The sequence below is a fragment of the Opisthocomus hoazin genome, chromosome Z, assembly GCF_030867145.1.
Source record: "Opisthocomus hoazin isolate bOpiHoa1 chromosome Z, bOpiHoa1.hap1, whole genome shotgun sequence".
Classification (NCBI taxonomy): Eukaryota; Metazoa; Chordata; class Aves; order Opisthocomiformes; family Opisthocomidae; genus Opisthocomus; species Opisthocomus hoazin.
The window spans coordinates 80,622,973-80,880,872 of record NC_134454.1 but is presented as its reverse complement, the minus strand read 5'-3'; the positions used below and the strand labels follow the sequence as shown (position 1 = coordinate 80,880,872).

At 48.3% G+C, this 257,900-nt stretch overlaps 16 protein-coding genes, 1 non-coding gene and 1 pseudogene across 22 annotated transcripts; 16 read left to right on the top strand and 2 right to left on the bottom strand.

Annotated features, from left to right (window-relative positions):
* Positions 1–18,625: 18,625 nt before the first annotated feature.
* On the top strand, positions 18,626–75,677 carry LOC104327334 (ubiquitin-conjugating enzyme E2 R2). The gene is made up of 5 exons (XM_075411302.1): positions 18,626–18,837; positions 64,386–64,472; positions 67,751–67,848; positions 74,135–74,269; positions 74,716–75,677. Exons 1-5 carry the CDS (start codon positions 18,661–18,663, stop codon positions 74,933–74,935), a joined length of 717 nt encoding a protein of 238 aa, XP_075267417.1. The 5' UTR covers positions 18,626–18,660; the 3' UTR covers positions 74,936–75,677.
* A 4,947-nt stretch (positions 75,678–80,624) lies between these two features.
* UBAP2 (ubiquitin associated protein 2) lies at positions 80,625–256,985 on the bottom strand. Of its 6 annotated transcripts, none has more exons than XM_075447220.1 (28): positions 256,907–256,985; positions 227,096–227,235; positions 223,023–223,100; positions 221,287–221,397; positions 215,915–216,068; positions 214,078–214,155; positions 203,077–203,131; positions 201,784–201,887; positions 195,338–195,390; positions 190,462–190,529; positions 188,525–188,714; positions 187,531–187,744; positions 185,835–186,109; positions 184,528–184,706; positions 183,233–183,443; positions 182,032–182,071; positions 179,123–179,306; positions 175,932–175,998; positions 174,445–174,640; positions 173,087–173,178; positions 172,166–172,216; positions 89,118–89,196; positions 87,440–87,654; positions 85,269–85,368; positions 85,078–85,185; positions 83,526–83,593; positions 82,332–82,523; positions 80,625–80,817 (listed from the first exon to the last, which is right to left on the bottom strand). In XM_075447220.1, the coding sequence occupies exons 2-28, from the start codon at positions 227,192–227,194 to the stop codon at positions 80,722–80,724; spliced, it is 3,357 nt and encodes a 1,118-aa protein (XP_075303335.1). In that variant the 5' UTR covers positions 227,195–227,235; positions 256,907–256,985; the 3' UTR covers positions 80,625–80,721. The 6 variants fall into 6 exon arrangements, with proteins under 6 accessions (XP_075303335.1, XP_075303336.1, XP_075303337.1 ...); XM_075447221.1 differs by having other exon boundaries at positions 172,166–172,213; XM_075447222.1 differs by having other exon boundaries at positions 184,534–184,706.
* Positions 93,395–94,153, top strand: LOC142358883 (interferon-like). The gene has a single exon (XM_075411339.1). It carries the CDS (start codon positions 93,395–93,397, stop codon positions 94,151–94,153), a length of 759 nt encoding a protein of 252 aa, XP_075267454.1.
* LOC142358861 (interferon-like) lies at positions 99,322–99,902 on the top strand (annotated as a pseudogene).
* LOC142358850 (interferon-like) lies at positions 104,866–105,446 on the top strand. The gene has a single exon (XM_075411038.1). The coding sequence runs from the start codon at positions 104,866–104,868 to the stop codon at positions 105,442–105,444; it is 579 nt and encodes a 192-aa protein (XP_075267153.1). The 3' UTR covers positions 105,445–105,446.
* On the top strand, positions 110,099–110,679 carry LOC142358859 (interferon-like). Its single transcript, XM_075411080.1, has one exon. The coding sequence runs from the start codon at positions 110,099–110,101 to the stop codon at positions 110,675–110,677; it is 579 nt and encodes a 192-aa protein (XP_075267195.1). The 3' UTR covers positions 110,678–110,679.
* LOC142358851 (interferon-like) lies at positions 115,332–115,910 on the top strand. The gene has a single exon (XM_075411046.1). It carries the CDS (start codon positions 115,332–115,334, stop codon positions 115,908–115,910), a length of 579 nt encoding a protein of 192 aa, XP_075267161.1.
* Positions 120,566–121,144, top strand: LOC142358843 (interferon-like). The gene has a single exon (XM_075411030.1). The coding sequence runs from the start codon at positions 120,566–120,568 to the stop codon at positions 121,142–121,144; it is 579 nt and encodes a 192-aa protein (XP_075267145.1).
* Positions 126,107–126,685, top strand: LOC142358844 (interferon-like). Its single transcript, XM_075411031.1, has one exon. The coding sequence runs from the start codon at positions 126,107–126,109 to the stop codon at positions 126,683–126,685; it is 579 nt and encodes a 192-aa protein (XP_075267146.1).
* LOC142358854 (interferon-like) lies at positions 131,649–132,229 on the top strand. The gene has a single exon (XM_075411048.1). The coding sequence runs from the start codon at positions 131,649–131,651 to the stop codon at positions 132,225–132,227; it is 579 nt and encodes a 192-aa protein (XP_075267163.1). The 3' UTR covers positions 132,228–132,229.
* LOC142358845 (interferon-like) lies at positions 137,195–137,775 on the top strand. Its single transcript, XM_075411032.1, has one exon. It carries the CDS (start codon positions 137,195–137,197, stop codon positions 137,771–137,773), a length of 579 nt encoding a protein of 192 aa, XP_075267147.1. The 3' UTR covers positions 137,774–137,775.
* LOC142358846 (interferon-like) lies at positions 142,738–143,318 on the top strand. The gene has a single exon (XM_075411033.1). The coding sequence runs from the start codon at positions 142,738–142,740 to the stop codon at positions 143,314–143,316; it is 579 nt and encodes a 192-aa protein (XP_075267148.1). The 3' UTR covers positions 143,317–143,318.
* On the top strand, positions 148,273–148,851 carry LOC142358849 (interferon-like). The gene has a single exon (XM_075411037.1). The coding sequence runs from the start codon at positions 148,273–148,275 to the stop codon at positions 148,849–148,851; it is 579 nt and encodes a 192-aa protein (XP_075267152.1).
* LOC142358847 (interferon-like) lies at positions 153,818–154,396 on the top strand. Its single transcript, XM_075411035.1, has one exon. The coding sequence runs from the start codon at positions 153,818–153,820 to the stop codon at positions 154,394–154,396; it is 579 nt and encodes a 192-aa protein (XP_075267150.1).
* On the top strand, positions 159,362–159,940 carry LOC142358848 (interferon-like). Its single transcript, XM_075411036.1, has one exon. It carries the CDS (start codon positions 159,362–159,364, stop codon positions 159,938–159,940), a length of 579 nt encoding a protein of 192 aa, XP_075267151.1.
* LOC142358836 (interferon-like) lies at positions 164,906–165,486 on the top strand. Its single transcript, XM_075411007.1, has one exon. The coding sequence runs from the start codon at positions 164,906–164,908 to the stop codon at positions 165,482–165,484; it is 579 nt and encodes a 192-aa protein (XP_075267122.1). The 3' UTR covers positions 165,485–165,486.
* Positions 170,452–171,030, top strand: LOC104337952 (interferon-like). Its single transcript, XM_009943949.2, has one exon. The coding sequence runs from the start codon at positions 170,452–170,454 to the stop codon at positions 171,028–171,030; it is 579 nt and encodes a 192-aa protein (XP_009942251.2).
* On the bottom strand, positions 185,024–185,108 carry LOC142358975 (small nucleolar RNA SNORD121A). The gene has a single exon (XR_012762014.1). It is a non-coding gene; the product is annotated as a small nucleolar RNA SNORD121A (small nucleolar RNA).
* Positions 256,986–257,900: the final 915 nt, after the last annotated feature.

Sequence of the window (257,900 nt, the reverse complement as noted above, 5' to 3'; positions counted from 1 at the left end):
GCTGCTGAGCTGTGCAAAGCAGCTCCTGGAGGCACGGAGTCCAGGGAGGACATGTGGCACCCGGCAGGTGGGGAAAGGAGATAGCACCCAGAAGGGCGCGCGCAGGCAGGTCCCTGGAGATAGGGCGACGGCAGGGAATCGCTCTGTGCAGCGCCTTGATAGAGCACCAGCTGCTGGTTCTCGAGCTGAGAAACCGAGCCTGAAGGCCACGAGATAAGGCAAGGGTAGAGTGAAAACAGCCCATGACCTGTCAGTGAGAATTTCCAAATCTGCTTTTTCATTCTTGTGACACAGGAAAATAAGATCAGAAAGGAAAATACTGAGAGCAATTAATACCTACCCTGAGCAGGCACAGTCCAGCCCGGCTGCCCCACACCCAGCTACAGGGTTGGGCTCTGATGGGGTGAGCAGGGCATGGTGCAATATCTTCACAGTCTTCATGACCAAGATGCTCTGAAATTTGGATGGTGGAAGCACTGGCAGCAGCAGGATTCAGAGTCATCCCAACCTTTCCATCTTTCGGGCTGCTCGCTCATTTTTGTCTATGAAAGAGACAAGTCCATTGTCCCCAAAACAGCCTCCAAGTGTTCAAGTCATCCATTACCCCGACATTATTGTACATCCACTGAATGGGAAGAATATTATCTTCACATGAAGGGCTTTGCAAAGCGTTACCATCCCTCTCTCTGCGTGCAAAGTGTCCCCTATGAAGCCATTGTCAGTGTCAGCAGAGAGCCTCCAAGTCTTGGGTCTCACTCTGCAGCCATCTCCAATGTCAATAAAATGCTGCCGGCCACATCACCAACCAGATGCCCACGAAATACAGTCAATAAGTGAGAAGCCTCTTGTTTTATTCTGCTTTGATAAGCATTTGGAAATACCTCCAAGGATGACAGCAGCCAGGAGTGTCACAGATTATATATACTCCCATGTCCTGTGTTCTGAGATCCCAGATAAAATACTACTTGAATGTGTTTTAGTATTTATTAATCATCGGAATATTAAGAGTAACAGCAGGGTATTTTCATTGTGCTCTTTTATCAAATCCTTCGACAGCTGTTGCGAATTTTTGGACAGCAAGTAGAAGCATATGTGTATGTATATTTCATATGCATGTGAAAGAGGCAATGTTGATGAGTGTAAACAGAAAGAAGGGTAGGGCAGCAAAATGAATGTGGCAATCACTCCCCCAAAAAAAAGGGAAACAGAAAAATGCCCTATGATCAAGTCAAGCTTGGAAATGGCTCTGGAAGGAACAGCTTTATACAGTTAGAGGACAAGCTAGGCATGATGTTACTAAATGCTCCCTTCTAATTTCTTTTGCTCATAAGTGATCAGGTAAATGAAAATACCTCTCACTCTAGGGAAAAACTCTGCGTTTCTGAAGATGAGCACGTGTTCTGCTGCTGAGGGAAGGATCTGAGTGCCCTGGCAATGCTCACCAGTGCTGCACTCGAAAAAAAAAAGAGAGAAATATATTAAAAATGGATGATGAGAGAAGAACATGCTTGAGATGGAGAAAAGCTTTTACCCAAGTTGTGCAGGCTTTGCGGTTTATTGGCTGCTGCTTTGCAAAGAGAAGGATCTGCTCCCTGTAAGGTGCTCACTGCTTCCTCCAGTTTCCATTTTGCAGCCCGTGCTCCAGATGTTTTCCCCGTGGAGGAAGATGGTTCTGGGCCTTTACTCCATGGGGCTTCCCTGCTTTGCCCCAGTCACCCCTCCCTCACACCGAGGGGCAGTAGGAAAAGGGAAACAGCTAGAACTTGCCCTTTGTGGTACTTCCCACCAGCCAGCAAGCACATTCAGCTTTTTTTATTCCCCCAGGGCGTGAGCAAGGAAAGGTCCTTTGATTATCTCAGAGACACAGAGATCTGTCATGGTTTATCCTAGCTGGGCGCCAGGTGCCCACCAAGCTGCTCTGTCCACTGGACAGGAGAGAGAAATACGACGAAAGGCTCATGCGTTGAGGTAAGGACAGGGAGAGATCACTCACCAGTTGTTGTCACGGGCAAAACAGACTCGACTGGGGGAAATCAGGTTAATTTATTACCAATCAAATCAGAGTAGGGTAATGAGAAATAAAAACTAAATCTTAAAACACATTCCCCCCACCCCTGACTTCCTGGGCTCAGTTTCACTCCCGATTTTCTCTGCTTCCTCGGGCTGCAGGGGAATGTCTGCTCCAGCGCCTGGAGCACCTCGTACCCCTCCTTCTGCACTGACCTTGGTGTCTGCATTCTCGCTTCTCTCTCTGGCTGCAAATGCCCTGACGCAGGGGCTTTTTTTTCCTTCTTCACCATGTTATTCCAGAGGCGCTACCACTGTCACAGATGGGCTCAGCCTTGGCCAGCGGCGGGTCTGTCTTGGAGCTGGCTGGCATTGGCTCTGTTGGACACGGGGGAAGCTTCTCACAGCTTCTCACAGAAACTACCCCTGTAGCCTCCCTGCTACAAAAACCTTGCCACACAAACCCAGTACAAGAGCGCAGACCAGACAGGACCAGGCAGCAGCCAGCTCACCGGAACACCTCTCTGCAGCACCAGTGGATGTGTCACCCTCTCCCACCCGTTTCCCGTACTGTATCGGAGACAAGAACAAGAGCATTTTAATTTAAAGCACTGCACAAGTGAAGATCCAGATGCCAAGGCTTGGGTTGGCTTTTAAACTCCCTCCCTCCTACTCTTCTGGACCCTCGGGACATCCATTGTGAAGACAATACAAACCCATTTGAGATAAAATCCACAGCTGATAGTTTGGGCAGCACCAAAGCCTTCTCCGCCTTTAAAGCTGGGATGCTCCTGCAGAGGGACTGGCCTGGATGCACGCCCAGATGCAAGCATACAGCCTGGTGCTGGCTCCCTTTGCTCTCTGCCAGTCCTTGAGTTGACAGCCAAGGTCTGGAGGAGTAACCCATCCTACAGGCCAGGAAGAGGATGCTGAGATGTGTTAGATGGGACAAGGATATGGTATGTGCCAAACTCACCACACATTGAGAGCTTCAAGTTGGTGTGGCCAAGCAGTTTGCTGCAGCATGGAGAAGCATGAGGGTAATTAATGGAAATCTGGCAGGTAAACAAGTCTGGAGGAGACTTACCTGCCCCTGGGGGCAGCTGTAGATGGGGACTGAGATGTTGGCACAGCAAGGCACTGAGGCACAGCACCTACAGGGCACAGCCACCCTCTGCCCTGTCCACAGCTCCCCCAGGGACCCTCTTGCAGGGCTGAGCCCTTCAGCCACAGCCACAAAAACAGGGCCAGGACATAACTGGGGTTGCCCCAAGGTCTACCACAGGGTGCTGGTGGAGCTAAAGGGACCAGCAAGGGGTGGCCGGAGGGGACATGGCTGCAGTGGAACTGCTGGTGCCGAGGGGCGGATGTTCAACTTCCAGCTATTACCTCCTGAGCCCTCATCCCTGCAGGCTGGCATTGAGGTGCCCATTCCTTCATGGCCCTCCCTTCTCCAGGAGGATAGGTGAGCACCGCTCTCCCACACTGACAACCCTGGACCATTTCAGCCTTGTGAGATCAGACCAGCAGTTTCCTGGTTGTTTTTTTTGCAGACCCCTTAGAAGCTGTTCCCAAATTTCCATGGGACAGCAAGCCCTGGGATGGAGATGACTGCACTGCTCAGTGCATTCAGGCCAAGCAGTGAGGCTTCTCCAGACTTGTTCGCCTGTCTGAGAAATTTGCATTAATTACCCTCTTGGTGATTCAGGCTCCTGCAGGAAAGTTCAGCCTCCCCTTTGCCATGCTCAGGCATACAGTGCAGTTTGCAGGTCTGGTGCAAGTCTTCCCCTCTATCCAGTCCAATGCTGCTGAGCAGCGCTTCACACCTACCACAGTGTGGTTTCCAGAGCTCGTTGCCTACCCGTGCATACAGAAGAGTGAGACACTGCATCTGCCATAAGAGTCCTGCAAGCATTTTTGCAGAGAAATATCACATTTTTAGGAAGCTGGAGGTGGAGGCTCTAAGGGAACATCTCCTGCCCCAAACCCTCTCCAGATCTTCTCACCCAAGGGAGTCTTTCTGCCATTCAGCCACCCAAGCCTGTTGCCTGTGCCTGCGGCTTCGTGCTTACTCTGCAGTTTGGTTTCCTTCCCCTGAATCTGTTAATGTTTGTTGTGGGAAGGACCACAAAAAGGCCAAAATAAGTTTCAGCAAAACAAGGTCTAAATCAACTGTCCTGGTTTCATCTGGGATAGAGTTAGTTTTCCTCCCAGTAGCTGCTGTGTTTCGGATTTAGTATGAGAAGAAAGTTGATAACACTGATGTTTTCAGTTGCTGATATGAAATCAAGGACTTCTTCCAGTTTCCCATCTTCAGATCATGAGCAGGTGTGCAGGAGCTGGGAAGGAGCACAGCCAGGCCCAAGCTGGCCAACGGAAACATTCCGTACCATAGGCATCATGCTCAGTTTACGAATGGAGGTTGGCTGGTGGGCAGGAAACTATATTTCTTTCTCGTTTTTGTGAGTTTGAATCCTTTCTTGTCCAGGAGTTCAAACTTTTTTTTAAGGAATTTAGTGAAATTCATGATTTCCAGGTTCCATGATTGCCGCTCAGGGACTGACTGTGAATTGGTCATTGGGAAGTGAGAAAATTGTATTGTATACAGTTTCTTTTGCATATTCATTATTATCATTACTATTTTCATCATTATTAGTAGTAATATTAGTAGTATTCAGATTTTTCCTTTGTTGGCTTATTAAACTGTCTCTATCTCAACCCACAGGTTTCCCCTTTTCTCCATTTCTCCTCCCCATCATGCCGGGAGGATGGGGAGGTGTGAGTGGAGCGGCTGTCAGGTCCTAGCTGCTGGCTGATGGGTTAAACTACAACATCGACTCGCTTGGCCTACCCTCTGTTTCATAATGGGAACTCTTCTTTGTGGTCAGTTTTCAAGGCTCTGGGCAGGACCTGAGCCGTGCATCTTCAGCTAAGCCTAGCTGGCCATGCATTTTACTGGAGCTACTGGCATCACTGCTGGAGACCAGCCCATGGAGACCACCGGAGGTACAACCATGAGTGAGAGCGCTCATAAGCTCACCTGACAGCGGCCGATGACGTGCTGCAAGCGAAAGGTCTCATCCCAGAACATATCATGGTGTTGACAGGCACCCAGCCCCAGAACCAGGAGCGATGTGAGACCCAGGGGAGCTTCCTCCTCCCCCTCACTCACCTTGTGCAGAATGCTGTCCCTGCTCACTGTGGCTTCTGCCCAAATACAAGGAGCTGGCTGCTCTGCAGGTAAAACCAGGACCTGATGGACGCACCCAAGAGTGCACCAGGCAGCTGCTCTGTAGGCTCTAGCTCCTTCACCCCGCTGCCAGTGCCTGCCTAACCCAGGAATGGGGACAGCTGGGAATCCATGCTGGATGGTCACCCACTCTCAAGGGATGGATGTGCAGAGCTGACACTGCAGCAAAGTTGAAGGTGAAGCACCAGCAACGTCGGCTTAGGCTGGTGCCTCTCCCAGATCCTACACCAGTTCATGCCAATGTTGCTGACGGCCACACCATCTCAGCCACACCGTAATGCTTGAGACAGGGATGTCTTGTGCAGCAAGGATAACATAAAATGCCAGTCCCCAACACAGAAACCATTGCTGAGACCGAACGATATGGATATTTCAGCTACGACCCCATCAATAAAGCAGTATGTCCCCCAGATTGCTGTTTTGGAGGGTGACAACAGTCACTTCTGGCTTCAACAGAAATCACATCAGGAGCCTCTGAGGACCACAGCACGTACCACCGCTGCTGTGTGCAGCTGGAGGACTGTCCCGGTAGCTGGCAGGTTGAACAGGCTCAGATATGTCTGCGCACTGAGCCCAGAACAGGAGGTGTAAGATGACCTGAGCGGTTGGTTACACAAACACTGTGGAAATGCAAACCACTGTCTGACAGGCATAAGGTCACAGCCATCACCCTCCTCAGGCCCTGGAATCACAGCTGAAATAGCATTGTAATGCACTTATAATTTATTCATCACCTGAATGAGAGCAGCAGCAGGCATTTTGATGGCATTCTTTTATCAAACACCCGTGATGGACTTCATCCGTTTCAAAAGAGCGAACTAGAGTAGAAAGGCAATAAAAAAAACCCCAACTTTATTCCATTCAAATTTAAACAAGCAGGAAAAAGGGCAGATCAAAATAAGGTTAAAAAAGCCCTAAACCACTAAAGACATTTTTTTTCCTGTTCATATTTCTTCTGCTTTGTTCTGAATTTTCCAAACTTTGCATTTCTCCACTGGTGGCTACTTTGATGCAGGAGGCCTCCGTTAACCCAGTGTCCTGGGTTTGGCCAGGACAGGGTTAATTTTCACCGGACTCCAGGAAGGGGCACAGCCAGGGGGTGGGGGCTGACCCCACCTGGCCAAACAGAGCCCGGTATTCCATACCATGTGCCGTCACGCGGGGTTCTGGTGAGGGGGGCGGCGCAGCAGGAACTCACTCGGCTCGGGAGCGTGCGGCACCGGTGCGGTCCGAGAGAGAGCGGGTCTGTTTTTGTCGTGTTTTCTCCTTATCTGTATCGTTGTTGTTCCTGTTTCCCTCTGTTTGCTGTTCTGTTAAACTGCCCTTATCCCGACCCACCAGTTTCTGCCTCTTTCTTTTCATTTTCCTCCGCACGCCGGCGGGGGGAGGGGCGGCCACGTGGCGCTTTTGTTGCCGGCGGCAGCCGAAACCAAAACATTAAATTGGCACCCAAGCGTGGGGCGGGGATAATGGCAGGGCTGAGCAGCGGGTGTTAAAACTGCTTTCTTAGATTTTCTTAAATTTTGTTATACGCTTTTTTCTGTGTTAAACAGTCGCCGGTAAAAATGTTTCTGTCTTTGATCAGGTGGCTGTGGTTTTTGAATCCGTATTTGCTGTACTTGTTCCCTGTGGTGATGTTCATTACCTCGGGCAAAAGGATCAGGATTATGATTTTACTGTACTGTACGATGTCGACTTATGACATGATAGCATCACTGTGTATGAAATTAGGCTTGTATTTGCATGCGGCACTGCGGTCATTTCTGTACCTCGGGTCCTATGTCTTAGAATTTGTGAATAATCAAACCCAGTCTGTGGGGAAAACCGGAGGGGATACCTTCCCCCACTCTTTCTCCCCCCCCTCTTTCCCTCAGGCTGGTCCTAACGGCTTTTGAGAATTTCGAGTACCCGTGGGATGCTCAGGCCAGCACTCTCCTTTTGTTCTGCCTCCTGAATGGGTTTCAGGTTTTGTTTAGGGTTAAGTAAGTCGTTAAGAACATCGTGCAGAGACCTGCCCCGGGGCTGGATAGGTGTGAGTGGCTGGGTGTGTGGGACAGCATGGGCAAGTACCTAGGGCAGTGGACACCCCTGATGTTTTTTAAACTCACCCCTGAGGAAGTACAGGATCCGGACAAACTAGTAAAGTATCTGCAAAAAGTGTGGTGCCACCCTGGGAACTCCAGAGAGACACAGATCACAGCAACGTGCTGGGGTCTGGCCCACGCCTACCGAGCCCTGTTCAACACTGTTCAGTGCCCTAAAGGAGAAAGGGGGGGAAATGAAGCGGCAGGCGCTGCAACTGGCGCTGCCCCCCCAGCCGGCCCTGCAGCCCCTCCAGCCCAGCAGGCAGTCACAGCCCCCCCGACTGGCACTGCTGCTGCCACAGCTGCAGGGTCTGCCTCGGTTTCCCCGACGGGCACGGCAGCGGCTCCAGCCCCAGCTCCAGCTGCAGGCAGCGCGGCTGAGCCCAATGACCAACCTGTGCCAGTAGCAGTCGCCCCCGTAAAACTAAAGAAAGACGCAAAGAGAGCAGATCGCTCCAGGAGGGATGACGATGAGCCAGGGTCATCGCGGGAGACAGAGACAGAGATCATCAGCCAGTCCTTGTCCCTGGGCAAGCTGCGAGACATGCGGAAAGATTTCAGCCGCCACCCAGGCGAGCACATTGCCACCTGGCTGCTGCGGTGCTGGGATAACGGGGCCAGCAGCTTGGAATTAGAGAGCAAGGAAGCCAAGCAGCTGGGATCCCTGGCCAGGGAGGGGGGCATTGACAAGGCCATTGGGAAAAAGGAACAAATCCTCAGCCTCTGGAGGAGACTTCTGTCAGGCGTGAGGGAGAGGTACCCCTTCAGTGATGATTTTGTATGCTATCCTGGCAAGTGGACCAATATGGAAAGGGGTATTCAGTACTTGAGGGAATTAGCTGTGCGGGAGCTGGTTTACTGTGACACAGACGATGAGCAGGTACCCACAGACCCAGATGAACTCCAGTGCTCACAATCCATGTGGAGGAAGTTTGTGCGGAGCGCACCCTCCTCATATGCCAACTCACTGGCAGTTGTAAACTGGAAAGGTAAAGAAGCACCAACAGTGGATGAGGTGGCTGTCAGACTCCGGCAATATGAGGAAAGCCTCTCTTCCTCCCTTGTCTCAGCTGTGGAGAAACTGGCCCGGGAGGTCCGACAAATGAAAGAGAGTAGGTCCTACTCCCCACCTCTACAGGCCAGTGTCTCAGCTATTAGGGGCAAGCGTTTCCCTGCTCAGGAGAGGGAATACAGAGGCTACACACCACGGGGCACCCTGTGGTTTTACCTGCGTGACCACGGAGAGGACATGAGGAAGTGGGATGGAAAACCCACCTCAAGTCTAGAGGCACGAGTGCGTGAGTTGCGAGGTAAAACAATCACAAAAGGGGATTCTGTTAGGAAAAATGCCGCTCCAGTTTCCAGCAGCCAGCTCTCCAGACCAGGTAGACAGTTTGATCTTGATTCCGATCCTCTGGAGGGGACCTCCAAGTCATTTTTACAGCAGGTGAGCAGCAAATTCTCTGACGAGGATTAGAGGGGCCCTGCCTCCAGCCAGGTGGAGGAAAGGGACAACCGTGTTTATTGGATGGTGTGGATTCGGTGGCGTGGCACATCAGATCCACAAGAGTATAAAGCTCTAGTGGACACTGGTGCACAGTGTACTTTAATGCCATCAGAGTTCAAAGAGTCAGAGTCCATTTGCATTTCGGGAGTGACAGGGGGGTCCCAAGAGCTGAGTGTACTGGAGGCTGAAGTGAGCCTCACTGGGCAGGACTGGCAGAAGCACCCCATTGTAACTGGCCCCGAGGCTCCGTGCATCCTTGGGATAGACAATCTTAGGAGAGGGTATTTCAAGGACCCAAAGGGGTATCGGTGGGCTTTTGGCATAGCTGCTGTGGAGACGGAAGAAATTAAACAGCTGTCCATTTTGCCTGGTCTCTCGGAGGATCCTTCCATTGTGGGGTTGCTGAGGGTTGAAGAACAACAGGTACCCATCGCGACCACAACGGTGCACCGGCGACAGTATCATACCAACCGAGACTCCCTTCTCCCCATTCATCAGCTGATCCGTCAACTGGAGAGTCAAGGAGTGATCAGCAAAACTTGCTCACCCTTTAATAGTCCCATATGGCCAGCGAGAAAATCTACTGGAGAGTGGAGATTGACAATAGACTGCTGTGGCCTGAATGAAGTGACACCACCGCTGAGTGCTGCCGTGCCAGACATGCTAGAACTTCAATATCAGCTGCAGTCAAAGGCAGCCAAGTGGTATGCTACAACTGACATTGCTAATGCATTCTTCTCCATCCCTTTGGCGGCAGAGTGCAGGCCACAGTTTGCTTTCACCTGGAGGGGCATCCAGTACACCTGGAATCGACTGCCCCAGGGGTGGAAACACAGTCCCACCATTTGCCATGGAGTAATCCAGACTGCACTGGAAAAGGGTGAAGCCCCAGAACATCTGCAGTACATCGACGACATCATTGTATGAGGTGACACCGCAGAGGAAGTTTTTGAGAAAGGGGAGAAAATAGTTCAGATCCTTCTGAAAGCCGGTTTCGCCATTAAGCGAAGTAAAGTCAAGGGACCTGCGCAAGAGATCCAGTTTTTGGGAATAAAATGGCAGGATGGGTGCCGTCAAATCCCAATGGATGTCATCAACAAAATAGCAGCTATGTCTACACCAACCAGCAAAAAGGAAGCACAGGCCTTCCTGGGTGTTGTGGGTTTTTGGAGGATGCACATCCCAAATTACAGCCAGATTGTAAGTCCTCTGTACCACGTGACCCAGAAGAAGAATGATTTTGAATGGGGCACTGAGCAACGACAGGCATTTGAACAGATTAAACGGGAGATAGTTCATGCCGTAGCCCTTGGTCCAGTCCGGTCAGGGCAAGATGTTAAAAACGTGCTTTACACCGCAGCCGGGGAGAATGGTCCAACCTGGAGTCTCTGGCAGTAAGCACCAGGGGAGACTCGAGGTTGACCCCTGTGGTTTTGGAGCCAGGGATACAAAGGATCCGAGGCCCGCTATACTCTCACTGAAAAAGAGATTCTGGCAGCATATGAAGGCGTTCGAGCTGCTTCAGAAGTGTTGGGCACTGAAGCACAGCTCCTCCTAGCACCACGATTGCCGGTCCTGGGCTGGATGTTCAAAGAGAGGGTCCCCTCTACGCATCATGCCACCGATGCTACGTGGAGTAAGTGGGTCACACTGATCACCCAGTGTGCCTGAGTGGGAAACCCCAGTCGCCCAGGAATTCTGGAGGTAATCATGGACTGGCCAGAAGGCAAAGATTTTGGAGCATCGCCAGAGGAGAAGGTGACACGTGCTGAAGAGGCCCCACTGTATAACCAGCTGCCAGAAGATGAGAAACAGTATGCCCTGTTCACAGATGGGTCCTTTCACATTGTGGGGAAGCAGCGGAGGTGGAAGGCTGCTGTATGGAGCCCTACACGACAAGTCGCAGACACTGCCGAGGGAGAAGGTGAGTCCAGCCAGTTTGCCGAGGTGAAAGCCATCCAGCTGGCTTTAGACATTGCCAGTCGAGAGAAGTGGCCAGTGCTCTATCTTTACACCGACTCTTGGATGGTGGCCAATGCCTTGTGGGGGTGGCTGCAGCAATGGAAGAAGAACAACTGGCAGCGCAGAGGCAAACCTATCTGGGCTGCCCCATTGTGGCAAGATATTGCTGCCCGGCTACAGCAGTTGGTTGTAAAAGTCCGTCACGTGGACGCCTACGTCCCTAAGAGTCGGGCCACTGAAGAACATCAAAACAACCACCAGGTAGATCAGGCTGCTAAGATTCAAGTGGCTCAGGTGGATCTGGACTGGCAACATAAGGGTGAACTGTTTATAGCTCGGTGGGCCCATGACACCTCGGGCCACCAAGGAAGAGACGCGACATACCGATGGGCTCGTGACCGAGGGGTGGACTTGACCATGGATACCATCGCACAGGTTATCCATGAATGTGAGGCATGCGCTGCAATCAAGCAAGCCAAGCGGGTAAAGCCTCAGTGGTATGGAGGACGATGGCTAAAATATAAATATGGGGAGGCTTGGCAGATTGACTACATCACACTGCCACAAACCCGCCAAGGCAAGCGCTATGTGCTCACAGTGGTGGAGGCCACCACCGGATGGCTGGAAACCTACCCTGTGCCCCATGCCACCGCCCGGAATACCATTCTGGGCCTGGAAAAACAAGTCCTGTGGCGACATGGCACTCCCGAAAGAATCGAGTCGTACAACGGGACTCACTTTCGTAACAGCCTCATAGACACCTGGGCCAAAGAACACGGTATCGAGTGGGTGTATCACATCCCCTACCATGCACCAGCCTCTGGAAAGATCAAGCGGTACAATGGGCTGCTAAAAACCACTTTGAGGGCAATGGGGGGTGGGACTTTCAAAAACTGGGATACTCATTTAGCAAAGGCCACCTGGTTGGTTAACACCAGAGGGTCCACCAACCAGGCTGGTCCTGCCCAGTCAAAACCTCAGCGCCCCGTAGAAGGGGATAAAGTCCCTGTAGTGCACATGCGGAACATGTTAGGGAAGACGGTTTGGGTTAATCCTGCCTCGGGCAAAGGCAAGCCCGTCCCGGGGATTGCTTTTGCTCAAGGACCTGGGTGTACCTGGTGGGTAATGCGGAAGGATGGGGAAGTCCGATGTGTACCTCATGGGGATTTAATTTTGGGCGAGAATAGTCCATAAATAAATTGTATAAAGTTAATTGTTAAATAACCCTGTCACTGTCTGTTACCACTGTTATAACTGTTATATTTAGTACCAGTAGTAGCATAGTAAGAATAATCCAGATTAAAGAAGGATGGACTTTTTTGATGAACCCTAGCAGAGCACAGCGATGATGGAACTGGACCTGGTTTTCAACAACTGGCATCCAGCAACTTCATCAGGATCAACATCTCTTGCAGACTGTGGGCATGGGCCGCACCAGATACATCAGCCGTGAGCTCCGGATGCAGCAAGTGACCGCCCATCACCACACATCACCTCTCCTGCCATGGAAGACCATTACGACAGATGGAGCTTGAAGTCATGGATTAAATGAACTCAATGGACACTTCAGAGTGATGATCCATAGACTAAGGGAATGATATCTGGAGACAGGAGAAGTGGTGGTGATCAACTGGACAATGGGGGACCTGTGCATGACATAGATAGTATGGAATAAGGGGTGGATCATGTCCTGGGTTTGGCCAGGACAGGGTTAATTTTCACCGGACTCCAGGAAGGGGCACAGCCAGGGGGTGGGGGCTGACCCCACCTGGCCAAACAGAGCCCGGTATTCCGTACCATGTGCCGTCACGCTGGGTTCCGGTGGGGGGGGCGGCGCAGCAGGAACTCACTCGGCTCGGGAGCGTGCGGCGCCGGTGCGGTCCGAGAGAGAGCGAGTCTGTTTTTGTCGTGTTTTCTCCTTATCTGTATCGTTGTTGTTCCTGTTTCCCTCTGTTTGCTGTTCTGTTAAACTGCCCTTATCCCGACCCACCAGTTTCTGCCTCTTTCTTTTCATTTTCCTCTGCACGCCGGCGGGGGGAGGGGCGGCCACGTGGCGCTTTTGTTGCCGGCGGCAGCCGAAACCAAAACACCCAGATGCTGCCAAATGATGCTCAAAAGCATCTTTTCATCCCTGTGATGAGTTCTGCCTGAGGATCAGCCTGCCCCATTTTTAGGTGAAAGAGATCCAAAAAGGTGAATTGCAGACAGACTTTTATTCTCAAATATTCACAGTTACTTCCCTTGAGTACTCGGATGCCCTGCTCCCCAAGTATAGAAACCTATACAGGTGCCAATGTGAAGGCGAGGACTCTTGGACACCCGTTCTCTTTTTTGGGAGGTGAGGATCCACCCGTGCAGTAACACTGCGTTGCTCACTTGGGCAGCACAGCAGATAATTGCACTTTGATTTCCCTCGTTAAATGCTCGAGGAGATTTGGGGTAATCTTTCCTTGGCAACAGGGCATTAGTGAGATCCATTGCTGTGGTGCTCGTCTGCCCTTCGGTCTGAGACCAAGGTATCTAATGTAAATAAAAGAAGTAACCCCAGGTTCCTCTGTCACTGGCTCCTCCTGGGCTGAGAAACCAGCCTGCAAAGCCCCACATGGTGTTTCCCCTCAGCCCACGGGCAGTGTGAGCTGCTGTGGTGGGAACGATGTGCTGCCAACACCAGTATGGCCTTGGCTGGAGATCTGCATCCAGACTGGGCAAAAGCACTCCTGGAAGGAGATGGAGGAAATAACCCTGGCCCCTCTCTCTGTCTTCCATATCCTCACAGTTGCCTGGACAAGAAGAAAAGGGGTGAGACTGGGGAGGGAAAGTGGCACCTAACAGCTCTTTAACAGGGAGATAAGCTGAGCCCATAGACGTGTTGACCTAGGAGCAAGTGAGTCTCCACTCTGGGCAGTCTGAAGGACAAATATTAAAGAACTGGTTGGGCTAATATGTCTTGGACTGCTTAGGACAAGGTGATACTACCTTGGGGCAGGAGGGTGATGAGGCAGACCTGCAGATGTCCTGCTTCAGTACAGCCCAAGGAGTAGCTGTCAGTGATTTGAGTTACGAAGGGCTCCTGGGCAGGACCGTAAGCCAAGCAGAGCTCCTACACCCTGCCTGATCTTCTCCATCACAGGAACATCCATCTGATGTGCTGGCGGTGAGACGGTGTTAAAGTCCAGCCCAGAGTCCCCAGCATCCCTGATGATGCCTCACCAGAGCAGAGGAGCAGGGAGGAGGCAGCGGGAGAGGAGATGGTGTTGTCTTTTAGCCCAGGTGAGTCCTGGGCTAAAGCAGATGTCTCAAGCTTTGAGCCACTCTGGAAAGAAATTGGATAAAGCACTGAAGAATATAATGTGAGATGATCCTGCCCCAAGACCTGGCTCATATAGGCAGGACCTGTTCCATCTTCCCACCTCTTGTCCCCTCTCTCTGCCAGCTCAGGGAGCAACCACCTTCTGATGTGACCGCGTTTGCATTTTCAAAGCTTCTGCTGTTGCTAAGCAGAGGAGTTAACTCTCAGTTTGTCATCCTTCACGAACGCGGCTCGCAGGAAGGAGGAAAGAGGAGAGGAAGACAGATATTAAAAATAGATGATGAGAACAAAGCAGAAAGGACTTGAAGAGAAGTTTTCATCTCAGATTTACATAAGATGCCGGTGGGATCTGGAGGTCTGGTTTACAAGGACAAGTTCCGCTGCCGGGGGCTGGATTAACGGCGTGTGTAGCCTCCTCCTCTCCCGGTGAGGTTTCCCCTTCCTGGAGCCACGTGTTCCTACACCAGACCCTATTTCTTGTTCTCTGAGCCCAAAGAACAAACCGATTCCTTCAGAGAAAAAAAAAGAACGGAGACCAAGAGGGAACAACATGGTTTGTGGCAGAGCACGGCCCACGGAGAGCCCCACTTGCAGGCAGGCAGTGGCCATCCGCGGGGAGCAGCTAAAGGAGGAGGAGGAGGAGGACTAGGCTTCATCCTGTCGTTGCGATATATTGGAGCTGATTAGGAGGGGGAAATGCCATACGATAAATCGAGAAGTCCCGTCAGCCTCAGGGCAGCCTGGGCTGAGGGAAGGGGACAGCAGGCAGAGCAGCTGAGACTCCCCAGGAGCGCCAGCAGAAACGCAGGCGGGAGCCTCAGGCAGGGCTGCCCAGGCTGCAGAGTGCTCTGTTGCTGCAGCGGTTTCTGTTTTCTGAGAGCGGTGGATGCTTTTGCAGGAGAGGGGAAAAAAAGTTAGGGGGAGAAAGACCAGTATTCCCTCTAAAAGCAGGCCTGATGGAAAAATGTCAGCCTGCCCCACTGAATACACCAAGGCTTGCTTGCTTTATTTTCTGCCTGCATGATTACCTCTTTCATTAACATTTGAGACAGGCAGCAGGTGGAGATAAGTCCTGAACAGCTCCAAACTTTGCTTCTCCCATCTCTCCCAGCGTTCGGCTGGTCCAGAAGAAGCCTGCGCTGGAGGCTGGCTGCAAGGAAAGGTGTTTTGATTTCCACAGAAGCAGGGGCAGCACAACCCCAAAAGGGCTTGGCTGCCACCGGCTGAATGAACCCGATGTTCTCCTCCGAGCCCGAGCGAAGCCGTGTTTCACCAGCGAGCTGGGATGCCACGCTGACGGAGCGGAGCAGAGCAGGCAGGTCCTTGCTGGCTGGCATCGGCGAGGAAGGTCACAGCATGGCCCTCCAGGTCGGACGTGTTATTAGACTCATTAGCAATGAAAATGGGGCACGTGGAGGGGCAGCTGGAAGTGGGCGCCGTGGTAGGGCGTTTGGGAATGACAGTGGCCATGACATTAAGCCTGGGCGTTTGGGAGGTGGGGACGGAGGTGTGAATGGGGCTGGTAGGGTTTGCGGAGCAGGGAGTGGTCAAGAAGCACGGGCAGCTGGGACCGGGCTGTTGGGATTGGGAAGAACAGAGATGAAGCCCAAGACTCATTGCTGACCCCTGTCGCGGGGCTGGGTGGGGCACAGCAAGCAGAGGTGAAAAGGAGGAAGCACTCTGGGAGCATCATGTCTGGAACCCTCCCAGATGCGGCCCAGATGCTGAGGTACTGATAAGGGTGGCCAGACCCAACGGTGATGGACATACCTGCCAGGAAGCCTGGCACCAACGTCAGGGCTTGGCTCCCACCCAAGTGTCCTGCCCATCAACTTGATCCCATAAGGATGAAACGTTATGTCCATCAACTCAAGACATAAATGAGAAGAACACAGGCCTGAGCTCCCACCAGAAAACACACCCAGCACCGTACAGCCCAGCCGGCGAGGAGCTCCTCCAACAAACAGCATTTTGACCACGCAAGCGTTTGTCATCCAGCCCTCCATCCCCAGGCTGAGGATGCGAGAGCAGAACTAAGCAGATTCCCGTAAATCTGAGCTCGCTCCGGGGCGGTAAGGGGCGAGCGATGGTGGCTGACCTGCCTGTGCGTACAGGAACAGGCGGTTTTTCGCAGCGCGGCTGGGAAGCCAGGCATGGACGCGGGGTGTTCCTCCAGACCGCCCCACGGCAGTGAACGAGAGCTCACCCCAGCTCACGAGAAAACCCGCGCCCATCTCCGCAGGGACAGTTTCCCGGGCAAGGTGGGATTTTGCAAGGGCCTGCGCCCCTGACACGTCAAGCTGGAGTATTTTGAACCGTAGAGTCATTTAGGTTGGAGAAGATGTTAAAGACCATCAAGACCAACTGAGTACAGCCTGGGGGCAGCCACAAGCCCTGGACCGGGTGCCAGTGCCTTGGAGGAGGTGATGGGGAGCTCCTTGGGGAGAACCCAGGAGGCAGGAGGAGGGCAAGTGGAGCGGTTGCAGGGACAAGCAGGAGGACACCATGCTTGCCACCTGGCCGACAGAAAATTTGCCCCGGTACCAGCTGGCGCTTGGGAAAAACCATCTGCCTCCGGCTCTCCTCCCTGGGTGAGGGTCTGGAGAAGGAGCGGTGGCTGCCAAGCGCCAGGTAGAGACTTCCAGGTCCGTCTGCAGCGCAGGCTGCCCCAGCCGCACGTTCTCCCACCAGTGCAGGAAGCCCTCAACGGTCCCGTGCCTTCGGGAAAGCCTGTGGCTCTGGAAAGGGCAGGAGATTGGTGTAATGGTCACCCACGCCCACGGGGCTCTCCTCGGGATGGGGAAGCAGCGTGTGGTGATGGAGGCAAGGGAGAGAGAGGGTCAAAGCTACATAAGGATGTAGCTTACCTAACAGGCTGCCCAGGGCGGTGGTGGAGTCACCATCCCTGGAGGTTCTCAAAAAACGTGTTGATGTGGCACTTCAGGACACGGTTTAGCAGGCGTGGTGGTGTCGGGTTGACACTTGGACTTCATGATCTTAGAGGTCTTTTCCAGCCTTGATGATTATAGGATTCTGTGATGTAGGGATGATGGGACACACCACCCAAGCTGTTTGTCCAAGGAGCAGGAGCCTCTGCGAGGTGGGCTCAGCCCTGCAGAAGGGCGGAAGAAATGCCAAGCAGAAATGGGCCAAGACCTCTCAAACACGAGGTGTCCGGTGAATCCCACTCCTTCCTACGTGGTAACCGTGGTGCTCTTGTTATTGCCTAAATAAATGTCCTGCCCCTCTGAGCGTCGCTGCGCCACCGGGAGGAGTCACCCCCCGCCGCGGTGAGTCCCACAGCCTAACGCAGTAACTGCCGCCCGTTACCGGTTCCCGCTTTCTGGGCAGCCCCCGTGGACTCTCCCCTCGTTCCCGTGGCCTGGCTTTGTTTGTTTAATTCACCTCCACACCAAACGCCCCTCACCACCCCCCCAGCAGCATCTCAGGGTCTTCCACCGCTCCGCCCGCGGAATCCAGAGGTTTACGTTACGGTGTCACAAGACTGTCACCTGTATCCACCCCCGATTTCCATTTGAGTGCGAGCCCGCAGAGATTTCCTTCAAGTGACTCCGGCGTTTTGGGGGGAGACATCGCGATTAACCTGGGACTCCTCGCGGCCTGCTCGTTGTTTTAATCACTGCTCTCAGGACCACGTTTGTGCCTTCATTTGGGGGACCCACGACAGCTTTTCTCCGCCGGGCCCACGACGTTGTTATTCCTCCTCCTCCCCCGGTGCATGGGGCAACGCGCCTTGACGGCTCCTCAAAAGCCACCCACCGCATGGAAACGGGGGGGGTTTGACCGTGGGTGTGGGTCAGTGCAGCGGCGTGGGCGGGCCGCAACCCTCCATCCCCACCTCCCATCCCCACCTCCCATCCCCCATCCCCCATCCCCATCCCCACCTCCCATCCCCACCTCCCATCTCCCATCCCCATCCTCCATCCCCACCTCCGGTCCCCATCTCCCATCCCCATTCCCATCTCCATCCCCACCTCCACCCCATCCTCATCCCCAGCTCCCTCCCCATCCCCACCTCCCGTCCCCCATCCCCATCCTCCATCCCCACCTCCCGTCCCCATCTCCCATCCCCACCCTCATCCCCACCTCCATCCCCATCCTCCATCCCCACCTCCATCCCTATCCCTATCCCTATCCCTATCTACATCCCCATCTCCCATCCCCATCTCCCATCCCGCGCATGGCCCCTCCGCGCGGCCGGGCCGCGCCCGCCCCGTGGGGTCCCAGTGAGCCCCAGGCCCCGCCGGCCCACGCGCGCCCACGGGCACCGCGGCGCCGCCCCTTTAAGCGCGCCGCCGGGGGCGTGGCCCCGCGCGCGGCGGGGCGTGGCGCGGCGCGCTGAGGTCAGCGGGCGGGCCGCCGTCACAAAAGGAAGTGGCGGCGGCGGCGGCGGCCGTCAGCGCGGGGAGGGGCGGGGGCCCGCGGGGCAGCGCGGCGGCGGCGGCGGGAGCGCGATCGCGGCGCGGCGGCACGGCTCGGCTCGGCGGGGGGGCGGCGGCGGGGGGCGCCGCGCCGCGCCATGGCCCAGCAGCAGATGAGCAGCTCGCAGAAGGCGCTGATGCTGGAGCTGAAGTCGCTGCAGGAGGAGCCGGTCGAGGGCTTCCGCATCACCCTGGTCGATGAGTCCGACCTCTACAACTGGGAGGTGGCGATCTTCGGGCCCCCCAACACCCTCTACGAGGGCGGGTACTTCAAGGTACGGCCTTCCCCCCTCACACGCCCCGGCCCCGGCGCTCCCGTCGCCGCGGGGGTCCCGGGGAGACGCCGCCGGGGCCTGCGCGCACACGGACGCGGACCCTCCCACCGCCCGCCGGGCCTCTTTGTCGGGCTCGGCGGTGCCAGCCCCCGCGGGAAGGGCCCGGGGCCTGCGGGAGGCCGGGCGGCCGTCGGCGGGGGGACGAGGCCTGCCCCCCCACCCCCCTCCCCGGGATGCGGGGTCTGGGGCGGGGGGGCGGACGGCTCCGTGCGGTGATTCTCCGGTGCTGAGCCCGGAGGAGGGCGGGCGGCTGGTGGCAGGGGTGGGGGGGCTGGTTCTCCCACCCCGGGGTCGTCCCCGCACCGCGGCCGGGGTGGGTTTATCTCGAAGCCAGGGAATTCCCGGCCCCCTCGTGGGGTGGCTGCTTCCAGAGAAAGGCTGCGTTTTTCCTCAGGACCTCGTGGGCTTCAGGACGGCTTTTCATTATTTATCCCCCCCCCCCCCCCCTTTCCCCCCTCACCGTTTTCCTTCTCTGCCTCCCCAGACTTCGGCAGGGCAGCCGTCAAAGGGCTGCGGCTGTGCTGAGCTGGTGGAGGTGGACAGACCCTTTCAATTCCTCTTTCAGCCTTCCTGTTCATCCAAAAACAACTTCTGGGGTGTTCCCCCCCCCCCTCCTTGTAAATACAGCAGGCGAGAGATCTGGCAGTGCTGTCCCAGAAGGGGACTGAAGGAAGCAGGCTTTAATTCTCGAAACAGCTGGCGGAGAAATTGCACGCTTTTCCTCAAAAGAAGCAGTTAAAAAAGGCCTTGGTGCCCGCAGAGGCTGGGCACACCCCTTCACACTTGATGCCTGCCTGGTCTCTAGGAAAACATTGTCCCCTTCAGCTCGCTTCTCCCGAGAGTTAGCGTTTTAGCAGTGGCTCCTGCGTCTCCCGTTTCGTGCCTCTGCTTCGGTCATACTGGGGGCAAAAAAAAAAAAAAAAGAAATCTGGCTGATCTTTTTGCTTGGCTAACATGGATCTTCGGTGCCTCTCTGGGTCAAGGTTTGGGAGCTTTGTTCCACAAAACCAAAATAACGTGTAGCTTGGGGAATAATAGATTTAAGTCACGTTCAGTTTGGCCTCATTGTTTTGAAGGAAGGGAAGGCTTTGGCACGAGGCTTGCCTTTTGTAATGAGTTGGCCAGCTTACTCATGTAGGTGTGATAGGTATATTCTTAGACTCACCTCTGTGATTACTTATTCAGGAAGTCACTTTAGTCTGGAGTTGGTAACTGGGTCATTTTTACATCCGAATGGTTTGGCAACCTCTTCCTGCACTTAAGTTACTCATCCATTTTTTTCAGAGAAATCACAAAGGGTCAAAATATTTTCATTTGGTTGGGGAGTTCTCTGGACTGTCTGTTTGTAATTGTTCCTGGAAAGAAGCTGAAGCAGCCTGTGAAATCGTGTGGGGATATGTGTTAACAAGTGTTGATTTAGGCAAGGTTGCGAGCTGCCTTTCCTCAGTGTTACAAATGTGCTGTATTTTTTGATATTTGATGTCCTTGAACCATCGTGCCTTTCTCCTAAATTCTTCTGATTCTTTCTGATTTCGTCTTCTGATTCTGTGATACTTATTTTGAGAGTGGGGAGACTGAGGTCTTAAGATGCCATCACCCCTCCACGGCAGAGGGATTCCCTTCAAGCGACGTGCCTGGAGTCACTCGTATGTTGTTACTGTCTCATCTTTTCTCTGTGACGAGCTCTGCATGGTGTTTTTTTTTTGTTTTGGTAGCGTTTGGTCTTTGGTTATGCATCCTGACTTCTGAGCCACTGAAAAAGTGGTCTTAGACCCTCGTTCTGTCCCTAGGGAGAAGGAGCCCTATAGTCCTGAGAAGCGGTGGTCTTGGCTTTCTTTGTATTGGGCCTTCAGGCGAACCTTTAGATGTGTTAGCCTTCACTTACTGAATTGTTTATAGAGGTTATTGCCCTGAACTTTATTTGCTGGGGTGACTTCTGTGGTACATTCCTAGCATGTGCAAGGTGAGAACTAGTTTGGATAAGCATCTGATTTATTTTTCATATCCCTTGGCTTGATGAAATAATCTGCCTTCATCTTGGTTTGTATTTTTAGTTTCCTAAAATGAGGTAAGCAAGGACTAGAAATACGCAATTACAGGATGTAACTTTTTTAAACTTTGTGGCAATGAGAGTTTGGGAATTTTCTTCCACTTGAGGTGTGGTTTGAGGGTAGGAACCGAAGCAAAAGTACAAAGGGTTCTAGTTAAGCTCAAGTATAAATATTTTGAGGAAAACCTGTGTTAAATGTCACCTTAATAAAGGATGTATTAGTGATGATTGATTGGGAATACAAATGCCTAATTTATGCTCATGGAGCTCTTGGAGCTGGTAACATCAGCTTTTGGCACCGTGTTTATTCTTGGAGAAATATGACCCTTTCTCTCTGGGCTGTTGAACTAGCTGAATAAACTGAAATGAGGGAAGTGCTCTCTTTGCACCTCCTTGACAGGAGCTACTGCTGTTAAAAGCTGGTTCAACATTTCAACGGATTCTGGTTTCAGTTGCTAATCCTGTAACTCTAGCATTTCATAAATCGAAGCAGAAGACAAGCCCCCCTGAATGTTTGTTTAAGTGGTAGGTTATCAATACCTTAGTGCTGGCTAGAATAAAGTCCAGGACTTCTTAAAGATTCAAGCACAGCATTTAAGCATATTTTATCCACTAAGATAGCACACTCAGGTCTGCAGCAGTCCTTCGTAGCTGAGGACCTCCCAGCTAGGTGGAAAGGGCAGCAGCCTGCAGAAGCAACCACTGTATAAGAGCAGCTTGTATCAGCGAGGGGTACAGGAGCAGTCATGAGCCACAGGCTCCCTCCTGGTGCCATCAGCTGAAGGTGCGCATCTGCAGTGCAGGTTGCAACAACCTTTGCCTTGTCTAGTGAGTTTATTCCTGGTCAGACTGCGTAGCTAGGTGATGTTCTGGGCAACCCTTTGCTTAAGTTCCAGACTACCACCCGCAAGGAACGAGCTGAGCGCTGGTTACCTCTCATTCCTCACTGGCAGGGCAAAAGTAGCTCAGGGTCAGTGATGTGAAGTCCTCCAGAAAAGTCTAGTGATAAGAGCAGACTCCTGCCAGCAGGAAATTGCCAGTTTGCCTGAGGTTTCTGGCAGAATCAGTTGTGTTGGGCTACAGGTATTTGACTGCAATAGGTGAACTTGGTTTTGGTCCCTGTCTCACTCATAGTTTGTTTAAGGGTGAAAGGGTGGGTAGACCTTGTGGGTCGAAGATGTTGATTTGCTCGCAGCTGGGTTTTTCGAGTGACGAAGGGAAGATTTTTCTTGGAATGAAATGCTTCATGTCCAGGTCATAGATAATGCCAGCTGCTTCTTTCTTAGGTCAACTGGGAAGGACATGGTGTGATAAGACAGGTCTTTAAGATCAGACACCTCTGGGTGATGTGGTAGCTCTGAATTGCTTGGGAAACAGTGGGGAATGTGTTTTTCTGGTTTTGCAGGCAGCGCCTGAGCAGTAGCGAACCGGACTGTGCTGTAGTCTGCAGAGCTACGTGTGAGCAGTTCATCGATGCCACCTTTGTGCCATCTTCTGATTGGCCGAGAGGGTTCCTTGCTACATGGCAGGGGAACTTCCTCACCTTTAATTTTGGCAGCTAATGCTTAAATGGGGATCACCACAGCAAAGGTTATTAAGATGTGACCTGGTGATGAGAAGTGCTAGTTGGGATAGATTTCAGTGGCTAAGGGTTGTGCGTGGTGAAACTTTCACCATCTTGGTGGAGCGCTGATGGGTCTCTCAGTCTGCCTTGAAATCCATGCTTTGATGCCTGGACCTTCAGAGCCCGGAGGCTGATAAACCTCTGCCCGATGCTCTGATCAAGCGATATTTTCAGGGTGCTTACAGAAGTATTCAAAGGTGCTTCCTGATGGCTTACTCAAAGCTCTGCGTGTTTGTTCCAATCACACCTTAGCGTCACAGCTCTTGTTTGCTTTTAAAAAAAGGAAATTCTTCTCATTTTTATAGTTGAATGGTATTCTTGTGCTGGGACCAGGGAAGGTGCAAGTGAGAAATTATACTTCATTATTAAACACATAGCTCTACTCAGAAGCACGGCTTGACCAAGTATGCTGTGTCAAGAAGCGTGTTTAATGTAGAGCAAGAGTCAATATTAGAAGCTCCTTCAGCGGTGATTTGGGCTGGGTAGATGAAAAGGAATACACCTAACATGAAAAGAAACAAGAAAAATTAACTGCATTGTTAGAGTTGCTATTTGATAGTTCTTAAGGCAATTTATTTCAAAAGGTATTTTTGCTACTTGAAGGAGCATGTCTTGACACACAAGTTGGAGGGACGGGGGAAAGCCCAAAGCATTATGCTTAGTTTTCTCAAGTAATTTGGGGGCTAAATACTTGTCAAGGCATTGTTTTCCTTGCATTTTGTAACTCATTAACTGTGTGCTGTTTGGAGTTATGTATTGTTGGATCTCAGCTTCTTCCAAGTGATTTGTTTTGACTTCAAAGCAATTTGCAATATGTGGGAATAATTCTTTTTCAGAGCAGGAAATCGATATGGAACTTACAGATAACTGATGGCAAGAATGAGCACCACGTTTGAAAGTTTGGTATTGTAGACTGCTTCCCAGAAAGCTTAAAATTAAGCAAATAGAAGTTTCTTAAGCACTTAGGATTATGTAGCTGGTAGAACATTTAACTCAGCAGAAATACTTCTTGGTGTCAAGGGAGAAATGTGTGGTGCTCTCAGCACAAAAGCTGCCTTCTGCAGGCCTCTGCGTTGCAAGGTGCCACAGAACTTCTCTCTCAGTGTACGTAATCTTTTATTTTTGTTGCCTTTAGGTATCATTGATGCTAATAAGCAGAGGTTTGATGCAGCAAAGGGGTACGGACCTGCAGGTGGACAGAGCCTGGAGTTGCCAGCTCTGGGTCGGCAGAGCTCCCGTTCGGAGCAGGCTGTCTCTAGAGCCAAAGAGCCGCCCAGCTGTCCACGGGCAGGGAGGTGAGAGGCTGCTTCTGGTGTTGGTGCACTGATCATAAGCACAGCTGTGGTCTTCAGTCCTCGGGCCTGGGGAACACCTGAATGACCCTCACTCCACTGTTGCGTGTAGTTTTTTGGGTGGTTAAGTCTGTGGGCCCCACAGAATCCCTCAGACAACTCACCCAGCCTGTAGCCTGTTTTGGACAGCATCTGTCTGCAGCAGGAAATGGTGAAGGGGGTGATGGTAGCCAGCTCCCAGGCCTTTCCCTAGGGATCCTCAGATCCAGGTATGGTTATTTGTGTGTGCTAAGAAGCACAGATAGTGATTTCCAGTTCTGATACTGCCTGAAAATACAAGATCGCATACAGTTAGGGCCTGTTGTATGGCAAGAGGAGAGCTGAAGCACCACCCACCTCTGCTGTTACAATAAAAATTGAGAGCTTTACTTTGGGAAGATTGAGCGCTGTCGATTTGCAAAATTTTTCCATTGTTTAGCTCTCTTTCCATGAGTTTGCACTGAATGATCCTTGAATAAGGTAAAATACAACAGGAATTGTTTTCTTGGATAGCAATGCAGAGAACTGTGCCTTTTCAAATTTCTTGCCTGTCAGTTAAAGAGATAATAACTATAAGCATGTGGATAGCTTTAGGTCTGGTTCATATTACAGGAATTAGTGCAAGTTTTTAACTCTGTAGTGTTAGAAGGGTGTTCTTCTAAAAGATTTTTTTTGTGTAAATCCTTAAGATCTCTGGTATTACAGTGATGTTATGCCAGTGTCTGAGTGTGGGACCGCATCTGCAAGTTCTCAAAAGCTGAAACGTGTTTTTACCTCGCTGTTTTTGAAGTCATGCTTATGCTGCCTGCTGTTTTACGTAGTGATGTATTCGCACTGGATATCTTCGCTTTGATAGCACTTTACGTCTACTGCATGATGCTCATTTTGCATCTAGAGGGTAGGAAATGCCAGAAAAAACCTGCTCGCAGAAGCTTAGCGCTGATCTTTGACATGCAGTTTGGCTGTGTAGTTTATGGCCATCATCAGGTATTCATACTAATGAATACTACGGACTAAACAGTGAAGATTTTATGTTGAACTTGAGTGTAACGGAGCTGAAGTTGGAAATGTAGCAGTTACAGATGGACTGCAGTATGGATGGACTGCAGGCTATGTGACTCATAGTATAGCGAGTCCTTCTGAGTTTGGGCTGTGCGTGATCGGATGTGTGCATACACATAGGCACGTGCACAAAATTAGCTTGCTATTTCCAGAGTGCTACTTCATTTTTTAAAACCTTTGTGTTTTATTCAGCATTACGAGTTAGAGGAATTGCAGTTAATCTTACTAAGCTTTTGTGGTAGCGACTTGCTGAGAATGTCTCATCTCACCAGACCAGTTTAATACGAGTAATTTTGGCGTTGCGTACCCTCTGCTGAAGCGCTGGTAGGCAAGATGAGTCAAGCTGATTGATTCCCTATCTCCACATTTTCTGAAATACTTAAAATGCATAAAGATTTGCCTAAAGTGGCCTACAAATAGGAGAAAAATGCTAAAGCTACTGAATTGGGGTGCACGTAGGATATGTGGGAAGCTTGCTTGACTTGAAGACACATGACCTTAAGCCTTCCTGAATGTTTTGGGTTTTTTGAATTGAGGCTATGACATAGGGAGCATGAAGGGGCTGTCTTGAGTGGGTGACACTTTCAGGTAGCATAGTGTTTATGATTAACAGAAAAGGCTGCCTGGCTGGCAGGCTGTGTCTCACTCCTTAAGGTTTTAGTATGAAAAGCGTGAATTTATGTGTTCCTGTTGGTCTTTTAGTTCTCTTAACATTGTACAAGTCATTTAGAAATTCACGTAAAGGACTTTTGCTTGGGAGCTGAAACTCAAGTTCTTCGCAGTACGGACATGCTCGCAGTAGCTATGTGACTCTTCCCCAAGTTATGTATCCTATTTAAAGTATTTAAAACATGTTTTAATGTTCATTGTAGCAAAATGTTTGGAGGGGTTAAGATGCAAAACCTGTTGTCAGAGTATGGGAACAGTGTAAGGACCAGCATTTAGCCAGTTGTGCCACTTGGGTCATAGCTTGTGTGACAGATGCTTGTCCATTGTGCAAGAATTCTTGTTTTTAAATTAATCTGTGGACTTCTTGCAGCTACAAACCTTTGGCTGTCAGACCTAGGCAAAGGCGGAAAGAACATTCTTTTGCAGCATCCTCTTTGGCCTTGTCAAAACAAAAGCCATGCAATGGAGTAGCTTTGACTTACGACACAGTCTGTGAAGATGCATTTGTTCTTCCATAAATTCTGCTCGTATAAACCTCTAATTCATGGATGTAGGCTACACTGGTGTGCAAGTGTTAGCTTATCTTGGCTAGAATAGCTGTCTCTAAAACCATTCACCTTTATTAAAAGAATGGGCTTCTTACAATGTACTGAACAAAACTGAATTTCATCTTGGTGCTTGCATTTACTTCTCTTGCAGAATAGTGACTGTACCTACACTTAGTGGCTGAATGCCTTTCAGTGGTGCAATAAGCAGTATAACTTGAGAGGTTAAGATCTCTTTTGTACCTTTTAAGTGTCTTGTAGCTCTTTTCTAAATCTGTTCTGGTTTGTCATTCACGCGGTAACAAAATGCCCACACCCAAATATTTCAGATGAAGAGGTACATGGCACTTTTCGGTCAAGGTGGAAAGAAGTCTTGTCTGTGCTTAATGATATTGCCACTTCAGTGGGATCCCTGCCTAACCTAATTGTTTCTCGTTGTAGTGAAAGTCATTCAAAATACTAAGCAAAATAAAAGGCATTGAGGCTCAACTCTTGTTGAAAACTTAGTGTTCAAATTCAGTGGATGATGGTAACGTTTCTTCTCTTGTGTAGTTCTTTGTCAAGTGGCTGTTTCTTGAGACAACCACAGCCGTGTTTAAACAACTCTGTAGAGGACCTGTGGTCACTTCTTCTTTGTAAGACCAGTGAACTTCTAAATGAAACTAGGCATTTTATGTTGCCGTATGATCTCCATTGGAGCATATAAAAATGAACATTTTGAGACCAACATATGGATTGATTTCCATTTCTCAGTGTCTGCCAGAAACCTGAAGGCTTATGTTCTTCAAAATTTGACTAATATGCTTTCTGTGATATTTAACTGACTTCTTTTTTTTTTCCCCCCCCCTGCTGGTAGCAGTTCTTCATGTGTGTAGAAGAAGCTTGGCTGCCTTTGGCCTGAAATACAGCAATAGCGGCACAACTGGAAGCTGGATAGGTGGGGTAGACTTCAGTGAGGCTTTTACATTTTGGAAGCAGCTGGATTATTTTTGAAAATCTGTTAATACTGAAGTTTGTTTTGACCCTCGGAGGATTGTGGACAGTTTCCTCGGAGCTGAAGACCAGCCTTGGGTCATTGTGGAATGTCACTCGAAGATCTGTTTTAAATGGCAATAATAGCACAGTTCAGTCTTGAACCCATATCATCCATGGCTGCTCTGCGGTTGGAAAGAGGTTGTAGTTGCATTGGCTGCTACTAAGGTGGGGTGGGGTAAGAAAGCTGCTGGTCTTGGCCACTTTTCATCTGGATGTTATGGAGTAAGTCTGGCTGCTAGTGCTTGGATTTCACTGATTTGAAGTAGCCCTCTTAATGTTCAGCTTGGACAAATCATTGTTAATTTTCATCCAGGCTGTAAGCTTGTCCTGTACTTGCTGTGCATTTAGTTGTTCACTTTATTTCATGTCTCTGGTGTGAATGATATGCTTGGGCTTTTCAATCAGGGACCATATTTTGCCTGCAAGTGACAATTAAGTAACATGCTGGCTGTCAAAATGAGCTGTGAAAAGCTGTGCTGCTTAAAGGTGATGTCTGTGGAGACCACAGCTGGGCTGGCTGCTGTAGGTATGTGCTGCCTACCTTAGCCAGGGAACTGCCTGCTGGAGTTGTAGGCATGTTGTTAAGTGGTGGATCAGGTCTGTCTGGGATAAGGATAGTGAGTAACCATCCCAAAGCAAGGTATTTCCTGTTCCCAGGCCTCATGGGGGTGCAATGAAATGTCACATGGAGCCATCTTCAGCATGTGCACCATGCTTGAGATCTTGCCTGCTGTCCAGGTAGGTCATGCTGCTGTGGAGTCAGCTCTGTGCAATGGCAGAGACATGGAGGATGGCTTTAGTATGTTTGGCCACAACAGACCTGTCGTGTTGCTACCAAGTCTCTTCGTCTGTCTTGGGGTCTTTGGGAATCCAAGCCCATCACAGCTGTCTCCCTCTTCCTTCATCTCTTTTCCTATACTGGACTGACTGTACTTTGGGGCACGACTGAGGGCTGACAGAAAGTCACCGTGTGTGACCTGATTAGAACTGCTGGTGTCTCAGCCTTGTTCTGTTTCATCTTCCCCTCTGCAGCTGTCAGCTTTGCTGAGCATGTGTATGACTTTCACCTGTTTCCAAAAGAACAGTGAAGTATTTTTTGACCTGCCTACTCCTAACCAACACTGCTAAGATGGCTGCTTTCTGCTGTTAAACCAAAAGTAAGCTTGCTGGTGATGCTAGGGAGAGCCTGTGAGTTATACTGCAGGAAATCTAGCAAAGCTCTGGATGGAGGTTGATGGATAGGAAGAAACTCTTGAGGTGTTGGAAGACTGTATCAGTTCTGTCTAATTCTTGCATGCACCAGTTTATTTCTGATCTCCTATCTGTTTTGTTTGGTGTGCATTAGTTTGTAGCTGAAGCTATAAGTTTTGGGGTTTTTCTTCTCTTGTTAAGTGTAGAGCAGTGATTTCTGTACTCTAGAAGGAAGAATAGACACAGTAAGTTTCCTGGAACAAACTCTCTGTGAGTAGCAGTGTGTTTGCATTGTTGTAGTCTCAACTCGGTTCTAAATGTTTTTATTAAAAAAATAAAATACTATAAAGGTGGTGTTATGGCAGAAGAACATGATGATGACACTGTGAAGTAGACTCCCTGTGCTCAGAAGAGACCTCAGTCTCATTGGACTACTGTGTGATACATAACTTGTGCAACTGTAGTAGTGCAGAAAAACACAAGGATGACAAAATCTAGGTTGAACCTAAAGCCTACTGTTAATACTTGCCTGACACGTTGAATTTGGATCTTAATTTGCAGATTAATAACTAGATGATGTCAACATGAAAGAGGAGGATTCTGGGAAATCAATTTCTTCCTTCCAAGAATGGTTTGTGTCTAGATGCTCATATGGTCAACCAAATACTGCCTTCTGCTAGGTAGTAGCCAGCAAGCTTTCTTCAGTACCTGTTTAGTTGGGCTTTGTTTGGTAAAGCTATTAAGTATTGCTGTGTCACATTTACTCTGTGAATTGCTACGATCTGATATTGGACTCGGTGAAAGGGATGCACAATCCAGAATTCATCATCTGTCAGGCCCTTTGTGTGGGTGAAGCATAGCACTTGTCGAGAATAGTCTGCGGATGCTACGCAAACAGGATGAGACAGCCAATGCAGTGCATTGTTCTAGATCTGTTGGTGAGTGTAAGAGGTGCTCATCTGAAGGACACAGCGCCAGGACTGGAAGAGTCATGTAGAAGTATGGGGGCTTTGTACAGCTTTGAATGCAAGGTAGGGCCAAAATCTTCTCTGACAACAGCAAGAGGCCGTGTAGTTTAATTAACCAGGGTAGGAACTGAAAGTCTTATCTGTAAAGTGTTCGTATTCAGGATCATGGATAAATAACATTTTTATATAAAACTGGTATATCTTAGAATAGCATAGTTGACTGAATCTGTAGGTAGAAAGCGTTTTGCTTTTTATAAATAGCACATGGGAGAGCTTTCTTCCAGAACAAATTCAACTTGTATGTTTACAAGTATGGTATTTAAATTTGGAATAGCTGAAGAAATTGTCATGTGAAGAGCTTTCAGGCTGCTTAAGCACAAAAGCAAAAATTTCTGAAAGATGAGCTTCTGCTTATTTCTGTTTTTTAAAAATAAAAACCTGAGCAGTCTCCTGAAGCGCCCCAGCACAGATCCTGATGTACTGACAAGTCATACTCCTCTGCACAGACTTTGTCCGTGAGGCAGCTGCAGCAGTTCTTTAAGAGCAAAAAATAAAGCTGGGGTTGTGTAACTTAACCTGGGGGAGGAGGGGGACATTCCTCGTGTTGGAGAGAAAGCCATCAAGTCAAGGCCTGGGTATGTGGGCTTGCTGGGGGAGATGCATGCTATGCAGGCTTCACAAATAATTCTCAGAAAGAGTGTATCGGGGAGAATCTGGGTGAACTCCTTGGAGGAGGCAAAGCTATGCCTTGGCGGCCTCACCATTTGAAATGTCAGAGGCATCTGCACTGATTTCAGAGCTACACAGCTTTTCTACCTCCTGCCTCTGGGATTCCTTGCTTGTAATGTCTTAATTGTTTGAGCTCCTGTACTCTTTGACGGTAGCCACCCCAGGTCTTCTCTACTGTGCTTTGAAGATTAGGTTCAAAACAAAGCCTCTCAGTGCGGCAAAACTGGCGTGCAGGATTTGATGTCAGCTGTGGAAGTGTGGAATGGCTTGCAGCTCCATAGCATGGGCAGGGAAGCAGGCTGGCGTGGCCCATCATGGAGCCGGTGCATTCACCAGGCAAGGTTTGGTTCCAGTAAGTTAAGACGATGTTTGAAGCATATTACTGACATGCCTCCGAGTTCTGCTGTGCTTGTCACCCGAAGTGTAATTACCCAGGCTATGCCACAACACTGAGCTTAAAACACATGGGCGGAAAGCCAAATTCTACACTTAGCAAGCACTTTAAATAGAAAACTACAGCACAACTGACCTGCAGGTACCTTTTCTTTTGCAAGGAAAGCTGGTGTTTCTGGCTGTGAGAGGCTTCTTTGCTTTAATTATGAATTTATTGATAAATGTTATTGTATAATGCTTATTCGCGAAAATAATGTTTGGTCACAGCTTAATGTGATTGGCGTGTAGAGTCTGAGTTTCAGGCAGAGTGTAAAGTCTTTTCTTGCTTTAGGTTTGTTAACCTTGTATGAATATGCATGGTGAAAGGAATACTCAAGGCTTTCTCCAGTGACGCTGTCAACCACAGCCAACCATCAAGGTTCGGAGGACTAAACTGTTGAGATCATTTTATAGTGTTTAAGTGTGTCTGCATTGCAGCAATGGCACGTTTGACCTGTCTCAAGCACAGTAGTGGTCTGGTAGCAACAACATGATATTTAACACCGGTTGTGAACTGACCCAGTTTATGAGTTGGTTTTGCAGCCCATGCTTAATCCCACGTTGCCATGGTTAGATGGCTACCGGTATCCGCGCTAATGGATGTAAAGGTAGCAGAGCTGCAGCCGTAAACCTGGGTGTAAGTCACAGCAGCGAGGGCTGTGAAGACATAAACTTGGGAAGCTGCTCTTGAATGCCTTCAAATGCTGATGATACGAAGATGCCGGTACCTTGGTTGGTGGTAGAACTTAATCAAACCTGTCTTAAGTGTTTCTGTTGGCTTATCCCATATTTCATAAGTTCTGATCAAAGCTTTAGTTGTGATTGAAGGTGTGATGCCTTCTTTTTTGAGTCTAACATAGATGGGCTCAGGGAGGGGGAGTGCTACGCAGGCTCTTATTTCCCTACTTTACTGTTGTGAAACTCTTAGAAGCTGTATTATATGTTCTGAGGACTTAGTTGCTTGCAGAGCTCAGCTGAATTGGCCACTGGGTTTTGTGGCTGCCACGGCAGAAAAGTCTGACATCTTAAGCCTCACCTAGTTAAAACGTGGATATAGCTATGGAGATTATCCACTTATGAATTTCTTTGTGGAAGTTCTGTGATATTTTTTTAAAAAGGCATGCATATGGGCATGCATTTCAAGGCCCAACTGAGTTTGGTAAGTATTATAAGAAATACTGAGTCACTCTCTGCTTCTCTTGGTAACAGAAAACAAAATAGAGGGAGACTTCAGTGAGTTATTGGAAGCGACAGCATAGGCGTGTGTAAACCTGGTTTGGATGTATACCTCTGATCGCATCTTCCCCTTCATCGCCTCAGTGCCTTGGAATTTAGGCTATCGGACTTCTGGCTTTGCAGGAAACCTCACTTCTGAGGGTATAATTAAAACAAATCTGTTCCTATGAAAGGAGCTTGAGAATCTTAGGACAAAAGATCTGAAAGGCTACTAAATATTGGGAAAAAAGGAAGCCAGATTTCAAAATTACTGTTTCTGGCAGCTGATTTCCTAGAAGTCACAGCAAATGGAAGGGAAGCCCAAGATAGATGAGTTGAGATGCTGGTGTTGATGAAGCAGTTGTCTTGGCAACTGCAATCACTTAAATATCTCTAGGAAAATAGCTAGCAAATGTTAAGATTGAGAAATGGTGATGGGTTGACAGAAGAACCAGGAGCAATGAGCAGCTTGAGGTTTATACAGGGAATTGATTTGACTACAGTAGGAAGTTGCTGTTTTCAGGGTTGGGATTCTTGCGTGATGCACCACTGATGGTTCTTCTCTTCCAATGACTGTGTGTCTGGCTGCCTTCTTGCTGCACAGAACAAGATCCCTGGAGAGAAACACAGACCTCTGCGGGTATATTCATTCCCAAAAAAGTGGCTGGTGGGTGTGGTGTGAATTCAGGTACTGCCGGAGTGCTTAGTTTTGCAGTCCTGCTGTTGGATGTGGTCATACAAATATTGCAGCAAGACCCAGTGCGAAATAAACCATGCATGCAAGCAGATAGGAGAATTGTATTCCATGTCAGAGCTAAACCGCAGAAGCTGCAGCTGTGTCAGGGGTTGGTTTAGGTCCTTGTAGTGCTTGTGGTGGTGAGAAACTGACACGTCTTACCATGTGTGTTTTGCTAATGGTGATTGCACATGCTGTTTTGTGGTTCTGTAGGTAAGTTGGGTAAGTTTGAATCTTCTAATTTCCTTATGGAGCACTTAATTCTCTTTCATGTTGGCACAGAAAACCAACCACAGAGAAAGCCCGACTGAATAAAACGAGTGGAGTTTGAGCCAATTGTTTCCTGCTGCCACAAGCATATTTGTAACTGCCAGCTATGACAGGTATTTCTACAGGCACTGAATCTTAAGCAGAACACCAGGTGCTCGGAGAAGTTATAGAAGACTAAGTGTATGCTTTCTGCCTCTCACCCAGTGGCTGGTTTCTGAGCTGCTCTTTGTGTAGTAACTTGTCAAAAGTCATAGTCAAAACCTTTGTTCAGGTGGAAGTGGAAAACTTGTATGCTACTTCTTGCTGCAAAGGGCAGTAAGTGGTGAAAACTGGTAGTAGGATCAATTTCTTACCACATCTTTTCCTTTCTTTTTTTCTAAAAAAATCCTATGCTACAGAAACAGTCACTATGTATTTTTTTTACCTGCATGGTTGAAAGCTACCTGGCTCTGCTAGTAGTGGTCAGGATACTAGGCAGACTTGATGTTTCTGTGATGAGGATCCAGTTTGGCGCTCTGGTTATTTCATTCAAAGCTTCGATCATTTGTTCAGTTATTTCTGCTTAACCACATTTTTTAGCATAGGCAAAATATGTTCTTTCTCTACTAGCAATGTAAGCCAGTGTTACAATTAATAGTTCATTGGACTTCTGAAGCCTTGCCAAATTAGAGGGAAGTTTTGCTTGGCACGTGACATCAGCTTCTGCAGTACTGAAATGTTTAAGTGAAAAATTGCAGTCCCTGGTGTAATGCAGATACTGATAGTAGGTTTTTTATTCCCAAGTAGCTTTTGCTGAAGGAGCAGTAGCAAAAATACCTATTTAGGTTTTTTCCCCCCTCTGGCTTAAAAACTTTACCCTGTCTCACATCTCCCTCTGACCCCTCAAGGTGTTCTTACACTGAAAGTGCTAATCTCAGATACAGGACTTGTGACTTCTTACAGCTTTTGAAACTTCATCTGGCACTGATCAGCAGATAGAGGTTTGTAAATCACCTCTGGAAGCAGAGTGGTACATTTTCTAAATACGTCATATCATGGGAAAAGAATATTTAACTTAAAAAGTGAGGGAGTATGGGATGAAACCTGGATCACCTGGTGCAAACTCTTTGAATTCTGTGCTTATAGTGGGCTGCTCTGCTGTTTGGATCTGCTATTCTTTGTCTACTTTCACTGTTCTAACAGCTAAAAGTTACAAAAACGCCTGGTACAATCAAAACCACCCTCTTGTCAAAATGAACCTTGATAAAGGGAGCTTTATAAACTAGACTCATGAGTAGTCTGGGTTTTCTGAAGAGCATATGGTAGCTGACACTTCAGCTGGAGATGACTTGGTAATTACAGCTCCTTTGTCTGAATCCCTCTGCCATTTCATGGGGCTAATGGCAAATTAAGCTGTTCCTGGTAGACGCAAGGAAGGCAGGCTGCTAAAAATATTTGGTTTCTGCACATGTTTAATTATTCCATCAGACTTGCACTGGTCCAAAAGCTTGGGAGTCCAGGGTCTAAGTGGTTAAACTCTTCTAAAAGCAGTGACTAGTCCTACCACTGGTGACAAGCCTTCTTCTAAACGGAGAATGATCTCAGTTCTCTGGTTGATCTGTTTTAGGACAGGACAGGGCAAGCCCGTTAGAGACTTTTGTTTTTTTTTTTTCTACCTCCAAGTAGTAGCTGTTTACTGAAATTAGCAGAGAATTGCTGACTTAGGTGTTTCCTTGTGATGCTCTGGCTCTTTCATTGTGGTGATCGGCTTTGAGGGTGGGTCACATCAACTTCTGTGACTTAAATGTCTCAATTCTAGTTTAATTTGTTGCAAGCATTTGTGAATATAAATCAACTAAAGTTTGGCATTAGTTGCTTTTATTCCAAGATAAATGTAATACACAGTTGAACAAGCTCACTAGAGAAGCTTTAACCTGAGCAAGTGAAGTCTAGTTTGATTTTGGTGGTTGTAGGCTGATCCTTGGGGCGATTTAGCTAACAGTTGCTGGAACAATGGGTATGGTTTCTGCTGCTCAGTGCTAAGGAAAACAATCGGAAAGAACAATCTATCTTTGATATAGTGGCTGACTCATGCCACAAGGCTTGCTGTTCCTTTAATCCTTTTATAAACTGTTTTATCCTAGCTAATGTAGTTGTGGATGTTCTTATTACCCATATAATGTCTAATGCCTTTTGAATTCTGCTAAACTGTTGGCCTTAATGTTGCTTAGCAATAATTAGCAAAATACAGGTGGTTTGTGTATTGTTTAACTCTTAATTGAACCTCTGAAATTTTGTTTGTGCCACCTTGGTAATACTTCCACTGCTGAACAGTGAATGGGAACCTGATCTGACAGATACTCGCATCAGCCTGATTGCCAGCCCGAGCCTGGGTCTCTTCTTAAGCTTGTCTTCAAAGCTCTTGTGTTCCCATTTGACATGGCAGGCTTTTAAGTGCTCAATACCCTCCTTCCCAAAGTATGGGATATTTTGTAGGAAACTTCACATTCACAAAGAAAGCAAAGCATCTGTCCTTTTTTATGAAAATTTGTGTTGCATTGCTGATCCCATTCCGCTACTTTCAGTTTAACCATGCTTTGCTCGCACATGAAGGAATGGTAGTTGGTGTTCAGACATCCAAAATGTCTGATCTGGAGGTTGTTTAGCTTTGCTAGGATACTGGAGAGGCCTTCACTTTGTGATTTTGGTTCTTTGTTCTTCCTTTCTTGGATGTGTTTGTTCCAGGCAAGTTTGGTTGTTCAGGGTCAAAGTTCTGCTTAAAGTTAAGGAAGAACAGAGTCTTCTTCAATGATCCCTGCTATGCTTTTGTTGCAGTATTTTTATTCCATACGGTCTTGCCTTGTAGCTATCACAGTTTTAGAGCAATCTGTGCTAAGTAGGGTAAAGAACTAAAATAGTGCAGAGGTGCCTGAAGTGTCAACAACTTCAGTACAGAAGAGTGATATTGAGGGCCACCCCACTTGTCCAGCTTTGTAGTGGGACTTCAAGGGGTTCTGTCATCGCTTGTCTGGGGACAGCTGTGCGCCCCTCAGGGCTTTGGCTTGTGCAAGAAATTTAATATGTGGCTCTCAGCCAAAAGTACTGGTCAGCCTTGGCTTATTGCTTGGAGATGTGTTCAGTTCCTCCCTCACCTTGAAGAGACTAAGCCCATATGTTCTTTTTCAGTGGTTTTTTGGAGCAAGGTAGTCATCAGGCTCTGAGTTTGTACTGGGGAATCCTTCCTTCCCCTTGTTGAAACTTTTGCCTCCTGTGCCCTTGGCTGCGTGTTGGAGTAGGGCCAAAAAAACCCAGACAGGAGTGAGGGAACGTGCCTCTGGTAGCCTGAGGTGCTCAACTGGAAGGAGGGTTTGCTCCCGTTTATCAGCTCACTTTCCAATGTGAAATATTTATAATCCTGACAGTTTTTTCCAAGCTCTGCGCTCTGAGCAGTCAGGCTCCTTTTGTTTTCTGGCATGGGCTCTTGCATTCCTGTCTGGGCAGTGGCCCAGTGCCAAGAGGAGAGCTGAAGAGAGCTGTGCCTGGTGCCCTTTAGGGTAGGGCATCCACCCAGAAGGTGGAGGATGCAAGTTAAAGCGCCTTTGGGCCAAATGCCCTAGTGCCAGCTGACTGAAGAATATGTCCCTGTTTAGCTTTTTGTTTAGGAAAATAGGACAATCGTGAACGAAATGTGTGGTAAAAGTGGTCACGTACAGGATTTCAGGTTCTGAATCAGCTTAATACAGATAACTGTGTGTAACCTGAAGTTCAGAATTGGATTCAGAGTTCAGTCAGGACATGTCAAGGTATTTCCCCTTCCCTGTCACTTCTGTTAGACAGTTCACCAAGAGCTTCTGATTAGGAGCATGTGGAGAATCCTGGGTTTAGACCTGAAGTTTCCCAGGGTGGGTCCCTAGGTCAGCACTGCCTCCTGAGCTGCACTTTGCAAGCACCGGGCTTGTCATGCTCACCCATGCAATGCTTGTCACATCACTCTTGTTCTAGCAGTGTTCAGAAAATCAAAGGATAAGCTACTTGTAAGTAGCTATTAATTAATCTCAGGATCCTTTTTTTCCTGTTGAAACTTCTGTTCTTATCTTCTTGGAGGGCACTTCTGTTACATATGGGGTAAGGAGGTAGCCTCTGTGCTTATTGCCCAGTCATGTATTTATGAGAGAAAGTCTTGCAGTGTAATAGGAAGATGACTTTAAAATCCATCCTTATAAACACTTTATCATTGGCTGACTTTTTTTGACTTAGGTTTTCCTGGTGCAATTTTTTCATTAGTTTGCTGTAGCCAGTTGTTTCTTGGATGAAGCTGTGATTTGAAAGACATCGTTTCACATTGGAAGCAACTGTAGTGTCCTGTGATAACATGTACAAGAATGTCAGAGCAGTCAGTGTTTCGTTTGCAAATTAAACATCTTGCTGTTGCGGCTTTTTGTGTTAAACTACCGAACTGTAAGGATAATGAACGAGTGATGCAGAGTTTTGTGATCATTAATCTGATATTGCCCTAGCTGTGTTTAAAGCTAACTGTTCACAGTAAGAACGCAAATGAGCTATGTGTTACCTTAGATATAATTAGATATGCTGCCTTGTATGTTTATTTTGGAGATAAGAGCAGAAGCACAAAAACCCCTACGATACAGGCTGCAATGCCCAGTGCAGAAGTGATTGTACAAGAAGCACGAGCTCTGCAGCACATACGGCTTGGTGCACAGTATGGGTTACCCTGCTTTTTGGTATTGCTGAGAACTCTCTTTTTTTTCCCCTCTTGCTGATAGGAGGAAATTTTAATCCTCATGGCTGCAGCCAGTAAAACGGACCTACATGAAGTATGAAATCTGGTGTCTACAGACATAGTGCCCTGAAAGGTTGGGCAGCGTTGTAGCAAACATGAAGGAGCTTGTGCTGCATATGTCACTGCTTGGATACTCCCAAGGTCACTTCCTCAGCATCCGACTCCTCGATTTCCCTCTGAGGAAGATGAAGATGGAGCGTGAGATGCTGTCCCACTTGCTGTTAATACGGGTTCTTAACAGCCACTGTGTTCAACCTTTGTATCTCTGCAGGCTTTCTGTCTTCAAAAGATGACATAACTTTGAGCAACACTAAACAATAGTTAATTATGTAGGTATCATCCAGATATTTTTTTGAAACACTTTGAAGCCAAAAGACATACTGTACCTGCAGCAAAGCTGCTGATGTATATGCTGCTAGCGCAAGAATCATCTTGCCAGCAGGAGAAGGTGCTTTTTCCTGCAAAGCCCGAATTGCCTCAGAGGTTTTTGGCTCTTTGGTTTTGGGGTCTTTTTTCTAAAAGCACTTGGAACTGACTTTGTAGCTAGTGGTCCAGTGTTAGTTCCAGTGTCTGATTTTTCTTTTTCTGCTTTCATACATCGATAATTACTTGAATGATGCCCTGTTGGGAAGAGTCTGACTGAAAATATTGCAGAGTAACTTGAGCAGCAAACAGTCGTTGCTCAGATGAGGCTAATCTGTGCCTAATGGGAGTAAAGGAGCATATCTTGCAACTTGTCTCCTTTTACGGGAGGCAGTCAGTGCTGTTGGTGTATTTTGAGGGCGAGATAAGTGTTACTGCTTGTGTAATGTCCAGTACGATGCGGCTGTGAATTGCTAGGTGTTCTCAAACCTGCAAAGTAAACTCAGCCCACAAACTCAATAAGGGGTTTGTGGCTACTAATGAGCTGCAAAAATGATGATTACTGTACAGGTTGTGGTATGCAAATATAAGTAAATTAGAGCTCTCTTGAAAGCCCAGCATACTCCGAAGGGTGGTGACGGGTGATTTTTTTTCTGCTGTAACTAGGCTGTGTAAGAGCTGGCTTCTGGTGGGTGCTTGCTTCTTCCGCTCTCCCAAAAAGTTAAACATAGATGTTAATAATATGCTCCATAGAGGTGCATGTGCTGCTGAAGCTGTAATTTTAAAATCTACGTTGTAAATCAGGTGATCACTAAGCCTGGTCAAAAATTGCTGGCTTGGCTATCTTTATCACTAAACAAGCAAGTAGGTCACTAATTTAACTTGCTTGGGTTATTTTTCGCTGATGCCATCCCCTTGCACTACAGCTGCCAAGGCGTTGCTCAGGTATTGGAGTGGAAAAGCAAGGAAAACCCTGGCTATGTTTTTTCTTCCCAGAGCAGAAAAGTACTGATAGAGTATATGTATGCAGACAGATTATCAACAGATTTTTAGCACTTAAAACCACAATTGACAGTCTACAAAATTATTCTGTCACGAGTTTTCTACTGGGAAAGGTAACAGGCGTGTTTGCAGGACTTCAGTAGTAGCCAAAGGCTCCTGGTTGGGCTTCTTTCCTGTGTACACACTCACACTTGCTGAAAGAGCGAAGTGGCTGCTTGATGCAAGTGTGTCCTGCCTAAACCATTGACATTTAACTGGGGAAATAAAGGTGTAAGTGGTCACTTTTTCCTGAATAAGCCATTTAATAATAATTAATAATAATTAATAAAATTATTACTATAATAGCTTAATAAAAATAAACTGTGCAAGCTGTGACTTGTGCTGGTTTGTTTTTCTTGCTTAGGGCTTAGGTGTTTGGATGCTAAGGTATTTCTTAATACCTTATCAGGACTTATCAGACCCGTAGCTGAGTGTAAGAAGTAGGAAACAACAGGCTATGCACTTTTAGTTTTGGAGGGTTCAAATGCCAGTGGCAATGCTGCCTATGCTGTGATTATTCATCTGGTTCTTAAGTATCTGTTTGACATAGTGATTCTGATTGCCATTTGTGTCCTAACATGACAATGCATGCACTATGGTGCTTGGTTGGGACCCTGGGCTGTCCTGTTCTATGTCCGACTGGTTAACTGCTCTTACAGTATCTGCTAGTCCTCACTTTTTAAAAAATCTATAAATCTAAACAAGCTCTGGGGCTGTTTTGGCATTGAGCTTCCAGTGCTCTGCTATTTCTCTTCGGAGCTGGTACACTGCAGCTGTTTGCACAAGCATAACTGTACATGTGAGCATCGTAATAGCTGCTGCTTTGAATGTCTGTGGTGGAGAGAAGGCATGTCGGGAGTCATCAAGCTTGATACTGAGAAGATATGTGATGTTCTTCCAAGATAGCTGGGGAAGGAGGGCATCTTCATTAATGGGAGAAATAGACACAAGTTCAGGTTTCTAGAGATATTTTGAACTTAGTTCAGTAGAAGTTTACCAGATGGCGGATGTGGAAACTTTCTATCTTCTTTTCTCCTGGACAACTATAACAACGTTTACAAAGATCCTGCATCCTCTTTTTAATACCTTATTGAAAATGAGTATCTCTCCTCAGCTGAGAAGTCCAAGCCACATCTTTAATCTCCATTTAAAACTAGTTTATACCTGTGCTCACCATCTAGTACCCCCTGAGCTCCCTCAGTGCTTTAAAGAGTTCACTGTAACATCTTCTGTTATTTTCAAATGCCTCCTCGCTGTTGACAGGCTCTTCATGCTACAGCACAGTGAAGCTGACTGCATGGAAAATCAGCCTGAAAGAATCTTGAAATCTGGTTTGGGCACTAGTATGAGGTTACTTCCAAACAGTTGTTGTTTCGATCCAACTGTCATATGTTAATTTGTCCTTCCCAATACTGATTTATGCACTAAATCAGGATTATTTGTCTGCTCAGTCCACTCTTTTGTCCCTGATACTGCCTGGCAAGTTTACTATAAAGTTAAAGCAGCTGAACTTGCATTGTGTATTTTGATGGGGTGGAACAGAGCAACAAAAAGAAAGGCTCTAAATGCATTTTGGTCATCCCTAGTAAATGAATATAGGCATTTGTGTGGAGAACTAGCAGCACATGCAGATCAGATGCTGAAAGTAATGTGTAGAGCAGCAGCCTGTCCCCCAGAGGTGGAGACCAGAGTCTCACCTGTGGTCTCTGCAGAGCACTTTGAGAATACCACAGTGCAGCGTAGTACTTCTGGTCTTTCATGTTAGCAGGAAGACAGTTCACTGACTTTCACGGTTAACCTTGTAAATCTTAATTTCCCCCACAGCGTTTTTTATTTTGCATTAGAACAGTTTGGTAAGTACTACTTGAACTGTGTAGAACCTTGAAAAATAATACTGGACTAGATACAGCTTTCTGAAGGTATAGTCTGAGAAGAATCCAAGAGTCTAAATGCTGACTTCTGGAGTCTGGGTGATCAGTTTGGAGTCTTATCTGCATCTTTACTGTACAGACAGATAAATGCTTCAAGGCTATGAATGGCAGACTAAATGGCACGCATAGTACCTGGAACAAATCTGGGTCTTTAAACTACTCTAGGCTGTTTAGACTACGCTAGAAGCTAATGACCTAACAGCTTAGTTGGAGGAGACTAGGGCTGTTTGGACATTGAAATTACAAGTTAAATGCTACTGGGTAAAAAACCTTCCAGCTGAATCTTTTTGCTTACATTTTGGTGAAGGGCTAAGGTGCTGTTGCAGATGGGAAAGGCAAGGACTGGGAGAATTGCCCACAGCAGAAGATCGTCAGTTTCATGACCACCTAAGGAGCCTGAAGATGCACAAGTCCGTGGGAGCTGACGAGATGCATATTCTGGTCCTGAGGGAACTGGCAGCTGAAGTTGCTAGGCCACTATCCATCATATGTGAGAAGCCGTGGCAGTATGGTGAAGTTCCCATTGAGTGGAAAAGGGGAAAGATAAAGCCCATTTTTAAAAAGGGTAAAGGAAGACCTGGGGAACTACAGGCTGGTCAGTCGCTCCTCTGTGCCCAGCAAGATCATGGAGTGGAGAGTATGTGAAAGCACATGGAAAATAAGGAGGTGATTAGTGACAGCCAACATGGATTCACTAAGGGCAAGTCAAGTCTGAACGAATTTGGGGTCCTTCTATGACAGGGTTACAGCGTTGGCAGATAAGGGAAGAGAAGCTAATGTCATCTACCTGGACTTGAGCAAAGCATTTGACGCTGTCCTGCATGACATCGTTGTCTCTAAAATGGAGAGACGTGGATTTGATGAGTAGATAACTTGGTGGATGGTTGCACTGAAGGAGTTGTGGTCAAGAGTTCAATGTCCAAGTGGAGACCAGTGATGAGTGGCATTCCTCAGGGGTCGGTATTGGGACCGGTGCTGTTTAATATCTTTGTTTGTGACATGGATGGTGGGATTGAGTGCACTCTCAGCAGATTTGCCAACGACGCCAAGCTGTGTGATGTGGTTGACATGCTGCAGGGGAGGGATGCCATCCATAGGGACCTGGACAGGCTTGAGAGGTGGGCCTGCACAAACCTGCTGAAGTTCACCAAGGCCAAGTGCAAGGTCCTGCGCATGGATTGGGGCAACCCTAAGCACAAATACAGGCTGGGTGGAGAATGCATTGAGAGCAGCAGCCCTGAGGAGAAGGACTTGGGGGTGCTGGTTGATGAGAAGCTCAGCGTGACCCAGCAATGTGCGCTCGCAGCCCAGAAAGGAACCATATTCTGGGCTGCATCCCCAACAGCATGGCCAGCAGGTCGAGGGAGGGGATTCTGCCCCTCTGCTCCACTTTGAGACCCCACCTGGAGTCCTGTGTCCAGCTCTGGAGCCTCAGCACAGGACTGATGTGGACCTGTTGGAGCGGGTCCAGAGGAGGCCACAAAAATGATCAGAGGGCTGGAACACCTCTGCTGTGAGGAAAGGCTGGGAGAGCTGGGGTTGTTCTGCCTGGAGGAGAGAAGGCTCCAGGAAGAGCTTACTGGAGCCTTTCAGTACTTGGAGGCCTACAGGAAAGCAGGAGGAGGACTTTTGACAAAGGCGTGTAGTGATAGCGTGAGCAGTAATGGCTTTAAACTGAAACAGGGCAGATTTAGATTACACATAAGAAAGTAATTCTTCACCATGAGGGTGGTGAGGCCCTGGCATAGGCTGCCCAGAGAAGCTGTGGCTGCCCACTCCCTGGAAATGTTCAAGACCAGGCTGGATGGGGCTTTGAGCAGCCTGGTCTGGTGGAAGGTGTCCCTGCCAATGGCAAGCGGGTTGGAGCGAGATGATCTTTTAAGGTCCCTTCCAACCCCAACCATTCAGTGATTCTATAGATGTGTTTAATGAAGTTAAGGAATTTTTCTTGAGTTAGATGACCAGGGGGTTGCTGGGGTTGGTTCCAAGGAAGGGTACCACGTGACCATCGAGTGTGGGATATCCTGGCATCATGTGCTCCATTACTTCATTAGGCTGCTCTGTGCAAGTCTGCTGGGTTTTATACTGATGTCTCTGCGAATCTTATGTAGTGGCTGACCTTGCCAAAGCATTTCTGAGATGGGAGTGCCCTGACTTCCCAGACATACCAAGCTTCTGCATGTGCAGGTCATGCTCCAGATTCTATAGAGGAGCTGCTGCTCTGCTTTATAAACACTACTTAACCAGCATTTCTGCAACTGCTGTTAGAGCTGGATTGCAGACATTTTTGCCATAGTACACAAACTGAATGAAGCAGCTGCAGCTGGTTTCGTGGGATACCAGACCAGAAGCCATGAACAGATTAGGTCTTGTTCCCCTTTCGCTCTTGGACTCATTGACTAGGTTGTCTAATCGACTTACATTGCAGGTTTGTTTGATGTATACAGTATTTGGAAAGGATTAGCAAAATCAATATGATATAGTTTATTTGTAGCACATGAAGTTGAAGGTGGCTGATGCAGTCAAAGGCAAGCATCTTTATCATCTGCTCAGCTTTCTGTGGTAGATGCAGGTAATCTACTTGTGTAGCTCTCAAGTATCCTGTGAGGAAGTTTAAGGATTCCTGACAATGCTGTGTATTTGTCTGTCTAAAATGAGATGCAGGGAATAACTTGTCAAGCATTCTGATTTTTTTTTAATATACTCAGTTGAGTTGTATGCTGTCTATCTTCAATACTGATGTAGAAAGCTAGCAAACTTTGACCTGAACACTTCAAATGTTGTGAATATCAAAAGGTCCCTTGAAGAAAAGTGGTCTTTTTTGGAGCTTCTCTTTTCACATATTGAATACTGAACAGTAACCTTCAGAACAAAACTTGCAATCTTGCTGTAGCAAGAATTTGTAGGAAACCTCTTGCCATTTGTGGTGGTAATTGGGGGGTGGAGGGTATGACTTTTTGAAACTTCAGAGCATGCTAATTTGGAACTGTATTGAGTGTCTTGAATTGCAGATGGTTTGAGAGACAGATTGTTACCCTATTGCTAAAACCAAGTTTGGTTTGAACACGTATATTTAATGTTGGTGATATTGATAGTGGACTAAAGTTAATACACTTTAAAGTCCTTCAGCAGCAATGTGGCCGAGATGAGGATGCTGAGTTTGAAGAAATCTGTAGCTGAAGGTACCCTGTTTGGGAGAGGGAAGTCCTTGTTGAGAAATGTTTTTTCACTTCCTCTGATTCTAAATCTGACTTGAATCAAAAACATATATAACTGGTGTCATAGATACTATGTGTGAATTCTGCTACTTCCTGGGATAGTAATGGCTTTGATTTCCCTTCCTAAATTCACATGAAGGTGGTAAGTGAGCTGTCTCCCCTCCAGCAGGTTTCAGAAAGCACCAACTTCTGCTGACCTAATTGATGCCAAAGGTGATAATTAAGCTTTCTGAAAAGCTCTGAAGGCAGTCCTGCTAGAGTAGGTATTCATGACTGTGTTAATGGGTGGGTGCAAAGTGGGAGCTAAAAGGGATTCTCTTATCTTTCCATGATTGCTTAACTATCGCTGTGCAGGGGAGGAGAGCTCCTCTGTTACTGCAGAGCTGCTTTGTAGTAAGATGTTCATACTGAAATATAAGCATTGTGTCTGGGTGTGTTCAGGTGCACTAAAGTGGTTATTAAAAGGAAAAAGCAGGGGACTGCAGTTTTATTTCTGTACTTCCAAGAAATGTGACTGTTTGGCAGCAGTGTGAGGAATTTCTTTAAAATTAACGAGTTCAAGATGGTAGTGCTTGTGTGAACATTCAGATGAATGCTAGCAATCTTACTTGTCCATGGGTTTCGTGCATAGGAAAAGATGTTTTGAACCACTTTGTCCTTTAGAGTCTGATACAGCTGTTGAGCTTGAGGTGTTTGGAGTTAGAAAACAGCAAGCTTGTTGGGCTTAAGCTTGGAGTCACATGGTGTAAACTTCTGCTTCCAGTGGGACAGTTAAAGGCAAAGTAGTTTTGGATGTCTGCAGGATATTCTGTATTGCACCAGAACCAACAATATCTGATATAAATCATTGTAATGCTGAGCAGGCAGGTGATGCCATGAAAAGCCGGAATTGAAGACTCAATAGTCGGCAGACTATGAAGCAGGCATTCTTTATTACAGCGCCGGGCACACGGGGGATCTCTCCTCCAAATGTGCGTGCCAAACACTTTGTTATTTCAAGTTAAATACAATCACAATATACGTATTCATTATATTTCTGAGAAATGCTAAGCATATTCATGACTTTACCAAGAACTAATAAGCATATATTAATGTATTTCACACATGTCTGTTAGCATCCTCAGGTGGTCTTTGGGGGTCTCAAGATGAAGGCTTATACTCCTCATCACAGTGTCCGCTGGTTGACCTTTGTTTCTGCGCAGGCCCAGTTCTGAGATCAGTACACTGTGTCCTTCCAGGTTGTTTTGCTCTGGTCTTGTTGCCCTCTTAGTGCCTCTTTATCTCTGTAGCTTGGTGCATCTGCCCTCCCTAGGCTGAGCTCTCCAAATAACATTATTTAGGAGTCTCTCTATCTTAGTGCTTTCCTATCCCTCCCCAAAACAGCAAGTCAAGTTTGTGTAAGTAGTGTTATTTTATCTTAGCGCTTTTCTGTCTTCTCAAAACAGCAAGGATCTACTTTAGTTTAATTACAATCACTCTAGTAAGTGGAAATTTTACATTTACAGGTATCACAAGATTAATTTTAAGGGTGGGATCTGCAGAGGTCTTTAGAGACAGTTGTGCTGCTTGGTTGAGCTGTTTGTGTGCCTGAAGCAGAAAATATGTGCTGGCATGGCCAGGGTCACTGGCTCTTGATCCTTCTCTGCAATGGGCATGTAGGCGTATCTTGCCCCGATCACCTAAAATCCTGCACTGGTGTGCTGTGTAGACATTGATGGGGCTGTTCCTAAGAGGTGCATAATCTTTGTTTCACAGGGCCACTTCGGGGTGAGAGGGATGTGGAGGCAAATTGTGCTGATCTGGGAAATGCATAACCCTTTTGGTACAGTGAGGGAGGCTCTTGGACCTGATACTCAGCTTCGCAGACTGCCTTCAGTGCTGGTGAAGGCTGCTGCTGTTGCAGTCTCTGGAGACCATTTTGTTCAGCTGAAAATACTTTTGCTTAGAGGCTATGAAAACTGGGACAAGGTGGGATAGGAGGGACTGAGCAGTAGTGGTTCTAGTGAGCAATGCTGAATGTCCAAGAATGGGAACAAAGGGAACTTTGTGGATTTTTTCTGAGAAATTGCTTGGAATCAATTCCTGCAGTTGTGCCCCATGCCACAAACCTTGTAGTACAGGTACTTTTTCCACGTGTTACTTGAAACTCTTTGCAATATGATAGGGTGGATAACCTGAGATGTTTTTTTGTGAGCTGTTATGTTCTGTTATTGCCCCTTGTACGGCTCGATACTTTCAAAACTGAAAACATATGTATAGTGTAAGGCTTTTCTTAGACTAAGATTTCCAGCACGTAGCTGGTCTTGTACAGAAGCATGACTGAGACGAGCGCAGAGTAAAGCAGCCAGAGGAAAACGGTTGACTCCTGTTGGTCATCTTGCAGCATTCTCCCGTTCCAGTCAGTACTGTGATTTTTTTTCCCCCTCCCTCCCCCCAAAATCTGCCAAGACATGCAGGGCTCTTAAATGCATGTCTGCATGTCTTGGCAGATTTGGGGGGGGATCACACTGGCATCTGGAGGACTCTGTTGTGGGTTTTTTTTTTTCAGGAAACGAATTCCATGCTGGAATAGAATTGTAACCAGGTAAAAGTATAGCTTTTTATGCTGTGTAGTGGGGAAAGAAATTGTATTTGACTTCCAGTCAATTTGCAGTGTTATTTTCATCCAGAGGTCTAACACAGCAGCAGGGTTGATTTTATTTATAGTTTAAATAATATATGATGATGCTTAGCTTTTTATATATTGTTTATTAGGCAGAGAATGGCTTGAGGGCTATACTTTTTATTTCATTATATCCAGGTCTTATAAAGCAAACCCTAACAAGTGGCAATTAGTATAAAAGTAGTGAGCATGTGGCTTTTAAGTTAGTTTGCAAACAGCTGTATAACTTTTGGTAGTATTAAAAAAAAAAATCAACAATAGATATGTTAATGATTTGATTTGGGGGAAATTTTACTCAGTGTATCAGATGGAGTTGTAAGGAAGATAGAGACCTATAGTTGTCAGGCAAATGTTTCAGTTGTTAAAAAGCAAACCTCTGAAGTACTTTGATAGTGTCTAGTCTGCAGCTGTTTCTGCAAAGTGCTGACATGGCATTAACTTTTTTCAGTGTCTGAGCCTTTTAACTACCAACAAAAGTTGTCTGGTTTGTACAGTACCTGATGCCAGATGAGCCTTAAAGTCCCCTAGTTCTTTAAGGGCTCTTACTGTAACCTAAATGGTATGTGAATGGATTTAGGGAAATCACCACACGTGTGGTATTTAGCTTTTATTTCGTGCTAGATTAAAGAGTGTGGTACATCAGTATTAATACTTATCAAAAAATGAAATATTTCAAGGCTTCCTGAAGTGAAACTAGCTTTCCGATTTTCATGTGCCACATCAGTGTGGCGGTAACAGGTTGCAAGATTGGTGAACCCGCATAGTTAATGATGCCTGCTCTCAGGCTTGCCAAATTGAGTGCAGACGGAACTGCTTCCAGCTCGTACTGTCAGAGTTCATGCTCTGGAAATGTCCTTTTCCAATAGCAAAATACTCTCCAGTCTTGGTATTTATGGTGGATACTGCTCTAATGTCTGTGTAAGATTGCTCAAAGGGTGCGTTTCTGTAGTGCAAATCTTAAACAGCCTTACCTTCTGTGTGCATAGTCATTATTTATTTAAAAGTAGTGGTCTATCTGTGTCAGTATGTAAGTCAGTGCAAAAACCAGGTGTGCATACTGCTTCCTGTTCAAGGAAACTTATGGAGTTCTTCATTCAGTTTATGTACTAAATGTTATCTACAAGCTGAAGAGGACAAGAAGCAAGCTGGTTTATTCTCTTACTGAATCAAAGCAAGGTAAAATTTGTAGGTAGAGCACTATTTAAATCATCCTACTTGATACCAGGTCTGTGTGTGGCTTTTGCTTGCTGATTGCTGGTAACCTGACTAGGAGGAGCACAGCTGCAGACTAGCATTAATACCAGCAAGGCTGTCAGCTTATACTAGAGCATATACTAATTCAGAATCACATCTACTTTATCACCACTAGAGGCTCCTCCAAGTCACGCTTTGGATACGTTTCTGTCAGGAAGCAGCTCGTGCTTGGAGTAGCATGCAGATGTCTGAATCTGTCAGTGCAGCACCTCTTTACAAGCAATGAATTCATTTTTTAAATCAAAACAATCAGTCATCCTGATTGATTGTATGGTATGGTTGAATCCAAGTTGTCAATTTGAAATGGTTACTGATCATTAACTACTGATAAACTTTAAGCAATGTTGACTAGAAGCTTGTAGTGTTGCTTGCTAGTAAGTGGAAAAAACAAGCATGAAAATATCTGTAATGATGAGTGTGGGTAAATACTTTTAACATCAGCGTATTTTATCACAGCATAGATAAGGCTGTAATTATGAACACAGATTATTTTAGCGTTCAGACACTTCTGTGTATGTCAGGGTTAGGTTTTTCCATGATGGGGCTGTACTTACACCTGTATTCTCAAAACACTGCCAGCTTTTGCTGCAAGCTGATTATTACTACATTGTAATTTGATAGGGTGTAGGCATCTTGCATCAGGTCTGAGATACAGGTCTGATCAAACAGCTTAACAACATTAGGACTGTGTTTTGAAGAATTAATCTTGTAAGACAGAAAAGAATGTCAGCATGGGATAGTAGCTAACATACAAATGCAGACGAATTTTCTGTTCTTTGCTATTCCTGGGTTTTGGTAGCCTCATCTTATTCCATATATAATCAAGTCCTGTGCTCAGGTCTTAGGTTTTTGCAGATGTGTGGGTATCGTTTTCCTCTGAATGGAGTAAGAGGTAATCCAGTTCCCAAACAGACTGTGTGGATGCTGCAATTTTTGAGCATGGCAGTATGCTGGAGCTCCTACTGGAGCTATTGGAGACGCAGCATGCATTTTCATAGATTAAGCATCAGTGATCTCTGTAGTCACAGATACTTACATGCGATGATCTTATTTGGAAAGTGGAGGAGCTACTAGATGAGTCTTTGAAGGAAAGCAACATGACTTGTTTTTGTGGGGGCTTCAAAATACGAAGGTTCTGTGTGGCTACTGGCATAGACAGGAAGGACTTATTGGAAGGTTATTTTTTATTATCTGTTTCTCTAGCGTTCATGTAATGTTCTTAAACTTGAAAACCTTGAAGAAGAGCGAAGCTGAAAAAGGAGCTATCCAAAATTTCCCAGAAGGTAGATACCAGAAGTAGAAATTGATGTATCACAGTACAAAACTTGCTCTGTCTTCAAGTTCTCTACTTTTTTTTCTTGAGGTATCACCTCTTCCTACAAATCTCCATGGCCATAGATGCAGCACCACTTGTAAGAGCTCTTACTGTCAATCTGCTGCTGCAATTTATGCTTGTTGCTCGACTTAGACTGCTCTGTTTTTTTCCCCACAGTTGTGTTCGGAGCCTTTTCATCCACAGTCCAGTTCTCAATAAAAGCAGTCTGTCAATCTGCCATAGATCTTGTCTTTTCTCTGTTTGCCGCTTATGGGTGATCCCTTATCTGTCACACAAATTTCTGCTAAAGTTAAGTGAGGTATGCCACTTCAGGAATAAAATGACATGCTTAAATGCAGGAAGAAAAATTAAATGAGTTTTAATTCCCCCCCTCCCCTTCCTTGCTTGGTACTGGCAGGCAATACTGCATGGTGTTAGAGCTGCTCAAGAGTTGCTTTTGGTTGCACAATTGTACGAGTTTCCTCTGACTTTCCTACAAGATCCAGCTTTCTCTGTCCAAATGATCAGATCTCTTGCCCAACTTCTCATCTTACCTTTGTCTTGTTAAGTTTGTCTTGACCTTGATACCCTCCTGACCTGCAGTAGTCTGAAGTGGTTACTGACCGTTACTCTTACGCTGTATGTCTTCAGACTTAATGTAAATGGTTACGATTAATTAGGTACAAGCTTGAATTTAAAGGATTTTCATTCATGTACCAAGCTTAGCTCGATTGCACTGGTTCTGCTTATATCAGAAGTATAAAGGTTACCTCATGTATCTGTGCTGCACTGCAGAGGAATCAACCCACTTTGCACCCTTTTTCTGGCTCCTTCAGGAAATATTTCAACAAACTGAGGATTCTGGCTTTATCTAGATGTCATATCTGTCATTGACACGGCAACTAGTTGGAACATAGGTAGAAATACCAATGCTACCTTTCACTTCAGTGTTCTACTTTCTCTTGTATTTCCACTTGGCCTGAAAGATGTCTTTTTAAGCATTTGTGTATTAACAATGATCAAGAGCAACCATTTTATAGTGTTCCTTGTCTTGCCACGTGTAATTAGCTTTTTAAATGGAGCATGGTTGCTCTGGCAGGGAGGTGACTTCCTCGTGGTGTGCAGGAGATGAGGACTGTATGTGAAGGGATGTGTTCTTCAGTAGCTGTTTCCTTAGGTCCACGCTGGGAGCATGAGGTCTACACAGTACCTAACACAAGGCACCTCAGGATATGGTTCGAACACCAGGGGTACTTTGGAGCCACTGGAGGCCAAAACAGTTGAATGTCTTGTCCTTGTGCCTACAGCAGCAGTGCAGTCTGATCTGCTTTTTTTAAAGCAGATTTTTAGTGTAGGAGCTGCTTTTCTGCCTGTTGTGATGCAGCAGTTACACAGGTATTTGCAGGAGCTGGTACTGGGCAGAATGGAGCTGGTGGCTGCTCCTTTTACCCCCCAGCCCAGGCAAGAGTACTTTGCAGTGTGGGAAGTAGCAGTTTAATACTCTGCAGGCCTCAATGATCTGCCTTGCTGTTTTGATTTTTGACTTAAGGTGGATGTTTGTGTTTTGAAATCAGTAAATTAATTAAAGGTATCATTTGAACTAAGCACCCTTTCCTTAGTAGGCCAAAGCTCAAATTGAGACTTTACCACATCAGTAATATAGTGGAATTTGGGAAGGGTTGTCTTGTTTTGAATCTGAAGTCAGAGCTACGATTCATCTTTCTGTAATTCTCATCCCTAGCAGTGCAGTTTGATGGCAACCAAGTCATTGCTGCTGGTGAGTAAAGCTGCACCAGTTGTACTTTAGATGATTTGGAGTTCACACCACTACAAGGCAGGGTAAAAAGGGATAGAGGATGACAGAATGCTGAATGCCTCTTGAATTTGTCACCTCACTAGCAACAAACACCCATACCTGTTACCGTAGAAACAGTAGCCTGAGGACCAAGGATGGGTACATATCAGCTAATGCACTTATTTTAGCTTAACTTGATCTTTTTGAAGCAGCCTATGATAATGGAGCTGACAGGCACGTCTTTATGCAATAATGTAAAAGTATGCTTTTGTGTCTCAAATGTAGGCTTCTTGCTAGTGAATACCTTCTGCCATAGTGCTGGTTCCTCCAGGGAGCCGGGGGGTGCTGGGCAGGGAGGCAGCTTGCGCAGGGGTATCCGACCCCGTGGGCTTGCACAGGATAATAGACATTTTTGCAGACGTCTGACACACTGGGCTGTGCGTGATACGGTGGTATCAGTATAGGGTTATAAATCTAGACTAATGCAGTGCTGATCGTGTCTCCACGTGAGGAGATGGTGCTGCTGTGTGTAGCTGCTTGTTTGCAAGTGGTGCAGCCCAGCAGACTTGCTTACTACTGCGGAGTAAGTGTTACCTGCGCCTGCCTAGACTGAACTGCCTGGGACCGGCTCCGAAGAGGAGAGTTCATGATCAGGAATGCAGAGGCTGAAAAATAAGTAGCAGGGCTGCGTAAGTGCTTAGTTGGCTTCTGTGTGGCAGCCAGCATAGATAAGATTTTGACTGCAATTCCTAGGTGCTGCCATTGAGTTTCTAGAAACCTATATATCCCTTGTTTAAAGAAAGGCTGGTATGCAGGCTTGAGCAGTCTCGTCAGAAGAGCTGCTGACTGCTGCGCTGGGAAAGGCGAAGTTGTGTAACACTGCAGCACAGTGCCGTGGTTTACACTTACGATGCTATAAATATTCCTTTCCCCTTGCTGCTTATGAAAGAGGTGACTGCATCAAGACCTGCCCTGTGTTTTTTAGCAGAACATGTGACAGGCTGTCCCTTGAGGAGAGCTTTCCTCTTGCATCCAGCCCGGCTTGCATATGAAGAGATCCAAGGCAGTTAGTCATTCACTGACTCATGAATGGTGCTTGCTTAAAGAATTGTCTAAAAATAGTTAAAACAGGCTGAAGGAAAGAGTGTTCCTATATAGAGCTGGTTTGGACTTCTCTTCACTCAGCAGATGCAAATAGTGTGGATTGCTTCACAAAACAATAAAGCAATTTGCTGTGGTTTGTGAAGTATGCAAATGGAGGAATGAATGGGTGAGTTCATAGAAACTCTCAAGCCTGATGAAAAATGCTGTGAAACTGGGGTGTGCTTTGGTCATGATTATTTGAATTTGAGCAAACTATAGAAATGACCAGGATCAGTCTGAAGTATATCATGCTGTCTCATGCCCAACCATGCCATGGACATGCCTGCGTGTAAATCTGCTTCAGGAACATAGATTACTTACCCAGGTGTCACAGTTTGGAGCAGGGCAGCAATAAACAGCGTGGGGGATGCTCTCTGTTAACCCCCCTGCCCTCCCACCAGCAGAGGGGAGAAGGAGGAAGGGGGAGAGAGACTAACACATTGGAAATGAAAATTATTAGTAATACTAATAAGATAAATAAGGCAAAAATACACATAACCAATATTGAGCTTCCCAGAGTTGTATGCAGTGCGGGCTGCAGGCAGACACTGGGCAGTCTGGGACTGGACTCTGCAGCAGACAGGAACAGGACTCGGGAATGCATGGATGGGAATCCGGATCAGGATTGCAGGCAGGACAAGGAGCAAGGGTCCTCTCCAAAAGCCAGCCATGGATGAAGGGAGCGAGACCCTCATGATGCCCCAGCTTTAATCTGAATGTGATGTGTGTGGCATGGAATACCTTGTGGGTCAATATCGGGTCACCTGTTCTGTCCACCCCTCCTTGCCAGTGCCACCCTTTACGACTCCTCACTGGCAGGACCTAAAAGGTCTATCAGTGACCTTGGCTGCTGTGGCAATAATTACAAGCATGGGCTTTTTCTGCCTTCCGTTCCTACTGTTAGCTCAGTAAAACTATAAACATCAGGTGTTACCAGCTTTGGAGTGGACACTGTGTGAAAAATGTGCAGCCAACTTCTCAAAAGTGCAATTATGTAGAAGAACTTATCTGAAACGAAAATTCACTAAAAGAGAATTGGTTCTGTTTTAACCAAAACGGGGACATTCCACTACTTATACCGTACCATTTACATCATGCTCCAGTCACTATTGCCTTTTCCCGTCTTTAAATATTTACATATGTAGACATACATATGTGTCAGTAGTTTGTGATTCATCTTTCTACAGAAAGTTCACTGAGTTCGTGTAGTTTGACTGTGGGTCTCTGGTCTGTGCCCGCAGAGATGTCAATCTCAGAAGTTACTGGATGCCACTTGATGAGGCTACCTCAGGTTTCATCACTGCTGCATTAATCTGGAAGACACTTACTGAACACTGTTGGGATCATGTAGCGATTAACATCATACAGTTCAAAACTGAGTATTCTCACCAAGAATCAGATCTCCTTCAGGTAGGCATCAGACTTCACCCTCCTTCAGCATCACCCACCAAATACATGCCGGCTCTTGAGCAAAAACAACCCCACAGATGGGTTTGCCGTTGCCCAAAGCAGGAATAACCCAGTTTTCCCCAACATGTTCCTTTCATACACCACAGGGACTTTATCCCCTTCTACTGCATGTAAAAGGTCTGACTGAGCAGGGCCAGCCTGATTGATTGATCCCCTGCTGTGAACCAACCAGGTGGCTTGTGCCAAATGCTTACCCCCATTTTTAACAGTTCCACCTCCCAGTGCTTTCAGGGTAGTTTTTAACAATCCATTGTATTGTTCAGTCTTCCCAGAGGCTGGTGCATGACGGGGCATGTGATATACCCACTCAATGCGTGGTGTGTTCCGTTTCTCTCAAACTCATCCCAAAAAAGGGTGTCTTCTCTTAATGGCTGCAGCATGGGCTGCTGTGGGTGGAGAGCTGAGTCTGTCCTGTATCTTGGACAATTTCTCAAGCAATTTTTGTAGTATGTTCTTGTTTTTCTCAGCTGGCTGAGTCGGCTTTTCCATAGCCGAGGTGCAGGCCTGTAGGGGGGAAGAGACACTGTCTTCTACCTGCCGCAGTGGGTCGGCCACTTCACCCACAGTTGCTCACCCATCATCTTGTGCTGAGTTAAATATTGGCAGTGGGTGGGCGTGTGGCAGTGGTGCACTCTGCACAAATGCCCTTTGAATCTAACAAAGACTGGGTGCATGGCATTTCGTCAGTCTGCAGTTGTCTGTGGGTCTCAGATACTTAACAGCTTTCTCCATGATGGTCTGTTTGCCTAGGCAGCAAATGGTATCACCCTTAAAGGGATACGTGCTCTTGCCTGCTGGCAAGGTTCACCTCTAGAGGCTTTGTTTTTTGTGTCTTTCTCCCAATTGCCTTATCAATGCCACCTTCTCTGGCCAGGGATCCAGACTGCATGGCTTCTCTGCTGTCAAAGTCCAAGCCATCAGCCCCACTATCGCAGCATCAGATTAACCAGGTGGTGAGTGACTTGCTTTGGTGATGGCTAAAATCTTTCTTTTTATACCTCACAGCTCCTCCAGGGATGAAGGAGGGGATGACTATCTCTAGTTCTGAGGACGGGCCCTCTCCCTGCTCTGCTTTTCCTTTGTATTTCTTCTTGGCCATGGTGGCGGCTGATACTGCTGACCCCTGAGTGATCACAGTCCCTGTGCCGAGGGTCTGAGTTGCCGCAGAGGCTGTCACCAGGCTGGCGTGGTGGCAGTGCCAGTCCTCAGGATCACAGTGCCTGCGGAGGCCATTACTGGAGGCGGACGGGCTGCAGAGGCTGCAGCAGGAGCAGCAGTGGCTGCAGCACTGGTCACCAAGGCTGTGGTGCCTGTGCTGGGGGAGGACCTTGACTCAGCACACTTTATAAAAGTTAAAGTGGCTTCAGCCCACTTACACCTGCACCAAGGTTTCGTCGTACACCATGCCTGAAAAGCATTCAGGGAAACCGAAAATAGAAGCAGGTTAATTAGATAATCCCAAGAATATCCAAAATTTCCAAAATCTGGCAAAGCCACGTTAGCCTAATAAGGAGAAGCGTGATTTCTCAGATTAAAAGTGTAGTTACTAACACAGTCTGCTGTGTAGTGCCTGACGTACTCGGGTGAAGTCATTGCCACTGGTTTGGGTTTTGTGCTTTCTGTTATCATCTGTTCATAAGAGATTGGAGTGATAATGGCGCATTTTATCACAGCTTAGATCAGTTCTGAACACCCCAGCAAAACGATGCCTTCAATCCCATGCCCAGAATTCAAAAACCTCAGATGAACACTAGCAAACAGTGCATACAGCAGAGGTGGCAGTATCTGGACACTTGGCTCTGGGCAAAGCTCTAAAAAGACGTGGTGCAACACCGTGCATAGCAATGAGGAAACTGGTGTGGTGAAAGCTGCCTGTTTTAGTTTCCAGACTCCTTGAAACGCTCGAAACAAAAGGCTTATCCTCTGTTGATGGAGCTTGGGTCTGCTCTGGCTGGAGCTGGGATTCAAACTCTGAGCTGCTGGGTGCTGGGCGCCTGTGGATCTGTCACTGATGGATCTGTCATGACTGGGAGCAGGGCAGTGATGGGCAGTGCGGTGGATGCTTGGTAACCCCCTGCCCTCCCACCGGGGGGAGGAACTTACACATTGGAATTGAAAACTGCTTTACTGAGGATAACAGAAATAAGGCAAAATGTACAAAACCCATATGGAGTTTGCCGGACTTGCGGCCCAGGGGCTGGTGTTGGGCCAGCGGCTGCCGGGCAGACACCGGGAAGTCCGGGACTGGACTCCGCAGTAGACAGGAACTGTATTCAGGAATCCACAGGTCAGAATCTGGATCGGGCTCGCAGGCAGGACAAGGAGCAGGGTCCTCTCCAGAAGCCAGCCATGGATGAAGAGAGCGAGACCCTCGCTATCCTCCACCTTTAAACAGAGTACAACACGTTTATTCAGGGAATACCTTGTGGATCAATATCGGGTCACCTGTTCTGTCTGCCCCCCTGCAAATACAACCCTTTATGACCCTTCGCTGGCAGAAACTAAAAGATCTATCAGTGACCTTGGCTGCTGTAGTGATAATCACAAGCATGGGCTTTTTCTGCCTTCTGTTCTTACCGTTAGCTCAGTAAAACATCAGGTGTTACCAGCTGAAGTGGACACTGTGTGAAAAATGTGCAGCCAACTTCCCAAAAGTGCAGTTGCTTAGAAGAACTTAGCTGAAAGGAAAATTCACTAAAAGAGAATTTGTTCTGTTTTAACCAAAACCAGGACACCAGGCTGTGAAACTTCAAAATATGATATTGAGCGGGATGCTGAAGCTGTTGTAGGCTGATGCAGTTATTAATAAAAGAGACGGCCTTCTGGAGCCAGGAGCCTGGTAAGTGGAGGCAGGTGCCCAGAGTGTAAGTCCCATACACACTGAACTGGAGGGCTTCCACGTGTGATGCCAGAGATGCCAGTAATGTAGCATGATACTTTGAATAAGCAGGCTCAAATAGTCCTGCCACTGCTCCAGCAAAGCTCTGTTATCTTTACAAATAGAAAGAGATGGAAAATTGCTTTTTCTGAAGTGGACAGAGGCTGTTTCTAGAGTAGCTGCATTAGTGGTAGAGCTTTGCCAGTTCAGGTACCAGCATCTTCAGTTATATCTGCAGTAGGGCTATTTTGGGTGCCAGCTTCTCCCCTGAAGCAGACACCTAAGAGGACAGGTGTGATTTGGAGTAAACTTTAGGTGCAGCATCTCCATGGATCTTTGGCTCCTTCAGCAAGTATTAGATGCTATAGGGAGACTCAAGTTTCACACATTTGGAGTTACTCTTCCTGTTTCGTCCAAATGGGAAAGTCAGTGTGTTTGTACAGATATAAATAAGAACTGAGTCATCTGTTTCTGCCTGGAAGACAGTCACACAGACTAGCCTCTCTGCATTACACACACCCGGAGAGCCTGATTTCAAGCTGTACAACTCGCGTGCAGTCTGCAGGCACCCAGGAGGCATCAGACCCAAGAGCACAATCTCAACATGAGGCCTTCAGTGATGGCAGAAGTCTCCTCACATCTGGCCTGTCACAATCTCTAGTATAATTAATCTTAATTTTTTTTCCTCTCTTCAGGTCAGGACTGATCCTGGAATGAAGGTTGAATTGGGGGCGGAATCTAGTCCTATTTCAGCATGGGAATTCCCAGGAAAATACAGAAACCTTAGTACAATGACAGCTTTCTCACACGGGACTCTGAAATTGCTTTAGTGCTTGGCTCCTGTGGTGGAAGCTCAGCAAAGCTGTTGGGCTGCCAGCTTGCCCTATGAAAGAGGACAAAGTAGTTCTGTTTGGTGTTAAGTCTTATACAGCTGCTGGTAGTTGCCTTTTCTATGATGAGGTGGCAGACAAATGCAAAAACTGAGTGAAAATGGACAGGTTATAAAAGACATACTTGGATGGCTCAGGATGCCACCATTTCCAATCCAGTGTCTCTTGCTGGATGCTGCATCTCCTGCAGCTCTGTTGCAGTGATGTTTTCCGTAGCATTGTGTAAAGTCAAACTAACAAGTGATGGAAGCGAACCTGGCCGTTGTTAGCCTGGTGTAGGTGAGTGCTGCTGTCATCTGCTCCTTTGTGTGAGCTCTGCGGGTTCTGACCTGCAGTTTTGGGAAAACACTGTCAAAGTAGCACAGCTGTGCCTTAGGGGTCTGTACTAAGGAGTTCAGTAGTCTAGCCCTGTCTGGAAATGTTTTGCCGTTACGAGCCTGGGCCGTAGAGCAGAGGCAGGAAAACGCTCTTCGTCGAGCCGTGGGGCTGCAGTGCGGACCTGTGTGCAGCCCCGTGCTCGCAGGGCCGCGCTCGGTTATACAGCCGGGCAGGGCAGCAGCTTCAGGAGTGTGCAGGTGGCCTCTGGCCAAGGGAAACTTCTCGTTCGGCTTCCAGCCTGTCCCCAGCAAGCTGTTCACATGCAAGCATTAGCAGCTGCCCGGTCTGAAGCGGGATGCTCCTGGCTCAGGAACGCTGATGGCGAGTGCTTCAGGGCCTGAGCCAAAGTGGCTGTTGCATGGTTTAGGCTGAACGGCATGATCAGCTGGGCTGTTATCTGGGGTAGTAGATACCATGGACTGTTGCTGCGGTAAAACCGGCTGCAAGAAGGGATGATCTTCTCTAACTGCTGAACTGCCTGAGATCCTAAGCACAGCTGACTTGTGCGGGCTAACTCGGTCTCTGGGCGAGTAGCAGCTGCCATGAGCAATTATCATCATAAAGGCTAAAAGCTCCAGACTGAACTCCTAGGTTATCAAAGGGAGACAATATTAAAAAAGAAAAATACTTTCTGTTCTTTTGAGTAATGTTAGAAGAAAGTGGTTTGGTTTCCAGCTTACACTGCTTGTTCTAATGTCATTGTTCAGAGCAGTTTTATTTACTTGGATCCCTTGAGAGATGGGACAGGCAAGAGGAATGTAAACATACGAGATAGCAGGAGCTTGGATGCAAACCAGCCTAACAGGGCTGTAGTAAATCTCCCCTTTATCATTTGGCTCAACCACAGTTTCATATCTGATGTTGTTCCTGATTTCAGATCTAAGGAGCAGACGACTAGTATGTGAGTCAAAAGCCCTTTCTTCAAAAGTGTAGTTGTAACTTTGACCACTGTATTGCAGGCTTGCTGCTTTGGTCCGGGTTGGGTGAGTCAACAACAGTCCCAGTTTTATGAACATAGCTACATGGACAAAGAACAACAATTTACTATTAAAAGAAGTTTTGGTAGAAGGAAACCTAGTTTGTATCAGAGGAGTCTTCCACTGGAAATGGCAGCGTTTGGTAATGCCCCAGATAACTAAATTAGGAAGTGGACACAGGATATGATGCAATGTGAAATAAGAATGGGATCCTGCCTGTCAAACTGGTGTCTGATTTTTGTAAGTTAACCTCGTTTCTTGACTCGCCTTTGGCCTACAGACTTGTAGCTCTATTTTCTTTCTTGTTTAGAAGCTTCATGTGCTTTTTATGAGATCTAGTTCACTCCTCATGTCCAGGTCTTTGTGATTAAAATTCCTTATGAAACAGTGCAGAATGTAAGGGGTTTGCTGCTGTTAGTGTTCATACAGCCGGTGCAGCAGCAAGGGAGTTTCCAGGACCCACACGAATTAATTCACTTGGTCACTCATCTTCTAACTGGCATCAGAGATGTGGTCCAAGTTCTCAAAAAGCACGATGAATGTCAGTTAGCACTGATATGGTGCTGCTGGGAAATGAGGCCAGAACTGGGACTGAATTACCAGGCTGGTGCCCAGCTCTGCTGCAGGGGGTGACTTGGGTCCTAAGTCACGATACCTGGAGCTGAAATAGCAATGTTGGTCGTACATTCGTTCTTACCTTGTCAAATAGTTTGCAACGCGGTGTGGCTAGCTTTAATGCTGCTTTACAGGTTCTGAAGCTGGGTGATACCAAGGTGCTTTAAACCTCATTGATGTGAGCAACAGGCTGCTAGTACTTACTGCTGGCCTCTGCTGAATGTGTTTTCCGGCACATAGTGTTTAATACTGCATGCGCTAATCCAGGCTTAATGTGGAAGAGGAGAATCCATTAGACAAATTGTATAAATGCTTGATGTGCTAGAAGCAGTAAAGGGCGTTTTGTAGGATTAGATATTAACGTTTAATCCAGTAGTGGTCTGTTGTTCCTGTTCTTGTTGACTTCTTGTATGTTAAACGTATGGTGTGGTTCGCAGCACGCTGGCGGGAGCCGTTCGTCAGGCATGAGCTACGGGAAGTGATGATGTGCACAGCCAGGAGCCTGGTTGTGCCTGTTAGAAAGAAAAATGAGGAGGCCTTGTGCTGTCTGCAGGTGCTGTAACTCTCACCGGAGCGGGGAGGCCTTGGTAGTACCCGCATACGGAGTCGGTCGGAGCGTGCCTGTGAGCTGATGGTAGCAGATAATTACAAAAAAGCACAAAATAGTTTAAAAGCTCAGATGCTTCCCTTGTATCTGATCTTAAATACAGTTTGCAAAAGACGCTCAGTTTCACTGATGCTGCGTTTTTGTAGGGCTTGCATTAAGCTTGTGATGTTTTAAAATAAAAACTACCTGCAACTGGCATGTCCTGAAACACCACATAGCTGTAGTTTCTGTTGGCCACTGTAAAAGCTGCTGGTGCTCCTGATTTCACCAAATCAGGTCAGCTGTGATGCTGGTGGCTTTCCAGGAAATGTGTGCACTTCCCCCCATGGCCTTTCTGCAGGATCAGAATCCATATAGGATGGATTCACGGTTGCTACCCTTGCTGCCAAAAAACAAGGGCTCTAGGTTTCGTCAGCTTGAGTAGAAGAAATCAGCGTCAGACTACGGAACTGTCACATGCAGCTAAGATGGAATAAATACTGAATTTCTAGGCAGCTGAAGCTAGGAGGGAGTCCTGCCTGTGGTAGTGCTCCCCACTGAGAAGGAGATGATATTAATATGTAAGTGTCAAGTGCATGGCAAGATCTCCAGAAACAAAGTTATTGTAGTAATTACTCATAGCAACTGAATCAGGACTTAATTTAGTGGTTGGTAGAAACATTAGGTTTGTATTTTTGGTCGAATAACATAGTATCTAGTAAGACTATTTTTCTGGCATGCATAGATTGTGCTATGGCTTTGCCTGGTGCAGATAGAAGGAAAATAACAAACCTGAAGTGCAGGCACTAATGAGGATACATGGGAGCAATGCAGTAAAATAGGAAACAAAGCGACCATGCTGGTAGCAATATTCTTAAAATACGTGTCACAATACAACTGAAAGGTTGAAGTAGTTCTGCAGTAGCTGTAAATTCTTGTGAAGGGCTGAATCTTCTGCCAGGCTGGTCTATTCAATGTAACATCAGACGAGTTTATTCTTTTTCTATGGACTATGACTAATTATCAGTTGGGGAGTGGGGGAATGGGTTGATGACGGTGGTCTCCACCTTCATGGCTGTGGAGTGTGTTCAGTGGTGTCAAAGAGCCACGGTGAGCAGGCGGCTAAAATCAGGGCACCAAAACAGGAATATTTCTGTCCAGCTGAAGCTCAGCTAGAGGAGTCAAACACATGGTGAATACAGTCACGGCGGGGTATTTGTGGGTGGGGGGCTGAGTTGTGTCTGTAGACCTCCTAAATTAGTTTGTCTGGCTGTAAATGAGATAACAGGCTGCCCAAAACCTGTGCCACTCTCCAATACCTAGCAGCCTTGCTGAACTTACCAGAAATAAGCTCAGATAGCTGATTTGCCTTACATCAGTGAAACTAGAGGGGAGGGGGATGGGACAGGTGACCTGACGAATGACAAACGTGACACTTTGTGAGCTACTGCTTTATTTAAAATACAAGTTTATTGCCTGCTTTGGTCTCTTTGCTCTTAAGATGTTTAGAATTGGGCTTTTAGTGAAAAACTGATCTGTACTCGTGGCTGTTGCTGCATCTTTGCAAGCAGACTTGCAGCTTGTCATGGAATTTCCTGGCTTACTTAACCCACTCAGAAACTCGAAAGCATTCAGTGAGAGCAGAGCAGGTTTACATAATTTCCCATAATTCTCTTGCAGAATAGATGTGGAGTAGTTCTCTGGGACCTGTTTGTAATGCCCTGGAAAAGCATAAGGTTTCACTTTTCAAATTCTGAATGATCTCAACATAAGAGACCTGAAAGTGATGCTTTTTTTTGTTTGTTTGGAAAAAAATCCCTGCCTGGGATGCGGGGTTTCCTAGGTCAGTGGCTTTTGGCTCTCAAATCAAGTCTGTAGAGAGGCTTCACTTGCTTTATGCTCCAGTACAGTATCTCAATGTGCTAAGCACTTACAGGCTAGTTAGAAATGGCTTACCAACACGTAATGCCACTCTGATTTTTCTAAACATGCAACTGCTTACAGGCAAGCCTGCGTCTTAGCTGCTCCCACGTGAGACGAAAAGGTTTCTCTAATTTCTCTGCTGTTGCATTCTCTGGTGCCAGAGCTCCAGAAGCATCCTTCAAGTGGCAAAACACCAACTTTATTTAATTCTATAGTGATTGTTATGGCAGGCAAGCCCTTTCCTGTTAAAGAGTTGTGGCAGCAAAACAGGGTTTAGAAGTTTGAAACAGTCTTCCAGGAACTGCAGCTTCTGCACGAGTCTGCATCACACACAGAGACCATAGCTGGTGCTCCGGGCTCAGCCTTTGCAGTGGTCTTGAGATGAAGCCCTCAGGGTTAGGCAATTTGAGAGCAGAGGGTTTTTACTGAGAGAAATGAGACCTCACTTCTCAGCTCCTTGGCCACATACGTGGGGTATAAACATGGTAACGCTGGCACACTACAGGCAGTGTGCTTTTTTTGGGTCACCTGGAAACTAAACCTGTGTAGAAGACATACAGGTTCTGTCAAGAAATCTTGTAGCTAGCTCAGCCCTGCGTTTTGTTGTCGATTGCATTTTTAATCTCAGTCCTTGGGCTGTTTTATGTCTTAGATCTCACGAAACTGCACGTAAGCACAGGAATGGGCTTTCTTGGGAAAACCCCAGTGATCCAGAGGAGTCTGCAGCTATGCGGTGCGAGCGCTGGAGCGGGAGTGAGTTTGCTCTGCCCCGGGTAGAGCCCTGCTCTGCTCCCGGTGCCGGGTGGCACGATGCAGGGCCGGGCACGTCCTTGCCGAGCAGCCGCTCGCCTCTGTGGCGGCGTGGTGACAAGAGGCGTCCGCTTGCTCTGCTTGGAGCGGTGCCATTCGTGTAACTGACGTTACACCGTGGGCTGGGGTTGTAGATCGTAAATCTTTCGGTTGTGAGCGAATGACTGCAAGGTGAGGATTCGGTGCTGCTGTAGCATGGCCGCATACAGTCAGTATCACAAGCAGGCGTGTACAGAACGTAGAGCCACGTGAGCTGCTGAATTTGTTTCAGAAAGATGAACAGAGAGCCTTCTTTTCTTGGCTACCTGGCATGCTCTCCCCATAAAATTTGGATTGCAAGGAAAAGGCATATGCTGATCTATAAGTAAAACTGTAGCCAGGTACTTAACGGCTCAGAAATCCAATTTGCTTGCTTCCCTGCTTTGGTTTCTGGGCATAAAACTTCCCATAGTTTGTCGTGTTGCACAGGGTTAACACCCCGTTTCCAAGCGGGCGGTTAGGTGCTGAAGCAGCAGGGGTTCTGCTCTCACCATGTGCGTCTTGCTTTTGGGAAGCCTTCTTGCATTCTCAGTTGCACCTGAGCCTGGCTGTGGTGCAGGGGCCAGGAGATGCTGTGCTGGAGATCCCACCGTAGACCTGGTGGTGGGACTTTCTTGCGGGTTGAGCAGTGCCAGGGGAAGAGTTTGTGCTCCGCAGCACAGCAAGCAGCGTGTGAGTCTGCCTTTCAGAGGGGAGTGGTTTTGGCACTTAATCAGTCCAGATTCAGCCCTCCTTCCTACTTGGCTGGCTTTCCTGACTGCTGTGAGGGGCAGGACAGCGCAGAGAAGTTAATGTCCAGTGCTGGGATCTCTGCAGTGTTCCCACAACAGACCCAGCTTTGAGAGTCTTGCCCCACAGCTGGCTGCTGACCTCAGAGGCATTGGTAGGTAGTGTTTGCTGTCATTGCCCGTCAATATTTGGTTCATCAAGTTGCACTGGTTTATTAAACAGACACAGATGGTGTTCAGATTTGGGAAATGCTTGTGGTGGCAAGAAAAGTATTAGGAACACAGGTAGATGGACCCGCTTAACTCTCGTGCAACAAAGGCAAAAAAACTTTGGATCTCAGTAGAATAAGTATCTAACTTTTTTTTTTTACTGCACAGAAAGAGTAATTTGAAATATTTGCACTGGCAAATGTAAAACAGGTCTATTGACCTTAGTGAACATTTTTAGCCTGCTTCTGAACCCAGAAAGACAGTAGTATCTTGAGTTCTAGCTTTTGAAAATCTGGTTTACCCTGTTTAACACCAGTTGTTGCACACTGCTTCTTGAACTAGGACGTGGTAGGTGCCTTTTGGCTTGTTTTCTGAGCATTATCAGCCCAGGTCAGTCCGAGTGTTTGGATTTTTCTTGTTTGGTTAGTGTTTTGCTTATAAGAAATTGTGTGGAGCTATACTGTGGGCCCACATAGGCACTGGTATATAAAATGAACAATTTAATGGCTTTAATTGAAATTGTTTTTTTCAGTTCTTTACTGAAATGATTGCTTGTTGCTCTTTTTTTTTTTTTGTTATTGTTGTTATTCTGTTTCATAACTAAAATATTTTGCTTTTTTTCCAGGCTCACATTAAGTTTCCTATTGACTATCCATATTCACCACCTACCTTCAGATTCCTGACCAAAATGTGGCATCCCAACATTTATGAGGTAAGGTACAATGCTGTGGGCTGTCAAGTCCATATTTGGATCACAATACAACTACATAGCAGGTCCAGAAGGGGAATGATTTTATATAGAAGCAATCGGTTCAACATTACCAAATTTCATAGATCTGTATTTGAAAGCTGAAGGCCTATTTTGGCTCAAAACTTGACTTTTGGTGGAGGCAAGTCAAATCCTTGGTAAACTTTTGGGTATCCTAGACAAGTGTCAGTCTGCTAGGAATACTGGTTGAATAGTTTGAGGAGCTAAAGGCCTTTGAAAATGTTCCTGTTGGTGCAGCTCTGTCACCTTATCACAGGTCTTTCAGTATGAGGTTCTGCAGGCTTTCTTTGGATCCACTTCACAACAGGAATGTCGCTTCTCTTCCTTCCTGTGAACAAGTAATGGCTTCAGCTGATGCCTTGGGCTTGGAAGGCCATTTTCTAACAAGTTGTTGCTGCTGTGTGTCCCACCTGAAATGAGTGTGATTCAAATGTCGTGGTGAAAACAGCACTGATGGCTCAGTACTAAATGTCCAAAACCCTCTCCAAACTTCAGTGTGGAACAGGGTAGTACTCAGCTTTTAGTACTGGATGATCAGGAGGATTGCCTCAAGCCTAGGGACATCCTGAAATCAGTCATCTGACAGTCTTCTGGCTTGAGCTTTGTACTCAGCACAGAACGTTGCATGTAGCCGAGGATGGTGTTTGTCTTTAAGGCTCTATTTCAGGTACATGAGAGTTGGATCTATAAATAAAGACGGCTCTGAGACCTGCAGATTATTGCAGATCCATACTGTGGATGTAGATTCTGAATCCAGAAATTCTCATGCAGGAGGTGAGTGGGAAATGGTTACCAAAATGGTATGTACAAAATGAGTCTTGGAATGGACCTCTCCCAGTCCTGGAGGGGAAGATGAAAAATTGGCTGTAGAATAAACTGAAGGGTAGGAGGAGAAACTAACCCAAAACCTGATGGGTGTATTTTGGGGTTACTCTTCAAATACTCTAGCTCTCAGCTTTGTACTTTGTGTTTGTAGCAGTATTTCTTGGAACTGAGGGAATCTGAAGCAGCTTGCAGTCTGTTTTGGAAACAACATTTAAGCAATGAAGATGGGGCACTGGGATAACTCCAAATGAAACTGAGAATAAATTAGCAAAGGGCTTGAGGTTTGAGGGTTTGTCAGCAGGAGGAAAAAAAAAAAAATCTTCCAGTGCAAGGAAGATGAAAAACTAGCAGTTCACAGAATCTGCTGGTGGGACCAGATGGTGAGATTGGGGCTGACGTTCCAGTTTTGAGCAATGAGACTTGTCTAACTTGTGTGTTTCCCCTGTCTCCAGTTTGCCTGGATCATCTAGTTGAGTTCTTGTAAAACTGCGTTTGCTTGTTCTTTATTTTTATGACATAACAGTTCTCAGTCCTAATAGAACTATAGGCTGTTTCCCATTGGCAGATGAATACCTTATCCTCCTTGTTTATGTATTTCAAAAATGTATGCAGGGAAAGGCTCTCCCCTTGACTGCGCTGATCCCTAAAACCTTGTGCTGATCTCAGGCCCTGTGATGCCTTTACCCTTCCAGGCTCTGTAACGCAGTGCTGCGCTGGTTGAATTCCCAGGCATGTAACACTGATTGTTCCAAGAGGGCAGGCCTCTCACATCCTTGCTTGCCTCTGTATTTTCATATTGCCAAGTATCTGCTCAAGCACACGCTGCTGACCTGAGCGCTCAAGGAACTTCCCCCGAGTGCTGTGGTGCTTTCTCCTGGCCACCAGCACTGCATTATCCCAGGAGGTGGTTGAAGGAAAAACTGGGTAAACTCATGGAAATTACTAATAAAACCAGAATAGTCTGTGAACATTATCTACTATTAGTAAGGATAACTTCACCTTAAAATGATATTAAAACATATTTGTAGATTGCACAAGCCTGTTGAAGTCCTCAGAAGGAAACTGCCTGGTTTTGGCAAACTGTTCCAGCGACAGAAAGTGTGTGCCTGGGTATTCAGCAGCTCCAGGTGCTACGTTGCTGTGCGTAGTTGTGTTCTTGACAAAAACCCACCTCAGAATGATGGGGACTTGCTAGATCAGCATACCTGGCAGGGTTAGTGAGCAACGGCCATCTGGATACTGATCACAAGCCTCTGACATCGAAGCAGGATCTCGTTTGGCTGTAAAACACTTGTCGTCGTTAATCAAGGCAGGGTGAAATGTTTGGGAGGCCCTACAGGTGAGCTGCTGCTGCCCGGAGCCGTGGTCGCTGGGCCGGGGTGACAAGGGGCAGCGGGAGCACTGCCCGTCCCCCGAGGCTGCACCGATGGGAACGCGCCAGCCGTCCCAGCAGCCGGCTGCGAGGGGCAGCATGGAGGGGCCAGCGTCTGTTGCTGGCCTCCGGCCCTGTCCTGCAGCAGGGCGTCGGGGCCCCATGAGCACCTGGAGTCGGCTTCAGTGGAGAACATCAGCCGTGGTGAACGCTGCTGCAGCGCTCCTGCAGATTGTGCTGTTGCTGATGGGGCGATGGTTTTGCAGGCTGCTCAAGGTGTTTATAAGTGGTAGGCAGTATCGAGCTTTCTATTCAGGCTGCAACACTGGTGAGTAAAACACAGATTGAGGATTACGTGGCTGTATGGCTTCCATATGCTGCCAGAATATTCTTCCTCTTGCATGCTGGAAGGGATTTTCAGTGAAGCCTTCAGAGATCATCTCTGGCTTTCTCACCTGGTGTTTCAAGCAGCTGTGTCCTAGGGGAGCGGTGTGAGCCTGCCCTGCACCATCTGTTCAACCTCCTGGTGTCCTGGGAGAAACATTGTTTTGATATCTGAGCTGGTAGAGAGTGCTAAACACTTCAGTTCAGAAATTCCTGTAGCTAACCTAGCTACCACCACTGGGGACAAGAAAAATTTTTAATCCTATGCTGGGTCTCCTGTGACTCAGGCTCATTTCTGTCGTTGTGGTGGTACTTGCTGTCTGGAGACCAATTTGGTTTTATGTGACTTTATTACTATTTTTGCTTGCTTTGCTATATTCTCTAAATCTCATGACTCAAGATTGTTTTGTACCAATTTGGAGGCTAACCCTGTTTAGCAAGGGAAACTTTTGAGCATATAAAGAGAGTAGACCCAGGAAGAATTTGGAACCATTTCCAGTTCTTGCGTATTTTTACTGGCACTTGGGCTGTTCATGTCAACAAGGTTAAACTGCTCAGAACATAGCCAGAGTGGTGGAGATGAGTCGTCGGACCTCTGCCTCAAGCCAGGCTATTATCAGCTTTTGTTTCTGTCTTGCAGAATGGAGATGTATGTATTTCAATTCTTCATCCACCTGTAGATGACCCACAAAGTGGAGAGCTGCCATCTGAGAGGTGGAACCCTACCCAAAATGTCAGGTAACTGTGAATCTGATGTGCAGTGTTGACCTCAAAAGCCTGTCATCTCTCTCCAAGACTAAGGCCTGTGTTGGGAGAGGTTTGGAGAGGAATTCAAGACTTTGTGGGGGTTTAGGGCTTGGATCGAGCGGGAACCAGACCTACCGAGCTGTCTGAAGATACCGGAGTGCTGCGTGTCCTGATACTGGGCTAAAAATGTGGAGCCTTCTGTCCTGTTCATGGGATTTCATACTCCTAAAGCAAATTGTCTCAGATGTTCTAGCCTTTCCCAGTCCGTGTTATCCTACGCTTACGTTTTTCAGACTCGTCCAAGATACCACTAGTGGAAAAGAACATTTTTGAGTATACAGGCCCATTCATGTAGGCATAATCCTGCCTACTGTTTGTCTTCCAGTATTTGTCTCTGCCTCCTGTCCTGCAGCGTGGTATCTTGAGCAGTTAGCCACGTAGCTTTCTTGCTGCCAAAAAAAAGGAAGGATCACTAATTACAAGAGGCATTCATGGCTAACCTGCCCATTTTTTTGAAACACCAGCTGAATTTCATTCTCATTACAAGACACTGCCAATAAAGAACTGATAAAACTCCTATCAAGTAGCAGCTCACTGTGCTGTGCAGCTGGAGTGGTGAGTGGCGTAGTAGAAAAACCTTAAAGCAAGGTACTTCGTGTTCTAACTTCTTATTTGGGTAATGAATCAGATGAAAGTAATTGAAAAAGAGTTTTAGCACATCGTGTGGGAATTATGCTTGCTTTCAGTGATTTATTAGAAGTTGGTTCCCAGACTTGAAATCTTAGTCATTTATTGATAAACCCACATAGGGATCTCAGCACACCTGAGAGAGTGCAGTGATTTGAAAAAGATTGTCTGGTAGTTTGACTCGGCTTTCATCAAACTTGACTTCGTGAAATTAATTTGAGAAGAGCCTTTGTCAAAACAAAGATGTAGCAAGGGGGTTTATTGGGTTCTTGACCCTTGGAGTAGGATTGTAGTGCACTCTGCAAAGCGCTGAACTAGAGCTAATGTGGCAGGAGACTAGGAACTGTAGCAGTCAGCAAATTAGAACAACTGGTGTTCCTCCTGGAGCGTGCTACTTCAAGGTTAAAAAGGCTCAAGAGAAACAGTGCGTCTTAGCTGCGTGAGGTCATGAAGGTTTGGGAATCTGACCTTCTGAGCATGAGGTGAACGCTATCCAATCCATCTGTACCAAGTACAAGTGAGTATGAAGCAACCTCTCGTAAAGTTCTAGTTCAGATTTTTTTGAAAAAAGGAAAAAAGCTCAAATACTATTTTAAGCTATATATTGCTAAGTTACGTTCACTTGTCCCTCTGCTTGCATGGCTATTAAACTGCTTTTTTCATACATCTGATATGGTTAGGACTAGGTGACAATCCTCAGCTCATAGTTCGGAAACGGCTTTGGGCATGAATGACTTACATTGCACACACATTTGAGTATTTAATTACATACAACCCTACAGATTGCATGAAACTTCTCATGGTTTCTGCTATCCCTTACCACGGTGTGGCTTTTGGTGCCTGCTCTCGTGGAACATGTTGGGCTCAAGGGTGACATTTGGGGAGAAAACATTCCTCAGCTGTACCAGCAAACGGAAGAAAAACTTCTCCTTAGGGGTGAGCCCGCTGCCAGCGTCACCCGTGGGGCTGCGTGCCGACTGCGGCGTGTCCGGCTGCGTGCCGTCGGGCGTCGCAGGCTGCAGGGCGTTGGGCAGGGCTGGAGGTGCGGGAGCGGGAGCGGAGGGCAGCTTCTTGTCAGCTGCCTGCGTGACCGAGGGCTGCTGGTCAGCTGCTGGGTTTTGTAAATCCTGCGGAGCGTTGACCGTGTTCTGCAGATGGCTGTGGCTGAAGTGTCCGGAGTGGGGAATGTCATTCTTCAGCTTGGGGAGCACCGGTGCTTCCGCCTCTAAAGGTGTCAAGCGTGCTCATTAATCTTTTTTAAACAGTCAGTATGGACTTTCCCATCACTCAGAGCTAGATGGGGCGTAAGTAAATGCAGCAAACATCCAGCAAGATGTGAAGGAACGTGGCTGCGGTCTGTGTGCAGAGAGTACTGCTTTTCTGCTTGTGTCCCGAGTCCCCTAATGCAGAGGAAGGGGTGGCAGGGCTTAGAGCTGAAGCCCTGTGATCATTTTAGTTGCCCTTCTCCCTATCTTCCTTGTCTCCCGTCTGTCCCTTGAGGTTCGCAGGCCAGAACTGAGGACAGTATTCAAGATCTTGATACGTCTGTGTCTTGTGAAGAGAAGTGGTGCCCTGTCTCGCTACTGCCGTGTTTCATGAGGATGCACATTTTTGTTGGCTTTTTTTGGCTGCCTAAGACCTGGACAGTTTCTGCAACCAGTTCAACATGACTGTCGGTACGGCCTAAGCCAAAACTTTTTGCTTTATACTGGAGAGCAGTGGACTAGGACAAATCTATACCTACCTCTAAAGCTGGATCTGAGAAGCTACAAAATGGATAGCAGCTGGTATAAAAAAAAACCCCAATCACTTTTTCCAACAAGGTGTCTGTCAGGTTGTGCTGGTTGGGAGCCCCAGCCAGTCTACATAATGTCTGTTTTGGGTTAAATTCAGCCTTCTATTGATAAGTGGAGGGAAAAAAAGGCGTTTCAAAGGCCTATTTCCGTGAGCCTCCGCTGGCTGCTCTCTCTTGCTGGTGGAGGGGTGCAGAGGGGCTTGCTCTGAAGGCAGCAGCGCCGACTTAAACATCTCGCTGTTCGCCGGAATGGGATGGGGACGTCAGAAAGCAGGAGGCAGGCTTGAAATCCCCACTTGTCATGCGATCAGCTTGCGTGGAACAGCGTGCCAGCACAGCCTCGCTGGCAGAGCAGCAGATCCCCGACGACACTGTGTAGGGTCAGTCTGTGTCCGGTCTGGTGCAGTTCCTGTCTGACGGCGATGGTGTTGTCACTCCCCCATGGGTTAAATTTTTTTGTGTTTTCAGTCCTGTCAGGTCCCATGTGCTGGGATCCCCTCCTGGTGCTGTGCCTTGTTCGCCTTGCTTACCCACAGCAGCAGGGTCTGGGTCAGAGCGGACTGTCCGGCTCACACGGTGCCGGTCGTGGTGGAAACTGAGGGATGTGCTGGTCAGGAATGAGGAGTGCAGGGAGCCTCGCCTCTAGCGGGCAGTCGCCTTGGTGTATTTAAGTAGCTTTGCAGTGACTTCCTGGAGGACAGGAGAGGTGCCTAAGGACTGGAGAAAAGCCGTTGTCACTCCAGTCTTCAAAAATGGGGGAGGATCCAGGGAACTACAGGCCAGTCAGTCTCACCTCCATCCCGGGAAAGATGATGGAGCAACTCATTCTAGAGGTCATCATCAAGCAACTGGAGGAAAAGAAGGCTATCAGGAGTAGTGAAAACAGATTCATGAAGGGGAAATCGTGCTTGACCAATCTGATAGCATTCTACGACGGCATGACTGGCTGGGTAGATGAAGGGAGAGCAGTGCATGTTGTCTACCTCGACTTCAGCAAGGCTTTTGAGACCGTCTCCCATAACGTCCTTGTAGGGAAGCTCAGGAAGTGTGGGCTGGATGAGTGGCCAGTCAGGTGGATTGAGAACTGGCTGAAGGGCAGAGCTCAGAGGGTTGTCATCAGTGGCGCTGAGTCTAGTGGGAGGCCTCTAACTAATGGTGTCCCCCAGGGGTCAGTACTCGGCCCAGTCTTGTTCAACTTCTTCATCAGTGACCTGGATGAAGGGATGGAGTGTACCCTCAGCAAGTTTGTCGATGACAGGAAACTGGGAGGAGTGGTGGATATGCTAGAAGGCTGTGCTGCCATTCAGCGAGAGCTGGACAGGCTGGAGAGTTGGGCGCAGACGAACCTGATGAAATTGAAGAAGGGCAACTGCAGGGTCCTGCACCTGGGGAGGAACAACCCCATGCACCAGTACAGGCTTGGGGCAGACCTGCTGGAGAGCAGCTCTGTGGAGAGGGACCTGGGTGTCCTGGTGGACAACAAGTTGACCATGAGCCAGCAGTGTGCCCTGGCTGCCAACAAGGCCAATGGCATCCTGGCGTGCATTAAGACGAGTGTGGCCAGTAGGTCGAGGGAGCTTCTCCTCTCAATCTACTCTGCCCTAGTGAGGCCCCATCTGAAGTACTGTGTCCAGTTCTGGACTCCCCACCTCAAGAAAGATGAGGAGCTACTGGACACAGTCCAGCGGAGGGCTACGAGGATGATGACGGGACTGGAGCGTCTCTCCTACGAGGAAAGGCTGAGGGAGCTGGCCTTGTTCAGCCTGAAGAAGAGAAGGCTGAGAGGGGACCTTAGAAATGCTTATAAATATCTGAAAGGTGGGTGTCAGGAGGATGGGGCCAAGCTCTTTTCAGTGGTGCCCAGCGACAGGACAAGGGGCAATGGGCACAAACTGAAGCAGAGGAAGTTCTGCCTGAACATGAGGAAGAACTTCTTCCCTCTGAGGGTGACGGAGCCCTGGAACAGGCTGCCCAGGAGGTTGTGGACTCTCCTTCTCTGGAGATATTCAAGACCCAGCCTGGACAAGGTCCTGTGCAGCCTGCTGTGGGTGACCCTGCTTCAGCAGGCGGTTGGACTGGGTGACCCACAGAGGTCCCTTCCAATCCCTACCATTCTGTGATTTGGTGACTCTGTGACTTTGGAATCTGGGGCACTGCAGTGGAAATTGGCTTCTCTTCACTTTGATGGAAGTGTGGTAGAGTAGATGCTGAATCCAGATGTGAATTCCTGTCCTCGGCCTTGCCTAAAGTTTGCTTCTCCACAGTAAAGCTGCTGTGGTGATGCTGGAGCTGACATGCTGGCTTTACAGCCTGTTTGCTGAGAATCGAAGGCTTTTAAATGAATTCCTGAGATGAAGTAGAAAACGGTCCCTCTTCTGCCCACCATTCCAGTCTGACCAGACAGTTTTTTCTAGAGCTGCTGTTCTCTTTTGCTGCTGAATTAGATCATTTGGAGGAGAAATCGTAAAAGACTTTCCTGATCGCTGTGCTGAACAGTCTGGCCAGACAAGCATTTAGTTTCGAAACATTTCAAGAAACTCAGCATCCAAATGACCAAGCATTTCCTGGAATTGCATCCCAGATACACGATCTGGTAGATGTGCTCAGCGCGAGCCCCTGAATCAATGCAAGTACAGCTGGGGCTGTGCTCTCCTTTAATCAAGTTCTCCAAAGCAGATGCTGCTTACTGCTGTCTTTCAGGACTTACTCCTTGTCTCTTGTTCTTCCCTTCCATTTAAGTCGAAAGCTGTTGCCAGCAGGGCCACCTCGGGCACGCGAAGCTCTTGCGGTGGTAGCTGCGGCCGGGTGTGCAGAGCTGCCTGGTGTGACTCGCTGCTGAGTTTTGTGCTGGTTGTGGCAGTGTGTGAGGAGCAGAGGGCTGGATCTCGGGAGTGCGGAGCGTTTGGGGAAATGCAGGAGGAGGGTCTGGGCGAGGGAGGTGGTGTCTGCCCCTGGTAGGTGCCGGCAGAGCAGGGCAGCTTGGTAGGTCTCTGCTGCTGCTAGAAATCCAGCAAGGCTCTCTGTCTGCCGGGGGTTACACGGCTGGCTCGTGCTGGCTTTGCCGAGTACCAGCAGCTGGATCCTGCAGGGCCCTCGTCGGCTTGCCTGGGTGTTGGAAAACATCTGGGTGTTGAAAAACATCTGCCCCGTCTTCCCCTTGCAGCAGCTGTAGTGATCCACGAGCTGAGGAGAGGTCAGACCTGCCCACAGCTTGGACCTCTTACATGTGGCGGGGCAGGGAAGGCACCGCGGTCTCATCAGGTGGCCTCAGGTTGTAGCAGTCCTGCTCCCTACACGGGGCAGGCGCAGAATCACAGAATCACAGAATGTTCGGGGTTGGAGGGGACCTCTGTGGGTCATCTAGTCCAACCCCCCTGCCGAAGCAGGGTCACCTACAGGACCCGTACAGGGTCACCTAGAGCCCGGCGTTCTGCTGGGAGGCTGTGTGTCACCAGGAGTGGGCTCCCCAAGCAGGTTTCCAGCCCTGCACCATCGTGGGTGGTGTGGACGAGCTGAACTCCGGTCTGATCCTAGCTTTGCCCGCTGCCCTGTCACGAGCACCTACACGGACGTGTGATGGTCTGTAGTCAGATGAGATCCTTGAGGTCTGTGTTGTGTCACCTTCCCTACGCTGATGGCCAGGGTCTGAAGCTCATCAATATCTGCTCCTTAGTTGTCCTTAGCTTAAGCCTTGACTTCAAACAAGTTTCTGGTGCATCACCTGAAGAAGTCGCCAGCGTCCAGAATCCATGAATGTGTTAGCTCTGACTCTGCTGCTGTGGTTACCTTTTTCAGGACTATCTTACTGAGTGTAATCTCTTTGCTTAATGAGCCCAACACGTTCTCTCCTGCCAACGTGGATGCGTCGGTCATGTTCAGGAAGTGGAGGGACAGCAAAGGAAAAGACAAGGAGTACGCTGAAATCATAAGGTAAGCTTTGCCGTGCGTGGTGCTGTGCTGACCGCCTCCTGCTTTGAATCCTGTAGAACAGGCTGCTTGCAGAACTTTCTGAAGCCAGCTTCTCAGTGCGGTTGCTTCTTTGGAAGTGAATTTTACCGTCTTCTTCAAAGTCCTCGCTTCTGGTCCCTCTAGGATTTTCAGCACAGAGAAGCAGTGAGGGGTCTTCTGTGGGGAGGGTGGTGGGGTCAGCTCTGAGCTCGCTGCCCGGTCTCTGGCGATGGACGCTGTCTGCTGCTGAGGGCGCGCGTGCCACGGACACCCCTGCGCAGCTCTGGGGACCGAATCTGCTTCTGGCGCTGGTGGTGGTGCTTCAGCCGAACCCCAGCTCTCCGGCCGAGCTGCCGGGGGGCCGGGCCGGGGCTGGCGGGAGGTGGGAGTCGGGCCCCGCTCACGCTGCCGCGTCTTTCTCCCCGCAGAAAGCAGGTTCTGGCTACCAAAGCCGAGGCGGAGAAGGACGGCGTGAAGGTCCCCACTACGCTGGCAGAGTACTGCATCAAAACTAAAGTGCCTTCCAATGACAACAGCTCAGATTTGCTTTACGACGACTTGTACGACGACGACATTGACGACGAAGACGAGGAGGAGGAGGACGCCGACTGTTACGACGACGACGATTCTGGCAACGAGGAGTCGTGACCTGCTCCCCGTGTGCCCCTGTACTGCCCTGCCGACTCAGGCCCGAAGGGAGCAGCGGTAACCTAGCAGCAGTCCAGCAAAAAAGCGTGGGGGGGGGGATCAAAAAAAAAAAACCTCAAACTTTTTGTCTCCTGCTGTCTCCTGTTGTATGGATCTGTTTGCTCCTTTTTTATGGACCTCTTAGAGACCCTCCACAGAATGTCTGAATTCTTGCATTCTTAACCCTTTCATCACTGTATTATGATTTCTTTTTAAAAAAGAAACTCCCCTTTTCACTTCTCTACGAAACGCTCACAGCGAAACAGGTTTGCTCGCGTTTAGGTTCTTGAATTAAATACAGTCTTGCGTTGAGATGTTTAATGTATTTAAAGCTGGAGCAAACCTATTGGAAGCTGGGTTTTTCGGAGCTCAAGTGCTGCATTTACTGGGAAGAAAATAAAAAAAATCCCCACAAAGCAAATTGCCAAGGTTTAGCTGCTCCATTTACAATAATAGCGTGTGTACATTCGTTTAGCCTTGTGGTGGTGGCTTTTCCTTTATAGGGTGTGGGGCGGAGAGTGTAAAGCTACTGTGTGTTGAGCTTGATGGGATGTTACGGAAAGGCACAGTATTCCTTTTCAGCCTGCTCAAGTTAGGAAATAGCTGGCCCCTGGAGCCCCAGAGGGCACAATCAGCTTTGTCTCTGAAAAAGGCTTGTGATATGAACCCTAAAATAAACACTTAACACTTCACATCTGTGCAACTGAGCCCTGGGTTGCTATTTTTTTGCCTTTTTTTTTCCCCCAGAGTAGGTTGGGGTTGAAGAAAGTTCAGTATAGCCGTGCTCCTGGGACCTGCTGCCAGCTGCCCCTCCCCGGAGCGAGGAGAGCAGACGTGTGTCCTGCGGCCCAGCGTTCATCCCAGGCTTCTTTTTGGCGGCGGGAGAGACCGGTAGACCGACAGCCTCCTCCGCCAGCGCTCGCTCGCAGCCCTCGCTGCCTGCAGCCTGAGCCCGCTTTCTGTCGCTGGTGTGGGCCAGGCGTTGGTAGGTCGGCAGGACTCTGGGGTGCTGCTGGGGCGGCCAGGGGTCCCCGTGCCCGCAGCGGGGACGGGTGGGCGCGGGGCTCTCCCCTGCCTGGCTGCAGCCCCACGGGAGAGGGGTGCGTGGTGCGGCCAGGCTGGCAGAGAGGGGTTTGGCAGCCTGCTTAGTGCCCAGCTCGGCCTCCTGCGTGCTTTTGGGAGCTGGTGGCAGAGCTCAGGCGCACCCTCGCCTGAGTTCGCCTTTCGCGTGACCCCTCGGCCGGCAGCCGGCCCTGCCCTGCTGGGCTGAGCCCAGGCACCGCCAGGAGCCGACCCCTGCCTGGGCGAGACCCTCCGTCCCCACAGAGGAGTTGCCCTGAGAAGAGCCGCGGGCCCCATCCCCTTCGCGCGTCCTGGGGTGCTCAACGGTGCGTCGCCAGCTGCGGTGGGAGTGGGATGAGAGTGGCCAAGCCCAAAGCTTGGTGCCTGGAGGGAGGGGAGGAAGGCTGGTGGGGCTCCGTCCGAAGCCAGCGGGGCAGGTGGATTTTCAAAAGCGTTGCTCGGCGGGGATGTGCTGCAGCCGGGGCAGTGCCTGCTTCTCCGCCCCGGGGTGTGTGTCCCTCTGTCCCTGTGTCCCCACGGGCAGCCCGAGGGGTGACGCCTCGTCCCCCCGCGACCCTCCCACTTGCTGGTTACCGGGGGAGGCAACCGGACCCCTCCCGGGCTGTCCCACAGCCGCTGCTGCAGCTCATCCCTCCAGCAAGGGCTCGCTCAGTGCCCGGCGCTTTCTGGAGCGGGGCTCTGCCGCACCCGGGGACGGCGTGGGGCAAAGGGGTCCCTGGGGCTGCGGGATGGGTCTCGGGGCTGTGCCGGGACAGGGACCCCAACTGCCAGCTCCCGGGGGGCTGTGGGGGGGTGACAGGGCAGGGTGTGGCTGCGCCGATGGCTTGGTTTGGAGCGAGCGTACTGCGCCTTTCGGGACTTCCCTGTACTTTTGACCGTCTTCACTGTATACTCTCCGGTGACTTGTATTTTCAGGCTTGGTGTTGTAAGATGCATTGCCATGACTCCTCTGTTGCCCTTCCGTAACGACAGGAAGCAGCCCAGTTTGAGAGCTCCGGCATTAACCACACTGATTTCTCTTCCCCGCTGTCCCATGCAGTGTCATTGCTTGTTGACTTGCTGGTTTCATTTTTTTTTTTTTGAGATACAAACTGAAGTATGAGGGGGGTGGGGTTTTTTTTTTGAAACTATTTAAGAAACTGCGGAAAAATGTTTACCTGATCTGTGTATTCTGGTTCTTTCTTAACACTTTTCTCCTGTTTCAGCCAACATTAGCGTTTACGTTTGCAACTACAAATGCAGTTTTCAACCATTCTGAAACCAGCAGGGTACACTAGATTTCTTAGTAGTTTTCTTAGCTGAAATCCCAGATGTTTTCCTTTTCTTTCTTCAGTATAAGTTACCAGAAAGGATTAACTGATGCATTTTTGTGTTGTCTTCCCCTTTAGTAGTTATATTTTGTCTTTTCTGCACATCTGTCTACTAATAAAAATGTGAAATGAAAATATCCCTGTACTACTGTTACTTCCCTGTTAAATGAGCTGGTTGGTTTGCAGGGGTTGTTTAAAGTTGCGAATAATGACTGTTCACAAGGTCAGTGTCGCTCCGGTGTCAACGCCTAAACATAAACGTAAACATCTATAAGGTTATTGGAAAATAAAGCTGCAGTTTGACAGCTGCCTGCCTCAACCCAAGGCTAAAGAATGAACTGATTTAGAGAAGTGCTCTGGCCCAAGGCCATGGGCTTTGCTGTTAGATTTAGGCTCCCCAAGTCTGGGAGGGGGGAGACCAGTGGGAAGGTGGTTTGTGGCCTCGGGATGCAGCACGCAGGGTGATGCCTGGGGTGGGGGGCACAGCGCCTGCTGCGGCGGGGCCTTCGACCTTGTGGAGAAGGGTGGCAGGGGTATTGAGGTCGCCGCCGCCAGCACTTCAGGGTGCGTGTCCTGCCTGGCCTGTGCTGTTCCCTGCAGGCTCAGGAGGGGAGAGGTTTGGTTTTGCCGTGCCTGGCTGCGGCTGTCACACTAAAATTAGGGGAACGCGCACAGGAGTTGCGCTTTCTGCACTCGGCATCGTTTGCGGCAGCAGCTGCGGAGTCGAATGTGGCCGTGGCCTGAGTGCTTTGGGTTCACAGCTGTGCCGGGGGAGTGGTGACGGCATTTTGGAGCTGCGTTCCTGGAGGAGCCTCCGTATGGGGGGACGGGACTGAGAGGGACGGTGCTGTCGGGGCCTTCTGGCGTGGATCAGGCTCGCTTGATCTGCCTGGTTCCTGCAGCACCGGGCTGCCCAGAGCTACCAGCAGCTGCTTCCTCCAGCAGAAGGTGTGGTACCAACGCTCCAGCCCACCCTGCACTGGGTAAACACGGCTGCCCCGGTGCAGAGTTCCTCCCCCCCCCCCCCCCCCCCCCCCCCCCCCCCCCCCCCCGTTTCCCTGATGGCTGAGTGCAGCTGAGCAACCTTGGCTCTACCATCAGCCTGTGGAACGGGGTGAGACAGGAGATCGCTGCAGAGAGGAGCCCTGCTGGAACCGACAGCGTGAGGAAACGGGAAAACATCCCGTTTGGTCTTGGCTGGAGAGGAGGGGAGGCTGTGCGTGGCCGGCTGCGCCGTGCCGCCTGCAGCAGGACCCCCCGGGCGGGTGGGAAGGTGCTGGAGGTGCCTTTGCTGCCTTGTGCTGGGGGGGGAGGAGGGGGATGGAGGGCAGCACGGCCCATTGCCCCCAGGCACAGAAGCGCTGCCCATCCATGCCCGCAGGAGGATGGAACAAGAAGGACGAGGATGGGGACAGCGAAGCAGCACTGGCTGAGGCCCTGGTGAGGAAATCTCCCTGCTGTGCGCTGGCACCAGCTCTGTGCTGTTGCCTTTCATCACTTCCAACCGCTTCTGGACCCCGACACGCCAGCAAGGACCGACCCACCCTGAGGGGCAGCAGCGGATTTCCATACACGAGAACCTAAGCGTGTGAAGGTGACTTTTGGGGGAAGTTTCCCAGAGAACAGCTCCCGTGAGGCAGCAGCTCTGACCGCGGGCAGAGGGGATGCCAACGCTGTGGGCTCAGCCGCTGGCGCAGCCCTCCTACAGCAAGCCCTCAGCCGGCAGAAACAAGTGGTTCCCGTGGTAGAAAGGTTTGTTCTTCTCTCGTGGATCTTGAAGCAGCATTGGGAAGTGCAAACAAAGCCGCCCGCCTGCTGCGTGGACATACACGGCTTCAGGCTTACCCACCTCCTCTGCTGCGCGGGGCCAGGACGCTCAGGAGGACAAGCCTGGGGCAGGAGCCCCCACCACTGACCCTTCCTGCTGGTGGGGGCCACGGACCTCAGGGGCCAGGCCGTGCTCCCTCCTTACTGCTCCCGGCTGCTCCGCAGGGATGCGGGCAGAGCTCGAGGCCAGAGGACACCGAGGCAGAGGCGATGCCTGCGGCGGGAGTCCGGGTGCTGCCCAGGATCCCGGCCCCGCTGCCTGGGAGCTGTCGGCACCGAGGTGCTTCGCCTTCGCCCCGGCATTCTGCTGCCCCTGCAGACCCATCCGCCGCTCCGGCCCTCCCAGCTGAGCTTCTGCTGCAGGGCCAGGTGGAAAGGGACAGGCTGTAAAAGCAGAACTGCTCCTGGAGCCTTTGAAAATGCAGACAAACACCAGTGATACGCTCAGATCTTTATTAGGTGGAAGAAGGGCTAAAAAGAAATGAAACTCCTAAAACATTCACCGGACTGGTGCAGGACAAGAAGGACCAGGAGCTGCCTCCAGGGTCTTTGTTTTTTAAAAAGTGGGGAGGGACAGGCGAAGTTTCCTTCCAGTAGCTCTGGCTTTCCGGGGCAGGGTGGGTCAGGGCAAAAGAGGTACAAGACACAGCTTATAATTTTATTTAAGAAACCGCTACATAGTTTTTGCCTCTAATGATGCCAAGGAGGTTCCAGGACACGCTGAGCCATCCAAAATCTCTTACTAGAGAAACAAAAAACCCCATAAACAAAAAAGAAAACCTTGTCTTTTTTTTTTTTTTTTTTATTATTCAAAAATTAAAAAATAAACATGTGAAGCTGCAGCTTACGGCCACGCTGACCAAACTGCCCAGGAGAGTCCATCTTCCACAGCAGGACGAAGGGGGGAGGTGAAAGAAAGGGGAAGGCCCACAAAACATTTTTTTCTTCCTTTTTTTTTTTTTCTCTTTAAAGTAACAGCTATATTGGGGGCTGAGGGCAGAAATCAAAACTACAGGACACATCTTGATTTTTTGGGGGGGGGGGGGGGGCATACTTATTTTCCTGAATTTAGAACTGCATTAAATAAATGGGCTCCAGCTAAAACAAAAAAAAAACCAAAAAAAAACCAAAAAAAAAAGGCGCAGTTTTTCTTTGACAGAGTTATAAAGCCCATAGAGCTTACAAAAACAAGGAAGGATGCCCTGGTGCAGATGTGAAATGAATAATTAGTTTTCCTACAAAGAAAATAAAACAGGCTGCAAGATGCAGAAAACCACATTTAGGCTCTATTACATTTACAAATACATACATAAATATATTACATACAACAGCAACTCAAAGAGGAAGCAGGCGAGTCACACGGAGGATGGCTGGCTGGCTGCAGTTCTCCCCGCACAGACGTTTGGCTGAGCAGTTACTTCTTCTCCTAATCATTCCAGGAATGGGCTTCAGCTTCTTTTTCTCTTTTCTTTTTTTTTTTGTCCTTCTCCTCTCCTTTCATTTTCTCCCCCCTCCCCGGTTTCGGATTTAGTTTGTCCAGTATGGAGAAGTGCCATAGGCGGTTTTGGTAGCCTGAGACTTTTGCTGCATGGTGCTGGGCTGGTTGCGCTGGCCAGATCCACCCTAGAAATCAGAAAGGAAGATGACACGGGCATCAGCGCTCCCAGAAGACGAGCCCATCCGGACGTCACCAGAAGAGCTGTGGCCCCCGAGGACAGCCCTGACACCCACCAGCACAGCGAAGCTCCCCCCTGAACGGATCTGTTTCTGCTCCGCAGCCTCCCCGCGTCTCGCGGTCCAGGACAAACGGCCGCAGAGACACCAAGCAGCAGCGCGGGCACGCACCAACCCACCGCCCACCCACGGCCGGGCCAAGCACAAGGCAGGAGAGGAGCAGGACTGGGGACACCAAAGGAGCTCTCGAGGTGGACGGAGGCGGTGCCCCAGCCAAGGATGTCACACATGTGGAGAGGGAAGTCATCTCCTATTTCTGGACTCTAAGGCCGAACACTCTGTTTTTTCAGTGAACATTTACAGCGAGGAAAGGACATGCGTGGGCTGGTGAAACCAAATCAGAGCCAACACCCAACCTGCAAGGGGAGGCTTCATTTTACCCCGCGTTACAGTACAAGGGCTCACGTCCTGCTGTCCTGCCACAGCCAGGAGACAGCAGCGCCTGCCCCGGCTTCACACCTCACAGCCCATCTCTCTGCAACTCGCGTTGGGATGGCCTCTTCACAGAATCACAGGCTGGCTGAGGCTGGCAGGGACCTCTCTAGCTGTTGTGTCCAACCCTGTTGCTCAAGCAGGGTCACCTACAGCCAGTTGCCCAGGACCATGTCCAGACAGCTCCAACGGTGGAGATTCCACAGCCTCTCTAGGTAAACAGTTCCAGTGCTCAGTCACCCTCACAGTAAAAAGGTGTTTCTGGATGCTCAGAGGGAACCTCCCGTGTTTGTGCCCATTGCTTCTGGTCCTGTCACCGGGCACCGCTGAAAAGAACCTGGCTCTGTCCCCTTTGCGTCCTCAATTCAGGTACTTACACACATTGATAAGATCCTCCTGAGCCTTCTCTTCTCCAGGCTAAACAGTCCCAGCTCTACCAGCCTTTCCTCCTATGAGAGATGATCCAGTCCCTCTACCATCCTTATGGCCCTTTGTTGGACCCCCTCCCACGTCTCTCTCGTACTGGGGAGCTCAAAACCAGACACAGGACTCCAGGTGTGGCCTCACCAGTGCTGAGGGATCACCTCCCTCAACCTGCTGGCAATGATCTGCCGAATGCAGCCCAGGAGGCTGCTGGCTGCCTTCGCAGCCAGGGCACATAGCTGGCTCATGGTCAGCTGGGTGTGCACCAGGACCCTCTGTGATTTTTTCTGCCAATCTGCTTTGGCCCCCAGCATATTCTGGTGCGTGGGGGGGGTTGTTCCTCCTCAGTGGCAGGACTTGGCACTTGCCCTGGCTGAACTTCATGAGGTTCCCGCCCCATGCTGGTCAACAGTATCAAGTCTCTCCGTTTGCAATCAACGTCAAGGCCCGTTCCCAACGAGCAAAGCGAAACCCCCCAGACCCTGCTGGGACGTGGCGGGAGCGATCTGCCCCCAGGCACGCCGCAGAGGCAGACGGGGCCGACTCACCTGCCCATCTTGCTGAAGGTGGTGGTGCAGCATCTGCGAATGAGGCTGCTGGTGCGCAGGCAGGATATGCAGGAACGGGGCTGGAGCGTAACCCGGGGCAGCACCAGGGTTCAGGGGCCCAGTCGACCCGAGCGCAGAGGGCAGGCTGAAAGGAGGCGGCGTGCCAGCGTGGAATCCCTGCTTGTCAAACGTCTGCACGGGAGGCGAGGGGGACAATGTCAGGGACCGCTGTGAGCAGCCCCATGGCAACCAGACAAGAACAAGAGTGGCCCAAACACAAGCATCACCTGAACCCGTTTCCAACCCCATGAGCAAGCCAAGTCACATCGAACCTGCAACCACTTCATCAGATGAGTGTCAGCTCCTGTTCTCACCTGTATTTCTGCACTAATGCCGCTGACAATTTATTTTATTTTTATTTCCATGGCCACCGTGTTCCTTTTTTCCCCTGACCTCTTTTTACTCAGTGGGACATGGGATGGAAGCAGCTGCCTGAAGTCAGTCCTTCACACATCACGGGTGCTCAGCCTGGAACTGCTTGACCTACCCAGGGCAGCCCAACAAAAACACAAAAACAACTTGCAATAAGATTTTCCTCCCCCTGGCCAAAGCTTGGCCCCTAACACTAAGTGTGTAGCTGAGAGCTGGATTCCTCCCTGTAAGCACGGATCACAGCCAGACACCAATTCCCCCGGCTGAGGGTGCAAGGAGGAGAAAACAGGAGCTGGACACCAGCCTGCTGCACACCAGAGCTTGTCGAAGTGCTTTCTGCTTTCCCTGGGAAGAAAACACTGAGCAAGTCACAGGAGAGCGCGGGACAGGGACCTCTGGTGTTAGGGGTGGGGGCTACTGACTGGTCTCTCTGGTGAAAAGCAAACGGCCTCTCAACTCACCTGCTTTTGGGGCTATTTTGACTAAAACCGTGAGCACCATCACACTTTGTTAGCACCCAGGACACAGCTCGCGTGGGGCAGTGTGGGCAGCGTAGAGCGCTGCACCTACACCAGCAGCTCCCTCAGGAGCTGACACGGCTGGTGGGACACGGTGGGACAGAAAGACAGACTCCACTCCAACAGCAAAGCCAGCATAGGGAATGCCCCGGCCCGCTGCCCCGGAGACCGACCAGTCCGGGAACAGGAGGGAGCCACTGGCCTGGCCTCAGGACATGATGGAGGAGGGTCCAGTCTTGCTCACCTGAGTCTTGTTATAGACTGAGCCACTGATATCAGGCACACCTGTGTTAGTTGAGGTCACAGAAACACCTGTAAAACAAAAAAGCCACCAACAATGAGAAATTCAACCACTACCCAGTGTGAGACCCACACTTTTCTCCTGGCACCGCCAGCTGGATGCACCTTCATCCGCCGCCGCTGCACCACATGCCCCGCTGCTGCTGCTGGCCAGCCCAGGGGGTTCTCCATGCTCCCAGACCCACAGCACCCCACGTGGGAACAGAAGAAAGGGCTGGGTTCCTAGACCCTGCTGCAAAGCAAGAAATCATCCCACGGGGGTAAACCACCCACATCCACGACCCAGCAGTTACTGCCTCGATTCAGATGCACTGCAGCAGGCAGCAGCTGGCTGCACGAAACACTCATTTAAGCTCACGAAAAGCCACCTTTCCCCTAGGATTAGGGATGCGTTTGTCTCTACTGCAGCATTCAAGAGCTTTCCAGTAGTGAGCTGAGCGATGGACTCAATGGAGCCCTCGTCCTTTCACGTGCTGCAGAAGGGCAAGGTCTGCAATGCTCCTCTGCCCTGAGAGAATCGGTATCACTGATTCAGGCTGGCATCCACCTGGACCAGCTGGTGCCACAGCAGTCTCAGAAACACTCACTCACCAGTGAGGTGACTCAAACCAGCCACTGACAGTCTTATAAAGACTGGCTCTACGCATTTCTCCTGGATCAGAATGAAACCAGCGGTTCCTTCGGCCAGTGAATCGCAGGACTGGACTCAGAGGGTGTCCACCTCTCTAAGGCTGTACACTTCCTAGGACATTGCTCTTTTTTGGATTACTCCTCCACAGAGGAGAGTGTGATCAGCTCTTGCCTGAAGACAGTCCAGTTGGTCTTTCACATGCACAGCAAATGCATGGTATTTGCTTAAGCCCAAGGGTGAATTAATTAGCGCTAAGCAGTTCAGTATACCTTTCTCGGCTCTGACCAGCATGTGCAGAATAAAGCTTTCATATTAGCCATATAAATTCTTCAGCCTTTACAGTCACAAAGGAAACATTTCCAGGCATGAAACAATGCGATGAGTTACAAGGTGTACGGACAGCAGCTGAAACAACAGCCCAGAGATGCGTGAACTGCTCTGTTTGCTCCTAACATACAGCTATCTCAGGTGCCTACCAAGCAACTCAAAATCTAGTCATCATTTGGCAGACGACCATTTCAGCAGCAGCATGCAACTGCTTAGGCTTCGAAAACATGGCACTGCTGCAGGACCACCATTCTTCAGCAAAGAAAACTTCGGCAGAGGAAACAGCTCATAATTTCTCCCATGTAGAACTGGACAAAGCTGCGTATCAGCCACACAAATCCTTATGCAAAGTTCAGCCATGAGGTTCAGAAGGAACACTTGGGCCATTAAATAAGCATTTTGTATACGGGAGATGGAGAAACAGCTTGGATCGTGACCCTGTTTAGAGCTGGCTGCTGTGTTGACTGCACAGCACTTGTAATACTGGGAGTTTGCCCTACTAAGTCCCACTGAAGAGCAACCTGAAGTCTCATGTTACCTTTCCCAGGTCCAGTGCCAGCAGATTTGTTTTGTGCTTGAGATGACCCACTGTAGCCTCCTTTGCTGTAATCTCCAGCTGCCGTTCCCTGCGTTAAGTCATCATAGCCTGCCGGTGTGTACAAGACAAGGTGTTACAGTGTGCAAGCAGCTCTGCAGACGCTCACGTGACAAGCGCGGTGGTAAAGATACCTGCTCCATAGCCGTGCTGCCCATAGCCACTCGCTTGCTGGAAAGGAGTCGACGCGGTGTTCAGGCTGACTCCGTGCTGTTTGGCAGATGCTGGAGGTACCTGGACAAAGGAAGGGAACAAAAGGCGCTGTTAACCGGGGAACAGCAGGCAAAACGCAAGCTCCCTCTGCCATCTAGTGGGGATGGCACCTCCACCTCTCATGGGAAATCTAATCCGGATTTGGGAGCGCTGCGATGGCGTGGAACTTGGCACTCACGCTTCCAGCAGCTATTTGCTGCAGTGGATTTTGGGGAAGAGTGGCCAGAAAGCTGCCCAGCGGAAAAGGACCTGGGGGTTTTGGTCAACAGCCGGCTGAACATGAGCCAGCAGTGTGCCCAGGTGGCCAAGAAGGCCAACGGCATCGCATCCTGGCTTGTATCAGGAATAGTGTGGCCAGCAGGAGCAGGGAGGTGATCGTGCCCCTGTACTCGGCACTGGTGAGGCTGCACCTCCAGTACTGTGTTCAGTTTTGGGCCCCTCACTACAAGAAGGACCTTGAGGGGCTGGAGCATGTCCAGAAAAGAGCAACAAGCCTAGTGAAGGGTCTAGAGAAGAAGTCTTATCAGGAGTGCCTGAGGGTACTGGGATTGCTTCTTCTGGAGAAGAGGAGGCTCAGGGGGAACCTTATCGCTCTCTACAACTACCTCAAAGGAGGCTGCAGTGAGGCGGGTGTTGGTCTCTTCTCCCAGATAACTCACGACAGGACAAGACGAAACAGCCTCAAGTTACATCAGGGAAGGTTTAGATTGGATATTAGGAAAAATTTCTTTACTGAAAGAGTGGTCAGGCATTGGAACAGTCTGTCCAGCCTGGAGGTTTTCAAAAAACGTGTAAATGTGGCACTTCGGGATATGGTTTAGCAGGCATGGTGGTGTTGGGTGGATGCCTGGGCTCGATGATCTTAAGAGATCTTTTCCAACCTATGATTCTACGCTTTGTGCAAGCCCCAAATTTTCTGATATAGCCGCCCCTCTGACTGCAGCGTGACCCTGTCTCAGAACAGGCCGTGCATTTCTTTCACATACTAACTGTAAACAGAAAATTCTCACCCACAAACCCAAGAAGGAGCAACCATGGTGCTTTCCCTCCAAAACCAAATGAAACACCAACTCGTGCCAGAGGCTGTTTTGTAAAACAGTGCCCTACAGGGCCCTAAGATAGATTCATCTACCCTTCTGCCTGGAACATCACCTACTCCCAGATAACTTTCTTCCTCCTGAGACAACCAGCACTGCTCTCTGACTTAATGGAGTCTCATCCATCCTCAAAAGGATTTCCTAGGCACTCTTAGCTCACTGACTCAGCCTTAGGTCTCCCCTTGACTCTCCAGAGACTGGTAAGGGCTTTCAGAAACACCAAGTCCATGAGCTGTAGCTGTCTGCTATTTACAGTAACCTGTGCTGGAATCCATGAGTTCTGGCTTTTCAAATTTCCTGTTGCCTTGGGGAATGGACTGCAGCTATTTTCTCATGCTTGCACTTTTTTACAGATCCCTTGCAGACTGGGGAAGATGACACTACTCCACTCTGGTGAGACCCCATCTGGAGTCCTGCATCCAGCTCTAGAGCCCTCAGCACAGGACAGACCTGGACCTGTTGGAGTGGGGCCAGAGGAGGCCACAAAAATGATCAGAGGGCTGGAGCACCTCTCCTGTGAGGAAAGGCTGAGAGAGTTGGGGCTGTTCAGCCTGGAGAAGACAAGGGAGACCTTGTTACAGCCTTTCAGCACTTGAAGGGGGCTGACAAGAAAGATGGAGACAGACTTTTTACCAGGCCCTGTAGTGACAGGGCAAAGGGCAATGGTTTCAAACTGAAAGAGGGCAGGTTTACATTGGACATAAGGAAGAAAATATTTATGATAAGGGTGGTAAGGCCCTGGCCCAGGCTGCCCAGAGAAGCTGTGGATGCCCGCTCCCTGCCAATGTTCAAGGCCAGGCTGGCTGGGGCTTTGAGCAACCTGGTCTGGTGGAAGGCGTCCCTGCCCATGGCAGAAGGGTTGGAGCGAGATGACCTTTAACGTCCCTTCCAGCCCAAACCGTCTTGTGATTTCAAGACGTAGAAGGTTTGCACCGGAGAGAGCAAAAACCAGAGAGGCATGAAGGGAGGGTTACAGTTTGGACTGTCACACTTACAAACATAGTTGGCCCATACTGGAATGCACTGGGTACACCGGGCACACCGGCGTAATAAGGTAGCCCAGTGTAGCTGTAGCCCGGGGGCAGGGTCGGGTTGAGGAAAGGCTGCTGAGTTGTGTGGTGAGTCTGCGTCTGGTTCTGCTGCGGCTGGGCGAGCGTGGTGGCAGGGGCAGGGGAGGCAGAATCCCCACGGCCAAATTTTGTTACATCACCTGCGAAAGAAGGAACTGATCAGAAAAGCTATCAAAGCTACTCCAAAAGTGGAGGATTCATAGGATTCAAATACTCAGAATACAAGTAGACAACTACAGAAGAAAGCACATCCTATACTTGAAAGGCTGCAGTTGTTCACAGGAAGCGCTCTCCCGGTCTCTGTTCCTGGCGACCACACGGACATGGCCTGTTTGTGGCACAGAACGCTGTGCCATGGCTAATCCACTGACAAAATGGAAATACCAATACTTACCTAACTCACACAGTCTGAGCAGATTAATTACTATCAAGTCATTGCAATAAAAGATGATAAAAGCAGAAGTATGGTAAATAGCGAAAGAGCAAATGGTTGTTGGGTTAAAGTGTGACTCTCCTGGAGGTTAAACTGATTAGCTAAGCTTCATGGGCTGAAAGCAAATTAGGATTTACAGGTAGTGATGTTTGTCAATGTCTGTTTATTTGTCAGGCATGACTAGTTAGATGTCCAGTTCCTCACACCACCAAAGTTCTGCAGACAGTAGGTGAAGGCCAGGAAAGCAAGGCTTGCATCGTGGGCCACCTTGTTGAAGAAGTAGGAAGGGAAATTCGGTTATTGACCCAAAAGCAGTCTTCCAAGAGAAGTGATTATGAAGCAGACAACTCCTGAACTCTTGCATTTTCTGGCAGCCTACAGAACAGCATGTTCACGTGTTTTTTAGGGACGTGACATCTATCAATTACATCTCTCTTATTCCCAACTAGTATTCCTTTCTGTTACTTACCAAGAAGTATGACAATATTTAACACCATCATTATAGGAAACATAATGCCTATGGCTACAGTTTTAAGCTGTAATCAGATGGCAGTGGAAGAAAACCACTAGCTGGAAATCCTGGATGGCATTAATGTCATCTTTGCACAACGATAACTGAAGAGCAAAAGCACAAATGAGGAAAGGGCTTCTTAAACCACAGGCTTCTGGGAATGAGGTCCTTTAGATTTGGGGAGGGTGAGGGACAGCCTGCTAGATGCAGCTCCTGTGCACCATCAAGTGCTAAAATAGCAACAACAAAGTATGGGGAGCTGCTGAGGCAGGGGTCTATTCCAGTCCCAAAAAAGGAAAGCAAGTCAGCTGAATTTTGAGAAGAATGATTAAGCTATGGAGTATTTTCCAAGCACTTATATGTGCTTGGGAAGGGCACGAGATGACACTGCTGTTTACAGTCATAAGAACTTCCCACTTATTCTCAAAGGTTATTCAACTTACTCCCAGAAGTCATCACGTATGAATTACTGAACAAAACCATGAAGAAACATCAGTGTCAGGGTTGAGAGATGCTCGCTTTTGTTTGACTAGTTGGGACTGATGGGTTTAACTGCTTACAGAAGGGAAAAATGATTGCTCTTTCAGCAATGGCAGTATGACCTGCGTTTAGAAACCAGCACATCTCACTTACCACCCTCATCTTTAAATAGCACTCACCTGAGTATGGGTTGTTAGCAAGGCTCCCATCTCTGCCTGTCAAGGTTGCAGGAGCAGGGAATGTAATTCCGTAGTAATCCTTGGAAAGAGACAACATCGTTTATTAATAGTTGAAACAGTAACAGAGCTGGGCAGCTCTTATGAACCCTGTATTACATGTGTAAGAAAATTTGAAAAGGAAGAATTAAAGGAAGTATAGGCAGAAGCTGACCTTATCGCTTACAGCAGAGCTGAAGATCTACCTGGATCCTCAGCTTCAAAATCAACCTACCTTACAGACATTCTTAATATTATATATAAATACTTCATCCCTTAATTGTAAGTCAAAGGCTGTCATCTTCCAGTAAGACTGTGCCTGGAAGAGCAACATATCATTGGGGCCAACAATGTGCGCAGTCAGGCTAGGACCATAACTGCAACATGCATGCAGCCTAAAGGTTCTACCCTTGTACCAGGCACTGTTTTCCAACAGTGGAAATGTCAGTTAGGAAAACCGCACAAACATTAAAAAAAAAATTTTAAAAAAGGAGAAAAATAGTTACTACCTCATGAGTGGAAAATATATTTAAACTAGGCTACAAAAGACCTCAGATCAGTAGTCTAGAAAGTGAAGCGTGCATGAAGAAAAATTTTTGGTACTGTTAATAAATAAAATTTTAAAAAATATTTGTTTAGCCTTTGATTATTTTTTAATTTTTATTTTTGTGCATGTCTTATACATATTAGTACAGTAGTATATGTATATAATTCAGAATCAAAAATATACTGGGGGTGAGTGCTCACAAATTTTTTACTGACGACATATGTAATCAGAAACGGTGGAGACCATCGCCTGCATCAGATCATTGCCTGCATCAGATCATTCTTCTAGGTCCTCTACAGGAAAGCAAGACAGTCCTCACCCCAGAAAGCTTGTACTCCGACATGACAGCAAATGCCAGCAAAACCAAAATAGCCTTTTTTCTTCAGTTTGGGAGAAAAAGAGTTCACCCTCTCTGGGTGAACTCCACATGTGGGGCTGGTACTCTGCTATGCATTTTTCCTCCTAATTCTCATGGTTTACTCCTCACCACCTCCAATCTGCCAAGAGTTAATGCTTGAACTACTAACGTATCCATTCCCACACATTGTCCAACACTGGAAAAAAATCCTCCCGCTTCATATCCCTCTCTGCAAATTCCCCAGCACCTCACATACTTTCTCCAAGTTGACAGCACCTTCCACCTTGCTGCATTTCTGTGCATCACCCCCCTGTTTCCTACACCCAATGCTTCATCACTGAACATGAAATAATCCAGCATGGATTCAGTATTGCAGATGCTTTCTCTAACTTGAAGAAGTGCTCTATTTCATCATCCTTTCCTTCGCAGGTAATTCCACCTTATCAACTCTGGCATGAATCACTTCACAAAACACAATGACATTCACATTAAAAGTCTTAGCAGGCTACTCAAAAGCAGTGCTCCCACCTCGTTCCAAGGAAAATGCCACAAAAAGCAGATCTGGAGAAGAGACCTGAGGATTTGGTGGATATGAACTGGAGCTGAGACACTAGCACTTTCCCCTATATAAACTGGACAAAAATATAACCAAATCTGCATGAGAACTGGGTCTAAGGATTGCAGTTATTCCCATTGCCTCTCAGGTGGGGGAAAAACACATCAGCACTGCACATCCCTATCCCACACACCCGTGCATACACGAACATTTAAAACAAAAAAGAAATCATTAGAAAATACGAGCACGAGACAGATGTCTTTGCACCTCATGCCCACCCATATGAAAAGATCAGAAGAGATGCGCTGCTCTTCAGACAACAGGTGTATTTCCAGACATACAGAAGGCACGCAGGAGAAGGTACCCAAAGTCAAAACTGAAGTATCAGGAAGAGACTCAAAAAGTGAGACAGAAAAGGACTGAAAATGGTAAGTGATCTGATCACAGAATCACAGAATGTTCGAGGTTGGAAGGCACCTCTGTGGGTCATGTAGTCCAACTCCCTGTTGAAGCAGGGTCACCTAGACCAGGATGCACAAGATCTTGTCCAGGCGGGTCTTGAATATCTCCAGAGAAGGAGAGTCCACAACCTCCTTGGGCAGCCTGTTCCATGGCTCTGTCACCCTCAGAGTGAAGAAGCTGTTCCTCATGTTCAGACGGAACTTCCTCCGCTTCAGTTTGTGCTCGTTGCCCCTTGTCCTGTCGCTGGGCACCACTGAAAGGAGCCTGCCCCATCCTCCTGACACCCACCCTTTTCAGATATTTTTAGGCATTTCTAAGGTCCCCTCTCAGCCTTCTCTTCTTGAGGCTGAACAAGGCCAGCTCCCTCAGCCTTTCCTCATAGGAGAGATGCTCCAGTCCCATCACCATCCTCGTAGCCCTCCGCTAGTCTCTGTCCAGTAGTTCCTCATCTTTCTTGAAGTGGGGAGCCCCGAAATGGACACAGTACTCCAGATGGGGCCTCACTAGGGCAGAGCAGAGGGGGAGGAGAAGCTCCCTCGACCTGCTGGCCACACTCCTCTTGGATCCCATTGGCCTTGTTGGCAGCCAGGGCACACTGCTGGCTCATGGTCAAGCTGTCGTCCACCAGGACACCCAGGTCCCTCTCCACAGAGCTGCAATCCAGCAGGTCCGCCCCAAGCCTGTACTGGTGCATGGGGTTGTTCCTCCCCAGGGGCAGGACCCTGCACTTGCCTTTGTTGAACCTCATCAGGTTCCTCTCTGCCCAACTCTCCAGCCTGTCCAGCTCTCGCTGAATGGCAGCACAGCCTTCTGGCATATCCACCACTCCTCCCGGTTTGATGTCATCGACAAACTTGCTGAGGGTAGATTCTAACTCTTCGTCCAGGTCACTGATGAAGAAGTTGAACAAGAGTGGGCCGAGTACTGACCCCTGGTGGACACCACTAGTTAGAGGCCTCCCACTAGACTCAGCGCCACTGATGACAACCCTCTGAGCTCTGCCCTTCAGCCAGTTCTCAATCCACGTGACTGGCCACTCATCCAGCCCACACTTCCTGAGCTTCCCTGCGAGGATGTTATGGGAGACAGTGTCGAAAGCCTTGCTGAAGTCGAGGTAGACAACATCCACTGCTCTCCCCTCATCTACCCAGCCAGTCACACCATCGTAGAAAGCTATCAGACTGACCACGCATGATTTCCCCTTGGTGAATCCATGTTGACTACTCCTGATGTAATAGATTTAAGCTCCAGCAAGCAGCTCGCTGGGTACCACGCACACCAGCTAAGGCATTTGTAAGATCTCTGCTACACAGGCAGCCTGCAACAGACTAACAGAAAAGATAAGCATATCCCAATGCAGTACACACACTCACACACACGAAAGAAAAACCCAAACCACAGTGAGAATTCACAGCATCAACACACACATTAAGAAATAGAGTTAAATTAAAAAAGAACCCCATCACAAATATTCCCACAGGCTCCTGTCTCCCAAACACCTAATGTTGCCTAATTTCTACAACCAATTCAAAACATAACAAAACTCCAAAAGCTAAAATCCAGAATCATCGTATGAATAGTTGAAAAATCCTTCACGACACGTATGCTGTTAAACATCAACACAAAGAAGACAAATACCATGGGGGTGGGAGAGGTGACAGAAGACCCCAAAAATATTCTGCAAGGTGTTTGCAGAGACGGGAGAAACACTTCCACTAGCAAAGTTGCAGACACTATAGAGAAAGGAAAAGACAAAAAAAAAAAAAAAGACTGACAAACTAAAAGTATTTGTCAATAAGAAATAAAGGAAAATATGCATTAACTCATATATACAAATAATATCAGAGCATCAAATAAGAAAAACAGATGTTGGTATGCAGAAAAACTGGAAAGTAGAAACCAGGGAAGAGAACTCAAAAAAAGGGACAAAATGGAAACGCAACATGCATCCACAGCACAGCTGCCCCAAAAGCCTCTGCTGCCACGCTTTCACGTTGCCCGCTGAGCCACAGCGGCACGGCAGCCGGGGAGGCTCCCCTGCACCCCGACAGCAGCCCTGGGAAAGAACCAGCTCCCCTTCCCTGTGGCCAACTCCCGCTCACACTTCGACAAGCACATCAAAAGCCCGCAGGAGAAGCAAACGGAAAGTAAAACTGAAAATGAAAATAGGGAAATTCTGCCTAGATGATGATGATGAAAGGAAAGCCAACCCAGCGCATAAAGCCACCTCACAGCACCACCCCAAGCACAGAGACCACCCGCACCACCACCACGCTCCTCTCAACAGCCTCCTGACCAGCACCACCCACACACCCACCATGCCTGCGCCCGCAACCCCGCAGCCCCGCCTGCGCCACGCCGCCACCACGCTCCTGCTCCTCCTGCCGCCTCTCGCCACCGCCCTCGCCTGCCACCACCTGCGGCCCCGACACGACGCCTTCGCCTGGGACAGCCTCCAGCTCCTCCACGCCTTGGCTCCCAGCCCGACACAGCCCTGCCACCACCACCACCACACGCCCTTCTTCCCCGACAACCTCCTCCGCAACAACCATCCACACCACCACCACGCCACCGCCCTACGCATCCTACAGCACCTCTTCCACACCCTCAGCACACCCAACACCCCTCCACACTGGGACGCCCACGCGCACCGCCGCCTCCTCAACAGCCTTCAGCACTTCATGCATCACCTGGAGGAATGTTTGGCAGCAAAAGGCACGCTCTTCAAAAGGCAAGGGCCCCGCAATGGGCTGCTCCACCTCAACAAATACTTCAGGGACATCCAACACTTCCTCCGCATCCACAACCACAGCGCCTGTGCCTGGGACCACGTCCTCCTCGAAGCTCGCGTCTCCTTCCAGTACATTGACACACTCCTACGGCAGATGAGGAACCGACCCGCTCCTGCCCTCCACCAAACCCACCGGCACCAAACGCCGATGCCCAGCCATCAGCGGCAGCCACACATCCAGCAGACGCCGCAGCAGCCCCGGATGGGATTGCTCAGCACTGCTCAAACCTCTCCCAGCCCGGAGCCTGCACCGATGGGGAAATGGGACGATGACCAACACCGATGACTGCAGTGAGGCCGGGGCCAGGCTGCAACATGGCCCTCGCACCATCACCGGGGACACAACTCCAATGGAAGAGAAGGAGGACGACACTGCTAACGCTGCATGCTCATGGAAAGCCACAAAGCGATGGGGAGAGGGGTGGTATTTATTATCCATGGCGTTGTCCAGCCTGTCCAGACTATGACCTGTGCTAATGGAGGGGAAAGTCGTCAGGGACACTATGCAACTCTCATCACAATGACTACTTATCACAGAACTTCAATTTGTTTACTTATTTATTTATTTATTTATTTATTTAACTGGCAATAATTGATATATTAATATATTTATTTATTTATTCACTTGTTGCAAATAAAGACTTTATGCAAAAACAAAAAAGACGAGAAAAGACGTGGTCATCATGCATGTGCCCGACAGGCAAAGTCAGGGTCTCTGCACGCAGGCAGGGACGAGCTGTCCTCCTGCAACCTGTCCCACCAATGTCCCCTCCCCCAGTCAAAGGCTTCCACACTGCAGACCACTCTTAGGGACCCTCCATGGTCCTGCAAGTGCACAGGCAGCTCCTGCTGATGCCAGACCCTCGCAGCACACGCTGGCCCACACACCATCAGCCTTACCCTCTGCGCTCCTCCTCTCCCAACACCCACCTTCCCCTTCCCAACCCTCTCCCACTGCCAAGACATCAAAGTCACCTCCAAACCACCACTCCACCACAAAAAACATCCACCAATGCCACAGAAGTGCTTGCGAACAAGCACGGTGGCATGGGCAAGGTGTACCTCAGTGAGGTGAGGAGGGGACCCACCAAGCCCTGCCGAGATTTGGACATGGAACACAGCCATGTCTGTCCTGTGCTCAGGGCTCCCAACCTGCATGCAGGACTCCCACTGGGCTCTCACCAGAGTGCAGCGAAGGGCCAGAATCCCCTCCCTCCACCTGCTGGCCACGCTGCTTTCGATGCACCCCAGGATACGGTTGGCCTTCTGGGCTGCGAGCGCACATTGCTTCAAGACCCGCCTGGACAAGGTCCTGTGCAGCCTGCTCTAGGAGACCCTGCTTCGGCAGGGCGGTTGGACTACATGACCCACAGAGCTCCCTTCCACATCCCTACCAATCTGTGATTCTTGTCAGCCAACACCCCAAAGTCCTTCCCCTCAGGGCTGCTCTCAATCCATTCTCCACCCACCCTGTATTTCTGCTTCGCGTTGCCCTCACCCATCTCCAGGACCTTCTGCATGCAGCTGCAAGCAGCCTCACAGCCACAGGCCCCGGTTCTCCTTGGGCACTTCAACCACCCTGACATCAGCTCGGAAGACCGCACAGCCAGGCACACGCAATCCAGGAGATTCCTGCAGAGCACTGATGACAACTTTCTGATGCAAGTGGTGGAGGAACCAACAAGCAAAGGCGCTCTGCTGGGCCTTGTACTAACAAACAAGGAGGGACTGGTTGAGGATGTAAACGTCGGTGGTAGACTCGGCTGCAACGACCATGAAATGGTGGAGTTCAGGATCCTGCCTGGAGGAAGCAGGGCGATAAGTAGGATCAAAGCCTTGGACTTCAACAGAGCTAACTTTGGCCTCTTCAAGGAGCTACTGGGAGGAATCCCGTGGGTCAGGGCTCTCAAAGGCAGGGGGGTCCAAGAGTGCTGGTCGCTCTTTAAACATCACTTCCTCCATGCTCACGAGCGGTGCGTGCCCCTGCGAAAGAAATCTAGAAAAAGAGGCAGGAGACCCGCATGGATGAACTAGCAGCTTCTAGAGGAGCTCTGCTGGAAGAGAAATGTCCATGGAATGTGGAAAGAGGCGCATGCCACTTGCGAAGGGTACAGCAATGTTGTCAGAGCATGCAGGGATGCAACGAGCAAGGCCAAGATCCACCTGGAATTGAATCTGGCAAGGGATGTCCAAGACAAGAACAAGGGCTTCTTCAACTACATCAGCAGCAAACGGAAGACGAGGGATAACGTGGGGCCGCTGCTGAACGAGGAGGGTGTCCTGGTGACAGACGATGCAGAGAAGGCAGAGCTACTGAATGCCGCAACTGCTTCAGTCCTCAGTGCCAAGCCTGGCCCTCAGGAATCCCAGGCCCTGCAGCTAAGACAGGAAGCCTGCAGAAAGGAGCACTCTCCCTTGGTCGACGAGTACTGCGTGAGGGAGCAGTTAAGCAATCTGCATGCCCACAAATCCATGGCCCCGATGGAATGCACCCACCAGTGCTGAGGGACCTGGCAGACGTCGTTGCTGAGCCACTCTCCATCATCTTTGAAAGGTGCTGGAGGACTCGACACGTGCTCGAGGACTGCAGAAAAACCAATGTCACTGCAGTCTCCACAAAGGGTAAGAAGCAGGACCCAGGGAACTACAGCCTGGTCAGCCTTACTTCCATCCCGGGAAGGATGATGGAGCAACTCACTCTACAGGTCACCATCAGGCAAGTGGAGGAGAAGAAGGTTGTCAGCACTAGTCAAGTCAACATGGATTCACCAAAGGGAAACCATGCTTGACCAATCTGATAGCTGTCTACGACAGCATGACTGGCTGGGTAGATGAAGGGAGAGCAGTGCATGTTGTCTACCTCGACTTCAGCACGGGTTTTCAGACTGTCTCCTGTAAAATCCTCGTACGGAAGCTCAGGAAGTGTGGGCTGGATGAGTGGCCAGTCACGTGGATTGAGAACTGGCTGAAGGGCAGAGCTCAGAGGGTTGTCATCAGCGGCGCTGAGTCTAGTGGGAGGCCTCTAACTAGTGGTGTCCCCCAGGGGTCAGTACTCAGCCCACTCTTGCTCATCTTCTTCATCAGTGACCTGGATGAAGAGTTAGAATCTACCCTCAGCAAGTTCGTCGATGACATCAAACTGGGAGGAGTGGTGGATATGCCAGAAGGCTGTGCTGCCATTCAGCGAGAGCCGGAGAGACTGGAGAGCTGGGCACAGAGGAACCTAATGAGGTTCAACAAGGGCAACTGCAAGATCCTGCACCTGGAGAGGAACAACCCCATGCACCAGTACAGGCTTGGCACGGACACGCTGCAGAGCACCTCTGCGCAGAGAGACCTGGGTGTCCTGGTGGACAACAAGTTGACCATGAGCCAGCAGTGTGCCCTGGCTGCCAACAAGGCCAATGGCATCCTGGCGTGCATTAAGATGAGTGTGGCCAGCAGGTCGAGGGAGCTTCTCCTCTCAATCTGTTCTGCCCTAGTGAGGCCCCATCTGAAGTACTGTGTCCAGTTCTGGACTCCCCACTTCAAGTAAGATGAGGAGCTACTGGACACAGTCCAGCGGACGGCTACGAGGATGATGACGGGACTGGAGCATCTCTCCTATGAGGAAAGGCTGAGGGAGCTGGCCTTGTTCAGCCTCAAGAAGAGAAGGCTGAGAGGGGACCTTAGAAATGCCTAAAAATATCTGAAAAGGGTGGGTGTCAGGAGGATGGGGCAGGCTCCTTTCAGTGGTGCCCAGCGACAGGACAAGGGGCAACGAGCACAAACTGAAGCGGAGGAAGTTCCGTCTGAACATGAGGAACAACTTCTTCACTCTGAGGGTGACGGAGCCATGGAATAGGTTGCCCAAGGAGGTTGTGGACTCTCCTTCTCTGAAGATATTCAAGATCCGCCTGGATAAGGTCCTGTGCAGCCTGCTCTAGCTGACACTGCTTCGGCATGGGGGTTGCACTACATGACCCACAGAGGTCCCTTCCAATCCTGACCATTCTGTGATTCTGTGACCTTGCACTTGGCCTTGGCGAACTTCAGCAGCTTTGTGCGGGACCACCTCTCAAGCCTCTCCAAGTCCCTCCGAGTGGCATCCTTTCCCTCCAGTGTGTCGACCGCACCACACAGCGTGGTGTTCTCGGCAAACTTGCTGACGCTGCACTCAATCCCACTGTCCATGCCACCAACAAAGATGTTAAACTGCGCGTGTCCCAGTACCGACCCCTGAGGAACGCCACTCATCACGGGTCTCCACTAGGACACTGAGCTGTTGAACGCAACCCTCTGAGTGCGACCATCCACCCAACTCCTTCTCCACCGACTGGTCCATTCTTCAAATCTACAGCTCTCCAATTGACAGACAAGCCTGTTGTGCACGACACTGTCAAATGTTTTGCACAGCTCCAGGCAGATGATGTCAGTTGCTCTTCCCTTATCCACCAACGCCGCACACCACGCGTAGTAGGCCACTAATTCGTTCACGCATGACCTGCCCTTACTGAAGCCATGCTGGCAGCCACCAATCACCTCGTTGTTTTCTATGTGCCTTCACACACTTTCCAGCAGTATCTGCTCCATGATCTTGCCGAGCACACAGGAGACACTGATCGGCCTCAAGGGCCCCAGAACCTTCCTTGTTACCCCTTTAAACATGGGCATTGTGCTTCCCCTTTTCCAGCAGTGGGAACCTCACCAGGCGGCCACGCCTTCTCAAATAGGATGCAGACTCAATTCACATCTTCAGCTCCCACTTCCCTCAACCAGCACATGCATCTCATCAGGTCCCATCGACTTGCACACCTTCAGGTTCCTTAGATGGAAGCACTGGAGCACTACAGTCATTAGACCCACAGTCACCTCCTCTACTGACAGCTCAGGACTTACAGAGCTCCAGAAATTCCTGACAAATACATCATTTTCAAAGCTCTCAAAACGCGCTCATACGAAAACAAGAATGACAAACAAACAGAAACTAAAAAAGCCACAACAAATGCAGGAGCATTACACAAGGAAAAGACACTGGGGCAGGAAGGGAAATTCAGCGGAAAACAACTCGCATGAGAGCCAGCCTAGCACAGAAAGTAGAAACCACAAAACCACCACATCAGCGGCGCAACAGCCACATCTGTTGGTACTACCGCGCTTTCAGGTCCCCCACGGAAACACTAAAGCCAACACGACCCCAAAACCGCCAAGACTGAAAGCCGCACCAGCCAAGCACCGCCACCGCCCTCCCCACGCACGGACACCCCACCAACGCACTTCCCCAACACCACCACAGCCGCCACACCAAACTGAAAACCACACACGGAAACTCGACACAACCAGAAAGCCAGGCACCCAAAGACCACCCACCACATAAAGCCGCCACCACCACACCGCCCCAAGCACAGCGCCCACCCGCACCACCACCACGCTCCTCTCAACAGCCTCCTGACCAGCACCACCCACACACCCACCATGCCTGCGCCCGCAACCCCGCAGCCCCGCCTGCGCCACGCCGCCATCACGCTCCTGCTCCTCCTGCCGCCTCTCGCCACCGCCCTCGCCTGCCACCACCTGCGGCCCCGACACGACGCCTTCGCCTGGGACAGCCTCCAGCTCCTCCACGCCTTGGCTCCCAGCCCGACACAGCCCTGCCACCACCACCACCACACGCCCTTCTTCCCCGACAACCTCCTCCGCAACAACCACCCACACCACCACCACGCCACCGCCCTACGCATCCTACAGCACCTCTTCCACACCCTCAGCACACCCAACACCCCTCCACACTGGGACGCCCACGCGCACCGCCGCCTCCTCAACGCCCTCCAGCACCACATCCACCAGCTCCAATAATGCCTCGCAGATGACGCCACGCTCTCCCAAGACCAAGCGCCCCGCAACCTCATGCTCCGCCTCAACAAATACTTCAGGGACATCCAACACTTCCTCCGCACCCACAACCACACCGCCTGCGCCTGGGACCACGTCCTCCTCGAAGCTCGCGTCTCCCTCCAACACCTCCACAACCTCACACGCACCAACAACAACTAGACCAACGGCCCACAACAAACCCACCTCTCTCCTCCCACTCACCGCTCCCCTACTTACACAACCATTTATTTATTTTGCTGGACATTCATTTCTATATTAATTTATACCGTTATTTATTTATTTATGCACTTGTTGCAAATAAAGACTTTATGCAAAAACAAAAAAGACGAGAACATAAATACGTGGTCATCATGCATGTGCCCGACATGCAAAGTCAGGGTCTCTGCACGCAGGCAGGGACGAGCTGCCCTCCTGCAACCTGTCCCACCAATGTCCCCTCCCCCAGTCAAAGGCTTCCACACTGCAGACCACTCTTAGGGACCCTCCATGGTCCTGCAAGTGCACAGGCAGCTCCTGCTGATGCCAGACCCTCGCAGCACACGCTGGCCCACACACCATCAGCCTTACCACCCTCTGCGCTCCTCCTCTCCCAACACCCACCTTCCCCTTCCCAACCCTCTCCCACTGCCAAGACATCAAAGTCACCTCCAAACCACCACTCCACCACAAAAAACATCCACCAATGCCACAGAAGTGCTTGCGAACAAGCACGGTGGCATGGGCAAGGTGTACCTCAGCGAGGCGAGGAGGGGACCCACCAAGCCCTGCCGAGATTTGGACATGGAACACAGCCATGTCTGTCCTGTGCTCAGGGCTCCCAACCTGCACGCAGGACTCCCACTGGGCTCTCACCAGAGCGCAGCGGAGGGCCAGAATCCCCTCCCTCCACCTGCTGGCCACGCTGCTTTCGATGCACCCCAGGATACGGTTGGCCTTCTGGGCTGCGAGCGCACATTGCTTCAAGACCCGCCTGCACAAGGTCCTGTGCAGCCTGCTCTAGGAGACCCTGCTTCGGCAGGGCGGTTGGACTACATGACCCACAGAGCTCCCTTCCACATCCCTACCAATCTGTGATTCTTGTCAGCCAACACCCCAAAGTCCATCCCCTCAGGGCTGCTCTCAATCCATTCTCCACCCACCCTGTATTTCTGCTTCGCGTTGCCCTCACCCATCTCCAGGACCTTCTGCATGCAGCTGCAAGCAGCCTCACAGTCACAGGCCCCGGTTCTCCTTGGGCACTTCAACCACCCTGCCATCAGCTCGGAAGACCGCACAGCCAGGCACACGCAATCCAGGAGGTTCCTGCAGAGCACTGATGACAACTTTCTGATGCAAGTGGTGGAGGAACCAACAAGCAAAGGCGCTCTGCTGGGCCTTGTACTAACAAACAAGGAGGGACTGGTTGAGGATGTAAACGTCGGTGGTAGACTCGGCTGCAACGACCATGAAATGGTGGAGTTCAGGATCCTGCCTGGAGGAAGCAGGGCGATAAGTAGGATCAAAGCCTTGGACTTCAACAGAGCTAACTTTGGCCTCTTCAAGGAGCTACTGGGAGGAATCCCGTGGGTCAGGGCTCTCAAAGGCAGGGGGGTCCAAGAGTGCTGGTCGCTCTTTAAACATCACTTCCTCCATGCTCACGAGCGGTGCGTGCCCCTGCGAAAGAAATCTAGAAAAAGAGGCAGGAGACCCGCATGGATGAACTAGCAGCTTCTAGCGGAGCTCTGCTGGAAGAGAAACGTCCATGGAATGTGGAAAGAGGCGCACGCCACTTGCGAAGGGTACAGCAATGTTGTCAGAGCATGCAGGGATGCAACGAGCAAGGCCAAGATCCACCTGGAATTGAATCTGGCAAGGGATGTCCAAGACAAGAACAAGGGCTTCTTCAACTACATCAGCAGCAAACGGAAGACGAGGGATAACGTGGGGCCGCTGCTGAATGAGGAGGGTGTCCTGGTGACAGACGATGCAGAGAAGGCAGAGCTACTGAATGCCGCAACTGCTTCAGTCCTCAGTGCCAAGCCTGGCCCTCAGGAATCCCAAGCCCTGCAGCTAAGACAGGAAGCCTGCAGAAAGGAGCACTCACCCTTGGTCGACGAGGACTGCGTGAGGGACCGCTTAAGCAATCTGCACGCCCACAAATCCATGGCCCCGATGGAATGCACGCACCAGTGCTGAGGGACCTGGCAGACGTCGTTGCTGAGCCACTCTCCATCATCTTTGAAAGGTGCTGGAGGACACGACACGTGCTCGAGGACTGCAGAAAAGCCAATGTCACTGCAGTCTCCACAAAGGGTAAGAAGCAGGACCCAGGGAACTACAGCCTGGTCAGCCTTACCTCCATCCCGGGAAAGATGATGGAGCAACTCACTCTACAGGTCACCATCAGGCAAGTGGAGGAGAAGAAGATTGTCAGCACTAGTCAAGTCAACATGGATTCACCAAAGGGAAACCATGCTTGACCAATCTGATAGCTGTCTACGACAGCATGACTGGCTGGGTAGATGAAGGGAGAGCAGTGCATGTTGTCTACCTCGACTTCAGCACGGGTTTTCAGACTGTCTCCTGTAAAATCCTCGTACGGAAGCTCAGGAAGTGTGGGCTGGATGAGTGGCCAGTCACGTGGATTGAGAACTGGCTGAAGGGCAGAGCTCAGAGGGTTGTCATCAGCGGCGCTGAGTCTAGTGGGAGGCCTCTAACTAGTGGTGTCCCCCAGGGGTCAGTACTCAGCCCACTCTTGCTCATCTTCTTCATCAGTGACCTGGATGAAGAGTTAGAATCTACCCTCAGCAAGTTCGTCGATGACATCAAACTGGGAGGAGTGGTGGATATGCCAGAAGGCTGTGCTGCCATTCAGCGAGAGCCGGAGAGACTGGAGAGCTGGGCACAGAGGAACCTAATGAGGTTCAACAAGGGCAACTGCAAGATCCTGCACCTGGAGAGGAACAACCCCATGCACCAGTACAGGCTTGGCACGGACACGCTGCAGAGCACCTCTGCGCAGAGAGACCTGGGTGTCCTGGTGGACAACAAGTTGACCATGAGCCAGCAGTGTGCCCTGGCTGCCAACAAGGCCAATGGCATCCTGGCGTGCATTAAGATGAGTGTGGCCAGCAGGTCGAGGGAGCTTCTCCTCTCAATCTGTTCTGCCCTAGTGAGGCCCCATCTGAAGTACTGTGTCCAGTTCTGGACTCCCCACTTCAAGTAAGATGAGGAGCTACTGGACACAGTCCAGCGGACGGCTACGAGGATGATGACGGGACTGGAGCATCTCTCCTATGAGGAAAGGCTGAGGGAGCTGGCCTTGTTCAGCCTCAAGAAGAGAAGGCTGAGAGGGGACCTTAGAAATGCCTAAAAATATCTGAAAAGGGTGGGTGTCAGGAGGATGGGGCAGGCTCCTTTCAGTGGTGCCCAGCGACAGGACAAGGGGCAACGAGCACAAACTGAAGCGGAGGAAGTTCCGTCTGAACATGAGGAACAACTTCTTCACTCTGAGGGTGACGGAGCCATGGAATAGGTTGCCCAAGGAGGTTGTGGACTCTCCTTCTCTGAAGATATTCAAGATCCGCCTGGATAAGGTCCTGTGCAGCCTGCTCTAGCTGACACTGCTTCGGCATGGGGGTTGCACTACATGACCCACAGAGGTCCCTTCCAATCCTGACCATTCTGTGATTCTGTGACCTTGCACTTGGCCTTGGCGAACTTCAGCAGCTTTGTGCGGGACCACCTCTCAAGCCTCTCCAAGTCCCTCCGAGTGGCATCCTTTCCCTCCAGTGTGTCGACCGCACCACACAGCGTGGTGTTCTCGGCAAACTTGCTGACGCTGCACTCAATCCCACTGTCCATGCCACCAACAAAGATGTTAAACTGCGCGTGTCCCAGTACCGACCCCTGAGGAACGCCACTCATCACGGGTCTCCACTAGGACACTGAGCTGTTGAACGCAACCCTCTGAGTGCGACCATCCACCCAACTCCTTCTCCACCGACTGGTCCATTCTTCAAATCTACAGCTCTCCAATTGACAGACAAGCCTGTTGTGCACGACACTGTCAAATGTTTTGCACAGCTCCAGGCAGATGATGTCAGTTGCTCTTCCCTTATCCACCAACGCCGCACACCACGCGTAGTAGGCCACTAATTCGTTCACGCATGACCTGCCCTTACTGAAGCCATGCTGGCAGCCACCAATCACCTCGTTGTTTTCTATGTGCCTTCACACACTTTCCAGCAGTATCTGCTCCATGATCTTGCCGAGCACACAGGAGACACTGATCGGCCTCAAGGGCCCCAGAACCTTCCTTGTTACCCCTTTAAACATGGGCATTGTGCTTCCCCTTTTCCAGCAGTGGGAACCTCACCAGGCGGCCACGCCTTCTCAAATAGGATGCAGACTCAATTCACATCTTCAGCTCCCACTTCCCTCAACCAGCACATGCATCTCATCAGGTCCCATCGACTTGCACACCTTCAGGTTCCTTAGATGGAAGCACTGGAGCACTACAGTCATTAGACCCACAGTCACCTCCTCTACTGACAGCTCAGGACTTACAGAGCTCCAGAAATTCCTGACAAATACATCATTTTCAAAGCTCTCAAAACGCGCTCATACGAAAACAAGAATGACAAACAAACAGAAACTAAAAAAGCCACAACAAATGCAGGAGCATTACACAAGGAAAAGACACTGGGGCAGGAAGGGAAATTCAGCGGAAAACAACTCGCATGAGAGCCAGCCTAGCACAGAAAGTAGAAACCACAAAACCACCACATCAGCGGCGCAACAGCCACATCTGTTGCTACTACCGCGCTTTCAGGTCCCCCACGGAAACACTAAAGCCAACACGACCCCAAAACCGCCAAGACTGAAAGCCGCACCAGCCAAGCACCGCCACCGCCCTCCCCACGCACGGACACCCCACCAACGCACTTCCCCAACACCACCACAGCCGCCACACCAAACTGAAAACCACACACGGAAACTCGACACAACCAGAAAGCCAGGCACCCAAAGACCACCCACCACATAAAGCCGCCACCACCACACCGCCCCAAGCACAGCGCCCACCCGCACCACCACCACGCTCCTCTCAACAGCCTCCTGACCAGCACCACCCACACACCCACCATGCCTGCGCCCGCAACCCCGCAGCCCCGCCTGCGCCACGCCGCCACCACGCTCCTGCTCCTCCTGCCGCCTCTCGCCACCGCCCTCGCCTGCCACCACCTGCGGCCCCGACACGACGCCTTCGCCTGGGACAGCCTCCAGCTCCTCCACGCCTTGGCTCCCAGCCCGACACAGCCCTGCCACCACCACCACCACACGCCCTTCTTCCCCGACAACCTCCTCCGCAACAACCACCCACACCACCACCACGCCACCGCCCTACGCATCCTACAGCACCTCTTCCACACCCTCAGCACACCCAACACCCCTCCACACTGGGACGCCCACGCGCACCGCCGCCTCCTCAACGCCCTCCAGCACCACATCCACCAGCTCCAACAATGCCTCGCAGACGACGCCACGCTCTCCCAAGACCAAGCGCCCCGCAACCTCATGCTCCGCCTCAACAAATACTTCAGGGACATCCAACACTTCCTCCGCACCCACAACCACACCGCCTGCGCCTGGGACCACGTCCTCCTCGAAGCTCGCGTCTCCCTCCAACACCTCCACAACCTCACACGCACCAACAACAACTAGACCAACGGCCCACAACAAACCCACCTCTCTCCTCCCACTCACCGCTCCCCTACTTACACAACCATTTATTTATTTTGCTGGACATTCATTTCTATATTAATTTATACCGTTATTTATTTATTTATGCACTTGTTGCAAATAAAGACTTTATGCAAAAACAAAAAAGACGAGAAGAGAAATACGTGGTCATCATGCATGTGCCCGACAGGCAAAGTCAGGGTCTCTGCATGCAGGCAGGGACGAGCTGCCCTCCTGCAACCTGTCCCACCAATGTCCCCTCCCCCAGTCAAAGGCTTCCACACTGCAGACCACTCTTAGGGACCCTCCATGGTCCTGCAAGTGCACAGGCAGCTCCTGCTGATGCCAGACCCTCGCAGCACACGCTGGCCCACACACCATCAGCCTTACCCTCTGCGCTCCTCCTCTCCCAACACCCACCTTCCCCTTCCCAACCCTCTCCCACTGCCAAGACATCAAAGTCACCTCCAAACCACCACTCCACCACAAAAAACATCCACCAATGCCACAGAAGTGCTTGCGAACAAGCACGGTGGCATGGGCAAGGTGTACCTCAGCGAGGCGAGGAGGGGACCCACCAAGCCCTGCCGAGATTTGGACATGGAACACAGCCATGTCTGTCCTGTGCTCAGGGCTCCCAACCTGCACACAGGACTCCCACTGAGCTCTCACCAGAGCGCAGCGAAGGGCCAGAATCCCCTCCCTCCACCTGCTGGCCACGCTGCTTTCGATGCACCCCAGGATACGGTTGGCCTTCTGGGCTGCGAGCGCACATTGCTTCAAGACCCGCCTGCACAAGGTCCTGTGCAGCCTGCTCTAGGAGACCCTGCTTCGGCAGGGCGGTTGGACTACATGACCCACAGAGCTCCCTTCCACATCCCTACCAATCTGTGATTCTTGTCAGCCAACACCCCAAAGTCCATCCCCTCAGGGCTGCTCTCAATCCATTCTCCACCCACCCTGTATTTCTGCTTCGCGTTGCCCTCACCCATCTCCAGGACCTTCTGCACGCAGCTGCAAGCAGCCTCACAGTCACAAGCCCCGGTTCTCCTTGGGCACTTCAACCACCCTGACATCAGCTCGGAAGACCGCACAGCCAGCCACACGCAATCCAGGAGGTTCCTGCAGAGCACTGATGACAACTTTCTGATGCAAGTGGTGGAGGAACCAACAAGCAAAGGCGCTCTGCTGGGCCTTGTACTAACACACAAGGAGGGACTGGTTGAGGATGTAAAGGTCGGTGGTAGACTCGGCTGCAACGACCATGAAATGGTGGAGTTCAGGATCCTGCCTGGAGGAAGCAGGGCGATAAGTAGGATCAAAGCCTTGGACTTCAACAGAGCTAACTTTGGCCTCTTCAAGGAGCTACTGGGAGGAATCCCGTGGGTCAGGGCTCTCAAAGGCAGGGGGGTCCAAGAGTGCTGGTCGCTCTTTAAACATCACTTCCTCCATGCTCACGAGCGGTGCGTGCCCCTGCGAAAGAAATCTAGAAAAGGAGGCAGGAGACCCGCATGGATGAACTAGCAGCTTCTAGCGGAGCTCTGCTGGAAGAGAAACGTCCATGGAATGTGGAAAGAGGCGCACGCCACTTGCGAAGGGTACAGCAATGTTGTCAGAGCATGCAGGGATGCAACGAGCAAGGCCAAGATCCACCTGGAATTGAATCTGGCAAGGGATGTCCAAGACAAGAACAAGGGCTTCTTCAACTACATCAGCAGCAAACGGAAGACGAGGGATAACGTGGGGCCGCTGCTGAATGAGGAGGGTGTCCTGGTGACAGACAATGCAGAGAAGGCAGAGCTACTGAATGCCGCAACTGCTTCAGTCCTCAGTGCCAAGCCTGGCCCTCAGGAATCCCAAGCCCTGCAGCTAAGACAGGAAGCCTGCAGAAAGGAGCACTCTCCCTTGGTCGACGAGTACTGCGTGAGGGACCGCTTAAGCAATCTGCACGCCCACAAATCCATGGCCCCGATGGAATGCACCCACCAGTGCTGAGGGACCTGGCAGACGTCGTTGCTGAGCCACTCTCCATCATCTTTGAAAGGTGCTGGAGGACACGACACGTGCTCGAGGACTGCAGAAAAGCCAATGTCACTGCAGTCTCCACAAAGGGTAAGAAGGAGGACCCAGGGAACTACAGCCTGGTCAGCCTTACCTCCATCCCGGGAAAGATGATGGAGCAACTCACTCTACAGGTCACCATCAGGCAAGTGGAGGAGAAGAAGGTTGTCAGCACTAGTCAAGTCAACATGGATTCACCAAAGGGAAACCATGCTTGACCAATCTGATAGCTGTCTACGACAGCATGACTGGCTGGGTAGATGAAGGGAGAGCAGTGCATGTTGTCTACCTCGACTTCAGCATGGGTTTTCAGACTGTCTCCCGTAACATCCTCGTACGGAAGCTCAGGAAGTGTGGGCTGGATGAGTGGCCAGTCACGTGGATTGAGAACTGGCTGAAGGGCAGAGCTCAGAGGGTTGTCATCAGTGGCGCTGAGTCTAGTGGGAGGCCTCTAACTAGTGGTGTCCCCCAGGGGTCAGTACTCGGCCCACTCTTGTTCAACTTCTTCATCAGTGACCTGGACGAAGAGTTAGAATCTACCCTCAGCAAGTTTGTCGATGACATCAAACTGGGAGGAGTGGTGGATATGCCAGAAGGCTGTGCTGCCATTCAGCGAGAGCTGGACAGGCTGGAGAGTTGGGCGCAGACGAACCTGATGAGGTTCTAAAAGGCCAAGTGCACCTGGGGAGGAACAACCCCATGCACCACTACAGGCTTGGCACGGACACGCTGCAGAGCACCTCCGCACAGAGAGACCTGGGTGTCCTGGTGAACAACAAGTTGACCATGAGTCAGCAGTGTGCCCTGGCTGCCAACAAGGCCAATGGCATCCTGGCGTGCATTAAGACGAGTGTGGCCAGCAGGTCGAGGGAGCTTCTCCTCTCAATCTACTCTGCCCTAGTGAGGCCCCATCTGAACATGAGGAACAACTTCTTCACTCTGAGGGTGACAGAGCCATGGAATAGGTTGCCCAAGGAGGTTGTGGACTCTCCTTCTCTGAAGATATTCAAGATCCGCCTGGATAAGGTCCTGTGCAGCCTGCTCTAGCTGACACTGCTTCGGCATGGGGGTTGCACTACATGACCCACAGAGGTCCCTTCCAATCCTGACCATTCTGTGATTCTGTGACCTTGCACTTGGCCTTGGCGAACTTCAGCAGCTTTGTGCGGGACCACCTCTCAAGCCTCTCCAAGTCCCTCCGAGTGGCATCCTTTCCCTCCAGTGTGTCGACCGCACCACACAGCGTGGTGTTCTCGGCAAACTTGCTGACGCTGCACTCAATCCCACTGTCCATGCCACCAACAAAGATGTTAAACTGCGCGTGTCCCAGTACCGACCCCTGAGGAACGCCACTCATCACGGGTCTCCACTAGGACACTGAGCTGTTGAACGCAACCCTCTGAGTGCGACCATCCACCCAACTCCTTCTCCACCGACTGGTCCATTCTTCAAATCTACAGCTCTCCAATTGACAGACAAGCCTGTTGTGCACGACACTGTCAAATGTTTTGCACAGCTCCAGGCAGATGATGTCAGTTGCTCTTCCCTTATCCACCAACGCCGCACACCACGCGTAGTAGGCCACTAATTCGTTCACGCATGACCTGCCCTTACTGAAGCCATGCTGGCAGCCACCAATCACCTCGTTGTTTTCTATGTGCCTTCACACACTTTCCAGCAGTATCTGCTCCATGATCTTGCCGAGCACACAGGAGACACTGATCGGCCTCAAGGGCCCCAGAACCTTCCTTGTTACCCCTTTAAACATGGGCATTGTGCTTCCCCTTTTCCAGCAGTGGGAACCTCACCAGGCGGCCACGCCTTCTCAAATAGGATGCAGACTCAATTCACATCTTCAGCTCCCACTTCCCTCAACCAGCACATGCATCTCATCAGGTCCCATCGACTTGCACACCTTCAGGTTCCTTAGATGGAAGCACTGGAGCACTACAGTCATTAGACCCACAGTCACCTCCTCTACTGACAGCTCAGGACTTACAGAGCTCCAGAAATTCCTGACAAATACATCATTTTCAAAGCTCTCAAAACGCGCTCATACGAAAACAAGAATGACAAACAAACAGAAACTAAAAAAGCCACAACAAATGCAGGAGCATTACACAAGGAAAAGACACTGGGGCAGGAAGGGAAATTCAGCGGAAAACAACTCGCATGAGAGCCAGCCTAGCACAGAAAGTAGAAACCACAAAACCACCACATCAGCGGCGCAACAGCCACATCTGTTGCTACTACCGCGCTTTCAGGTCCCCCACGGAAACACTAAAGCCAACACGACCCCAAAACCGCCAAGACTGAAAGCCGCACCAGCCAAGCACCGCCACCGCCCTCCCCACGCACGGACACCCCACCAACGCACTTCCCCAACACCACCACAGCCGCCACACCAAACTGAAAACCACACACGGAAACTCGACACAACCAGAAAGCCAGGCACCCAAAGACCACCCACCACATAAAGCCGCCACCACCACACCGCCCCAAGCACAGCGCCCACCCGCACCACCACCACGCTCCTCTCAACAGCCTCCTGACCAGCACCACCCACACACCCACCATGCCTGCGCCCGCAACCCCGCAGCCCCGCCTGCGCCACGCCGCCACCACGCTCCTGCTCCTCCTGCCGCCTCTCGCCACCGCCCTCGCCTGCCACCACCTGCGGCCCCGACACGACGCCTTCGCCTGGGACAGCCTCCAGCTCCTCCACGCCTTGGCTCCCAGCCCGACACAGCCCTGCCACCACCACCACCACACGCCCTTCTTCCCCGACAACCTCCTCCGCAACAACCACCCACACCACCACCACGCCACCGCCCTACGCATCCTACAGCACCTCTTCCACACCCTCAGCACACCCAACACCCCTCCACACTGGGACGCCCACGCGCACCGCCGCCTCCTCAACGCCCTCCAGCACCACATCCACCAGCTCCAACAATGCCTCGCAGACGATGCCACGCTCTCCCAAGACCAAGCGCCCCGCAACCTCATGCTCCGCCTCAACAAATACTTCAGGGACATCCAACACTTCCTCCGCACCCACAACCACACCGCCTGCGCCTGGGACCACGTCCTCCTCGAAGCTCGCGTCTCCCTCCAACACCTCCACAACCTCACACGCACCAACAACAACTAGACCAACGGCCCACAACAAACCCACCTCTCTCCTCCCACTCACCGCTCCCCTACTTACACAACCATTTATTTATTTTGCTGGACATTCATTTCTATATTAATTTATACCGTTATTTATTTATTTATGCACTTGTTGCAAATAAAGACTTTATGCAAAAACAAAAAAGACGAGAAGAGAAATACGTGGTCATCATGCATGTGCCCGACAGGCAAAGTCAGGGTCTCTGCATGCAGGCAGGGACGAGCTGCCCTCCTGCAACCTGTCCCACCAATGTCCCCTCCCCCAGTCAAAGGCTTCCACACTGCAGACCACTCTTAGGGACCCTCCATGGTCCTGCAAGTGCACAGGCAGCTCCTGCTGATGCCAGACCCTCGCAGCACACGCTTGCCCACACACCATCAGCCTTACCCTCTGCGCTCCTCCTCTCCCAACACCCACCTTCCCCTTCCCAACCCTCTCCCACTGCCAAGACATCAAAGTCACCTCCAAACCACCACTCCACCACAAAAAACATCCACCAATGCCACAGAAGTGCTTGCGAACAAGCACGGTGGCATGGGCAAGGTGTACCTCAGCGAGGCGAGGAGGGGACCCACCAAGCCCTGCCGAGATTTGGACATGGAACACAGCCATGTCTGTCCTGTGCTCAGGGCTCCCAACCTGCACACAGGACTCCCACTGAGCTCTCACCAGAGCGCAGCGAAGGGCCAGAATCCCCTCCCTCCACCTGCTGGCCACGCTGCTTTCGATGCACCCCAGGATACGGTTGGCCTTCTGGGCTGCGAGCGCACATTGCTTCAAGACCCGCCTGCACAAGGTCCTGTGCAGCCTGCTCTAGGAGACCCTGCTTCGGCAGGGCGGTTGGACTACATGACCCACAGAGCTCCCTTCCACATCCCTACCAATCTGTGATTCTTGTCAGCCAACACCCCAAAGTCCATCCCCTCAGGGCTGCTCTCAATCCATTCTCCACCCACCCTGTATTTCTGCTTCGCGTTGCCCTCACCCATCTCCAGGACCTTCTGCACGCAGCTGCAAGCAGCCTCACAGTCACAAGCCCCGGTTCTCCTTGGGCACTTCAACCACCCTGACATCAGCTCGGAAGACCGCACAGCCAGCCACACGCAATCCAGGAGGTTCCTGCAGAGCACTGATGACAACTTTCTGATGCAAGTGGTGGAGGAACCAACAAGCAAAGGCGCTCTGCTGGGCCTTGTACTAACACACAAGGAGGGACTGGTTGAGGATGTAAAGGTCGGTGGTAGACTCGGCTGCAACGACCATGAAATGGTGGAGTTCAGGATCCTGCCTGGAGGAAGCAGGGCGATAAGTAGGATCAAAGCCTTGGACTTCAACAGAGCTAACTTTGGCTTCTTCAAGGAGCTACTGGGAGGAATCCCGTGGGTCAGGGCTCTCAAAGGCAGGGGGGTCCAAGAGTGCTGGTCGCTCTTTAAACATCACTTCCTCCATGCTCACGAGCGGTGCGTGCCCCTGCGAAAGAAATCTAGAAAAGGAGGCAGGAGACCCGCATGGATGAACTAGCAGCTTCTAGCGGAGCTCTGCTGGAAGAGAAATGTCCATGGAATGTGGAAAGAGGCGCACGCCACTTGCGAAGGGTACAGCAATGTTGTCAGAGCATGCAGGGATGCAACGAGCAAGGCCAAGATCCACCTGGAATTGAATCTGGCAAGGGATGTCCAAGACAAGAACAAGGGCTTCTTCAACTACATCAGCAGCAAACGGAAGACGAGGGATAACGTGGGGCCGCTGCTGAATGAGGAGGGTGTCCTGGTGACAGACAACGCAGAGAAGGCAGAGCTACTGAATGCCGCAACTGCTTCAGTCCTCAGTGCCAAGCCTGGCCCTCAGGAATCCCAAGCCCTGCAGCTAAGACAGGAAGCCTGCAGAAAGGAGCACTCTCCCTTGGTCGACGAGTACTGCGTGAGGGACCGCTTAAGCAATCTGCACGCCCACAAATCCATGGCCCCGATGGAATGCACCCACCAGTGCTGAGGGACCTGGCAGACGTCGTTGCTGAGCCACTCTCCATCATCTTTGAAAGGTGCTGGAGGACACGACACGTGCTCGAGGACTGCAGAAAAGCCAATGTCACTGCAGTCTCCACAAAGGGTAAGAAGGAGGACCCAGGGAACTACAGCCTGGTCAGCCTTACCTCCATCCCGGGAAAGATGATGGAGCAACTCACTCTACAGGTCACCATCAGGCAAGTGGAGGAGAAGAAGGTTGTCAGCACTAGTCAAGTCAACATGGATTCACCAAAGGGAAACCATGCTTGACCAATCTGATAGCTGTCTACGACAGCATGACTGGCTGGGTAGATGAAGGGAGAGCAGTGCATGTTGTCTACCTCGACTTCAGCATGGGTTTTCAGACTGTCTCCCGTAACATCCTCGTACGGAAGCTCAGGAAGTGTGGGCTGGATGAGTGGCCAGTCACGTGGATTGAGAACTGGCTGAAGGGCAGAGCTCAGAGGGTTGTCATCAGTGGCGCTGAGTCTAGTGGGAGGCCTCTAACTAGTGGTGTCCCCCAGGGGTCAGTACTCGGCCCACTCTTGTTCAACTTCTTCATCAGTGACCTGGACGAAGAGTTAGAATCTACCCTCAGCAAGTTTGTCGATGACATCAAACTGGGAGGAGTGGTGGATATGCCAGAAGGCTGTGCTGCCATTCAGCGAGAGCTGGACAGGCTGGAGAGTTGGGCGCAGACGAACCTGATGAGGTTCTAAAAGGCCAAGTGCACCTGGGGAGGAACAACCCCATGCACCACTACAGGCTTGGCACGGACACGCTGCAGAGCACCTCCGCACAGAGAGACCTGGGTGTCCTGGTGAACAACAAGTTGACCATGAGTCAGCAGTGTGCCCTGGCTGCCAACAAGGCCAATGGCATCCTGGCGTGCATTAAGACGAGTGTGGCCAGCAGGTCGAGGGAGCTTCTCCTCTCAATCTACTCTGCCCTAGTGAGGCCCCATCTGAACATGAGGAACAACTTCTTCACTCTGAGGGTGACAGAGCCATGGAATAGGTTGCCCAAGGAGGTTGTGGACTCTCCTTCTCTGAAGATATTCAAGATCCGCCTGGATAAGGTCCTGTGCAGCCTGCTCTAGCTGACACTGCTTCGGCATGGGGGTTGCACTACATGACCCACAGAGGTCCCTTCCAATCCTGACCATTCTGTGATTCTGTGACCTTGCACTTGGCCTTGGCGAACTTCAGCAGCTTTGTGCGGGACCACCTCTCAAGCCTCTCCAAGTCCCTCCGAGTGGCATCCTTTCCCTCCAGTGTGTCGACCGCACCACACAGCGTGGTGTTCTCGGCAAACTTGCTGACGCTGCACTCAATCCCACTGTCCATGCCACCAACAAAGATGTTAAACTGCGCGTGTCCCAGTACCGACCCCTGAGGAACGCCACTCATCACGGGTCTCCACTAGGACACTGAGCTGTTGAACGCAACCCTCTGAGTGCGACCATCCACCCAACTCCTTCTCCACCGACTGGTCCATTCTTCAAATCTACAGCTCTCCAATTGACAGACAAGCCTGTTGTGCACGACACTGTCAAATGTTTTGCACAGCTCCAGGCAGATGATGTCAGTTGCTCTTCCCTTATCCACCAACGCCGCACACCACGCGTAGTAGGCCACTAATTCGTTCACGCATGACCTGCCCTTACTGAAGCCATGCTGGCAGCCACCAATCACCTCGTTGTTTTCTATGTGCCTTCACACACTTTCCAGCAGTATCTGCTCCATGATCTTGCCGAGCACACAGGAGACACTGATCGGCCTCAAGGGCCCCAGAACCTTCCTTGTTACCCCTTTAAACATGGGCATTGTGCTTCCCCTTTTCCAGCAGTGGGAACCTCACCAGGCGGCCACGCCTTCTCAAATAGGATGCAGACTCAATTCACATCTTCAGCTCCCACTTCCCTCAACCAGCACATGCATCTCATCAGGTCCCATCGACTTGCACACCTTCAGGTTCCTTAGATGGAAGCACTGGAGCACTACAGTCATTAGACCCACAGTCACCTCCTCTACTGACAGCTCAGGACTTACAGAGCTCCAGAAATTCCTGACAAATACATCATTTTCAAAGCTCTCAAAACGCGCTCATACGAAAACAAGAATGACAAACAAACAGAAACTAAAAAAGCCACAACAAATGCAGGAGCATTACACAAGGAAAAGACACTGGGGCAGGAAGGGAAATTCAGCGGAAAACAACTCGCATGAGAGCCAGCCTAGCACAGAAAGTAGAAACCACAAAACCACCACATCAGCGGCGCAACAGCCACATCTGTTGCTACTACCGCGCTTTCAGGTCCCCCACGGAAACACTAAAGCCAACACGACCCCAAAACCGCCAAGACTGAAAGCCGCACCAGCCAAGCACCGCCACCGCCCTCCCCACGCACGGACACCCCACCAACGCACTTCCCCAACACCACCACAGCCGCCACACCAAACTGAAAACCACACACGGAAACTCGACACAACCAGAAAGCCAGGCACCCAAAGACCACCCACCACATAAAGCCGCCACCACCACACCGCCCCAAGCACAGCGCCCACCCGCACCACCACCACGCTCCTCTCAACAGCCTCCTGACCAGCACCACCCACACACCCACCATGCCTGCGCCCGCAACCCCGCAGCCCCGCCTGCGCCACGCCGCCACCACGCTCCTGCTCCTCCTGCCACCTCTCGCCACCGCCCTCGCCTGCCACCACCTGCGGCCCCGACACGACGCCTTCGCCTGGGACAGCCTCCAGCTCCTCCACGCCTTGGCTCCCAGCCCGACACAGCCCTGCCACCACCACCACCACACGCCCTTCTTCCCCGACAACCTCCTCCGCAACAACCACCCACACCACCACCACGCCACCGCCCTACGCATCCTACAGCACCTCTTCCACACCCTCAGCACACCCAACACCCCTCCACACTGGGACGCCCACGCGCACCGCCGCCTCCTCAACGCCCTCCAGCACCACATCCACCAGCTCCAACAATGCCTCGCAGACGACGCCACGCTCTCCCAAGACCAAGCGCCCCGCAACCTCATGCTCCGCCTCAACAAATACTTCAGGGACATCCAACACTTCCTCCGCACCCACAACCACACCGCCTGCGCCTGGGACCACGTCCTCCTCGAAGCTCGCGTCTCCCTCCAACACCTCCACAACCTCACACACACCAACAACAACTAGACCAACGGCCCACAACAAACCCACCTCTCTCCTCCCACTCACCGCTCCCCTACTTACACAACCATTTATTTATTTTGCTGGACATTCATTTCTATATTAATTTATACCGTTATTTATTTATTTATGCACTTGTTGCAAATAAAGACTTTATGCAAAAACAAAAAAGACGAGAACATAAATACGTGGTCATCATGCATGTGCCCGACAGGCAAAGTCAGGGTCTCTGCATGCAGGCAGGGACGAGCTGCCCTCCTGCAACCTGTCCCACCAATGTCCCCTCCCCCAGTCAAAGGCTTCCACACTGCAGACCACTCTTAGGGACCCTCCATGGTCCTGCAAGTGCACAGGCAGCTCCTGCTGATGCCAGACCCTCGCAGCACACGCTTGCCCACACACCATCAGCCTTACCCTCTGCGCTCCTCCTCTCCCAACACCCACCTTCCCCTTCCCAACCCTCTCCCACTGCCAAGACATCAAAGTCACCTCCAAACCACCACTCCACCACAAAAAACATCCACCAATGCCACAGAAGTGCTTGCGAACAAGCACGGCGGCATGGGCAAGGTGTACCTCAGCGAGGCGAGGAGGGGACCCACCAAGCCCTGCCAAGATTTGGACATGGAACACAGCCATGTCTGTCCTGTGCTCAGGGCTCCCAACCTGCACACAGGACTCCCACTGAGCTCTCACCAGAGCGCAGCGAAGGGCCAGAATCCCCTCCCTCCACCTGCTGGCCACGCTGCTTTCGATGCACCCCAGGATACGGTTGGCCTTCTGGGCTGCGAGCGCACATTGCTTCAAGACCCGCCTGCACAAGGTCCTGTGCAGCCTGCTCTAGGAGACCCTGCTTCGGCAGGGCGGTTGGACTACATGACCCACAGAGCTCCCTTCCACATCCCTACCAATCTGTGATTCTTGTCAGCCAACACCCCAAAGTCCATCCCCTCAGGGCTGCTCTCAATCCATTCTCCACCCACCCTGTATTTCTGCTTCGCGTTGCCCTCACCCATCTCCAGGACCTTCTGCACGCAGCTGCAAGCAGCCTCACAGTCACAAGCCCCGGTTCTCCTTGGGCACTTCAACCACCCTGACATCAGCTCGGAAGACCGCACAGCCAGCCACACGCAATCCAGGAGGTTCCTGCAGAGCACTGATGACAACTTTCTGATGCAAGTGGTGGAGGAACCAACAAGCAAAGGCGCTCTGCTGGGCCTTGTACTAACACACAAGGAGGGACTGGTTGAGGATGTAAAGGTCGGTGGTAGACTCGGCTGCAACGACCATGAAATGGTGGAGTTCAGGATCCTGCCTGGAGGAAGCAGGGCGATAAGTAGGATCAAAGCCTTGGACTTCAACAGAGCTAACTTTGGCCTCTTCAAGGAGCTACTGGGAGGAATCCCGTGGGTCAGGGCTCTCAAAGGCAGGGGGGTCCAAGAGTGCTGGTCGCTCTTTAAACATCACTTCCTCCATGCTCACGAGCGGTGCGTGCCCCTGCGAAAGAAATCTAGAAAAGGAGGCAGGAGACCCGCATGGATGAACTAGCAGCTTCTAGCGGAGCTCTGCTGGAAGAGAAACGTCCATGGAATGTGGAAAGAGGCGCACGCCACTTGCGAAGGGTACAGCAATGTTGTCAGAGCATGCAGGGATGCAACGAGCAAGGCCAAGATCCACCTGGAATTGAATCTGGCAAGGGATGTCCAAGACAAGAACAAGGGCTTCTTCAACTACATCAGCAGCAAACGGAAGACGAGGGATAACGTGGGGCCGCTGCTGAATGAGGAGGGTGTCCTGGTGACAGACGATGCAGAGAAGGCAGAGCTACTGAATGCCGCAACTGCTTCAGTCCTCAGTGCCAAGCCTGGCCCTCAGGAATCCCAAGCCCTGCAGCTAAGACAGGAAGCCTGCAGAAAGGAGCACTCTCCCTTGGTCGACGAGTACTGCGTGAGGGACCGCTTAAGCAATCTGCACGCCCACAAATCCATGGCCCCGATGGAATGCACCCACCAGTGCTGAGGGACCTGGCAGACGTCGTTGCTGAGCCACTCTCCATCATCTTTGAAAGGTGCTGGAGGACACGACACGTGCTCGAGGACTGCAGAAAAGCCAATGTCACTGCAGTCTCCACAAAGGGTAAGAAGGAGGACCCAGGGAACTACAGCCTGGTCAGCCTTACCTCCATCCCGGGAAAGATGATGGAGCAACTCACTCTACAGGTCACCATCAGGCAAGTGGAGGAGAAGAAGGTTGTCAGCACTAGTCAAGTCAACATGGATTCACCAAAGGGAAACCATGCTTGACCAATCTGATAGCTGTCTACGACAGCATGACTGGCTGGGTAGATGAAGGGAGAGCAGTGCATGTTGTCTACCTCGACTTCAGCATGGGTTTTCAGACTGTCTCCCGTAACATCCTCGTACGGAAGCTCAGGAAGTGTGGGCTGGATGAGTGGCCAGTCACGTGGATTGAGAACTGGCTGAAGGGCAGAGCTCAGAGGGTTGTCATCAGTGGCGCTGAGTCTAGTGGGAGGCCTCTAACTAGTGGTGTCCCCCAGGGGTCAGTACTCGGCCCACTCTTGTTCAACTTCTTCATCAGTGACCTGGACGAAGAGTTAGAATCTACCCTCAGCAAGTTTGTCGATGACATCAAACTGGGAGGAGTGGTGGATATGCCAGAAGGCTGTGCTGCCATTCAGCGAGAGCTGGACAGGCTGGAGAGTTGGGCGCAGACGAACCTGATGAGGTTCTAAAAGGCCAAGTGCACCTGGGGAGGAACAACCCCATGCACCACTACAGGCTTGGCACGGACACGCTGCAGAGCACCTCCGCACAGAGAGACCTGGGTGTCCTGGTGAACAACAAGTTGACCATGAGTCAGCAGTGTGCCCTGGCTGCCAACAAGGCCAATGGCATCCTGGCGTGCATTAAGACGAGTGTGGCCAGCAGGTCGAGGGAGCTTCTCCTCTCAATCTACTCTGCCCTAGTGAGGCCCCATCTGAACATGAGGAACAACTTCTTCACTCTGAGGGTGACAGAGCCATGGAATAGGTTGCCCAAGGAGGTTGTGGACTCTCCTTCTCTGAAGATATTCAAGATCCGCCTGGATAAGGTCCTGTGCAGCCTGCTCTAGCTGACACTGCTTCGGCATGGGGGTTGCACTACATGACCCACAGAGGTCCCTTCCAATCCTGACCATTCTGTGATTCTGTGACCTTGCACTTGGCCTTGGCGAACTTCAGCAGCTTTGTGCGGGACCACCTCTCAAGCCTCTCCAAGTCCCTCCGAGTGGCATCCTTTCCCTCCAGTGTGTCGACCGCACCACACAGCGTGGTGTTCTCGGCAAACTTGCTGACGCTGCACTCAATCCCACTGTCCATGCCACCAACAAAGATGTTAAACTGCGCGTGTCCCAGTACCGACCCCTGAGGAACGCCACTCATCACGGGTCTCCACTAGGACACTGAGCTGTTGAACGCAACCCTCTGAGTGCGACCATCCACCCAACTCCTTCTCCACCGACTGGTCCATTCTTCAAATCTACAGCTCTCCAATTGACAGACAAGCCTGTTGTGCACGACACTGTCAAATGTTTTGCACAGCTCCAGGCAGATGATGTCAGTTGCTCTTCCCTTATCCACCAACGCCGCACACCACGCGTAGTAGGCCACTAATTCGTTCACGCATGACCTGCCCTTACTGAAGCCATGCTGGCAGCCACCAATCACCTCGTTGTTTTCTATGTGCCTTCACACACTTTCCAGCAGTATCTGCTCCATGATCTTGCCGAGCACACAGGAGACACTGATCGGCCTCAAGGGCCCCAGAACCTTCCTTGTTACCCCTTTTAAACATGGGCATTGTGCTTCCCCTTTTCCAGCAGTGGGAACCTCACCAGGCGGCCACGCCTTCTCAAATAGGATGCAGACTCAATTCACATCTTCAGCTCCCACTTCCCTCAACCAGCACATGCATCTCATCAGGTCCCATCGACTTGCACACCTTCAGGTTCCTTCGATGGAAGCACTGGAGCACTACAGTCATTAGACCCGCAGTCACCTCCTCTACTGACAGCTCAGGACTTACAGAGCTCCAGAAATTCCTGACAAATACATCATTTTCAAAGCTCTCAAAATGCGCTCATACGAAAACAAGAATGACAAACAAACAGAAACTAAAAAAGCCACAACAAATGCAGGAGCATTACACAAGGAAAAGACACTGGGGCAGGAAGGGAAATTCAGCGGAAAACAACTCGCATGAGAGCCAGCCTAGCACAGAAAGTAGAAACCACAAAACCACCACATCAGCGGCGCAACAGCCACATCTGTTGGTACTACCGCGCTTTCAGGTCCCCCACAGAAACACTAAAGCCAACACGACCCCAAAACTGCCAAGACTGAAAGCCGCACCAGCCAAGCACCGCCACCGCCCTCCCCACGCACGGACACCCCACCAACGCACTTCCCCAACACCACCACAGCCGCCACACCAAACTGAAAACCACACACGGAAACTCGACACAACCAGAAAGCCAGGCACCCAAAGACCACCCACCACATAAAGCCGCCACCACCACACCGCCCCAAGCACAGCGCCCACCCGCACCACCACCACGCTCCTCTCAACAGCCTCCTGACCAGCACCACCCACACACCCACCATGCCTGCGCCCGCAACCCCGCAGCCCCGCCTGCGCCACGCCGCCACCACGCTCCTGCTCCTCCTGCCGCCTCTCGCCACCGCCCTCGCCTGCCACCACCTGCGGCCCCGACACGACGCCTTCGCCTGGGACAGCCTCCAGCTCCTCCACGCCTTGGCTCCCAGCCCGACACAGCCCTGCCACCACCACCACCACACGCCCTTCTTCCCCGACAACCTCCTCCGCAACAACCACCCACACCACCACCACGCCACCGCCCTACGCATCCTACAGCACCTCTTCCACACCCTCAGCACACCCAACACCCCTCCACACTGGGACGCCCACGCGCACCGCCGCCTCCTCAACGCCCTCCAGCACCACATCCACCAGCTCCAACAATGCCTCGCAGACGACGCCACGCTCTCCCAAGACCAAGCGCCCCGCAACCTCATGCTCCGCCTCAACAAATACTTCAGGGACATCCAACACTTCCTCCGCACCCACAACCACACCGCCTGCGCCTGGGACCACGTCCTCCTCGAAGCTCGCGTCTCCCTCCAACACCTCCACAACCTCACACGCACCAACAACAACTAGACCAACGGCCCACAACAAACCCACCTCTCTCCTCCCACTCACCGCTCCCCTACTTACACAACTTTTTATTTATTTTGCTGGACATTCATTTATATATTAATTTATACCGTTATTTATTTATTTATGCACTTGGTGCAAATAAAGACTTTATGCAAAAACAAAAAAGACGAGAACATAAATACGTGGTCATCATGCATGTGCCCGACAGGCAAAGTCAGGGTCTCTGCACGCAGGCAGGGACGAGCTGCCCTCCTGCAACCTGTCCCACCAATGTCCCCTCCCCCAGTCAAAGGCTTCCACACTGCAGACCACTCTTAGGGACCCTCCATGGTCCTGCAAGTGCACAGGCAGCTCCTGCTGATGCCAGACCCTCGCAGCACACGCTGGCCCACACACCATCAGCCTTACCACCCTCTGCGCTCCTCCTCTCCCAACACCCACCTTCCCCTTCCCAACCCTCTCCCACTGCCAAGACATCAAAGTCACCTCCAAACCACCACTCCACCACAAAAAACATCCACCAATGCCACAGAAGTGCTTGCGAACAAGCACGGTGGCATGGGCAAGGTGTACCTCAGCGAGGCGAGGAGGGGACCCACCAAGCCCTGCCGAGATTTGGACATGGAACACAGCCATGTCTGTCCTGTGCTCAGGGCTCCCAACCTGCACGCAGGACTCCCACTGGGCTCTCACCAGAGCGCAGCGGAGGGCCAGAATCCCCTCCCTCCACCTGCTGGCCACGCTGCTTTCGATGCACCCCAGGATACGGTTGGCCTTCTGGGCTGCGAGCGCACATTGCTTCAAGACCCGCCTGCACAAGGTCCTGTGCAGCCTGCTCTAGGAGACCCTGCTTCGGCAGGGCGGTTGGACTACATGACCCACAGAGCTCCCTTCCAGATCCCTACTAATCTGTGATTCTGTGATTCTTGTCAGCCAACACCCCAAAGTCCATCCCCTCAGGGCTGCTCTCAATCCATTCTCCACCCACCCTGTATTTCTGCTTCGCGTTGCCCTCACCCATCTCCAGGACCTTCTGCATGCAGCTGCAAGCAGCCTCACAGTCACAGGCCCCGGTTCTCCTTGGGCACTTCAATCACCCTGGCATCAGCTCGGAAGACCGCACAGCCAGGCACACGCAATCCAGGAGGTTCCTGCAGAGCACTGATGACAACTTTCTGATGCAAGTGGTGGAGGAACCAACAAGCAAAGGCGCTCTGCTGGGCCTTGTACTAACACACAAGGAGGGACTGGTTGAGGATGTAAGGTCAGTGGTAGACTCGGCTGCAACGACCATGAAATGGTGGAGTTCAGGATCCTGCCTGGAGGAAGCAGGGCGATAAGTAGGATCAAAGCCTTGGACTTCAACAGAGCTAACTTTGGCCTCTTCAAGGAGCTACTGGGAGGAATCCCGTGGGTCAGGGCTCTCAAAGGCAGGGGGGTCCAAGAGTGCTGGTCGCTCTTTAAACATCACTTCCTCCATGCTCACGAGCGGTGCGTGCCCCTGCGAAAGAAATCTAGAAAAGGAGGCAGGAGACCCGCATGGATGAACTAGCAGCTTCTAGCGGAGCTCTGCTGGAAGAGAAATGTCCATGGAATGTGGAAAGAGGCGCACGCCACTTGCGAAGGGTACAGCAATGTTGTCAGAGCATGCAGGGATGCAACGAGCAAGGCCAAGATCCACCTGGAATTGAATCTGGCAAGGGATGTCCAAGACAAGAACAAGGGCTTCTTCAACTACATCAGCAGCAAACGGAAGACGAAGGATAACGTGGGGCCGCTGCTGAACGAGGAGGCTGTCCTGGTGACAGACGATGCAGAGAAGGCAGAGCTACTGAATGCCGCAACTGCTTCAGTCCTCAGTGCCAAGCCTGGCCCTCAGGAATCCCAGGCCCTGCAGCTAAGACAGGAAGCCTGCAGAAAGGAGCACTCTCCCTTGGTCGACGAGGACTGCGTGAGGGAGCGCTTAAGCAATCTGCACGCCCACAAATCCATGGCCCCGATGGAATGCACCCACCAGTGCTGAGGGACCTGGCAGACGTCGTTGCTGAGCCACTCTCCATCATCTTTGAAAGGTGCTGGAGGACACGACATGTGCTCGAGGACTGCAGAAAAGCCAATGTCACTGCAGTCTCCACAAAGGGTAAGAAGGAGGACCCAGGGAACTACAGCCTGGTCAGCCTTACCTCCATCCCGGGAAAGATGATGGAGCAACTCACTCTACAGGTCACCATCAGGCAAGTGGAGGAGAAGAAGGTTGTCAGCACTAGTCAAGTCAACATGGATTCACCAAAGGGAAACCATGCTTGACCAATCTGATAGCTGTCTACGACAGCATGATTGGCTGGGTAGATGAAGGGAGAGCAGTGCATGTTGTCTACCTCGACTTCAGCATGGGTTTTCAGACTGTCTCCCGTAACATCCTCGTACGGAAGCTCAGGAAGTGTGGGCTGGATGAGTGGCCAGTCACGTGGATTGAGAACTAGCTGAAGGGCAGAGCTCAGAGGGTTGTCATCAGCGGCGCTGAGTCTAGTGGGAGGCCTCTAACTAGTGGTGTCCACCAGGGGTCAGTACTCGGCCCACTCTTGTTCAACTTCTTCATCAGTGACCTGGACGAAGAGTTAGAATCTACCCTCAGCAAGTTCGTCGATGACATCAAACTGGGAGGAGTGGTGGATATGCCAGAAGGCTGTGCTGCCATTCAGCGAGAGCTGGACAGGCTGGAGAGTTGGGCGCAGACGAACCTGATGAGGTTCTAAAAGGCCAAGTGCACCTGGGGAGGAACAACCCCATGCACCACTACAGGCTTGGCACGGACACGCTGCAGAGCACCTCCGCACAGAGAGACCTGGGTGTCCTGGTGAACAACAAGTTGACCATGAGCCAGCAGTGTGCCCTGGCTGCCAACAAGGCCAATGGCATCCTGGCGTGCATTAAGATGAGTGTGGCCAGCAGGTCGAGGGAGCTTCTCCTCTCAATCTACTCTGCCCTAGTGAGGCCCCATCTGAAGTACTGTGTCCAGTTCTGGACTCCCCACTTCAAGTAAGATGAGGAGCTACTGGACACAGTCCAGCGGACGGCTACGAGGATGATGACGGGACTGGAGCATCTCTCCTATGAGGAAAGGCTGAGGGAGCTGGCCTTGTTCAGCCTGAAGAAGAGAAGGCTGAGAGGGGACCTTAGAAATGCCTAAAAATATCTGAAAAGGGTGGGTGTCAGGAGGATGGGGCAGGCTCCTTTCAGTGGTGCCCAGCGACAGGACAAGGGGCAACGAGCACAAACTGAAGCAGAGGAAGTTCCGTCTGAACATGAGGAACAACTTCTTCACTCTGAGGGTGACGGAGCACTGGAATACGTTGCCCAAGGAGGTTGTGGACTCTCCTTCTCTGAAGATATTCAAGACCCGCCTGGATAAGGTCCTGTGCAGCCTGCTCTAGCTGACACTGCTTCGGCACGGGGGTTGCACTACATGATCCACAGAGGTCCCTTCCAATCCTGACCATTCTGTGATTCTGTGACCTTGCACTTGGCCTTGGCGAACTTCAGCAGCTTTGTGCGGGACCACCTCTCAAACCTCTCCAAGTCCCTCCGAGTGGCATCCTTTCCCTCCAGTGTGTCGACCGCACCACACAGCGTGGTGTTCTCGGCAAACTTGCTGACGCTGCACTCAATCCCACTGTCCATGCCACCAACAAAGATGTTAAACTGCGCGTGTCCCAGTACCGACCCCTGAGGAACGCCACTCATCACGGGTCTCCACTAGGACACTGAGCTGTTGAACGCAACCCTCTGAGTGCGACCATCCACCCAACTCCTTCTCCACCGACTGGTCCATTCTTCAAATCTACAGCTCTCCAATTGACAGACAAGCCTGTTGTGCACGACACTGTCAAATGTTTTGCACAGCTCCAGGCAGATGACGTCAGTTGCTCTTCCCTTATCCACCAACGCCGCACACCACGCGTAGTAGGCCACTAATTCGTTCACGCATGACCTGCCCTTACTGAAGCCATGCTGGCTGTCACCAATCACCTCGTTGTTTTCTATGTGCCTTCACACACTTTCCAGCAGTATCTGCTCCATGATCTTGCCGAGCACACATGAGACACTGATCGGCCTCAAGGGCCCCAGAACCTTCCTTGTTACCCCTTTAAACATGGGCACTGTGCTTCCCCTTTTCCAGCAGTGGGAACCTCACCAGGCGGCCACGCCTTCTCAAATAGGATGCAGACTCAATTCACATCTTCAGCTCCCACTTCCCTCAACCAGCACATGCATCTCATCAGGTCCCATCGACTTGCACACCTTCAGGTTCCTTAGACGGAAGCACTGGAGCACTACAGTCATTAGACCCACAGTCACCTCCTCTACTGACAGCTCAGGACTTACAGAGCTCCAGAAATTCCTGACAAATACATCATTTTCAAAGCTCTCAAAACGCGCTCATACGAAAACAAGAATGACAAACAAACAGAAACTAAAAAAGCCACAACAAATGCAGGAGCATTACACAAGGAAAAGACACTGGGGCAGGAAGGGAAATTCAGCGGAAAACAACTCGCATGAGAGCCAGCCTAGCACAGAAAGTAGAAACCACAAAACCACCACATCAGCGGCGCAACAGCCACATCTGTTGCTACTACCGCGCTTTCAGGTCCCCCACGGAAACACTAAAGCCAACACGACCCCAAAACTGCCAAGACTGAAAGCCGCACCAGCCAAGCACCGCCACCGCCCTCCCCACGCACGGACACCCCACCAACGCACTTCCCCAACACCACCACAGCCGCCACACCAAACTGAAAACCACACACGGAAACTCGACACAACCAGAAAGCCAGGCACCCAAAGACCACCCACCACATAAAGCCGCCACCACCACACCGCCCCAAGCACAGCGCCCACCCGCACCACCACCACGCTCCTCTCAACAGCCTCCTGACCAGCACCACCCACACACCCACCATGCCTGCGCCCGCAACCCCGCAGCCCCGCCTGCGCCACGCCGCCACCACGCTCCTGCTCCTCCTGCCGCCTCTCGCCACCGCCCTCGCCTGCCACCACCTGCGGCCCCGACACGACGCCTTCGCCTGGGACAGCCTCCAGCTCCTCCACGCCTTGGCTCCCAGCCCGACACAGCCCTGCCACCACCACCACCACACGCCCTTCTTCCCCGACAACCTCCTCCGCAACAACCACCCACACCACCACCACGCCACCGCCCTACGCATCCTACAGCACCTCTTCCACACCCTCAGCACACCCAACACCCCTCCACACTGGGACGCCCACGCGCACCGCCGCCTCCTCAACGCCCTCCAGCACCACATCCACCAGCTCCAACAATGCCTCGCAGACGACGCCACGCTCTCCCAAGACCAAGCGCCCCGCAACCTCATGCTCCGCCTCAACAAATACTTCAGGGACATCCAACACTTCCTCCGCACCCACAACCACACCGCCTGCGCCTGGGACCACGTCCTCCTCGAAGCTCGCGTCTCCCTCCAACACCTCCACAACCTCACACGCACCAACAACAACTAGACCAACGGCCCACAACAAACCCACCTCTCTCCTCCCACTCACCGCTCCCCTACTTACACAACTTTTTATTTATTTTGCTGGACATTCATTTCTATATTAATTTATACCGTTATTTATTTATTTATGCACTTGGTGCAAATAAAGACTTTATGCAAAAACAAAAAAGACGAGAACATAAATACGTGGTCATCATGCATGTGCCCCACAGGCAAAGTCAGGGTCTCTGCACGCAGGCAGGGACGAGCTGCCCTCCTGCAACCTGTCCCACCAATGTCCCCTCCCCCAGTCAAAGGCTTCCACACTGCAGACCACTCTTAGGGACCCTCCATGGTCCTGCAAGTGCACAGGCAGCTCCTGCTGATGCCAGACCCTCGCAGCACACGCTTGCCCACACACCATCAGCCTTACCACCCTCTGCGCTCCTCCTCTCCCAACACCCACCTTCCCCTTCCCAACCCTCTCCCACTGCCAAGACATCAAAGTCACCTCCAAACCACCACTCCACCACAAAAAACATCCACCAATGCCACAGAAGTGCTTGCGAACAAGCACGGTGGCATGGGCAAGGTGTACCTCAGCGAGGTGAGGAGGGGACCCACCAAGCCCTGCCGAGATTTGGACATGGAACACAGCCATGTCTGTCCTGTGCTCAGGGCTCCCAACCTGCACGCAGGACTCCCACTGGGCTCTCACCAGAGCGCAGCGGAGGGCCAGAATCCCCTCCCTCCACCTGCTGGCCACGCTGCTTTCGATGCACCCCAGGATACGGTTGGCCTTCTGGGCTGCGAGCGCACATTGCTTCAAGACCCGCCTGCACAAGGTCCTGTGCAGCCTGCTCTAGGAGACCCTGCTTCGGCAGGGCGGTTGGACTACATGACCCACAGAGCTCCCTTCCAGATCCCTACTAATCTGTGATTCTGTGATTCTTGTCAGCCAACACCCCAAAGTCCATCCCCTCAGGGCTGCTCTCAATCCATTCTCCACCCACCCTGTATTTCTGCTTCGCGTTGCCCTCACCCATCTCCAGGACCTTCTGCATGCAGCTGCAAGCAGCCTCACAGTCACAGGCCCCGGTTCTCCTTGGGCACTTCAACCACCCTGCCATCAGCTCGGAAGACTGCACAGCCAGGCACACGCAATCCAGGAGGTTCCTGCAGAGCACTGATGACAACTTTCTGATGCAAGTGGTGGAGGAACCAACAAGCAAAGGCGCTCTGCTGGGCCTTGTACTAACACACAAGGAGGGACTGGTTGAGGATGTAAGGTCAGTGGTAGACTCGGCTGCAACGACCATGAAATGGTGGAGTTCAGGATCCTGCCTGGAGGAAGCAGGGCGATAAGTAGGATCAAAGCCTTGGACTTCAACAGAGCTAACTTTGGCCTCTTCAAGGAGCTACTGGGAGGAATCCCGTGGGTCAGGGCTCTCAAAGGCAGGGCGGTCCAAGAGTGCTGGACGCTCTTTAAACATCACTTCCCTCCATGCTCACGAGCGGTGCGTGCCCCTGGGAAAGAAATCTAGAAAAGGAGGCAGGAGACCCGCATGGATGAACTAGCAGCTTCTAGCGGAGCTCTGCTGGAAGAGAAATGTCCATGGAATGTGGAAAGAGGCGCACGCCACTTGCGAAGGGTACAGCAATGTTGTCAGAGCATGCAGGGATGCAACGAGCAAGGCCAAGATCCACCTGGAATTGAATCTGGCAAGGGATGTCCAAGACAAGAACAAGGGCTTCTTCAACTACATCAGCAGCAAACGGAAGATGAAGGATAACGTGGGGCCGCTGCTGAACGAGGAGGCTGTCCTGGTGACAGACGATGCAGAGAAGGCAGAGCTACTGAATGCTGCAACTGCTTCAGTCCTCAGTGCCAAGCCTGGCCCTCAGGAATCCCAGGCCCTGCAGCTAAGACAGGAAGCCTGCAGAAAGGAGCACTCACCCTTGGTCGACGAGGACTGCGTGAGGGAGCGCTTAAGCAATCTGCATGCCCACAAATCCGTGGCCCCGATGGAATGCACCCACCAGTGCTGAGGGACCTGGCAGACGTCGTTGCTGAGCCACTCTCCATCATCTTTGAAAGGTGCTGGAGGACACGACATGTGCTCGAGGACTGCAGAAAAGCCAATGTCACTGCAGTCTCCACAAAGGGTAAGAAGCAGGACCCAGGGAACTACAGCCTGGTCAGCCTTACCTCCATCCCGGGAAAGATGATGGAGCAACTCACTCTACAGGTCATCATCAGGCAAGTGGAGGAGAAGAAGGTTGTCAGCACTAGTCAAGTCAACATGGATTCACCAAAGGGAAACCATGCTTGACCAATCTGATAGCTGTCTACGACAGCATGATTGGCTGGGCAGATGAAGGGAGAGCAGTGCATGTTGTCTACCTCGACTTCAGCATGGGTTTTCAGACTGTCTCCCGTAACATCCTCATACGGAAGCTCAGGAAGTGTGGGCTGGATGGGTGGCCTGTCAGGTGGATTGAGAACTGGCTGAAGGGCAGAGCTCAGAGGGTTGTCATCAGCGGCGCTGAGTCTAGTGGGAGGCCTCTAACTAGTGGTGTCCCCCAGGGGTCAGTACTCGGCCCACTCTTGTTCAACTTCTTCATCAGTGACCTGGACGAAGAGTTAGAATCTACCCTCAGCAAGTTCGTTGATGACATCAAACTGGGAGGAGTGGTGGATATGCCAGAAGGCTGTGCTGCCATTCAGCGAGAGCTGGACAGGCTGGAGAGTTGGGCGCAGACGAACCTGATGAGGTTCTAAAAGGCCAAGTGCACCTGGGGAGGAACAACCCCATGCACCACTACAGGCTTGGCACGGACACGCTGCAGAGCACCTCCGCACAGAGAGACCTGGGTGTCCTGGTGGACAACAAGTTGACCATGAGCCAGCAGTGTGCCCTGGCTGCCAACAAGGCCAATGGCATCCTGGCGTGCATTAAGATGAGTGTGGCCAGCAGGTCGAGGGAGCTTCTCCTCTCAATCTACTCTGCCCTAGTGAGGCCCCATCTGAAGTACTGTGTCCAGTTCTGGACTCCCCACTTCAAGTAAGATGAGGAGCTACTGGACACAGTCCAGCGGAGGGCTATGAGGATGATGACGGGACTGGAGCATCTCTCCTATGAGGAAAGGCTGAGGGAGCTGGCCTTGTTCAGCCTGAAGAAGAGAAGGCTGAGAGGGGACCTTAGAAATGCCTAAAAATATCTGAAAAGGGTGGGTGTCAGGAGGATGGGGCAGGCTCCTTTCAGTGGTGCCCAGCGACAGGACAAGGGGCAACGAGCACAAACTGAAGCGGAGGAAGTTCCGTCTGAACATGAGGAACAACTACTTCACTCTGAGGGTGACGGAGCACTGGAATACGTTGCCCAAGGAGGTTGTGGACTCTCCTTCTCTGAAGATATTCAAGATCCGCCTGGATAAGGTCCTGTGCAGCCTGCTCTAGCTGACACTGCTTCGGCATGGGGGTTGCACTACATGATCCACAGAGGTCCCTTCCAATCCTGACCATTCTGTGATTCTGTGACCTTGCACTTGGCCTTGGCGAACTTCAGCAGCTTTGTGCGGGACCACCTCTCAAGCCTCTCCAAGTCCCTCCGAGTGGCATCCTTTCCCTCCAGCGTGTCGACCGCACCACACAGCGTGGTGTTCTCGGCAAACTTGCTGACGCTGCACTCAATCCCACTGTCCATGCCACCAACAAAGATGTTAAACTGCGCGTGTCCCAGTACCGACCCCTGAGGAACGCCACTCATCACGGGTCTCCACTAGGACACTGAGCTGTTGAACGCAACCCTCTGAGTGCGACCATCCACCCAACTCCTTCTCCACCGACTGGTCCATTCTTCAAATCTACAGCTCTCCAATTGACAGACAAGCCTGTTGTGCACGACACTGTCAAATGTTTTGCACAGCTCCAGGCAGATGATGTCAGTTGCTCTTCCCTTATCCACCAACGCCGCACACCACGCGTAGTAGGCCACTAATTCGTTCACGCATGACCTGCCCTTACTGAAGCCATGCTGGCAGCCACCAATCACCTCGTTGTTTTCTATGTGCCTTCACACACTTTCCAGCAGTATCTGCTCCATGATCTTGCCGAGCACACAGGAGACACTGATCGGCCTCAAGGGCCCCAGAACCTTCCTTGTTACCCCTTTAAACATGGGCATTGTGCTTCCCCTTTTCCAGCAGTGGGAACCTCACCAGGCGGCCACGCCTTCTCAAATAGGATGCAGACTCAATTCACATCTTCAGCTCCCACTTCCCTCAACCAGCACATGCATCTCATCAGGTCCCATCGACTTGCACACCTTCAGGTTCCTTAGACGGAAGCACTGGAGCACTACAGTCATCGGACCCACAGTCACCTCCTCTACTGACAGCTCAGGACTTACAGAGCTCCAGAAATTCCTGACAAATACATCATTTTCAAAGCTCTCAAAACGCGCTCATACGAAAACAAGAATGACAAACAAACAGAAACTAAAAAAGCCACAACAAATGCAGGAGCATTACACAAGGAAAAGACACTGGGGCAGGAAGGGAAATTCAGCGGAAAACAACTCGCATGAGAGCCAGCCTAGCACAGAAAGTAGAAACCACAAAACCACCACATCAGCGGCGCAACAGCCACATCTGTTGCTACTACCGCGCTTTCAGGTCCCCCACGGAAACACTAAAGCCAACACGACCCCAAAACCGCCAAGACTGAAAGCCGCACCAGCCAAGCACCGCCACCGCCCTCCCCACGCACGGACACCCCACCAACGCACTTCCCCAACACCACCACAGCCGCCACACCAAACTGAAAACCACACACGGAAACTCGACACAACCAGAAAGCCAGGCACCCAAAGACCACCCACCACATAAAGCCGCCACCACCACACCGCCCCAAGCACAGCGCCCACCCGCACCACCACCACGCTCCTCTCAACAGCCTCCTGACCAGCACCACCCACACACCCACCATGCCTGCGCCCGCAACCCCGCAGCCCCGCCTGCGCCACGCCGCCACCACGCTCCTGCTCCTCCTGCCGCCTCTCGCCACCGCCCTCGCCTGCCACCACCTGCGGCCCCGACACGACGCCTTCGCCTGGGACAGCCTCCAGCTCCTCCACGCCTTGGCTCCCAGCCCGACACAGCCCTGCCACCACCACCACCACACGCCCTTCTTCCCCGACAACCTCCTCCGCAACAACCACCCACACCACCACCACGCCACCGCCCTACGCATCCTACAGCACCTCTTCCACACCCTCAGCACACCCAACACCCCTCCACACTGGGACGCCCACGCGCACCGCTGCCTCCTCAACGCCCTCCAGCACCACATCCACCAGCTCCAACAATGCCTCGCAGACGACGCCACGCTCTCCCAAGACCAAGCGCCCCGCAACCTCATGCTCCGCCTCAACAAATACTTCAGGGACATCCAACACTTCCTCCGCACCCACAACCACACCGCCTGCGCCTGGGACCACGTCCTCCTCGAAGCTCGCGTCTCCCTCCAACACCTCCACAACCTCACACGCACCAACAACAACTAGACCAACGGCCCACAACAAACCCACCTCTCTCCTCCCACTCACCGCTCCCCTACTTACACAACCATTTATTTATTTTGCTGGACATTCATTTCTATATTAATTTATACCGTTATTTATTTATTTATGCACTTGTTGCAAATAAAGACTTTATGCAAAAACAAAAAAGACGAGAACATAAATACGTGGTCATCATGCATGTGCCCGACAGGCAAAGTCAGGGTCTCTGCATGCAGGCAGGGACGAGCTGCCCTCCTGCAACCTGTCCCACCAATGTCCCCTCCCCCAGTCAAAGGCTTCCACACTGCAGACCACTCTTAGGGACCCTCCATGGTCCTGCAAGTGCACAGGCAGCTCCTGCTGATGCCAGACCCTCGCAGCACACGCTTGCCCACACACCATCAGCCTTACCCTCTGCGCTCCTCCTCTCCCAACACCCACCTTCCCCTTCCCAACCCTCTCCCACTGCCAAGACATCAAAGTCACCTCCAAACCACCACTCCACCACAAAAAAACATCCACCAATGCCACAGAAGTGCTTGCGAACAAGCACGGTGGCATGGGCAAGGTGTACCTCAGTGAGGTGAGGAGGGGACCCACCAAGCCCTGCCGAGATTTGGACATGGAACACAGCCATGTCTGTCCTGTGCTCAGGGCTCCCAACCTGCACGCAGGACTCCCACTGGGCTCTCACCAGAGCGCAGCGGAGGGCCAGAATCCCCTCCCTCCACCTGCTGGCCACGCTGCTTTCGATGCACCCCAGGATACGGTTGGCCTTCTGGGCTGCGAGCGCACATTGCTTCAAGACCCGCCTGGACAAGGTCCTGTGCAGCCTGCTCTAGGAGACCCTGCTTCGGCAGGGCGGTTGGACTACATGACCCACAGAGCTCCCTTCCACATCCCTACCAATCTGTGATTCTTGTCAGCCAACACCCCAAAGTCCATCCCCTCAGGGCTGCTCTCAATCCATTCTCCACCCACCCTGTATTTCTGCTTCGCGTTGCCCTCACCCATCTCCAGGACCTTCTGCACGCAGCTGCAAGCAGCCTCACAGTCACAAGCCCCGGTTCTCCTTGGGCACTTCAACCACCCTGACATCAGCTCGGAAGACCGCACAGCCAGCCACACGCAATCCAGGAGGTTCCTGCAGAGCACTGATGACAACTTTCTGATGCAAGTGGTGGAGGAACCAACAAGCAAAGGCGCTCTGCTGGGCCTTGTACTAACAAACAAGGAGGGACTGGTTGAGGATGTAAAGGTCGGTGGTAGACTCGGCTGCAACGACCATGAAATGGTGGAGTTCAGGATCCTGCCTGGAGGAAGCAGGGCGATAAGTAGGATCAAAGCCTTGGACTTCAACAGAGCTAACTTTGGCCTCTTCAAGGAGCTACTGGGAGGAATCCCGTGGGTCAGGGCTCTCAAAGGCAGGGGGGTCCAAGAGTGCTGGTCGCTCTTTAAACATCACTTCCTCCATGTTCACGAGCGGTGCGTGCCCCTGCGAAAGAAATCTAGAAAAAGAGGCAGGAGACCCGCATGGATGAACTAGCAGCTTCTAGAGGAGCTCTGCTGGAAGAGAAATGTCCATGGAATGTGGAAAGAGGCGCACGCCACTTGCGAAGGGTACAGCAATGTTGTCAGAGCATGCAGGGATGCAACGAGCAAGGCCAAGATCCACCTGGAACTGAATCTGGCAAGGGATGTCCAAGACAAGAACAAGGGCTTCTTCAACTACATCAGCAGCAAACGGAAGACGAGGGATAACGTGGGGCCGCTGCTGAACGAGGAGGGTGTCCTGGTGACAGACGATGCAGAGAAGGCAGAGCTACTGAATGCCGCAACTGCTTCAGTCCTCAGTGCCAAGCCTGGCCCTCAGGAATCCCAAGCCCTGCAGCTAAGACAGGAAGCCTGCAGAAAGGAGCACTCACCCTTGGTCGACGAGGACTGCATGAGGGAGCGCTTAAGCAATCTGCACGCCCACAAATCCATGGCCCCGATGGAATGCACCCACCAGTGCTGAGGGACCTGGCAGACGTCGTTGCTGAGCCACTCTCCATCATCTTTGAAAGGTGCTGGAGGACACGACATGTGCTCGAGGACTGCAGAAAAGCCAATGTCACTGCAGTCTCCACAAAGGGTAAGAAGGAGGACCCAGGGAACTACAGCCTGGTCAGCCTTACCTCCATCCCGGGAAAGATGATGGAGCAACTCACTCTACAGGTCACCATCAGGCAAGTGGAGGAGAAGAAGGTTGTCAGCACTAGTCAAGTCAACATGGATTCACCAAAGGGAAACCATGCTTGACCAATCTGATAGCTGTCTACGACAGCATGACTGGCTGGGTAGATGAAGGGAGAGCAGTGCATGTTGTCTACCTCGACTTCAGCATGGGTTTTCAGACTGTCTCCCGTAACATCCTCGTATGGAAGCTCAGGAAGTGTGGGCTGGATGAGTGGCCAGTCACGTGGATTGAGAACTAGCTGAAGGGCAGAGCTCAGAGGGTTGTCATCAGCGGCGCTGAGTCTAGTGGGAGGCCTCTAACTAGTGGTGTCCCCCAGGGGTCAGTACTCGGCCCACTCTTGTTCAACTTCTTCATCAGTGACCTGGACGAAGAGTTAGAATCTACCCTCAGCAAGTTCGTCGATGACATCAAACTGGGAGGAGTGGTGGATATGCCAGAAGGCTGTGCTGCCATTCAGCGAGAGCTGGACAGGCTGGAGAGTTGGGCGCAGACGAACCTGATGAGGTTCAACATGGGCAACTGCAGGATCCTGCATCTGGGGAGGAACAACCCCATGCACCAGTACAGGCTTGGCACAGACACGCTGCAGAGCACCTCCGCACAGAGAGACCTGGGTGTCCTGGTGAACAACAAGTTGACCATGAGCCAGCAGTGTGCGTGCCCTGGCTGTCAACAAGGCCAATGGCATCCTGGCGTGCATTAAGATGAGTGTGGCCAGCAGGTCGAGGGAGCTTCTCCTCTCAATCTACTCTGCCCTAGTGAGGCCCCATCTGAAGTACTGTGTCCAGTTCTGGACTCCCCACTTCAAGTAAGATAAGGAGCTACTGGACACAGTCCAGCGGACGGCTACGAGGATGATGACGGGACTGGAGCATCTCTCCTATGAGGAAAGGCTGAGGGAGCTGGCCTTGTTCAGCCTGAAGAAGAGAAGGCTGAGAGGGGACCTAAGAAATGCCTAAAAATATCTGAAAAGGGTGGGTGTCAGGAGGATGGGGCAGGCTCCTTTCAGTGGTGCCCAGCGACAGGACAAGGGGCAACGAGCACAAACTGAAGCGGAGGAAGTTCCGTCTGAACATGAGGAACAACTTCTTCACTCTGAGGGTGACAGAGCCATGGAATACGTTGCCCAAGGAGGTTGTGGACTCTCCTTCTCTGCAGGTATTCAAGATCCGCCTGGATAACGTCCTGTGCAGCCTGCTCTAGCTGACACTGCTTCGGCACAGGGGTTGCACTACATGATCCACAGAGGTCCCTTCCAATCCTGACCATTCTGTGATTCTGTGACCTTGCACTTGGCCTTGGCGAACTTCAGCAGCTTTGTGCGGGACCACCTCTCAAGCCTCTCCAAGTCCCTCCGAGTGGCATCCTTTCCCTCCAGCGTGTCGACCGCACCACACAGCGTGGTGTTCTCGGCAAACTTGCTGACGCTGCACTTAATCCCACTGTCCATGCCACCAACAAAGACATTAAACTGCGCGTGTCCCAGTACCGACCCCTGAGGAACGCCACTCGTCACTGGTCTCCACTAGGACACTGAGCTGTTGAACGCAACCCTCTGAGTGCGACCATCCACCCAACTCCTTCTCCACCGACTGGTCCATTCTTCAAATCTACAGCTCTCCAATTGACAGACAAGCCTGTTGTGCACGACACTGTCAAATGTTTTGCACAGCTCCAGGCAGATGATGTCAGTTGCTCTTCCCTTATCCACCAACGCCGCACACCACGCGTAGTAGGCCACTAATTCGTTCACGCATGACCTGCCCTTACTGAAGCCATGCTGGCAGCCACCAATCACCTCGTTGTTTTCTATGTGCCTTCACACGCTTTCCAGCAGTATCTGCTCCATGATCTTGCCGAGCACACAGGAGACACTGATCGGCCTCAAGGGCCCCAGAACCTTCCTTGTTACCCCTTTAAACATGGGCATTGTGCTTCCCCTTTTCCAGCAGTGGGAACCTCACCAGGCGGCCACGCCTTCTCAAATAGGATGCAGACTCAATTCACATCTTCAGCTCCCACTTCCCTCAACCAGCACATGCATCTCATCAGGTCCCATCGACTTGCACACCTTCAGGTTCCTTAGATGGAAGCACTGGAGCACTACAGTCATTAGACCCACAGTCACCTCCTCTACTGACAGCTCAGGACTTACAGAGCTCCAGAAATTCCTGACAAATACATCATTTTCAAAGCTCTCAAAACGCGCTCATACGAAAACAAGAATGACAAACAAACAGAAACTAAAAAAGCCACAACAAATGCAGGAGCATTACACAAGGAAAAGACACTGGGGCAGGAAGGGAAATTCAGCGGAAAACAACTCGCATGAGAGCCAGCCTAGCACAGAAAGTAGAAACCACAAAACCACCACATCAGCGGCGCAACAGCCACATCTGTTGGTACTACCGCGCTTTCAGGTCCCCCACGGAAACACTAAAGCCAACACGACCCCAAAACCGCCAAGACTGAAAGCCGCACCAGCCAAGCACCGCCACCGCCCTCCCCACGCACGGACACCCCACCAACGCACTTCCCCAACACCACCACAGCCGCCACACCAAACTGAAAACCACACACGGAAACTCGACACAACCAGAAAGCCAGGCACCCAAAGACCACCCACCACATAAAGCCGCCACCACCACACCGCCCCAAGCACAGCGCCCACCCGCACCACCACCACGCTCCTCTCAACAGCCTCCTGACCAGCACCACCCACACACCCACCATGCCTGCGCCCGCAACCCCGCAGCCCCGCCTGCGCCACGCCGCCACCACGCTCCTGCTCCTCCTGCCGCCTCTCGCCACCGCCCTCGCCTGCCACCACCTGCGGCCCCGACACGACGCCTTCGCCTGGGACAGCCTCCAGCTCCTCCACGCCTTGGCTCCCAGCCCGACACAGCCCTGCCACCACCACCACCACACGCCCTTCTTCCCCGACAACCTCCTCCGCAACAACCACCCACACCACCACCACGCCACCGCCCTACGCATCCTACAGCACCTCTTCCACACCCTCAGCACACCCAACACCCCTCCACACTGGGACGCCCACGCGCACCGCCGCCTCCTCAACGCCCTCCAGCACCACATCCACCAGCTCCAACAATGCCTCGCAGACGACGCCACGCTCTCCCAAGACCAAGCGCCCCGCAACCTCATGCTCCGCCTCAACAAATACTTCAGGGACATCCAACACTTCCTCCGCACCCACAACCACACCGCCTGCGCCTGGGACCACGTCCTCCTCGAAGCTCGCGTCTCCCTCCAACACCTCCACAACCTCACACGCACCAACAACAACTAGACCAACGGCCCACAACAAACCCACCTCTCTCCTCCCACTCACCGCTCCCCTACTTACACAACCATTTATTTATTTTGCTGGACATTCATTTCTATATTAATTTATACCGTTATTTATTTATTTATGCACTTGTTGCAAATAAAGACTTTATGCAAAAACAAAAAAGACGAGAACATAAATACGTGGTCATCATGCATGTGCCCCACAGGCAAAGTCAGGGTCTCTGCATGCAGGCAGGGACGAGCTGCCCTCCTGCAACCTGTCCCACCAATGTCCCCTCCCCCAGTCAAAGGCTTCCACACTGCAGACCACTCTTAGGGACCCTCCATGGTCCTGCAAGTGCACAGGCAGCTCCTGCTGATGCCAGACCCTCGCAGCACACGCTTGCCCACACACCATCAGCCTTACCCTCTGCGCTCCTCCTCTCCCAACACCCACCTTCCCCTTCCCAACCCTCTCCCACTGCCAAGACATCAAAGTCACCTCCAAACCACCACTCCACCACAAAAAAACATCCACCAATGCCACAGAAGTGCTTGCGAACAAGCACGGTGGCATGGGCAAGGTGTACCTCAGCGAGGCGAGGAGGGGACCCACCAAGCCCTGCCGAGATTTGGACATGGAACACAGCCATGTCTGTCCTGTGCTCAGGGCTCCCAACCTGCACGCAGGACTCCCACTGGGCTCTCACCAGAGCGCAGCGGAGGGCCAGAATCCCCTCCCTCCACCTGCTGGCCACGCTGCTTTCGATGCACCCCAGGATACGGTTGGCCTTCTGGGCTGCGAGCGCACATTGCTTCAAGACCCGCCTGGACAAGGTCCTGTGCAGCCTGCTCTAGGAGACCCTGCTTCGGCAGGGCGGTTGGACTACATGACCCACAGAGCTCCCTTCCACATCCCTACCAATCTGTGATTCTTGTCAGCCAACACCCCAAAGTCCATCCCCTCAGGGCTGCTCTCAATCCATTCTCCACCCACCCTGTATTTCTGCTTCGCGTTGCCCTCACCCATCTCCAGGACCTTCTGCACGCAGCTGCAAGCAGCCTCACAGTCACAAGCCCCGGTTCTCCTTGGGCACTTCAACCACCCTGACATCAGCTCGGAAGACCGCACAGCCAGCCACACGCAATCCAGGAGGTTCCTGCAGAGCACTGATGACAACTTTCTGATGCAAGTGGTGGAGGAACCAACAAGCAAAGGCGCTCTGCTGGGCCTTGTACTAACAAACAAGGAGGGACTGGTTGAGGATGTAAAGGTCGGTGGTAGACTCGGCTGCAACGACCATGAAATGGTGGAGTTCAGGATCCTGCCTGGAGGAAGCAGGGCGATAAGTAGGATCAAAGCCTTGGACTTCAACAGAGCTAACTTTGGCCTCTTCAAGGAGCTACTGGGAGGAATCCCGTGGGTCAGGGCTCTCAAAGGCAGGGGGGTCCAAGAGTGCTGGTCGCTCTTTAAACATCACTTCCTCCATGTTCACGAGCGGTGCGTGCCCCTGCAAAAGAAATCTAGAAAAAGAGGCAGGAGACCCGCATGGATGAACTAGCAGCTTCTAGAGGAGCTCTGCTGGAAGAGAAATGTCCATGGAATGTGGAAAGAGGCGCACGCCACTTGCGAAGGGTACAGCAATGTTGTCAGAGCATGCAGGGATGCAACGAGCAAGGCCAAGATCCACCTGGAACTGAATCTGGCAAGGGATGTCCAAGACAAGAACAAGGGCTTCTTCAACTACATCAGCAGCAAACGGAAGACGAGGGATAACGTGGGGCCGCTGCTGAACGAGGAGGGTGTCCTGGTGACAGACGATGCAGAGAAGGCAGAGCTACTGAATGCCGCAACTGCTTCAGTCCTCAGTGCCAAGCCTGGCCCTCAGGAATCCCAAGCCCTGCAGCTAAGACAGGAAGCCTGCAGAAAGGAGCACTCTGCCTTGGTCGACGAGGACTGCATGAGGGAGCGCTTAAGCAATCTGCACGCCCACAAATCCATGGCCCCGATGGAATGCACCCACCAGTGCTGAGGGACCTGGCAGACGTCGTTGCTGAGCCACTCTCCATCATCTTTGAAAGGTGCTGGAGGACACGACATGTGCTCGAGGACTGCAGAAAAGCCAATGTCACTGCAGTCTCCACAAAGGGTAAGAAGGAGGACCCAGGGAACTACAGCCTGGTCAGCCTTACCTCCATCCCGGGAAAGATGATGGAGCAACTCACTCTACAGGTCACCATCAGGCAAGTGGAGGAGAAGAAGGTTGTCAGCACTAGTCAAGTCAACATGGATTCACCAAAGGGAAACCATGCTTGACCAATCTGATAGCTGTCTACGACAGCATGACTGGCTGGGTAGATGAAGGGAGAGCAGTGCATGTTGTCTACCTCGACTTCAGCATGGGTTTTCAGACTGTCTCCCGTAACATCCTCGTATGGAAGCTCAGGAAGTGTGGGCTGGATGAGTGGCCAGTCACGTGGATTGAGAACTAGCTGAAGGGCAGAGCTCAGAGGGTTGTCATCAGCGGCGCTGAGTCTAGTGGGAGGCCTCTAACTAGTGGTGTCCCCCAGGGGTCAGTACTCGGCCCACTCTTGTTCAACTTCTTCATCAGTGACCTGGACGAAGAGTTAGAATCTACCCTCAGCAAGTTTGTCGATGACATCAAACTGGGAGGAGTGGTGGATATGCCAGAAGGCTGTGCTGCCATTCAGCGAGAGCTGGACAGGCTGGAGAGTTGGGCGCAGACGAACCTGATGAGGTTCAACATGGGCAACTGCAGGATCCTGCATCTGGGGAGGAACAACCCCATGCACCAGTACAGGCTTGGCACAGACACGCTGCAGAGCACCTCCGCACAGAGAGACCTGGGTGTCCTGGTGAACAACAAGTTGACCATGAGCCAGCAGTGTGCGTGCCCTGGCTGTCAACAAGGCCAATGGCATCCTGGCGTGCATTAAGATGAGTGTGGCCAGCAGGTCGAGGGAGCTTCTCCTCTCAATCTACTCTGCCCTAGTGAGGCCCCATCTGAAGTACTGTGTCCAGTTCTGGACTCCCCACTTCAAGTAAGATAAGGAGCTACTGGACACAGTCCAGCGGACGGCTACGAGGATGATGACGGGACTGGAGCATCTCTCCTATGAGGAAAGGCTGAGGGAGCTGGCCTTGTTCAGCCTGAAGAAGAGAAGGCTGAGAGGGGACCTAAGAAATGCCTAAAAATATCTGAAAAGGGTGGGTGTCAGGAGGATGGGGCAGGCTCCTTTCAGTGGTGCCCAGCGACAGGACAAGGGGCAACGAGCACAAACTGAAGCGGAGGAAGTTCCGTCTGAACATGAGGAACAACTTCACTCTGAGGGTGACGGAGCCATGGAATAGGTTGCCCAAGGAGGTTGTGGACTCTCCTTCTCTGCAGGTATTCAAGATCCGCCTGGATAAGGTCCTGTGCAGCCTGCTCTAGCTGACACTGCTTCGGCACAGGGGTTGCACTACATGATCCACAGAGGTCCCTTCCAATCCTGACCATTCTGTGATTCTGTGACCTTGCACTTGGCCTTGGCGAACTTCAGCAGCTTTGTGCGGGACCACCTCTCAAGCCTCTCCAAGTCCCTCCGAGTGGCATCCTTTCCCTCCAGCGTGTCGACCGCACCACACAGCGTGGTGTTCTCGGCAAACTTGCTGACGCTGCACTCAATCCCACTGTCCATGCCACCAATAAAGATGTTAAACTGCGCGTGTCCCAGTACCGACCCCTGAGGAACGCCACTCGTCACTGGTCTCCACTAGGACACTGAGCTGTTGAACGCAACCCTCTGAGTGCGACCATCCACCCAACTCCTTCTCCACCGACTGGTCCATTCTTCAAATCTACAGCTCTCCAATTGACAGACAAGCCTGTTGTGCACGACACTGTCAAATGTTTTGCACAGCTCCAGGCAGATGATGTCAGTTGCTCTTCCCTTATCCACCAACGCCGCACACCACGCGTAGTAGGCCACTAATTCGTTCACGCATGACCTGCCCTTACTGAAGCCATGCTGGCAGCCACCAATCACCTCGTTGTTTTCTATGTGCCTTCACACGCTTTCCAGCAGTATCTGCTCCATGATCTTGCCGAGCACACAGGAGACACTGATCGGCCTCAAGGGCCCCAGAACCTTCCTTGTTACCCCTTTAAACATGGGCATTGTGCTTCCCCTTTTCCAGCAGTGGGAACCTCACCAGGCGGCCACGCCTTCTCAAATAGGATGCAGACTCAATTCACATCTTCAGCTCCCACTTCCCTCAACCAGCACATGCATCTCATCAGGTCCCATCGACTTGCACACCTTCAGGTTCCTTAGATGGAAGCACTGGAGCACTACAGTCATTAGACCCACAGTCACCTCCTCTACTGACAGCTCAGGACTTACAGAGCTCCAGAAATTCCTGACAAATACATCATTTTCAAAGCTCTCAAAACGCGCTCATACGAAAACAAGAATGACAAACAAACAGAAACTAAAAAAGCCACAACAAATGCAGGAGCATTACACAAGGAAAAGACACTGGGGCAGGAAGGGAAATTCAGCGGAAAACAACTCGCATGAGAGCCAGCCTAGCACAGAAAGTAGAAACCACAAAACCACCACATCAGCGGCGCAACAGCCACATCTGTTGCTACTACCGCGCTTTCAGGTCCCCCACGGAAACACTAAAGCCAACACGACCCCAAAACCGCCAAGACTGAAAGCCGCACCAGCCAAGCACCGCCACCGCCCTCCCCACGCACGGACACCCCACCAACGCACTTCCCCAACACCACCACAGCCGCCACACCAAACTGAAAACCACACACGGAAACTCGACACAACCAGAAAGCCAGGCACCCAAAGACCACCCACCACATAAAGCCGCCACCACCACACCGCCCCAAGCACAGCGCCCACCCGCACCACCACCACGCTCCTCTCAACAGCCTCCTGACCAGCACCACCCACACACCCACCATGCCTGCGCCCGCAACCCCGCAGCCCCGCCTGCGCCACGCCGCCACCACGCTCCTGCTCCTCCTGCCGCCTCTCGCCACCGCCCTCGCCTGCCACCACCTGCGGCCCCGACACGACGCCTTCGCCTGGGACAGCCTCCAGCTCCTCCACGCCTTGGCTCCCAGCCCGACACAGCCCTGCCACCACCACCACCACACGCCCTTCTTCCCCGACAACCTCCTCCGCAACAACCACCCACACCACCACCACGCCACCGCCCTACGCATCCTACAGCACCTCTTCCACACCCTCAGCACACCCAACACCCCTCCACACTGGGACGCCCACGCGCACCGCCGCCTCCTCAACGCCCTCCAGCACCACATCCACCAGCTCCAACAATGCCTCGCAGACGACGCCACGCTCTCCCAAGACCAAGCGCCCCGCAACCTCATGCTCCGCCTCAACAAATACTTCAGGGACATCCAACACTTCCTCCGCACCCACAACCACACCGCCTGCGCCTGGGACCACGTCCTCCTCGAAGCTCGCGTCTCCCTCCAACACCTCCACAACCTCACACGCACCAACAACAACTAGACCAACGGCCCACAACAAACCCACCTCTCTCCTCCCACTCACCGCTCCCCTACTTACACAACCATTTATTTATTTTGCTGGACATTCATTTCTATATTAATTTATACCGTTATTTATTTATTTATGCACTTGTTGCAAATAAAGACTTTATGCAAAAACAAAAAAGACGAGAACATAAATACGTGGTCATCATGCATGTGCCCGACAGGCAAAGTCAGGGTCTCTGCATGCAGGCAGGGACGAGCTGCCCTCCTGCAACCTGTCCCACCAATGTCCCCTCCCCCAGTCAAAGGCTTCCACACTGCAGACCACTCTTAGGGACCCTCCATGGTCCTGCAAGTGCACAGGCAGCTCCTGCTGATGCCAGACCCTCGCAGCACACGCTTGCCCACACACCATCAGCCTTACCCTCTGCGCTCCTCCTCTCCCAACACCCACCTTCCCCTTCCCAACCCTCTCCCACTGCCAAGACATCAAAGTCACCTCCAAACCACCACTCCACCACTAAAAAACATCCACCAATGCCACAGAAGTGCTTGCGAACAAGCACGGTGGCATGGGCAAGGTGTACCTCAGCGAGGCGAGGAGGGGACCCACCAAGCCCTGCCGAGATTTGGACATGGAACACAGCCATATTTGTCCTGTGCTCAGGGCTCCCAACCTGCACGCAGGACTCCCACTGGGCTCTCACCAGAGCGCAGCGGAGGGCCAGAATCCCCTCCCTCCACCTGCTGGCCACGCTGCTTTCGATGCACCCCAGGATACGGTTGGCCTTCTGGGCTGCGAGTGCACATTGCTTCAAGACCCGCCTGGACAAGGTCCTGTGCAGCCTGCTCTAGGAGACCCTGCTTCGGCAGGGCGGTTGGACTACATGACCCACAGAGCTCCCTTCCACATCCCTACCAATCTGTGATTCTTGTCAGCCAACACCCCAAAGTCCATCCCCTCAGGGCTGCTCTCAATCCATTCTCCACCCACCCTGTATTTCTGCTTCGCGTTGCCCTCACCCATCTCCAGGACCTTCTGCACGCAGCTGCAAGCAGCCTCACAGCCACAAGCCCCGGTTCTCCTTGGGCACTTCAACCACCCTGACATCAGCTCGGAAGACCGCACAGCCAGCCACACGCAATCCAGGAGGTTCCTGCAGAGCACTGATGACAACTTTCTGATGCAAGTGGTGGAGGAACCAACAAGCAAAGGCGCTCTGCTGGGCCTTGTACTAACAAACAAGGAGGGACTGGTTGAGGATGTAAACGTCGGTGGTAGACTCGGCTGCAACGACCATGAAATGGTGGAGTTCAGGATCCTGCCTGGAGGAAGCAGGGCGATAAGTAGGATCAAAGCCTTGGACTTCAACAGAGCTAACTTTGGCCTCTTCAAGGAGCTACTGGGAGGAATCCCGTGGGTCAGGGCTCTCAAAGGCAGGGGGGTCCAAGAGTGCTGGTCGCTCTTTAAACATCACTTCCTCCATGTTCACGAGCGGTGCGTGCCCCTGCGAAAGAAATCTAGAAAAAGAGGCAGGAGACCCGCATGGATGAACTAGCAGCTTCTAGAGGAGCTCTGCTGGAAGAGAAATGTCCATGGAATGTGGAAAGAGGCGCACGCCACTTGCGAAGGGTACAGCAATGTTGTCAGAGCATGCAGGGATGCAACGAGCAAGGCCAAGATCCACCTGGAACTGAATCTGGCAAGGGATGTCCAAGACAAGAACAAGGGCTTCTTCAACTACATCAGCAGCAAACGGAAGACGAAGGATAACGTGGGGCCGCTGCTGAACGAGGAGGCTGTCCTGGTGACAGACGATGCAGAGAAGGCAGAGCTACTGAATGCCGCAACTGCTTCAGTCCTCAGTGCCAAGCCTGGCCCTCAGGAATCCCAAGCCCTGCAGCTAAGACAGGAAGCCTGCAGAAAGGAGCACTCACCCTTGGTCGACGAGGACTGCGTGAGGGAGCGCTTAAGCAATCTGCACACCCACAAATCCATGGCCCCGATGGAATGCACCCACCAGTGCTGAGGGACCTGGCAGACGTCGTTGCTGAGCCACTCTCCATCATCTTTGAAAGGTGCTGGAGGACACGACATGTGCTCGAGGACTGCAGAAAAGCCAATGTCTCTGCAGTCTCCACAAAGGGTAAGAAGGAGGACCCAGGGAACTACAGCCTGGTCAGCCTTACCTCCATCCCGGGAAAGATGATGGAGCAACTCACTCTACAGGTCACCATCAGGCAAGTGGAGGAGAAGAAGGTTGTCAGCACTAGTCAAGTCAACATGGATTCACCAAAGGGAAACCATGCTTGACCAATCTGATAGCTGTCTACGACAGCATGACTGGCTGGGTAGATGAAGGGAGAGCAGTGCATGTTGTCTACCTCGACTTCAGAACGGGTTTTCAGACTGTCTCCCGTAACATCCTCGTACGGAAGCTCAGGAAGTGTGGGCTGGATGAGTGGCCAGTCACGTGGATTGAGAACTGGCTGAAGGGCAGAGCTCAGAGGGTTGTCATCAGTGGCGCTGAGTCTAGTGGGAGGCCTCTAACTAGTGGTGTCCACCAGGGGTCAGTACTCGGCCCACTCTTGTTCAACTTCTTCATCAGTGACCTGGATGAAGAGTTAGAATCTACCCTCAGCAAGTTTGTCGATGACATCAAACTGGGAGGAGTGGTGGATATGCCAGAAGGCTGTGCTGCCATTCAGCGAGAGCTGGACAGGCTGGAGAGTTGGGCGCAGACGAACCTGATGAGGTTCTAAAAGGCCAAGTGCACCTGGGGAGGAACAACCCCATGCACCAGTACAGGCTTGGCACGGACACGCTGCAGAGCATCTCCGCACAGAGAGACCTGGGTGTCCTGGTGAACAACAAGTTGACCATGAGTCAGCAGTGTGCGTGCCCTGGCTGCCAACAAGGCCAATGGCATCCTGGCGTGCATTAAGATGAGTGTGGCCAGCAGGTCGAGGGAGCTTCTCCTCTCAATCTACTCTGCCCTAGTGAGGCCCCATCTGAAGTACTGTGTCCAGTTCTGGACTCCCCACTTCAAGTAAGATGAGGAGCTACTGGACACAGTCCAGCGGAGGGCTACGAGGATGATGACGGGACTGGAGCATCTCTCCTATGAGGAAAGGCTGAGGGAGCTGGCCTTGTTCAGCCTGAAGAAGAGAAGGCTGAGAGGGGACCTAAGAAATGCCTAAAAATATCTGAAAAGGGTGGGTGTCAGGAGGATGGGGCAGGCTCCTTTCAGTGGTGCCCAGTCACAGGACAAGGGGCAACGAGCACAAACTGAAGCAGAGGAAGTTCCGTCTGAACATGAGGAACAACTTCTTCACTCTGAGGGTGACAGAGCCATGGAATACGTTGCCCAAGGAGGTTGTGGACTCTCCTTCTCTGCAGGTATTCAAGATCCGCCTGGATAAGGTCCTGTGCAGCCTGCTCTAGCTGACACTGCTTCGGCACGGGGGTTGCACTACATGATCCACAGAGGTCCCTTCCAATCCTGACCATTCTGTGATTCTGTGACCTTGCACTTGGCCTTGGCGAACTTCAGCAGCTTTGTGCGGGACCACCTCTCAAGCCTCTCCAAGTCCCTCCGAGTGGCATCCTTTCCCTCCAGCGTGTCGACCGCACCACACAGCGTGGTGTTCTCGGCAAACTTGCTGACGCTGCACTTAATCCCACTGTCCATGCCACCAACAAAGACATTAAACTGCGCGTGTCCCAGTACCGACCCCTGAGGAACGCCACTCGTCACTGGTCTCCACTAGGACACTGAGCTGTTGAACGCAACCCTCTGAGTGCGACCATCCACCCAACTCCTTCTCCACCGACTGGTCCATTCTTCAAATCTACAGCTCTCCAATTGACAGACAAGCCTGTTGTGCACGACACTGTCAAATGTTTTGCACAGCTCCAGGCAGATGATGTCAGTTGCTCTTCCCTTATCCACCAACGCCGCACACCACGCGTAGTAGGCCACTAATTCGTTCACGCATGACCTGCCCTTACTGAAGCCATGCTGGCAGCCACCAATCACCTCGTTGTTTTCTATGTGCCTTCACACGCTTTCCAGCAGTATCTGCTCCATGATCTTGCCGAGCACACAGGAGACACTGATCGGCCTCAAGGGCCCCAGACCTTCCTTGTTACCCCTTTAAACATGGGCATTGTGCTTCCCCTTTTCCAGCAGTGGGAACCTCACCAGGCGGCCACGCCTTCTCAAATAGGATGCAGACTCAATTCACATCTTCAGCTCCCACTTCCCTCAACCAGCACATGCATCTCATCAGGTCCCATCGACTTGCACACCTTCAGGTTCCTTAGACGGAAGCACTGGAGCACTACAGTCATTAGACCCACAGTCACCTCCTCTACTGACAGCTCAGGACTTACAGAGCTCCAGAAATTCCTGACAAATACATCATTTTCAAAGCTCTCAAAACGCGCTCATACGAAAACAAGAATGACAAACAAACAGAAACTAAAAAAGCCACAACAAATGCAGGAGCATTACACAAGGAAAAGACACTGGGGCAGGAAGGGAAATTCAGCGGAAAACAACTCGCATGAGAGCCAGCCTAGCACAGAAAGTAGAAACCACAAAACCACCACATCAGCGGCGCAACAGCCACATCTGTTGGTACTACCGCGCTTTCCGGTCCCCCACGGAAACACTAAAGCCAACACGACCCCAAAACCGCCAAGACTGAAAGCCGCACCAGCCAAGCACCGCCACCGCCCTCCCCACGCACGGACACCCCACCAACGCACTTCCCCAACACCACCACAGCCGCCACACCAAACTGAAAACCACACACGGAAACTCGACACAACCAGAAAGCCAGGCACCCAAAGACCACCCACCACATAAAGCCGCCACCACCACACCGCCCCAAGCACAGCGCCCACCCGCACCACCACCACGCTCCTCTCAACAGCCTCCTGACCAGCACCACCCACACACCCACCATGCCTGCGCCCGCAACCCCGCAGCCCCGCCTGCGCCACGCCGCCACCACGCTCCTGCTCCTCCTGCCGCCTCTCGCCACCGCCCTCGCCTGCCACCACCTGCGGCCCCGACACGACGCCTTCGCCTGGGACAGCCTCCAGCTCCTCCACGCCTTGGCTCCCAGCCCGACACAGCCCTGCCACCACCACCACCACACGCCCTTCTTCCCCGACAACCTCCTCCGCAACAACCACCCACACCACCACCACGCCACCGCCCTACGCATCCTACAGCACCTCTTCCACACCCTCAGCACACCCAACACCCCTCCACACTGGGACGCCCACGCGCACCGCCGCCTCCTCAACGCCCTCCAGCACCACATCCACCAGCTCCAACAATGCCTCGCAGACGACGCCACGCTCTCCCAAGACCAAGCGCCCCGCAACCTCATGCTCCGCCTCAACAAATACTTCAGGGACATCCAACACTTCCTCCGCACCCACAACCACACCGCCTGCGCCTGGGACCACGTCCTCCTCGAAGCTCGCGTCTCCCTCCAACACCTCCACAACCTCACACGCACCAACAACAACTAGACCAACGGCCCACAACAAACCCACATCTCTCCTCCCACTCACCGCTCCCCTACTTACACAACCATTTATTTATTTTGCTGGACATTCATTTCTATATTAATTTATACCGTTATTTATTTATTTATGCACTTGTTGCAAATAAAGACTTTATGCAAAAACAAAAAAGACGAGAACATAAATACGTGGTCATCATGCATGTGCCCGACAGGCAAAGTCAGGGTCTCTGCATGCAGGCAGGGACGAGCTGCCCTCCTGCAACCTGTCCCACCAATGTCCCCTCCCCCAGTCAAAGGCTTCCACACTGCAGACCACTCTTAGGGACCCTCCATGGTCCTGCAAGTGCACAGGCAGCTCCTGCTGATGCCAGACCCTCGCAGCACACGCTTGCCCACACACCATCAGCCTTACCCTCTGCGCTCCTCCTCTCCCAACACCCACCTTCCCCTTCCCAACCCTCTCCCACTGCCAAGACATCAAAGTCACCTCCAAACCACCACTCCACCACAAAAAAACATCCACCAATGCCACAGAAGTGCTTGCGAACAAGCACGGTGGCATGGGCAAGGTGTACCTCAGCGAGGCGAGGAGGGGACCCACCAAGCCCTGCCGAGATTTGGACATGGAACACAGCCATATTTGTCCTGTGCTCAGGGCTCCCAACCTGCACGCAGGACTCCCACTGGGCTCTCACCAGAGCGCAGCGGAGGGCCAGAATCCCCTCCCTCCACCTGCTGGCCACGCTGCTTTCGATGCACCCCAGGATACGGTTGGCCTTCTGGGCTGCGAGCGCACATTGCTTCAAGACCCGCCTGCACAAGGTCCTGTGCAGCCTGCTCTAGGAGACCCTGCTTCGGCAGGGCGGTTGGACTACATGACCCACAGAGCTCCCTTCCACATCCCTACCAATCTGTGATTCTTGTCAGCCAACACCCCAAAGTCCATCCCCTCAGGGCTGCTCTCAATCCATTCTCCACCCACCCTGTATTTCTGCTTCGCGTTGCCCTCACCCATCTCCAGGACCTTCTGCACGCAGCTGCAAGCAGCCTCACAGCCACAAGCCCCGGTTCTCCTTGGGCACTTCAACCACCCTGACATCAGCTCGGAAGACCGCACAGCCAGCCACACGCAATCCAGGAGGTTCCTGCAGAGCACTGATGACAACTTTCTGATGCAAGTGGTGGAGGAACCAACAAGCAAAGGCGCTCTGCTGGGCCTTGTACTAACAAACAAGGAGGGACTGGTTGAGGATGTAAACGTCGGTGGTAGACTCGGCTGCAACGACCATGAAATGGTGGAGTTCAGGATCCTGCCTGGAGGAAGCAGGGCGATAAGTAGGATCAAAGCCTTGGACTTCAACAGAGCTAACTTTGGCCTCTTCAAGGAGCTACTGGGAGGAATCCCGTGGGTCAGGGCTCTCAAAGGCAGGGGGGTCCAAGAGTGCTGGTCGCTCTTTAAACATCACTTCCTCCATGCTCACGAGCGGTGCGTGCCCCTGCGAAAGAAATCTAGAAAAAGAGGCAGGAGACCCGCATGGATGAACTAGCAGCTTCTAGAGGAGCTCTGCTGGAAGAGAAATGTCCATGGAATGTGGAAAGAGGCGCACGCCACTTGCGAAGGGTACAGCAATGTTGTCAGAGCATGCAGGGATGCAACGAGCAAGGCCAAGATCCACCTGGAACTGAATCTGGCAAGGGATGTCCAAGACAAGAACAAGGGCTTCTTCAACTACATCAGCAGCAAACGGAAGACGAGGGATAACGTGGGGCCGCTGCTGAACGAGGAGGGTGTCCTGGTGACAGACGATGCAGAGAAGGCAGAGCTACTGAATGCCGCAACTGCTTCAGTCCTCAGTGCCAAGCCTGGCCCTCAGGAATCCCAAGCCCTGCAGCTAAGACAGGAAGCCTGCAGAAAGGAGCACTCTGCCTTGGTCGACGAGGACTGCGTGAGGGAGCGCTTAAGCAATCTGCACGCCCACAAATCCATGGCCCCGATGGAATGCACCCACCAGTGCTGAGGGACCTGGCAGACGTCGTTGCTGAGCCACTCTCCATCATCTTTGAAAGGTGCTGGAGGACACGACACGTGCTCGAGGACTGCAGAAAAGCCAATGTCACTGCAGTCTCCACAAAGGGTAAGAAGGAGGACCCAGGGAACTACAGCCTGGTCAGCCTTACCTCCATCCCGGGAAAGATGATGGAGCAACTCACTCTACAGGTCACCATCAGGCAAGTGGAGGAGAAGAAGGTTGTCAGCACTAGTCAAGTCAACATGGATTCACCAAAGGGAAACCATGCTTGACCAATCTGATAGCTGTCTACGACAGCATGACTGGCTGGGTAGATGAAGGGAGAGCAGTGCATGTTGTCTACCTCGACTTCAGCATGGGTTTTCAGACTGTCTCCCGTAACATCCTCGTATGGAAGCTCAGGAAGTGTGGGCTGGATGAGTGGCCAGTCACGTGGATTGAGAACTAGCTGAAGGGCAGAGCTCAGAGGGTTGTCATCAGCGGCGCTGAGTCTAGTGGGAGGCCTCTAACTAGTGGTGTCCCCCAGGGGTCAGTACTCGGCCCACTCTTGTTCAACTTCTTCATCAGTGACCTGGACGAAGAGTTAGAATCTACCCTCAGCAAGTTTGTCGATGACATCAAACTGGGAGGAGTGGTGGATATGCCAGAAGGCTGTGCTGCCATTCAGCGAGAGCTGGACAGGCTGGAGAGTTGGGCGCAGACGAACCTGATGAGGTTCAACATGGGCAACTGCAGGATCCTGCATCTGGGGAGGAACAACCCCATGCACCAGTACAGGCTTGGCACAGACACGCTGCAGAGCACCTCCGCACAGAGAGACCTGGGTGTCCTGGTGGACAACAAGTTGACCATGAGCCAGCAGTGTGCGTGCCCTGGCTGTCAACAAGGCCAATGGCATCCTGGCGTGCATTAAGATGAGTGTGGCCAGCAGGTCGAGCGAGCTTCTCCTCTCAATCTACTCTGCCCTAGTGAGGCCCCATCTGAAGTACTGTGTCCAGTTCTGGACTCCCCACTTCAAGTAAGATGAGGAGCTACTGGACACAGTCCAGCGGACGGCTACGAGGATGATGACGGGACTGGAGCATCTCTCCTATGAGGAAAGGCTGAGGGAGCTGGCCTTGTTCAGCCTGAAGAAGAGAAGGCTGAGAGGGGACCTAAGAAATGCCTAAAAATATCTGAAAAGGGTGGGTGTCAGGAGGATGGGGCAGGCTCCTTTCAGTGGTGCCCAGTCACAGGACAAGGGGCAACGAGCACAAACTGAAGCAGAGGAAGTTCCGTCTGAACATGAGGAACATCTTCTTCACTCTGAGGGTGACAGAGCCATGGAATACGTTGCCCAAGGAGGTTGTGGACTCTCCTTCTCTGCAGGTATTCAAGATCCGCCTGGATAAGGTCCTGTGCAGCCTGCTCTAGCTGACACTGCTTCGGCACGGGGGTTGCACTACATGATCCACAGAGGTCCCTTCCAATCCTGACCATTCTGTGATTCTGTGACCTTGCACTTGGCCTTGGCGAACTTCAGCAGCTTTGTGCGGGACCACCTCTCAAGCCTCTCCAAGTCCCTCCGAGTGGCATCCTTTCCCTCCAGCGTGTCGACCGCACCACACAGCGTGGTGTTCTCGGCAAACTTGCTGACGCTGCACTTAATCCCACTGTCCATGCCACCAACAAAGACATTAAACTGCGCGTGTCCCAGTACCGACCCCTGAGGAACGCCACTCGTCACTGGTCTCCACTAGGACACTGAGCTGTTGAACGCAACCCTCTGAGTGCGACCATCCACCCAACTCCTTCTCCACCGACTGGTCCATTCTTCAAATCTACAGCTCTCCAATTGACAGACAAGCCTGTTGTGCACGACACTGTCAAATGTTTTGCACAGCTCCAGGCAGATGATGTCAGTTGCTCTTCCCTTATCCACCAACGCCGCACACCACGCGTAGTAGGCCACTAATTCGTTCACGCATGACCTGCCCTTACTGAAGCCATGCTGGCAGCCACCAATCACCTCGTTGTTTTCTATGTGCCTTCACACACTTTCCAGCAGTATCTGCTCCATGATCTTGCCGAGCACACAGGAGACACTGATCGGCCTCAAGGGCCCCAGACCTTCCTTGTTACCCCTTTAAACATGGGCATTGTGCTTCCCCTTTTCCAGCAGTGGGAACCTCACCAGGCGGCCACGCCTTCTCAAATAGGATGCAGACTCAATTCACATCTTCAGCTCCCACTTCCCTCAACCAGCACATGCATCTCATCAGGTCCCATCGACTTGCGCACCTTCAGGTTCCTTAGATGGAAGCACTGGAGCACTACAGTCATTAGACCCACAGTCACCTCCTCTACTGACAGCTCAGGACTTACAGAGCTCCAGAAATTCCTGACAAATACATCATTTTCAAAGCTCTCAAAACGCGCTCATACGAAAACAAGAACGACAAACAAACAGAAACTAAAAAAGCCACAACAAATGCAGGAGCATTACACAAGGAAAAGACACTGGGGCAGGAAGGGAAATTCAGCGGAAAACAACTCGCATGAGAGCCAGCCTAGCACAGAAAGTAGAAACCACAAAACCACCACATCAGCGGCGCAACAGCCACATCTGTTGCTACTACCGCGCTTTCAGGTCCCCCACGGAAACACTAAAGCCAACACGACCCCAAAACCGCCAAGACTGAAAGCCGCACCAGCCAAGCACCGCCACCGCCCTCCCCACGCACGGACACCCCACCAACGCACTTCCCCAACACCACCACAGCCGCCACACCAAACTGAAAACCACACACGGAAACTCGACACAACCAGAAAGCCAGGCACCCAAAGACCACCCACCACATAAAGCCGCCACCACCACACCGCCCCAAGCACAGCGCCCACCCGCACCACCACCACGCTCCTCTCAACAGCCTCCTGACCAGCACCACCCACACACCCACCATGCCTGCGCCCGCAACCCCGCAGCCCCGCCTGCGCCACGCCGCCACCACGCTCCTGCTCCTCCTGCCACCTCTCGCCACCGCCCTCGCCTGCCACCACCTGCGGCCCCGACACGACGCCTTCGCCTGGGACAGCCTCCAGCTCCTCCACGCCTTGGCTCCCAGCCCGACACAGCCCTGCCACCACCACCACCACACGCCCTTCTTCCCCGACAACCTCCTCCGCAACAACCACCCACACCACCACCACGCCACCGCCCTACGCATCCTACAGCACCTCTTCCACACCCTCAGCACACCCAACACCCCTCCACACTGGGACGCCCACGCGCACCGCCGCCTCCTCAACGCCCTCCAGCACCACATCCACCAGCTCCAACAATGCCTCGCAGACGACGCCACGCTCTCCCAAGACCAAGCGCCCCGCAACCTCATGCTCCGCCTCAACAAATACTTCAGGGACATCCAACACTTCCTCCGCACCCACAACCACACCGCCTGCGCCTGGGACCACGTCCTCCTCGAAGCTCGCGTCTCCCTCCAACACCTCCACAACCTCACACGCACCAACAACAACTAGACCAACGGCCCACAACAAACCCACCTCTCTCCTCCCACTCACCGCTCCCCTACTTACACAACCATTTATTTATTTTGCTGGATATTCATTTCTATATTAATTTATACCGTTATTTATTTATTTATGCACTTGTTGCAAATAAAGACTTTATGCAAAAACAAAAAAGACGAGAACATAAATACGTGGTCATCATGCATGTGCCCGACAGGCAAAGTCAGGGTCTCTGCACGCAGGCAGGGACGAGCTGCCCTCCTGCAACCTGTCCCACCAATGTCCCCTCCCCCAGTCAAAGGCTTCCACACTGCAGACCACTCTTAGGGACCCTCCATGGTCCTGCAAGTGCACAGGCAGCTCCTGCTGATGCCAGACCCTCGCAGCACACGCTGGCCCACACACCATCAGCCTTACCCTCTGCGCTCCTCCTCTCCCAACACCCACCTTCCCCTTCCCAACCCTCTCCCACTGCCAAGACATCAAAGTCACCTCCAAACCACCACTCCACCACAAAAAACATCCACCAATGCCACAGAAGTGCTTGCGAACAAGCACGGTGGCATGGGCAAGGTGTACCTCAGCGAGGCGAGGAGGGGACCCACCAAGCCCTGCCGAGATTTGGACATGGAACACAGCCATGTCTGTCCTGTGCTCAGGGCTCCCAACCTGCACGCAGGACTCCCACTGGGCTCTCACCAGAGCGCAGCGGAGGGCCAGAATCCCCTCCCTCCACCTGCTGGCCACGCTGCTTTCGATGCACCCCAGGATACGGTTGGCCTTCTGGGCTGCGAGCGCACATTGCTTCAAGACCCGCCTGGACAAGGTCCTGTGCAGCCTGCTCTAGGAGACCCTGCTTCGGCAGGGCGGTTGGACTACATGACCCACAGAGCTCCCTTCCACATCCCTACCAATCTGTGATTCTTGTCAGCCAACACCCCAAAGTCCATCCCCTCAGGGCTGCTCTCAATCCATTCTCCACCCACCCTGTATTTCTGCTTCGCGTTGCCCTCACCCATCTCCAGGACCTTCTGCACGCAGCTGCAAGCAGCCTCACAGCCACAAGCCCCGGTTCTCCTTGGGCACTTCAACCACCCTGACATCAGCTCGGAAGACCGCACAGCCAGCCACACGCAATCCAGGAGGTTCCTGCAGAGCACTGATGACAACTTTCTGATGCAAGTGGTGGAGGAACCAACAAGCAAAGGCGCTCTGCTGGGCCTTGTACTAACAAACAAGGAGGGACTGGTTGAGGATGTAAACGTCGGTGGTAGACTCGGCTGCAACGACCATGAAATGGTGGAGTTCAGGATCCTGCCTGGAGGAAGCAGGGCGATAAGTAGGATCAAAGCCTTGGACTTCAACAGAGCTAACTTTGGCCTCTTCAAGGAGCTACTGGGAGGAATCCCGTGGGTCAGGGCTCTCAAAGGCAGGGGGGTCCAAGAGTGCTGGTCGCTCTTTAAACATCACTTCCTCCATGCTCACGAGCGGTGCGTGCCCCTGCGAAAGAAATCTAGAAAAGGAGGCAGGAGACCCGCATGGATGAACTAGCAGCTTCTAGAGGAGCTCTGCTGGAAGAGAAATGTCCATGGAATGTGGAAAGAGGCGCACGCCACTTGCGAAGGGTACAGCAATGTTGTCAGAGCATGCAGGGATGCAACGAGCAAGGCCAAGATCCACCTGGAACTGAATCTGGCAAGGGATGTCCAAGACAAGAACAAGGGCTTCTTCAACTACATCAGCAGCAAACGGAAGACGAGGGATAACGTGGGGCCGCTGCTGAACGAGGAGGGTGTCCTGGTGACAGACGATGCAGAGAAGGCAGAGCTACTGAATGCCGCAACTGCTTCAGTCCTCAGTGCCAAGCCTGGCCCTCAGGAATCCCAAGCCCTGCAGCTAAGACAGGAAGCCTGCAGAAAGGAGCACTCTGCCTTGGTCGACGAGGACTGCGTGAGGGAGCGCTTAAGCAATCTGCACGCCCACAAATCCATGGCCCCGATGGAATGCACCCACCAGTGCTGAGGGACCTGGCAGACGTCGTTGCTGAGCCACTCTCCATCATCTTTGAAAGGTGCTGGAGGACACGACACGTGCTCGAGGACTGCAGAAAAGCCAATGTCACTGCAGTCTCCACAAAGGGTAAGAAGGAGGACCCAGGGAACTACAGCCTGGTCAGCCTTACCTCCATCCCGGGAAAGATGATGGAGCAACTCACTCTACAGGTCACCATCAGGCAAGTGGAGGAGAAGAAGGTTGTCAGCAGTAGTCAAGTCAACATGGATTCACCAAAGGGAAACCATGCTTGACCAATCTGATAGCTGTCTACGACAGCATGACTGGCTGGGTAGATGAAGGGAGAGCAGTGCATGTTGTCTACCTCGACTTCAGCATGGGTTTTCAGACTGTCTCCCGTAACATCCTCGTATGGAAGCTCAGGAAGTGTGGGCTGGATGAGTGGCCAGTCACGTGGATTGAGAACTAGCTGAAGGGCAGAGCTCAGAGGGTTGTCATCAGCGGCGCTGAGTCTAGTGGGAGGCCTCTAACTAGTGGTGTCCCCCAGGGGTCAGTACTCGGCCCACTCTTGTTCAACTTCTTCATCAGTGACCTGGACGAAGAGTTAGAATCTACCCTCAGCAAGTTTGTCGATGACATCAAACTGGGAGGAGTGGTGGATATGCCAGAAGGCTGTGCTGCCATTCAGCGAGAGCTGGACAGGCTGGAGAGTTGGGCGCAGACGAACCTGATGAGGTTCAACATGGGCAACTGCAGGATCCTGCATCTGGGGAGGAACAACCCCATGCACCAGTACAGGCTTGGCACAGACACGCTGCAGAGCACCTCCGCACAGAGAGACCTGGGTGTCCTGGTGGACAACAAGTTGACCATGAGCCAGCAGTGTGCGTGCCCTGGCTGTCAACAAGGCCAATGGCATCCTGGCGTGCATTAAGATGAGTGTGGCCAGCAGGTCGAGGGAGCTTCTCCTCTCAATCTACTCTGCCCTAGTGAGGCCCCATCTGAAGTACTGTGTCCAGTTCTGGACTCCCCACTTCAAGTAAGATGAGGAGCTACTGGACACAGTCCAGCGGACGGCTACGAGGATGATGACGGGACTGGAGCATCTCTCCTATGAGGAAAGGCTGAGGGAGCTGGCCTTGTTCAGCCTGAAGAAGAGAAGGCTGAGAGGGGACCTAAGAAATGCCTAAAAATATCTGAAAAGGGTGGGTGTCAGGAGGATGGGGCAGGCTCCTTTCAGTGGTGCCCAGTCACAGGACAAGGGGCAACGAGCACAAACTGAAGCAGAGGAAGTTCCGTCTGAACATGAGGAACATCTTCTTCACTCTGAGGGTGACAGAGCCATGGAATACGTTGCCCAAGGAGGTTGTGGACTCTCCTTCTCTGCAGGTATTCAAGATCCGCCTGGATAAGGTCCTGTGCAGCCTGCTCTAGCTGACACTGCTTCGGCACGGGGGTTGCACTACATGATCCACAGAGGTCCCTTCCAATCCTGACCATTCTGTGATTCTGTGACCTTGCACTTGGCCTTGGCGAACTTCAGCAGCTTTGTGCGGGACCACCTCTCAAGCCTCTCCAAGTCCCTCCGAGTGGCATCCTTTCCCTCCAGCGTGTCGACCGCACCACACAGCGTGGTGTTCTCGGCAAACTTGCTGACGCTGCACTTAATCCCACTGTCCATGCCACCAACAAAGACATTAAACTGCGCGTGTCCCAGTACCGACCCCTGAGGAACGCCACTCGTCACTGGTCTCCACTAGGACACTGAGCTGTTGAACGCAACCCTCTGAGTGCGACCATCCACCCAACTCCTTCTCCACCGACTGGTCCATTCTTCAAATCTACAGCTCTCCAATTGACAGACAAGCCTGTTGTGCACGACACTGTCAAATGTTTTGCACAGCTCCAGGCAGATGATGTCAGTTGCTCTTCCCTTATCCACCAACGCCGCACACCACGCGTAGTAGGCCAATAATTCGTTCACGCATGACCTGCCCTTACTGAAGCCATGCTGGCAGCCACCAATCACCTCGTTGTTTTCTATGTGCCTTCACACACTTTCCAGCAGTATCTGCTCCATGATCTTGCCGAGCACACAGGAGACACTGATCGGCCTCAAGGGCCCCAGACCTTCCTTGTTACCCCTTTAAACATGGGCATTGTGCTTCCCCTTTTCCAGCAGTGGGAACCTCACCAGGCGGCCACGCCTTCTCAAATAGGATGCAGACTCAATTCACATCTTCAGCTCCCACTTCCCTCAACCAGCACATGCATCTCATCAGGTCCCATCGACTTGCGCACCTTCAGGTTCCTTAGATGGAAGCACTGGAGCACTACAGTCATTAGACCCACAGTCACCTCCTCTACTGACAGCTCAGGACTTACAGAGCTCCAGAAATTCCTGACAAATACATCATTTTCAAAGCTCTCAAAACGCGCTCATACGAAAACAAGAACGACAAACAAACAGAAACTAAAAAAGCCACAACAAATGCAGGAGCATTACACAAGGAAAAGACACTGGGGCAGGAAGGGAAATTCAGCGGAAAACAACTCGCATGAGAGCCAGCCTAGCACAGAAAGTAGAAACCACAAAACCACCACATCAGCGGCGCAACAGCCACATCTGTTGCTACTACCGCGCTTTCAGGTCCCCCACGGAAACACTAAAGCCAACACGACCCCAAAACCGCCAAGACTGAAAGCCGCACCAGCCAAGCACCGCCACCGCCCTCCCCACGCACGGACACCCCACCAACGCACTTCCCCAACACCACCACAGCCGCCACACCAAACTGAAAACCACACACGGAAACTCGACACAACCAGAAAGCCAGGCACCCAAAGACCACCCACCACATAAAGCCGCCACCACCACACCGCCCCAAGCACAGCGCCCACCCGCACCACCACCACGCTCCTCTCAACAGCCTCCTGACCAGCACCACCCACACACCCACCATGCCTGCGCCCGCAACCCCGCAGCCCCGCCTGCGCCACGCCGCCACCACGCTCCTGCTCCTCCTGCCACCTCTCGCCACCGCCCTCGCCTGCCACCACCTGCGGCCCCGACACGACGCCTTCGCCTGGGACAGCCTCCAGCTCCTCCACGCCTTGGCTCCCAGCCCGACACAGCCCTGCCACCACCACCACCACACGCCCTTCTTCCCCGACAACCTCCTCCGCAACAACCACCCACACCACCACCACGCCACCGCCCTACGCATCCTACAGCACCTCTTCCACACCCTCAGCACACCCAACACCCCTCCACACTGGGACGCCCACGCGCACCGCCGCCTCCTCAACGCCCTCCAGCACCACATCCACCAGCTCCAACAATGCCTCGCAGACGACGCCACGCTCTCCCAAGACCAAGCGCCCCGCAACCTCATGCTCCGCCTCAACAAATACTTCAGGGACATCCAACACTTCCTCCGCACCCACAACCACACCGCCTGCGCCTGGGACCACGTCCTCCTCGAAGCTCGCGTCTCCCTCCAACACCTCCACAACCTCACACGCACCAACAACAACTAGACCAACGGCCCACAACAAACCCACCTCTCTCCTCCCACTCACCGCTCCCCTACTTACACAACCATTTATTTATTTTGCTGGATATTCATTTCTATATTAATTTATACCGTTATTTATTTATTTATGCACTTGTTGCAAATAAAGACTTTATGCAAAAACAAAAAAGACGAGAACATAAATACGTGGTCATCATGCATGTGCCCGACAGGCAAAGTCAGGGTCTCTGCACGCAGGCAGGGACGAGCTGCCCTCCTGCAACCTGTCCCACCAATGTCCCCTCCCCCAGTCAAAGGCTTCCACACTGCAGACCACTCTTAGGGACCCTCCATGGTCCTGCAAGTGCACAGGCAGCTCCTGCTGATGCCAGACCCTCGCAGCACACGCTTGCCCACACACCATCAGCCTTACCCTCTGCGCTCCTCCTCTCCCAACACCCACCTTCCCCTTCCCAACCCTCTCCCACTGCCAAGACATCAAAGTCACCTCCAAACCACCACTCCACCACAAAAAACATCCACCAATGCCACAGAAGTGCTTGCGAACAAGCACGGTGGCATGGGCAAGGTGTACCTCAGCGAGGCGAGGAGGGGACCCACCAAGCCCTGCCGAGATTTGGACATGGAACACAGCCATGTCTGTCCTGTGCTCAGGGCTCCCAACCTGCACGCAGGACTCCCACTGGGCTCTCACCAGAGCGCAGCGGAGGGCCAGAATCCCCTCCCTCCACCTGCTGGCCACGCTGCTTTCGATGCACCCCAGGATACGGTTGGCCTTCTGGGCTGCGAGCGCACATTGCTTCAAGACCCGCCTGGACAAGGTCCTGTGCAGCCTGCTCTAGGAGACCCTGCTTCGGCAGGGCGGTTGGACTACATGACCCACAGAGCTCCCTTCCACATCCCTACCAATCTGTGATTCTTGTCAGCCAACACCCCAAAGTCCATCCCCTCAGGGCTGCTCTCAATCCATTCTCCACCCACCCTGTATTTCTGCTTCGCGTTGCCCTCACCCATCTCCAGGACCTTCTGCACGCAGCTGCAAGCAGCCTCACAGCCACAAGCCCCGGTTCTCCTTGGGCACTTCAACCACCCTGACATCAGCTCGGAAGACCGCACAGCCAGCCACACGCAATCCAGGAGGTTCCTGCAGAGCACTGATGACAACTTTCTGATGCAAGTGGTGGAGGAACCAACAAGCAAAGGCGCTCTGCTGGGCCTTGTACTAACAAACAAGGAGGGACTGGTTGAGGATGTAAACGTCGGTGGTAGACTCGGCTGCAACGACCATGAAATGGTGGAGTTCAGGATCCTGCCTGGAGGAAGCAGGGCGATAAGTAGGATCAAAGCCTTGGACTTCAACAGAGCTAACTTTGGCCTCTTCAAGGAGCTACTGGGAGGAATCCCGTGGGTCAGGGCTCTCAAAGGCAGGGGGGTCCAAGAGTGCTGGTCGCTCTTTAAACATCACTTCCTCCATGCTCACGAGCGGTGCGTGCCCCTGCGAAAGAAATCTAGAAAAGGAGGCAGGAGACCCGCATGGATGAACTAGCAGCTTCTAGAGGAGCTCTGCTGGAAGAGAAATGTCCATGGAATGTGGAAAGAGGCGCACGCCACTTGCGAAGGGTACAGCAATGTTGTCAGAGCATGCAGGGATGCAACGAGCAAGGCCAAGATCCACCTGGAACTGAATCTGGCAAGGGATGTCCAAGACAAGAACAAGGGCTTCTTCAACTACATCAGCAGCAAACGGAAGACGAGGGATAACGTGGGGCCGCTGCTGAACGAGGAGGGTGTCCTGGTGACAGACGATGCAGAGAAGGCAGAGCTACTGAATGCCGCAACTGCTTCAGTCCTCAGTGCCAAGCCTGGCCCTCAGGAATCCCAAGCCCTGCAGCTAAGACAGGAAGCCTGCAGAAAGGAGCACTCTGCCTTGGTCGACGAGGACTGTGTGAGGGAGCGCTTAAGCAATCTGCACGCCCACAAATCCATGGCCCCGATGGAATGCACCCACCAGTGCTGAGGGACCTGGCAGACGTCGTTGCTGAGCCACTCTCCATCATCTTTGAAAGGTGCTGGAGGACACGACACGTGCTCGAGGACTGCAGAAAAGCCAATGTCACTGCAGTCTCCACAAAGGGTAAGAAGGAGGACCCAGGGAACTACAGCCTGGTCAGCCTTACCTCCATCCCGGGAAAGATGATGGAGCAACTCACTCTACAGGTCACCATCAGGCAAGTGGAGGAGAAGAAGGTTGTCAGCAGTAGTCAAGTCAACATGGATTCACCAAAGGGAAACCATGCTTGACCAATCTGATAGCTGTCTACGACAGCATGACTGGCTGGGTAGATGAAGGGAGAGCAGTGCATGTTGTCTACCTCGACTTCAGCATGGGTTTTCAGACTGTCTCCCGTAACATCCTCGTATGGAAGCTCAGGAAGTGTGGGCTGGATGAGTGGCCAGTCACGTGGATTGAGAACTAGCTGAAGGGCAGAGCTCAGAGGGTTGTCATCAGCGGCGCTGAGTCTAGTGGGAGGCCTCTAACTAGTGGTGTCCCCCAGGGGTCAGTACTCGGCCCACTCTTGTTCAACTTCTTCATCAGTGACCTGGACGAAGAGTTAGAATCTACCCTCAGCAAGTTTGTCGATGACATCAAACTGGGAGGAGTGGTGGATATGCCAGAAGGCTGTGCTGCCATTCAGCGAGAGCTGGACAGGCTGGAGAGTTGGGCGCAGACGAACCTGATGAGGTTCAACATGGGCAACTGCAGGATCCTGCATCTGGGGAGGAACAACCCCATGCACCAGTACAGGCTTGGCACAGACACGCTGCAGAGCACCTCCGCACAGAGAGACCTGGGTGTCCTGGTGGACAACAAGTTGACCATGAGCCAGCAGTGTGCGTGCCCTGGCTGTCAACAAGGCCAATGGCATCCTGGCGTGCATTAAGATGAGTGTGGCCAGCAGGTCGAGGGAGCTTCTCCTCTCAATCTACTCTGCCCTAGTGAGGCCCCATCTGAAGTACTGTGTCCAGTTCTGGACTCCCCACTTCAAGTAAGATGAGGAGCTACTGGACACAGTCCAGCGGACGGCTACGAGGATGATGACGGGACTGGAGCATCTCTCCTATGAGGAAAGGCTGAGGGAGCTGGCCTTGTTCAGCCTGAAGAAGAGAAGGCTGAGAGGGGACCTAAGAAATGCCTAAAAATATCTGAAAAGGGTGGGTGTCAGGAGGATGGGGCAGGCTCCTTTCAGTGGTGCCCAGTCACAGGACAAGGGGCAACGAGCACAAACTGAAGCAGAGGAAGTTCCGTCTGAACATGAGGAACATCTTCTTCACTCTGAGGGTGACAGAGCCATGGAATACGTTGCCCAAGGAGGTTGTGGACTCTCCTTCTCTGCAGGTATTCAAGATCCGCCTGGATAAGGTCCTGTGCAGCCTGCTCTAGCTGACACTGCTTCGGCACGGGGGTTGCACTACATGATCCACAGAGGTCCCTTCCAATCCTGACCATTCTGTGATTCTGTGACCTTGCACTTGGCCTTGGCGAACTTCAGCAGCTTTGTGCGGGACCACCTCTCAAGCCTCTCCAAGTCCCTCCGAGTGGCATCCTTTCCCTCCAGCGTGTCGACCGCACCACACAGCGTGGTGTTCTCGGCAAACTTGCTGACGCTGCACTTAATCCCACTGTCCATGCCACCAACAAAGACATTAAACTGCGCGTGTCCCAGTACCGACCCCTGAGGAACGCCACTCGTCACTGGTCTCCACTAGGACACTGAGCTGTTGAACGCAACCCTCTGAGTGCGACCATCCACCCAACTCCTTCTCCACCGACTGGTCCATTCTTCAAATCTACAGCTCTCCAATTGACAGACAAGCCTGTTGTGCACGACACTGTCAAATGTTTTGCACAGCTCCAGGCAGATGATGTCAGTTGCTCTTCCCTTATCCACCAACGCCGCACACCACGCGTAGTAGGCCAATAATTCGTTCACGCATGACCTGCCCTTACTGAAGCCATGCTGGCAGCCACCAATCACCTCGTTGTTTTCTATGTGCCTTCACACACTTTCCAGCAGTATCTGCTCCATGATCTTGCCGAGCACACAGGAGACACTGATCGGCCTCAAGGGCCCCAGACCTTCCTTGTTACCCCTTTAAACATGGGCATTGTGCTTCCCCTTTTCCAGCAGTGGGAACCTCACCAGGCGGCCACGCCTTCTCAAATAGGATGCAGACTCAATTCACATCTTCAGCTCCCACTTCCCTCAACCAGCACATGCATCTCATCAGGTCCCATCGACTTGCGCACCTTCAGGTTCCTTAGATGGAAGCACTGGAGCACTACAGTCATTAGACCCACAGTCACCTCCTCTACTGACAGCTCAGGACTTACAGAGCTCCAGAAATTCCTGACAAATACATCATTTTCAAAGCTCTCAAAACGCGCTCATACGAAAACAAGAATGACAAACAAACAGAAACTAAAAAAGCCACAACAAATGCAGGAGCATTACACAAGGAAAAGACACTGGGGCAGGAAGGGAAATTCAGCGGAAAACAACTCGCATGAGAGCCAGCCTAGCACAGAAAGTAGAAACCACAAAACCACCACATCAGCGGCGCAACAGCCACATCTGTTGCTACTACCGCGCTTTCAGGTCCCCCACGGAAACACTAAAGCCAACACGACCCCAAAACCGCCAAGACTGAAAGCCGCACCAGCCAAGCACCGCCACCGCCCTCCCCACGCACGGACACCCCACCAACGCACTTCCCCAACACCACCACAGCCGCCACACCAAACTGAAAACCACACACGGAAACTCGACACAACCAGAAAGCCAGGCACCCAAAGACCACCCACCACATAAAGCCGCCACCACCACACCGCCCCAAGCACAGCGCCCACCCGCACCACCACCACGCTCCTCTCAACAGCCTCCTGACCAGCACCACCCACACACCCACCATGCCTGCGCCCGCAACCCCGCAGCCCCGCCTGCGCCACGCCGCCACCACGCTCCTGCTCCTCCTGCCACCTCTCGCCACCGCCCTCGCCTGCCACCACCTGCGGCCCCGACACGACGCCTTCGCCTGGGACAGCCTCCAGCTCCTCCACGCCTTGGCTCCCAGCCCGACACAGCCCTGCCACCACCACCACCACACGCCCTTCTTCCCCGACAACCTCCTCCGCAACAACCACCCACACCACCACCACGCCACCGCCCTACGCATCCTACAGCACCTCTTCCACACCCTCAGCACACCCAACACCCCTCCACACTGGGACGCCCACGCGCACCGCCGCCTCCTCAACGCCCTCCAGCACCACATCCACCAGCTCCAACAATGCCTCGCAGACGACGCCACGCTCTCCCAAGACCAAGCGCCCCGCAACCTCATGCTCCGCCTCAACAAATACTTCAGGGACATCCAACACTTCCTCCGCACCCACAACCACACCGCCTGCGCCTGGGACCACGTCCTCCTCGAAGCTCGCGTCTCCCTCCAACACCTCCACAACCTCACACGCACCAACAACAACTAGACCAACGGCCCACAACAAACCCACCTCTCTCCTCCCACTCACCGCTCCCCTACTTACACAACCATTTATTTATTTTGCTGGACATTCATTTCTATATTAATTTATACCGTTATTTATTTATTTATGCACTTGTTGCAAATAAAGACTTTATGCAAAAACAAAAAAGACGAGAACATAAATACGTGGTCATCATGCATGTGCCCGACAGGCAAAGTCAGGGTCTCTGCACGCAGGCAGGGACGAGCTGCCCTCCTGCAACCTGTCCCACCAATGTCCCCTCCCCCAGTCAAAGGCTTCCACACTGCAGACCACTCTTAGGGACCCTCCATGGTCCTGCAAGTGCACAGGCAGCTCCTGCTGATGCCAGACCCTCGCAGCACACGCTTGCCCACACACCATCAGCCTTACCCTCTGCGCTCCTCCTCTCCCAACACCCACCTTCCCCTTCCCAACCCTCTCCCACTGCCAAGACATCAAAGTCACCTCCAAACCACCACTCCACCACAAAAAACATCCACCAATGCCACAGAAGTGCTTGCGAACAAGCACGGTGGCATGGGCAAGGTGTACCTCAGCGAGGCGAGGAGGGGACCCACCAAGCCCTGCCGAGATTTGGACATGGAACACAGCCATATCTGTCCTGTGCTCAGGGCTCCCAACCTGCACGCAGGACTCCCACTGGGCTCTCACCAGAGCGCAGCGGAGGGCCAGAATCCCCTCCCTCCACCTGCTGGCCACGCTGCTTTCGATGCACCCCAGGATACGGTTGGCCTTCTGGGCTGCGAGCGCACATTGCTTCAAGACCCGCCTGGACAAGGTCCTGTGCAGCCTGCTCTAGGAGACCCTGCTTCGGCAGGGCGGTTGGACTACATGACCCACAGAGCTCCCTTCCACATCCCTACCAATCTGTGATTCTTGTCAGCCAACACCCCAAAGTCCATCCCCTCAGGGCTGCTCTCAATCCATTCTCCACCCACCCTGTATTTCTGCTTCGCGTTGCCCTCACCCATCTCCAGGACCTTCTGCACGCAGCTGCAAGCAGCCTCACAGCCACAAGCCCCGGTTCTCCTTGGGCACTTCAACCACCCTGACATCAGCTCGGAAGACCGCACAGCCAGCCACACGCAATCCAGGAGGTTCCTGCAGAGCACTGATGACAACTTTCTGATGCAAGTGGTGGAGGAACCAACAAGCAAAGGCGCTCTGCTGGGCCTTGTACTAACAAACAAGGAGGGACTGGTTGAGGATGTAAACGTCGGTGGTAGACTCGGCTGCAACGACCATGAAATGGTGGAGTTCAGGATCCTGCCTGGAGGAAGCAGGGCGATAAGTAGGATCAAAGCCTTGGACTTCAACAGAGCTAACTTTGGCCTCTTCAAGGAGCTACTGGGAGGAATCCCGTGGGTCAGGGCTCTCAAAGGCAGGGGGGTCCAAGAGTGCTGGTCGCTCTTTAAACATCACTTCCTCCATGCTCACGAGCGGTGCGTGCCCCTGCAAAAGAAATCTAGAAAAAGAGGCAGGAGACCCGCATGGATGAACTAGCAGCTTCTAGAGGAGCTCTGCTGGAAGAGAAATGTCCATGGAATGTGGAAAGAGGCGCACGCCACTTGCGAAGGGTACAGCAATGTTGTCAGAGCATGCAGGGATGCAACGAGCAAGGCCAAGATCCACCTGGAACTGAATCTGGCAAGGGATGTCCAAGACAAGAACAAGGGCTTCTTCAACTACATCAGCAGCAAACGGAAGACGAGGGATAACGTGGGGCCGCTGCTGAACGAGGAGGGTGTCCTGGTGACAGACGATGCAGAGAAGGCAGAGCTACTGAATGCCGCAACTGCTTCAGTCCTCAGTGCCAAGCCTGGCCCTCAGGAATCCCAAGCCCTGCAGCTAAGACAGGAAGCCTGCAGAAAGGAGCACTCACCCTTGGTCGACGAGGACTGCGTGAGGGAGCGCTTAAGCAATCTGCACGCCCACAAATCCATGGCCCCGATGGAATGCACCCACCAGTGCTGAGGGACCTGGCAGACGTCGTTGCTGAGCCACTCTCCATCATCTTTGAAAGGTGCTGGAGGACACGACACGTGCTCGAGGACTGCAGAAAAGCCAATGTCACTGCAGTCTCCACAAAGGGTAAGAAGGAGGACCCAGGGAACTACAGCCTGGTCAGCCTTACCTCCATCCCGGGAAAGATGATGGAGCAACTCACTCTACAGGTCACCATCAGGCAAGTGGAGGAGAAGAAGGTTGTCAGCAGTAGTCAAGTCAACATGGATTCACCAAAGGGAAACCATGCTTGACCAATCTGATAGCTGTCTACGACAGCATGACTGGCTGGGTAGATGAAGGGAGAGCAGTGCATGTTGTCTACCTCGACTTCAGCATGGGTTTTCAGACTGTCTCCCGTAACATCCTCGTATGGAAGCTCAGGAAGTGTGGGCTGGATGAGTGGCCAGTCACGTGGATTGAGAACTAGCTGAAGGGCAGAGCTCAGAGGGTTGTCATCAGCGGCGCTGAGTCTAGTGGGAGGCCTCTAACTAGTGGTGTCCACCAGGGGTCAGTACTCGGCCCACTCTTGTTCAACTTCTTCATCAGTGACCTGGACGAAGAGTTAGAATCTACCCTCAGCAAGTTTGTCGATGACATCAAACTGGGAGGAGTGGTGGATATGCCAGAAGGCTGTGCTGCCATTCAGCGAGAGCTGGACAGGCTGGAGAGTTGGGCGCAGACGAACCTGATGAGGTTCAACATGGGCAACTGCAGGATCCTGCATCTGGGGAGGAACAACCCCATGCACCAGTACAGGCTTGGCACAGACACGCTGCAGAGCACCTCCGCGCAGAGAGACCTGGGTGTCCTGGTGGACAACAAGTTGACCATGAGCCAGCAGTGTGCGTGCCCTGGCTGCCAACAAGGCCAATGGCATCCTGGCGTGCATTAAGATGAGTGTGGCCAGCAGGTCGAGGGAGCTTCTCCTCTCAATCTACTCTGCCCTAGTGAGGCCCCATCTGAAGTACTGTGTCCAGTTCTGGACTCCCCACTTCAAGTAAGATGAGGAGCTACTGGACACAGTCCAGCGGAGGGCTACGAGGATGATGACGGGACTGGAGCATCTCTCCTATGAGGAAAGGCTGAGGGAGCTGGCCTTGTTCAGCCTCAAGAAGAGAAGGCTGAGAGGGGACCTTAGAAATGCCTAAAAATATCTGAAAAGGGTGGGTGTCAGGAGGATGGGGCAGGCTCCTTTCAGTGGTGCCCAGCGACAGGACAAGGGGCAACGAGCACAAACTGAAGCAGAGGAAGTTCCGTCTGAACATGAGGAACAACTTCTTCACTCTGAGGGTGACGGAGCCATGGAATAGGTTGCCCAAGGAGGTTGTGGACTCTCCTTCTCTGAAGATATTCAAGATCCGCCTGGATAAGGTCCTGTGCAGCCTGCTCTAGCTGACACTGCTTCGGCACGGGGGTTGCACTACATGATCCACAGAGGTCCCTTCCAATCCTGACCATTCTGTGATTCTGTGACCTTGCACTTGGCCTTGGCGAACTTCAGCAGCTTTGTGCGGGACCACCTCTCAAGCCTCTCCAAGTCCCTCCGAGTGGCATCCTTTCCCTCCAGCGTGTCGACCGCACCACACAGCGTGGTGTTCTCGGCAAACTTGCTGACGCTGCACTCAATCCCACTGTCCATGCCACCAACAAAGATGTTAAACTGCGCGTGTCCCAGTACCGACCCCTGAGGAACGCCACTCATCACTGGTCTCCACTAGGACACTGAGCTGTTGAACGCAACCCTCTGAGTGCGACCATCCACCCAACTCCTTCTCCACCGACTGGTCCATTCTTCAAATCTACAGCTCTCCAATTGACAGACAAGCCTGTTGTGCACGACACTGTCAAATGTTTTGCACAGCTCCAGGCAGATGATGTCAGTTGCTCTTCCCTTATCCACCAACGCCGCACACCACGCGTAGTAGGCCACTAATTCGTTCACGCATGACCTGCCCTTACTGGAGCCATGCTGGTAGCCACCAATCACCTCGTTGTTTTCTATGTGCCTTCACACACTTTCCAGCAGTATCTGCTCCATGATCTTGCCGAGCACACAGGAGACACTGATCGGCCTCAAGGGCCCCAGAACCTTCCTTGTTACCCCTTTTAAACATGGGCATTGTGCTTCCCCTTTTCCAGCAGTGGGAACCTCACCAGGCGGCCACGCCTTCTCAGATAGGATGCAGACTCAATTCACATCTTCAGCTCCCACTTCCCTCAACCAGCACATGCATCTCATCAGGTCCCATCGACTTGCGCACCTTCAGGTTCCTTCGATGGAAGCACTGGAGCACTACAGTCATTAGACCCACAGTCACCTCCTCTACTGACAGCTCAGGACTTACAGAGCTCCAGAAATTCCTGACAAATACATCATTTTCAAAGCTCTCAAAACGCGCTCATACGAAAACAAGAATGACAAACAAACAGAAACTAAAAAAGCCACAACAAATGCAGGAGCATTACACAAGGAAAAGACACTGGGGCAGGAAGGGAAATTCAGCGGAAAACAACTCGCATGAGAGCCAGCCTAGCACAGAAAGTAGAAACCACAAAACCACCACATCAGCGGCGCAACAGCCACATCTGTTGCTACTACCGCGCTTTCAGGTCCCCCACGGAAACACTAAAGCCAACACGACCCCAAAACCGCCAAGACTGAAAGCCGCACCAGCCAAGCACCGCCACCGCCCTCCCCACGCACGGACACCCCACCAACGCACTTCCCCAACACCACCACAGCCGCCACACCAAACTGAAAACCACACACGGAAACTCGACACAACCAGAAAGCCAGGCACCCAAAGACCACCCACCACATAAAGCCGCCACCACCACACCGCCCCAAGCACAGCGCCCACCCGCACCACCACCACGCTCCTCTCAACAGCCTCCTGACCAGCACCACCCACACACCCACCATGCCTGCGCCCGCAACCCCGCAGCCCCGCCTGCGCCACGCCGCCACCACGCTCCTGCTCCTCCTGCCGCCTCTCGCCACCGCCCTCGCCTGCCACCACCTGCGGCCCCGACACGACGCCTTCGCCTGGGACAGCCTCCAGCTCCTCCACGCCTTGGCTCCCAGCCCGACACAGCCCTGCCACCACCACCACCACACGCCCTTCTTCCCCGACAACCTCCTCCGCAACAACCACCCACACCACCACCACGCCACCGCCCTACGCATCCTACAGCACCTCTTCCACACCCTCAGCACACCCAACACCCCTCCACACTGGGACGCCCACGCGCACCGCCGCCTCCTCAACGCCCTCCAGCACCACATCCACCAGCTCCAACAATGCCTCGCAGACGACGCCACGCTCTCCCAAGACCAAGCGCCCCGCAACCTCATGCTCCGCCTCAACAAATACTTCAGGGACATCCAACACTTCCTCCGCACCCACAACCACACCGCCCGCGCCTGGGACCACGTCCTCCTCGAAGCTCGCGTCTCCCTCCAACACCTCCACAACCTCACACGCACCAACAACAACTAGACCAACGGCCCACAACAAACCCACCTCTCTCCTCCCACTCACCGCTCCCCGATTTACACAACTATTTATTGACACAAATGCTTTCAGCTATTTATTCACCTATTTATTCCAGAACAAATAAAGACCGCTTGCAAAATCCTCGCTCCCCATTGCCTCTCATCTCACAACCCCACCAACCAGCCTGAGGGATGGGGGGAACACACCTCCACTCAACACCTGCTCTAAGCCCTGCTCCTAACAGGGCTCGGCACATCCCCTGACCGCTCTCCTCTTTGGCACCTCCCCAAAGAGCCACTTGTTTCTACCTCTTCATAGAAACTCTGTACAGCCCTGTAGTTTGACCAGCTGATTCTGGCTGTCCCCAGAGCCCTCTTGGAAGACCTGGTACTGACTTGGACTCTTAATTACAGCATTCATGCAGTGATACTTCTTTTCGAGACCACTGCTTGTTGCTCAATTTCTGCCTCTACAGGTACACCACATCACTTAATCTTGACACTTTTCGCAGTTAGATACTACCAAACTTTCTCTCAAAGGTCCTTACCCCACTTTTATGAAAACAAAATTCTGTACCTTTCTGCAGTCTAGGCTGAGGCTCTTTTTGAACCTGTTTGGGAGCTCAGCATCTCTCACAGGCAATTTACAATCTGGATCCCAGTAAGTAAGAAAACTCCATATACTCTCCCTACTGCAGCTCACCTGCATTTGTCACCATTATGCATACGCAAATATGTCCACCTATTATCACCTCCAAAACCTGTCTGATGCACCTACTGGCTGCCAATTTGTGTACCTGCCACTCAACCCTATGTCTTGGTAAAAGAAAACAGTAACGCTCAGATTTCACCTAGATTTGACAAGATGTCATACTCTGTCTACATTAATTAAAACTTTCTGCACAGGCACGCTTGCTTCTGTTTACAGAAATTGCAGATAGATGAATGCATGATGTAACAGTTGCTCTATATCAGTTTACACCACCTAGAGAAACTGTTTGTGGATGTTTAAAAAAAACAGAACACAGAACATAAGGATAAGCTCTTACTCACCATTAAATGAACTAAATTGTGTTGCACTAATTATGAACACTGAGGATAGCTCGTTTAAAATTAAATAAACCAAACCATTTACTTACCATTGGCAGCCTGGACTGAAGCATCTGGAGATCATCATAACCATAAATCTGCTTAAAGACAGATAAAAATACAACTTAATTATAACACTCTTCTCCGACACTGACTAATTTGGGGCTTCAAACAGTTTGACCTAGGCCCAGTCTGTTTTTAAGGTGTACAGCTATACGTCGCGTTGTGCCATCGTGGCGCACTGTAGCATTTTAAGGCTAGCACAGCTAAGCTTAAAATGGCTGGTCACTCTGTTGTTGCTTCTTGGCGACAGTAGTCCTCTGAGGAGAGTATGACTGCCCCATCTTCAATACCGTTTTCACACATGCATTTTTCATCAACTTGTGAAAAATCTACAGGGCATTCAGATTTGGGAAGAAGAGCAACAGCCTTCTTCGCTGCAACCATTACTTCTGAGAATAGCAGGATATAAGATGTGATGACTAGACCCTCGCATTCAATGTGATACAGAAAGATGATTGGAATAAGTTTCTGATTCTTAAAACAGACAACCAAAAATATGTTGATCCTGGTCAGACATCAAAAAGCTATGTGCAGTCTTTCAAAGTATGACAGACAGTACACATGGCACATTTCAACCATTACCATAGAACATTTATTCCAGTAACACAAATCTCAATGAGTCTAATTTTACTCTAAGAGTCTAAAACCTGATACCGCTGAAAACCGTAGCATTATGCATGTTTAGCTTCAACAGCATCCAAATCGCGTCTGTACCAACAGTTCTGAAGTTTACTATCAACAGTAAATCCCCACTGAATATATTTCATATATTCTTCAGCATATGGAACAAGAATTCCAGGTGCAACATATGCCAACAGAAATGCCTTGGCATAGACAGCAGCAGTTCTGGGGGACCCACCTGCTCCAAGAGTTCAGCAATCAAGGACAGGAACAATTAAATTGCTTACTGGGTAGGCAGGCAGAAGTCCTCCAGGTCCCACAATATACTGGTTATGCAACAAGGGCGGTACACCTTGGGGCAGGTTTGGGGGAGCTTTGCCTGCAGAATTAAAATAGACACTTTAACAAGCCTTTAGAAAAGAAAAGGCTTCAGCACTGAGACAAGATAGTTCACAAGCCCTGGCAGATGCACTGTCATAGCTTGTAAAGGGCAGAACTGCACACAAGAATTTTGTGTTGGTTGATGAAAATGCTCAAAATAGCCTGAAGAGTTTAACCATGCCTCAAGAAAGCGAAAGCACAGGCTACTTAAGACTGGAAACAGTCCCACCAGAGAACAGCAGTCTGATTTTGTCATTTACTTTGTCCAGGAGGATTGCAAGACTTACAGAAACTTCTCCTTTCCTCAGTCCTCTCCTGAAGGCAAAATTTAGGCATTGTTCTCAATCTAAGAGAGCAAATTCTCTCCTTTCATTTTCTGCTCTGTCAACACATTCCCCATTATCGCCAGCAATAGGCTTGAAAGCACTAAATGCTGCCAGCATACTTATTGTGGGTGACTTGTTGCAGCTGAGAAAAGCAAAGAGACAAAGATTGAAACAGTTTCAGTGGCTCCAATCAAGCAGTGCTAGGAAGCAGGAGAGTTAAAAAAAAATGCACTTTAGCCAGTTATCAGACACTTTGTTTACAAGGTATGGGGATGAGAAATGAGAAATCCTTCTGTAAGTAACTTTGATGTTAATATTTAAATCATTCAGTTCCCTCCATAGGATTTCCTTTTAGCAGTTCAGTTTGATTAAAGAAGCAAGCGAGAATTTAGCATTGCTTCCACTTCAGCGCAAGAAGCCTCCCCACCTTCTCTCTGTAGACCCTGTTTCAGAAGTGCTATTTGCTGTGGAATGAACCAGACATCAGACACTTTTTTCCTTTCTGTAGATGTGGCAGTAGGGATATGGCATACGATAATGAGGACACTGCAGTATATTTTGATACTGCCAAATGAATTCAAGTCACAGAGAAGACTGAAATTCAGACTAATGTGAACTGACAGCCAAGAGCTGATCACAGCCTGGCGTGCAAACTGGGCGAATCTCCTAGCCCAAATACTCAGAACTGCTCTGCTGTGTATTTATAAAGCTCTTTGGGGATGGAATGTGCTGTATAAATGCCACATAACACCCTAACAAATATTTCAAATACACTAACCCAGGTAACTTCATTTGATAAGCCAGCAAATAAAGCATGCTGAAAATACTAGTCCAGATTGTGGACTTCTCAGCATGGTTACGGCTGGTGAGATGCTCAACTGACAGCCCTGCTGACTGAAGTCCTCTGCCTATCCATGTGATCTGTTAATCTTGCGAACCTGAAGACACTAAGGGAGCTGCCCGTGTGGTAGCAGCTGGTATAGACACACTGGTAACGCTCAGGCCAAGGCTGTTGGTAGTGTTCATACTGCTTGCCATGCTGACAACAGAAGAGGTGGTGCTAGGGGCTGAGGTTGAAGCAGTTGAAAAGGTTGTTGAGGGCTGGAGCGAAGTTGTGTTCTCAACACTCGTGTGCTAGAAAGGAGACAAAAAGAATGAGGATCACAGAGCAAATAAACCACAGTGGAAGATGCTGGGGAGGGGGATTAAAAAAATCCCAGCAATCTTTAAAGTAACAGCAGCACATGCAAAAGATAAGCATTATCTATATACTAAGCAAGCAACAAAGTTGCATTCTTGTGATTTTTAACTATTCAAAGAAAATTCTTACATGAGAGTTAAATTCAAACTGCTATATCATCACAAAATTATATCACAGTAACTCAAATGTCACTCTATTGCATTATTTCTTGCCCTTTGCTCATATACTCCTTTAAGCTAGTCGATTTTATGTTAAACAAACTCCTGTATTCCTCCAAAAGATAGTATTTGTTTTCAAAATACAGGACACTGCTATCATGATTTCCTCAATGCACTTCTGGAATTCAAAAGATTAAAACTGTAGCGCCCCACAACAGTCAATGTGGTAAACTCAGATGCAGGCCAGATGTTTTACAGGAGGATAAGAGTCCCTGGTTTGAATCCAGCACAGTACAGCGCCTCAGCTGTAAAACTGTCGCACTTACAAAACAGTGTCATCAACATAGAGAAGCCAAAACAACTCTGATAACAGAAAAGAAGGACACTTGGGTAAGTGTGAATTTTTAAGTTACATATTCAGTAGGGGTGGAGTATTAAAAAGCAAAACACAGGCATAAAGAAAAGCAGTAACCTATCTGCACACACCAACTGGGATTGTACAAAATTACCCCACCACAGAACACTGCAGTGGCTCTCTGACTTTTGTTTGTGCAACCTCATCTAGAATACTGTGTTCACTACCATTTGCCTCATTATCTCAAGTGCATTAAATGCACGGGTGACAACAATGCCACATGGTAAACTCTAAAATCATATGCTATGAGGCATTTGTCATGACATGTATCATTCCATCACCTGCATTTTGCCAGTTAACCTCTCCAGTGGAGACTGCTAACAGTCCACATTTTGCAGCAATTTCAGACAGCCACTTCTAAATATTTTTTTTTTAAATATATTTGTTACAATAAATTCTTTCTTTATTCCACTCCCCCTTGCTGGCATGAAAATCTGCTCTGTAGTTGTGTGACTGCCCAGTCTCTGTAACAGCTATTCCTGGTCTAGTACCCATCACCAGCAGCGAAGACTTTTCTCACCACTGGCGGTGGGCAGCCTCTCTTCCCTGCAGCTCTGTGTACTGGGACACAATGAACTTCACCACATGGTCTTAACCATCACATGAATTGACTATATGCCAAACAACTGTTGAAATGCAAATAGGACTTACTGCATGTGATGTGCTTGAAGACAACACTGAGGCAGGGGAGAGGCTGTTCTGATGATTGGAAAGTGAGCTGGAAAAAAAATTGCAAAGAATTAACAAAATCAATTGTTCTTAGAGCTATTTTTAATATATATGTATGCATATATACACATCAATATACACAAATACAGAGTAGGTAGCAGGACATTAGTTAAAGAATAAAAATTGTAGGTGTGTGTATACACATAGACACACAGAGTAGGATATTAGTTAAAGAAAAAATTGTCTGTAGGGGGGTGTGTAGATATACTTACGCACATATGTATGTGTGTATATATACACACCCCCCTAGAGACAATTTTTCCTTTAACTACTATCCTACTACCTTTAATGAAATAAACCTGAAGCACAGAGACAACTATTACTAACAAGAACATCTAAAACACCATTCATTCGTATTTATCAGTTTACTGTATTTTTAGAAAAACAATAGCTCCTTCAGGAATTATGTAGCCATGACTCCAAGACACATCAAGTCCAAAACCAGACGAAGGTTCACACAACACATGACCTGTTTCTCACTCCTTCCCTAAGCAACTGCTGCCTGCCATGGGGCACAGGTATTAATTAGGTGAGGCAGTGATTTGGTTTGACTCACTAGGGTATTTCTTACATTTTAACCTGCTTTCGTGGTTTAACCCAGCAGGTAGGACCAGACAGTCGCTTGCTCACTCCTCCCCTTCCCCCCCAGTGGAATGGGGAGAAGAACAGACAAAGGGTAAAATCTGGGCCTTGAGATAAAAAGAGTTTAATAAAATAAGGGAAAACACTCCTCCTCCTCCTAATAATATCAATGAATATGCAAAATAAACACTACACAATATATTTTTTTTCTCACTCCCTGACAATCAGTTGTGTAGCCAGTCCCTGAGGACCGACTGCGGAACGTGGATTTCACGAATTTCACAGAACTACTGAAAAAAAGACCGAACTCACATAAAAGTTCAAACTCCTGAAATAAGAAGAATCCTGACCCCTGGCCAACCCTCATTCCTAAACTGAGCATGATCTCTCTGGTACAGAGATAGCCCAGCTTGGGCTATCTACCAGCTCCTGCACACCTTATCATCAGCTGAATATGGGAAACTGGACAAAGTCCTTGTTTTCATAGCAACAACTGAAAGCATCAGTGTATTACCAGCATTCTTCTCATACTAAATCCAAAACACAGCAGCTGCTGGGAGGAAAATTAGCTGTCCCAGCTGAAACCAGGACACTTGCATAACATTAGTTCAACCAATTACAGCCGCAGGCTATTTGCCCCATCACTCTGTCAAAAGCCCCAACACACTCTCGAAAGACATAGTTCAAAAATATCAGCAAATGAAAAGCATCTGTGAAAGTCCCCAAATTAGCTATACTACTACAGAATCTGGAAATCTAATCAACACATGTTCATACCACCACACCCCACCAAAACCCATTTCCTCTTTGAAAAGATGAATCAGAACTATCATTGTATAATATGAAAATAAAGAATCTCCGGCTGAAAAACATTTGCAGGTAAGTTCATTTTAGGAAGCAACTCTGCTTCAGCACCACCTTTTTCCCCTAGCTGACCAGGCCTGCGAACTTTTGGCAGTAACAGTAGCACCAACATTCATCTGTAGTCCAGAGATCTTTAAATGCCTCCCTGAAAGGTGACTGAAATTGGTTCTTAAACTTTTACACTGACCGAAATTATACCTTATATCCGTGATCAAGAATGTAACATGGTACAGTGTGGAATAAACAGAATGAACACTGAGCAAAGGCAAACAAAACAAATCCATAAAAAATACGTATGGTTTCGTACTCAAAACGCCCCTCCTCACGTGAAATCAGAAGCAAGAGAGATCCTAACCACAACAAATATTTCAGTATCCTCTATGGAAATAGCCACAATAAAATACAGCAGTTTTCATAACAAAGCTGCCGGCTAAATTATATGCCCTAATTTAAGGGCAAACACTTCTGGCAGCATCTTGAGGTGTGGGACTAGAATAAACCTTGGCAGTTTCACAGTTTAATTTTATTTCGATTCTTTACAACTGTTGCCTAACTGCAGGAATTACAATGACACCACTTCAGGCAGCAAGAAAATAAATAGTTCAGTTCAACAGACAGTTTTAAACCACTCCCTTGCCCACTCTCCTCAGCTCTTCTAATAAGCCTTAATTCTGACCTACGGTAGAGAAACAGACAAGTGCTGCCAGCACAATCAAGTCAGACATGCTTGGAATTCAAGCATCATCTTTTCACAGCACTTGGGATCTGCCCAACAGCACCAGCCCTCCAACTAATACTTCTATCAATTTACACAGCTTTTCAACAAAGAAAAGTGGGGAGATTATACTTCTACTGTGAATGGAATAATTCTTGTTGACATATTTACCATTTCATTCAACAGAAAACACTTATTAAAAGAAAATCAACAACATCCTAGCTGTGAAACAGGAAAAAACTCTGATATCCCATCAAATTAGTTTCTTACATCAACAAATACAGTACAAAGGTGAGTACTAAAAATATAACTCCACCAGTATAGCTTCAGGATGTCACCTGCCTGAAGACAGAGCTCAAGTCAGAGGCACTGAGAAACTCAGACAGACAGTGCAAACGAGCTAACCTGTGCTGAATGCACTTCCAGGAACACTAATCTGATGTTTCAAAGTGTCCTAAGGAAATGCCTTAAAAAATGGAAAAACACACACCTTCCCTGTGGAATTATTTCCGGACTTTTAATTTTAAGAAATACAAATATACATGAAACTAGAGTATTTCACAATTAGCCAGGAAGTAAACTGTTACGAACTATTTCAAACACACGACACTAAATAAACAGCAGGCACCGTGGACAAAGCAGGAAAAACAAACCAGGGGAATCAATCTAGCTAACTCAGCTGGGATGACTGAAGCAAGAACCCCCTGAAACACAAAGTTGTTTATATACCACGAAAACCTGAGGACAGCAACTGCTCTGTTATTAAGAGGCAGCCCAGAGCTCAGACTTTGCAACTAGAAACATCCTGTTCTCTTCTGAATCCCTCTCCTCACTGTAGTTAATGTCAGAAAAGCGGACCCTGGTGTCTGACAGCCCGCATACGCCATCACCCTTATATTTGTCCTTTCCCCAAAACTGAACTCCTTCGAGTTTGTCACAGCTCCTACTGTACCTGCTTAACTGGGAAAGTGAGCTGCTGGCCAAATCACTGGACTGAGGCAAGCTGGGCAACGTTGCCACGTGCTGTGATGCTGAAGGCAGAAGCGAAGCAGTGGTGGATACCACACTAGGCAGAGAACCAGCAGAAGGTAGTGAGGGAGAAGGCTCTGTCTTAGGCGCTGGAACTGATGAAGTAGCTGCAACAAGTTAAAAAGAGGCATTCAAAGACAAATTCCAGCATACCTGACATCCCAGCCTGGATTCAGGAACACAACAGTATTCTCCCCTTGGTTTACATAAACCTGACTGCTAAGAACCAGTAATGGTATCAAGCAACCTGGCTATAAAGGAAAACTCAAACAGCAACAGAACTATCATTTTTTCCCTTTAAGCTCTTCACCTACAATAGATTTATAATTTTCACTGCTACACATGTAGTAAACTACAGACTTCTGCACTTAACCTCCCACTATCTGGATACTAGCTTTTGTTCACAAGTCATTCCTCATTTTAAAATCCCTTGCGTTTGGTTCCACAAACCAAAGCAATTTTCGCTTTTCAAAGCACTGTACAAATCTACTTTCACCTACAGCTCTGCTGCTTCATTCCAACCTACACTGCACCTTTGATGATTGAGACTGAGATTGCTGGAGTACAAAGGCACGCATAACTCGATACTCTGGAGTACTCAGACAAATGTGTAATGCAGTAAAATAAAAAAAGCTACAATAAAAGTTCACAACTGAGCAGAGCGTTAAGCATTTTTAATGGCTAAGGACTCGTCAAATATTGACTTACTTTATTTGACCTAGATAACAAAATGTGTTTACCTTTAATATTACTTTTTAGGCTACACAGAGTAAAACTTGTTTACCACCGATGTGCCTTTCGAAAGGATCATTATACTGTAATAAGACATTGAACAACTCTACTGCCCAGCACCATTCCCAACTGTTTCTACACTTCTCTCTTTTGCTGCAAAGATAATATAAAGAATTAGAGGCACTCACCCACCAATAAAACTCAGAAAGAGAGCTGAGCCCTGCCTTCTGCTGGGCCATGCTTCCACACCACACTAGAGGCCACTACCCAGTGGATTATCAATAACTTGCAATGCATGTGAAGGCTATTTTAGCATGGTCACGAAACAAAAGTCATATATACACTTGGAAGTTATGTATCACAGTTTGTTTGTGTCATTGGTTTAGTTTCCTCGCTCAATGACCCAAGTCAGGTTGCTGGATTAGGTGCTATGCAAACAGAGATCAAGAAGTCTTGGTCTTGGCAATAAGTACGAGGGTAACTGACGACCGAGAAGGAAATTCAAGTGACAAACAGAAACAGAGTTATAAAGGCAGCAACTATATCATCTGATACCTCCTGGCAAGGTACATACAAAAATAAATAACATTTAGAACTCTCAATACATTCAGAGCAGGGTTCCCTTCTTAAAGTAAAAGTAGATTATCGTCAACACCAGGGACAGAATCACCATCTTCATTAAGACCCCTTACAAGATGCTTGAACACAATGTACAAGACAAAGAAAAAAACAGGTCAGAATTATAACAGATCAGTCATGCTTTAAACTAAGGGTTTAGGAAGCATGAGATCTGGATATTAAAGGACAACAACAGCAAAAATGAGAGATTAACAACTAAGCATATAATCAGCACATACAGAAGGGAAAAGGTCAGCACTTTCAAAAGTTAAGTGAGAAATTCGAAATAGTGTAGCTGCATGAAATAGATACACAGAAGATGACCAATTCCAGTTTATGTGCTTTAAATAAAGAAAAAAACAAAAGAGAACTGGCATAGAAAAAGGGACTAATAAAGCCATTACAGAATAATTACAAAAATACCAGGTATTCTCAGATCTTTGTTTTCCGTAGCAAAAAGACAAGTACTGGAGTGAATTTCATAAATTGTTTATTAATTCTGTCCATAAGAGTAAGAAAGTTTTCCACTTGAAAAGTTGTGATATACAACAGTCTTTTAAGTGGTAACTCTTTGGGCATACACACTCCCCCTGCTCATTTAAATTGAACTTGGTACTAACAAAATACTGTTTACGGGTCTGAATACTCAACTGCATTCTGCTCAAAAGTATAAAAAAAAAAAAAGCTGCTCCACTAATGAAGAGATGTTTAAGAGGAGGACAGACCTAAAATTGAAGTGCTGCATTTCCAAAAGATGTTAATTCACACTGCTGTCCTTGACAACTTCAACAGAGCAGCACAAAAAGGCCAGAATAGTGAATACTATACTGTAATCACTTTAACTCCAAGAACAGAGCTGTAGCAGCGCTACAAGTAAAATGCCACATGAGAAACAGGCCAAGATGAAGATAACAGCAATGTCTTTATCAAAACCAGTACTGTGTTATTGCGACGCGACTCGACTGCAAGGCAGCAAGCTGCCCGGCAGAGGGAGCGCGTCAGCCACCCTTATTCCCCACGGCCTTGTGGCAGGGCATAAGCAGCACTATGCCCTGTGCCTTCAAAGAATGTGACTTTATTTCATTACAGCTGAATATTACTCGCAGCTTCCCAACTGAGAATTGGAAGAACTCCGAAGAAATTTTATATTAATTTTTAATTTGATGTTTTAATTTTATATTAAATAATTTCTGGCAGGTAAATTCCAAAGCAAAAGCAGCAGCAAAGCAGCTTCTCCAGTTCTAAGACTGCTTAGGTTCGCAGATGTAATAGGGCTGCTTTTATACTTCAGTTTAAGTCAAGAAGCAAGCAAGCAGTGTATCCTACATAAGTACAAAATAAACTCAAATGGGCCAGCAAAACATTAGGCAGGGAGAACAATACAAAACCTCTATATCAGCTGTCACTACTACAGTTGTGCACACAGCACGTGCTAAGGAAAGATCAGAAAGTCCTGTGCACAACCAAGTTTTGTAAACTTACTGTCAAGAGCTGCCTGCGTTCTAACACCGCTATGCCCATTCTGTAAACAAAGGAGAAACGAATAAATCATCTCAGAGGTATATTAAATTTTCAGACTAGATCACACATCAAACATGCTTCATGCAAAATTCTATACTCATTCTAAATTGAAAGACAAAAAGGGAAAAAAAAAAACTTTTTACTGCCTTTAACAAAACCACGTAACACTTGTCTCAAGTGCAAGGTGTCCTGAACATAGAGTGTCTCATACACTGCCCATACTACACCCATCAGCAGGAGACCTTCCCATGTACTGTATATAACAAACTTCAGGTTCACATCAATATGAAAGAACTGCATTAACATATAGGAAAAGGTTGTGCTTTTGATCTAATGCAACTCACAATTTTAACTATCCAAGTTACACAGAGACGCCAATTTTTTTTCCATTGCAAGATAAGACTTGAGAAGCACCAGTTGTTTTTTGGGTAACGCTGGAGTACAGAAGTGGATAGTCTATGCTTGATCCTCACCAGTACATACGAGCTAGTGCAGAAGACAAGTGTGACTGAGCCATTACATAACAAAGGCCAGAAGTAAATAAATTTACAAACTCTCACAAGTTCCTTAAACATCTAATAAATGTTCTTAAAACAAACCTACATTCCACATACAAAGAAAGTAGGTGCTTTTAAACCTCCCAAGAGCTATCTTCCCTGCCCCAGATTAGACCTCTCCCTATGCTTTTTAACATCAAACATGAAACTAACTCCCATTGGAGTAATGCAGGAGGGGCCACAAACAGTTTGGGATCCACTTGCTACGTGCCATATAAGTTCAGTAAATGATATACCTTTGGATAAAAACTGTGAAGTGATGGCAAAATACCATGACTAATATTTACACACAGTGATATCTCCTTTTTTAAAAGCTAAGCTTCAGGGAATGAAACTCGAGTAGACTGTTAAGTGTTACTAAGAAAAAATGTCAAACAGCAATTTAAGATGTCAAAACTCATAAAATTAGAGGCTCTTATAACCCAAATATTGTATGGCCAAAAATGCACACAATAAGAAAAGCAAAAAAAAGGAACAGGGTGGGACTGGGAATAAAAAATACCACTTGGCTTGGTTAAAAGTATTAACATCGCAGGGTAATACAAGTCTACCACAGATAAGAGTATTTCACCTTTTTCAAGGTCTTATTTCTGAAATTCACTCACCGTAACTGCAACAGGGGTTGATTCCGACTGAGCCATGGAGCTTTGGTATGCTATCCTACTATGCACAGAAGTCTGGTCATAGGAGGAAGTTGTTGTTACTGGGCTAGTGCTCTGGGATGAGCAGGTCAGACTGGAAGAGGTGATGGCAGAGGTTGTGTAGGTGGACTCCTGTACTGTATTGGATATTGGCAAAGAGGTATTCAAAGGATCACTGGAAAAAGTAAAAATTATTTAACATCTTGGTAAATGACATCTCAAACACCTTCATGAAAATATCAGCTCCTATACAGTTATCTAGAACTACCTTAAACATGCAGTCAAATCTACAACATTTATACTAGAAAATCTGATCATGAAAAAAATACTTAAATTTTGCTTTGTTTCCCAGTAATCACTGCTTCAAAACCATCAGCTGCACTAAGCATCATTCACCTTCCTCCTGCCAGCCCAATCAAAAAAGGAGTTTACACACAAGCACTTTTCAGTCATGTTATTTCCATCTCCTCAAAGGATAAATTAATGATCATAACCTCTCTTTGTTAAGCAACTAGAACCATAAAGTCTGGTATATGACAAGGAACATCCAGTCTCTTTTTACAATAGAATTCTAACGTTACAGTAGCATTCTAACAGAATGAACTATGCAATGTGGAAAAAATATTTTAAAACATGCAGGAGTGTTTTACTTTCTGAATATCTTAAAAAATTTATAGAAATAAAAATTAATGTGAAAGTTCTTTTTTTTTACTGAAGGGATTTTTTTACTGGTCAATTTTTGAATGAAGAAGGAAGAAAAAAAATGGGCTACTGGTACGCTGGCATTTATCATTGGCTATTTTAGCACTTCAGTAAGAGCTTCTGCACACAGAAAGCCTGGCTTCTTTTCTCATCCCATAGGAGCATGAGATCTGTAATCTGCTGCTCATCTACTCACGTGCTTATATGATACAAGGGTCATCTCTCCTGGATCAAAAGCAGGAAAATCCGGGTTGCGAGAACAAACCCTCATACAATTTTAAAAAATCAGGACAATTGAACATGAGATAGCAATTCTACAAAAGGGTGGCTTACTATAAGGTTATTTACATTCACGTCATCTCCAGCTTCACATGGACCCATCCAGAGAGATTTTCATTGTCATTAAAAATTTCTCCTTAAGATGCCATCCACAGAAAACACTTAGCCTTACAAGTCATCGTTTTTCCCCATCCTACTTCACAGTAACTTGTGCCTTGATTTTGGCACAAACTGGACCCCCTAAGGAAGACATGTAAGAACGCACAAGGGGAACTCACACATACTTCACAGATTTCAAGTACAAGCTATTGTTGGTCGCCTGGCTGGTATTCTCACTGCTGGAATTTGATCCAAACTCTGGGAGTGCAGGCTCTGATCCAAACTCCAGAGCTCCAAATTGAACATTTAACCCTGTGACATCAGATGATCCAGGCATCTCCACTGCAGAGGCAGGAATCTTAAAGGAGGAAAAAAAAAAAGAGCCATAGTTCCTTTGCATGCACTATCTGTATTAAACATACCAGTAACTGACATCATCTCCCCCCTTAGCTACAGGTTTCCTCAGCTAACGCCTCGGGCTTTGCTGCTAACTAGATGTGTGACAACCCCCTAGTTTACATCGCATAAATAACTATGTTCTTGTAACCTGACATTAAATAATTATGTGCCCTGGTCTGGAGCTGAAAGAGTAAGCCATACCATTCTACAATAACGTAGTGTCATCCATGTCCATCTCCCTCTTTAGCCAACATTCATCTTGTGGCTATTAAGTCAATCCAAAATCACTCAGCAACAGTCATCTTTCACACAGAGCAACTGGGTACGTGCTTGGAAAAGGCAATATCACTGTATTCTGGACCTAAACGCTATCCAGTTTAGGATTTCCTGCTTTATAAACAAGAAATGGACCATGGTCTTTACTCTCCTTTCCTCTAGCAACTTGTATATAGAATAGAATCATTTATGTCAGGAAAGACCTTTAACATAATCGAGTCCAACTGTAAACCTAACACGGCCAAGTCCATCACTAAACTATGTTGGTAAGCGCCTCATCTACACGTCTTTTAATTACCTTCAGTTTATTTAAAACCACTTCCCTGGGCACCCTCTTCCAGTGTTTGATAACCCTTTTGGTTAAGACATTTTTCCTCAGATCCAGTCTGAACCTCCCCTGATGTAACTTGAGGCCATTTCCTCTCGTCCTATCGCTAGTTACCTGGGAGAAGAGACCAACACCTGCCTCACTGCAACCTCCTTTGAGGTAGTTGTAGAGAGCGATAAGGTGCCCCCTCAGCCTCCTCTTTTCCAGACTAGACAAGCCCAGCTTCCTCAGGCGCTCCTCATAAAGCTTGTTCTCCAGGCCCCTCACCAGCCTCATTGCCCTTCTCTGGACAAGCTTCAGCACCTCAATGTCTGCTTGTAGTGAGGGTCCCAAAACTGAACACGGTACTCCAGCTGCCCACCTCACCAATGCTGAGTACAGGGCAACAATCACTTTCCCAGTCCTGCTGGCCACACTATTCCCAGTACAAGCTTTTGCATGTTTTTACATGTATTAAGGACAAACCACCACTCAACTACCCACCTTGGATGCTGGAGTAATCCTCCGTTTTGGTGGTTTTATCTGTTTCTGCTGGGTTTGATGGGCAGTCACTGCCTGGTTATCCATAGATAGAGTGGGGAGCTGTAGCATTTTGCTAACAGCTGTAGAGGTGTCTACTGGCGATGGCTCACGGAGTTTTACCTGGGAGGAGAAGGACTCCAGCCCAGGAGGAGGAACAGGAACTGCCTGCGTTTGCTGTTGCTGTCGTTGGGTCAGCTGGCTCAGAACTGGGGATGGTTCAGGCTGGGATTTAAAGTCTAGTCAGCGTTGGGAAAAAGAAGGATCAAAATTAAAGCATTAAACTCTGCTCTTCATGCTTCTACTCTTTATGAAAGAATCTGTGTGACCTGACATACTTGACAGCTATGATTTTAAAGCATATACAAGTCTCTTTCAGACACCACACGTTTCACATTGAACACTACCACTGCAATAATAAGGCCAACATTTTACATTCTCTATTCTAAACAAACAGCTCTGGGGAAGCATTACTTAGCTTCCTTCAAAAATATGGAAACAAACCTATCTATACAGTCACATGATATTATCACACATTTGTCCTCAAAAACTTTTACAAATTATTTTAATCAAACACTGAAATTTTCACTGCAATTTACTGTGCCAATAAAATGCAATTACTTCCAAGGGGTCTGGAGTTGCAATTTAGAGGTATTACAAGTTAGGATTTCCTGCTCCTACAAAGGAGCAGATTTTCAACACAAATAGGAAGTCATCTGCCATTGCAATCTGGCTGAAAGTCAAGAGACACTGAAGACTGACAGTTTTTTTCCAAGTCTCCCCCCTCCATATTCTTCAGACTCTGAAAGCCAGGCAGTAGCTCAGAGCATTGGTCAACAACCATAAGAGATCATTTGCCATGTGAAGTGTTTTTCATTCAGTTGGTAGAAAGCAACTTCAAATGTATGTAAACATTTTTTTCAGAATTGCTGCATGAAAAAGATTATAACTGCTACTAAAATGGCTGGTTATCGATCTGGAAACATAAACACGTACACACGACAGATACAAGAGCTATCACTTCACAGTGAGAATGCTGCCAGGAACTACACTGCAAAATCCAAGTTTGTGTCATTTTCAGTGTTTCTACTAATGTTACTAAATTAAATGAAAAATCCATACAATCATGAATACACAAAATTAGTAACCTGCATCATTCTCAGCACACTAGGGAAAAAACACTGAGATGTGATGCACGTCGTGAAGAAATTACACAGTACTCATTCAAAATTCATGTAATGGTTAGATGCGAAAAATCTGGGGTAAAACAGACAAAATATGGTACTACCTTATCTAGAAGCAGCATAGGCACAATCAAAAAAAAATATTTTCTAGGATTTGTTGAGAAATAAAATCACATCAAAGTTCCACTTAAATACCCAAGCACATTAAATAAAAGATGTCATTGTGTGAAGCCTCAGTAACTTCTAAAGGTGTAACGATATTTATGGATCAGCTTAAGCCTATCAAAACTTCATTTGTGATGCACACGTAACATCTGTTAGTAAGCAAGTGTAACTCTTACAATGTTGTAACCAGTTGTATTATAAGGATTACATTTTTAGAAAAAGTATTTCATTAAGGCCATTTTAAATGGCCATTGGCAGTAAGAAATCTTACGGGCTAACAAAGCAAGAGAAAGCTGTGTCAAAGCACTCACCAAAGTGACTAAGGACTGAGGATTGAGTCATGGGCGGTTTTAGATCCCAGGATGATGTGGTAGTTGGGGTAGCGGTGCTAGAGCTACTGTTGTTTTGTTGAGAGGTAAACTGACCCAATACTGGGGATTTCAACTGGTCCAAGATTTGGGATCCAGTAGAGTTTGCCAATTTAGACGATCCAAGTTCTCCAAAGCCAGAACAAAGAACTGCAGACTACAAGACAAAAAAGAAGAGGGGAAGGAGTGGAGTTAAATATTTAATAAATAATTTGAATGTAACCATCAGGTCAATGCCTACAGCTGGTATTTGGCAGCAACTAAAACTTCTTTAGTGCTAGATTACTAACAAATGACCAATAAAAAATTCAGCAGTTGTAGCTATGGCCAGATCCTCTCTCATTATCATGGATACAACTTCCACTACTGTGACTGCAACAATACTGATTTACTTGAATCCATGCATCTCAAAACAGCATTTTTTTATTAATAATTGAACTGATTTTCATAGAATGGTTTCGGCTGGAAGGGACACTAAATATCATCTAGTTCCAAGACTCCTGATGATTTTCAGAGAATAAATTTAAATGCTCAATCTCAAGCCCTTTCAACTGACTCAGAAGTAAGCAGGTTTCCACAAAAAACGCAGTCAGATGTGTACTTGGAAATCACTTCTCATAGTTTTCTGGCATAGAACACTCCACTATAAATTATTTCATCCTAAACCAGCATGCAGTAAATGCATGTGTTCTCTACTCAAAAACTGACACAAGTTCTTCATATAAACCGAGAAACAGCTACTCCACAAAACCAGGAAAAAACTAATTTCTGTGTGTGTGAATGGAAGGAATGAAATTCTTCATTTCGTTCCTTCAACATTTGCAGCTTGATTTCACAAACACTGAAATATCTCATGAAATGACCAGTACTGGAAAAGTTGCTTAACCTGAAATATTTACTCATGATGAATATTTAGGAAGCGTTAAGAGAATTTTACCAGACTTTGAGGAGAATAAGAGTTTACAGCACTGGAGCTGCCAGTTCCTGATGCCATCTGGCTGCTGTGTTGAGAATTTGTGAAGACTAGGGCTTGGCCAAAGGTCTGCTGCTGGGGAGCCTCAAATGAGTTGCCTTCTGTCTCTTGGGTGGAAGTCACAGGCTTCTGAAGCAGTGTTACCAAATCAATGCTGTAAGAAAAAGCAAAGTTTGCTGGAATAAACAGTCTGATTAGGCTGCGCTGAAACTGAAAAAAGCACTAGCAATACTAAAGTGGCTGTACCAGCAACAGAATCCTTACTGATTAATGGTCTTTTCAAATATTGCTTGTCTGCCATACAAAAAGAGGTAGAATAGCAGTTTTTGCCAGAAAGTAATATTCTGCTAGCTGAAACGTTCCACTATGGTTAGAATATAAGCTATAATTTCACTCTTTTCAAACATTATCAAAAGCATAACTACATGTATTACATAAATAACCTATGTGATTAATATAACCAAGTAATTGGAGACAAATCATAAAAGATACATTCTGTTTAAGTGGATCCTGCCTGCAAGCCCATTATATATACTGAGAATCCACACTCTCTGTATGTCATGCTATCCCTTTGAAAAGAGCAAGGGATCTAAGTCCTACTTCTGTATAGGGTGGGTATGAGGACAGTAAAGAATAGTCACACATGTAGCGACTGAGTGAAAATGTGATGACATGGAAGTCACAAGAGCAGCAGAAATAAAAGCTGCGTTTCTCAGACAGTAGGCACATATCCATGTTTAGTCTACCACAAACACCTGAGCAGAATGAGAAAAATGAATTTTCTTATATTTAGTATGGCTTACTAACCCCCACCACATGTTTAGCACAGGTCTACGCAAGGAAAAGCAAAACATTCAGACAACAACAATTTTGACTTAAGTTTATCCTAAATATACCGCAGGCTTTGGTTGAAGAGCCCCTTCCAGCACTTCCATTAGCATAGACTTCTTAATGCCCAAACCTTTCATACGGCAAGTAAAAAAAAAAAAAAAATCCACACAAAACAAACACCCACCAGAATTTCAGTTGATGAACTAAAATATTTCCTAACATTATTTCAGGGGCATCCACTGGAAGAATATTTGCATTAGAACAATGAACATGTGTGCATATCAACTTTAAGAAAGAAAGGAATATAAACTGTAGACCAATTGACACCATGCCTCCTTCGGATCAGATCCACGTTACAAAGAAAATTTTGCTGCAGTCTGGAGTACAGCTGTACAGCTGTATCAAAGTATTTGGGCCCATTAGGCCATGTAGTTTTCAGATCTCAGGCATACTGCCTTCATGACACAACTGTGACCTGCTCTCCTGGTACCTGAGGCTAATGCAGGCAACTGATTCCACAACATCATCAACCACACATTTGGTGAGGACAAAGGCAAGCAAGCTAAGCAAGGCAGCAACCCCCATATTTTTCATCTATCTGGACTCCATACTATCAGTTACGGCAAGTAATTGTGAGGCTTACCACAAAATTCACCATCTTGCCAATTCAAGCTTTTCTGTTAACACATTTGCCAAAGCACTACTTTCTGAACATCTCCTGCATCTACAGGGGTAGGCTTTCCATTTTCTGGACAGCAAAGCCAGAGCTTCCTTTTTAACTGCAGAACTTTTTCTTCCCAGCTACTTTTGTTCCTGCCTACAAGGCGTTTTCGTGCAGAAGGCAGTCTTCTCAGTTTTATGCTTGTGGATTTGGTAAGCTTGGCTCCACTTCCATAATCAATAACAGGTAACACAGGAATCCCACAAAACCAATGATTTGCAAGCAAGGCTTTTGCAATTTTGAAATCAGCTTGACCAATCTGACCAGCGCTGCCCTGTGTTTTAGTCAACATTGCTTCACCAAGGAGAAGGTTTTTAAGGTACAGGGAAAACATGGAAGAGGAGCTTACCTTTGCCCAGGAGTCACATGATTCTCAGCTGGAACAGAGGAAGCAGTGAAGACTTTTGTTTCAGAAAGCTGAAAGAGAGGGGAAAACGGTGTTTTAATCATACACATGCTCACACTTCGCTGTTGTGACATCTGCAGAAACTCCATCTTGGTCACGCACTTCTAAAAGCAAAGTCAAACTACCATTACAACCTGTTACGCTGCAACTCTGCTTAAAAAGACAAAAAAACATAGTCAAACTTCAGCAAAGTCTTCTTCACAGATTCCAGTAACAATTTAATTAGTGTTAGGAAATTTGATCTATTGAACATACACAATTGGTACACCAATGTAACTACATCAGTTTGAGCAATAGTTTAACTGTCAAATATACCAGTAACGTGGCAACTGGTATATCATCAGTGTAAAGGTACTCTGTGCAGGCATAATTTAGGACTCCATACAGCAGGTCTGATAAATCTTGTTGCGGAGGTCTAACACACTGCACCGTTCCCACTCATTTCATGTATCCCTCTGTTTTACATTTCAGCTCACGTCACCCACGGAGGCAGGTTTGAACTCAGGCATGTACAGTGAACTATCATTTGTGATTCCTCCTTTGCATTTCTGCTAGGGGCATCAACAACATCTTAAACTGATTGCTCTGCAAGGATGAGTTTGAAAACAATAACAAACGGAGAACCATGTAATTGCTTATACTAGTACAACCAGTCAGACGATCCACAGCAGAAAACTGTATCACTTTCACCATGCTGTTACAATAAAGACAGGTAACTTGCACAGGTAACCGGGAAGTGGGAGCTGGTTGGTTGGGTTTTGAGCAGTAAGGGGGTGATTTTGGTTTGTAAGGAGGTTGTTTGTTTGCTGTTTGTTTGGGTTTTTCATAGCTTTTCTGTCTTAAAATATAGCTGTTAAACAGCTACAACTTCCTACAGCTAACTAATTTCTATTGACAGGAATACTGGCAAACCAGAACAAGTCTTAAGCCAGTACAGGTTAGGTTTAACAAGATAAAAGATAGGTATGTATAATGCTTATATTTTAAATTAAATTAGCACAAAATCACCCTTAACTACTTTGGTGTACCTTTGTATTTAGACTAAAGAATAACTGACCTATTCAAACACTCACAAAGAACCCCTTTAGAATGTGACATTTGAATATAGCTGTTCCAGGAAATTATGCATTTTTGATTGCCTACATTGCTAGCAGTCCAGTTTAAAGGACATCATGGACATGAGCCACTTTCATCTGCCATCCCACAGGCAGCTCTGCTGAAAGCCCATACATCTCTGAACGGAGCCACCTGACTGGGATTCTCCTGTGAAACACTGTTGATTTAAGCAGGACGCAGAGGGGATGATTGTGAGCAGTCACTTACCACTCAGAAGCAAAGTTCAAATGTTTCACGTACTCTCCTAGCACCCATTTACGTGCAACACACTGTGTGATGAAAAAATACCAGAGGTACCACCACAGCTTCTCCCTCCATTTCCTTCTCTTCCCTTTCTGCCATTGCAACATACTTTAATCCCATCTTTCTGTAACACAACTGTCCTGTGCATAATGGTGCCAGCCTGCAACTCTATGTACTGGCCAAAACAAAGAAAGATTCAGCTCAAGCATATTTCCAATTAAAAAGGCTGTTTCTCTGTTGTTCAGCCCTCTCCACACTGCACCTGTTATTTTAGACCAACAGGTACTGTACTTTTCGCAGTGTTACGAGACTCCTGCATGATACGGCACACGGAGTTCAGCTAACCGCACGAGCAGCAGCCTATGGTCCCTTAATATTTAACTACCTTCTCTGTAATGTCAACGATTTCTTACACTCATACATATGATGTACACAAGTTAAAGAAAATAAAACGAGTTCTCATGCTGCTTCGTGGTAAATGAAACACTCCCACTAAAACACACTTTTTTCTTCTTTTTTTTTTAAAGTGTTTCTGTTGTTTCAAATAAAAACTATCAATATTGTACAGACAATGTTCATCTTCATCCACTTTCCAGCAACTTGCATGTATTCTGTTTCTCCCCTTCTGACAGGTTCTGTAGCCAAACTTTATTTTCTTTAGCCAGGGAAATATGAACACAATTTTAAGAGGAAAATCCAGAGCCATCTACAGTGCCTCAACATTTGCTGGTCCTTCACTGTCAATCCCCCAAATATCCCTTTAACAAAATACAACGTCCTGTTTTCAACGCAAGCAGTTTCCACTCTATTCAAGAGCATGCTGACAACGTACTACACTTACTCAACACTCACTATTAAAGATAAATAACAGACAGGACTCTTAGACCACAAAAATCTAATCCTTCTCAGGTCAAATAACTTTAAATTTCACTCACCTGCTCCTAACTTGTATCCGACTAGAGAACATCACATTTAAACAAAAATATTCTTCAGAAAAACACCTGGTCTTTATCTCCAAATACATAGCTTCCCTGCTTGTTTTAATCATTAATCATGCTGCTAGAATTGTTTATTATAATTAAAATGCACAGCTCCATTTTCCAGCCACAGGTTCATATTATGCCTTTGTCTGCTAGCCTAAAACCAGAGCCCACTATATGCTAACGAAGTAACCTTTTCAGATCCAGTGAACTAAAAAACCCACCCTCAAGGACCTCTTCTATCAGTAAATAATTTTCAGCTATTTTTCACAATTTTTCTTTTGTAAAAGCAATGAGTAATTTGATGTAGTACTTCAAAATCAAGTTCAGGACAGTCACATACAGAAATAGAAAACAAGAATGATTAAGAGACAGGGAAGAGTGCCTACAGGCAAAAAGACTTCAACAGATTTTTTTCTGCCACAGCATCAGCCCTTTAGGAGATAATGCTGAGCTGTTCTTTTTTCATCACCCACTACAATGCTGAAAATATTTCAGCTGCTGCTTTCCAGAAAACATCCCCTTGTCCTGGAGGTGTGCATTTATTCTTATAAAACAAAATGGACACTTCACTATATTAAAGTGTTTTTCATTTGAACAGGGTAAGTCTAGCAGAGGTCCAGATTCCTCTGCATGCCTGGCTTACTTTTAATTGCACTTTCGGATTTCCCACACATTTTATTCAGCAGTGATTTTTTTTTTCACTTCCAAATCATTGATAAAGACACTAGATGGCATCTGGCCTGGGACTGTATTCTTTCACACTTCTCCTAGAAATGCCCAAGTTTAAAAAGGGTCATCCTGCAAAAGATTTACTTGTCAAAATTTGCAAGGCACATTTTAATCCACTTATTGTGTTTCATGATAGCATGTCATTATTTTTAGAACCAAAGATGTAGATCAAATCTCTTACAATACATATTCCCGTAATTTACTTAAAGACCAAGATCATGCTTATTTAAAGCAGACCTATTTTCCATAGAACTACACTGAATGGTACAAGCTGTATTCTTATGCTTTTTTTTTTAAATCAGATGAATTAATTTTTCCTTTATTTTCTTCCCCATGCAGGTTTTTGGCTAATGTGTCTGCAGCTCACCATTTCATTCACTCTTTCGGAACATCAGCACATGACCAACTTTCTCCTAGGTTACAGCGATTTTTCCAAGACTCTAAAATTAATAAAAAATAACAACAGGCTAGAGATTTCATCTGCTGCTCTTTCAAAATCACGTGCAAATTACTGAGGTTCAATAACTAATTTTTAAAAATGCTATCCTTATTCAGTATTGCTCCACAGCTCCTCCCATACTACAAATGCCATATTGTACCAGCATCAAACAGGGGTGAGAAGGAAGGCCAGAAATTTTCACTATCCTTAGTTCGCCTCTAGCACATACCGCAGAAAGAGATGACAGGTTTAAAAAAGATGCCAGCTTTTGATGGCAGTAACTGATACAGAAAACCTAGGAATTTTAGAGTTTCTTTCAATTTTCTCAAAAGACACAGACCTCTGATTAAGTAAGGAGAGTCTTCATATCTGTTACACGAAACCTTCACACATTTTGGGAGGATAACACTGACATGCAACCCTACAGGAGGATGCAAAAGGGATAACTTCTGAGACAATCTCCTATTCTTCTGAAAATAAAGCTGAAATAGTGGATATTCCCAGAAAACAAAAACAACTTCTTAAAAGCTAAGCTTTTCTTTCCATATTTCTTGATACCTTTTTTGTTTTCTCAACCGCTTAGGCGTTATAAATATTATAACTGAAAACTTGAAAGAACAAATGCAATTTTCACATGTGATGATCACAAATGTCAAATATTTTGCAGACACGAAGACACCTCTTGCCTAACAAAGAACAAGAATCAAAATTGTTGTAGTACTTTAGACAACACATCATGATGAAACACGAATGATGCAATTAAGTGCTAACTTTAGCATACTGCTAGCTCCTTTTCTTTGTCCCCTTGGTGTTCATAACATTAAGTGGAACCATTATGCGTATTTCAAACAAAAAGCATCAAATGAGGAGTCTAAAGTTGATGGTAAGCTTCAACACTTAATTACATAAAAGTCTTGTGACAATATGGCTTTAAATCCAAACACAATAGTAGGGGGAATCATGCAGTTAACACCCATCAGCCCTGAGCAGTGGAGCGCTATAGTTCACAAATACTTATTTTGGGATAAAACTTTAAATTTTATTATCTATGTATTGTCCACCCAGCATAATAAATAGTTATGAATTCATTTTATTTAAAAAAAAGCTTATCTAAATATATATATATTTTAAACAGGAATTACAGAAAGAAATGCAGTAAGAAATATCATTGCATGCATACAGCAAAGTATTACTTCGAACATTTAGTTTTTGAAGACAACATAGAAACGAACATTTAGTTTTTGAAGGCAACATAGAAACTCTGAAAAGGGTGAATAATCAATTGGTCTATCCAACAAGGTACACTTACATCCTCATTCCAGTCCTCTGCTGTCCATTCTTCTATTGAGTTTTTCCACGCTCCTGTTGCAATTTGGGAAGGAAAGAAAACAGTTACAAGCAAAAAGGACAATGTCATATTTTAACCCTTCTGCTTTACAGGTAATACAGTTTTCATTATTAGTGGAATAGAAAGCAACGAGATGGTGGTTGGAAACCAGGAGAAGCTCTAGAATATATGCCTGCAGATTTAAAATCCGGGGAGGGTTGGTTTTTTTCCCTCTATTTCCGATTTCAGGAATTTCTTAGCCACTATGGTACCAGACATAAATTGTATGAACACATCTCTGCAACCAGTGATTAACCCCAAACATTGGAAGAAGTTCCTCCTATGTCCCTAATAAGAGGGAGAGGTCACTCAGCCCTCCCATGGAATCTCCCAGTTTCACGCACAAATTCATACAGACCCTGAACAAAACACAACACCACCACCTGCTCCAGCATCCACAATCCTACTTCCAACATATTCAAATTCCAAGCTGTGCCCCTGGAGGCTCCTTTCCAATCTATTAACTCTCTCCTCAGGGCAGAACAATACCAATCCCTTCCGCTGCTAAAGCAATTTTATTTTAAAACATATATATATTTCACATAATGGCAGCAGAAGAGTCAATAAGCTTCCACTGTAGCTGCAAAACACTTCTTCCCATAACTTGTGGCAGAGCTTATTTGGTGAACGCTGGAGCACAGGGCACAGTCTAAAACATGTGGCAAAGGGAAAACTACAGGAAACGACCCTACGGATGCAAAAACCTGATCCCTTCCAGAGGAAATATCAGGCATAGACATGCAAGAGCAGTAACTGGACTGAAGGCCTTGCCCACCAGTGTAAGCACAAGGAAGGTCATCCCAGAAACAACCAGAGCCTTCATCTGAACTACATGACCATGAGCAAAGAAAATACCAGCAGCAAATTTCCTGCTACCACCACCTTTGATCAAGTACAAAAGCAAAAGAACGACTGCTTTAATCATCTTTTAGTTAACCAGGAACCCTCTGAGACGCACTCATCCAGGAACAAGCCCCCTGAAGACAGCATCAAACCCAGTGCGTACTAATGCCATCACTACATTAGTGCATTCTCTCGTACACCGTTACAAAGCAGCGTCTTGGGCAGAGGTGGGTCGAACGGCACTAATCCAGTGAGGCGAACAGGCCTACCACGAAGACAGACGCGTGGTGAGGAGAAGGGAGGGGCTTGATACCTGGGAATCCAAAATTATTTGGCAGGTCCCGAGCAAGGTAACATCCACCCTGTGTTGGCTCTGTGGAGCAATATAGAGATGCCTGAAACATCTCCTGCTCGCATTTTGCCAAACAGCCCCTAACCAGGAGGTTTCCACATGCTGCAAAATAACTAATAATCATACCCGAGCACAGCAGAATTACCACAATGCCTCAAATTTCTAGACTAATCCACACACTTTCCTAGAAATATTGGAAAGGAGGAAAAGCCCAATAAGCAGCAGTTTTTAGAGAAATAGTTGTTTTTCTTTCCCGTCACCTGATCAGCACAGGATCCATTCCTCTGATATTTCGTCTTTAAAGAAATACATCCTGGTATTTGCCCTGCTTGTATTTATCTCCCATCAGTCAGAGCAAGGCCTGCCTCTGCAGAAGACAAACCCTGTGCTGGTGCCAGAACTCTAACAATGGAGCTCAGAGTCTGCTAAAACAAACACAAAAAGAGCTCCAACAGACCAAACCCAACACTTGAGCATCCCCCACCACCACTGAGACTGAACCTGTTTGGAATAATGCTTGGGACGTTTTCCTGACATTGAATTTAAAAGTTTATCTGTTGCTCCTGCTTATGAATATGGTTCTGTGCATTTAGTCTTTTTAAATACTGAACACAAATTCACCCTTTTATTGGTCTACCCAACATGCTAAGTTTATTACTGTTGCTTATCAACACTCTATCTTCCCAACTTAATAGTTCCGGCCTCCGTTATTTCACTGCTCTTCTCTGCATTAAATCCAGTTTGCTAGCGCCTTCCTCCTGCTAATGGGATCCTATGTCTGATCTTGCCACAGGTGCATCAATTTCCTTTTAGTCCAAAATCCACCCTGGCATTGTCGCAACTCCCTATTACCCTCTTCCCAGCCTTTCCCCCATGCCTGGCAAAGCATCACAATTTAACAGTTCTCTATTTTCCACCAAAATTATGCTTTGTGTTTTCAAGGATCCTTGTCATAGCAACTTCAACCTAGGTGGCTACCTGTGACTCTTTCCTGTTTCCCTTTGTAACAAGTTCAGTTTTGAAAAGTTATAAAGCCAATAAGAAGTATACAAAGCTTTTTGGGAAGCCTTCAGCTATCTTCCTCCAATTCCTCATTTCCTGACACACTATTTTTCTTTTCCTTTTTTGGAATAATCAGCCACAGATATTAGCCTCAAAATAATTTTATTTTGGTCTATCCCAAACTTATGTACTAATCCTTTCCTTCTGGATTACATTCACGTTCTAGAACGACCTGCAGCTTTCCTTAAAATGCTCCTTCCGACTTTTACAGCAGTGCTAATAAATAAATAAATAAAACCAACAAACTTCCGTATAACTTCCAAGCACACAATTCCCTTCTTCCCTCTTAACAGTTACACTATAATTTTTCTTTCCTCTCATTCTTCAGTTTCAGAGTGATTTAAGGCTGCTCACAACTAAGATAACAAAGGAAGTTTTTCTGTGAAATTTATGAAACTCTCTCAAAGTAGAGGTATCAGTAAATTACCAGAATACAATACCATTTTTATAACCTACTATAACACCACCAACAATACAATTTATTTACAAGAACTGTTGTGATTTGTCACTCAGGACCTCCCACTGCCTTGTACATTACAAAAAAGACAGGAGAATGAACACTCAGCATGCCTGTAAGAAACTATTAATCACACTGTTCAAATTTAGTTCCTTTTGCATGAGGATTGGTCATTTTGTTTCCCCACCACCTGTTCCTTCTCTTTGCTTTTCAGTTGTACACTACTTCTACAGAAATTAGGATGCAGGAAAACCAATGCTGAATTATTTGGAATACAATTAAACTTAAAAGTTAAGAAACATTAAAGACTTGCCATTTACTCTCTTTTTATTTCAACCACAACACTATATTTTTCCTGCACAGAACCAGGTATCTTTTCTATAGAATTACACAATGGTGCACCTAGAAACACCTTTCATTTCAGCTACCGCAATTCCTCTGGCATGTGCAACAATTCAGGATAAGAGGTTCTAGAGCTCCTTCAGAGCAGGTATGGGGGTAGCTACATCTTGGAAATAAACACTGTATTTGTTTTTAGTTGAAAATGTTGATGTTGATCATTTCCCAGCACTGGCTTAAAGAGGAAATAATAAATACTCAGAACTCCACAGATTTTATATTTGCATGATGTCTTCAGAAAACATTTTGATAAGTAAATTGGTTTTGTTTCTCCACGTAGTTACCCAGTTATCGCCTTTTTTAATGTAGCTACAGCTGAAAGACACTCATTTTCAAAGTAGCTAGTATGAGCTAATTTTGGTTTCTTTCTTTTTAGATGAAAGAAGAAATGAGACTCGGTAACGAGGAATAAACAGCAGGATTTCCATCTTGCTCATCCTCTGCGTATACTCTCATCTGACATCTTTCATTAGCCCAGTACAGGGTTTATGGATTTCCACATATATATTACCCTCATTCACACCTTTAGTAACTCCACATTGGGAACTTACTTATTAGTGGGACTGTTGGTTTTGTAACTAATATAACAGCATTGTACATTAAGGAAAAAAAAAAAAAGCAAAACATTGAAAACTAAAATTTGTGATCAACAAGCCAAATCACCAGCTCAACACTGTACAACCTGTTTCCAAGCCCAATACCTTGTCTGCCACTCTTTCCTCAGAACTGCTGCTCCCATCTTCCTTCCCAGCACTCTCTCTTCTGTTTTAAAACTACTACTCCCACTGCAGCCGCCTCTAATAACTCGCAAGATGCTTTCCATCACAAGGGTGAATGGCTTCCCACTTGGACAAAATTAAATGACTCCATTTTAAAGCCTACTCTTTTTAAAGAGATCTCTTTTTTTTGCCTTGGGGACTTTTTTCAGACATTCCTACAGCTTGTCTAAAGAAGAAATACCATAAAATAAAACTCTCTTCCTATAGTCATATATATAGAGACATTTTTGTTTTGTCAGTTACAGTGCCTTTTCTATTTGCATGGAAAATAAACTAAGATTGACAGCAAAACAAGTACTTAGCACCCAAAAAGAACATTCACATTTCACTAGTTTATTTTAAATTTCTACCAACCAAATGATTTTGCAGGAACTCCCCACACTGACACTCATTCATTCATACCCCTAAGAACCATCAAACTGATGGGGCCAGGGAAAATTCCCAAATGCCTTCTCACAGCTTCCTCTCCATACCATGCTCTCCAACTTCCACACATGTCTTCAGCTGTGTTACCAAAGTTCAGTGCAGTTCTCGGTGACAAGGGCACCGCCTAACCGCAAAAACACACTTGGCATCCAAAAAGAAGTTCCACACATCAGCTAGCACATTTTGAATTTCCACCAATCTACTTGCTCAGCAGCAAACTCCTCGTGTAGACACAATTGTACTCTTGCTCAGATCTGTTTACCCACACCAGGCTACTCTTACTCCTAGGCAGAATTCTTCCGTTACTGAAGACTGAGGAGATGCCTGTAAGAAGGAACGGAGGCGGCCATAGGGGAGGCACACGATGGCTACTCAGAGTTAGCAGGGAGGGTCACAAAATATTCGAGCTCACTTGGGATGTGAAGCACAAGTCAAAGTCAGGCGTAAGCCACAGCCTTACAGTTGCGTTCACTAATTGCTAACCAGTGAATTTTCTACCTCTGGTCCAGTCTCCTCATGTCTTTCTCATATGTCTTTTTGCTTTAGTCAGCTGACCTTATTGCTTTTGCACTACTTGTAACAACACATCATGCCCTCTGCTACCATGGAGCAAACAAGAGTCTCAGTATTCCTAGAGGAATTTTCAAGTCATTAGGTGTCCTTCTAACTCCTTATCTGATAAACTCCTTATGAAAAACCAGTATGAGTGAAAGTAAAAGGTGCATTTCTGTTTGCGCTATAGCACCAAGTAATTCCAAAAGTAATTCCTTGGAAAGATGCCTTATTTTGCAAAAGAGCTCCCTTTCAATAACCATTAATATACTCAGGGCCACTCTCCCACAGTGGACTAGAAGGCACTTAGAGTGACAAGAAAGCTGCCTAATAAGCCCTCCTAAACTCTGAGCCTGTTACTGTCTTCTCTGATTAAGTGGAAAATGGCTTTTATAAGTTTAGAAAACCGCATCTCAAGTGGCTCACAGCAGAGCTCAACAGAGCACACCCTGGCCTCCAGTATCAGTCTTTTTCTTGCATACTTTACACAGGGCCTGATGAAAAATCACCTGACTATGCTTCAGCAATGAAAAGATGAGAAGAGTTATCCTTTGCTGGGGTTAAAAAAAAAAATGTCTCTCCTATCACTCAGTGGTTCCCAAGTGTGGACAATAACATACATTAATTTCTCCATCCTGACACAGGCTTTCCTTTGTCTTCATCTCCTGTCACAGAATATGGTATGCAGCAAGGTATCCTGTTTTCCCAATCACAGACAAGCAGGTCACATTCTTCGTTTCTGAATCACCATGAGACCACTGTTAAGTGGTTCCTTTCCAAACTATGTCTCTTGCCTTTAGTCAGAAGTGCGTACTTGACATTTGAAATTTCATACAGAAATACACAGCAGCCTCTATCTTCAGAGAGGCAGGCTGCTTTTTTGGCTTCCATTCAAGTGCCTACTTGTGCTTTAGTTAATAATTCTTCTCTTCAAAGGTGGCGGATCTTGGAACTCTCCTCCGTCCAAGAGACTCACCTCCTTGCATTCCTGCGTCGTACAAGTGGGGCTTCCAAAGCCATCCCAGTGTCACTGAGTGGATTCATATTTGTAAACAGTTTTTCTTTTCTTTTTCTTCTTCTACTTAGATATTCACACCCTATAGACCAGTGCCTGTGGACCAACCACTTTTAGTAGTACTTACACTCCTTAATCACAGTAGGTCAGCTCTTATGCAGTACTTAAGATATCTAAACAGGTCTTCAGATACAAGGTTCTTCCAACAACTCTTCAAATCCCTTCGTCTCTCAAGGGATTGCTAGTACTAAAACCAAAAAATTGCAGATTGCCTTCCCTTCATTCTAACCAGATAGTCACTCAGGCTGCAGCATGTTCTCTGCACATTAGTAGCAGATAAGTTACAAAAATGAACTGCTATCTGTGTCATGTGAGATGTATTCACATTTCCAGAAGCTTACTGAACACTAACAGGACAGTTATTTTAACTGTGATTTGCTACAGGTCTTCATTCCAATCCTTCCACTTCTTCAAGCATCTTACCAGTTCCATCATCTGCATCATTCTGACCAGTCTCCCAAATCTCTGATTTTGTCCCAAAGCCATCAGTGGCAGAAGACTCCATATAGTCTGCAGGGTTAAATGTCCTAGAGTTTTAAAAGTTGAGAAATGGAAGAGAACACATGGGTCATTCAATGAACACAAGTGTCATCATTTTTAGCTGAAGCTCTATTAGATTGAACATCTCGATTTCCACATAAAATATCTCGAGAGTTTTGGTTTCAAAAGAAATTTTTTCTCTGTCTGCAGACACAGATAAAAAAGGGAGAAAAGAGAAAAGAGAAGAGGAGAAAAAAGTGAGGAGACTGGGAAAAACAATACTGTAGAGAAACTGAACCATAACAAAAAATCCTGAACAAGCACTTAACAGCACACCTACTCCTCACAATCTTATAAAACATTAGTTTATATGCACAATGATAAGCCCTTCTCAGCTGACAGTTTCTCAGCAGGTGGCTGACTGATGAGAAACCAGTATCATGTCCTTTCAGAGCAGACCTGCGCAGGACAGGAGTCGGAACATCAGTAAGATTATTTCAGACGGCACTCCTGACACCAATGCCAAAACAGATGCAGCTAAGAGGTGAAAAACCTCTTTTCAGTTTATTGTCTACAAGTATGAACAAGAAGGATTATCAGAGAAGTAGAATGAGCCTTCTGTTCATCATGACATCACTGACATTACAGGAAATGTCATTAAAGGCAAACACAGAGTGAAAGTAGGAGGCTACACTTCCATGAAGCAACTTATTCCAACAAAACTGAGAACAAATTTTAGAGCTGCTGAGTAACATATTTTCATCCTGTTTTAGGGTCCATGTATGTCCAACAGCTAAAGCATGAAAAAAAGGAGAAAAATGAAAAAACAGGAGAAAGTTTATAATCAGTAGACTTTCTGTTTTTATATAGAACTTGCACAATCTACTTAATACGGAAACAAATCTGTATTTAAGTTGACCTAAGACTATACGCACCACACAGAACTTTCAGCCGCCAAGGCACTATGTGGCTGCTATTGATAGGCACAAATGGGTCTCCAAGTTTGAGATACTAATATAGAGTGAACACACATTAGGTTTGTATAGGTGTGTCTAGTTAGAAACACTGGTTTAAGACAAAAATAATCCATTAACCATCTAACAAATTTGTGAACTTTTGCATCCGTATCAGTTTATCAAACATACCACAATATGATACGTACAGTGGCAATATTGTCAATTAATACTGCCACTGAGTTTGATCCTTGCCAAAATCTGCGCTCTGTATGTTTCTTACCCCATGCCTTGGGCTGAAAACCTCCCCGCTCCTCTCACTCTGCCACGTCCAAACCCTAGGAGAGAAAATACCGTTTAACAGCAACAGCAGAGGAGCCGCCAGTCACTAGTCTGTCACATTAGAAAATACTGTGGTTGAAGAAGAAACTACCGTAGTTGAAGTTAAATATCATTTATTTCCCAAATATCATCACAGGATAATTTGTTTTCCTAACACATGCAAGTAAGCCACGGCTCCTTTGTGACTATGCATTTCACAGGACTTGCAAGTCTTTGCCATCTTTTCTGTATCTAGTGAAGTAGCTCCAAATGCCAGAAAAGGATTTGCCTAAAGAACCATTCCATATGAAACTGCTATTGCCAAATCATTAGAAGTTGTTCAAAATATTGTCTCTCCTTTCTCACTCTTGCCTAAGATGCTCTAGAATCCCAGGCTCCCTGCGTACCCTGATCTCTCAAGAAATTCCCTGTCACTCCCTGGTCCAAGGAGAAAGTTTAAATACTTCAGTTGTTTTCTTCTCTGCCTCAGCCCACCCCCGCTCTCCTGTGCAACCACACATTCCTTCTGCTTCCCCCTTAATCACATTTACTGACATGAAAATTGCCCAGTTCAAATTACTCAGCTTCCCTGTCATCACCCACAAGAATATTCATTTCTTTTTTAACAACAACAACAAATACTTGTTGCCTCCAATTTCGGTTACCAGCCTCAGTTTACAAGCTTCTTGATATACTGCATGGCTTTATTTTTGCATGTTGCAAGACATGAGAATTTTTGGTATTACTTAACCATCCATAAAGCACCTGTCTATGTAAACTGTCAGAAACGATTTCTTATATGCGGCATATATCTACATAGATTTTTTCCCCCATTTTTAAGGACCTCATCATCTGAGGCTTTTCCAGCTTGTTGGTTTTTCTGAGGAAGACCATGAATATTACTTTGTATTACAAGAACAGGAGGACATCAGGAGCTGCAGACTGAGAATGAAGCGATGTTTTATTTTAACAACAGTTATGTGGTAATTGTAAGTCACTAAGCAACTACAAATTGACCAGAGCACAAAAGTTATAATCCTAAATCACCAATACACTGGTTGTCCAAAGATCAGAATTACTCATGTCAGACTGTTCCAATTTGGATCAAAATTACCCCTTATTTTCAGGGGACCATCTACACTGAATAAGGGCAGTAGCTCCAGGATGTGGTAAAACCAGTTTAGGAAGTTCTTATTTTAATGACTTTAATTTCCCTCCCCTCATCACTCCTTCTTCCCCTTGACCTAGTTCGCTGTCCAAGTGTCAAAGGACATTTCTGGATCTGTAAAATGCCTGCTACCTACATTTTCAAGGACTTTTTTAGAAGCATCAAAATAGCAGGACAGTTTTACCCACATTTTGATTAGAGAGTTTACTCATATCCTACACAAGATGACAAATGCTAGCTACAGAGGAACCATAGAAACCTGCAGAGGAAGGATTCCCATCCAGCAACACACAAGTGTTTTGGTGGGACAAGAACACAGAAGAACTGAAGGGGGACATCACCCAGCTCACTAGAGATGAGCCCAGGCATGGCATGCCAGTGTCAGGGGTGAGATCGACAGCCCAGCTCAAGTGCGTCTACACCAATGCATGTAACATGGGCAATAAACAGGAGGAGCTGGAAGCCACTCTACAGCACGACAGTTATGACTTGGTCACCATCACAGAAATGTGGTGGGATGACTCTCATGACTGGAGTTCTGCGGTGGATGGCTACAAACTCTTCAGCAGGGATAGGCGAGGAAAGAGAGGTGGTGGGGTGGCTCTGTAAGTTAGAGACTGCTTTGATTGTACAGAGCTCAACAATTGTCATGACAAGGTTGAATGCTTATGGGTAAAGATGAGGGTGAAAGCCAACAAGGCAGACATCCTGTAGGGAGTCTGTTATAGACCACCCAACCAGGATAAAGAGACAGATGAAGCTTTCTACTAGAGGCTGGCAGAAGTCTCACAATCACTAGCCCTTGTTCTCGTGGGGGACTTTAACTTACTGGACATCTGCTGGAAATACAACACAGCACACAGAGGAAACAATCTGCGAGGTTCCTGGAGTGTGTGGAAGATAACTTCCTGACACGGCTGGTACGTGAGCCTACCAGGGGAGGTGCCTCACTAGACCTGCTGTACACTAACAGAGAAAGACTGGTGGGAGCTATGGTGGTCGAAGGCCATTTTGGGCTTAGCGACCATGTATAGAGTTCTTGGTTTGAGGTAAAGTTAAGAGGGGGGCCAGCAAAACCACCACCATAGACTTTTGGAGGGCAGACTTTGAACTGTTCAGGACACTGGTCGAAAGGGTCCCTTGAGAGAGATTCCTGAAGGGCAGAGGGGTCCAGGCAGGCTGGACATTCTTCAAGGAGGCAGTCTTCAAGGCACAGGAGCAGGCTGTCCCCATGTGCCGCAAGACGAACCAGTTGGCAAGACGACTGGCCTGGCTGAACAGGGAGCTCTTGCTGGGACTCAGGAAAAAAGGAGGTCTACCACCTATGGAAGAAAGAGCAGGTGACTCGAGTACAGGGGCATCATTAGGTTGTGCAGAGAGGAAATTAGAAAGGCAAAAGCCCAGCTAGAACTCAGGCTGGCCACTGTTGTAAGGGACAACAAAAGATTTTTTTACAAATACATCAACAGTAAAGAAAAAGATGGCCAATGAGAGTCTCCATCCCTTACTGGATGCGAGGGGGAATACTGCCACCAAGCATGAGGAAAAGGCTGAGGTACTTAATGCCTTCTTTGCCTCAGTCTTTAACAGTCAGACTGGTTATCCCCAGGGTAGTCAGCACCCAGTGCTGGAATATAGGGAAGGAAAGCAGAACAAACCTCTCATAATCCAGGAGGAAGCAGTTAACGACCTGCTATGCCACCTGGGCACTTACAAGTCTGTGGGGCCGGATGGAATCCACCCAGGAGTGCTGAGGGAACTGGCAGAGGCACTGGCCAAGCCACTCTCCATTATCTATCAGCAGTCCTGGCTAACAGGGGAGGTCCCAGATGAGTGGAGGATAGTGAATTTAACACCCATCTAGAAAAAGGGCCGGGAGGAGGATCCTGGGAACTACAGGCCTGTCAGCCTGACCTCGGTGCCGGGAAACATTATGGAGCGATTCATCCTGAGTGCGCTCACCAGCCATGTGAAGGACAACCAGGGGATCAGGCCCACCCAGCATGGGCTCATGAAAGGCAGGTCCTGCTTGACCAACCTGAATCTCCTTCTATGACCAGGTGACCCTCCTGGTGGATGAGGGAAAGATTGTGGATGTTGTCTGCCTGGACTTTAGTCAGGCCTTCGACACTGTTTCCCACGGCATCCTTCTGGAGAAACTGGCTGCCCATGGTTTGGATGGGTGTACGCTTCGCTGCATAAAGAACTGGCTGAATGGCCAGGGAGGCCATGAGGGAGCTCGGGCTGTTTAGTCTGGAGAAGAAGAGGCTGAGGGGGCACCTCATCGCTCTCTACAACTACCTCAAAGGAGGATGCAGTGAGGTGGGTGTTGGTCTCTTCTCCCAGGTAACTAGCGATAGGACAAGAGGAAATGGCCCCAAGTTGCGTCAGGGGAAGTTTAGATTGGATATTAGGAAAAATTCCTTTACTGAAAGAGTGGTCAGACATTGAAACAGGCTGCCCAGAGAGGTGGTGGAGTCCCCATTCCTGGAGGTGTTTAAAAAATGTGTAGATATGGCACTTCGGGATATGGTTTAGTAGGTGTGGTGGTGTTGGGTGGATGACTGGACTCAATCTTAGAGTCCAATCTTTTCCAACCTATGATTCTATGAAATCTGACACTGGGTCAGGCCTCCCATCTCTACATTTCCGCCTCTTTGCTCTTTTCACAATTGGCTGGAGAGAGCACAGAGGTTAGGAAAGAGGTAACAACAGCTGCAAACTGGCAATGGCCATCCCTCTTCACTGAGCCCAGGAGTCAAGCTGTGCTCTTTGCTCTGCCATAAGCAACGGTGCCCCAGATCCTGCTGTAACCAACTGAAGGAAACTCCGCGTCTGAACCTGCTTGCTCAGCCTACCTATTGTACTGCTCTTCTCCCCTTCACACACCTAAAATCCCCAACCTGAGAAGCTGATCCACGGCATAATGAGGCTGCAGCTCTCAGCTGCACAGAAGTCAGTGCACTCTGCATTATCTTTCTGCCCCAGTAAATAACTTTTTTTCAGAGCAGAACCAGCTAAACAAGTTTACTTGGGAACACTGCAGGGGCCATCTATGTAATAAATTTATTTCCTACAGTTATCAATACAGTATTAAACACCATTTACTGAAGATGCACAGAAGACAGATTAACAGTTTTTTCACAAGCTCAGCTACAAGATCAACTGGGAGATGCAAATCACAGCAACAGTCAAGCAGAAATATTTTTGAGTGAGGTGGACATTAGGTGCAGAGAGATTAGCTGGAACAGCTAGCATGAAAGTACAAATAGATTTTAGAAGAGGAGGTAAGTCTCCCCAGCCTCCCAAGTGCAAATGCCTGACAGAATAACCTTAGCATATTAAACAGATGATGAAATTTTAGCAAGTGAGGCATATACAAGATGACATACCAGCACAGGCACAACAAACTACTGGCTAAAAAGCAGCAAAAAGAACCTCTAACAATTCTAGAAATTTCTAGAAAGAAATCATGCTGTTCCTGAAGTTTCATGCACAGCCTTAGGCTACTCGCCAGCAAGGGGTTTTTTATACCAGATCACTTTGAAAATTAATCCTGAACCTGAATTTCAAACAGATTCCCTTAACTTCATAGAGCTGTGTCTATGTTTCCTGTCAAAACTGAAATTAAATTAAGTTTAATCCACAAATGCAACAAAAAGAAATCTAACGAAGACAAAAGGGAAGTACCAACCCAGTGAGATTACAGAAAGCACTAAATTCAAAGCTAGAAAAGATGCTTACGAAGAACTAATTCAAAATATGGGACAGTAAGTACTCACCACTGAAAGACCACCCTAATTCAGAATCTCACCATTATGGTCATTAATACAAGATGACAGTGGGAAGGGCTGATACTCTCCTGACACAACCAGATCACTAATGTTCTTAAATTCTCATGCTAAGAAAACGACTTCTCTCAGCTGCCCAAATTAAAACGTGGCCTTAAAACAATTAGAAGGCATAGTCTTCTAACACAGAGAAGTTAGTCATGAAGCTGCTGTGAATGCCCATCAGGTATTTGCAAACTTATGATGCCTTTTAACAGTGACTAAAAGGTCCGCGAGCCAACGGCGCTTCACATTGCAACTGAGAGCAGGGACCCTGCTCTGACCATGCAATCCCACAGTAACTTAAAATCATTTAAATCAGAACTACTACAGCCAAGGTCTTCCTCATCCATGATCACAAGCTCTGCTCTGTCTCCGGCACTGACAGTTTTGCACGTACTAGTGAGTGAGCACAAAACCACGACTAGAAAACAAAATTATTAGTTCACTTTCGGATCAGGTCTCCACATCAGTTCCCTGCTTGTTACATGCCAGAAAATCAGTCACCTTTACACCGGGACAAGCCACCAAGAAAACATGTTGCCCCCAGCTACCATGCTGCTTGCCCCCTTTTTTCTTTTTTGGCTTGGTTAGTATGAAACTTAGATCAAACCTCTGATACAGTTCAAACACACCACGAGATAGATAGGACCAACTCCTCCCAGCAGTAACAACAGTTTATGCTTGGAACACAAAAAGTATAGCTTTAACACCACTCTACAAAGGTGTGCATAGATGGTTTAGATCGCAATGGTCACTGTTTACAATGGAGAAATTTTTTCCTGCCGTAATTCACAATCAGAAATTCTTCTATCAACTTTTTTATCTACCCACAAAAAGAGAAGAAGTGACTTGGTGGTAGCTCATTAAATCTTTTAGTGAGTTTAAAGGAACAGATTTTCTTACAATCATACAGCATGTGGAGCACAAAAGGAAATGACAGACATCAGGCAAAGAACAAAATCACTGTCCTGCCTCATATAAAAACTCCTAACATTTCTTCACATTCCTTTACACTTGGATCTACAAGCAACAGCCTAAAGTATCAAGGCAGCAGTGCTTACTCATTTCATTTCCAGGAAACCAGAACTGGGGAACTATGTTCAAAGTTGATTCTGATCAACATTCCTGCTACTCATATCCAACATAATTTAAAATGATGAACTACTTCAAACATGTTCTTGTTTCCTTTAATATTTCAACTGTTCAACTGTGTATTGTTGGGGTTTTTTCCTGCTCTCCACCTCATCTCCCTCAGGTTACTGGGTTCGCATTACCCATCACAGTCAATTTACATTTTTCTTTTCTGAAATGAATTCTAGAGAAGTCAATACCTATATCCAGGCAGGTGATGAGATTTTCTACTTCCACTAAAAACCATTGGGAGTTCAAAACGCTCATAAATACATGATCAGGTCTTCACTATGGTACCGTCCATGCATGGAGAGAATTCTTCATCTCATTCACAACATTTCTGCCCCTAAAATAAATGCACACTATGTGGAAGCATGAGAAAAGTGCATAGTACCAAACCCAGATGGGCCTAGCCCATTAACTTAATAGCCTGTTCTGTAGAAAATCCAGTTTGCTGAGCTTGAAGACCTAAATCCTTCCACTGCAACACAGGTGGCTTTATTTCAAAACTCAGATTTTCACACTGACAGGTTTAAACTAGATGAAGACACTTCAAGGTTAAGAAAGAGGCCTAAGAACTGCTGAAAGGAAAAGGAAACACAGACTGGAAGGGCAGGCAACACCCTAGATTTGTGCTTATCTCTGACTACACAGTAACTAAACAGGCCTTGTCTCTGTTCTGGAAAAGCAGAGCCACCCATCCTCCCAGCAGACGATGAGGTGACGGAGGCTTAAGCCTTATGAAGAGATAAGGAGGCTAAGTATAGAAAGCTCGTATTCTAGGTATTCCATACTACCAAAACAAACACTGAAGTTATACCTATAATTCAAATCACTTTTGTCTTATTAGTCATCATAAAGCTAGAAGCACTGGATCAGTTTTATATACCGCATGTACTCTGGTAACCTTTTTTAGAAGCATGTGCAAAAAACTTTCAACTCTAAAGTTATGTTTAAAAGAAAATAAATAATTCATGCTAAAGCTAAGTCCTGGTTAATCTCAAAAAAATTTACATGACACACAGAGCTTCTTAACCGATGCGGAACCAACTACAGCAAAACTAAACAGACTTCAGATTGTGACCTCCAGGTCTGCTCTATACTCATCTTTTAGAAAAATCAACATCCTTACTAGTTATGGCAATGGAAATCCAGAATATATCCTGTGCCAACTGCACAAAGCTTTTAAAACAAGAAAATGCTTAGACATACAATTCTCATTACAAAAGCTCATTTTTTTCAAGGATAGCATACTTATCTAAAAAGTGTTAAAAAAAGAGATAAAGAATACAAGCTGAACTATAGTCAGATATCTACAAAAAGGGTAAGCTGCTTTGCTTTCTTACAGAGCCAGCAGAAAAAAACAAGAGTTTGAAAGGCTCCTTGTCACACTGTTTAAAGTAAAAAACTAAAACACAATATTTTTCCCTTTCCTTTTCATTTCTGTTTTGCTGGAAAGAAATTCCCTGTCAGCATCCACATTTATGGCATGTTCATGCTGCTCTGGAAGAACAAAGAGGAAAAGAATAGAGGAATAGAAGTAAAATCACCAAATTCATTTTCTTTTTGCAAGCCAGCGTTGCTATACATGAATCTGTAACAACTTACATTCTGAAATAAGTCCAAAAGTTCATCTACCTGCTATCCCATTACCAGTTATGGTCAATTAGATATCGAGGGAAGAGTACACAAACTAAAACCACAGTGAAGTTCCTCTGGACGCTCTCCTGGTCTTCAACCATTTGTTGCTCAGACTTGCTCAGCCAAACATAACTTATACACATCAAAACCCTCAGAAGTTTTTTCCTTTCTTAAGGTGGTTCATTTTTAGGATGAAACTGTGAAGTTCCTCTGTGTGTAAATCTTCAGCACCCACACATCTTACCGAAAGGAATTCCTCAGGTTAACTGCATATATGAAGAACCACCTCCGTAAGTTCATTTTGAACCTGTAACCTACTGATTTCATTTAATATTCCCTCATTTCCACACTTGCTTGGAGTGATGTATTGATTTCCCACAGAAATTCTACAGATCTCCACCACACACCCACTCAGCCCTCTATTTTGTAGGCAGAGAAGTCCTAGTCTGCTTGTTCCTCACACCCCACAAATGCAGTCTTCACAGTACTTTCAAAGGCCTTTTCTAGCTCTACCACATCCCTTTCAATATGGGGTGGAGGACAGTGAGACAACCAGACCTGCACTTTAAACTGAAGATGTAAGAATAGTAAAAAACCAACAGCACGAAAACAAAAAAGGTGCTTGTAAAGTTTGTCAATTTGTGTATAACACTGCAGCTCATTAAAACACAATTGCAGAAACACTTCTAGATTCCACTCCAGACAGTTACAAATCCTTGCAACACTGACACACAAATATAATCACTGATGCAATTACTATTCATCAACATTATAGTATTTTTTACATCTATATCAAGCTCATTCAAGAAATTCAGTTCTGAAAAGAAACAGATGGGAAGGCCATCTTAAAAGAAACTCCTTGACTCCTTTACAACCCAAAGTTTCCACCCTTGCACATCCTGTGACATATTTTTGCTTTCTGTTAATCAGTCAGTAACACATATCTACTTCAAATTCCTGATCTCCTGCATATCAGCAACCAGTGGTGTTTGTACACTGTACACCTACTACCCTACAATGTTGTAACAAATGTCACACAGTCGTTAATGGAAGATCTACTGCACAAGGAAGCTAGTGCCTACTGCACCAAGGCTGAAACACTCAGTACCAGGGCTTTTCCCACTCAGTAAACAGCACATTATCACCTCAGTGTGAATCCCCTTTCTGCTATTTTCAGTGCATATGATCTCTTAAAATTATGTTGTTCTACAGTGAAGCAGGAATAAAACAGCCCAGCAAACATCCCCCTAGAAAGCAGCCCGTAAGATAACTCCAGCCTGAGAAGGTAGCTTAAAATAGAGAGAGAGAGTGCGTTGCTCAGATGTTAGCTGACCCCTAATTTTATATCCAATGTCTAGATTCCTACACACACACACACTCTGCATGAAACATTTCTAAAAAAAGCGTTCTGTGGCAATCACCAGCAATCCATTTACTGTCAGCTGAAGTACTTTATCCCACATTTGACTCTCCTATGTAACAGAAAAAAATATTTTTGAATGAAATGGCAGGAAGCTTTTTTTTTTATTATTATTTCTACTAATATCCAAAGAAAGAAGGTCATGCACCCCTGAAATACTGAGAAGCGAATTACACAGCTTTATACAACTCCCTGCAGATTTCAAGGGCTTTCATTATAAAATTAAATTATGTATTTCCTGCCACAGAATACACACTCATAAAATAATGATCCTGAAGTTGTTCAACAGGTTTATCACAGACAGTTGAGAACAATTCATTAAGATACTTTGCTCACATGAATGTACAGCCTGAAATATTTGGTAGAGTGATACAGTAACACTACGTACACTAAGCCAGTGAACAAAAAGTGGCTGAAGTTGTTCCTAGTTCTTCAGTCAGATATGCCAGTTTGATCTGATGATTAAGTGCTTTGGCTTGAGACATACGATATTCATCTAGAGAGCTACAGTGTTGACAACAAAAGCAGTGTATTGTTCACAAGGTCACAAAGTAAAAAACAGACTGCATTCAAAACTAATCTCTTAAGTTTCACCCAACAATTTAAAAAAATCCTACCTTGACGCTTGTAATTTAAGTATAAAGGATTATTTTATAAAACAAATACTGAAAGATTTACATTTCATATATGAACAATGGTAACATACCAAAAACTGTAGCTGTGAACTATACCACAACCTCCCTTGCAAAGCTACCTCTTCTTTGCACACATCAGTTGGTATCTGCTGATTCACAGGCACAACCGAGCCATTCTCGCAACCCTCTAGAAGCTACATGTCTTTGCATCTTTCCACTCCTTCAAGATGCAGATCTGGAGACCATGAAGTCTGTCTCCGAATGCCTCGTTACTGGATATTCCAAAGAGAAGGGAGCCCTTTGAAGGCAGAATTTTTCATGAGTCAGACATTACTTCAGCACATTAGCTCCGCTATGCACTTCATTAATTTAACTCACTTAATACCCACTTCCCCACACCATCTGTACTGTACCTAGGTTACTCATTTTCATTGCTCCTGCTTTAAGAAAAAACAAACCTCTTTCCACTCCAACCTCTGAAAATCCAAACCAACTACACATCCCTTGACTCCACATCAAATCCATTATCAACATTTTTCCTATCACTTTTGCATGATAGGATCGAAGTTGTACCTAAGACTCCACAGTATTCTTTTTCCACAGTTCTCCTCATCAACTCTTCCACACCAAATTCCTTCTCTTGCCAAAAAGTCTCTAAGGTGGCTTGTACTTTCTCTGACTGGTTACTGAAAACAGAAGGCAAGCCTGACAACCAGATCCACCCCAAAGAAAGGCACAAGTACATACCAAACCCCTCCCCAAGAGCCCTACAGATGGAATCTTGTACTCTCCTGCTGCCAAGGTACTTCCTGAGGAGCCCAGCGCACTCCCACTCACAGGAGGCTGGTATGAGTTATCTGGGAAAACAGCTCTCCATAGGCAGAGCACACCAGCCTACCACCCAGGCAATTAATATAAAGGCGATTCGCGACAATTCCTTTAAGTTGTTCTGAGACCAAGACATGACAATGGATAAGGGAGAGAGATGTACCTAAATTAAAGGTGGCTGAAGTGCTTACAGAATCGAAGGATAACCAACAAATGCTTAAGAAGAAGTGTTTAAAGAAATAAATGGGAGAGTTCCATTTCACGACATGAAATCAGTGCGAGTCCCACACCAGTGCCACCACCTCACCTCTCCCACGGCCACGTTTCCCACGGTCTGAAGGCCTGTCTCCTTGATTGTTGTCCACTCCATTCTCTTCAGCTCTAACTGTGGAGAGAGGACAGCTTAAGAGAAGCTTTAGAAACTCATACGTGAGACAACACAGCCATCTGTATTGTATATGCATCTGTATATAACCTGAACCTCAAAAGAAAAGGCAAGATTTTAAAGTGGTCTGGTCAAAAGACCTCAGTCACCCCTCTTCTTTGGAGGCCTAGCTACAAGCAAGTTACGTTTACCACGCTCTGGACAACTGGGAATCAAAATATCTGATAAGAGGGAAACGTCCCCCAGCAGACACACTTCTGCTTTTGGGGGGGAGAAAAAAAGTAGAGTGTTTTGCAACCTACACTATTAAATTAATTATGGCCTTGCCTGTTTAACTAGACAGGAAATACAGCTGCCTTGCACTGTCCTTCCTTGACAATGCGCTGGGTGGCAACAGTGAAAGAATAAGAGATAACCAAGAACACCAACTTTTCTCCTGTCTGACTGTACCACATCCCCGTACAACCAGGCAAACTTCAAAGGAACTCTCATTAGAGAGACGACAACTGTGTGAAGGTGAGGCATTAGAAAAGCACTGCAACTTCACTATTTTGTGGAAAACTCCTGAGGACGTACTCCCAAAGACAGATGGGTCCTTGAAGGGAGGGGAAAAAAAAAAAAAAAAAGACTGGCCACTTAGAACACTGCTGAGATTTTGTACTGCACCACCTCTTCTAAAAGCAGCAACAAAATCATTAATGCTTGGACATAGCGCTGGGAAGAGAATATCAAGATTCGGTAACCATCTGAAAAATCTTTAATTCCAGTTTACAAAAAGTGACAAGCAGCATCTGGCTCTGGCAAAAATTTTGCCCCCCACTTTCATTTTGATGGATCTGATTTTATTTTGTTCTAAGCATAGCTGCAAGTTTTATTAATATTTTTTCCTATTTTGACATTACTCTGTTCTACAAAGATACACAATGTCTTCACTGACACAATATTTGAGTATATTCCAATAACGAATTAGAAGAGTTGTCTATTATTGTAAATATTTTTCCTGCTTTTAAGTGAACAGCTAAACATACTGTTTTCACCCAGATTTCTCTGCTCATCTGCCAGCCTTGTGCAGGGCCTTTACAGGCAATACACACAGCTTCGATACTGCTGACAACACATTGAGTGAAAAAAGCAACATGTATCTAATGGTGATCTCATGTGAGCTACCTAACTTGGAACATCAGTTTGCTTTTATACAATGTATTACTGCACCTGTATAAACTGTAGCAAAGTTTGAAATGTTTTAACTCACAAAGAATGTTCTCTGTTGTAGAAACTCACCTTTGGTTGGCTTATGTTATACATGCTAGAGATTAATAATGATCCCAGTCTTTTCATTCCCTTATGAGAAGATGAGAACATCTTCAGGTTCTCCTACTCATAAAAGAAGATGGAGTAAAAGCTGGATAATTTTTTCATTAAAATAAACAAAAAAGTGTATCAGCTGTGCTGCAACACACTTGCTCTCAAGCAGTCTTACGAAGACTCAATTCTAAAACTTACATAAAAACAGCAATTTGCACAAGATCAATTAATTAAAAAAGAACAGAGATTTAAATTAAACTGAGTGTCTCTAAATAAGCACAGACAATCCCAAAACCAAGTCACGTAGACAGATCAAGCACACCTGTTGTAGAAACAAGTTACAATCCTTTCAGGACTGAGCTGTAGCTCGGATGGACTTTATTCGCTCCCAACTCAGCCAGTTTCAGCTGCAAGAAAAGTGTCTGAATCTTGAAAAACGAACCCCTATACGTACACTCTCGGCCACGGCTGCCTCCTCTTCCCCGTCTGCTGGAACTTCCCCGTCCGCGACTCACTTCTCTGTCCCCTCGTTTTTCTCTGTTCTCTTTGTTTTCTGAACTTTCCTTTCCAAGGCTTTTCTTCTTTCCCCCTACAGTCTCCCAAGAAGTCTATTTGGGTAGAACAGAATTAGATACAAAAGTCAAAAAGGAAGAGACAGCTCTCAGTGCACACTTCTACCTCACACCCCTCCAGTTCATGTGGAAAAAAAAAAGGTATTTGCATAACGTCATGTATGTAATACCTTGCAAACTACACTGATACAAATGGAAACACAGGCTGTATTTCTGGGAAAATGTGAGAAAGAAGCAAGTTTTAGAAGTTAGTTTTTCTTATGGAATGTGAGAATCCCAAATATTTCTGGCTATAATGGACTTGTACTAATTCAAGGAAGCCTAGATACGACCACAACACATAAAATCTGCAGAGCAAGCAATAATTTCCCTCTCATAAATCTAGCAAGGGAGCATGCACAAAGCTATCTTTTTCTCGCAAGGAAATGAAAAAATGCTTATAAGCATCACTGAATAAGAGACTGACGAGAATAAGCACGCTGCCTGAGGGGAAAAAGAAAAAACATTATCCAGACATACTAGAATTCAAACGCCAAGAGACAGAACAGCAGAACAACAACCTGGGAAAACTGAGGCCATGACAAGCAAGACCATCCACTCTTTAACAGCTACAGCTCATCACACAGAGCAAAATACAGGAAAAATTATGTCTAAAGAAGACAAGAGAGCAAGGTCCAAACATCAGGCTATAGCTTTAATATTAAACTCCATCACTAAAATAAACTCAGGGTTCTTAACAGCTCCATAGGAGTATTGTAGGAGTTGAAAATAAAATGACTAAAACACTTCCTTAGAATAGCACAGCACGTCACACATTATGCAATTGCATGGTTAGTCTGTTGAGCCATAGCTGCAAAGCAAAGAAGAAGAAAGGTATTATTTGCAAACCATTAAGATGGCAGATATGTTTATACGTATGTCCACATCTCTAGGAGCTTACGGTAAAGGTATTTAAGCAGGAAAACTGCCTACGCAAATAAGGTGCCATCAACTGTGAAGCACTAAAGCCATGACCTTTAACAGGCACCTGAATCAAACAAAAAAGGTTAGCTACCAGTACTTTTAGATCCTGTCCTACCTCCTCTCAATTCAGACAAAAAGAACTCCAAAGCCCTCATGAGACAGGCAATGACCAGCTATTCCAAGCTGCCTGGCACTGAGAAAACAAACGCTACTGAGAAAGCTAGTAACAAAACAGTTTACAAGTATAAACTCAATGTTTCATAGTCTCCTTTGACAGAATAAGCACCAAGAGAATGGTTACTCTCTCATTTTTTGACATGGTATAGGTGAGAAAGAGGGCTCAGATCACTTCTCGGTTTCACCTCAGGTACAGAAGACTACAACACCATAAGCCAAGTTAGGAAAAGCACAGACAGTGCGGATCAGAAGTACAAAACTGTGTGTTTGAGCAACACCACAGTATTTGTGTGACAGAAAAACAATTCCTCCAGTAACTACCACACGGCTTCACCTGCCATAGCCTGCGCAACTGCATTACACACTGAAACTCTCCGAGAACTTTAGACACACTTCACAGAAGGAAAAATAACTGTTGACAACTCAAGGACCAAGTCTGCACAGTTCAGAATGCACTACCATTTCAGTGACAGGCATGGTGCCAAAAGATCTTTGGCCATTGTAAGAAATACCCAGAACTCGACAATTCCACAAAGCTTAAGAAGCAGCAGCCTCTCCTTAGTAAGTTTTATATGACTTGAGACTAAAAGGACTACTATGAAAGCATCGGGTCCAAGCTTTCCCACAATATAATTTTGAGGAAAGCCTTGAAAAGTTGGGCATGTCTTTTAAGATAGAGGATGCTGCTACCTCTGGGCATGGGAATCCACCACAGACTATCGAAGCTGTCTGTTCTTGTAAGGGAGCTAACTGATTACAATTTCAGCTGACGATGCCTAAGGCAACCTAAATGACAGCTGTAGACCTGACCTTCAAAAATACGGAACTGAAACGTCTTGCTGGCCTGATCTTAGACAGAAAGAATAATAATCTGAAGGGCCACCTTTATTCTACCTTCAAATATTTAGGAAGTAAAACATGGTTGGGCACAAAAATGGATCTTACACCTGTAGGAAGTTACATGAATTAGAATTCTTGGGCAAAGAAACATGCCCTTCTCTACTCTCATCCACGAGTTTCTAACTATCCAAAGCCAGACTGTCACAACTGTTGCCAAGTGAAAAGTCTTTGTAAACAGCATAAAGCCTTACAGATCATATTAAAAAAAAGACAAAACTGGTAGAGTACAAAAGAAATTATAAATAGACATTCTAGCTATCACTCCCTGCTCTTCTAATTCCTCAAATTGCGTAGACACATCTTATTCCAAATGAGGCAAAAAATAAAATTCTAGCCCATCAAAGCAGAGCAAAACTAGGAAAAGAGATTTGGGAATTTGCATTCAAAACTTGCAGTAACTCTGCTTCCAACTTTACATCAAATCTGTAGTTAAACCATTCTGGAGTGTAATGGCCTCAAAACAAGCCCTTCAAGCTGGAGGCCCACAAACTTCCATGAAAAGGGATAAATTTCTTCACGCCCTTCAATTACTACTTCTTCCTCCTCAAGCACACTTTCTCTGTATTTGTTTCAAAGTGGCATTTTTGTCTACAGAAAGCAGTGGGTTCAGGGGGACTTGTCACAAGAGCAGAACATACGGATATGGTGCTTCTGACTGATCACAGAATCACAGAATGGCAGGGGTTGGAAGGGACCTCTGTGGGTCATCTAGTCCAACCCTCCTGCCGAAACAGGGTCACCTACAGCAGGCTGCACAGGACCTTGTCCAGGCGGGTCTTGAATATCTCCAGGGAAGGAGACTCCACAACCTCCCTGGGCAGCCTGTTCCAGTGCTCCGTCACCCTCAGAGGGAAGAAGTTCTTCCTCATGTTCAGACAGAACTTCCTCTGCTTCAGTTTGTGCCCATTGCCCCTTGTCCTGTTGCTGGGCACTACTGAAAAGAGCTTGGCCCCATCCTCCTGACACCCACCCTTTTCAGATATTTGTAAGTACATATTAGGTCCCCTCGCAGCCTTCTCTTCTTCAGGCTGAACAAGCCCAGCTCCCTCAACCTCTCCTCGTAGGAGAGATGCTCCAGTCCCCTCACCATCCTTGTAGCCCTCCGCTGGACTCTCTCCAGTAGCTCCTCATCTTTCTTGAACTGGGGAGCCCAGAACAGGACACAGTACTCCAGATGAGGCCTCACCAGGGCAGTGTGGAGGGGAAGGAGAACCTCCCTCGACCTGCTGGCCACACTCTTCTTGATGCACGCCAGGATCCCATTGGCTTTCTTGGCAGCCAGGGCACACTGCTGGCTCATGCTTAACCTGTCGTCCACCAGGACACCCAGGTCCCTCTCCGCAGAGCTGCTCTCCAGCAGGTCCGCCCCAAGCCTGTACTGATGCATGGGGTTGTTCCTCCCCAGGTGCAGGACCCTGCATTTGCCCTTGCTGAACCTCATCAGGAAGTTTCGTCCATGTCACGATCACTTATAACGATTTGCTAAAGGAAGAAAGCATTTAACATTCTCTATCAACCAGAAAACTATTTGCAATTAGTAAATTACAAATATAGGAAGTACAAGAGAACATAAAACCTGCACAGTACCAAGCGTTCCGATTTGGGCTGGGATTGATTTAACTGTCCTCCCAGTAGCTGCTGTGTTGTGGATTTCATATTAGAAGAACGCTGGTAACACACTGACGGTTTTAGCTGTAGCTAAGAAATCCAGGACTTTTCTCAGTTTCTCATATTCAGTTAATAAGCAGGTGTGCAGGAGCTGGGAGGGAGCACAACGAGGCAGACAGAACAAGCTGGCCAACGGAAATATTCCGCACCACGGACATCACGCTCAGTCTAGTAATGGGGGTTGGCTGGAGGCAAGAATCCTGTTCTTTTTCAATGAGCTCCCGAACTTTTTCAGGAATTCTGCAAAATCTGAGTTCCACAATTGCAGCTTGGGGACTGGCTGCAAACTGGTCATCAGGCAAGTGAGAAAAAAATGTATTGCTTGTTTTGCATATTCTATTGTTATCATTTTCTTTGTTGTCTTACTAAATTGTCGTTATCTCAGCCCAAGAATTTCACTCTTTGTCCATTCTCCCCACCCCACTGCGGGGCAGAAGAGCAAGTGAGCAGCTGCATGGTCCTAGTTGTCAGCTGCTGGGTTAAACCACAACAGCATTTATCGACACCATGATTTAGTCAAGGTGAGATGCTCTCTTTTAGTCTCAACTTGCCAGCTCACTCAGTATTAAATGCTTCAGTCTTTTAGACAACCTCAGCTCTGATAAATGAAAGGGGGATAGAAAAGAAAGTCCCATCAATCAGAACACTATGTGTCCTAGACTGGGCGGGGGACTGTGCGCGCAGCTGAATTTCCTTATTAACAATAAGGCAGATAACAATAACACATCCTGAAAAATCACATGAAATACTGTATGTTCAGAATCAAGAAAGGAAGTCCAGGTTTCTTTCCCAATTTAGATGAGATGGAATCTAGTTTACTCTCTCAGATAAACCGTAAGAAGTCCCTCCAGCAAAAACTTCAACCGCAGCAAGACGTATTTTCCTGATACCTCTTGGGATAAATATCTGCTCTGTGTAACAGTCTAAGTAACATTATTTGTTGTTACATACACATTGTTTAGTCTCCTCTTTCTGTTTTTCAAGGAAGTCATACAAATCTGCAACACAGTGAAAGGAGCAACTACTCGCTGTATCCTCTTCTGCCATCAGTAGCATTGTCAATGCAGCTTTCAGATGTGGAAACCTCCCCCAACTTCAATACCGGCAACATACATCAACAGCAGTTGCAAACTTAAAGTATCTGCCTGCCCTTTAGGTTTATAAGGATTGCCCTCTGTGGCAAACACTTAGGATCAAGTCTCAGGATTGTGGAGGTGCTACTGAGTAACTACAAACCTTACAGCAAAAAACAGGCCTGTGTCAAACAGCACCAAGTTCTGCTGCAGAGTTAAAACTGCTGCATGTAAATGAAAGCCAGAGGACTCTGCAAGAGACTAGCTGAACACCCACAACATTTTCAAGGTTTAGCCTACTTGAATGTATGCATGCAACAGAGAAGCTGCCCTGGTCTCCATTTCCTTCAAAAGGATTTGAATGGACACATGGAAACTGAAAGCTTCCAAAATACGACTTTCCCAATCTCTTGTTTGAAGTAGCGAGGCACAGCAAACAGAAAAAGCAGTTTAATATGAAAGCAAAACCTTACCGTATCTGAACTTCCTTCCAGCAGTATGTTGATTGCTCTGTTCACATCCCCATTACAATCATGCAGTGCCACTATGCACTCATCCTGGTTTTTCCCCGTCACTTCCATAAGCTGGCAGTAAAAGTCAGACATGTTAAAATATCTAAATTATCATAAGAAAATAAGAGTTAGTACCACCACAGATTCCAAAAAAAGTGCATAGCTACTGTGCCAAAGGAAACTAAAATCATAAAGTTATCTGCATTTTACAGATCTGCTTGCGATTCAGAAAAGAGACAGGATGAAACATAAATTACATGGTAATCAAGAAAGCACTCTCTTTCACACCTTTTTTTTTTCCACTTTATGCTTGCAGCAAATGCTGTCATCCCAGAGACTGTAGTGTATGACAGTAAAGATGTAGAAGACCAGGATAGCTCCAGCATCATCCTCTCTCCCTCCCCATCACACATCCCCCTCTCTATCCCAGTGTGTGAGAAAGACATAAGGTAAGCCATGGTAGAGAACAGATCCACCTGGAAAAACACCTAGACTAAGAAAAATGTTATTTTTCAGCCAGATCAGCTCCCTCGACCCATTTCCACATAAGGCCACACAAAAGGTGTAAGTAATGGCTGCTTAAGGAGACCTACTACTGAATACTCCTCTGTGGACCCACGGTGCTCATCCTGAGGAGTGTGGGATGAAAATAACCACAGTCTGTCACGGGACACCCAGCAACATCACCCACAGAAAAAAAACTACATGAGCTAGAAATATATATGCACTGTGTAAAATACTGGAGATTTCTTATGCAGAACTTAATTCTTCCCCTTCCCACCAGCAGACCTACAGACACTATTGATGAGGGTCCTTTTGCTTCAGAAGAACAAAACTTCACTTCTGGCGTGGCAACAGAACAAGTTTGTAAGAAGCACATCAAAAAGCACTTAATGCTTCAAAGAAGGTTTTACAAAGCCAAAGAAATCAAGAAATCTCCTCTGCTGCAATAATGCATTCACGCTAATTCTTCTCTCCTTCTGGGTGTAATCCTAGGTCTGGGAGTTGGGATGTGTTCACTAGGACAAAATCACCGATACCCACAGCACAACAGGCACACAGATTCTCAGCTGTGTTTGAACGAATGGTCTCAGCTATAATTGGGTAACAGAAGCTTAAGAATGTATACCTGAAACTCAGCACACTAGAGGAAACTGTGAGATTTCATTATCACAGTGTAATTCTATCATTTTAATCCACACACAGATCTAGGAGGTCAGGTGTTTTTTTTTTTAATAACACTTCAATTCACGTTTAAACTATGATTACATTTTTCCTTTTCCTGAAAAACAGCCAAGATATTAGCAAACTCAGTTTACACAGGTGACATTTTTCCCACGTGCATGTACATGTGGACAAGCTGAATGCACTCTTTATTCTGACAATCATTAAGCATCAGGACCATATGAGAGAGATACAGTCTGGAAGAGACATCACCAGAGATGACTTTTGGTTTAAAAGGCTTGTCTACAAAGGAAAATACACCAATGTAACCATACAGTCAGAGCTCTATTACCACACAATTTCTTGTAAACAGACTTTACAGTGCAACAAGAACACCTTTTCCTAGTTCAACTTACGTCCATCTGAAAAAGGTTTCATCTAAATCAGAAACAGATGCTTTAGCTCCAAAATGTAAGCCAGCTTTGGAGCACCTTATTGCAGGGCATAAGCACTCTGTACCATAAGAAACATACTTGTTTCACTTTATCTTCAAAATCTGCGTCGTTCTTATCGTAGATCATCTGAGCAAGGCGAATCTGTTCTGCTGTTGCCTGAAAAACGCAAACATCCAATGAAGTACACAAAAGGTAACAACATGTTTTTTAAAAGTATTTCCTAGCACTACTGTATTTTTTTCTCCAGATTCTCAAAAAGAACACACACAACAAGCACAGAGGTGCTATGGGGAAGGGACTAACACCTCCTCTACGCCCATTTTACAGTTGAAAAGTTAGCTGTGAAAGAAGAAATTTCAACACATTCTAATGGGTTTGAACTACAGTTCAAGATTGCCACATAGAAAAGACCACCACATAATAAAACAGAATTTACCACAGAAGCCTACACTTTTATATTATTACTTTTACCTTCATTTAGTTATCTACCACTCCAGAGTTAGAGTTTTATCATAACGAACTGGTAATGCCACTTCTAAATCAACCACATCTCTGATGATTGCCACTCACATCACCTTCCACAACTCTCCCAACAACAACATGACCCTACAGTTTTATGGCCACTTAAAAAGAGACTGAGTCATGCCTCAAGATTTTGCCCGTGAACAGCTGCACTTCTTTTCTTTATAAGCAAATGCTGGTCTCTGAAAACTGCTAAAGGAACTTGCTATTGATGAAATATTTGGTGCTTCTGTAATGTTTCTGGACCACAAATCCATGCTGGCAACTTCTCCAAAAGCTGACAGACTAAAATGGATGGATGCAGATAAGTGCCATAAAACCAAATAGGCTACGGCTGCCCCAGAGAGAAAGCAACTCAAGAACACCAATGTAATATCATAAAGGCCACTCTCCATAGCGTAGCATTTGCAGTCTGCTTGAACTGCACTCCCATGAAAACACCAAAGATAACTACACTGTGTGATCCTGGGCCTAAATTGGTTTCTGGTCAAACAGAACAGGCTTCCCTCTCATACTAGAGAAGGCTGATACCAAAGGGGGCCATGACCCAAAATGAGAGCTGATGTGCTGCGGAAGACTTCTTCACTGAGAAGGGGACCACCTCATCCACTGAAATTCTTGACAGAAAAGATTCATTCTGGGCAGCTGGCTGAATCTCACCTTTCGAAGTCTCACTTCAGGATACCCATGTGAAATACTGTGCCTCAAGAGTTCAGACTTAATCAGCTTCAGACTGCTTTGTTTTTGGAGTTTACCATAAACACAAGCTCTAGGGGAGGTCACCAAGTGTAAACGCTGAGAAGAGTCTAAAAATTACTCCACTGTACACCACCAGCTGCTTATTTTCTGAGCAAGTTACTGCAGCTGTCCCAGCTCCTTGAGGGAAGCGACATTTGCTGTGCTCAGAGGCGGCATTCCAAGACAATTAGTGTTTGTAGCAGAGTTAAGTACTCTGTGCTACTTTACATTTTCAAAGTGTCATACTGACAGCTTCATACTTCAGTCAGTAACACAGAGCAGAGCCTGTTCCGGAATTCCCTGCACCAGCCCTGGTGCCACTCTTCACGAAAGCCTCCCCGTCAGTGCGGTGCTCTATGTGAAGGAGCTCTTTCTTGGTGTTTGCTGAGAGCTCAGCATGTCTGCCGATGTCAGGAATCAAGCCTTGCCAATTCATCTTCTCACTCTGACTTCACCCTCCTCAGGCCACTGCAACTTTTAAGCTAGTGAAGAGATTTCCTTTAAAGGTATCCAGAGTGAAAACATTCAGACAACGTAATTTCTGTAGAGACATGATGGCATATTTGTTCCGAAACAGGACGCCATTAAGATTCATTTTTTCTGTAAACCATTTTTTTTTCAAGTCCACGTTAGAAGACAAAAATACACCAATTTTATAACAATATCAAATGTGTGACAGGATCTTCAGTTTCCCTGTGTAAGCAGAGAGCTCAGAAACGCAAGTAGGTGCAGTATCACTAATATTTATTCCAGTGGATTACACCCATACGGAACTGAAGATTCAAAAGAAAAAAACAACATAAACCCACAATACCTCTTTACTACACAAACACCAAATCTCTGTCACAAAAAGTTTTGGGTTTTTTCCCAGCAAGTGGTGGTTCTTTATTTTTAAGGCACCATCATTACAAGTCACATTGTAGTATCCCACAGAATAGTATCATTAAGTTTTAATTTTGACTAAGAAAATAGTAGCATCTTAAAACAGCTAAAACTTTACTCAACCTTACAAGACATGTTTTCTTTGTGGCATAACAGAGAGAAGGAAATTTTTAACTAACAACTTCGAACTGCCAGGAAACAGAAGTGTGCAAAACACGCAATTAAGTGACAGTAACAGGCCCAGATCTTAGAATAAAATGGTATATTTGTTATCCAGAAGCAATGCAGAAGAACTGCATTGTAATTTCTTAAATAACTTAAATTATGATAAATGTGATATTATGACAACAAAATCCCCATTTGGGAAAGCAACATTATTCTACATTCAGAAAAATGAATCAGTGGTGATTCAACAGTAAAATCCCACACATTTCTGTTGTTCTGTAAAGCACTAAAACATAATTGCTGTATATTTAAATGAGCATCTTTTCCACTCAATTAACCAAACCAGTATCTATTATACAAGAATTAGAATAAGCAGACAAAATGCAGAAAAAGTTCAGTAAGACCTAATGTGTAAAATCAATGAATCACATAGGTTGGGAAGTTCCTCCAGTGATACTCTGTACAACCTCCAACTGAGAGCATGTCCCATCAGAGGAGCTGCTTGGGGCCAGACAGAGATCCCACAACCTCTGTAATCCATGACCATGCTCACTGTAAACAATTTTCTTCCTTTTAACAGCTGGAATTTCCAGTGTTCCAACTTGTGCCCTTGTCTCTCTGAGAAGAGTCTGGCTTCACCTTTTCTATAACCTTTCATGCAGTATCTGCATAGAAGATACGACCTTGCCTTGCCTTCTCAGGGCTGAACAATTCCAGTTCCCTCAGCCATCCCTTATTCATCCTGTGCTCCAGCCTCCCAACCACCTCTGCGGCTCTTCGCTGGACTTGTTCCCATCTGCCAGTGTCTGTCTTGTGCAGGGAATCCAAAACTGGGCAGAGTATTCCACTGCTGTCTTGCAAGTGTCAAAAAAGTGGAAACCATCACTTCCGTCAACCTGCTTGCTGTGCTCCTGCAGCTTTACTTGTTACAAAACAGAAACAAATTCAACTTCATCTGTTGAAAGTCACTTTCTAAATCCACACGTTAGCATGAATCACCACTATGCAAAGCGCTGCAGCACAGGAAGGTAAGAGCTTGAGCTTACATAATTAATACTGTACAAAACAGAACAAGAGCCCCTCCATGTTAAAGATCAGTCTAGAAAAGCATAAGACACAAGTTCCCAGGGGAGCACCTCTAGAATGATGCACTCTGACAGCAGAGAACTGAGGCAATTCTTGAACTGAGTCCAATTTTGAGAAGTACCTGACAAGAGAATAATGAGTTGCCAGGAGCAGAGACATTCTGCGCTCTCCATAACACAGACAAGCACACAACTTAACTACTCTGCTGCTGAGAAGACAATGGGCTAAGAGCTCTATTTCAATCTCATAGATACTCTAATTTTAGTCTGCTAGTGATTGACCATCTTCATTTTACTTTGTGAGGACACTGCACAAGAAGTATAGGATTCTGTGACTTGCAGATATGCTGAATCATGCTGTGGAACACAGCATGCATCTAACAAAGCTTTTCCCACCCACCCAAATTCCTCTATCGACCAGGAATCTTCTAGCATCAGGAGGCTGGCATATGGAAGAGCTGAGATCTGAGGACACTGAGGTCACAGGACAGACATCCTGACACAGTCACAGGCACAGAATTCCTCACTGATGGGAAATGTTGGTGAAGAACACAACGCTCCTTCAGAGACCAGAATATTGGAACAACTTTATGCTGTGCCAGATTACAGAGCAATTAAAGCAAGACACCAAACATAGTCTTCCAAAACAGACCATGATTTTTCCTCCCGTACTGTTGCAGTTTATACTGACTTAAGGAAGAAACGTGTATCATTCCTTGATCACTTTCAGCTCAAAGAAGATTATACAGTGTCACGTACCTGTACTACTTGTTTCTGTGGTTGTGTTGGCTGTGTGGTTGAAATTTGCATTTTATCCCGAGTGCCCCGGGTACGTTCACTGCCCACCGAAGTCATCATATACAGTATATACAAAACAATGTATGTACAAAATAGAAAATCTGGAAGGAAAAGGAAAAAAAAAAAAAGCATGAGTTAAGGAAGGCAGGGTACTGATTCAATACCCAGATAATATATAAAGGCAGTAGCTTGAACTCTTCCTGCCTTTACCATGAAGCCTATACAGAGACTCCTGAACAAGCAGCTTTAATATACTATTATGGGATTTATCACAGTCTTTACAGTAAAGCGGGAAACACAATGGATAAAAAGCAGTTTTGTCAGCTGATAGGGATCTGTCTAGATCTGTACTTCCAGACAACATCTAAATCTCACAGCTTTTCCCAGTTATTTAAAATACAGACTTTTCTATCTGCTACTCTGCTGAAATTTCAGCTCCAGCTGTATCACTCCATAATATCTGTAACACCTGCTGCCTTGTTTTGATGCCTGGAATTTAACTACTCTGGTACCCACTCAGAATGCTAAAGCAAAAATCACATTCACAAACAAGGCAGTCTCTCCCTTCCTATCATCAAACTGCTTTTCTGCACACACATGGAGGTCATGGCCAATGCCCACTCAACTCCTCACCTCTCATTTATAAGAGAAATTACTGATTTTTACCTTTAAATCTAGCATCTGTAGCCAGTATTTTTATTTTGTTCTCCTTCATACTTACAAAAATTATTTACAAAACTACCTATTACCCTGCATTAAACATACCTTTGTTGTACGACAACAAGGAAACGAAAAAGAAAACCAAATCCCTACACACACATCAGTGCTATCCCATTTACGGCAGTCAGCTTTCATTCTTTCATCCTCTAGCATTAAAATTACTTTGAAAGAAGAAATACATTATTCCCCTCATGTTTGTACAGCATCTAACACAAGGCTAATTGATGAGTATGGTTTATAGTAGCTATTATAAGCAGAAACAGATCTCTCAACGGGTCAGAATGGTCACAGCCATTTGCCTGGTTTCTGTCCTCATGACACTGGGAAGTAAAACTTCAAATTTAGGGAACTAAGGACCACCTGCAAGTGGTGCACCTGGGCAGAAGGAGATGTGCAAACAAGCAGCGAAGCACTTTTACTGCAGCCCCAACCTATGAACATGCCTCAGCACGCAACTTGTCAGGGCAGCAGCTTTGGTGCAAGCTGGCTGTCACCGAGTTCCATGCTCAGATGAAAACCGAGCAAACTGCTGTGGGTGCATGGACGAGGATGTGTTCAATACCCAGCTGCTCACCAGCATTCACAAGTAATGGGTACTCAACAATTAAAGTTGCAATGAGATGCCTCAGTTTAAACATTGATTCATGATGCTCAAGCACCTCATCTAGAATCAAAAAGACAATTAACTCCACTATCATCTAAATCTCTTCTTCACTTAGAAATACATTTTTGTTGGCTAAAATTGAACCCCGACACTGAATTTCTTTATGTGCTAGTTAAAGCATTCAATAAAGTCTGAGGAGAAACTATACTTCCACGAACTCTTACATATTTAACAAGAAAAGGCCTGCTCTTACCAGGAACTGACTCTAGTGTGAGCTGAACACTGTGTTTCTCCAGGTTTATGAATATATTCACTGAAGCCAACCTTTTTCCCAGCCTCCTAAAGGAGTCTAACTGCGGGAAATCCTATAATTTGAGACTGAACAGCACTGTCTCATGACCCTGAAAGATCAGCGCGTCCTGTGCCTCCTTTCTCTGTTCTCAGGATGTAAGCTGTTTTCACACATCCAGCTGCAAAAGATCCTGGAGAACAGCAGCTGTGAACTGGCATTTGCAAAGCCACGAATCCAAAGCTGATTGGCTCTAGTCACTATTGTATTAGTACATAAGGTATTCACTTGAGCAATAAAAGGATTTTGATCGAGCACAAGAGTGGGGTCCGTGAAGTCATTCACCACAAATGGCGCCCAAACATGGGTTTTCGAATATGAAGATATTTGGACATAAATATATTTGGATATAAAGATATTTGGACATGAAGATATTCAGAGTTGGAGATTATTACCAGTGGTAAACCGCAGCAGAGACCAAGAGGAGAGACATATGCATGCGTGCGCACACACAAGGGGAGACAAATCACCCTTCGCTGGAACAACTGAGGTGAGCCGCTGCGGATTTGTAAGATGGGACAGTCAGCTACAAAGGAGCAAAAGCTCCATCAAGAGATTTTACCGAGAATTTTGAGAGAACAAAGGTTTGCAGTATCAGTTACAAATTTGGTTAAATTGTTAGTTTGGATAAGAGACTATTGCTCGTGGTACCCTTCCTCAGGTTCATATGATAGCTCGTTGTGGGCAAACGTTGGGGAGGAATTGCAGACAAAAAAGGACTTGCAGCTTGAAGTCCCTGACGAAATCACTGTTACTTGGAAAACAGTTCATACAGCTTTAAATGCTCTAAAACTTGCAGAAACGATCTTACAAGTGTCGGCTGCCCCTCCTCCATTCTCACAAAAGCAGGAACAGACTGGGCTGCAGTCTTTTGAAACATTTAGTCCTGCTTACGATGAAACTCCTAACTCAACACAGAGAATGCAGGGGGTAGATCCACCAGAATCTGACAATCCTTTTGATCCCGGAGAAACAGACACCAAGGACGGACCTGATTTATACCCGCCGCTAACTCCGGTGAAGGTTATGGCAACCCCGCCTCCACAGCAGATGAAATTTTACAGGCACAACGACAAAAATCAGTATCGCATATGTCACTTATTAAGCTCTCCCCTTTTGCTCCTAAAACGCTCCTTTCTGCTCCTACACCCCCTCCTTTGGCTCCTACACAGCCTCTGACTCGTACGGGACCACTGAATGTTGTCGGACGGTCGAACGTATTGTTAGATAAATGTAGGATGAATGCGCTCTGCAAAGGAGATCTTTCTCTCCTTCAAGCTATGCCTGTAGTATGTAAGCCTAACCAAACCCCAAAGTACACTTATTTACCATACGAGGTTATTAGGGAAGTTCAGAAATCCATACAAGAATATGGTCTCCAGGCTTCATTTACTATGAACCTCATACAGGCTATAGGAGAATCTTCTGTCATGATCCCGGCTGACTGGCAATCAATACTTAGAATGGTTCTATCAGCTGCACAATATACTGTCTGGGCATCAGAATATAAGGAACCTGTAATTGTGCAAGTTATGGAGAATATTGCTGCTGGATTAGGTATTAGAGAAAACGAGTTACTGGATCAAGATAATTATGCCATGGGGGAAGTGCAAGCGGTGCTACCAAGAGCAGTATTTACACAAGCCATGGATTTAACTCTCAGGGCCTTGCGAAAGGTGCCAGATCTTGGCTGGCAAGAAATGTCTTTCGTATCAATTCGACAGGGATCTCAGGAACCCTATGTTCAGTTTTTAGATCGGCTACAAACTGCTATTATGAGACAAATTGAACAGGAGGAAGCCGCTGAGATCTTGCTATTTCAGCTTGCAACTGCAAAAGTACAGCAGGGTCCCTCTACAGCAGTCGGCGTACCCGACCTCAGACCAAAGCAGGGTGAATTCCAGCCTAAAGCCGCGCAGTCCCTCCAACGCAGCACAGCCCGCAGCGCCAGCAGTCACCACGTCGGACGGGTCAGCGAACCTTACACCTGCCGGGACACACGGCCCCCCGTGCGCCGCCCCTTCCCACTGAGCCGGCGGGCTCCCCTCCATCGGCAACTGGCGATGCGGCCCGGCCTGGCCCACAAATCCCCCCCGCCCCAAACCCAGCGCGTCCGCCCGGCCCAGCCCAGAAACGGCACAGCCAGAACCGTTTTGCTTACGTTCAAGCCCTTGGTTTGAAAAAGCGTGCACAATTCAATTACTGCAGTAGAATTCCTTGCAGACAAACAGCTGGCATTAGGTCACCTGGTACCATCTACTAGTCCACGGACAACCCCTAGATTTGTCATTCCAAAAAAGTCTGGTAAATAGAGATTATTACAAGATCTGTGGGCTATAAATGCAGTAACGAGCCCAACGGGGCCACTACAGCCTGGTGTCCCTAACCCAGCTATGATCGCAGAAGATTGGCCTCTTTTTGTTATTGATTTAAAGGACTGGGTTTTTACAATTTCTGTGCACCCTGATGATTGTGCTCATTTTGCATTTTCTCTGCCTTCAATTAACAACAGCAAACCCATGCAGCAATATCGCTGGGTCGTTCTGCCCCAAGGCATGATGAATAGCCCCACGATTTGCCAGGTAGTCATGGATGCAGTGCTAAAAGAAGTGCAGCAATCTTTCAATCAGATCTACTTATACCATTATATGGACGACATCGTCCTTGCTGCTGAAACACAAAATGTGCTGCTGACTGCTTTTGCTAAATTAGAGTAGTCATTAAAGATCTACAGGTTACAGACAGCCCCGGAAAAGATGCAGACAGAGCAGCCCTGGAAGTATCTAGGATGGAAACTTTTTACTTCACAAGTGTTCCCACAACCATTGCATATTGTTGATAAGGTCACCACTCTTCATGATTTACAAATATTATTAGGAACAACTAATTGGGTACAACTCCTTTTAGGCATCACAACTGAAGAGTTGTCCCCTTTATTTACCCTGTTGAAAGGGGACTCAGATTTGTTATCTTCCAGGAGATTGACACCAGAAGCAAAAACTGTCTTGCAGAAAGTTTCAGATAAAATCGCAACTCCCTTTGCCTCCAGAATCAACGTCAAGTTACCAATAGATTTGTATATAATTTATGCTTTTTTCCAGCCTTATGCTCTTTTAGGTCAGTGGTGTGTTAACACACAGGAGTTGAAGACTCTGGAATGTATCTTTTTGTCTCATATGCCCATGAAAACATTCACCACAAAGGCAGACATGATCATGTCCTTAATAGCACAAGGTCGGAATCGCTGTCAGCAATTGACAGGACGTGATCCTGACACTATTTACCTGCTGCTGGCTACAGATGACTTTGTGGTATTAAACAGGGAATCCTTATTGCTGCAAGCCGCTCTAGGTGATTATTTAAATGAGACACATTATACCCTTCCACAACATAAGCTGTTACATTCCCTCTCTCAAATTCCATTGCAGCCAAAGAACCGATGTGTTCCTGCTCCTATTAAAGGAGCACAAACAGTGTTTCTGGACGGATCAGGGAAAACACACAAAGCTGTAGTTGTGTGGAAACAAACAGATTCGTCAGATTGGGAATCATCTATTTTAACCGTTGAAGGACCCACACAAGTTGTTGAACTATCAGCGGCCTTGCACGCCTTTGAATTGTTTTCAGCTGAACCACTCAGTGTTGTCGCAGATTCTGCATGTTGTGGGTATTGTTCAACGCATTGAAGATGCAGTGATAAAAGAGGTCAATAACAAACAACTTTTTTCCTTGCTATTGAAATTAGCTACACTACTTAAAAATTGTGTACACGTATATTTCATAATGCATATACGGTCACATACCACACTACCAGGACCAATAACTGAAGGAAATGCTGTAGCAGATAACTTGACAATGGCAGCAGTACTGCCTCATAGTTTTGATCAAGCCCGATTATCTCACGACTTCTTTCATCAAAATGCCTCTTCCTTGAATAAACAATTTGCTTTGTCCTGAAAGCAAGCCACAGAAATTGTTCGTGCATGCCCTGATTGTCAACATATTACACCCGTATCATCATATACAGGAGTGAAGCCTCATGGTTTATAAACTAGTGAGTTGTGGCAGAGTGATGTTACACATTCTGAGCATCAGTTATTTGCAACAGCAGCTGACCACCAATTCAGGATGGTCCCTCCATTTGTGGCTCAACCAAAGGTATGGTAGAAAGAATTTGGGAAATTGCAATGGACAGGTCCTGTAGAACTAATAATGTGGGGAAGAGGGTACGTGTGTGCTCTTCTTTCAACAGGCCCTCGATGGTTACCAGCAAAATATGTGAAACCATATCATGAGCTGAAAGAACTTAACGCAGAATCCGATGCCAGAGATGACCACGCTCACTCTCAGGGAGCAGCCTTTGACGTGGAAGCAGAAGAGATCCACTTTGGATAATCCTATTACACAGGGAAAACTGAAAAAATTACAGCAAACGCAAGTACTCTGATGGCTGCAGTGGGTGCACCACCCACTTCGATTAATACATTGCTTGCATATTTGGCAATTATCTTCCACAATAGCTTTTGTACAACGAAGCGATCTTGGAGGACACGGTATACGTGATTTTACAACTGAGTTTGCACAAGAGCAAAGGTCAACTAGCAGACACCGTGAGGAAAAGTATGAACCTTCATCTGAGGGCTCCCGACAACTGCCCAGAGGTGCCAATAGACATGTACAAAGGATATTAGTATACACATATATTAAAAAAAAGGGGAAATGATAAGCACTTCTCAGAAATGTAATGATTATGTATGTTAACATGTCATAAATATCTAGTAGTAGTGTCTTTTCCGTACACACATTTGGGTAGAACTATCCCATGTGCGTCCAGTACTGCAGTAAAGAATGCCTGCTTTCTACAACTCCAAAATTAAGTTTTAGAGAGTTAATTATTTTGCTGCTTTCCAATAACAGATTTTGGCACCCCAGATAGCACCCTGCTCCTGAACCTCAATAATCCGAGGGATCGCAGGACCTCCAGCCGGCACCGAGAGATTCTCGAGGAGAACCTCCGATCCCTGGACCGAGAAGTTCTGAGCAAGGACCATCAATTAGGTAAAGGCATTCTTCTAGTATTGTTTCTTGTTGCCTGCCTGTTGGTTGTAGTGAAAGCTTCACAGCATTGGGCTATATCCCTGGGGAGAAGGGAAAGTACCCTTCCTAAAACAGAACTAAAAAGATAGTACTCTTTCTGAAACTGAGGCTCGGGAATTTGTCTGTTAAATGTTATGAATATTATCGTAAGTCTGTCTATTTGCAATATTTGGACTTATGCTGAAAACTGTGTGCTTGTGCATGTGCAGTCGCAACTGATTGTGTGGTTTTATGTGTTTGTTGTCATAGTGTTTGTATTTCTGTGTTCTGATGGATTTATTTGGTTTCTGTGATCTAACGGATTTGTCTGGACTAAGTAACTGCCTTTGCGTCTTCGGTTTGGTGAGTTCTGCAGGTATTGATTATTTCTGGTTTTTAACTTTGGATTGCTGTATCTGGATTCTGATTTCTCGGGGCTGCGGAAGCATTTGATGCAACAGGGAATAGATGGGCTGAAGTTTGCAGATTTATGCTTTTATGTACATTGATTTTAGCTTATATAGTTAATGAGTTATACCTTTAGATACATTGATCTTAGCCTAGGTGATTAATACAGATAGCCAATACTAACTGTTATGGATGTTTGTATGTGTGATGAGTATACCTATAACCCAAGTGCAAATTTAGTGAGCTTATATCTTTGATCCACCATTACTTCGACTCCTGACATGGTGGAATGCATCCTCTCTGATTGGCAATAATGATATGTTGTGGTCAGGCGGTGCTTGGATCCCACCATCCACACAGAAAGAAAATTGGATGCAAGTAAATCAGCCTACACCCATATGTTAGGTAACAGATTTGCCATCAATATGTATCATTCTCAGGTTAATTTGATCTTTCTTTACAGCCAGCAGGTTATGGTATGCACTTCACATCTCTATGTCTTCTATTACCATTTGTGTTCTTATGTCTGTCTTTACTATTGTAGTTTGTGTGGGCCTCCGAGAAATTGGTAGCAAGCTGAAGGCCGAATTATGTCAGATCTTATCATCAACAGTGTCCGGCTAAACAAAAAAGGGGGAGATGCGGGAAATCCTATAATTTGAGACTGAACAGCACTGTCTCATGACCCTGAAAGATCAGCGCGTCCTGTGCCTCCTTTCTCTGTTCTCAGGATGTAAGCTGTTTTCACACATCCAGCTGCAAAAGATCCTGGAAAACAGCAACTGTGAACTGGCATTTGCAAAGCCACGAATCCAAAGCTGACTGGCTCTAGTCACTGTTGTATTAGTACATAAGCTATTCACTTGAGCAATAAAAGGATTTTGATCGAGCACAAGAGTGGGGTCCGTGAAGTCATTCGCCACATCTAGCTTTGTTGTCTTTTAAGCCCCGGAACACACAGGCCTTGAGAGCTCTGCACTTGACACCGTAAAAGCCACGTACAGTCAGAACAGAGGTTATTTGAACTCATGACAGCATGTTCCATAGAAAGCAAATGGAAAGACTCTGAACAGCAAGTTCAACGTGTATCACTGACTACCTGGTCACAGCTATCCACTGATACCTTAAACACATCCGGGACAGCCTTCAGTTTAGTTTGCAGTAAAAGTTACTCTTACTCATTGTGTTAAAATCTGCTTCATAACCCTTGCTGACAGGACTGTCTATGTCACAAAACTAACCTAATTTTATATACACTAATAATGACCTTTGTGTTGGGTTGTTGTGTTTTCTTTTTTAAGTATCAGTCAGCTGACCACGATTTGAACCCAGCACCATGAGCAATGAGAAAAAGCCCTGAAGAGAGAACATGACAGAGAGCACTAACCTCTTTGAAAGACAAGCTAATCGTTTCAAATATGGCTGTCTGGAATTAGGCCATTGTGACTTACGCTATGTTGAGAAATTGTAACTACACTGGGTCTTAATTTGTTCATAATTTCTGAATTAAGAACATGTTTACACAGATTCTGGTTACTAGAAATGCTGACATTCATTTCAATACTGATTTCTCTACTTCCACCAAAGCTACTCAAAATAGAGACCCATGTTTGGGACACGATGGCCGTGCACACATGTTAAAACAGCAATTTTTCTATTCGTTTGTCAAGCACACACTGAGTTACCACCTACACTTCTGACAGTTAGGCAACCTACGGTACCTTCAGACCATTGTGTCTTTTCTCCCTCTCCTAACATGTATTTTACAGTGTCTCTGTGCCACCACTGTTTAAGCTGTGTTTGTTTTTCAGGATGAAAGGATACTTTCAGGAAAAAGGCAGGCACACAAATGTTTCAAACACTACTGAGGGATGAAAAGACACAGCAAGATCAGCCTGCCGGTGGGATCAGAGACAACCAACCTGAACAGTATAACGGGATCTTTAAAGAACATCCTCATCTTGCTGACTGTGCAGCCCAAGAGCAGCACAATTTGTCAACAGGTCCAGAGCAGAAAACCAGCAAAGGCGATGGCCCCCTTCTGCTAGCGGTATGGGACTTGCACTTGCTTCGGACAAGCGGGGAAACACCACCTCAGCTTGACATTCCCCATCAAGCCAACACGGACATGTTACAATCTCTCTCACACACAACCCTGTCTTCTTAAAAGCACAAGTGGCAGCTTGATACAAAGAGAGCTTTCAAAATAAAGCTATTTCACTCTCCCTTAGTTGGCTCCCACTATCTACAGGCAGTGTCCAGACACAGCAACCCGGCGCGCATGAGGAGCGGCTGAAGGGCTCTGCTCCACCGCTGACGATGCACCGAGCAAGGAAACACCGCACCTCCCTGGCACGGGCATGCTGTCACCGCCCCGGGCTGAGGCTTTGCGCCCTACCACACCTACTCTTCAGAGCACCAAAGCAGCAGGCAGAAGGGAGGCAGATAGCCATTGCCTTCAAATTACCATAGTGACCACGATTTTGAGCATTAAATTGGATATTATTAATTAATGAGGTGGGGTTGAACAAGAACACTTCCTTGCTCACAAAGCAGCTTCTTATTCTCTCAAATTCCTCATATTAAAGTCTGTTTGGCAGGCTGTTGTCATAGCAATGAGTAGGATATCACAAACTGATGAACTTTATTCTAACTGCAGATCAAATGAAGAAAGAAGACTTGAGATTGAGAGGAAGACAACTCTTAATTAAAATCTATTTAATCAAGATAAAAAAAATATTCAGGCAAGCAGAGGTTTCAGTTTCCATGTCAGGGTCTGGTTCAGTACAAAAGTCCCTCATCAACAGTTCACACTTGACCTTGTAGACACATTGCAACTTCAGTAAGCAGCCAAAACAGTTGTATTTTGAAGAAATAGATACACATTAAACGAAACAGATCCCTGGAGCACTAGCAAAAAAGGAGGAGAAAGCATTAGAGACTGGACTTCCCAATGCTGTTGTGTAAAGAAAGCAGTCACACTTTCACAACAATAAAAAACAAGATGCACAAGATTGCTATAAACCTTTTTTTTTCACTGATGTAATCTAGTACGTCCAGAGGAAGATTGTCTTTACTTCTACTTTAAAAACAAACAAAAAACCACACACACAAAACAAAATAAAAAACCCTTGATCTGTAGTTAAGAAAATTGTTCACTTTAAGTATGTTTAGCTTCTCAAGCTCTAAGGAATTCAAATTTTAGCACTTCCTCATAAAGCAAATAGACTTAAAAATGGAAAGCAACAGAGGCATTTAAGAGGAAAATCATCCCAAATCTCAAGGTTTTGTTTGTTTTAGTGTTTCTCTCTGTACAGCACGTTTAGCCCAAGGACCTACATTACAGCAGCAGATATAGTATTGCATAATAAGCCTTCAGACTGTTGATAGAATGGCAACAATTATTCTAGTTTCCAAAAGCAGCACTGAAGTACTGGTACCTCAACACCCAACTTTCCTAAAGCGATCAAATCCCTCCCCCTCCCAAAGTCTCCATACAAGTCTTATTCAACCTATTTAGTTGGGTTTTTGCTTTGGATTTTAGAAGGAAAAGAGGAAGGCAAAGAATCAAAGAGTAACTGAATGCATATCAACAGAAAAAGCAGGATTTTAAAGCTATCATAATGCATTCTTTGATCTTTTCTTCAACAGTCCTTTGGGCAGAAATATAGCCCTTTTAGACTCCAAGAAGTCAGAAAAGTTAAGAGATACACAGAATACAAATTGAGTTGACAAGGTTGCAAGCCTCAAAAGACACAATAAATCTGTTGCTGAACTTACAGGGACAGACCATGCACAGCAATACCACCTGACTTTCAAGAAACCTTCTGAAGTCAAATGTCCATTTCCATCAGCTGATCAAATGGTGCAGTTTCAATTCTTTTCCTGAGGCTATCTCAAGAAAGCTGTTTTCTTGACTCTCTGGACAGGGAGCTGCGATAAATAACACTGAAGAAATCTCTGCGAACACCTTGAAAGTGTGATTGCTTTTTTATACTCTAAATCCCTAGCTACTCAGTCAAGGATTTCTCACAATGACAGGGCTGGGAAAAGGCTGCAGGACATTGCCTCATGATGGCATGACTACTGTACATGTACAATGAGTCTAGATTTTACTGCTACAGCAGTAGCGTAACATGAGCGTGAGGAAAAAGAGTGGAGGAAAAAAAAGTATGTCTGCAAAGCATCGATGCAACACATTTGCCTCAAGTGCTCTTGTCTAAAGGTCTCACTACCTTTATTACTGCTTGAAAGAGGAAAAGTTTGCAAGAGTCAGATGTTCCTCGTCAGCAATGCTGATTAATCAGTGCCTGTACTGCCCCAAGCCAACAATATTGAACCTGAGCTTATGGATCCTGGAAGGATTCACACCTCATCTTACAATCTTCTATGGTAAATAGCAAAAATATTGATGTCCAGGAATAGACCTGCATCACTGGCAGAACACCACAGGAGAGAGATATTGTACTATCTGTATGCTCTCATGTTTTACCAAGAAAAGAGGATTGCTGGGAGTGGCTGGAGTACCAGCACAAAGACACATTATGACACACACTTCCAGTCGTGTTAGCAAAGCATACCGAATAAAAAAGTGAATACTCTTACCCACTTTTTTTAAAACTCACTGACTTGATAATTGAAATTACTGTTCTGACAAGTCAATTTATACTTAGCTAAGAACATACCCCTATCTACAGAAATCAGTAGCTTCTCGTTACCAGAAAAAAAAAAAAAAAAAAATTCATTTCAAGGATTAGTATTCCTAAGGAAGTGCTATACAAAGGAAGACAAAGGAATATACAAATAGGTCTTACAAACAGAAGAAAAGACAGCATTGTCTTGGAAGAGAAAGAAGTGTTCATCTTTAAAAGACCGGAGTTAAGCATTGGCTGGTCAGGTATCCAGAGCCCCTCTCAAAAGCATGACGTGGAAGGGGGACTGAACAGTGCATGTTTCCTACTATAGAGCAGGTTTCAATCATGACAGTTAATATCATTGTTTTTAAAAATATTCTAACTTCACAATATCTATCTTTGCTCTTATCCCAGGGTCTCTGCTCAAGTGACATGTTTTACATATTGGTATATACTGGTGATTATCCTAGCTTTAATCAAAATCTGCCAACTACACCAAATAAACATTGAGCAGACTTGTCCTCATCATTTCTTTATAAATATTCAAACTTCAGAAGCAAGTGCCCTTATCCATACAGAAATTTCTAGAGGAATCTGAATTTCCCAACATTCCACTTTCACTGGTACAAAAAAAAAAAAAAAAAGACAATCACACTAAAATCGGAGAAGCCTAACTAACTTCCACCTAAGGCTTTACCTTTCACACAACCAAGGCAATCTTCAGACTGCTAAAAACCTGATTAGCAAAACCCACCCAGCTCTGCTGCTGTCAGAAGACAACTCTCCTGACCGATTCTGATCAAAAGGGAGTGAATGTCCTGGAAGATTCACAGGACTTGACCTTATGTTTCAGTATCTACAAAGTCACTACTCTCATCTTTTGCTGCCTTCCTCCCAGAACGCCACTTTAGATAGCAACTGGCTGGACTTCCACATACAAAAAAAAAAAAAAAAAAGTCCTGCTCCCTGTCCTAACTAATTATAAGCCCCATGTTTGCAAGGGCCTGCAAGATGCACTAGTTACCAGCACTTGTCACTCACTGCAGTGAAACTTTAAGTAACAGAGACCTAGTTAGACTAACTGCATGTTATTTTCTAAGCACCATCCTCAGGAATATCAGAACTAGAGGATCTTACTAGACCATAACACAGCCCAGACCAAAGCTGTTGCCATGAACTAGACAAAAAAGAAAAAAAAAAAAGCCTGCACTGTTCCACATGGAAATATAACACATAGAAAATATGAATTCTCCTTGAGAAGCAGCAGTCAAGGGGATGCTGTGAGGAAGGGGAAACAGCATACTCACTTTTGGTATGTTTCTCTGTTTTAAAGAGGAATACTTTCAGAAAAGCTCTAGCCTGTTCTGATGTTCTAAGACCTGAAGGGAAAATTAAATGCATGTTCCTCCCATCTTTAATGGAGGGACCTCATTTCTTACCCCCTGTCATACAAAGACTTTTCTTATGCAAACCATCTCTAAAAGGTACCAAAATAAAAGAGATAATGCATTCCCATCACTGACCACACCACATGCTGTCAACTGACTCAGTATCCCAGGTTAGGAAGTATACAGAGACCACAGTGTCTCAGATGTGGTTCCTGCTGCTTGCACAGCCATGCACACAGTACTTCCTCCTGCTACAGTAGGAAGGAACACCTTGATAGAAGGGATAAGAAACATAAAACTTCAACAAAGTAGCTTTAATGATATTTTCTAGTTGCTAGTAGTTTTTCTTATTGCAGTTGGTATTCTTGCATGCACAATGCAACACTAAGTACTGAAAACTGTAGTGTGTAAGCTACAAGTCCTCAAAAGAAAAGGATGGACTGATACCTGGGAACAGAGCAAATATAACAGATGTAGCAGATGTAGACAGAAGTTGTCACTTTAGGTCATCAGAATCATTGCACACAGATTAATTAAAACCAAAGCAAGTCTTGGTTCTTTGTGAATAATTCAGAAGGCTGTAAGATAAAAGACTCTTGAATAATCCCACTTAGACAGCTCAGCCTTGGGAGAGCAGATGCACAGAACCATGAAGACAAGGAGGCACCAAGACGAAAACAAGACCGGAACAAAACAACCCCAAAGGACACAGTACACATGATCTCAGAACCAGGTCTGCACAGAAACAAAGGTAAACCAGCAGACACCGTGATGAAGAGTATGAACCTTCACCTGAAGACCCCCCACCGACCACCTGGAGGGGCCAACAGACATGCACGCAAGGTATTACCATATGCTAATTAGTTTTCAGAAAAACCATAAACATGCTAAGCATTTCTTGGAAATACAATGAATGTGTACATTGCCATTGTATCTAACCTGGAATGAAAAGGGTGTTCGGCACATACGTTTGGAGGAGAGATCCCCGTGTGCCTGGCACTGTAATAAGGGATACCTGCTTAACAGTATACATTGTACTGTTGAGTTATTACCAGATCTTCGAATCAACCTCCACTTCCAAGTTCTCTGCTCTCTTATTTTCTAGCCTAAAGAGATCAAAGAAAATACTAGCCAGTCAATACACAGTATACTCGCTGTTTATTCCATTACTGCTACAGTCAATGGTGAAGAACGATCAGTACTGCAAATCTCTTCACACCTGCTTTTCTGGGTAAAAGAATGGAAGTAAGAAAATGGAACAATCAATGAAGACAAACAGAAAAGGTAAAGTCCTCAGTCTCTTCCCTCCTAAGGTTTCCTTGAGCAGTGTCCAGTGAAAGAGCACTACCATGTCTCACTTCCAACAAAGCAGCTAGCAGAACTACAGCCTAGTCACCCCCAGCAACAAATACTCCGACTGAATTATACACTGCATTAACTAGAAGGCTTGTAAAAAACATTAACTAATACTTCAAAAAAGGAAAGGTTTATTGCAGCTGAGGGAAAAACTGATCTAGCAGGTTTTTCAGGGTTGAGAATCATTACCCTCTGCATCCAGAACTAACACAGCCTTCCTGAAGTCACACACAAGTGGAAGACAGGTGAGCAGAGTCTGGGACAAAAAATGGTGACTAGAGTTCTCCTGCTCAGGATTTGGTCGTATATTCACTCAAAGTTCAATCCACAGGTAGAACCCAAACAGTTTATTCCATTACAAATCAAGTTTCACCTGACATTTAATACCACACAACTGCAAGCCATCATCACAAATGGCATTCCTGCTCCTCTACTCCTTAACCACATACTACTGCTATTTCCCTTCAATCAGACTAACGATCATGCAGCTGCAGAGGGAGTGGGTTCAGTGAGCTGACCCAAGAGCAAACTAAACACTAAAACAAAACAGTGAGTCAGCTGAATAAGCTTATCCAGTGGAAAACTATGTGGCTATACAACTGCTGAATCTGACACAAGGGACAGGGATCAAGTTCACGAGGGAACGGAGAACCTGCACTTCAGCAGCCATGCATCATTATAACATAGGTAAAACAGGAGGCTCCACCTTTTGTTTTCCTGGGATCCAGTACAGCAAGACTTGACCCTGGTCCAGCCATCTGCACACAACAACAAAAACATTAAAAATGCCTTGAAGGCATTTTAAAAAATAAAAAAATCCCAGGAAGGGACTCTACCAGCAAAGTGACCTTGAATATATCACTATCTTATGGCATTGCTATTCTTTTGGTCACCAGTGGCGAAATAGAGATTTGTTGAGTCACCTTTACTGAGGAACACTCCTTAATGCCCAGCCTCATGGAGACACCTGTTAGCATTCAGTAACTCGCAGTGAAGAATACACTTAGAAAAATTTGGAGGTGCTTCTATCCAAACAAGAGGAGGATATAACCAGCCAACATTAGGACAGCCTGACTAACGCATCTTATGGTAATCTAGAACACAGTCCTTTCCCCCAGCCACAGAATTTTCTGTCTACATTCAGTTTTGGGCACTAAACTAGAGACTCAAACTACCCTAAAGTAAAAGCCACCAAAAGAAATCTTTAATAATTTTGTACACGCAGATAAATATTCGATCCTTTTGCTAGTCATCTGTGAATTTCACTTTCATATGAACAACACACACACGCCCACACTTTCCCTACCAAAAGCCCCACCTTGAGAAGGCTTGCTCCCTCTGCCAGCTCATCAAAACTCACAGCAGTCCCTCCAAGGGGGAAAGGAGGAAATCCAGACAGACTCGTCCAGGAAGACAGGGCTGTGTGACTTGGAAGTGCTTCAGATGGCTCCCTCCACCAAATAAATCACAAGGCAAAGCCTCTGCAGACTGTAATCATTTGCACAGCTTTCCAGTCTAACCAAGATGGAACTCAGGGGTCAGCTAGAAGCCTGGGTGAGCTCAGGGCACACACACACACATATGCAGGTGAGGAAACAGCTGCAGAGTACAAACCAAACAAGTTATAGATGTTCTCTTCAAAGAATACATGGAAGGACATATGATCTCGGGTCACACTCAGGCTGAAGGAAAAAAAAAGATATTTAAGTAGCCAAAGCATCTCAGATGAGACTGAAGTACATCACTAAAGCTGCACAGCACTTACAACCTTTGCTGTATTAACTGTGACTGACTTGTCCCAAAACCACTATTCCTCACACCTGTAGTGACACTGTCAAAACAGCTTAAGCTTGGTCTATGTCAGTACATGCAACATGAGCCACAAGCATACATCAAGGACACTTCGGATTGAAGCTTGTCAATAGTACCAACCGTAAAACACAAGAGTTAGGAGGAAAAAAAAAAAAAAAAAAAAAAATCTTTCAGTGGATCACTCCCCTACCAACCATTACAATCAACAGCTAGCTGCAGCCACAAGTAAAAAAAAAAAAAGCTATTCAATAACTAAAAAAAAATATTAAAAAAATAATTAGGAAAGCTAATCCAGATTAAACCCGTATCATAACAAAAAAAGGTGCTGAACCATAGCAGGAGCAGGGAAAAAGACAAGTACTGGGAACTGTCAGCTTTGGCTATTAAACTGTAGAGATGTGTATGTCAGTTATTCGCTCTGATGTAACGGCCCAGATCTAAACAGCCCCTAAAATTAACTGCTGTTTACACAGAAAAACAAACCGAGTAAGATTATTCACGTTAAAACCCGGGTAATCCAAATGACAGAAAGAAACAGCTAACACAAGCTGGGAACCATGCAGCAAGCACAATATCCAGAAGGAGGAACTTGCTCTGACTAGGGTTCTTGTAATCGGGGTGGCACACAGGAAGCAGCACGCAACATTGGACATCTCGCTGCCAGATCACAAAGACGCTCAGCACTTGTGCTCTCCCTGCCCCCTCCAGCTCCCTTCCCCTGTCGCCGAACCACGCTCTCCTGGAACAGCTTGCAAAGGAATTCTTTGAATAGAAACAGATACAAGCAACAGGACTAAAAATAGCCCAGCAAGAACAGAGACATTTGTTACGTTGTCACACTGGTGGAAACACACTCAACTGCATCAAAAAAAAGGGCACCTAGTTAATTCACACTAGAACTGACAACGAGGAAGAAAGTAGAAAGTGCCGCCATAAAAAAAAAGTTTTGGAGAGGAGGATTAATTCAGAGTTGCAAGTCATCAGATGACATTACAACACTTGCAACAAAAAGCAACGGTTAAATTACAAGCCACAAGTAATACAAAAGCAAATGCACTAAGTAATCAGTAAGGCTGTGTCTGTAAAGTGTGCTAAAAACCTTGTGATACCAGATTTTTGATCCTAGGTTCAAGACTTTTGGTGGCAACACCAAAGAGCTCAGATATCATTCCTGCCCCTGTACAGAGCCCGGCTCCTTGAACTAAGGAAAGATGGGGGATACTCCTTGATACTGAGGGAAGATAAACCAGTAGAGATCCCTGCTTGTGATACGTATTCAGAAAACCAAAGAAAACGAGGAGTCTTCCTGAAAAAAAACTCTTTTAAATAAAGCAAGTCATTCTAGAACATCTTTCTATAATTTCACCCCAGTGATGATATTTCTCCAGGTTCATCTGAGGCAACATGAGAACCCACCAAAAATCAAAACTTTACTTATTTGCAGTGACATATATGACTCTGAATACAAAGTTCCAGGAGGAAAAGAAACAACAGTTTCTAAGGCAGTACTAAAGCTTACCTTACTTCACAATCCTTATACTTTTACTATGCATAAAATCTTGATGAAAACTTACAACCATTTGGTTCAGCCTAGCTTTCTAAAGTGAAACACTGCAAAAAGCCGAGTCCTTTTTCAAGCTTATTGTCAGGTGCTCAGAGACAAGCAGTCACAGAAACAGCACTGAGAACTGAAAGCCGTAAGAGATCACTTTTATTTCTCTGGCACCTCTGGACTGCTCCTTCTACAGACAAGACCATCGTTAGCATTTTGTCTAGCTTTAAACAAGGTGGGTTTGATTAGTTTCCTTTGATACTAATCCTCACGTTGATCTGCTTCAGCCAGAAAACTTGGTTTTACCCCAAGCTTTCCCACTTGGTTTTGAGCATTATTTTCCTCAGGATCACAACTTCCCAGCTTGGTGTCACAGGTAAATTCACTTACTCTTTTTCCATCATTCTATAAGTTTGCATGAGGTCAGGTCTATCTGATCTGCACCAAAACAATATCAAACTGTCCAAAGACATGAAGGACCAACAATCTTTACAACATCAGATGTACAAAATGCTAGAAAGGAGCAGGTGAATAAAGAGCCCTCCACACAGAATTCAAATCTAAAAGCAGGAATAAAGTAATCCACATTATTCTTGCGGGTTTAATATTAATAAAGCAAAATGAAACTCATCTCCCACTTCTTCATTAGTTTCTTAACCTTTGTAAAACTTTGTAAAAATCTAAAGATACCAAAGAGACAAGCTGCTCACATAGGATGTCAAATTGTCCAAAGTTTCACTGTACTTCATTCCATACTTATTTTCTCTCCAGCATACGTGGGGGGAATCACCCACAGGATGCTTCTAAGACCAGCAGACAATGTTCCAGCCCCCCTCATCTTTACCTTTTTCTGCAAGTCTGGACTGACTTAAGTATTGCTTGGCTTCCACACATTTGCTGTCTTTGGTAGGCAGTTCTCACTCTCCTCCACCATTTCTTTCCAAGTCAGACTAGCTTATAATAAAATTGAAGAAAGGTGCTAAGAATAATTTTTTCTTAAAGTTTGAAAATCTGAATGGTCATATAAAGTTTTTCTTCAAAACTTCCTTCCTATTGACAGACCATTATGAAATTCCTTTTCAGAGACATTTATTCACTTATTTTTTTAAAGCTTACATTCTCTTTCAAACATATTTTTGTATTATGCTGGGTTATTCATTACTATGCTGTACTAACCTAACATCCCCTAATTCCACAGAGGTATGCTGGGTTTATATGCTCTGCAAAATGCCCAAGTAGAAAATCTGTTTCCTAAAACATCCCAAGAAGATATTAGTCACCTATTTATTTCACCAGCAGTCTAAAAGACAAAGCACTCTGCAGCAAGATGAAGTTACTTGCTTTTGAAAGACAAGGGACTTGCACACTTCACATCTTAAGTTTCTGAAACAGTTAGCTTATTTATGTCAATCACAGCACCTCACCCTCAGTACACATGTGAATACTGAGATTGCACCTGGCATACATATTTTGCTAACTGTGGTGTTCGACTCTAGCAACAGCATTAAAATATTACAGATATCAGCCTTAGACATCACACAGTACAAAAACTTTCCTGAACAAATGGTTTGGCAATGGCAATCTTTAAACACATTTCAGCAGAAGATGTGTTGTAAACATCAATTTTCTCCAAGCAAACCAAAAAGCTGTATGTACACAGAAGTCAAGCAAAAGATGAGCAAGGGACAACCAAGATAAAATACTACAAGTTTTAAAAACTGCATTACATACTTAAGTAACAGCTTTTTAATCACAATAATAGGTTTCAGTAATTTACAGAATGTTATGTAAAAACTCTAGCAAAACAAGGGTCTGCTAAGCACACTTGCTGTAAAAGCCAAGATGACACTGTAAATACAACCAACAGCAGGCAAGTTTAAAGTGCAGAACAGAATGATGCCTTAAACATGTTCTCAATTTAACGCACAAAGACTGTTTTTCAAGTTCAATGAATACATTGCTCAAAACATGGCTTTTTGCAAACTAGTAAGAGGCATCTGATTCACTAGAATAAGGGGAATATAAAAATCATAAAATGAAAAATGCAAGTTATCATTCTACATGACTACACTGATAAAAGCAAAAAGTCCAAGACACATTTAGAAGGGCAGTGTTCACGCAAAGCTGTTATCAACAGAAAGCAAACTGCTAAAAGGCTGCTCACTGTCTCACCTTCGGGACACTGAAACTCGCACTTCTGCAGGAGTTTAGGGTGGTTGTTTTTTTGAAAGCACACAAGCCGCATCTGAGTAGACACTGTCCTTTTGGTCCCTCCATTTTTCCATGTCTCAATACACTGCATTTAAACTTTGCTGAGTATACATGCAACTGCTGAGAACAGCAACTTCAAGGAGTAGAATTTTTACTTGCACTTATTCATGAAAGTCCATTTGAAGAGCTACAAATACATCCAAGAAAAATGTTTTGTGCTCTTTTTAGAATTTTTTTGCCAGAGGAAGAAGAAAGGGAAGGAAAAAGCATGTTTAAATAGATTACCTCATTCCCAAAGCCAGAGACATAACTTCCCTTAAAACCGTTCTAAGTTCTCAAATGTTATATACACAATGAATAAAACCCAGAAAATTCCCAGAACACAAAGGACAAGGACTAAGGCCTTCTATATCAGAAATTATCAGTTAGACTTTAATGTATGTTCTAATATACAAGCACATTTGGAACAAAAACCTCTGTACAACTGAATAATCACAAATCCTATCAAATTAAAAAAAGAATAAAACAAAGAGCCCAACCTATCAAATTTAAAAAGGTACAAAACAAAAAGCCGAAGGAACACAGTGAACACAGTGACATTAAGTGTTCAGAAAAACAAAGACAAAACCAAAAAGTCAACCTTATACAGTAAGGTGAACCCACAAAAGGCTGTAATCCTACTTCACAGACAACTGAACATAAACGAATGCTTATCCGGACCTCCCTTGTCACTAGAGATTTCACCATGACTGAAATGCAAGTTGTTTAAGAGTCAAAAGTACACTCATGTTCATCTAAAATTTTTACACTGTAAACAAGTATTTCTTTGGCTGAACTCATCCAGAGCTTCAGTTAAACATTCAGTTGCTGTGAAGGACTTCAAAGCCTAAGTTCCAGAAACATATGATAATGTTTTGATTAACCTTGAGACTCTTGGAGCAGTGATGTTTTGGATTTAAATATAACTGGAAAATACTCAAAGCATCTTCTATAAAGTAAGATTTGGGGAGCTTTTTCTTTCCTCTTTTACTGATCGGAAGCTTAATAAAAAACTTAATTTTATACAGGCTTTGGAAAAGTAAATTGAGGGCATCTTCCCACTTTTTTTTTTTTCTTTTAATTAGAAATTCAGGTCATTTTAAAAATACATACAAATTCTGAAAAAAGAGGGGTGGAGGCTAAATACTGTGAGTCAGTATTTCAACAAACTTTGATACATCCCAGAAGTTGAACTGCTTGGGAGGTCAATTCACAAAAAGTCCTGGAAGAGCTAAGCATACCACTTCTTCCAAGATGGTCTTTCAGATTTCAAGAAAGCAGAGCTCCACATCTCCCCAGCCACAAATATCATACAAGCCTAAAATGCAATAGAGTCACAATACCCAAATATGTGTTTGGATAAACCAACCTAGTGTAAAGCTCTATTATCAGTCTCTTACATGTTGTCTTCAGCCAAATGCGGCTTTAACTACAATAAAATAAGTGGAGTTTAGATATACATTTTAGCTAAGTTTAGCACAGTGTTTGAGATATGCTTATCTGAGGTCACTTCACCTAGCAGAGAAACTGAGAAATCTAAAGCTGAGATTTTTCAGCAAGTCTAAGAGGTGGTAACGGTCTCATTTTATTCAACAGAAGGACTAAGTGAATCTCTAAACAGAGCTAAATTTCCCCACTGTTATGAGTGCCAGAAGAGATAGCTGATCCCCTTCCCCTTCAACCTTTCTCCCTTAAAAAAGAACAAAGAGACCATCTTAAAAAAACTTTCACAGCATGTCTGTTCATATATAAATGTCTGCGAAAAAAGGCAACTCATCAATGCTGCACTACACACACTCATAAATGCAGAACAAAAATGCATTTATAGGAATACCAGGAGAAATAAGATGCAAAACATTCTCCCAGCTTTCCAGTTCACATTACTGAAGCCCTAGCCACTACACACTAACCGAGCAACACCGGTTCAAAAGACTGCAACACAGTCGCACTGTCAAATAATTCACCATGCAGACTGAATAGCCAATAGGTATGCAGAGAACACAGACCCCTTCCTCCTTCGCAAGTATTTCACCAGGGCCCATCGTTCCCAGCATTCCCGTTACTCGCTTTCAGCGCAGTTCATCAAAGCAGGAATTTTGTTTGTTGTTTGTAAAGACACACCTAAGGTTCACCAGCCTTAATGATATCATTTCTGCTGCTATGAGCCAGACTGGATAATTTGAACAAACAAATCAAAGTGGCAACCCATCATACCAGTGATCAAGAATACCAGACTCTTCCTCCATCTTCCCCAACCCCAAACCTGTCTTGTAACTACCTCCAAGCCACATGCTCCTCCTGCTCCTCCACAGGCAACTCATTCTGTTCCTCTCTCTCTACATGTCACATTAAGACCTGCATATTGAGTCAAGAAGAGAATGTACCATCAAAAGAACATGCTAACAACTGATCCTAACTTACCTCCAGTACCATGGAGCAACTGGAAGAGAAGGCAGAGTTGCATGTCAGCTCTTCAGTCAGGGTCTGTTGACAAGGGGGACCTACAACCACAAAACCAGTTCCCGGCCACCCACCACTCCGGAACAAAGTCCTGGTGAGGAAAATGATGCCAACTCTATTTGCTAAACTCTTTCATTTGTTCTCTCAACCTTCAGCTCCAATCCCATAAAAACAACTTGTTTTTTGCTAGGTTGAAAAGGTTTTAGTTACCACAGGCTGACTCAGTTTTCAAAAACCTGCTTGTTCTGGCCTGCACGGTAAGATGCATCACTCACTACGTTTTTGTGCACAATTTTGCTTAGATATTAAAATCAACTGAAAAAGGATGGTTCTGTAGTTTCCTGCCCTACATTTTATCATATTTTCTAATAGATAGGACATTTCATAACTAAAGAAACACCTAGGATGCCTTCTGCCGATCAGTTATTTTAACGGATTTCTTTATTGAGAAGAAACATGAAAGTTACAAATTTTGGCTTCCCTCTTTCCCCTGGCTGAAGTACTCAAAAGCATTCCCTAGCAATCAACAGAATCAGCAAGGGATATAAGTCACATACATATTTGAGGTAGGTTTCCTAGCAGAAACTAAATCTCACTGATGTTTCATTTCAGAGGACTGTACAAAGAGAGATGTCCCAGCACTTCTCAAATTCAAGATCCCTAACTATAAAGTAATTTTAACCATCTACTTTAATTAAACCTTTGTCTATAGTTGTGAGAGTCCTTGGGATTTGGGGGAAGGGAGCTGGATTTGCCAGAACAGGAAAAATAGGCTGATCCAGTTCACTTCTAATTTAGCAGGAGTCATATAATTCTGCAAAGTTTTGGCTTTAGTCTCACTAAAAAGTACTTTTAAAAATAGTTTTGATGCACACAACTTCATAAAATTAACTGATCAATATGCAGAAGTACAGTAAGCACTCAGCCTAACCTCTGCTAAACACTGTATGTACATTAAACCCTCATTCACAATTCAGGTAATTCCTAGACAGAACACACAGGACTTGGGCAGTTTTATCACTATGAGATAACCAAATGATTGACCTGTTTCTCCCTCACAGAACTGCTGAATTATAGTCTTCAGCTAGAGCCAAGACAGCCAATTACTCCTTCTTTGCAAGCACATAAATGATTTTGATCTCAAAAATGCATCTTACTGTGTTTTCACAGAAGTTTCCCTAAACGCATATCCCTTGTATCCTAACTCATGCATCTCTCTACCTATCAAGAGTCATGAATTACTGTTATCACCACCCCTCCTAAATTCAGTCCTTAATCCATCTCCTTCTCAAAGGCATGTAACAACATATAGTCTTGAGTTTGCCTGAAGAACTACATATGCCAAATAATTTAACACAACGAAGAAGAAAGCTTTGGGGAGGTTGTCTTCTCAATGTATACAAATACCTGAAGGGAAGGTACACAGCCAGAGCCAGGCTCTTTCCAGCAGTGCCCAGTGACAGGACTAGAGGCAATAGGCATAAACTGAAACACAGGAGGTTCTGTCTGTACATCAGGAAATGCTTTTTTACTGTGAGACTGACCGAGCACTGGCACAGGTTTTCCAGTGAGGTGGTAGAGCCTCCATCCTTGGGGATATTCAAGAGTTGTCCAGACACGGTCCTGGGCAACCTGCTGTAGGTGGCCCTGCTTGAGCATCAGTAGACGATGACCTCCAGAAGTCCCTGGCAACCACAGTCAGTCTGTGATTAAGTGAACTAAAAAGTGAAGGAAGTGTTATAACAGAAAAGCTGTTATCAAAAATGCCCCACAAGCTTCATTAGGGAGAACTCCAGCTCTAGCATTTCCGCTCAGACACTCACATAAAGAAAAACAAGTGAATGTCTATCTTCAGTTAAATCAGGCAGGGCAAAAGTCACTGGGACTTCAAATCCAGCAATATACACTGCTACATAAAATGGTGAATAATGAAAGCTGGAGTAAAGGTATAAAGTTGCAAAGAGTTTTATAGTTGCAAACATAACAGAGAACTATTCAAGAAAGGTAATAAGCGTCTTTTACCTAAGATGCAAAGAAAAGTTCCTGGGCATGGCTGCTATCCAGACATGAAGCAGCAGCAAAGAAACCCAACAGGTTGAGGACGCATGTCAGAAGCCACAAGGCTTTCTCAAACACTGAAAAGAAACCACTTTTGCATACTCCATAGCTTGCCTGCACCAAGCTCCTAACACTATTTCAATCTTTCTCTAAACACTATTTCGGACATTTACTTCTTGGTACTTACCCCATGTTCAAAACACTCAGAAATTCATTTAGTGGCTAATAAAAGAAAATGAAGCACAAGACTGGGAAGTGCAGTCCTGCTCCCCCTCATCACATCTAGTCACCCAAAGATAACATCAGTAACTTAGGTCTCTCTTATGTCAGTCTCAAAATGGATCATAAGTCAGCAATCTGAAGAACGTGTGACTGAAAGCTGAAATAAAAACCCAGGAACAGAAGACATCTGTCCCTTAGGCTACAACCCATCCAAGCCACAGATCAGAATTTTTCGAACACCATGTATTATATACAGTCCAAGAGCAGAGCAGGGTTTGACACCAAGATTACTTTCACATTCACGCAGATGAAACTGCATCTAAGACAACATGCAAGTCTAAAAATCAGGAAGAATGTAAACGCAGAAAGAAAAAAAAAGAAGAGATCAGCAACAGCCTTCAAATACAGGAAAACTTGGACAATGTGATAATAAAAGATACTGGTCACATGTTTACCATAAAATAGCCGTGATTCAGTTAACATTTAAAACCAAAGAGAAAGAGGAAACAAAAAAGCTTTCAGAAGCCATATGCTGCATTCTATATTATTATATCCACTGTCCTCAAAACACTTAACAAAACACACACAGTAGAAAAAAAATCTTTTTCTTTCCTCAAAAGCAATCTCAGTATGGTCTATAAAGCATCATCCTACTTCTAGGAACAGTTTTTTAATCATAAAAAATACAACGGAAATGTTCTAGATTAAACCTATGCTACACACAGTAAAACTGCAAAAGGACTTTCTCAACAGCTAAACACTAAAAATATTTAGTAATAAGATCATAGCTACTGAATCCAAGTTTTACACCTTCAAACACAGGGCTGCCTAACTGATAAGACAGACTTCCCTCCCTGCCTCATTAAAATTCTCATTAAAAAAGCGCAACCTGATGATTCAAATCTGGAGATAAAGAAAGTATTTGCGTTTTCTTCACTCATTGAACCTGCATCTTGTGCAGATCTGGAATAAACTGTATTTCCTGTACGATAAAGCAAAGAAACAAAACCATAAAGTTCACCATAGGAGCACTACTTCAGGCAAACCTTAAGTCTTGAGAAAGATCAAAGTTCTCTCAATCTGGGAAACATTTCACTGTTTTTAATGCAAAATACTTCACCCAGCCAGGTTAAGGACTCTTCCAAGCACATCTGCTGGAAGACTGATTTAATAAACTAGGGAGGAAGAGGAAAAAAAGCTTGACAAGCTTAACTTTAAAAGAAGCCACAATATCTTGCAGCTTCCACAAAGACAGCTGGACAAAAAAAAAGAAGAAAAAAGATCACTTCAATAGAACTGAGAAGAAGCAACTCCATCCAAGAACACTGCACAAAGTTGTGCACATAACCTATCTTACAAGTCTTACAATCTAGAGATAACATAAATAAAACAATAAGCTCAGAAAAACAGTTATGATGTACTAAAAGCAAGCCGGGTAAGCCATGAGAAGTTTGGCATCACACTGTATCACATCTAATCTATCTGTCTCTAGTCACTGTTGACTCTTCGCAGCACTGAGAAGTAGTGGGGGGAAAAGGGCGGAAGGTACCACACCTGTGAAAGCAACGACTGCAGGAGCCCCAGGTAGGCAGAGAGTTCCAACAAATTGCCAGTTAAGACGGCCAAAATTAAAGACTGTGGACTTTCACATTAGAGCAAAACAGAGAAATCCTTTGTAACATTTTTGTAAAATATGAACCTTAAGTAACTGCAAACGAGCTACTTCACAGCCTTTCATGACAGCTCTCACTTTAGTGAACGTAACCTGTTCAGGGAAGTTATATGAAAACTAATACAAGTCTCAACTAGGTCTTCTCTGAAAAGCAAAGAGGATGCAATGGGCTACAAGTGAGCAGACTGTATCAGAAAAAAAACAAAATTCAACAAAAAACTCCAGCAGAATAACAACATTGAAGTGGCTATTATGTGTATTTCCTCCAGCACCTTCCATTCAGTACTTGTGAGGTATACAAATACAACACTGAGTTTCTTTAATCTGTCATCTTCTAAAGGGGACCAGTCACTTGGCCTCTCTTTTACCAAGGTTATATGGGGCTGTTGCAAGCCCAAACAGGTCTTGCAGAGTCCTGCTCATGTCCTTTAACCAAATAAGAGACAAATATAAATAAAAACGTTAATAAAAGGTATAAAGTTGTGTTCCTGTTTTTCAGGAAGAACCTATTCCAGGTACTGGTACGAAACACCACTGAAATTGCAAGTAAACATCACTATGAATAGTAACACTATCAATACTAATTACTGTCATAGTATTAACAGTCCATGACACATACATTTCTCCAGCACTACTAATCAACATACTATTCTGCTATGATCAGTATCTCTAGGGGCACACCATCAGCAAATACAAAACATAACAAAAAATGGCATTTATGAGGAAATCATCACATAAAAGTCCTTGGAAGAAATATAAAACATCAAAAATCTGCTTCCAAGTTCTAAAATGGTAGCTTAAAAATTGGAAGAACTAAAAAAAAATAAAATAACAGCTTCTGGTAACAGACAAGACTTTTTTTGTTGAGTTTTCCCTTAGCTTCTTTAGATTTTAGTAGTGAGCCTGTAACTCCAAAGTCCGCTCAAACAGTCAAATCCTTTTGCAAGTCATGGCACCATGAGCTTTTTAAGGACTGGACAAAACTATGCAAGTGAAATGGCCTAAATTCCTGAATTTCCATGCGTTTATTTCTATTACTATAAACACTTTTTAAAATCAATATGCTAACAAAACTGGAACTAGAACAAGGCCAAATAGATCTTGTCGAATTCCCACTCCTCCCTCCTATAAGTTACCAAGATTGTTGAGGTTACAAACACAAAAGCTATCTCATTTTCCAGACTCTGCATCAAACTTGGTTTACACCCGTTCATCCAGTTTCTCCATGTAACCCTCCAGGAGTCCCAAAACATCATTAATGCTGCAAAGTGATTTAGCCTTGCTTGCTTTCAAGTTACCTAGTGTAAGGTTAAAAACAAATTCTTTAAACAAGTTAGGTCAAACCACCACAGAGAGATTGGGCCCAGGTATAAATACTGAGTCAGCCAGGTAGGAATCCAAAACCAGATTCCACTGGAGAACATGATATAACTAAGGGAATGGCTAAAAGGGCCTGGTAAATATTAAAAAAGCAAAGCCTCAGAAGGTTGAGTCGCTGACGTCTATTGTGAAGGGCTCCGTACCATGGCAAGTGCTGCTCCTCCAGCCCTGCACATCCTCCCCCTCCCTTCCCTCCACACACATCCAGCTCCAATTTCTGTCCCTGAAAAAAACAGCTGCTCTCACGCCAGGACAGCCCCTCCATTTCACCAGCTACCACTGCCCCAGAGGCTATCGTCTTCATTTGCTGCAGTATCATAAGCATTAAGCATTTACTAAAGTTGAAAGGACTAGAGACTGACTGCTGCTTGGCAGCTAGAGACAGAGTGGGCTGGCCTTCGTGAGCACCCCCTGACACAGCTCCACACCAAGCCCATGTTCCTGATGTGAACACACCTATGAGAAGCTTCAAACCAGGTTCACCCTGAACGGCTCCCAGGTGGCATTCAACAGCACTGGAGACATTTCAGCACATATTTTTAAATCTATTTCACATCAGAGTTCAGATCCTTGCTACCAGGTTCAAAGGTGCACCAGGCCCCTTTCTGCACTCAGTCTGTTGCCAGAAGGGTTTCTATCAGTGAGCTTTCCCGCTGTGATTGTCTTCAGCAACCAGAGCAAACACAGAAGAGCTTTCTTTTTTGTTTCCAAATGCAACATAAGCCAGCCCAACAGCAAAGCCCTGCCCTGACTTCCAGTTCTCAGCAACCACACATAACCAGGGGTGACGAAGGACTAGGTGAAGAAGGTTAACAGACAGAACAGTTCCTTCGTCACCATGTCCTCAAGTAACCTACTGTTGCTGCCGAGATGCTATTGTCAGTAAATTCTGTAGCTGTGACCATGACACGGCTGTCCTATCCCCCACCCCCACCGGCGAGAGAGCATCCGGGAAGGAGATGGAGAAAGACAACATGGAAGTAAAGCGCTACACAATGCGCAAATCAATAGTTATTCACCCACTCGTTCCCTTCCCGTGCCGCCAGCCCTCCTTCGGCCTGACCTGAGATTGGGCAGGGGCCAAAGGCATGCCCCCCTCCACCAGCCCCGCTTCTCCCCTGAGGGCTCCAGCCGCACCCCCTTTTCCTCACACACGCCTCCAGCCCACAGAGCCAGAAGCACACACCCGGCAGGGGAGGAAACCCCCCCTGCTGTAAGGAGATGAGAAAGAAGGAAAACGGGGTGCAGGACCCCCTCTCTCTAACGGAAGAGGGCGGAAAGCTGACCCACCTCTCCCGGCACCCACCGGGGGGAGGGGGGGACGGGCGGGCTCCCCCGCCTCACAAGACCCCTGGAGCAGGGGGGGAGCTGCCCGCAACCGCGGCCTACTCAGCGACCCCTACCCGCGCCCCTGAGGGGAGAAGGGACAGTGGGCGGCAATCTAGAGCAGGGCGAAGCTTCCCGCGGGGCGGCCTCGAGGAAAAGTAGGGCAGAGCCGCCTCCCCTCAGACGCCGCCGCCGCCCCCCACCCCTCTCCGCAGCCGGGCAGGGGCGGCCCTGACCGACACCCGCCGCCACATAAAACCTCCCGGCGGGATGGGGAACAGGGGCCGGGACGGGCCTTCCGGCGGCGGGGGGCGACGGGCCCGTCGCCCCCCGCCGCCGGAAGGCCCGTCCCGGGCGCCTCAGGCCGCTGAGGGAGCAGCGGCCGCGCCCGGACCGCGGTGTGAGGGAGGGGAAGGGGAAGGGGGAGGAGGACGCGCCCCGCGCCCCCCCACCCCGCTCCCTCAGCCGGCGGGCGCGCGCGGCCCCGGCCCCCCCCGCGCGGTACCTGCCCAATGTGCTCACAAAGCAGCAGCGGCGCCCACCACCGTCACGTGACCGCCTCCCTGCCGCCCTCCTCCTCCTCCTCCTCCACGCGCGCGCGAGGCCGCCCCCCCACCTTCGCCACGTGACGTAAAGCGACGCGACGCCGCGCGCTCGCCTACCACGCCTCGCCAGCGCGCGCCCATCCACCGGCCCTTCCGCCTAACGCTCCCCTCGCCCCCCCCCCCCGGCACCACTTGAGCAAGGCGGGGGAAGCCGGCCTTTTTTTTTCCCGTCACGTGATCGTAGCTCCGCCCCCGGCGCGGTTGGCCCCGCCCATGGCCGCGCTGAGGGGAGCCGCGGGGCCTGCCCGCCCCGCCGCTGCAGGCCCTGCCGACCCCGGGGGAAGGCCGTGGCCGCTCCGGGGGCGGCTCCGAGCAGGGTCTGACGCGCCGGCGGAGCCCCAGCGGCAAGGGTGGTCCGTCAGGCCGCAGGGAGGCAGAGGCCCAGCGCCCGGCGGAGCAGCCTGGGCCCCCGCGGAGCGGCTGTGGGAGCAGGGTGGACGCTGAGAGCCGTCGCTCGGCTCCTCTCTCGCCGGCCGAAGGAGCGGATCGAACCAGCCTTGGTTTTGTTTTTTTTTAAGGTTTCACTTGTTATTTGAAGGCGGCTTTCATTTTCCGCCATAGGGAGTTCTGGCGGGGCTGATTGCGAGTGGTCGGTGTGACAGATGATGGTCTGTTCATGTTCATTCGTTACGTTTGGTGCCTCCGTCCCAGGCAGCGTTCTAGCTGAGCTGACAAGTCCTGGGCTTCCTCGACCTCCCTTGTTCCTTCTCTGGTTATTGTTCCCCTGGGGGCTTCAGCCCATACCTGCTTGATATCCCAAACAATCTGCACGACGAGAGAGTCAAACAGTTCCTTCGCCTTCCCTCTCCGCAGTTGCTGAGACCAATGCCTGAGCAGACAGGAAACTGGAACCAATGCTGCGCTAACGTTAATTCAAGTGTTACACTCTTGCCA

What these genes read in the sequence shown, in the direction of transcription:
- LOC104327334 (XM_075411302.1), top strand. Translation starts at nt 18,661, where the DNA reads ATGGCCCAGCAGCAGATGAGCAGCTCGCAGAAGGCGCTGATGCTGGAG. An exon ending in ACGAGGGCGGGTACTTCAAG is followed by an intron (nt 18,838 to 64,385) that starts GTACGGCCTTCC and finishes CTTTTTTTCCAG; the next exon opens with GCTCACATTAAGTTTCCTAT. An exon ending in GGCATCCCAACATTTATGAG is followed by an intron (nt 64,473 to 67,750) that starts GTAAGGTACAAT and finishes TCTGTCTTGCAG; the next exon opens with AATGGAGATGTATGTATTTC.
- LOC142358883 (XM_075411339.1), top strand. Translation starts at nt 93,395, where the DNA reads ATGCCTGCGCCCGCAACCCCGCAGCCCCGCCTGCGCCACGCCGCCACC.
- LOC142358850 (XM_075411038.1), top strand. Translation starts at nt 104,866, where the DNA reads ATGCCTGCGCCCGCAACCCCGCAGCCCCGCCTGCGCCACGCCGCCACC.
- LOC142358859 (XM_075411080.1), top strand. Translation starts at nt 110,099, where the DNA reads ATGCCTGCGCCCGCAACCCCGCAGCCCCGCCTGCGCCACGCCGCCACC.
- LOC142358851 (XM_075411046.1), top strand. Translation starts at nt 115,332, where the DNA reads ATGCCTGCGCCCGCAACCCCGCAGCCCCGCCTGCGCCACGCCGCCACC.
- LOC142358843 (XM_075411030.1), top strand. Translation starts at nt 120,566, where the DNA reads ATGCCTGCGCCCGCAACCCCGCAGCCCCGCCTGCGCCACGCCGCCACC.
- LOC142358844 (XM_075411031.1), top strand. Translation starts at nt 126,107, where the DNA reads ATGCCTGCGCCCGCAACCCCGCAGCCCCGCCTGCGCCACGCCGCCACC.
- LOC142358854 (XM_075411048.1), top strand. Translation starts at nt 131,649, where the DNA reads ATGCCTGCGCCCGCAACCCCGCAGCCCCGCCTGCGCCACGCCGCCACC.
- LOC142358845 (XM_075411032.1), top strand. Translation starts at nt 137,195, where the DNA reads ATGCCTGCGCCCGCAACCCCGCAGCCCCGCCTGCGCCACGCCGCCACC.
- LOC142358846 (XM_075411033.1), top strand. Translation starts at nt 142,738, where the DNA reads ATGCCTGCGCCCGCAACCCCGCAGCCCCGCCTGCGCCACGCCGCCACC.
- LOC142358849 (XM_075411037.1), top strand. Translation starts at nt 148,273, where the DNA reads ATGCCTGCGCCCGCAACCCCGCAGCCCCGCCTGCGCCACGCCGCCACC.
- LOC142358847 (XM_075411035.1), top strand. Translation starts at nt 153,818, where the DNA reads ATGCCTGCGCCCGCAACCCCGCAGCCCCGCCTGCGCCACGCCGCCACC.
- LOC142358848 (XM_075411036.1), top strand. Translation starts at nt 159,362, where the DNA reads ATGCCTGCGCCCGCAACCCCGCAGCCCCGCCTGCGCCACGCCGCCACC.
- LOC142358836 (XM_075411007.1), top strand. Translation starts at nt 164,906, where the DNA reads ATGCCTGCGCCCGCAACCCCGCAGCCCCGCCTGCGCCACGCCGCCACC.
- LOC104337952 (XM_009943949.2), top strand. Translation starts at nt 170,452, where the DNA reads ATGCCTGCGCCCGCAACCCCGCAGCCCCGCCTGCGCCACGCCGCCACC.
- UBAP2 (XM_075447220.1), bottom strand. Translation starts at nt 227,194, where the DNA reads ATGATGACTTCGGTGGGCAGTGAACGTACCCGGGGCACTCGGGATAAA. An exon ending in AGGCAGCCGTGGCCGAGAGT is followed by an intron (nt 214,156 to 215,914) that starts GTACGTATAGGG and finishes CTCTCTCCACAG; the next exon opens with TTAGAGCTGAAGAGAATGGA. An exon ending in TGCTAACAACCCATACTCAG is followed by an intron (nt 87,655 to 89,117) that starts GTGAGTGCTATT and finishes CTTCTTTCGCAG; the next exon opens with GTGATGTAACAAAATTTGGC.